The sequence below is a fragment of the Strongylocentrotus purpuratus genome, unplaced genomic scaffold (genome assembly GCF_000002235.5).
Source record: "Strongylocentrotus purpuratus isolate Spur 01 unplaced genomic scaffold, Spur_5.0 spur5_scaffold_6, whole genome shotgun sequence".
NCBI lineage: Eukaryota > Metazoa > Echinodermata > Echinoidea > Camarodonta > Strongylocentrotidae > Strongylocentrotus > Strongylocentrotus purpuratus.
In genome coordinates, this window is record NW_022145612.1 from 15,790,684 (window position 1) to 16,079,041 (window position 288,358).

The 288,358-nt window shown below is 36.9% G+C and overlaps 13 protein-coding genes and 2 long non-coding RNA genes across 20 annotated transcripts; 10 read left to right on the forward strand and 5 right to left on the reverse strand.

Moving 5' to 3' along the window:
• The first annotated feature begins 237 nt into the window (after positions 1-237).
• On the forward strand, positions 238-18,333 carry LOC582523 (methanethiol oxidase). Its single transcript, XM_782470.5, has 10 exons — positions 238-380; positions 3,669-3,838; positions 5,772-5,957; positions 8,734-8,860; positions 9,195-9,377; positions 11,858-12,039; positions 15,761-15,839; positions 16,959-17,080; positions 17,571-17,782; positions 18,126-18,333. Exons 1-10 carry the CDS (start codon positions 368-370, stop codon positions 18,322-18,324), a joined length of 1,473 nt encoding a protein of 490 aa, XP_787563.2. The 5' UTR covers positions 238-367; the 3' UTR covers positions 18,325-18,333.
• A 7,674-nt stretch (positions 18,334-26,007) lies between these two features.
• LOC582488 (paired amphipathic helix protein Sin3a) lies at positions 26,008-51,866 on the reverse strand. Of its 3 annotated transcripts, none has more exons than XM_030972599.1 (25): positions 51,740-51,866; positions 48,601-48,845; positions 46,254-46,386; positions 44,621-44,850; positions 43,823-43,988; positions 42,086-42,274; positions 41,427-41,648; positions 40,681-40,926; positions 39,713-39,832; positions 39,307-39,393; positions 38,763-38,881; positions 36,282-36,400; positions 35,751-35,965; positions 34,975-35,132; positions 34,443-34,523; positions 33,889-34,021; positions 33,316-33,499; positions 32,784-32,894; positions 32,334-32,440; positions 31,703-31,889; positions 31,141-31,307; positions 30,102-30,284; positions 29,353-29,525; positions 28,606-29,083; positions 26,008-27,991 (listed from the first exon to the last, which is right to left on the reverse strand). In XM_030972599.1, the coding sequence occupies exons 2-25, from the start codon at positions 48,789-48,791 to the stop codon at positions 27,749-27,751; spliced, it is 4,242 nt and encodes a 1,413-aa protein (XP_030828459.1). In that variant the 5' UTR covers positions 48,792-48,845; positions 51,740-51,866; the 3' UTR covers positions 26,008-27,748. The 3 variants fall into 3 exon arrangements, with proteins under 3 accessions (XP_030828459.1, XP_030828457.1, XP_030828458.1); XM_030972597.1 differs by having other exon boundaries at positions 40,648-40,926; XM_030972598.1 differs by lacking the exon at positions 51,740-51,866 and adding an exon at positions 51,278-51,687 and having other exon boundaries at positions 40,648-40,926.
• Positions 51,867-53,794: 1,928 nt separating this feature from the next.
• On the reverse strand, positions 53,795-59,899 carry LOC582460 (LDLR chaperone boca). Its single transcript, XM_011668918.2, has 3 exons — positions 59,495-59,899; positions 57,985-58,217; positions 53,795-56,153 (listed from the first exon to the last, which is right to left on the reverse strand). Exons 1-3 carry the CDS (start codon positions 59,663-59,665, stop codon positions 55,904-55,906), a joined length of 654 nt encoding a protein of 217 aa, XP_011667220.2. The 5' UTR covers positions 59,666-59,899; the 3' UTR covers positions 53,795-55,903.
• A 4,393-nt stretch (positions 59,900-64,292) lies between these two features.
• Positions 64,293-82,254, reverse strand: LOC582717 (INO80 complex subunit D). 2 transcript variants are annotated; one of them, XM_782659.5, is made up of 10 exons: positions 82,104-82,254; positions 79,174-79,411; positions 77,533-78,368; positions 76,691-76,781; positions 76,002-76,235; positions 75,314-75,417; positions 73,673-73,806; positions 73,196-73,322; positions 71,901-72,155; positions 64,293-71,380 (listed from the first exon to the last, which is right to left on the reverse strand). In XM_782659.5, exons 2-10 carry the CDS (start codon positions 79,389-79,391, stop codon positions 70,302-70,304), a joined length of 3,078 nt encoding a protein of 1,025 aa, XP_787752.3. In that variant the 5' UTR covers positions 79,392-79,411; positions 82,104-82,254; the 3' UTR covers positions 64,293-70,301. The 2 variants fall into 2 exon arrangements, with proteins under 2 accessions (XP_787752.3, XP_011667216.1); XM_011668914.2 differs by lacking the exon at positions 82,104-82,254 and adding an exon at positions 81,878-81,996.
• Positions 82,255-86,861: 4,607 nt separating this feature from the next.
• Positions 86,862-91,970, forward strand: LOC105439677 (snRNA-activating protein complex subunit 5-like). The gene is made up of 3 exons (XM_011668913.2): positions 86,862-87,034; positions 88,573-88,653; positions 90,050-91,970. The coding sequence occupies exons 1-3, from the start codon at positions 86,945-86,947 to the stop codon at positions 90,335-90,337; spliced, it is 459 nt and encodes a 152-aa protein (XP_011667215.1). The 5' UTR covers positions 86,862-86,944; the 3' UTR covers positions 90,338-91,970.
• A 1,800-nt stretch (positions 91,971-93,770) lies between these two features.
• LOC115918283 (transcription initiation factor IIA subunit 2-like) lies at positions 93,771-102,482 on the reverse strand. Its single transcript, XM_030972382.1, has 3 exons — positions 102,298-102,482; positions 99,770-99,874; positions 93,771-94,988 (listed from the first exon to the last, which is right to left on the reverse strand). The coding sequence occupies exons 1-3, from the start codon at positions 102,367-102,369 to the stop codon at positions 94,839-94,841; spliced, it is 327 nt and encodes a 108-aa protein (XP_030828242.1). The 5' UTR covers positions 102,370-102,482; the 3' UTR covers positions 93,771-94,838.
• A 7,558-nt stretch (positions 102,483-110,040) lies between these two features.
• LOC115919321 lies at positions 110,041-126,910 on the forward strand. The gene is made up of 4 exons (XM_030972811.1): positions 110,041-110,338; positions 121,079-121,189; positions 124,623-124,731; positions 125,490-126,910. The coding sequence occupies exons 1-4, from the start codon at positions 110,308-110,310 to the stop codon at positions 125,713-125,715; spliced, it is 477 nt and encodes a 158-aa protein (XP_030828671.1). The 5' UTR covers positions 110,041-110,307; the 3' UTR covers positions 125,716-126,910.
• A 14,338-nt stretch (positions 126,911-141,248) lies between these two features.
• LOC105436988 lies at positions 141,249-149,918 on the forward strand. Of its 2 annotated transcripts, XR_004061814.1 has the most exons (7): positions 141,249-141,387; positions 142,422-142,697; positions 145,471-145,532; positions 146,558-146,698; positions 147,151-147,293; positions 147,544-147,592; positions 149,175-149,918. It is a non-coding gene; the product is annotated as an uncharacterized LOC105436988 (long non-coding RNA). The 2 variants fall into 2 exon arrangements; XR_004061813.1 differs by lacking the exon at positions 149,175-149,918 and having other exon boundaries at positions 147,544-147,949.
• Positions 149,919-175,185: 25,267 nt separating this feature from the next.
• On the forward strand, positions 175,186-177,630 carry LOC115919438. Its single transcript, XM_030973255.1, has 2 exons — positions 175,186-175,287; positions 175,657-177,630. Exons 1-2 carry the CDS (start codon positions 175,186-175,188, stop codon positions 176,017-176,019), a joined length of 465 nt encoding a protein of 154 aa, XP_030829115.1. The 3' UTR covers positions 176,020-177,630.
• An 11,072-nt stretch (positions 177,631-188,702) lies between these two features.
• LOC105439527 (mucin-17-like) lies at positions 188,703-204,859 on the forward strand. Its single transcript, XM_030972825.1, has 14 exons — positions 188,703-188,715; positions 189,576-189,764; positions 191,670-191,783; positions 193,697-193,786; positions 194,394-194,483; positions 194,849-194,938; positions 195,816-195,911; positions 196,991-197,086; positions 199,228-199,398; positions 200,037-200,143; positions 200,605-200,815; positions 201,365-201,449; positions 202,520-202,832; positions 203,201-204,859. The coding sequence occupies exons 2-14, from the start codon at positions 189,671-189,673 to the stop codon at positions 203,558-203,560; spliced, it is 1,917 nt and encodes a 638-aa protein (XP_030828685.1). The 5' UTR covers positions 188,703-188,715; positions 189,576-189,670; the 3' UTR covers positions 203,561-204,859.
• Positions 204,860-208,886: 4,027 nt separating this feature from the next.
• Positions 208,887-224,749, forward strand: LOC115919495 (sushi, nidogen and EGF-like domain-containing protein 1). The gene is made up of 4 exons (XM_030973503.1): positions 208,887-209,282; positions 214,867-215,008; positions 222,443-222,631; positions 224,490-224,749. Exons 1-4 carry the CDS (start codon positions 209,253-209,255, stop codon positions 224,618-224,620), a joined length of 492 nt encoding a protein of 163 aa, XP_030829363.1. The 5' UTR covers positions 208,887-209,252; the 3' UTR covers positions 224,621-224,749.
• A 1,082-nt stretch (positions 224,750-225,831) lies between these two features.
• On the forward strand, positions 225,832-233,674 carry LOC105447485 (A-agglutinin anchorage subunit-like). Its single transcript, XM_030973262.1, has 7 exons — positions 225,832-225,982; positions 228,103-228,192; positions 228,774-228,863; positions 230,208-230,303; positions 231,378-231,473; positions 233,147-233,302; positions 233,670-233,674. Exons 3-7 carry the CDS (start codon positions 228,824-228,826, stop codon positions 233,672-233,674), a joined length of 393 nt encoding a protein of 130 aa, XP_030829122.1. The 5' UTR covers positions 225,832-225,982; positions 228,103-228,192; positions 228,774-228,823.
• A 229-nt stretch (positions 233,675-233,903) lies between these two features.
• On the forward strand, positions 233,904-240,766 carry LOC115918192. The gene is made up of 5 exons (XM_030973398.1): positions 233,904-233,995; positions 234,969-235,179; positions 235,738-235,822; positions 239,323-239,635; positions 240,007-240,766. Exons 1-5 carry the CDS (start codon positions 233,924-233,926, stop codon positions 240,361-240,363), a joined length of 1,038 nt encoding a protein of 345 aa, XP_030829258.1. The 5' UTR covers positions 233,904-233,923; the 3' UTR covers positions 240,364-240,766.
• A 24,429-nt stretch (positions 240,767-265,195) lies between these two features.
• LOC100890116 lies at positions 265,196-266,829 on the forward strand. Its single transcript, XR_004066748.1, has 3 exons — positions 265,196-265,260; positions 265,886-265,942; positions 266,582-266,829. It is a non-coding gene; the product is annotated as an uncharacterized LOC100890116 (long non-coding RNA).
• Positions 266,830-271,683: 4,854 nt separating this feature from the next.
• LOC584907 lies at positions 271,684-283,425 on the reverse strand. 2 transcript variants are annotated; one of them, XM_030972622.1, is made up of 9 exons: positions 282,963-283,425; positions 280,579-280,704; positions 277,750-277,853; positions 277,000-277,073; positions 276,521-276,660; positions 275,144-275,319; positions 274,393-274,591; positions 274,035-274,084; positions 271,684-273,777 (listed from the first exon to the last, which is right to left on the reverse strand). In XM_030972622.1, exons 1-9 carry the CDS (start codon positions 283,106-283,108, stop codon positions 272,381-272,383), a joined length of 2,412 nt encoding a protein of 803 aa, XP_030828482.1. In that variant the 5' UTR covers positions 283,109-283,425; the 3' UTR covers positions 271,684-272,380. The 2 variants fall into 2 exon arrangements, with proteins under 2 accessions (XP_030828482.1, XP_030828483.1); XM_030972623.1 differs by lacking the exon at positions 280,579-280,704 and having other exon boundaries at positions 282,963-283,424.
• Between the last annotated feature and the right edge of the window lie 4,933 nt (positions 283,426-288,358).

Consider the following 288,358-nt stretch of genomic DNA (forward strand, 5'->3'; position numbering starts at 1 on the left):
TGCTTAAAAAAAAAGCGTATCCACCGTCATGTTGGGTCAAGCCACATTTATTTTACCTGGTCAGTGTTATATGCACCAATAATAAATATACAGTAAAAAATTAAAATATGCAGCATGGCTAAAATAATGAATCTTTTGCAAAGTGTAGAAATTAGCCCGTGTTTTCAGACTACGAGGTGGGTTGAGTGATCGTTAGCTGCGGTAGGCAACTCTTCCAAGGACATAACACCAGTAATCAGTGCATGCAGTGAAGACCCTGGATTCATTGTGTGTTTGGCTCTAACCGGAGCAGCAACAAGTGTGTTTGGTCGCTTAGAAGCTAGGAAGGATACAGTTTTGCAGATATACTACCAAAATTACTACAAAGATGCAGACTTCAGGTATTTCTCATTTAATCTGATTAACTTTTTGAGTGTGATTGTTTTAATGTAGACGAAATACAACTAGTCTAAAGAAGTGATGAGTCGATGGCTATCCACGTTTGTGTCTATTGACTTTTATTCGGCTTTTGTTGGGATGTATTGTTTGTAGGCATCATGAGTGTACGGCACGCCAAATAGGAAATAATTAACTATATATGTGGTAAGATATTCTCAGGCGAAATAACCTTTATGCATAATATTTCTTATCAAATATGTTTAGTTATAGGTCCAGCAGTCCATATTTGTCCATATATATGTTCAGTTTATTAGTTATATATCTTGCAGCCCATGGCCTGGGATCGCTGATCTCCGAAATAGTGGAGGGAGCATAAGATGATGATGAATTGATGATGAATTGTTGATGATGCATACACTTTTAATTTGTTAATTTTGATGCATACAAGTTATTTTTTATATTTTTTATGCATAAATTCTATTCATCATTTTTTTTAGGTTTGTAGGTTTGTATATCATGCATACATTTTTGATACTGAAACTTTTTACGCATAGTTGCAAAGTTTTCATGCATAACTCATAATGTATTAATGTTCGTTATATTTATGCTTAAACTTCATATGTATAAACTTTTTATGCATTTTTTTTTCATACAAAAAACCTTTCCTTGAACATTGGGTGTGCCAAAGTGGGAGAGACTGCAAATTTTATGCGAAACGTTTATGCCTCTCTCCCTCTCATGGGTATTTCAGTAGCAACTGGAATTTGAAAAAGTTGAATTCAAAGGTACTTCAACAAACAATATGAAATTGAATATCTATATATTTTCTACCAGGAGACAATAGGATGACTTTGACATAAAATCTATTTTGATGGTCATTTATCAGCCGAATTGGAATGTCCCCACCTTATGACACAGGTGAAAAAATATGCCTGGAGTTGTCATGATTGGTTGTATAATGTCATCTGTTCTGTATGAAGTCTGACGAAAACTCTCTTCCATGTCTTAACACTGGTGGATCAAGTCTATAGAAGGCATATTTTAGGGTTCTTACTTGTTTCTCTATTTTAGGCCAATTACTCTAATTCAAATTTCATATTCACATATGCCATGTAGGTGCACACTACCACCAGTGTAAAAATATAGTTAGGGCCTACTGACTGTCCATGCACACCACATGAGCTCTTTTAGAGATTTGGTTTCGTAAAATGTTGCAATTTCTTGCAGCAATATTACGGTTTTTGTGTTTGTTTGTTTTGTAAACAGAGCTCTTTTTTAGTTTACCAGAGTTCTTTAATTTGCAACTTGCCAGAACTAAATCAATTCCCCTCCACCATGTTTTCAGAATTGCCTCTGGTAAACATTTTATAAAGCATGTCCACCATGTTGACCATAAGAGTTTGTTTGCCTAAGTCCCTGCCCCTTGTTTGCAGTGTTATTAGAATTAATGAAGTGAACCTCAGGGGGCTACATCTCTGCTCGACCATGACCATGCTTACATGAAGTAGGCAATTTCAGTAACAGTCCTATGCAGCTTTGAAGGGGACTGGCATTTTGTGATTAATGACCACGACCAAGTAACAAAACCAAAAAAAAAAAAGGGGGGGGGGGCACAGCTTGCCTTATACTTACTAGTCAGGTGAGATACAAGGTGAGATATCTCTCTTCATTTCTCATTCCCTTGTTCTCTATCTCTACCCCACTCTCTCTCTCTCTCTCTCTCTCTCTCTCTCTCTCTCCTGTTTTCTCCCCCTTTATCTAGATCTCTGTGTAACTTGTGTATAATCTATTGATTGAATTGCATGCAGTAATATTTTGATAACTTTATGAATGGTCATAATAATTTAATCAAGGTTGTCAATAGGTTTACATGAGCTTCAAAAGGAAATTTCCACAGGTTTAAATTAGAAAAACAGACAATTTAGCCCCTAAAACACTGCTTTGAAGAAAAATTTAATATAAAAATTTACCGGTGCTCCTGGTAAATTTGGATAAATTTCAAATAGCGCCTACGGCCGTACAATGGTAGCTGCGACCATGAAAATCTCAGAATATGTAGTTGTGATATATAATTTCAAAACAGGAATAGCTAATTGGTCGATTTTAGTCAAGAAACATTGTTTTATAGCTTAATTAATATCTTGACCTTGAGAGGAAGCTATACAACATAAAGAGTTTATTATTTACAATTTCATAACTTTAGACTTCATTTCAACCACGACAACGTTCACTGAATATTGTAGGCTCATATGCTTCCAATATATTTTAATTTGAACCAAATTCATGACCCCATACCAAAACTTTGTATTACCTTGTGGCAGCGGTGGGATTGTGAACCCAGTCTAACTTATGATCCAACATTTGCTTCTAGGATGAATTTTTTCAGAGGTATAGTGTAAGTGGTAAGGTTAGAGTTGAAATTGAGTTTAAGAGTGGGTTTAGGTAGATGGTTTAGGTTAGGGTTATTTTTAGTGTAGGGTCTAGATGCTTAAAGTTAGGAATTTTGTTAAGTGGTTTGGACTGACTGACTGTAGGGTAACTGTAGATGGAGCATGTGTCAAAGAACCAATGGCCAGTTTGCGTTTGACTTTTATCAGATACAGTTTTCACAGATCTGTTTCTCTTACTTTTTTTTCTTCCATTTAAAGGCAGGTCTAATGTATAGAATTTTGCTGTCCTATTCATTACCAAGAATAGCAGAAGAAAGAAATTAAAAAATAAACAAAGTTCACACCTTAAAAACATTTTCTTGTGATTTGCTCTACTGCAAGCTCTAGTAGGGCTATTTACTTGACAGAATCAGTGATTACACTAAAAATGGTGATCAGATATGTTGTGAAAGTATGGTATAAAAGACAATCACCTAGCTTGGACGTTCCCCTAGGTGTATTTACAGTTCATCTGCCTGAAAGTAGTTCAGAGTATCGGTAGACATTTTCACATAGCATCAAATACATGTAACAAGATATTATCTTGACAGAATCAGTGATTACACTAAAAATGGTGATCAGATATATGTTGTGAAAGTATGGTATAAAAGACAATCACCTAGCTTGGACGTTCCTTTAGCTGTATTTACAGTTCATCTGCCTGAAAGTAGTTCAGAGTAGACACTTTCACATAGCATCAAATAACAAGATCTTGCACTATATCTCTCATTATATGCCCTGGCTACAATGTATGCACGTTCCTAGCTGTTTCTTTGAGATGGTATAAATGGCTGACTGAGTTTGAGTGTATGTATGTTATCACAAGGTGCTAATGGGCTAGTGGTTCTTAATTCTCTGCAGGAGCTTGTTGCAAGAATGAGGGACCTGGCTACCCCACCCCCCTGGCTGCCATGAAGTCACCACGTGAGAAGCTCTTGTACGTTACGGCTGTGCGTAGGAACACCCCTATCAAGAAGCCAGATTTCTTGGCTACCGTTGATGTTGATCCAGAGTCACCCACGTTCTGTCAGGTAAATGATGCTACATTATGAACTTGCATAGCAGTATGGCGATATGGTAGTTGAGTCATGCAGGCCTTGCATGAGGCCACATTCTAGTGGCCTTGGCCTTGGCCTCAGACGGAGTTTAGGTACAGAATTTAGGGAAATACCGGTATGGTATTTACACATTGACTTCCAGATCTTGAAGAATATAGTGTCTGTTTATTTGCTTTATGTGGGCCTACATGGTAAATTTTCGAAAGTAAATTGTTAGGATAAGATTTATTACCTGTGTTAATGTAGATTCAAGTAAATAATGCTGTCAATTATCATGACAAATTTAATACTGAGACAAGGTTTCCCAGATAGTAAACCAGTCCAACACTAACAAAAAAGGCTTGGGAAACAGATTTCATGGCATTTTGGGGGTAATGCATTGCTATATAACTCTTGCAAAAATACCAATGAATAAGATGGAGTCAATTGAATGCCATGCGCATTTTATACTTGAAAAAAAAGGGGAAAAAAAAGAGTAAGCTAAACATTGGAAAGAAGGTAAAAAAAAATCATGATTTTTCTCATGTATTGACTAAATATGTTTTATCTGATAAAGGCCTTTCAATTGATTTTATTGTTTTTAAACCTGTATTTATATATATTTGAATGTTAGATATTACACACATTTGGTGTCATGAAATGTAAAAGTGTGATTTACACAGAATATGGGTTTTAAAGATTGCCTCTATTTCACAAACAGTAAAGCTGTCTATTTAAACACCTTTCTTGATTAAATATATAGTATATGTTGCCATGCCACGCACAGAAAAGAAATTATTAGATAATGTGGTGAATAAGTCATATTATGTTATCCCAAATGAATTGATGTCCTTTTACAGGGTTGAATTTTAAGCAGAAAATACAAAACATGTACATCTACAGTGTATGTACGGTATATGGCAATTCTCACAGGTCTTAGCAGTGTAGTCCATTGGCCCAAAACTGAAATGGCCACCATCCCTTTGACACAATCTTAAAATAATTTTTTTCTGTTACTTGTTAGTGAGGACCCTTATAGCTATCTGAATGTGCTTGTTTGCCCTAAAGTTGGAGGTTGGTGTGACCACTAAGGCTATATATTGACATGGTAACAAATCAAGAACATTAGCTCTTTAGAAAAAAAGTATTTGTAGTTCAGAAAGGTATTACTATTAACTCATATTGTAAGCATATCAATATAATGTACTTATGATCTTCATCAAAGAGAAAAGAAACATAAATCTTTGTCTGCTATTCTGAAAAGTAGTTTATTTCAAACTTTGCTCCCCTCAAACAAAAATTAAAAGTATAGTGTATATATCATACAACATTTTGCACAGTGCATTTATGAACTCGCAAATTTACCAAGGACACATAATTTTATTTGAGCCCCAGTTGTGTTTATACAATACTACCTAATACAATAACACCATTATACTGGTAGGCCAAAGTACAACTTTGGAGAAAAAAATCTATGGAAGATAGCCAGACAGAGTATTGTATCCACATTCCTCCCTTTCTTTTAAAGTCTGCTCCAGCCAACAGCACACATTTCCAATCTCCATTTCTCTATATGGATACATGACACGTACATCATCACTGAATATGCCCCCGCCCTCTGGAACAAACTCCAACCCCAAATTCAAAATGCCCTATCCAATGAATCATTCAAAACCCTTCTCAAAACCCACTTTTTTAATCAGTTATAGTATACTGGAGTCGCACTCAAGTAGTTAATTCCATTCAACTGAATTGTATTGTATTAGTAATATTTTATTTTATTTTGTTGCTTTTAAACTATTGAACATGTTAAATAATTATACTAAGTTAGATAGCACCACCTGTGCGCTTAGAAACACCTGTTTAAAGCGCCCTATAAATGTAATTATTATTATTATCATTGTTGACCTCTTGTATGATGTTGTAGATCATCCATCGTCTGAACATGCCCAATCTGAACGATGAGCTCCATCACACTGGCTGGAACACCTGTAGTAGCTGCTTCGGAGATACCACCAAGTCCAGGAATCGCCTGATCCTTCCTTCCCTCTACTCATCCAGGGTCTATGTCATTGACACCGGCACTGATCCAAGAAGACCTGGAATCTTCCATGTAAGACAAATGATATTTTTTTACTATAATTTTACTGTTTATGTGACTCTATCTCATTTTATGGTAGGCTGGCGGATGTAGAGACAAACCCACTAGGGTTTTTATACAGCAACCAAATTCCTACTTTTTACTGTCAATATTTTACTACAGTCAAACCTGTCTATAGCGACCGCCCAAGGGAAACACAAAAAGTGGCCTTTGTAGACAGGTGGTCTTTGTAGACAGGTGGTCACTAAAGCAGGTTTGACTGTATTTTGATAACTGCAACCAAGATATAATAATTATTTATAATATTTATTATTATATTTACTGCATGTTGATGTTAGTGTTTTCATTATGGAATTATGGAATTGAATTAAATTGAATAGATTGTTCAGTTTGCTAGTGGAATTATTACATCTCTCGATCGATCCAATATATTTTCTACAGTACATTTATGACGCCTCATTTCTCTCAATGTGTCATGTGGAACAGATAGCTCTTCTCACTATCAGCTGTCATTTCAGAGTTCAAGTATTTTAATGTTTGTGATTTGAAAACTGTCAGTGTTACAAGGTGTACTGTGTTTTTGTGCCTCCTGAAAAATACTTTATTACTCTAGAAACAGTTATTCTTTGAAAAATGGTAAAGTAGAGAAAAATGGCAGATGCTACTCCATACAAGTAAATGTCATGATTATGTCATGATTGTCATGATTGTCATCATTGATTATACCTTGTAGTTACTTTATCTCTATATCCCCCACCTGTACTGAGAGCCAGAAGGGTGTTAACCCATACACATTACAGTGTAAGACAGAGTTATAGTACCGGTAATGCCTTTGTGGCTCTTAAGTCTCAGCAGATGATATCTTTGCAAAGGTGGAAATATAATTATAAGCCCTGATGATCTGTGCGTACTTTCAAGCTAATTTTTAGCGAGGCCTTCTGACGACGTATTACATACGTAACAAGCTTGAAAGTGCTGGTGTTATTTTTGTATTTTTGGATCTAACCAGGGAATAGGAATTGACTTTTAAAGATGAATGTGGGATTATGCATGCATGCTTGAAAACTGTTGAATTTTTGTTTTAATTATTCCATTTTAAATCAAGGATTTCCCTTCAAAATGCCTGGTTACCCTCATTTTTATGCCTCCGCCACCGAAGGTGGTGCCGGAGGCATCATGTTTTCGGGTTGTCCGTCCGTACGTCCGTCCGTACGTCCGTCCGTCCGTACGTCCGTCCGTCCGTCCCGTTTGACCGTTATCACAATATCTCAAGAACCATTTAAGATTTAAACTTAAGACTCGGGAATAGTATTTATCACCATAGGAAGACGATCTGATTAGATTTTGGAGTACGTAGGTCAAAGGTCACAGGTCACAGAGGTCAACTTATGAAATTCCTTGTATTGAGTTTGTTAGCGCGATATCTCAAGAACCATTTGAGATTTAAACTTCAAACTTAAGGATAGTATGTATCACCATAGGAAGACGATCTGATTAGATTTTGGAGCACGTATGTCAAAGGTCAAGGGTCACAGAGGTCAACTTATGAAATTCCATACATTGAGATTGTTATCATGATATCTCAAGAACCACAGGAGATTTAAACTTCAAACTTAGTGATAGTGTGTATCACTATAGGAAAACAATCTGATTAGATTTTGGAGCACGTATGTCAAAGGTCAAGGGTCACAGAGGTCAACTTATGAAATTCCATACATTGAGATTGTTATCATGATATCTCAAGAACCACTGGAGATTTAAACTTCAAACTTAGTGATAGTGTGTATCACTATAGGAAAACAATCTGATTAGATTTTGGAGCACGTAGGTCAAAGGTCAAGGGTCACAGAGGTCAACTTATGAAATTCCATACATTGAGATTGTTATCATGATATCTCAAGAACCATTTGAGATTTAAACTTCAAACTTAAGGATAGTATCGTCGCTGTTTTCACGAAGTGACGGTAGCGAAAAAAAATTGCACTCACTTTGCGTTACGATTTTCCTCACTACCGTCACTTCGTGAAAACAAGGACGGTATGTATCACCATAGGAAGACGATCTGATTAGATTTTGGAGCACGTAGGTCAAAGGTCAAGGGTCACAGAGGTCAACTTATGAAATTCTATACATTGAGATCGTTATTGCGATATCTCAAGAACCACTGGAGAATTTTCACTTCAAACTTAATGATAGTATGTATCACCATATCATAATATCTCAAGAACCACTGGAGATTTAAACTTCAAACTTAATGATAGTGTGTATCACCATAGGAAGACAATCTGATTAGATTTTGGAGCACGTAGGTCAAAGGTCAAGGGTCACAGAGGTCAACTTACGAAATGCCATACATTGAGATTGTTATCATGATATCTCACGAACCACTGGAGATTTAAACTCCAAACTTGTTTAAATTGCTCTATGGCGGAGGCATCATTTTCGACTGCGCGCAGTCAAAATTCCATCTAGTTTATTTCATATCTTGATAGATCATGAAGTAAATGATTTCATACCAAAATGTTGGAATGGATTCTGGCTAAACATTGTAGGAATCATTTTTATGCGAAGAATTAGACCTACAGTAATTTTGTTTGAGGATTTGGGAGCAGCACCCCTGAATGTTCCAATAAATCCTAATAACTGGTGCAAAAGGGATGGAAGCTATAGGTTCCTTATTGCAAGGACCCTACTTTCATCAGCTCAGGTTAGTGTATGGTCTGCGGACATCTTGTTTTTTATTGCCCTTTGACCTGTAAGTGTTGTGTGTAACTGTGTTTCTGCTCAGACTATTGAACCAGAAGACATTGGCAATCAGACTGGTCTTACTCAACCACATACAACTCACTGCCTTGCTAATGGAGAGATTATGATCAGTTGTCTGGGAGACTATAACAACAAGGGAGAAGGAAAAGGTATACAGACTAATTATTTGTTTGTTTGTTTTCTTATTTTTTTCTCTTTCTCTTATTTTTAATAAGTATTGATTGACTGATTGATTCATCCATTTCATAATAGTTTGGTCAATTTTAACTAATAGGCCATGCAGACATTAATGTGGAGGTTTTGGCAGCATATTGTTTCAACGACTGTTTGTAGTTTAAAACTTTGAACACTTGTCGTCCCGGCCTTTTATAAACCTGCTTCTTCTTTAATAGTGAGTAGTCCTTTAAAACTTTCAGGTTTTGCAAACTTGAAACTTATGACAATCCTGTAAGACCCAATATCTTGTATTTGTTTTGCCTGCAGGTGGATTCATTCTCCTTGATGGCAAAACATTCCAGGTCAAAGGTAACTGGGAGCATCATGGAGAACATGCCCCCTTTAACTATGACTACTGGTATCAACCATTTCACAATGTGATGATCAGCACTGAATGGGGTGCTCCCAAGGCATTCCTCAAAGGATTTGATCCAGCTGATTATGCAAACAGTATGTCCTTTTTATCTTCTTCTTCAGTCCAATAGAGTACTAAAGTGTGACGACAGACTAACCAAGTTGTTACGGTTGCTGGTTCAAAACAATTTTGTGCGAAACATTATTGCGATCGATGATCAAACCAACCCCCAAAACCGAACTTGCCCTGCTTCAGCCGTATCTTGAATGATTTTGCAGTGACCTCATGAGCAGTCTCTGTTGTTTAAAACCAGTAACCTGAACCACAAGCGAATATGACGTTAGCACTTTGGTACTCTATGTATCACCAGTTCAGAGCCAGAAGGGCGTTCACTTTGTGTGAAAGCGTAATAGTTAATTCCCGTCTGGCTCCAAATATTTTCAACATGTTTTTGTATTTTTTTTTCATATCATCATTGCTCAGTTCTTTTCTCCTTGTTTGCAGTGTTTTTCATTTTCTTTCCATGTTTGATCCTTCTATGCAGTCTGACAAGATTATCTTTTTTTTCAATGTTCATATTTGTATACAATTTGGTTGCTTTTTATTTCCTCTCTGCATGGTTGCTGGTTTCACACATGTGGGGTTGGGCACCTATTGACAGAAGGATTGCTTTGTGTAATTACACCATGACTTTGCAAAATTCTCCATTTCTTGACATGATGGCTCCGTAACAACCCTTTAGACTAATTTGCCTTAACGGCACAGGGAGATTGTAATGTGGCATCAAACTTCTAAGATCATTGGAATTTGTAAATGCAGTACATTGGTTTTATAAATGCAGTACATTGGTTTTATAAATGATAACACCATCTGAGGATATACTAGGTACGTTTTTAGGAAGTCAAAGGAAGTCAAAAGCAGGATTATATTGTCCACCCAAAATATAGATTTAGCTTTATTGACCGCACTTCCATATGAAATAAACACTTAATCTCTTTCCTTCTGACTTACATTTTGAATCTGAGTTCTATCATTCATTGAAAAGAAGAGAATATAACATAGGGACTGGGTATTCCTACTTTGAGTGTGAGGAATATATGTGTTCAGTGCTATATTTGCCTCTGCTTTCTTATATTTGCTGGTTTGTTGTGTTCATATCAAGGTGGTTTTGTGCATTTAACTGATTGGTTTTTGGATATGATATAGCAATTTATCAGCTGTAGCAATCTATCAAGTTTCTGTCCAAATCCATACTGTTATTTCATACTTCAACTTCAATCAGACTGTAGTAAGACAGCTGGGAAACATTTCAGTACAATTGGCTTCAGAGGGATATCAATTGCCTGAATCATAATTGTATTGCTCACGTTCAAAGACGGCGGCAGTATGGTTCTGACAATATTTTTATTATTTCCAAAAAAGTTGAGTCAGCTAGTCAACATCATTACATATGTTATCTACATCAAGCATATGCCTGTTGCTCAGACATTACAAATATTAAAGTTTGTTTGCATTTTGTGGGACCCTTTGGTTTGAGGTTATGCCTACTTGGTTTTAACTTTGTGTATACATTACGTAAATCTTTATCTACATCATATAGAAGGGTTTGCTTATGTGTACGTTTGAGCTTATGCTGTTCTTTGTGTACAAATGTAAGCAGATTGGACAAAAGAGCTCTTCTAGTTTTTAAAGGAGAAATAATGTGATCAATTGTGCACCTACAGTTGCATCTGGGGCTCAAGGGGTTCCACTTTATCTGTTATACATAACCTTCCCATACTTATCCCTCTTTGAATTACTGCAGTTCACCATTTCAAACCGGAAAGTCAAAGTATGAAGTTCTAAAATTCATATGTGCTGAAAAACAAACCAACACATTTTGATTACACCCTTCCTTTTCAATTAAATAACAATACCAGTAGTTGTATTTATTATGTTATTCAAGCTTATTTTTCAAGATTTGTAGAATATTGTCCATAAGGCTAGTTGCCAAACTGGTAAATATTTTGTTATATATACATACCTGCAAACATGTTTTGAAAAATGTGCAACTTTATTTGTGTCAGTCAGAAAAGTATTGCAGCATTATTCTGAAACCACGTTAAAACTGTTTAGAAACTTATTAATGTGTGGGATGGGCCAGTTAACTACGTTATTCTACTATATAATAAAGTTTTGTTGTAGATGGTATATAGCAAGTTTTTCCATGTGTGGGATTAAAAAATGATTTTACACCAGTCTTCAGTGGTTTGCCAGGTGTGATATGGTCTGCTAGGGATGTTGTAGTCTAGTGGATAGGTCCCCAGACTGTGGACCTAATGGTTTGTGGTTCTGTACATTGCACTAATCTCTTTTGGCAAGACATTAATGTACATTTGCCACCCTCAACCCACGTGTAGAAATTTGGTACCTGGTAGGAAGTTATTCTTTGAATACTTTCATTTATTTAGGGCAGCTTATAGCTGGAGCCAGGGTAATAGTATTAATTTGCAGGTGCCTTAATTGCCTGAGCATGTGTGGGCGATCAAAACAGGACTATAAACACCAGTCTTCCGACATTGATTTTGTTCTATAGATCTGTATGGTAAGAGTATCCATGTGTGGGATTGGACGACTCACAGATATCTTCAAGAGATTCCACTAGGCGATGAGGGTGCCATACCGCTTGAGATTCGATTCCTTCATAACCCAAGAGCCGCCGAAGGATTTGTAGGATGTGCCCTAGCTTCCACTGTCTTCAGATACTTCAAGAATCCAGTAAGTTTGTCTTATTCTTCAGTCAATGTTTTATGAATATTTTAAATGAGGAACAATTCTAGCATTTTATCAGGCATTACTATACTCGACTTCTACCCTGTCTTGTGCTATACTTTCAAAACAATTTGCAATTTGCACAATTATTTTATTGCTTTTTTAAAAACAAAGACTTACGTATCGTGTCTGTGTCAGTTCATCATGGCTATATGCTTATCATGAGAACTGCATGACCCTCCATAGCATGAGCTCCTACGTTCTTTGATCTTCCATTCACATTCGGGGGATTCCTCCGATATTATTAAGCTGTAAAAATAAACCGTTCTATATTTATAGTCTGTAGAAACACCTACCGTAAATTAAAGTACCTTCACAGCAAGCCCTGGGAATAAATAATGGATGTACATTGATAGTAGGGTTGCAATGCATTTATAGTAGTTCATCATAATTCTTAGTGTAACCAGGTCACACCTCCCTGGTGTAACTTCCTATATGTTATACGAGTCTGATACCAATTATAACCCAAATTAGGGCAAAATCAAATCAAAATTGTCACATTTATGTACTGGTACATGATATTTTTTTCTGTTTCATATTGAATTTTGTATACAGTCATGCACTACTGTACTAGTAATATATGAAAGGTACTCAATTTCTCACTCATTAAAATGTAGGCCTATGCTATATCTTCCAACATAGGATTCTACAAATGATGGTAGATATTTGACAGGAATCCATAGTAACGTTAGCTTGTATGTCGATCATGAGATGCAACTTGAAACCAAAAAGGAAACACACATAGAAAATAAAATCATAACAAAACAAAAGCAAATGGGTTAAAGAGAAATGACAGGATTCTATTTCAGTCTGTATATTCTACAAAAAAATAAAGGAGGATATTTGAGACATTCTGAAAGTGAAATATTTTGTAATTCAAAACAGATGCCAAGAAGGATCATTAGAGAAATAAAAGGATGGAAAAAGATTGTTTAGTAAGATAGGAAGGGATACAATGATATCACATAATGTTATAGCAGTGAAATCTCAATGTGCTCTACAAAAACATCAGTGCGCTAAAATGATTTATGTTTTTATACAGACAATCATGTTTTGTAATATAAGAAGGATTCATGGAGATCTCTGGATGCAGGAGCTAATATATGCCGTAAAGGGCCAGTTTTCTTTGCATGCATAAGGCTAGGATGGACTGACAGATTGTATTGTGTTGATAGGGTCGCTGCATATTTCTTTTCTATAGATATTGTTAACATATCTGTCTAGTTTCTCACCATACCACTCAGTTTATTGATACATTCCTCCTATGAATTATATAATGGTTGAGCGATTTTATCAACAAGTTGCCACTGATATTTTTTTTGATCAGGTCAAACACTGTTGAAAACTGTATAGCGCAGATAACAATTTCTCATACTCACCGTTGAGGGCGTGTAAAATCAAATATGTTTAAAGGGGAAGTCCACCCTGATATTAGGTTGGTTTTGATTGAGGCAATATAATCATGATAGAAACAGGTCAGTAAAAGGTTGAGAAAGACAATTTAAAACAAAAAAAGTCATGAAATTTTGAATAATAGAGGCAATAACATGAGAGAAACAGGTATGGTAAGTGAAAGGTTGAGAAAAACAATTAAAACAAAAAAAAGTCATGAAATTTTGAAGGTGCAATCAATTAAACACAAATTGGCAACTCTGTGACATATCTTGCGAGCTCCCCTCCCATTTGACCTGAACTAAAAACTTCTAAAATCTATATTATTCCTTAAAGGGATTGGGTAATTTTGTCTCAGATTCTGAAACAAAATCCTGGATATAGCTCATGCTGCAATGATAATTATAAACCTTCAGGTCAGTCAGTCTATTGGGAGAATGAGTATGGTAAAACCGCTCACCTAAAGATTTTTAAAACTTTTTTGAGGCACTTCATGATCATTTTGAAGCGCAATTTGTTTAGGGCTTCAGTATTACACCATATCACAGACACTGATAACACGTTGGGCCATGCATCTCAGATTTAACATTGTTACACGATGCCTCTAAGAAAATTTTCAATCATATATTTAACCTAAATGTTATTATTGCAAATGTGCTTTTATACAACACTGGTATGAAACAAATCTATTCTATCATCAATTACTAAAGAAATTAGAGTTTATGAAAACATTTTCTGAACAGAGTAAATTGGAGAGGAGCTTTCTTGAGAGTAAAAGAAGAGTAATATATTAAACAGGCAGGTTTTACGTACAGGAGGAAATTTGTTTATGGTTTGAAAATGACACTCAGCAATCCGTAAGACTTCCTAAACACGTTTGACGGCTCAAAGTTCAAGGCTGTCTGGGATTGTGATCATTATGCTGCGTATTCAATATTTATAGTTTGATACGGTATGATGTAAGGGCTCTTACCTAATTGACCAAACATTTGCTTACTCTATGACCAAGTGTATAGGTTTTTTCTTAATTGTACTGGCAAAGTGCTTGCACGTTTCACACACCAAAGGTTTAATGCCGTCCAACTTGAATGTCATTAAAAAAAGACACGTCAGTATTTACAGTTTGAAATACTATATCGTCTCTGTCTGGAAACAGGTCAAAAAGGGATCATGTGTTGAGCATGCTCAGTTTGTTTAACTATTCAAACAATTAGACCTGGGAATCCTGATTATTTGTTCTTGCTTCTATTCTATCCTTTACTCTACCAGGATTATGCTGTGTTGGCAAAAAAAGGTCCAGTTTGTATTTCACATTTTAAGATCTTATAACGTTTTCCCCCTTCTTCTTATTTGATTAAATTATGTTGCATAAATGAAAGAGTCATTTAAAGGTATTGTTTATAACTTCCAAGAATGCATGTTGAAAAAATGGCTAAATGGTGGTAAGAAGCATGATAATCAAGGTTCTGATTGTGGTATGAAATTTCTTAGAAATAACTTGAGTTCCTATGATGTATATGATTATAGGGTTACATGTGTCATAGTTTTTTTCTTAAAAACAAACTAACAATTTTACACTATATATAGATATCTGTCTAACTTTCAAAGATTTTATTCTTACATTCCTATCCAATTGAATATACATCTGAAATATTTTATTGACTTTGTGAAAATGTTAAATAGCGCATTTAGAACAAAGAATGAGGAATAATTCTCAAAAACTATAGTGTATTGTGTTGATTGATGGATAATATATAGAAATATCCCAAAAGAAAGTCTGTAATGAATTAACAACATCTCTTAGTCTGTCAATTAGGATCTCTTAAGATATAGTCATGGTTTGGGTAATTTCTTTTACCGTCTAATTTCTTTGGAGGTTGAGATTTTACATAACAGCGCAGGCTGGTTATACTATTGGTGTAAAGAGTGATATATGTGACAGAAATATGAAAATCAGACGTCTTTATATTGCTGATTTGAAAGTGGTCCGTAAAGTGTACAAAATGTAGGAATATATGCTTAGTGAAGGTGTAGGAAGTCAATGTTTCCTCTTCATACGTATGATATCTTATGAATGATTTTAGGAAATGTATATCGGACCTTTATATCCAAGGTACTTTTGTAATGCCATGTCAGAGATACTGTATGAGTCTGAGTCTACACTGGTTGAGTAAAGATAATATGTACATGAAAGTAAATTGATTTAATGTTATTTTCAGATATAGTCTCACATGACAAGATATTTAAAGGAATCCATGTTTTATTTTGGACTCAGAATGGAAGTTGGGCTGCAGAGAAAGTGATCACCATCCCTCCCAAGACTGTGGATAATTGGGCCTTGCCTGAAATGCCAGGTTAGTGCACAATCAACGACTATAATATTCAGGTCTGGATGATGACAGACACTATAGCCTGGCTAACTGAGAACTTGAAGCATATGAAACAAGAAAGGCTAATTGGCAGATTGGTGTTAGGGGGACATATAACCCATCCCATTACATCAAACAATGTGGGTTACCATAAGTACACATTAAGTACCTTCTAAATATGCCATATGACAATTTTGGTTTTGACATTTTTTACATCTGATATTTTTACATCTAACATTTGGCATTTTTAGCTCTTACAATTATCACCTCAAACACAATCCAATTTTTAGGGCAATTTTGACTTTCCTTTTACATGGAAGCTTGTTGCATGCACCCTCAAATTTTGATTTTAGTATATACATATAACTTTTCCAAATGTCGATCATTGAAATTTTACATTGCATTTCAGAGATATAATATATTATATATTATATTATATTATATTATATTATATTATATTTCATGCTATTGCAAACTCTGCCTAAATGGCATTGAGGTCAGCTCGTACAGTATGTGATACGTGCACTTGGCTTAACACGTTTGACGTCTCAAAGTTCAAGATTTATTGAATTTTCAATGGCTTTGTTCAATATTTATATATTTGAATATATTATGATAACCCCTTTTGTTCATTATATTGCTATTATGCATCTAAACAAATATTTGGATGTGTTTGTGACAATTTTTAAGAGTAGAATTCATGTATGGCATAATAATAGTAAAATTAATATGACGGCTCATTTAAAACACAAAGATATAAATATTTTGCCTATAACCTCAATATTCAAGGAAATATCAATATGACCCCTTAATTTCAAACCTGTGAACAATTTATTATTCGCAAATATTAGCAAAAATTACCCCCATGTTATGTGAAATTTCTAATTGCGTACTCAAAGTCACTGTGAAGAGACACACATTGATATCTCTTGCTCTTTAAAAACATATATATACCCCTTTTTTCAGATCTGCAAACATTACCCATTTTTACGTGAAATTTCTAGCTATCATGCATACACAAAGTCCATATGAAGACACATGCATTGGTCACCGAAGGAAATAATTGATATTATGATTTACAATGGCTTTTTCCCTCCTTTTCAGGTCTTATCACAGACATCCTGATATCAATGGACGACAGGTTTCTGTACCTCAGCAATTGGCTTCATGGTGATCTGCGTCAGTATGACATCACTGACACCAAGAACCCTAAGCTTGTTGGACAGGTAGGTGGGAGCTAGTCCAAACCCTGATTCACATGACAACTGAACATTGATGAAGAGATATCTTCCACTAAGAGATAGAAGGCTGTCTTTTAGCTCTAAGCATTTAGTATTATGAACCCACTGACCACATGAACCATATAGCCTCTATGTTAAGGCTATGAGAATGAGATACTTGAGTCATCAATGGTTTAAAATTTAATGTCCCAACACTTTCTATCATTCCCCACGCATTTCCAGATTTTTTTTTTTAGGGGCTACTTTGCAAGCTTGCTTGCATAAAAAATAACACTCTTTAATTTGCTTTGCATTGAAATAGATTTTTTTGTGTGTGGCCCTTTTATGATTTTTGGGGGCCCTTTTTAGCATTTCTGGGGCGAATTTTTCCCCTGTATGGTTTCATGTGCAAAGTGTGCCAAAGTGTCAATGGGAATTGGTGAAGACAGGGAATACCATTGAGATTTGTTCACACTTTGTATCTTGTGTGTCCCAGATCTTCATTGGAGGTTCTATCGTCTCGGACGGAGCAGTCAAGGTCACTAAAGACACGGAGATGACCAGTCAGCCGGATCCTCTCTATGTCAAAGGTCGTAAGGTCACAGGAAGTACTCAGATGATCCAGCTTAGCTTGGATGGCAAGCGTCTCTACGTCACCATGTCTCTATACAGTATGTGGGACAAACAGTTCTATCCAGATCTCATGAAGTGAGTATCCAAACGTTTAGGGCTGGTCACAAATCATTGGTATATGACGACCCCCCCCCCCCCCCCAACAAAAAATCTGTGGAGAAAATGCATGTTGCCCCACTGATTTAGACCAAAATAAGCCTTCAGCACTGGTTGGTTTCCAGATTTAATACATTTTCTACATAGACTGATTGATTATTTTTGTTCTAACATTTACTAGTTTTATGAATATGGCCTACAATGTCTTTGGCTGAAGGATTGAAGTGCCATGCTCGGGGCTTGAACCCACAACTTTTTGATTCCCCAGTCTAGTGTTTGAACCACTATTGATTCAATGTTTACCTATCTTGAATTCTGACAGCACCGGGTCTGTGCTCCTTCAGCTCGACGTTGACACCGAGAAGGGAGGTCTGACGGTCAACAATGACTTCCTGGTCGACTTTGGAGATGATCCTGAAGGCCCTGCCCTGGCTCATGAGGTGCGCTACCCTGGAGGGGACTGCACCTCAGACATCTTTATCATAGATACAGAAACCGAAGAGATCCAGTCCCAGTTGTAGGCGTTGATAGCTCATATGTGTGCATACAATTGTAATCCGGCCTATAACATTGTACATTTAATTGATGCCATTAAAGCTCGGTTATCATAACGTGGGTTGAGTTTAAAGAGATATGTATGCCTTGTGATTGTTTTCATCAATAAATATGGGGTCCCTTTCTGGGTATTCGGCAGTGTTTACCCCCATAACATTTAATCAGGGCCAATGGTGGAAAAGTATTTCTATATGAATATATAACCAAATAAGGGATATTGATTAATAATATTATTACCGATACTCGGTTCTTGTATAGCGCATATCACATTATATAACGTCTCCATGCGCTTCCAAAGAGTTTTGGAAATTATTACCCGTTGCTGATTGAATTTTATCCCTTTACATAATAAGTATTCACATAATATCAGATATATAGATTATTTGCATCCATTTAATCTATGCTATATTTTTACAACTATGTATATATACAGAAAATAGAGTTGTGGTGTTAAGAGGTATGTTTATTGTAGTAGCCAAATATATAGTTAAGAGAGGAACAAATACAAATGATAGTTTTACTATTACTTTTCCATGAACCATTTTCCCTTAGCAGGGGTTGGTTGGCCGAATCCTCAATCTCCACTCTCTTCTGTTCCCTGTTTGAGCCGCTGTCAGATTTAGTTCCTTCTTTAAGTAACCTTCCTTCCAACAAGTTTCCGGCCTTCCTCTTCCTCTGCTTCCTTCCACTGCTCGCGTCATACGGTCTTTTGCTCGTTTTCCTTCATCAGCCCACTCCGATTGTCCAAACCATCTCAATCTCATATCCCTAGCCAACTCCAGGATGTTACCTACCTTTAGCTCCTTTCTTATTTCCTTGTTTCTTCTTCTGTCTCTTAATGTTACCCCTAGTATATCCTTTGTAACATCCTCATTTCTGTCATTTTCAATATTTGTTTTTCCTTCTTCATCAGAGTCCATGACACCGTTCTCACTCACTTTGAAAGTGGTCTTAGTTAGACCGCTCCAGACCGCTCCAGAGGAACGGGTCTTGAGGAACGGTTTGCGAGCGTTCACACTCCGAGCAGTTTTTATGGCTCAAACCGCTCCACGAGTCAAAGTGGTCTTGTTGCTATGGCAGCTCAGGTCAGCAGATAAATTTTTTCGCGCGCGGAATCCAAACCGTATGTACCGTACTACATGTTTCGCACCGAAGGTCACTAGCTCCCTTCCGTTCAAAGTACGCTTTCCTGGACCACTTTGAGCATTCTCACTCACCTAAGAACCGCTCCTGAGGAGCGGGTCTTAGTTAGAGCGCTCCAGAGCGCTCCAACGAAGTGAGTGAGAACGGGGTCTAAGTTTCAAGGCCAAATAGTAGTACTTTAGTTTCACATGCAGGCATTCATCCCTGAAGACTCCCGCTATCTCCCTCCACTTGTTCCATGCAGATTTAGCTCTTGCTCTTACTGCTGACTGCGAGCGTCCACCCTTGCTTACTATGGCACCACTGTTCTTGAACCCCTCCACCTGCTTTAGAACTTCTTCATTATAGTCTGTGATGAATTTGCCCTTGTCTTTTTAATGCCACTAACTAGCACTTCTATTTACAATAAATTTCAGGCATTTCTTTTCTAATCCCTGCTGCCAGTGTCAGACATCAAGTTTTTTGATGACTTACATGTTGAATGAATCTATGCAGTGTTATGAAAACTACTGCATACAATCTAAAAGGACCTCTGCCAGGTTCAAGTACTATAACCTTTGCTGCTACAATTAATTGATTTAATTTGAGATTTTATTGCTTTTTGCATTTAAGACTGTACAAGAGATAGAGAGAGAGAGATGTAATTCTTAATGCAACAAATTCATTAAACTAGGATTGTTGAATCATTGAAGATTTTGTTTCATTGATTGAATGACTTTATTAATGATGAAATAATATATATCTAAGTCACATGTAGAGGTTTACCAATTGGTTAATGCAACTTTTATTTTTTCACATATATACCTCTATGTCATGAAATTTGTGCCTTGACAATTTTAACTTGAATTTATATTCTGAAATGAGATATATTTGATCTTGATTTAATATGATCTATTGTTGAGAATGATTCCCTTAAGTTTCTTTCACCTATTTAATCATTAAACTTTATAGATTGTGATTGCAGCTCTCTCTGAAATATGTGTATGTCTAATATTGTTATAATATGTCTAACATATAATATATCTATTAATCATTCCTTTGCATGATGTTGTCTCATAATGCAGAAAACAGGACATTAAAATGATTGATTATACATGAACATCTTGGCTATTTTTTTCTTCCTTCTTGACACCCTTGAAATTAGCTATATGAGAGTCGCTGACATGTAGCTACACGAGATGGGATTACCGTTTTGGCTAGTCCGAACATCGTATAAAGAAACGTTGTATAGTGAAAGGCATGTTTTAACAACAAAAACTAGATGGAGAATTAGGCCGGGTTCCTTCCGTCTGAACATTTAATTGTACAAAGATTGTCCAGTCCATTGACCTCATCAAAACTAGTTTCTTTATATAATGTTGATTATTAGTCTGTACACTCATGAACAGTACATGATTCTTCATACAATGTTGTAAAATATAGGTCCCATATAAATTTCATTCACTCCGAACAGGTTATATGAGAGAGAGAGGGAGAGAGAGGTAGAGGCAGACACAGAGAGTGAGACAGACGTACAGGCAGACAGAGAGAGAGAGAAGAAGGGGGGGGGGGGGGGAGTAATTAACATGAATCTCAGGGTGGCAAAAGATAATATTGATTATCTTTCTCTCCCCTAACCCTGCCCCCATTTGCTTAGTGTGTAGTTTAAAGAAATCTGTAATCTTAATCTTTTAGAGTTTGTTCTCGGGATTTAAAAGTTAGTGATTGTGATCGCGAGGCCATGCTAGCTAGGGGTGTCTATTCATGCTCACAAGTTTGTTAGCCTCTTCACAATAGCTATGTTCACATAAGACCTGCATAGCCTTTGTAGACGTAAACTTTGTTTGCAAAACCTCAAAGTTATAGACAACAATTCAATACCATCGGCAGGGTTCACATGGGACCAAAACAAAAATTATTCAAAAATTAAAAAAAAAAGTTGGGGAAACATTCATTATAACCCCAGGCTGGCGTAATCGCATCTGCACAGCACCTTCCAGTGAGGACCTCTCACTGTTCGAGGTTACCGAGCTAACTGTAAGATTGTTTGTGGTTTATAACGTCAAGTGAATTCAAAGTTTTGTAACCAAAAGTGCGTCTGAACGGTCATTAACTACAAGATAACTTAGCCATGACCTTAACTTAAAGATAATGGACCGTCTAGTAATCTTATCAAATTGAATGCACAAATCCTAAAGTGCCTCTTACAATTTATTTAATTCAACCGTTACAAATAATTGTATTTTAATGATCAAGCCATCATGTTCGTCCTACCTAGCAGCAATTAAAGTATGCAATTCGCATTCTGACCACTGAAACACATGTTATCACAGGGGGAATTAAATGATTTGTAACGAGGCACTCCAACAAAGATTTGTGCATCAAATTTGGATTAAATTACGAAACTGGTCTATTGGTTAGAATAGTTTGTTAGACAGTGGTGGGTGTAGCATGGGAGCACCCATATAGGGGGCACTATTCAGACAAAAAGAAATTTATTCAAAACTTGTATAAAGAAACAAATAAAAGATCTTAGTGTAGCTGTGTAGTGAAGAGAGTATTACAGACTACATGTACATAACAAAATCGTATACAGAAACAAATTTTGGAGAGGTCAATTGACCAGACAGCTAGCCAATCATCAGTGCACGCTCATGATAAGCCCGTCCAGTTTTTATAACTTTTGTATGATACAAAGTTTTTCAAGTATGATTTATCCAGTTTTCGTTCGAAACGATGTTCAAACATGCGTTTCATTATACGTCTCTTTATACAGTGTTCAGACTACAAAAAAAAGTAGCTATAGTATATCACTCTCATGCATTACTCCACAACTGAAACCTACAAGTCTACAGGAAAGTCATGACAAATAACGACAGTAACATTTGGTTTTCCCCAAATCATTTTATTACAAGTAGTCTGGCTTAATCAATGGCCATATAACACATCTGTACAACTGTAATAATCCTCACACAAATCAAAATGCTATTGATTTTACAAATACACAAATAGAATTAAAAACTTACAGACATAGTCTAGCATTGCAGCTACAGGATGAAACAAGGTTGGTGTGGGAAAAAACAAGACGATTTCAATTTCAGATAAAGTTTGAAAGGAAAGTTTCCCCTGCTGATTACGGATAGATATTGCTTTGGTAGGACACCATTCACAGGCCTCCATATGATTAATAATCAAAACAAATATTACCTTTACTCCAATTGATACAACTCATTGCTCTATACATTACAGCCTAGGAGGAACTTATAACAGTCGCAAGCATACCATTCCTAATCCATCCCTTGTGAAGTGGTGGAGCCAAACTCTGCTTGTAAATTCTAGTACATGTACATGAATTTCAGTATTATATGTTACGGTATTAATATTCTAATATTCAGAATGGAAATTGACACAGTGCTGCAAGGATTGGATGCATTTCTCCTACCATTCTGCTTTTCTTCAAATAAATAATAATGCTCCTGTATATTAGTCTGTGATATCTTCTTTTGCATGAAGGTTTTATAAGTACACGTCTTGCATGAGCCGGCTTCTGTGTCCAATATCATAGAATACAGTTTTGTCATGGCAGTAAAGATTAAAGTTTCGGAGCCTATTCTTTTCCAAATTGCTGCTAAGATTAGGAGAAAATGCAACAGGCATTCCCCCGTTTGTTGTCTGTTGGAAAGATTTAAATCATGCTAACTTTAAGTGATTATGTCAGCAGCTTATCTGATAATGTAAACAGGTATCACAGTATTTGCTTTGGAATTAGCATTATCACAGACTTGAAAGAACATGCACTAAAAAGAAATGAACAAAAAAGAAAAGAAAGATAAAAATTTAAAGAAGCTATTTGAATTAAATATCTGCCCCTCCTTCTGTCTATCAGTACCTAAAATAATGATGTTAATGACAAGATGGTGTTCCTTTTTTCTTCATCTTTTAAATGTACTACAGGGTATACCGGGTAAATGTTTTTAAGGAACTGTTCTTTCAGTGGATAGTGGACCAGTTTAATACCAAATCTTTTATAAATGGCTAAGAGCAATTACATCTGTAGTAAAATACACCAATTTCTTGACGTACAGTTATCTTATGACCTGCACACAGATACATTGCTCCACTTTGGCATCAACTGATATTCATATTTAGAATAGATTATAGTCTGATTTGAAAACTGAAAAAGAGCATTATTTCATGTAGTCTTTCGTAAGTATTTAACATGGAAGTAGATCCTCAAATTGCATTATTTGAAAAAAAGTGAAAAGAAACATGGAACAAGAAATGAAGTTCATTTATCAGAAATGGATGATTCCATGTAATCATGTTATGCAGAAATTGATACTTTTTCGAAGCTCCAGTTCCAATATCCCATGTCTGCCTGTCTGTCCATGTGAAATTCATTTTAAAACTCTATGCATATAAATGTAGCTGCTAAATCAAATCCATGATGGCAAATTTACAATTAAATACATACAAAGCGCACATCACTGGATCAAACTCTAAATTTGGGGTTGGTTAACAAATAGTACAGGGTTCTTGCACTTTGCTCTGGTTGAGCATCCGTCCATCCCCCCGTTATACATTTCTCTATAGACCAATACCACACTCCATCTTCCACTTATCTTTGTAATATGTACCTGTACAAACAAGTTTGTACAGAAAGACAAGGGCTAGTTTTTGTAAGTGGTCTTATTCTACAAGCAGATGTCATTCAAAAAAGAACAAAACCATATACTTACATCAACCTGATATTGATATAGGAATAATCATTTCTTTTCAGATATTGTACAAAAAATATATTTACATATATATACACACATGTCTCTACACGACACCCAAGTTTCAAAGTGCAAAGATAGACATGATTTCCAATTTACATTTGTACATGGTTTTACCCATAGATTTACAAATAATTTTTTGTTTTTATTTTTTTGTAGACTATGACTAATATTATATTAAAATGAGATTGGAAAAAGAAAGAAAGAAATAATAATTTTACCAAGACATTAAAAGAAAGAGATGCGATGAAATTGGCAACAATAGTCAAATTTGACTAATAGCCATTATAATACCAAACGAACAACAACAAAAACCTCTCAATACATACAAGCTTGGTTCTTAATAAGACCAGTCACAACAGGTGGGACCAAATACCATCTCTTCTATCTTTCACCCTCATTTCACCTCTGTGAAAAGGGGGTTTACAACAGAAAACATGAGCAATAGGGAAAGTAAGTCATCTGTTGGTTCTAAAAACAATTATGGACTAAATGCAACCATAATCTAGAATTTTACCAAATTAGGAAAAAAAATGTATAACATAATTTTCAATCAAATTTGCCAAGATTTGTTAAATAATTCTAACATGGTTGTAGGGAAACTTTTCATGAAGTCCTTTTCCCCCATTACATGCCGACCATTTGAAGCAAATTGTAAATTCATGTCATTTTCAATTCACTTTCAAACAATGAACGGTCTCTGCTTATTTCAAGTTAAACCTGAAATGATTAAAAGCTTGCAATGGAAATGAGAGTGCCTTAAAGTCCTTCCAGATTGTCATATTTAAACAAAGATCTGCAATTATTCAAAGTCTAACTGAGATGGTCATTTTTATATCAAAAGAATGCATTTCTTAGAAGAAATTTCCCAAGCTCCAAAGAGCAACAGCACCACTCATCTAGTTATACAGATGTATTCCACATTCCTTAACAACTGGTATGTAGAAATGAGATTGATAGCTACAGAACCCAGTACTATGTCTAAATCCCTTTAACATTTACATCAAGTGAAGCATACTTTTTAACAGTAAAAAACACACAAAAAAATTTGATTTTATTAAATATGAATGGTCATATTGGAAATCCAGTTCCTTATTGAGAAAGTTTGAACTTTGTTGGTCAGCTCTGTCAGTTCTACCTACCACAGAGACCACAAATACTATCTTTGCTCAATTTTGAATACATTGTTAAAATTGACACAAAAGACCATCCAGAAGCAACATCCAGAATACTTGTTTCAAGAACGCATTTTTCATTTCAGAGAAAAAAGCATGTGGTAAAATCATCCCAAATTAAATAAACGGTTGCTCAGTTGAATACCCTATTAATTACTTGGGAAGTAATTCTATTTCCCGGCTTAGACCATATCTTATTCAGGGAGAGATATAGTAAGGTACCGGGTATGTTTTGAATGGAGCTCACTTTGATCCCACTTGTCCCTCCTCATGGTCACAGAGTGTTAAGGGGAGAGTAGCCTGACGAGACTACATGTCTTTCCCGTGGCCTGACTTGGGACCAATTGGGTACAATACGACTCCAGACGACACGACCGCAGCAATCACGCGCGGTCTGTTTCGCGAACGCCGACCATGTAGAGATTAAGTCGCTGACTACCGCTATTCGTTTACGTGCAGTTGTCCAAAAGAAGACGTAAAGGGCGTTAACCAGTTTTTACCAAGCTACACTCTGTTAAACATGATTTAAAATATCATCTTCTTCATGGTTTGAAGTATGTGACACTCATGGCTGTCCAATTCCTCAAATATACACATTTCCGACCTACTACAAGGAAACCTAGTTACAATAATGCAGCATTCTTCTGCATTATATTTATTCCAATTATTATTAGAAAACGAAAATATGGGTAAAGCTATGGGAATCATGACTGTGGTGGCTCTATGTCACCAGGACAAAGCCAGTTCATGCCCCTATTCAATCAAATTGACATTTTGTTGAAATTTCTGGAGGTTAGGATAATATTACAACGAACCCACTGATCATCGAATTGATATTTTCATCTAAATGGATTCAGTTTGATCTATTTGAGCAATACCATACAGAGTCATATCTGAACAAGCTCAACTTGTGGAGAGAAATTGAGTAGTTCATTCACATGAAACCAAAGGAGGGGGAGAGGGAGGGGGACATTGTGATTGAACAGTAGCTTTCAGGTAAATGAACTCAAGTGCTAAAACATTGAGGAAAGAGAATGTGAGAGACAGGGAAAAACAATTGCAATACACCAGTTTACGGTTGTGTGCGCCATTTTACACAAAGCCAATGACCTAAAGGTCATGTATTTATGCGTAAATTAAGATTGCGCCCATGCAAATTATGATGATATCACTGCCTACGCGCTGCGTTGTGCGCGCAAATCATCATTTGCATGGGCGCAATCTTCATTTACGCATCAATACCACTGGTCAAAGGTCATTGGCCCTGAATTCAGGGCCAATGACCCGAGGTCAACTGTCTGCGCATGCGCACTGATACAACTGTAAACTGGTGTATTGGGATGATAAAGAAAAGTAACGAGTTGGGAGGTAAAAACGAAGAGCACACTACATGTGGGTAGGTTCCTATACTGACCTGGAATGTATGATGTCCTTTTCAAATTTTCTGAAAAATGCAGCCATAGTATTCAAATATATCTTGCTATAAATGTATAAATAAAAATATTGGATTACATTTTACTTGCAATAGCATTTTTTTGATACAAAAAAAGTTCATACATTTTAACACTAGCAAGTCTCATTTATTTGTTCTGATCATGTCTGTAATGTCATAACCAGGGATTTTATGTCTTTTTGTTGAAAACTTTTAAAAATGACATATACCCACCCGTTGTGTATCCAGACAGTTGGTTTAAAACAGAAATTTGAAGAAGTTTACAAGCAATATTTCACAAATCTTGTAAGATCTATGTTGGACAATATTATTAAGGAAAAATATCGATGATGGTTGGTGCTATTTGATAAATATTTTTCAGTAAATCAGAAGGCAAAATAGAAGGTTTTATGTTTGATAAGTGTCCGGACACCTAACCACCTGTACAGAGAAACTATAAGCATAACTTTCACATGTCACTTACGTTACTGTCTCCATCCCACATTGACAACAATCTAGACCTGAAACTCCACTCAGACATAATATGCAAGTCAACTTAAACTGTATTGTTAATGAGAAGGAAAAAATGCTTCACTCTACATAAGGCAAGAGCTACTACATGCCTATGAAGCTAATTGGGCTACTATAAATAAAACAAGAAATGATCTTTGTATGACTTTCAACAAAGAGCATTGTACTGTTCCAAAATATTAATATACAAGATGTTCTCAAGAGGGAATACACTTGAAGTCTCATGGAGTAATACTACTGCGTCACATCGTCACATGATTCAGCGGTTGACGCTAGAGAAATGTTCCAACTCACACCAGCCTGCTTGTATCATGTTCAAAGTTCAAAGTTCTAAGCAGGAATCCAGTGGCAGTCACGACTCTTCGATGGGTTCCTCTTCAGGTTTTTTTGGGTAGGCTACCTTGAATTTTCTGTGGACTCCGTTGGAGCTGGTGATCTGGTAACTCATAGTCTGACATGGCACTAAGTCATCTATCTCCCCCATAAACCACTTCTCAACAGCCTCAGCCTCGGAATCAGTCACATTAGACTCTCTCCACTTGTCCACCCATTTACGGAAGCGACCTGATAACCTGGCGGTGACTTTGGGATGGGCCTGCAAAACAAATGGAATTAGCTTGCATTAATGTTTACAGGAAGAGTCTAACATCACACTCCCTATCTGTACTCCTAATCCCAACTTATCCACCTGTCAATATCATGAGGTAAAATGAATAATATAAACAAAAGGCATTTCTTATGGGGCATCCAAGCACATTACCATTCTATACAGAGAAAAAGTGCTATTCCATTCTATTTTACAATAATTCTACAGGTGAATGGCTGGGATTTTTGTTACCTACTGGTAGGAGATATATTAGTTTCCTTTCCCCCACCAAATATCAAACATCTACAGTAAAACCAGACAATTTCTTAATGAATTGTTAACGATGGCCGCTTTCATGGCAAGAATCCTTTGAAATTTTACAGATTTCATGTTGTGATTCAATTCAATTCATGCTTTTGTGGCAAGAAACTTTTGTGGATCTCGCCCACTCGCTTGTGACTCAATATAATTCATATATTTCATAGCAAAATATCACTTGGGAAATTTGTATGCACATGAAGTTTCTGGTTATACCGCAGTAATCTTAACACACATCACGACATGTAGTATCCTTGCATATCATTAATCATATTTGTTTTGAGTACATTTCCTGTGAGACTCACCTGCTTTGCCTTGGTGATTGAGGTTCTCCTGTACATATAATCCTCTGAGTTCACAACATATACCATCTTGTAGGAGTTGAGGTTGAACTTGCATTCCATGTTATTGACCATGTCCACTCCCTCCAGGGGATTCATCACACCACCCACCACAACTCTCCCTTCGGTCTTCTTATCCCCCTTGGTCACCACCTTGGACAGTATCTTCCTCCCGTCCTTCATGGTGGCACCCTCTCTTCCCAGCACACTGTCCAGGGTTTTCCCATTGGGATCGCCGCCGCCGGTGGATTTTGTCTCTGTGCTAGAGTCTGTGTCTTGTGAATTGTCATTCTGTTTTAGCATGTCCTGATTGGTGTCTGTTTCTTCTTGGGGAGGAGGGGGTGTGGCTTCTTGAGCCGATGCCAGGATGTGTGCGATGAAGTCCGCCTGAAAGGTGTCTTTTTCCTCTTCGAGTGACTGCTGGCGAGTCTTTCGTAAGCTCCTGTCGTAGGAACAAATCGTCAATATAGATTTTAATACTGGAACTAATAAATTAGCACACAGAAAAACTATTTACTCGCGTCAATCATAATGCTTACACGTTACATACAAGCTAAAACAACTATATCTCAAGTTTGAAAAATAAGATTTTGGATTTCCAGACAAATTATATACGGCTTAAGAGGATAAACAGTGACAATGCATTCTGAATCAAAATCTCCATACAAGCAAGCAAAACAATACACTACAGTCAGACAATGAATGACCAACCTTGGAAGAAAGACAGGTTTCTTGGTGAGTTGATCTCTGAGTTCTGGTGAGATGCTTTCAGAGAGGACAAACTTCTCCACATAGTCCACCCATTTATCCACCTCTACTGGATCATCGCTGGGATCTTCTTCTGTGTCTAGCAGCTCTATGCACAGCTTGCGATCAAGCTTGGCCTGTTGGGAAGGAAAAAAGGGATATGATCATATTGTAAGTATGGCACTGGCAGAGTTCCTCAAGTAAAATGACAGTGATGTCATTATAATGCACAAATATAATTGATGGCCTATTGGATAAAACTTCATTTCAAGAGGAAAGAAAAGGGACGTGCACAAGTCAGGATCTTTCTGGCAGAATAATACAAGTAAAATCAATTCAAAGTAGCCGATTGCACTATTCTATTGGACATTTCTACCAAAATGAAAACTTAAGGTGATTTGTTTTCATATAAAGCAATATAATATCTACTGAAACTGTTTAAAGTATAGCATACCAAAACAGCTATTTTATATAATCTGATCTCCTCAAATGATTCTTGGTCTAAGCCATCAGTACTGGTGAACTATTACATACACAATAAGTCAATAGCATTGAAGATCAAATACTGATAAATAAAGAACAGAATAACAAATTAGGAACAGTTATTTTTTTAAAAACTGAGTTCAGGAAGGTACTTCATGACAAAATTAACACTTTTTACAGTAAATGAAAATTTTGCAACAAAAATTTGAAGAGAAGAGAGCAATACACACATATGTGATCTTGAAGCAGTTCTCTTCAGATAGCAGCTGCTCTGCTTTGCGTTGGTATAGGGCTTCAGCGTTTGCTCTGACTGGCATGGTGGCAAGACTTCCCCCAGTACCCCCAGACTTGATCTCATTCACAAACAAATCCGTCACCTGCATGCATGTATCTTCTGTCACTATGTGTTGGAGCTGCAGGGTATCAACATGAAAATAGAAAGTTAACATTTAAAGGTAAAGTTGAGTTCTGGTGATGTGATTGCATCGTGGAAGAAACGGTGTCGAATCGCTCAAACAAAAAAAGTTGATCATGTAGCATTTACATAATGGTGTGTACTGCAAGGTTCTGGAGTCATCAAAATGATAAGAAATTTGGCCTAGTCTTGGTAAAGTAATAAGCACTGATATGGGACTACACACACATGTGGCATAAAAATCAGGACTAATTTTTATAGCTGCTACTTGTCATAAGTAGAATATGAAGGCATTTGAAGAGCCATGCTTTTCAGGGAACATTTTTTTTCTCTGATGTTCTTCCACACTTGCATAATAATAATGATAACGCTCACAAATTACTTTTCACCTCTCCCCAGAACTCAACCTTCTCTTTAATAGGTATGTCATCTTCAAATTCTCTCCCTGAGCATGCAAACAATCAAAGGATAGCAATATATCCAACGGACCAATCATATTTTTGTAATACATATTTCAAAATGAAATAACCTCAGGGACTAGACCAACAGACAAAAGACCCCCAAAATACACCTGTGAATATTGCGATATGCTTGTGGATGATAAAACATTTCAAAAGAAATTTAATTTCCTCACCTTATAGGAATCACCTACACTAGCAAATTGTATTAATGTGCAAGTTCTATTTTATAGACTTATCAACATTTCCATAGCTTGCCTGAGGCTTGTTAACAAAAGCAACAACCAATTAATAGAAAAAACATTGTTTTATGACAACAAATTATTCAATAACAGGCTAAAGGAAGAATTTATCATTAGAGAGAAACAATGAAAATACTTTGTTAGATTGTCTCACCTGTCTGACTGTATTGCTGACAACCTTATCCAGAGTGAAGGCCATGTAGGCATGGATACCAAACATCTCTCTCAGCTGGTCTTCATATGTACCACTCTCAATGTTGCCATCTAAGAGACTACGTATCAGATCCAACAGCGTGTTGTAGTACTCACTCGGATCCATCTCTGTATGAATGCATTGTTAAAATATGTGAAAAAGGTAGAAAGATATATATAATGATAGTGGAAAAGCCTCATGATTACATAAACATAATCCTGCACTTCTTCCAATTCTGGCCTAGACATTTTATGTCCAATAAGGACAACATTTTGATGTAACCCTTCGGAAAAAGGCACAACAAAATGTGTACTGAAGCAATTTGAAAGAACTGTAGGTTCAGGTATAATAATACACATAACTGCTCCTTTGAAAGAAAATACAACGAGAACACTAAAATAAATGTCCTGCAAGTGATTTTCCATGATGAATATAAAAATTAATTATGAAATGATATGTCCTTTAGCAAATGATTCATCTACAAAAATATGTCTTCTTCTCGAGTGTAAAAACAAGAGCTTACGTGGTTGTTTCAAGCCCAATGCTAATGCAGTTGATTCCTTGGCAGCTCTCCTGTTCAACCCTCCTTCTGTTTCCATGATGACTTCACATCTCTTCTTCATTTTCTCAAGCCTTTCACACAGGATGTGGTACAGCCTCATGAAGAGATACCAGTTGTTGTTCACAAAGAACATACGATATGAGTCCGGCTAGATGGTAGCAATAATGCAAGAATAGGTTACATTTAATTGGTCTAGATCTAAAGCAAATCAATTCACATGCTTTAACCAGGGACAGTTTAGGGAAATCATTTCTTAATATGTGACAAATCATACTCACAAAAAGTTGAAGAACAAGCATAATAATGATAAGGCCACCCATTTTGTACATTTCTTTCTTTCTATCACAACCAGCATAGCACTCAAGCTGAATTTGAGATGTTATTAGTATTAAGGCATTGCAAAGCCAACTTCTATTCCGGTCAATGAACATCGTAAAATTACTTCTTTGCCTTTTTAACCTTCATTGATAGAAATGGAAGATGTCAACTGTAATACGCTCATGCTATAAAAAGGAAAGTCTAATACAATTTCCAATCCATAATAATATGGATTATTGATATCAACAGCATTGTCAATGAGATTTATACTTACAGCTTCCCAAATGACCTTTTCCAGAGGGCCATTGGGGATTTTTGATTTCTTAGTTTCCGTGACATCCTTTGTTGAACACTGGTCTCCTCCTTCGTCTGTATCCATATCTGTGAAAAGTCAAATACAATGTAGGTCTAGTAGGGCATCTATTACTCAAAGCCATATTGTATATACAATATGGTATGAGGTTATCTTCAGCAGGATTGGTTTTTCTGGCATGTTTTCTTCCATATCATCTTATGACACTACCATCTAAACAATACAGTAAGACTTCTATATAAAGCCTGCTCAATAGGGACAAGAAATGCAGTCTTTAAATAAAGGTTCCTTCACTTCCTTTAATACAGGGTTCCTTGAAAAACACTGGTCAGGGGAAAACAAAATTTGGCCTTTATAAACAGGTCATCTTTCTATTAGGGTGGTCACTAAAGCTAGTTCGACTGTATGTACCTTCATCTTCATCCTCATCATCTGATAGCTCTCCTCGCTCCTCAAAGGTAAGGTCTGGCAAGAAGTGGAATAACAGCTGTTTGATCTTCTGTTTCTCACTCTTGTGAATGCCTGAAAGAGAAGAAATATTGACATGTCAGAAACTCTATCCAACTAAAATAACTCATTCTGCATGTAGCTTCAGTTCATACAGGGTTCTAAAACAAATGTTTATTTCTCAAATATAGGGTACAAATTTTATTAAGTACTTGTGTGCCCCCCCCCCCCCCCCTCGAATAAATTTTAAAATTTCAGGTGCCAATTGTTACTTTTCGGGCCCTGTCTAACCCTTCTAAGTGTAAAGCATAACATTGCATTACGATTAAAGGTGCTTCTACAATAATTAAAAAAAAAAATTGCCAGAAATATCCCCCATGTTACTCATTCAGTATCATAATAGTACCAAGGCACTGACAAGTTCACTTGCTCTTGGTGGTTTAGGGCTAGTTCACTAAATTTTTTAGGAGTACTTTAAATATGAAATCCATAATACCTGTTTGTCTTTTGGTATGGTGAATGATGAGTGATGAAGCATCTTCCATGAACTGTCTGTCCATGAAGGGTAGAGATAGATGAGGTCCACATAACCCTGCTCCATTCTCTCCAGTACCGAGTCCTTCTTGTCTCTCATAGAATATTGCCTCAATCTCATTCAATAAACTCTTCGACCTAAGAGCCTGTGTGCAAAGAACAGAACAAATGAAAGGTTTACGATAGTTCCGACTTGGAATGTAGTGAGAAGATGGAACATCATACATGTCTTGAAGGTGTAAAATATGCTACAATCTGTAAGAAGACTTCAAAATTACCCAGTCTTCAGAGGTACAAAAGTGATTGAGTACGACTGCAACTCGTGAATGGCTATCTAATGTTCTCTTTCAGTTCAGACCTAAGAATATCTGAAATATTATTTTGCCTTCATACTTCCAGAACACTGATGCTTAGTTCATTTACAAAGAAAAACAACAAAGAAAGATACAAGGCATGTTGATCCATCTTATGCAAGTTTCTTCTCAATGTATTACTGGCTTCTATGTATACACATAATAAAGAGGTAGTTAGTTACCTTGACATCATTCTGTTTGAAGTTGAGTCCCTGGTGATCCAGAGACTTGAGGTAGTACTTCTCATTCTGTTCTCTCCATATCTTGTTGAAATTCCGTTGTGCCTCCCTCCACTCATCTTCCTTCAATTTTAATCTGAATATGAAAATAATGTTATTCCATTTATTTTGAGTGTAAAGCAAGGTCCTCAATACTTTCACAATACAAGTAATACATTGACATATATTATACTCCATTTGTCAAATTGTCCGACGATCACTGTGTATCGTTTGAATTGATATTGGGACACATATGTTTGATAGCATACTTGATGGTTCATAATATTTGGACTATGTTAATAATTGATAAATTGAGCATGAAAAGAAAATCTTATCAATAACTAAGGAATTTATTTTGAATTTCTTGGGACAAAACAACCATATTTTCATTGCCATAACACAATGCAAATTTGATCTTGGATCAAAGATGCCAGTGAATATTGGGTCAAGGCCTTGCACTCAACCATATCATGTCGGTTAATGGATTACCGGTATATATCTCATACACTATACTGTACCTCTTAAGAACCAGTGGAACTGCCACAGCAGGGTTTTTCTTCAAGCCTTCAATTATGTCTGCTGCCTTGTCTCCATATATCCTGTAATCACATTATAAGGTAGAATTCAAAGGTTATTTCATCTGATAAGCACTCATAACAGAATTACTATGAACACAGTCAAGAGATAATTGTTATGTACAGAGATTCACATAGTGACTAAAACAGAATCTTAGGTAATCTTTTGTAGCCCTTCAAGATTTAAGAAGTTTACACTGTACAACAGGCACACTTCTAACAACAAAAAAAAGCAAATATGGACCAGATGTTTGAATTGCTTCTGTTGTTGACTTTTCACAGTATATGACATAGATGAGGTCAAGTAATTTAGACTCATGAAATTGATGCATTAGAACATGAATTAAAATTAACATGGTCAGCTCTGAGCAAGGACATAAACTCATTTCATTTTGTGTAGAGTTAATGCGTTTGAGGGTCTCAACAGACCATCTGAAAAGTGTCAATAGCAATCTGCTATTACTTGTTGGCATACCTTTGAATGGCTTTCCTGTGAATAACCTCTGATGTGCCACCCAACGAGTTGTCCAGCCTGAACTTTGAGGATTCTTCTGGAGACATTCTAGAGAGTTTCTTGGATACATGCTCTAGCACTCTGATGGTGTGTGAGTTGATCTCAATCACAATATCCAACTGGCAAAAAGCAAATATATTAATACTCTAGTTAAAACAAGTCTTGACAAAAATTCAATACTGACTGGATACATGAAAATATGATCTTTGCTTGGTTTTCCACTGCTTTGATCCACGGTTCAGTTTTAAAACAAAAATCCCTACAAAAAAGTCTCATATTACAATAATAATAATAATAATAATTACAATATTTGATATTTATATAGTGCACATATCCACCATGCAAGGTGCTCAAGTCGCTCCAATACTTCAAATGCAGTAGATAAAGATTTTCTTTTTATCAACCCATGTTTCTATTATTCTACAAATGTCTGCATTATGAAATGGAAATGTTTCTAATATTCACACTTTTATCTGCTGCAACTACTTATATTTAGTCCTTCAAAATTCGACAAACCTAGTGCAACTTTTCCAAACTTTTAAAATTGTATTTTAATACTAATGTCTTTCTGCATTTAGTTACAAAATTGTTCTCATAATGGATTTGTTTTGAAAATCAAAATCATCTCCTCTATAAAATGTCATGAATTATCATTATCGGACTAAACCTCACATACATAGAAAGAGTTTTTTTTAAAAGCCCTCTTTTTGACACTAGAACAATAAATGCTGTCTCACCTCATATCTCTCATCTTCACATCTGTAGATATGTTCTTCATACTGTGTTTTCCTTGAAGCAACGAATGTAGAATCCTCTGACCATGAAGGGAAGGAGACCCATGTATCGTTGATGACCTGGTTACACAGCCCTGTCCTACCGGTACACCTTGGCTGCTGGTAGCTCTTGGGAAGAGCCCTGTAGCTAGCTCCACAACGCTTGCAGTTGGAGAAATCTGCAAAACAACAATTTAGCCATTTGATTATTCAAACTGAAAAGTTGTCCACGAAACTCATTTAGCTTTCACATTACTGTTACTAAATTTGCCATCATTCATATGCTTTCAGATCTGGGTCAATACAATTTAAACACTTATGTACTAATTGTTCTAATTTTATTATAAAAATTACGTTAAAATCTCTGTCATGACCATCGATATATCCCAAAGTAAAAAGAAGCCTTTCACACAATGGGACGAAAGTGTGATGCAACATTACGGAAGTCTATAAAAGGTAACAGACTGATACTGGAAGATGAAATATGAAACTTACCAATTTCAGTATATAATTCTCCTTGAGATCTTTCTTTGGGTTGGTGAGGAGGCTCTATTTTGTCTGATTCCTTGTAGCCTAGAAACTCCTTGAACCAGCGATACAACTCTGGAAATTTGCTACAGAGAGTCAGGGAATAGAAACGAGTGTAATTAGCAGGGATGCCAACCTTTCAGAGCACAAATCAGTAATCATAAGGCTAAAAATCAGTAATTTGGAGACAAAATCAGTAATTTTCTGCGCGACGCAAATTTTTCTGCACGCTGGCAAGCGCAGCTCCCGCAGGCAAGCGCGATAGCACAACAAGTTAAATAAAAGTAACATACCTGTTCATTAGTTGGTGTTACATGTGCATGCAACTCCATATTGAAAGTATTCTACTGAAAGACTGGATGAACTCATGACAAAATGTCTTGATATGTTACTATAGTAGGCACATTCATGGGGCACTAGAGGGTGCTTCGCGAGCGTACGAAAATCTGAATAGCCTTGCTGCGGTGGGTCGGCAATAATCAGCCCAAAACTTGGATATGGGAGGGTGGAAGGATATATCTTTTTTATAATGTTATCCGGTCTTACCCCTAACCATCCTATGTTTAATCTATGTAGAAATAACATGCGAGTACGATAAGAGAAACATCGGGCCCATTACTGATGCAACTTTTTAAATATTAGCCTAGAAATGACCACCAAACGAAAAAAAAATGACATTTTTTTCCGACAAATCTTCATAAAATCTGAGTTATAAACAACTCACAACTAGGCTCGGTAATGCAAATACTTTTTTCTGAAAATTCAGGTGTGATTTTTTAAGTTTCTTTCAAGTATATTTCTGCGCATCGCAGCGCAAATTTTCTTCACTGCTTTCAAAATCACCCTTGAAAATTTTTTTTGCAACGAATTTGATACGGGGTCCGCGAGTGTTCCCCGTTCCTTGCGTGTTGAAAGTTTGGTAATACAAAGTTTGCATTGACTCGCGCACGAAAAAATGGCTCGAAAACAAATGTCAAAACGAGAAATAAACAAGCTTTTGTATAGTTATAAGAGATCTACCGAGGTTTCTTTGTCGATATAATTTATTATATAGTCTCAAGTAGAATTCAGAATTATCTCACTGAAACCGACGATGTTCTCGATCGTAGTTATTTTCACTTCGCCAGCAGACGTTCAAGCGTGGTCTTGGCAAAAAGCTAGCCCGCCACCTTCCCACCTCGAACCTTTCGAGTTCCGCTAAAATTGTGCGCTGCGGAGCTCCGAGGGTGCGTTGGTATCGCTGGCAAACTCTCGGGCGGCTAGCTCCCCACGACGGACCATTCGCGGTATGGCGAGAGTGTGTGTGTGAGATACGATTTTGGATTCGAGAACGCACGTAATTGTCTGATGTGTTTTCAAGTCAATTACTTGAATATATTTTTTTGCATGAATTTGCCTAACTATAGTCTTTTGCCCCGCCATGTCCAATGTTGAAATCTGATGCACATATCGTGCACCTAGCATGATTCAGGCTTTTCTTTGAAGGAACGATGCATTTCCATTTCTAACTGTATTCTTCTTTAAAAGTCTGTAACTTCTTGCCACGCTTCTTAGTTGTGGAAGACATGATGATTGATATCTAAATCCAACCAACATGAGTTCAGATTGTCGCCCAAAATCGACGAACGCTGTGACAGCCTGTGAGAAATCCGACAGTGTACACGGCGCTAGCGTAGCGAGGCCTGGCGCTGGCCCCGCGGTAGCGGCGCGGCCAAGAGAGGTATTTCACCCGGCCCCCGCTCGCGAAGCTGTCTTTCTCTGCTGGGCACACACGCACACAGTCAGAATATACAAAGACACACATGTATGCACCTGCACTGTGAAAGGGGTGTGCTAGATAACAAATTGTCCAATCGGAAGCCCTATGGGATTTCTATGCATGGATTCAAGGATGGCTGCGCTGCAATAGTCAAAAGTACGTGCTAAACCTTAAAGTGCTAATTTTGAAAATCGGCAAAATCGGCAAAATCCGGGATTTATGGTATGAAAATCGTACCGCCCGTAATCGGCCGATTTCCCGTCGAAATTACGGGAAATCCGTACTAGTTGGCATCTCTGAATTGCATTATGCAAGATACAACAGAGGATTTCGATTCTTGTTCTGCATATCAAAAAGTTCCCTAAATATTGTCAATATTTAGGGCATGAGTGCCACAAACTGTCACCTTTATGGATTAATTGCAAGTTTATCAACAACAAATTTTTATAATATCACATCCATGAATTAATATTTGATATCACCCTACAGCTACAAAATTTGCTGAATTCTATAATTGGTGAGATAAGTGGTATACTTGATTAATTCTGTGTAAATACTATAATATCAAATGTACAGACGGAGGTTCAAATTTATGAGGCAGTGGGAAAGCTATTCCTTTTCTGTTTCTCTACACCCCCCCCCCCCCCCTCCCAAGAAAAAAAGACAGAAAGAAAAAGTTGTTGACTTACCCAAGGAATGGATTGACAAGCTGTACCAATTCTGCTCTTGAAATGATTTCTTGGTTGAAGAGGAGCAAACAGCGGAGAAAGTTGTCATATACCTGCTGACTGTTGAGAGCTTTCCTCACCTGTAATCAAGATATGACAGTTGTGGATTTCTCTAGTAAGTTGACTGTCATTTCCCCTTACACGATTTTTTGAACCTAAACAAATTGAAATCTTTTATATTCACAATGTTATTTAGAGCCTATCTGCACTAGTTTGGCCAGGAGAGATTATACTTCCCTACATGTTCACTGCCAGGTGGTTATCTCATCAAATCCGCTCTCAATTAACATAAGAAAAAGGGGACCATGGGGGATCAATGGGTACCGCTTAGGCATTGTTGGCTGTATAGAGGGCGCAAGTAGCTACAAGTAGTGCAGTCTCGCATTAAAATAGAATATTGAGTCTTAAAAACAAGGTTATTTGTACAGTAAACCCATTAAAACATTGTGTATACAACAGAAATAGAGACGGTTGCAAAAAAGTAATAGAATAGCACACAACTTACCTTGTCAAAGAAAGCAAACTCACTGAGGCTACCATGTTTGCCTGCTTCATCCAGAGATATGTCTTTAGTTGGGCCAATCTTGATTTTCTGTTATAACGAAAACCATGGAAGAATTTTGTTTTGAGAAAGAAAAACAAATTATACAATGAACTAGCAGTATTTACTCTCATCATTTTGATAAATAATGCATGTTCTTAAAGATACATGAAGAGTGGCTTGTCCCTATATCAAGCAGTTTCCTAAAATGTTATTAAACATATTTTTTTTAAATTTGATCTAGAAGACACAGACATTACAAACACTACGGTACTCGCTGACCAGGTTTATTTAATGACCTTACCATTGTACGATCATGATTTACCTATTTACTTTATCATTGTAAAACCAAAAGTGCTATCAAACATACCTTGCTAGGATGATGAGCTCCTTGCCCTTGCCTCTTCACCTGACTGCTGTGTTTTGGAGTTTGGCGTGGCTTCTTTGTTTCTGAGTGTTCACTTCGCACAAGAATGCTAGAAAGATTGTCCTATGATAGTGGAAAGAGAAAACACATCAATGCCACAGATGAGTCAGAAAATTGCAAAGTTTCAAGGCAAAAGTGTTTAGTAATAAATGACACTGGAAATCAAATCAAGGTTCTTGGTGATGCTATTGATGATGATCTTAATTTCTTCACCAATAATATCATTTTACACACCAAATGATCATAATCAGGTTACTTTACCCATTTATTGGGCCAACCAAAATATCATTTTCTGGTAAAACTAAATCTTTTGCCAGAGATATATCTGTAGCAATCATCTATCATATAGTATTGCATAAATGTTAGTTATGTTACAAGTCTCCATAACACCTTATGTTGCTACCTGTCTACCTATGTTTCAGGTAAATATTAATAATAATAATCTGGATTTAAAAAGTGCTACGAAATACAGTCTCTAATAATAATAATAATAGCTCACATTTATAATGCGCATAATACTTCGTTTCTCTAAGTGCTTTACAGATATCATTACCCTGGTTATTAGGTTAATTCGCGCACAACGTGCACTATTTCCACTCCTTGGAGTGTATTCCTACCACATGGTCACCACGGGGCTTAGGGCAATTACTAACAGAAAGGCTTTTGTCATCCTACCAGGTCCCCATTTCTCTCCTGGGTATGGAGTGGCAAATGTAAATCAATACCTTGCCAAAAGACCTTAGTGCCATATTGGGGATCGTACCCACGACCTTTGCATTTCAAGTCAAGAACTAAAACCATTTAACTACAACACCTCTACACATTGAGACAATATACTGTAATCATAACATACAGAAAAGTTTGTGATATCAAATTACCAGTGAAACAGTGTTTGTATCCTGAACACCTACCCTTCCTAATCCAAAGGAGGAGGCTAGTCCGACTGCACCATTGGCATCTGGCAAGAAGTGTCCAAATTCCTTCAGGAGATCTTCTTGATTTTCAAACAGTTTAGAGACCTGACTGAAGACTTGTGTTTCTGAGAGGGAAGGTTGATAGGTGCCACCAGATTCTTTGACTATGCGCTGCTCTTTCTGGTAGGTGTGCAAGATGCCAAGGAAGGCTTTGTAGATTTCAGGCTGGTTTTGAAATCGGTTCTGTTAACAAAAGGATGAAGATTTGATTAAGAATACTCTTCCTCTCTCTCACACAACATAACAGAAGGATTTCTTTCCTATATCTCTTCTCCATTCACTGAATTAAATAAGAAAAATATGCTAATTAGTGATAAAGATTTGCATATTCCAAATCTTAAATATCAACTTTAAAAATGCTCTTTCATCAACTCACAATCATTTTGATTTAAAAAAAAAATGTATTTAAAGGCAGGTATAAAACGCCGTACATGATTTGCTTCTTTTTCCCCCCAAGCCATTGCATACACATTAAGCATTACAAACATACAGCAAAAACAGATAAAACAACTTTCCAAGAGATTGTGTTTCTTTATACAAATGAATTATCCCTATTTTTAAAATAGCTTTAAGAAATGATCGAAATTAAATAGATGGACCCCATCCTAAAAAAAAAAAATACATTTGAACAGCATGAAATACCTAAGAATGATATGAAGGGATAAATTTACAATTACACTTGCCTTAATTTTGTTCACATAAGTTATAGCATGGTTAAACTCTACTGGCTGACCCGCTCCACCACCACCACCACCTCCTCCTCCTCCCCCACCTCCAACTGGTCCAATCTGTGACTGTTGAGGGCTAGTCTGGGCAGCAGCGGGAGGGGGCTGAGAATAGGTATGACCTCCAGCTGCTGCTTGGTTCTGAATGGGAAGAGCACTTGCCATCTGATGGAGGCTTGCCTGTGATGAGAGAGGGAGAGAGAGAGAGAGAGAGAGAGAGAGAGAGAGAGAGAGAGCGAGAGAGGAGTTGAGATATGAAGGGTGTTATATTGCACTGAACCTATTTGAAATTTTAATGCAGTTAACAGTGAATGTATATTATGTTTTTGTTCTTTGAGGGCTTGTAGTATGGATGTAAATAAATGTAGAAGAAAATGCAGTCAAACAAAGTGTTGGCGAACTCTTCTTGATTCATCTGATTTCATTATCAAATTTAAAGCATGATTAAAAAAAAAAAAATTCCCATTTTGTTTACATAAATATTTTAGATATGAATTATCACCAACCATTCCAACTTGCCTCAAAATAAAGGAAGTGAAAACTGACAATATGATATCAGTGGCCTTTAATAATGTTTGCTACTGTATCCAGTCCGACCATTGCCATTTGTTTCTTACCTTTGAAATACTGGCCTGTCCATAGGAGCCTGTGCCTGCTGCTTGCTTAGCTGTTTGTGTTACCACCTGAGGTTGGGAGCTCTGTGCGGGTGGTCCTGGAGTCTGGGTCTGAACCACTGACCCATGACTACTGCTGCCTGGCCCAGAGGATGGTGTACTGATGGGTTGCAAGCCTGTCACTGTCAGGAGCTATAACATGACATGAATAAAGAAATAGTTTGGAGTGGTAAGATGTCTTTTTGAATTCAAACTAATTGAGTGAAATGTCAATTCTAGAATCTCAGAATTAATAAAGCTTTTAAAAAGATGTTATATTTGTATGTATTAATCAACATCTTTTTTGGATAAATATTTAACAGATTAAAATAAAAAGCTTGCAGGCATGGTACAGCTAATTGCATGAAAATTAATAATCAGCTGCAAGGTGAAAAAATGCAAACAAATCTTGATTTTTAACACATAAATAGACCGGTTTCCTAACATTCAAATTTATGGATGTTTCTTTCCTGCCAAACCTAGTGAAGAGTTATTTCATTAACCTGTTATTATTGAATTAACTACAATACTTGGAATCCAGTCTGCATACATTTCTTGTTCATATGTCTGGCAAGCCTTCAGGCTGCCAAGAACAACCTTTGTTCATCGAGTATGCATAATATTTTCATATGTTAGTAAACCAGTCTATTGGACTAGTTTCACCAATACAAACCATGGAATCTTAACATCTTGGGTAAAAATTAATCATAACAATTGGAAAATCACGATCATGCTAATACCAATCTGTCAATAGAAAATAGGGCTGTGCACAACAGTGTAATGAGGTACCCGAGTACACTCCCAGGCTCACAGGCGAATACCCGAATATTCAGATGCCATGTTTTTTTATAATTTAAAAAAAAAAAAATATTTTTTCTTTTTTTTTCTTTTTTTCTTTTTTTTCTTTTTTTTTTTTTTTTTTTCTTTTTTTGCCACTACCATACCACTCGGCAGTTTCTCAGGTCCCTCGCTGAAAACGCATGCAACTTTACTTTGAGTTGCAGTTGAAGGCGCCGATTTAATAAGAATAATAACAGTAAACAATGCTGTTTTAAAAACCAAAGATGGCAGAATAATCCATTTTCCTCCAAGTCCAAACAGAAATCTGGACATTTGGTCCCAGTTTCTGAAAGGTGAGTTTGACAGTACTTGAGTTGGGAAACATTTTTACCGACGGTACCATGCCAGCGGACGCCGCTCTCCCTGGCACGGGTAAGCGTGGGCCTGGACATTTTTTTTTTTTTTTTTTTACCCGAGTAGTTGTCAACCGTGCGGGTACTCGAGCATTCGACTACCCGTCGCAGCCTTAATAGAAAATAAGACTATAGCAATCTTTTATTTTTCCAATATCAGGAATTGAAGTTTTCTTGTACTTTACTTTTGTATTTATCTGGCATGGAAATGGGTTTGCTCTTCACATTTAGCAGGCTTTTACAATGTACATACAGCACTCAAATCTTCTGTACATTTCTACTTCAGGAAAGATACATGGATCAACTATGGATGACATGGTTCACAATTCCAAGATCAACAGGACTCAACCATCATCAATTGACATCACATACACACTAACAACATATCATGTAATTCCAAGATCAACAGGACTCAACCATCATCAATTGACATCACATATACACTAACAACATATCATGTAACATTATAAGTCAGAGACTGTAATATGTAGATTTAACAAATTCTTACCTTTGGAATTGGGTTTCCAGGAGTGCTGACATTAATCTGTGAAGGGTCATTAGCCTGGACCTCTATCTTATATCCAGGAGGCAAGAAAGTGTTGAAACCAACAATAAGATCTGGATGTCCTTTGAAGAGGTTTGAAACTCGATTGATAACACCAGGGGTATCAATACTGAAATGGAAAGGAAATATGATATTCAATAACCATGTGAGAGATTTTATCATTCAGGAATATTAGTATCCATGGATGTTTTACAGTCATAATCATATTTTTGATGTTATAAACATTTTTTGTAAAGCTCTGAAGTGCATTCGGCCGCGGAAGGTCCTATAGATTTTGCAGGGATATTGACATGCATATTGAGAGTACTGCTACATGTTTTTTTATTCAGAAAAAAATTGCTTATAAATGTATTAGTATCGGTGTCGTGGTAGAATGGATAAGTCATCAGACTGTGGATTACAAGGTCCGCTCAAAAGTTGGGAGACACTTGAAAGGAAAAAGTAACAAAAAGGCAAGTCGGATCTGCAGCGGCAGTTTTACAGCAGTCATGGATATTGTACATGGGAGGGGTCAAAATACCCCCCCCCCCCACCCAAGAATAGGCCAGAATAGGGGTGAACTAATTAATTAATCTATTTAATTTTTCTTTACTTAGTTATTAACAATTTCTATGAAATGCAAATCAAACTAACACAATACATCAGAGGCGACAAGTACACTGAAACATAAATATAGATGGGAAAGCAGTAACATTTGATGTAAGTTTGTAACAATGGAGTAATTGATATTTCAAATCCCACCTTTGTGACTTGAATTCTTTCATGATGTCTAGAAAGTCATTGTAGACTTGAGGTTGGCTTCCAAACTGAAGCTTGACCTGATCAAGATATGACAAAGCATCCTCAACTTTCAGTCTTTGATACTGTTGTTGTTGCTGCTGCTGCTGCTGCTGCTGCTGTTGTTGTTGCTGCTGTTGCTGCTGTTGTTGTTGCTGCTGTTGTTGCTGGCCTTGTACTTGAGCAATATGTGCCTTGAATAATATGAATAAAAGAAAAAAGAAATATGCAATATGGTAGGACATGACTTACCATGTATCGAAATATACTCTATAAAATGAATACAAAAATGTAATATTCTATCAGGGAATTTATTTATTAAGAATAAATAAGTTGAATCACAAGAAACCTCACGTTTAATATTCCATTACATTCAGCAAAACAACCATTTCCTTTTTTCTACAGCAATTCAATATAGCTGTAAAAACCATGACAGACCACCATTCTTACAGAAAACAAGGGAAACGCTCTCGGCGGTCTCGCCTGCATTACGCAATTCGATATGATGAAAAATTGAGGTTAGAACATTATCTATAGGCAGGGTGGCCCATTAGCAGGCCCCAAAAAATGAAATCCTCAGAATATAATCAGCATTTTGAAGTGAATTTTAATGAAGAATCATGATTCATTTATTCTCATATTAAGTTGTGAAAACATAATCTAAGTCTACTGACCCAAAATGACCTTTGACCTGGAATTTGTGTCATATGATTTGTGATACTTGATAACCCTTGGGTACAAGTTTCATGGAATTTGAACAAACACTCTTGAAAATATGCTAAAAATTCAAAATCTTGATGTTGAAACCACAAAAAAGTCTTAAGTTTGTTGACCTAAGATGACCTTTGACCTTAACATAGTGACCTGAATTCTACTCATATGATTGGGGATACTTGATTACCTTATAGTCCAAGTTTCATTGACTAAGAACTTATACTTTCAAAATTATATCAAAAATTAAAAAACTTAACCTTAGGTTAGGTTAAGTTTTCGATAATGATGCCACAACATACATGTAGTCTGTTGACCTGAAAGGACCTTTGACCTAGACTTTGTGACCTGAAATTCAACTCACATGATTGGGGATACTTGATAACCCTATCGTCCAAGTTTCATTGACTAAGGACCTATACATTCAAAATTATATCAATAATTCAAAAACTTAACCTTAGGTTAAGTTTTTGATGTTGACGCCATCGCCGCCGCCCTGTATAAAACATTTCTATTCCATCATAGCTAAGATATGAAAGTTTATAACATTTCTGTACAGAGCAAATTAGAGAGTATAGATTTGCAAGATATGTCAGTGTTGTCAATTTGTGTTTCACTGATGACAACTTCAACAATCCATTACTTTCCTATATTTATTCGGATATTGCTCAAACTATCACTAATTTGTTTTCCTAATTTCTCTGCCTTTATGAAATCAAGTTTTATATCAGGGTGGACTTCCTCTTTAACAGCAATGTAATTGTTTAAGAAATATCACCCAGTATGTTTAAGAGCAGTTTCCTTTGAAATGAATATCAAATCAACATTTTTCACATGTTTGGCTTCAAAACTTTTTGACATATTGCCAAATAGCGAACATTTGTACCTGTGACTGTGCTTGAGCCTGATGAATCGTTTGTTGGTGAGTTCCAGCCGGTTGGGAGGCAGCATGTGGATGAGGGTGGTTTGGATGGTGAACTCCACCATGGTGGCTTACAGGCTGACCGACTGCTGGAACACTACACACACACACACACACAACAAAAAAATTATTTAGGGAGGTACAGAAATACTCTGCGCAACACAAAGTCGGACATCTCAAATGTTGTGGTCCTAACATACATGTATTAAACTTATGCTGAGTTTTAGGTACTGGATAGCAATCATACGCAAGAAGTTATCAAACATCAAAGTCTACATTTCCTCTCTATTCTGCTAAGAAAAATGGGAGAATTGGTTATGGCTAGTTATGGCATATGAATTTTCAAATCTAATTTGAGGAATTTGAGGGAGAGTCTTACTCTTAGGGTTTCTTATTATTTGTCAAATTGCATAGCTAATACTCCTTGAATCCTTCACTTAACCATTCTAATCTTAATTTAAAAAAAAAAACTATGGTAAAATTGAGAAAAGTTGTCTATTTAACAACAAAAATGAAAAAAGAGAAAGAAGTAAACAAAAAAGGTACGGTAGTAAAATATCAGGTATATATGTACATGGTAGGCCTGAGTCATGTCGGGATTTTCATAAACCGGGTCCCGACGGCCTTGCACCGATCGGGACCCGGTGTCCCGAAATCAGCTCGCAGGATTTGTCACTTGCCTCTATAAAAAGCGCATATCATCAGTATGTCCCTTAAAAGTAACCTTTTTTATCAGTCAAATAAATCAACACATGCATACCTCGGCACAGATCGGTATATTCTTCCATTTGACATTATTTTTTATCCATGATTGGCGATGTTTAGTGCCATTATCGTGCCTCTAAAAGTAAAAAAACTGGAGCAAAAATAGAAAGACAACGATCGAGTCGCCATTTTGATTCATGCAGGTTGAATAAATCGGGTCAAAAAACGTTAATGTTTGAATAATAAAACGGCTTTCTAAAAAGTACTCCTTTACAACATACCGATCGAATAATTTTTAAAAACAAAATAGACATTTTTTCTTTGATTTTAAACACAGCATGCTTCTTTTAAAAGCTGAAAATTACTTTGTAATCACAAGAAGTTTCGATACGGATAGCTGTTGCAAGGCAAGTTCAGACTAGTCTCGGAAAAATGCGCAGTGCTCCTTGTTAGCTGTAATGCGTGCCAGAACGAACCCAAACAAAGACGTGATCGTAACGAGAAAAAAATCATTAAAAACTACGAGAGCACAATTGGAAAGACAACTACTGCTCAAAATTACGATAATCAGATAAATAACTTGGACAAAGAATTCAATAATCGCCCAAGAAATGCCAAAGAAATTGTGATAATCGAGGAGTAACTGGGTACATTTTTATCGCAAGGGGCTTGCTGCAAATACTCGAATCCTTTGTTATACTGCCTTTTACCGTAGAGGGCGTTATTTGGTTTCTAGCCTCGTGTTTGAACACGAGGCTAGAAACCAAATAACGTGTAATTCGGACATATCAGCAGGTCCATTCCGATAATGATTGTACCTATAGTAACTCCTTAAATATCACTATTTCTGTGGCTTTTCTTGGACAACTATTGTATTATTCCTCCAAGTTATGTATCTGCTTACGATAATTTTGAGTAGTTGTCTTTCTAATTGTGCTCTTGTAGTTTTTAATGATTTTTTCTCGTTACGATCACGTCTTTGTTTGGGTTTGTTCTGGCACGGATTACAGCTAACTACGAGGAGCACTGCGCATTTTTCCGAGACTAGTCTGAACTTGCCTTGCAACAGCTATCCGTATCGAAACTTCTTGTGATTACAAAGTAATTTTCAGCTTTTAAAAGAAGCATGCGGTGTTCAAAATCAAAGAAATAATATCCATTTTGTATTTTAAAAATTATTCGATCGGTATGTTGTAAAGAAGTACTTTTTAGAAAGCCGTTTTATTATTCAAACATTAATGTTTCTTTCAACCTGATTTATTAATCCTGCCGAGAGACCCGGCCAGTACAGCTAGCTAGCTGGCAACAACAACCCCATGGGGCGAACTGCTTTGCAACCCATATTTATATCAGCAGTTCGGATTGATTCAGGATGAGCTAGAATATGATTGGTAACAATTAAATACTTAAGTTTCAAGGTGGAATGATTTTAGTGGTGTGCAAAACTGCAATTTCTTACATAGGTATTTCATTATTTTTTTCGGAGCGTCGGTTCTCAAAAAACGAAACCGGGACCCGACGGCAACGGTCGGGTCCCGGTGTGATCAACCGTACCGACTCAAGCCTAGTACATGGACATTTTTTCTTTAATTGGAAGCTAACTTACGAATATCCAGGCATAGGTTGGTAATGTAAGCCACTGGCCATGTTCTCGGGTTGTATTGCCTGCTCAAAGACAGGAACAGATGAAGGCAACGGAATACGCTGGCTGCCGATCACTCTCTCGACAGGCACTGTTGTGTTGACTCGCTGCTGCGGGAATGCACTCTCCTGAGGATCCGCACCAGTGCGTTTCATAATGTTGTAGCACCAACCAGAAGAAGAATATTAGGAGTCCTCTATCTCAAGAATCTGCATGGAAAGCAATCAAGACAAATTTCGATTTTCAAAGAAAAAAAAACTACCTTTGTATCAATTCATGGAAATATTCATGCAGATGGTAAATTATAACATCTTATTGTAGGTTACATGAAGGTGATAGAATTTGAATACAGAAGATCTACTTCTCAAATTAGATACTTTCTCACTTCGGAAGTATGAGGCACTCCTTTCATTACTACAATCCTTAGATGGGGTGTTACAGAATACATGTAGCCCATAAAATTCAGAAAGAAACCCTATTACTGGACATAATATCATAAATTAATAAAATAACAAATTCAATTCAGCATAGAAGTAGTTCTTTAAAATCAAACTTAATTTTCACCATCGTGTATCTTGGAATTAAAAAACTCATTGGAACAATCAGCATAATTCTTTAAGTATTCAAAAATACAAAGAACAACATTTCATTTGTTCAGTACAACATTTTTATCTGCTTTCCTTTTTTCCCTTCATCTCCTCAATTTCTGCTCTTACCGGTATTTATTTCACAATAGGTTGAAAAAATAAAAGCAAGGTCAAGAGCAATACCTTTCAAAAAGTTATTGTAGAGCACTTAGAGACTTCTGATAAAGTAAGTGTTAGGCGCTATATAAGCAAATATAATTATTAATCAAAATAATTTCTTCGTTAAAACTAATAATTCATTATTATTATTATCAAGTTATCATATATATTTTTTATCTGTTTTACATAGATACTAAGGACCTAGTAGAGCCATGCTGAAGATAAAAAGAAGCCCAGAAAACTCAAGAACAATCCAAGAAAGAAAGAGATGACCCAGAAATGCAAAAATATCAACACCGCATATGATATGGTCTCTCTACACAAAAAAGGAAAATGAAAAGAACCGATTCACGTGACAGTTCAGCATTAAGAATCTACATATGTGTGAGGGTTAAAGGGTGAAATTAGGATTATCAATAATACAAATCAACTAAAATTATTATTTAAAAAAAGCAGCAGCAAAATCTTGTCTGTACTACATTTTTGTTTCATTACTCAAGTCTTTGCATGGATACAGGGTAGGGTTGATATCTTACATGAACATGCATGTATATTAATGTCATTAAAGATGATTACATTTTATATGTTTTTCACATTGTTTAAAAAATAAAAATCTAAATTTTTAATTTGCATTTGTAGACCCTTTATATTCATTGGTATAAAGGAACAAATGACCAGTACTTCCTTCCGTAAACATGCATGCTAAATTACAAGTGAAGAAATCCATTTTGGGCTTTGCAAATAACGAATTCATATTGTCCAAAAAATAGTAGATCTGCTGGTATTAAACTTCCAGGATTTCCTTATTTTGTGACTTGTCTTTATCAATATTACAATAAAATTTCTAATCTAAATGTTGGCTTAGACTACGGTCTAGGCCTATATTATTTAACAATAATGCTGACAAAGCTTTCATTGTCCATTTCACATGAGCACCCACTATAAATTACTAGCTGTAAAATGTGGTGTGCTTATTAAGCAATGTACCACTTCCAAATACTGATCCTACTAGTAATACTAGGTCAATGTGTTTATGCATGCATTGTACAATTCTCGTACAGTACTCGTTCACATGGAAATCTGCATTGTATGCACAGGGTGAAGCAAGTTGTTGCTGTGTCAAAAGATGGCTGACTGAAATCCTCCTAGGTTGATCAGCATGAACCATTCTATACAGGGAGACCAGCCTTCAAAATATGGCTTACAGGTCAGCCTTTATTCACTTGTTCAATATCTAGGAGACAACAACTACTGAATTTTGTACTTAAGACATTTTAAATACAAATAATTGTTTAAAACTTATATAAAACTTATTTTACCAAGAAAAGAGCAAATTATTAACAATTATAAATGACACACGCCACAAGAATATTTTAACTACCCCTACAGGTAAAGTGGTATCAGCCCATAAACAAAATCTATGGGATAACCAGGAAGCCGACTGTTGTCGGTCCATTGAAAAAAATGATAGAAGGGTTCACATAAACAAGAATTTAAGGAATTGCACAGTAGGTAGGATTTTGCTTACTTGTAAAATATTTTAAACAATAACAATGAAATACTATACAATACAATTTTACACTGACACTAAAATCTGTCGTTCGATTTTCTTCATGCAATTAACCATGTCCATGTCGATGGCAGACGCCAGGAACGCCACGGTCTGCCCGCAAATCTTTGCACACAAATACTATGTGAAGCTAATTCGTCTTCGGGCGGACATTATAAAATTACAGCCTCCAAAATCGTTTAATCGAGCATAGAGTCTACACGCTGAAGAGATATAAATCAAAAAATGAAAAACAATGAAAAATAAACAATTAGCCTTGCTTTAAGCATCAGCAGCGCTCAGATATAATTCAAAAAGCAAAAATCTAACCATTTTCAACACATACCGTTATTTCGTAAATCAAACGTCAACGAAATCGCAGCCTACTGGATCAGCAGAACTAGTCAAGAAACATGTTCTCCTCTTTGTCACCAAAACATGATGAAGACGATTGATTATCCGACTAACGCAAAACAAATACCATGCGATACAATTGTCATATTCTACGATAGTTTATATCCTACGTATGACCTCCTTTAGAACACCTCAAAAGGCAAAGGGCAATGAAACAATGATCACAATTATACTGCCGTACTGCAGCGTCGTCCAACTCCAACTAGCTAGACCGTGCGACCACCGTAAACCGATCAAAACACTGCGAGAGCTCGGGTCGAAATTTCCTATGGTCTCCGCTCCGAAAAAACTTGCTAAAATGTAAAAAGATAGTAACTGAAACTTTGATCTACACGTAATATCGAATAATTCCAAAGAAAAGAACAATTGAACAGACACATTTAAAAAGAATTACCAGTTAGAATAATCCGATGGTCCAGATTTACTTGGATTTTGTGTTCAAAACTCTGCGTATACAACATCCTTACGGGAAAGATACACAATTATGCTCATTTGCATATATAACGTACGTACTATGGGCCCTAGTCTACGTCACACTGTTTAATCATAAGCGACCAATGATCAATCGTATACTCGCGAACGCTGACAGAAGAAACGCGCGCCCTACGCCCACAATCCTTAACCAGCCAATGAAAATAAAATCCAGTGGAATGGAAAAAGTGTTTGAAGTTTGCGGCGCGAGGTTCCAATCTGTTTTGTTTATAGTTGTATTATATATTTGTGGGGAATAACTTTTATTGTCAGGAATTACCAGGATCTGTAGTTTTTCTATCATTTTCAATTGCACTGAATATGTGGAATATACATGTATGTTATCTATATTATTTTAAAGACCCAATTGAAAATTGCTCAATTGCTAACATTTATAGGTTATTTATCCACAATCAAATTAGATCCGTCCATTTAGACCTCGGTTTACATTTCCCTTGCTTCAAGTGTTTATGAAGCAATACATTAAAAACAAAATCAATAATTTCACCCATGTCGCATGCGTTATTTTATGTCCTTCTCGCTCTTTCTTACTCAATTTGCACTTTGCCCAATTACATTTTCTCATATACATTATAGGCCTATTTTTCTCTTATCCCCTCCATAAAGTTCATATAAGATGCCATGAAGGTAATAGTATCTCGTTAAATATGCCAGTGGCTGGATCGTGCTTATTCAAACTGCACTAAAAACAAAATTGGGAAAGTATCAGGCTAGCTTGAATGTAGAATCACTTGCCCATTCCTGACCCAGTTTTGCAAGGGCTCTTCAGAGAAATATGCCAATTTCAAATAACTACTAGAGGGGAATGTTTGAGCGGAGAAAAAAAAGTGTGTGTGGGGGGGGGGGGGGCTAAGACTTTCCCCGATATTATATTTTTGTCAAGAACTTCGACCGCAGCTACTTGAACCCAACCGACTCAGGCTCTCTAGCTCTCCGTGTTCTTGGTTAAGAGCTTGTGCATGGGAGGGGGTGGCGCCCTTAGTTGCTGTACACTTGTGGAAAATGGGCACTTTGGATTATTTTTTAAAACTTTGTTTTTTTAACTTGAAACACACACACACACACACACGCACAAATTTTGTATGTATGTGTGCCAAATTATGTTATATTATTTTTGTACCCCGAGCAACCATCCTTTTATCATGGTCAGGGGCTGACATATATACAGTATATACATGTATCTGCTACAGGTATTTATGAATAATTTATTATATTTATGATATACTCAGGTAAGCTCTTAACACACACACATCCACACAAATTACACACTTGCATACTGCATATTATGCCACAATCATGCATAATACATGTTCTTACTTCTTATACAATCTGAAAACAGGGGTCACAACTTCATTCAAGGGCAAGAACTGTTATACCTTTATTCACACAAGATATATGCGTGTGTCCCTCCAACAGCTAATCTTGAAATTTCCTTTTTGTCAGACGAAAATAAGCCTTTGAAAATATATCAATGGTTTTGTTTCCATTACTTAAAAAAAAAAAAAATTACCGGTACCCTGCATTTGAATTGGGGAAGAAAAAAAAATTGACATTGTGCACCCTGGATCCACCATTTCTGCCCATATGAACCTTCAGTGTACCCTTTAGTTAACAGGACGGTGTAATAAGGGGGCATCCAAGTGGACTAAGAGCCCAAGAGATCAGCAGTCCATCCCATTAGAGTGACGGCCCAAGACTGAAAGTCCATGAGACAGAAACCTTACTTACATGTAACTAACTTTACAGATGGCCAAGCAAGACCAACATTGTTACCTCCCATGGGATGTAGTTGTAAGAACTTCTAAGTTAATCATCAAAACTATTTGTCCCGTGAAAATCTATGTTAACTGTGAGTCTCAAAAGGATAAACTATTGTGTCAGTTAAAGTCAATGAGGTAACAAATATATCTTTGCATATTGGAAAACCTTACTGAGGGTACAGCAACAAAAAAACACCTTTTCAAAGAAATTAATTACACATTGAATGCGTATTTTATTTTCTAATGGACTCCACAAGTACGAGAATTCAAAATTTGCTCAATAATAAATACAACCAGCATAGAAGTGTTAATGAGTTTAGTATAATTACAGTAGCCTCACATAATAAATCTCAAAACGTGAAATAAAATGGATGCATGACGGTAAAAGGAAAGGTTGGGTTGGCTCATAGCCTTCATCAGACCATTGATGACATGATACCACAGGCTCAGCTATTATAGAAATATTCATTGAAAGAGATGCTCAAAGAAATACATACTCTCATAAAAATTCATCAACATGGCCAACAAAGTGACATGAAATGCATATATATGGATGCTATTGCACAAAATCAAAGGGTAACAAAATGCATGTGCCAAGTAAACAAAAAAAAAAGCAGAACAGTGTATAAAACTGTTCAAGTACAGAAAGAAATGCTAAGAAAACCATATGATAAAACGGCATGAAGATCGGATACATTATAAAAACATGATTTTAAATCAATTTTTTAAAATACACTATGCAAGATTTGTGAGATAACATATACCTGTATATGTTTGAATCAATACTTATTAATTCTAATAGAGACTGGAAAAATACACATCTTAAAAGCTGACAAATTTTGTTTTCAATTTCAACAGTACACTGTACCTTTAACAAGATATGGATAAATGAGTACTCCTCATTGATATCCAATGTGAGTCCAATTTGTTTCTGCCGAATAGTTACTAAAGTACCTCTGGATTAATAATGTACAATATAAATTAATAGCAGTACATACCAATAATAGTTACTGTATTTTTAACATTCATTCCATGAGCATTAGCAATCTTGATTATGCTAGCAATAGTAAATCTTGCTCAATAATTACAGGAAATCAAGAGTGTATTTCTGTTTAACTCTTTTCGTAATTACAACGTTTTACATGTTGGTTTCTAACAATATAGCAATACACTATACTTTGAAGAGATTTTTATATTTCCATTGTGTATATTTTCTGTAAACAATAATTTTTTAAAATAATTTTTCAGTAGTGCAACATATTTTCCATCCTTACACATGTATATATGTGAAAAAACAATATCCAAAGATTCCTTAATCATCAAGATTACACAAAACATCATATTATCCATGAGACAGACTGAGTAAAATGAACATAACAAATTATAAGTACCTAATGACCAAATATTGTACGACATGTGCAACAAACTGAACAATATAGGCAGTTCATGAGATTAAGATACATTAATGAAGTACACACAAGTCTACCTTCAACATTGATAGAACTTGAATTGATCTAGAATCTACAAGGCACTTTTCTTTGTACATAAAGACATACATACACGATTTTATAGCGAAATAAACAGCGACAAATAGATTTAAACAGTTTGATATTCATCTCTTTGAACAATAAAGCCATGTTCAGTTATATTCTGAGCTACAGGGCCTAACAATTTTGACAAATTATGGTACATGTATGAAATCAAAATGCACTGATTACATGTTTTTATGCCACCCTCCAGCAAACACAACATTCTAATGAAAAGCTACCTTAAATGCCATCAATGATTCAAATATAATTTCTAAGCTAAGCTACTTTGAAGCATGAGAAGAATTGAAATCTAATCCAATCTGAAAATGTCCTATCATTAGTGTCTACGATTTTGGTTGAATTTTGTAGTGTATACCGGTATGCAATTCCAAAAGCATGATCAGAAAGCAACCTGGTACTAATAAGACAGTTATGACAAAAACATGACGAGAAAGCAGTTGTGCATCACTAACCATTGATTATATATAGGGTGCATATGGAAATGGAAGGAATACATTTCATAAATACAAACAAAAAATCATTATTCAATTCATTTGATACACCTTATGAAAATATATAGTTTATGAAATGTTTACAGCATATTCAAAAAAGTTATTGCTCTAAGCTCTCACGATCAAATCATGATTGTATCACTGTCAAAAGAGAATGTGTTCACAATAGAGACAATACACACAATACACTTGTGTTACAGAACTTACACAAGACATTAAGAAACACAAAAGTACATGAAAGTGTCTTTATTCTTTTGCTATCTACTTACAATTCTGTCTTATTATTTTCCTTCTTCTTCTTCTTCCCCTTTTCTTTCTTTGTCTTACTCTTTGAATCTTTCTTTCCCCCTGCAGGTTTGTTTTCATCCATCCTTCCAGAGCCCTTGCCATAATAGCTCTTGTTGTCGATAGTCACCTCCTGGCATCGATCCTGTTCTAAGAGAAAGTTTTTCATCTCCCAAGCAGTGGCACCATCTTTGGTGAGGAAGATGGCCCTGTTGCTGTCCACCATGTATCTGCATGTAATAAAACAAGTAACAAGTAATGAGAATTGCAGAAAAGATATACTTTGTCAAAGTATGAATTTCAATTCCATACTGTTGTACAATCTGAATACAGGTGCAGGGGTGATAGTGAGCACTAAAAAAAAATTAGGTTTTTTGTTTTCCCCTCAACCACGCCCCCCTTGAGTAAAATAAAAAAAAGGCGATTCGCGGGGAAAAAACGGCATCTAACAACATTCCCCCCTTTCGAGTAAGAAAATCGGGAGAAAAAAATAGGGCAAAATAGGGAAGAATAGAGAAAATAAGGGGGGAATCAGGAAAATCAGGATAAAAAAGGGAAGAAAAAAAAAATCTGGTAAAAAAAAAAAAAAAAAAAAAAAAAAAAAAAAAAATCTTTTTTTTTTTTTTTTTTTTTTTTTAAATCGGGAAGAAAAAAAAAATCGGGAAAAAATCGGGAAAAATAAAAAAAATCGGGAAACCGATTTAAATCGGGTTTTTATCAGGCCTGCAGGTGATAAAAGCAAAAACAGAAAATGTTTTTAAAAAACATGACAGAATGATTGCACTAAAGTTTAAGTGAAGTTAATATATTACCCATTTCAATGGCATATACTTGCTCATTGTAAACACTTGTTTGTTGAACAACAATTGTGTTTAATTTTAAAAAAGAAAGAAAAAAAGAACAGATATCTCGTGTCGTTTTAAAGGTATAAGTGGAGAGTCAGTGCATTTCAATCCTATGACAAAAGTTTAGTACATTGTCGTACTATGTTAATATTATGACATACAACAATGTTGATGTTTAATTACGTTCAAGAATTAATGAATGTGAAAGATTTCTATCAATTGATTAAAAAAGGAACTTCAAAATACGCTAATTTAGGGCTGCTTCCATTTCATCAAATTAGTAATAGGGGAATACATTTTCAAAATAACTTTGATCCCCTGGCATATCGCCTCGTTTTCCCTTTACAGGTATTTCTTACCTGTATATCCTGGATATATTGTATATCCCGGATATATTGTATATCCCGGATATAAATACGAGATCTTCAAATTTTAAATCTTCACACTGGAGTTCAAGAACACAACTTTTAAAAGTTTTCAAATGTCAATATGAACAGGACTAGACTTCATCATGGTACCATTTCCTCAGCAGTGTGATACAGTCAAACCTGCTTTGGCAACCACTTGTCTATAAAGATCACATTTTTCTTTTTCTTTGAAAATGGTTTCCCACTGAAACCTGTACAAAAGGAACCTGTACATAAAGGCCACTTGCCTATAAAGACAATTTTTCATGTTTTCCTTAAGTGGTCTTTATGTAGGTTTCACTGTAATTACAAAATGGTAGTGTGCTTGGCCTCAGAGTCCATGTGTACAGTGTTTCTGTCTTGGAAACCATTAATGTATTATACAAAACCATCAATCTACAAAGATTTTTTTTTTGCATAAGCATTTTGTTGTTGTTGTAGTTGAAACATATCTCAGAGAGGCTGTATTAGGATGATTCTTTGCAATGTCTTTCATACGGCATAAGTTACTATCTTTTTATTTCATCCCACAAATAAAATCTCCTGAAATGACCATTGCCTAATGATTATCTGGTTTCAATACTATTTACAGTTTTACACTGTATAGTCAATGTGCATAAATGCGCATCAAAATACAGAACACATTTCATGGAATTGTCCATTAGTGTTTTAGGACTAACATTACATACTATCTTGACTATGTACAGCTACAGATACCAATCTGAGTATTCCCACCAAACAAGGTAAATAGTATGGTTTGTATTGACTGTATTAAAATATCTGTTTGAAATGTTACCAATTTCAAATACCTCTGGATTTGATAGTTTGCATTGAATAGCTGATCTTGCCATCGCTGGGTGATGGTTTCTGCTTCCTCCTTAGTTGGATCCTCTGAGACAGTCACAAACATCATCAGGGTCTTGCCCTTCTTGCTCATCTGAAGGATACTCTCAGGATTGCTGGGATCCATCTTGGAGAAGTCGATCTTTGGTGCTGGTCTTTCATGTTCCATCAAGTCATCGGGATCTTTCTCTTCGTCTTCCTGAGCAATGATAACAAACGAGATAAAATGATAATTTATGTTTGAGATATTTTCTGATCCTCATTAGGGCACAGCCCATTGAAAATTTTTTGTTTGTTATTGTGGTAAACATTTTGTATGCAACTGACGAAAAAGTCATAAAATCAAGACCTTACTTTGCATATTGAATGAAGTTTACAGCTTATTTAACCCCCAAAACACAATCTACATTATCAAACTAAGATAGTTGCATAATTTGCAAGGCAAAATATCCCCCAATCAGTTTTTAGAACTTAAAAGACAGCAAAATGTGTTTGATCGTTTGTCAATATTTGCATTAAATCATACCCATTCCGTAGAATTTTTTTCTCTAGTCTAGATCTAGACCGAATTTTCCGTCTCTTTCGTTCGTTAGCCTCTTATTGGGGGTAGGGTCGGCTCTCTCTTTAGAGACGGAAACCGTCTATACACATTCCCTTGATAACGCCACGGCCATTTCAGGTCGTAGCGTTTTGCCCCCAAAATCCCCCAAAATGTCATTTTACCTCGTGCATATCCACATGTAAATTAGGCCTAGGTTATAATACATCGGTTCCACTTAACAACTTGACTGAAATAATCAGTTTAATAGTCCCTTTTTAGGAAATTATGGGTCAAAATCGAAATCCATTTTGAAAATCTTTTTCAACATGGATTTCGATTTTGACCCATAAATTCCTAAAAAGGGACTATTAAACTGATTATTTCAGTCAAGTTGGTAAGTGGAACTGATTTATTATAGCCTAGGCCTAATTTACAATATAACATGCACGAGGTAAAATGACATTTTGGGGGATTTTGGGGGCAAAACGCTACGACCTGAAATGGCCGTGGCGTTATCAAGGGAATGTGTATAGACGGTTTCCGTCTCTGAAGAGAGAGCCGGCCGACCCTACCCCAATAAGAGGCTAACGAACGAAAGAGACGGAAAATTCGGTCTAGTCTAGATCTAGACTAGAGAAAAAAATTCTTAATCTTAGATTTTAGGTTCCTCTTTCAAATAGGTCTAGATCTAGACTCTAGATCTATTGGTGTTATCAGATTTTCAAAAATCTTACTAATTTTTTTAAATACAAAATTTAAGCCTGATTGCTGAGAAGTGATAACACAGCATTCTTCCAGGATCTCGGGTAAAAGTAAAGATAAAGAGAGCATAGCCCTAAAGCATTTGCTCTTCCAGCTGGATCTAGTCTCATCTCACTCTTCGATAGGCACGGAGCGCGCTGGCGACGCGGCAAGCAGCAGGGCCGTGTCCTTACCTCCCACTGATCGAACAATCTTTCCAGATCTGCATCATTGTAATCTCGAACATCTTTCTTCTTCCACTTCTGTGACGGACCATCCTCCTCCTCTTCTGAAGCATCGCCACAATATGTTGTTGCTAGAAAAGTGACGAGAAAGACCACAATTAAAAAAGTAGACTTTGACATTGTTCTTGAGAATGTATTGACGTTCAGAGCAGATCAGCGAGCAACACTACTCCAGCAAATCCGGTCGCAAAATACAATGCACAAGCGCTTTCGACCTCGGCCTCTACTATCATCTGGCCGGATCATCGACGTCCAGGGCCGCCGGGCCCGCCGGGCCAGGCAGCGTAGAGCTAGCTAGCTAGCTGGCTGGGGCTCAGGTAGGCGCGGCTGCGACACACACTAAAATTCTTAGACAACTCGTCCACCAAAATCTCGTTCGTATATATTGGAAAGGCGAGCGATGCGCGCGAGCTTGCGAAACGTAATAACTCGCGCCGTACCAGTGGCGGAAGAACTGGCCTAGTAAGTGCTGCACAATATTTCTTGGATACATATTCACTGTCGTCATAGGCGCCGAAAGTAGGGTGGCGGGGGGCGGGGGGGGGGGGGGGGGGGCAGTTGCCCTCCAATCAAAAAAAGTGTGAGGGCAAAACGCATTATTGCCCCCCAAAAACGCCCCCTCCAAAAAAAATTGTAAAAGATGGTTGTGATTTTAAGCCAAAAGTACATAACAATAATAAAAACCAGAATTAAATCACATATAAAATTCCATTCAAAGAAAAGGAAAGTTAACAGGAATTAAATTTCCTAAAAATGCCACCTATATTTATCAATGGAGGTTTTTATAATAGCGATACGCGCATATCGTGGACATATTGTGAGAGAATTGGAAAGCGTGTCTGTTTTTTGTTATAGGGGTGAGAAGACACAGGCGCGGATTCAGGGGGGGGGCCGAGCGGGCCTTGGCCCCCCCCCCCCCCCCCGCAAAAAAAAAAAAAAAAAAAAAAAAAAAAAAAGAGAGAAAAAAGGAAAAGAAGGGAAAGGGAAAGGGGAGAGAAAGGGAAAGAAAGAAGAGGAAGAAGAAAAGAAAAGGGGGAAGAAGGAGATCGGGGGGCCGAAAGGGCCTTGCCTCCAAAGCTGTTGACCCCCTCCCCCCCCCCCCCCCCCCCAATCAAAAAATAAGAGAGAAGGAAGGAAAGGGAAAGAAAAAAGGAAAAGAGGAGATACTGGCGTACTGATACTGATTGCTCATTTGACCGTGATTAAATGCCTAAAATCCCAAAGCTTTCGGGGGCTCTGCCCCCTGGATTCAACCTAGGGCCCTACGGCGGGCCCTTAGATGCTCATCTGACGGTAACTTAATGCCTAAAATCCCTCTTTTGGAGGGCTCCGCCCCCTGGACCCTACGCCAAATAGTGACCTTCCAGTGTCACAAAATAATAGGTATTTTAAAAAAAATGCTCATCTGACCTTAATTAAACGCCTAAAACCCCTGAGTTTCCGGGGCCGGCTCCGCCGCCTCGACCCCACCAGGGGCCCTAAGGCGGGCCCCTGAATGCTTATCTGACCGCGGTCCCCCCAAATCGGAAGAGGACGTAGGAAGAAAAAGTAGCAGAAAAAGAACATCTTTGAAATTCAGACAAGGATTAAGAGTATAGAGAACGGTACAGCGAATCGTCTTCTTTCTCTCATAATCTTATGAAACGTCAAAGCTTCCGCGCTTTGCGCGGAAGGGGGAACCTGAATTCAGACGAGGATTCAGAGGCGAGAACGGTAATACGAATCTTTAATGATTTAATGAAACGTAAAAGCTTCCGCACTTCGCGCGGGATGGGGGGGAAACTAAATTCCGACGAGGATTATTTTCGAGAACGGTACAACGAATCGTCTTCTTTCTCTAATGATTTAATGAAAATTAAAAGCTTCCGCACTTCGCGCGGGAGGGGGGAACCTGAATTCAGACGGGGATTTAGAGTCGAGAACTGTACAGCCAATCGTCTTCTTTCTCTCATAATCTTATGAAACTTAAAAGCTTCCGCGCTTCGCGTGGGAGGGGGGGGGGACCTGAATTCAGACGAGGATTAAGAGTCGAGAACTGTACAGCCAATCGTCTTCTTTCTCTCACAATCTTATGAAACTTAAAAGTTTCCGCGCTTCGCACGGGAGGAGAGGGGGGGGGGGGGGACCTGAATTCAGACAAGGATTAAGAGTCGAGAACTCTACAACGAATCGTCTTCTTTCTTTAATAGCTTAATGAAACGTCAAAGCTTCCGCGCTTCGGCGCAAGAGGGAGAGGGAGTGACTGAATTTAGACGAGGATTAAGAGTCGAGAACTTTACAACGAATCGTCTTCTTTCTCTAATAATTTAATGAATCGTAAAATTGTCCACGCTTCGTGCGGGAGGGGAAAAACTAAATTCATACGAGGATTAAGAGTCGAGAACGGTACAACGAATCGTCTTCTTTCTTCAATAGTTTAATGAAACGTCAAAGCTTCCGTGCTTCGCGCAGGAGGGGGAGGGGGGCTGAATGTAGACAGGGATTAAGAGTCGAGAACTCTACAACGAATCGTCTTCTTTCTCTAATAATTTAATAAATCGTAACATTTTCCGCGCTTCGCTCAGGAGGGGAATAACTAAATTCAGACGAGGATTAAGAGTCGAGAACGGTACAACGAATCGTCTTCTTTCTTTAATAGTTTAATGAAACGTCAAAGCTTCCGCGCTTTGCGCAGGAGGGGGAGGGGGGCTGAATTTAGACAAGGATTAAGAGTCAAGAACTCTACAACGAATCGTCTTCTTTCTCTAATCATTTAATAAATCGTAAAAATTTTCGCGCTTCGCGCAGGAGGGGAAAAACTAAATTCAGACGAAGATTAAGAGTCGAGAACGGTACAACGAGTCGTCTTCTTTCTCGATTTAATTTAATAAAACGTCAAAGCTTCCGCGTTTCGCGTTTGCACCGACCCCCCCCCCGCATTACGTCACTGTTGGTCACCATTACGTACCAATATTTGGCTCGCATAATTTGAAATTTGGGCCCCCCCCCCTAAGAAATCCTGGATCCGCGCCTGAGAAGACATGAGCCCCTGAACGCTTGCGTACTGATGGGGGGGGGGGGGGGGGGGGGTATTTCTTATTCGATACCAGTGATTTACAAATGTTGCTGAAATGACATGAATTTCCAGTATTTTTTCTCATTTTTTTTTGTAAGTCATACCTTTTTATACGTTTGTTCAACAATCAGAAATTCCCAAATGTACAGTCGGGCGTAAAATATGCTTATTTAGCAGCCTTTATGTCATGGTCTGCAAAACCGCTGGGCTGGGGGGCTCGACCCCTCTCACTTTTCGAAAAAGTATGTTACAGAGAGAAAGAAAGAAACAGAGAGAGAAAAATTAAGTGACCTGCCAATATCACAAATGAGGTATCAAAATATGCTCATCTGACCGTGATTAAAACTTGAAACCCCAGAGCTTACGGGGCTCCGCCCCCGGACTCCACCAAGGGCCCTAAGGCCCTGGATGCTTATCTGACCATAATACCTAAAAAAAACCGAGCTTCTGGGGCACTTAATACCTAAAATCCCTGAGCTTCTGGGGGCTCTGCCCCTGGACCCCACTAAGGGCCCTAAGGCGGGTCCCTGGATGCTCATCTGACCGAAATTAAATACCTAAAATCCCTGAACTTACGGGGGCTCTGCCCCCTGGACCCCACCAAGGGCCCTATAAGGCGGGCCCCTGGATGCTCATCTGATCGTAGTTAAATATAAAAACCTCTGAGGTTCCGAGGGCTCTGCCCCCTGGACCCCACCAAGGGCCCTAAGGCGGATCCCTGGATGCTCATCTGACCGTAATTAAATACCTAAAATCCCTGAACTTACGGGGGCTCTGCCCCTTGGACCGCACCAAGGGCCCTAAGGCGGGGCACTGGATGCTCATCTGATCGTAGTTAAATATAAAAACCTCTGAGCTTCCGGGGGCTGTGCTCCTTGGACTCTCCGCCAATTAGTGACCTGCCAGCGTCACAAATAAGGTATCTAAATATGCTTATCTGACCGTAATTTGAAGCCTAAAAACCGTGAGCCCCTGCCGAGGCTCAGGCCCTGGACCCCAAGCCAATTTACGATCTACCTGATCGTTAATACTCCACTTTGAAAAACGTTCCGATTGTATATGTTTGTAAATTTGAGACTCTCAATTTGAGACTTTGAGTGCTATTTCATTTTTTTAACAAGCAGCTTTGTTGGTGAGATCGAGAGTGAGAGCCTACGAGATCGAGAGCTTACTATTTAAACAGTAGAATTTTATGCGGACGAGTTGTCTACAAACCTACACTACGTGCGGCGTTTATCGTAGTGAGCGTGTCGTTGTATTATTGGACGAAATCCTAGACATGTTCGCTACTCCTGTTGATATATATATTTCCTTATAAGTTATAGATGTTGTTGAACGATATAATGAATGAAAACGATAGTTTACTTGTTTTGCTCCACGTTTCCATAGCATTGCCTTGAGATAAAAATCAATTAAATGGTCGAGGTGCATGGCTCTAGCTATATTGCATGCCCCTAGCTATACCCAAATAATAAATAGAAAACATTTAGGCCTGCATGAATTTAGTGAGGTAATTCTACCAAGGAAAAAGAGAAAGAAAAAAAAAAACATGACCTAGCATAATTGACTCAGAAGCCAAAAAGAATTTTGAACATGACATACCTATAATTGCTTTCATTACAGCAGCTTATAAACACATATCAGAATATCCACTGAACTAAAATATAGAACAAAGACACAAAAATGCGGTTATTTGATTTCTTACACCTGCCATAAACAGATTTAATGTTGACAATATTTTCCATCCTCTTTGTGGCAAAATAGTGTTTCTCTCTCTCTTGTAGAAAATATACCACAATACACAGGATGCAGACAGTGCTGCAATTCCTAATTCTCAATTACATATATTACAAAAAGTAAACAAGACATCAATTACACACATATATATCCATTTCAATAAACAAGTACATTCCTTACACAGCGAATAAAGATTCATGAACACATGCAGACTGCAATAGACTTGGCGTTCATGAGTTTCCTTTGACCAAAAGGCTACCTGAAACATTTCTACCCTTTTGAAAATCTCTCATTTTACAATAGAAAATGGTTCTTTATACTGCATATAGGCCTACACGCATGTATTCTATAGTATTCATGTGATACACCACTGTTACAATCTATAGCTCTTGATTGTCCAGAAGTGGAACAGGAATCAAAATTGATGATCCCTGTTATTTTGTTTATCTGGCCATTAACATGATTTCTGTCAATTCATTGAATACATTGTGGTGAAAAGAATTGAACTAAAATGAGTGCATTAATGAATATTTCTTTTTATTAAGAGTCAGAAAGGCATTATTAACTCTAAGTAAAAGCTTAAATATCCTTCTGGCTCTCAGTTGGTTTCATTGGCCGACGGTTTTTACTTGGCCAGTACATGTCATACAAAGACGTCTAAAGTTCACTCCATGCATGCAGAGCATGATGCCTCGAGTTCAAATCTACCCAACAATCTTTTCTTATTAGGTGCTATCACACAAAAAATGTTTAACTTTTTCCTACAATCAGCCACTTCTAGACAGAAGACAGTCAGCTTATTACCCAAATAAAAACTAAAAAGACCTGTGGTTGTGGTTAAAAGAGATTTTCTCAAAAATAGCAACATGAACAACACATCTGAGATTGATGACTGAATTGAAATATTTACCATATTTTGAAAGCAAAAATATATAGATGAAACTGTGGAAAATGTATACATTTACACATTAACATGGTTGCATAGTACTATGTTTTACTCCTTTACATAAGGAATAATAACTAATCATTTTGATTGTCTCCACAGCATCTTTATACATTTACTCCACAACTGTTCAATCTTAGTTCTATATTCTCTCTACCCAGATTGCATGATACATTTACAATGCACAATATAGTGCAACAAACTTTGAAGAAGGAAAAAAGTCTAGAAATTTGGTTGAGAGGTACATGTACTACTAATAATAGCACTGGTGTATGTCGTGCTAAATTCAGACTAGTAAATTATACAACTCTTGATGATATACCTATTAAGTGAGTAGTGGAATAAAGTATGTCTGTTTTCATGGACATTCCAAAAATTCCAAAGCCTCAAAAATAATAATAATTTCATGTTCAAAATGTTGAAACCTATTAATAAGTTATTGGAAAAAAGTTTGGAAATACAGCTGGCTTTTCCGTTAGGCATATTTTATAGAATGTTTGTTCGCAGATCTCAATGAAGGATATTCCACGAGTTATTTATTTAATTTTGCAGAAGGTTTAGGGTTATACAGTGGAAATTATTGTAAACAAAATTTCTGGCCAATACCACGATGTGAACATTTTTCTAATCTTCATTCCATGCTATCAGTTATAATGAGTGTGTATTGTAGGAGACAAACACTGAATGAAACCTAACAAGGTGCAAAGCATACTCTTCTTTAACAGATAGATTTCAAAAGTCATCTTCGTAACTACAGTGGAACTGTAAAGCTCAATAAAACACACTACACCAATGTGGCAGACTTTGCAGTGCAGTACCATTCAAACATACATGTAGTAATATGATACACCAGTCACCAGCACATAATTTTGTTTAGAACAAAACTTGTGAAGAAAAAATATGTGACTGCGAGCTAGAATTTGTCGACGTTTTTTTAATATCAAAATATATGATTTAAAAGCATACATGCATTGATATGCCCAAGTTTCTTGCACTTTCAAATATATTTTGAACTGTCAAAATATGAGAAAATATTAATATTGGCAAATTAAAAATGTGACGTAACAAAAAATAGTTATATGAATGAAGTTGTGATAAAAAATTCAATAAGCAATTGTTAAAGGCGACATTTTTTCAAGAAATCTCTGTGTGTATATGATATGGCATAAGGTATTTAACAGTAGAAACAATAATTGCAACAGTTGATATTTTATGCAAATGTTCTTAAGAATGTTCAATCACATCCCCCCTCCAAACAAAGAAATCTGAATTGTGTGTTGGCCACTTGCTGTACCTAATTCTAAGTGAGAGAAACAACACTTTCAGCATATTCTTCTACAGCCTTTTTCACTAATATAAAATGGGCAAGTACAATGGTTGATCTACATTTCACACAATGTCATAAATTTCTTTTGACAGGTCTTAATGTATCAGATAAGATTGTAAAGTAATCAACAACAGCAAAAAGAGTGTGGGGGCGTAACTCTATTTGTTAAGTCTTTTTGTGGAAAAATACAATTTGCTTTATTACTCTATAGAAACAAGAGAAAAATACATTTGTTTTTAATTTTTATTGGCTTAATATCAAAGGTATGCAGGCTGGTAAGAGAGCAATGGTATGACATTCTTTTGAAGACATCAAAACAAAAATTAGAACAGAAGGAATAGTAAACAATGCACATCAAAAACATTTCTCCTCGCTATCCTTTCTTTAAAAATCGTTTGTCTCACTAAGTCTCACTAAAGGTTAGACTTTGAGAATATAATCAAAGTATTCAGTAATATATATTTTTTTTCTTCAGACCAAAGTATGCCCCTAAATATGCCAGCACTTTGAGATATAATTGCTTCATTCAATAATGGAAATTGATTCTGACAAAGTTATCAATATAAAACATTAACTTCAAAGATATAAGTATGCTGTAAACCCACGTCTGAAGTTTACACCCCCTTCCCATATAGCTTTGTAAACATGTAACAATACCTTTTTCATACAAACATAAAGCATATGATTAGAATGAGACTGCAATAGTAGTTGATCACATGTGCCAAATTGTGATAAGATCTTAGAAATTTAATCAAATTCATCAAAAGTATGGCGGAAAGCCATTTTACCTGAGAAAATGTTTACACAATGTGAACTTGATGAATGATTGAGATGGCTTTGGAAGGTGAGTACAAGCAGAACAAATTAAATATGCAGCCTAGAATCTACTAGATTACACACACACACTAAAGTGCTAAAATCAACAGAAAAAGAGATTTATAAAGATCATCCCCCCCCCCCCAAAAAAGACAAAAATATACCACATTAGGACCATCTGTACTGCATTATTTTCTGTATTGTAAAGATGCTTCTACAGTAACAAAATTTGAATACCTTGAAAATCTAGGAAATAAATCATATTCATGAACTAAATAATTTGAACAGCCAGCTTGCCTAGATTTAGGAGATGAATAGGTGTAATTGCATTCCGTATATTACAAAAACACTTCAGAAAATCATGAATGATGATTAAGAACAGAATTACAGTATTTCTTCTATCAAATGGTAATTTTGTCTTGTTAATATTAATGTCTTTTTTGTCCTTTCTTTGTAGGAAACTGAGCGACAAATTCCATTTCTTGTCTACATCCATCCTTTGGCAGCCAAATAGTGCATACAATTTACTAATAATAAACAAATTAACAGATATGTAAGAAAATTGGTGTCATTACATTTTAACCAAGACAGGTGCCAAATTACAATATATAAACTTTGAGATGAAACCAAGCTAGCCCTATTTCATATCTATACTCTAAAGCCAACCCTTTGCTCAGATGCACACAGTAAACACAAGTTGAATGCAACATGCAGCAACCACACTATATTGCTGCTACATAAAAATAGATTTGTATAAAAATAATTTACATAAATTTGGTCCAGCATATTGTTGAAATATGACAGCAGTATCAATCGTGAAATACACTGTACGCTCACATGCAATTATCTAAATAGAGTTCTGTTACACATGAAACAAAAATTGACTATTTCTGTGAAGGTGTGTGGCTTTCATATTATGCAAATGGTATGGTACCAGAATATGTTCATCTGTCATAAATACAACTTCAGTGGATCCTGGAAAGGTAAAACCTCGATTACACATTTATCAAGAAAACTATGCTACTCTAAGACAAAATTATACAAAGATTACAATAAACTCCACATACATTATTTCTAACAACATATGCATTACTTTTACACTGCTTCCAGATTATGTAGAAACAGAAGAACACCTTCCAGTTGTTGTACCCTTGACAGAGAGTGTAATGACATCATCAGCCAATGGAAGGGATCATCTTCCAACAACCTACAACAAACAGTTGCCATCGCTTCAAATCAATCGCAACCCTATACTAAAGAGATACGACTTTGTAAGTTTGCGATTGATTGGAGGCTTTGCGATCAATGTGGATCATTCGTAGCTGTTTAGACTGGCTGGAAGCCACAAGGTATCTACAAGTACAAGCGCAAGCCGGATACGTTAAGTACTCCAATGCAGCAAGCAATGGTGGGGAAAAAAGTGTCCTGGTTCATATACCTTATTTATTGGGACTAAAAATTCTGTGTGACAGTGTGTGAAAAATAAATGAGTACAATTCTAAACATGCCTTAGGTTCTTCTATTTAAAAAATCATCAGTTCAGATCCAGAAGTGCATTATCTCTGTGTTAAAAGCATGTGAGTTAACACTCTTGTGGCTCAAAATTGAAAAACTGCAAGGTAGAAGAAACAGTGAAGGTTGAATTTGGAGAAACTGAAATATTGAGGAATAAAGCTAATACAGACCACTTTTGATGGGGGCAAATCAGTTAATTCTTGATAGCCATTTCATAAGAGAAAACCTAGTCTGAAATACCTTTCCAGGGTGTAATTCCATTGGGGCAGAAGAGAAAGAAGAAAGAAAGACAGAAAAGATTAACTCATCCCTACACTGTACATCAAGTGCAAAAAATAAAAGTAATAAATTCAACAGGTATGAAACTTGTAGATAAATTTGACACAAATTGCAGTTCAAGCAATTCCCTTAGAAATAATGTTTGAAATAATTCAAAAAACTGGCATGTCTTCTCATTTGGTCCCACAGACAGACAAAACACATTTCCTTGTTGAAATAACTTTCAACACCATGAAAAATGCATCCTTTTCAAACATGTAAAGAAAGTACCAGGTACACAGAGAAGCAGATCAAGCTATGTGCAAATGTTTGTAAAAGAATACATGCACAGAAATACACGACATAAAAACAGGTAAACAAGGTGACACAGAGACTTACAGAGTGCAGAGTAAGGGTTGTATCATGTTCCTAAAACTACATGTAGTTCATCCTTAATTCCTTGTTGAAGGCCAACTGATTGTTGCTAACTTTGAGAGCTGTTATACAGCAACCATGAATAAGTTAATATGAAGATAAATCATATGTACCATAGTGATCTCACAGATTGAAAAAATATACAATGGTGCTAATTAAAATATGGCTCTCTATGGAGCACCGATAGAATCACTGCCTGATATATTTATATAAGTGCTCAACAAACTATACTTTGATGAGAATGAATGCTCAGCTGGCTCTCAATGCTTGAATCATCAAAATGGCACCTTTGTATTTCAATCTGCATAAAGTATAACTGTCTCCAAATTATTCACCTTTTTAAAAATCATGGTTTCAGTTATTGTTTGATTCTCTGGGCTCCTTTCTGTATAACAGCTCTAAAAGTAACTCCCCACTATCAAAAGTAATTTACTTAATGAGGCACAGTAACGCCACATCTGAACCTGTCATTCTTGACAAAAATAAGAAATATTAAAGCATGGCTAATCTATTCAAAATGGCTTCTGAGAAAGAATTTAGGGTGTAAATATTCCAAATGTACATATGAATCTCAACATAAACAAATATACAAAACATTGTCAAACTAAAAAAATTGAATACTCTCGACATAAATTGGTAATATTTTATGAGCCACGAGCGGCTTGATATGTCACGTTCCTTGTTGTTTGATGATAGGAGGTATGTTTTTGATATTGGGTGCAGTGTAGGGAGGGGTAGGAATCCCACTAGTAGGTTGAGGTGAAGGCAGACCAGGTGCGAATCCACTTTGCTGCTGTGGAATATGGTTCTGGGTAATTCCTGCTACCACAGAGTTAAAACTTGGCAACTTCTGGGAACCCATTGACTGACTCGTATGCACGTTGTAAGGGAGTCCGCCATTAGAGTTGATGCCGTTCACAGCTGGTACACTGTTTGAATTGGTACGGCGCAAGGCATTCTGAATGTTGGAAACACTACTCCATGTTTGCCGGAAACTGGGTAGGGCTGCCTGATGAGCAGCCTGAGAAGGGGTTGGCGCTGATGCACTTGGGCTCATTCCAGATGAAGCATTAGGGCTAGCTTGTGGCAAGGTGGTTGTGATGATTTGTGGACTCTGAGGTGACATCATAGGGTGAGGCACCTGCTGTCCTCCATGCGGAGACAACATAGGTTGAGAGATAGGGAACGAGGGCACCATTGCACGATTGCCACTTATGACTCCATTGAGGACAGTGTGACGCAAGGAATCATGATGGTTTTCTGTCGTTGCAGCTGTGGTGCTGAGGGTGTTCTGTGTCAGCAGAGATTGTGTCTGAGGGATTACAGGACCATTGAATTGAGCAACACTGTTCGTAAACACCCCATGGCCTGCCAGAGTGCTAGGTAGGGTGAAGGCCTGGCCAGATTGTGCTGTGGCAGACATATTACTCAAAGGCACTGCATTGGTGAGATTAGAGGACGGTGGCTTGATTGCATTATGATTAGAACCATCATTCGAGTTCTGTCTCATGGTATCAGCTATAAGTCTATTTGCTGCAGATTGAAGATCGCTGGGGAGTCCATCTGAACTATCCTGGCTGATGGCAGCCTCAGTCACATCTCCTGGCAGCGAGTTGCTATTTTCTTCTCCGTCGTTAAAGAGCTGCTCCAGAGAAAGCTTAGCATCATTGACATCCTCTGATGCTTGAAAGAATGCACGCTCCAAGGCTTCTGCCTCCTCCCTTGTAGGCAGGAAATCACCATTCCTTCCTGAAATGGTTCACAAACGGAAAAGGATTAAATATATGTTTACTTTCACTAGCAAGACAAATTTGACTTTTTTTATGAACCTAAATCTTGTTTGTTTTGTTCTTTTTTTGACATACAAGAATCAAGGAAGTTATGAGAGGGGGTAGGTTCATGTACCCTCCCAGTTTTCAGCCACAAAGATACAGCATTTTATCAATAAGCCCATGAAATTTCCTTTCTCTATCTCAAAGGTAAATTTGGTGTCAAAAGATTAGCAAATTTCCTGGCTACAGAGTCACATTAGCTCACAAGGATTTTCTTTCTTCCAAATACTGTTTGCAATGAATCTTTGGTGGAGAAAAGAATCTTTTCCTCTGGTATCTAGTTAAAAATATGACTTGGTTACATATCCTGCACCAAAGCCCAGGAAAACCTCAATAGTTTTTGATATCCGAGGATGTATAAGTCTATGCTGCTTCACAATCTAGTTGTTGTCTTTTTTCTCCCGTTTTTTCCTATTATATTCTAGTATCATGATTACCTTCAAAGATGTCATTCAGGTTTTGTAGAACGCTTGAAAGAGCTTCCTCCTCTGCGTCTGAGTTGAGGTCTTCAGGAGGTGACTCCACTGCCTCTGCATTCATGACTTCTTCCAGAGCAGACATGTCCATCAGATGGACAGGGAGATCATGGGCACCAATGCTCCTGAATGCAGGGGTGTGAGGTGGGGGATGAGGAGTAGCCACAGGGATCACAGGGGTGCTGCTGATGGGTAGCTGGTAGTTTTGCAGAGGTTCTGAAGAGAAAGCAGGGAAGATGCAAATTATTTTACATACACTATGGGGTTATCAGCTACACTTGTAATGGCATGGCCTCCCACTACCATACCCTTTAGTAACAAGGAAACATTTACTAGTGGTGGTGGTTATTTTACCGGACTGCTAAGAAAGAATTAATGCTTGTTAGTAAGCAACCAGATGGCCGACGGCTTTAGGTCCTCTCCGAGGGACCTGGTAATGAGGATTAATGCCTTACCAAAGGGCACTAGTGCATCGACTTGTTTCGTACTCGGGTCACCGGATTACGAGGCCACTGCTCTACCAACTGAGCTATCCCGCCTCCATATTTTAATTGCTTTCAGGGTTGTAATCAAATATCTACAGATCATGGGTCTCGTGAGACATGACGTGCAAAACTTGACAGTCAAAATTGTACTCTTCTCGCTCAAGAATGGTATGAACTTGAACACCAATGTCACAGCAGACCAATATTTGTATTTTAAAAATATATATAATGACAGCTGGATTTTGAAGACGAAAAAAAATCAGTCTGAAGTCAAGTTGGCTTCAGCATCATGGATTGTAGCAGTCTTCTCAGTAGAATTGTTATATCCTAGGCAAATTGATTGACTTAACCACTTTCTATTGAAAGGCATTGTGTTGCAGAACCTCATGCATTTTTAAGAAGTTAATGATGCACTGACATATCAACAACTGTTGTCAAGTTGGCATTGCTTCTTTTATAATTAAATTTATTTTGGTTTGATTATAAGATGGCTCATATATTTGAAAGGATCCTGTTTAGTAGTTGGTCCATGAATACAAGAATATTCTTGCATACAATTTTGGAAATAAAGCATTGGAGATTGAGGTTATAATGGGATATATTACAATTTTTACCCTTTGAATATCCACTTCAAAATAAGCCCTAAGGAAAAAAAAGAGCTTTTTCTAGAACTAGTGGCTGGAACAACAGGTAAATTCTCCAATTTAAAAAGAATTTAGTTCAAATTCTGACATGATAGGTCTAAGAAAGCATACAAAAGGAATCTCTTACCAAGTGGAGGTATTGGTTTCTGTGGTCGGTACTTCCTGCGCTGGTTCTTCTTTTTCTTCTTGAAAGGCCTGGTTAGAGCTGAAGGCTTGGTCTTCTTTCTTGGTCTCTTTGACTTTGGTTCCATTCGCTTCAAAGTTGAAATGGTTTTAAGAAATTGATTAGAAACTCAAGAACAATCAAACACAGCAAGAAGGATGTTTCAATGTAGTATTAGTATTTACCTACCGATTTTTCATGTGATAAAGTAATGCTTTTTGAAAATTGATAATTATAAGTTTTCATTATTGCCATATTTGTAAGTTGGCTTTTCCCTGGCATCTGGCAAAGTCTGAGGTTATTGAATTGTCAAATGGAAACCTACATATAAGTCATTCTCAGCGAGTTTCCATAGGCATAGTGTTATTCTACAACACTTATAAAGATACGGTATTTAGAGACAAAATCTATCATTTTATAAAATACATATAATATTCTTACCACTCTCTTGGCATGTTCCTGGCATAGAGGCTGCTCATTAAGCATGTCAAAACTTGGCTCAATACAGCGGAATCCTCCTGGGAATTCAGCACCACACTGGTAGAACAATACTTGATCTTCATCTTCAAGTACGTCTGTATATTAGTTTACTATTAAGGATTATATCTCACTTGATTTTTTAAACTTGTACTTCCTGCTTAAAGATGAAGTTGAGTTCTGGTCATGCGATTGCATTGTGAAAGAAACGGTGTGGAATCGACCAGAAAAGGTTGATCATCTAGCATATAATAATTTGTGTGTATTGCAAGGTTCTGAAATCATCAAAATGATAAGAGATTTGGCCAAGTCTTGGTAAAGTTACAAACACTGTACACAGAAAGATGTATATGGGACTACACGAACACGTGGCGTAAAAAACCTACCCCCCCCCCCCCCCGAGTTTTACGATGAACATGACATATTTAGAATATGAAGGCATTTGAAGAGCCATGCTTTTCAGGGAACATGTCTTATCCGATGTTCTTCCACACTTGCATAATAAGAATGATAAAGTTCATAAATTATTTTTCACCTCTTCCCAGAACTCAACCTTCTCTTTAAGCTCTATGCTTTAGAAGGTAATGCACACTGTTGATAAAAGTAAACTGGGTAAAAAGAAGAAGAGTTTTTTATGTTCTGATTTCAGATTCACCTATGGGGGGTAGAACGAGAGCTCCCAAAACTTTGCTCTGGAAATGCCTTCATTTTCGACAACTAACACATCTAGCAATGATCTCTAAGATGCATTCATCACAGCTATGGTATATATTTCATGTTGTGGCACATTTAACAAATTGTGAATATCGTAATTAACGTTGTATAAACCGCCCTCGTGTATTAACCGCACCCCTCTTTTTCGCCCTCAAAAAGAAAGAAAAAAAAAGAAAACAAATTTGGGCGACTCTGTCGGCAGCAAGCCAGATCCGTGTTAAAACCCACGCATGAAGGCCTTTTATTTAACTGCGAAGTGCTGTTGAATGTGTAAGATCATTAATGTAAATTAAAAAACAGTAGAGGACCTAGGATAGAACCTTGTGGTACGTGTTTTGTGTAATAGAAGAAAAATTGGAGGAATTATTATTATAAACTACATATTGAGATCTATCAGAAAGATTACTTTCAAACCAAGATGACAGACAAATTTGAGTGTTGTTCTAGTTTTCGAGTGGTGAGTCAACACCGATTACTGAGCTGGGAGACTTTGCCAGGCATAGCGCCAGGTGGAGGGGCATAAATCAAAACTTTATATTTTTTTTTTTTTTTTGTACCTGTGTATAAGACGCACCCCGACTTGGAATTTTTTTCGGTGGCAAAAAAGTGCGGTTAATACAACGTTAATTACGGTACCAAAAAGATGAAATTGTCATGAGCAATTCAGAGATAGGCTTCTATGTATGTTGATAAATCTCAAGATAATGAAGGATTGGGAACCCCCCCCCCCCCCAAAAAAAAAAAAACAAAAAAAAAAAAAACACAAACAACAACAACGACAAAACCCCAGTGTATTAAAAAGAGGGATCAGCTCTTAAACATTTTGGCTCACATGGAGTTATATGTCAAAACATAACTCTTTGAATAAAGAATAGCAGAATAAAAGGATACGTCTGAAGCAGTGCTTGCTGTATGGCATAGCCTCCTCTTGGCAAGGATCATCATTTTCCTCTTTACTGCAGCAGATCCTCTCTGGAGGGGCCTGAGGCTTGGGCCTACAACAATATTAGAAACTCAGTCAATTCTTGATCAATATCATCTTATGAAATAATAATGATGTAACAAGACAAGTAAGTCTGAGGTGAATCTCAATCATTTTCTACATTTACAAATCTAGTAGAATAATCAACACCAAGAACAACAATATTTGTTGATATCTAAGCATGTCTAGAAATATTCGACCTATGACATCGTGAAACTAGTATCTAGGAGGACCATATTCAGATTGAAATCATATAGAATCATATTTTATCAAAGTAAATGCAGGTCATTTAAACAGCTACCATATTAACTACAAACACAATTTATTTGATAGAGACAATACTGCTAAAAACAATCAAATTTGGAGGATGAAATCATATGAAGTCTCTTTGGAATTTCAACTATCACACAATTTGCCTATTGATGTAAGACTTTTTGTAAACACTAGAACAAGTATACATCCAAAATAGCCCAGATAACTCACATTAATTTTGCTCATAGCTAAAAATAATCATGGATACTAAATAAAAAATTAGAGAGAAACAGAAGATTATTGCACAATACCTCCACATTTCTTACAACACTATGTTGAGCGTACCTTTGTAATGTCTCTTCTTGAACCCTGAGTATAGATACAGCTGTTCCAAAGGGATGGTCTCTGGCAGCATCAGCTAGGAGTTTACTAGAACATCTCATGTCTCTCTGCTCATGCTCATCACATTGTATACCAAGTTCTAGCTTCCTTCTATCTCGCTGGAGGTGATTTTTCAGCTGCTTCAATCTGCTGTGCCGGCTCAATGAGCTATTGGTTTCATCAGTACTGGATATGTGACTGAAATACATACAATCAATTATTGTAATTGCTTTTTTATGTTTTATTCTCTTTAGAAACACTTTCTCTCCGAGATGTATGAGTTTGTATCAGTATTTAATGAAAGAATGTCAACAAATACCATAAACTAGATATTTAAAATCTGTGTCACATGCCTGTATGATTCATGTGATGACTGAACAATTTTTTGGAAATAGCATCCCGAGCGTGCAAAGGACCATATTTTCTTTTAGTGCCCCAATATTTTAAGTGTTTCTATTTCTTTGGAAATATAATGCACCTTTTTTGTTACCTCAAATTTCTTACAAACTACAAATATTTTCAAACTTATACCACAATTTTCGAAAGACTTCCAAGGCAAAGATTTACAATACATATAAGTAAATTGAATAATAGACACCTGTACCATAGGTTGGCATGTCTTGAGAACAGAAGACAAGGAAGAAATTACTTACCTTACACTATATTGTTCTTTACATGTATTTCTACACCTTCTGTCTGTAACCTCCTCACTCTCTTCATCATCTGTGTCTGAAAAGTCTAAACCTGCAATAACAGAATGTCAGGGAAAGAAAGAAAGATCTATATCAATCTAGACAATATTGTGAGCTTATACATGTACATGTTGTACATAGGAAACTGTAATTTAAGTTTTCACAGCAGAAGATTGGATCTGTCGAGTTAAAGTTATCCTTTTACATGAGGTTTGAGAATTTCATGTTAAATGAGCAAACAGTATAAGATGCAAATGATACATTTACAGCAGTAACAGATTGAATAAGTCTACTTTATATTTTTCATGATATTTCTTAGAACTGCCCAGAAATATTAAAGAGAAATTAAAACCTTGACAGCAAATTGCTATGATAGAAAGCAGAGAAGCTAATTGGTGAATATTAGAATCATACTGAATAAAATAGATATATCACTAGATATATTGGAATTACAGATTTGTGTTTTGGTATAAATGTCAAAGAGATGTAATGTGAGACCGATCTCCATTATGTCCTACACACAAATTTTTCCACATCTTATTGACATGGAGGCTCTTTCTTTATTGCAGAAAGTGAAAAGTCACATTGGAGATAAATGAACATTTTGGTAATTTGAGATTAGCATTAGTATAGAGGTCTGGGTTAACAAACATTCCACACCTTTCTCTTATTTATTCAGCTTCTTTCAAACTTTAACAAACTTGTGTCTCTTGATTTTTGTTTCATTAAACTGCTTTTTTAATTATTCATTTGTTCACAAGCTAGTATTCTCTTAAAGTTCAAAGGAATTAAATGCCACAAACCTAAGGGAAATATATCAGTCCTCTCATCTTCATCAAGCTGAAGACGTTCTCTTAGCAGGTCAACTGCTTTTGAGTCTAACTTGCGAGCAAAGAGATCTCTTGGGTGCTTCCGTTGAAGCTTCACAAATGCCTCCCTTGGCGAGGAAATATGCTGGGGCATCTGGGGCCATGGAAGGTTTGGGACTCGTCCTTTACCCTCAACCAATGGAGGTATGAGGGGAAGGAATTTCTGGGAATCGAGGTATGAAGAATTTTTGTACTGTGCTACTCCACTATCAAGTAGATTGTTAGTGTGTTCCAGGGAAGCAGCATTGGTGAATTGTGTGTGCTGCATAGATTTGGCAAGAATTTCTTTTTCTCGCTGTTGACGCAATCTTTGCTTGTTCCTCTCCAACTTCTCCTGAAGTCTTTCATGTAGCGTGCTGCCATCCCTCCTTCTCTTTGATTTCGTCTTGATTGCTCTTTCTATTGAGTTTGAGTGAATTGTAAGATTGTCAGCACCAATCACAGCACTGGCAAAATCTGGTGGCCTACTTCTGCACATTAAACTAAGGTCATTCAATTCAAAATTGCCTTTAGAGTTAAACATCACATCATCTAAAATTGATCTATTCCCCCTTTTCTTATGCTTTTCTTTCTTCTTCTTTTTCTTTTTCTTCTTCTTTTTGTCCTTTGATTTCTTTTTGTGCTTTTCTCTCTCTTGACTGCCTCCCTTGCTGCCTGCATTTGATGAGTCATTTCTGCAATCATTTCGACTGTCTGGAGATTGGTCCCCTTTTCTCTTTTTTCCTCTCTTTGGTACCAGTCCCAAGACCTGCATGTGGCTGTTACAAAATCTGAAAATAGCAAAACAGAGAGAGTAAATTAAGCACTACTAGAGTTCCTAGCATTTCTCAATAAAAAATATCTCCAGGAAGAAAGAAAGCAAATGTGTTGATAAAGCATTGCAAAACAAGTTATAGAGTGCTTATAGCAGTTGAGGAGTAGAGCAAGAACATTAATCATTTTAAATGTATGTGTACATTCTACAAACAAGATACAAAAATAGACCTTTACCATATTGAGGTAATTCATTTTACATTTGCACAAGTGGAAAAACAGGTTTAGTACACAACATAACATAAACATTAAGGTTCATTCATAATCGTTCACACTTTGTGGATAACTGATCTTACCAAGATAAAATTTGCATTTCAAGTATAACATGAAGAAACAACCCAGCACAGGCTGCACAGCACATGTACAATTATGACACCTGTACGAATATGACACATGTATCATTCATTAATGATGACCACAAGCACCAGACATAAAGCAAAAAGTGTAATAAATCAATAATATAGAAAATACTACCCCCTCCCCCCTTTCTCCATTACCAGCCAAACCCGGTGTGATCACGACCTGTGTACCGGTATGCTGTTCACTGTCTTGGAAAATATATCTACTGATTTGGATTTATTAGAATAGTCTGCAAGGGTTCTAAAAGGACTAAGCAACATAGTGCAACATTGTGTGCTGGATAAAAACAAGATGTTACTGTATGAAAAATATAAAAATATTTCAGAATGGAATGCCTGAAATTAATCTTGTATTGAAGTCAGATCATCGTCCAAATGCACAGCTATATTTACATGTACTTACTTTCTATTTTCTTCTCCAGGGATGGGATTGGTGCAGCGCAGTTTATTGTACTTTGCTTCAAACTCGCACTGCTTGAAGGGAGCAGATGTATCTTCCAACACATGGCGAATGCAAAAAGCATAGCCGTTGAGGCGCCGCTGCTTGCACAACTTGGCACTGTACGAACATAGTGGCTTGTTGTCAACTTCTGAGAAGTGAATATGCTTGCCTTCGTACATCACGTGAGTGCCAACATTGGCTGGAAAATGAAAGTATAAAGTATGTTAAGTCATTTCCCATCTAAAAATCAGGGAAATACGAGAATACATAATTCACATAAACTTAGATCAGTAGATACATGTAGACAGGTCACTGAAGTCGATACAATTACAATTGTACAGAGTACTGTAAGTCGGTACTTGACATTCATGATGAAATATATCAAATGAATAAAATTTATTTTCTGACAAGAAAAGAAAGAAAAGAAAAAGAAGGAAAAAAATGGCTAAAGACTTGTATTTTATCACTTTGGTTGGAGCTACTGTAGTCGGCAGTGGCCATTTGCATTAAATTGAGAGGCTGACACATGTTCTTGAGTCAAACAGACCTGTTGAGAAGACACAGAGCCCAAACTGGACATGGGTTCTGACATTCTGTATGCAGTCTTTATTATCATGTATTTTCTTCATACGATAACCGTTAACCTATCAAGGCCAGGTAAAGTTTTTTCAAAGGTTAATTTGATACATTCTAGCTACATGTATACCGGTACACAAATCTATTTTTTAGGTGATCCGTAACTTTAAAAATTGAGTAGCTTGGTGTTACTTTCAAAACAAGTGGTAAATTACCAAAAGTAGAGAGTCCTACATGTTTTAGTCATGCACTACTGAGACTTACATTTTTGATGAATTTAATAGTGACATTTACATCTTAATATGTAGATCACTATTAACATTGGAGATTTTTTTAATCTAGTAGCATTGGGGATGTTTGTCTGGATGCTTGTAAAAAATAATGCCTTATTGAAAAGTATTCATCAATTGGCACTTACCAATTAACATCATAAATATTTGTCTTTATAATATTGTCCATCAGAAGTCTTAAAATATGTATGAAATTTGGAGTCAAACTTCCTAAAATTACTGTTTTAATTCAACTGTCTAGATAGACAATCAGTCCGGAAACATAAGGTCTGGGTATATACTGTGCTGTACGTTATCATTGAAATTTAAGGTTAGATTTTGGTTGAGGTCTCCAATAATAAACAAGATTGCAATGTGCATATCATACATATTCTATTTCATACTTGTATATGTGCATGTATGTGTAGTTCTGAACAAGGAATTACTAATACTAGGCAATTAAGCTTGCCAATTAGGCGACTTCTACTCTAGTTTGAACTTCCTATTATGGCCACTGGCCCATAAGCTGTATATCGATCTGCACCTTACAGTTACAAATGCATGTGATGCAACACAAACTTAACTTCTGAGGTGACTGAGTGAGCAGATGACTGAGAATATCATTAAGTTTTGCCCCAAATTATATAAATTTTCGTTAATAAAGATTGTTCTATAATCATTGGTTTAAATTTGAGGTAAAATGTACATTATACATGTATAATTTTGTAATCAGTCACAAAATCAAGATTTGTATTCATTTATTACATAACAGACCTTTTAAATGTGACGAACAAATTTCACACAAGCATTTAGAGTGACTTGAAATTGTAGTGGTCTAGACCCTGTGTACATGCAAGTGTTATTGATGTTTGTCGGTTGTGATATTTTTCCCCAACTCAACCTAGAGATTAGGCAGAACCAATTTAGATAAACAAAAACACATATTCTGAATTAGAGGATGAAGCGTTTGAAAACAAGGTGGGAAGCTTAAACAGTTATAATAATATAGACAGTCCCCCACAATCATGCTCATCATCACAATGTAGTCTACAACCTGTATCACAACATGTGTCCAATTCTAAATAAAGTTTTCAGAGACTGTACTAGACCTATATGGCTCTCGCTAGACCAAAAATTTCTGTCTCTTTCGTCCGTTAGTTTCTGATTTGGGTAGAGGAGCCGACCTTTCCCAAATCAGAGGGTAACGAGATAAAAGACACAGACATTTTCGGTCGAGGCTCTCGCACTCACAGGTCCGTTTCCGTAATCTGCAGTGCAGCTCGTCATAATAACATTATTCTTAATCTTGCATTTAATTGCAGCCCAACTTTATCCTGATAAAACGTTAAGCGTTATAAACATTATTAACACTGCATTATTTATCTAAATAATTTTTGTTAGTTAGTTTTACTTCAGATTTTAGTTTTAATCATTATTGTTAAAATTACAAATTCATGATTGTCAGAACTTGTGCCAAATCACATGCCTACTTATTATGAGCATTTAAAAAATATCAGTCTGTGTAAAAATCTGAAGTTTTACTATCAAAAATAAAACATACTAGGGTCTATAGATAGAAAAATAAAAAATAAAATGTTCCCAGTGATATTTTTTTTTCAGGATTGTGCCAGACGTGCATGCATAGCCTGATCATGGAGAAACCGATTACGCGAACTCACACGCACCGCGCCCTACCTAGCCCTGATGAAAATACCTGCAATATTCGCACACAACCACACACACACTTCAATGAGCTGTTAAGCCAGACCAACACACAAACAGACCACGCCCAAGATAAGAATTCCATAAGAAATACTTACAAAATTAAGGATTGAAATTCATGATAAGATCACTAAAATTCCTGTCTTGTTTTCGTCATTAAAATTACATCGAATAATGGGGGAAATCCCATAAATTCCGCCTTCACACGACGAAGGGGAAATATTGCAATAATTTCACGAAAAAATAACAACATGATAAAGAACTATTTTCACTGAAATTTTGTCAATAATTATAATCTAGGGCCATAAAAATACAATGACTTACCGAAGCAAAAGTGGTAAAATACCGCAAACTTATGGCTAGAAATTGAACGATTTTAGGCGAAGACGTAATTTTCAAAATGGCGGCGGTGTTTGCGTGCTCGTCAGTGCATAATATAGGGCGCAGCAGCTGCTAACAATACAACGACAGTCCCGATCTCTGTGTATCATAATCTACATGAGGCATCTCGCTCAACTTGCATGCCTTGGCGTAGTAAGATCATTTAGGAAGACCTTATACATTTCCATTCTAAAATCGATGGAAATAAGTTTGAATTTACTTTTGAAACATCACAATACATTCATTAGATATTAAGTCAAAGGACTGTTGTATTCAGAAGAAATAAATGTGCATTTTCTCATACTTAGAACACATTTTCATGAGTAAGTCAGCACAAGAAAACAGGTGAATTCAAGCAAATTTACGGGACAACCTGACACAAAATGAGAGACAGTATTCATTACTGATACCGAGTTTTACATATTTATATTATTTTTATAATTTGATTTCAAATCAAAATGTTGCATATTATGCATGGAACTTTGAAATATAAAATAAACACTACAGATTTTTTAATTTTATGAAACGACATTTTGCAATATATTTAGACACCCCTGCTTTGAATAATGAATTCGTCCACTCACAGAAATCTTTTCTTAAAGTTCAATTACCCATTATTGTCCGATATAAGTACAATATTGCATTTCATCCGGGTTATCTTGGTTCCATCATTATGATTCGTTGTATGGAAATATTGTTTTTAAACATTTTCATCGTGAAAAAACTAACAGAAAAATAAAATAAGAAGCGCTAAAATAAAAATGTACATGTCAGTTCACTGGGCCGACCATTGCCAGACCTGGGGGGGGGGGGGGGGGGGGGGGACCAAATTCGTGAAAAAATATTTAGCGGCGACTTAGCCAGCCGGTGAATAAGGGGGGGGGGGGGGGGAGGGGGTAAAAGCACCTTTTTGTGAGTCGGGTCTAATTTGTGAGGAAATATCCAGCCGGTGACTAATTAAGCGGGGGGGGGGGGGGGGGGGGGGGGGGGGAGACACAATTTTGAAATCTTTCGTCTATGGCTGGCTGTCAAATTTGTTTGTTGCTACGACAAGCAGCCAGTGAAAACGAATTCTCTTCATACAATAATGGAAATGCAAGCACTAGTACTTTAAACAAACAGAACTTTGTTGCTCATTTTACCTGATTGAGGTGTCATATGCCAGGTCAGAAATGAACTTTCTAGAAATGTGATTTTCTCTTTGAAATTCAGATACCGTCCGCCAAATGACTTTTTGGTAATAATAATAATAATAACAACAACATTTATAATGCGCACATATCCACCCCAAGAGATGCTTATGGCGCCTAACAATTAGGTTACATTTCACATAAGAAAGTACATGAGAATTTACAGAGAACGAACATAATTTAACATAATTCAATATAATTGAACAACGTTAATTACATCAGATTGTGAAATATATTACGTCTTAACTAAGGAATTCAGACATTAGATAGGTTTTCAAGTTTTTCAAGGCAAGAGGACACTTTTTTTTTTTTGGTATCGAAATTTGAAAATTTGACATTTTGCTCCGTTGGGGGGGGGGGGGTAAGGTCATCTTTTTGAGGTCAGCCATGGGATTATTATTATTATTATTATTTTTTTTTTTTTTATTAAAAAAAAAAAAAAAAAAAAAAATCCAAAAGGGGGGGGGGGGTTTTAGGGAAATTTAGGGGGGGGGGGGTTTTACACACAAAAAAATACCAAAGGGGGGGGTTTAACCCCCCCCCCCCCCTCCCCCCCCCCCCCCTGTGTACGCGCCTGTTGTATAATATTTGTTGAATTGGAGGAACGAAGACCTGCACAAGAACTTGAAGAGAGGAAATATATTCAGGGACAAAGCCATTTAGTGAACGGTAGGTGAGTAGTAGAATGTTATATTTGATACGCTGTTCTAGCCGATTTCCCTTGCCACATTGCCCCGAAAAATTTGGGTTTTTGGGGTCCGCGGCTGAATCACGAAGGATTCGTGGTCATAAATCACGGCGCGAGGGGGCGCGTGACACTTGTTCTGACACCGCGGACCAAAATAAACACATTTTTCGGGGCAATGTTGCAAGGAAAACGGCTCTAACATGATAACGGGCAGAATCGGGCAGCCAAATCTGGTATCAACTTAAAGCTTAGACATCAGAGAAGATGTTGGTAATAAAATTTAAGCGAAAATCCCTGGAAATCCAAACATTTCCTCTGGATTTATAAAAAATAAATCCCCAAACATGAGTTTTGGCGCACTTTGGTTCCTCCCTGGCCCACTGTGCGCCGTCCTCACCTCTGATAATTGCCCAATTCAACGGTGCCCCTTTTGCTTTGACATGCGACCCTTTTTGTAAAAAGTGCCCCTTCCTTTTAATAACTACCCCTTTTTAACTTGGATAACTTTTTTTTTTTAGTTTTACCTTTATTATTAGTGCCCCTTTTTCATTCTCATAAGTGCCTCTTTTCATATATGGTCAGTGTCCCTTTTCAGATGCGATAAGTGCCCCTTTTCACCTCTGATAATTACCCCTTTAACAGTGATACGCGCCCCCTTTGCTTTCTAATAAGGAACCTATCCCTTTTGCATAAAGGCCCCTTTTCACTCTTATACAATGAAATTCCCCTATCAAAAATCTAATGGGTGCCTTTTTTCCATCAAAAAATGCCCATTTACCATTCTCAAATGTGCCTTTTTCATCCCTGGTGAGTGCCTCTTCTTTTTTTAGGTGTAATCAGAAGTGCCCCATTTTCACCTCTGATAATTAGCCTTTGTACTTTGAAACGTGCTCCATTCTTTTCTAATAAGTGTCTTATCCCTTTCGATAAGTGTCCCCCTTTCCTCTCATTATTAAATCGTCGCTGTTTTCACGAAGTGACGGTAGTGAAAAAAAATTGCATTCACTTTGCGTGACGATTTTCCTCACTACCGTCACTTCGTGAAAATAGGGACGAAATGTGCCCTTAATTTCAAGCGACTAAGAGCAATTTCTCCCAAAGCTCGATCGCTACGCTCGCTCGCGTTAATTATTTTATCAAAGATGTTATTTAGTCTTCCGTTATGAGAATGTGATATGCTTATAACCCCATCAGGATTGGGTTTTTTCCTCTCTGTAATCTTTCGCACTGCGACCTCACAAATTTTCGAATTTTTCCTCGCTCGCAAATGAATTTCCAGACCATCACACCCAACGTACTGCAAAGTATGCTAGCAATATATCTTACGATGTATAAAGAGAAACAAATATGGAAATCATCCCTGATAATGTAATCACAATATAGGGGTATATACCAGCAGGCGCGTACCCAGGGGGGGGGGGGGGGGGTTGAACCCCCTCCTCAAATGTTTTTATGTGTGTGTTTTTGGGACCGTACCCCCCCCCCCCCATCCCAACTGAACGAAATATCGGTCGACCAAATTTTCGGGACCAAAAAAATAAATAAAATGTGCTCTTACCCCCCCCCCCCCCCCCCCCGCTTATTCAGCGGCTGGCTGAGTCATTGCAAACATTTTCATCAATGCGTACGTCCTGTTAGTTAGTTTAGTATGTCAGCATTTAAATGTATGCATTATTCTTATCTGACGAGTTTGTTCTTTTAGGACATACTCATAAAGCTACTCATGAGGGACCTTAAATCCACAAGTCTTGCTTTCAACCAAGGTCACCTCATCTTTCTTTTGTAACTCCATACTCTGTTAACTTGTTACTATTCATGTCTAATTTGTAAATTGTATTATGAAAGACAGATAAATAAAACTTGAACTTGAACTATATACTAGTGCCTAAAAAATTGTATATTTTTGCTTAAAGATTCCCCTTTGCAGAACAGGTGCCCTTATTTTCTCCAGAAAGAGCCCCTTTTTTGTTGTGCAAGCCCCCCCCCCCCAATTAGTCGCCTATGACGGCACGCGTTATTTTTTTCTGCGGCACAGATTGGGGTTAGGTGCGTGTTGAGCCTATGGGAAAGTTTAGGGTTAGGGTTAGGGTTAAATCAAGACCTCTTTAAAAAAAAAAAAAAGCCCCAATCTGTGCCGCAGAAAAAAATGACGCTGACGGCACGGGGTCCATGGGGGTAGAGCTCCCGAAGCATAGATCTTGCTTTTTTTTGTCCGTTTTAGCATTTTTAAACACACGAAAATGGCTCTCCTCGCATGCATAATACCCACACATTTGAGTTGCTCTATAAGCTTCAGATGATACGTTTTTGATGTATAGGCCTACAACTCACTGAGCTAACATTGGGTATAAACCCAATTAGCTGTATGACGTTCAGGACATACCGGCGTGTGCCGCTCCAATGGACGACTTTTTCACAAAAAACTCTAAACATGTTTTTTTTTTAACAAGAAATACAATTAAAAATGGGTCCGCAAGAGCGGGTGTTACGGGTGTTAGGGGTGTTTGCCAGGCAAATTAACACCAGAAAAACACCAGAATTTTTTGGAAAACGGGTCTTTTTTTCGAGAAAAATGCCCGTATATGATCCCTAATAAGAGGTAGCTATAGGGGTTTCGAGGCTTGAGCGGCCCACCCCAAATCCGAGTACCCCCGCCCCCCCCATAAAATCCACACAATTTTCTCGCCTTTTGCTACTAGGAACGACGACGGAAAGCATATTTTCATTTAATACTTCTTTTAAATAGTAATTTTAGGCCCTGTGTGAATATGAAAACTTCTATACCCGAGTCCAAATATGTTATTTATTAGTTATCAAGAGTTTGACCATTTCGATGTTTAAATCATTACATAATCCAACAGGCAACAACGACCGCGACCCGTGGTCGTGGTGGATGATAACCCAAGATGTTGGCTAAACTTAAAGTTCTTCGACAAGAAGATAAAGCTTTACAGGAGATTGAGACGAAGCTTCGGGCACAACTCAATCGCTTGAAGGTATCGTATTCCAACATTATACAATCATTATGTCACAGTTGAGGATCCAGTGTGGCTTTATTTTTTTTCTTCAGTCCGACGTGTTCATAACCGTGTCGGGATGATCGAGGTTGGGTTGCACGTAAGAGAGCTCCGCTCCGTGCGCCCGCAGGAGGCGCGGGGGAAAGTCCCGTTGAGTTACGTTCGTTGCGCATGCCCCCGTAGGCGTTTTTTTTCTTCTGCGGCACAGATTGGGGCTTTTTTAAAAAAGGGGTCTTGATTTACAGACTAATAATAGTGGTCGTGTACGTACTAGTAGTAGAGGTCTGTTTTTAATAGTGTTACATGTAATCCACTACCGTATTGAAAATCATAACATCAACAATGAAATTGGAAATCTGAAGAGGAGCCAGCACGCGCACGTTAATAAGGAGAACATCACAATAAAAAACTTAACTAACTTGATATGACCCAGCAATTAAGCAAGATATAGATATAAAACAACTATGGTGCAAGACCCGGAAGCTGGGACATCCCCCCCCCCCCTTGAAGTAAGACCTGGAAGCTTGGCAGCTGGAGACGGCTTTCTTCCAGAAGCTTTTGGTATTCAAGGTATTCAAGGTATAACAAAGAGGAATGTTATCTAAACACATAGTTCGCGGTGGATATTCAAACTTCTTCGCAGCGCTATGTGCTAGCGAATATGACTAGTCTCACATACGTGCAGACACTATTCAGAAGGGAAAGAACGTACTTCTAATCTCATAGGCTCAACACGCACCATGCCCCAATCTGTGCCACAGAAAAAAATAACGCGCCCCATAGGGCGCACAGTGCACAGTGCATTGCGCTAGTATACTAGTGACTCGACTACCAATAATAATCACTCATTGATCGTCATTGACGAGGGTTTGAGTTATTGAAAACAAATCATGATTATTCATTCACGAGAGTCACAAGACAATATCATGCTAAATAATAAATATGACCTAAAAGTAAATGTCTAATGTCAGAAAATTAAACAAGATTTTAGACTAGCTCTTATACTTGTAGACTAGACTAGTCATAGACAAAGTCCTGACTCCAGGGGACTGGGGAGCTCCGACAACGATTAATATTTGCAAACAATGTGGTTGACCGAGTACTTTTGATTGTCTTTTTCTTGGATAGAATAATTTTTTTTCTTGTATATTTGTAAAGGTAATGTTACTTATAATATATGACCCAACTCCTCGTTATTTTACAGTGTATATAGCATTTTTTGGGGGGACCTGAAACCACTCTTACTTCTTAAGCAGAAAATGATTAAGCAAGAGATGAAGAAGGAGGAGATGTAAAATAAAGAGGAAGCGAAGAAGAAAACGAGAAGTAGTAGGAGAAGAGGAGACAGAGGTGAAGGAGAAGAAGAAGAAAGAGAAGATTATGATGATGGTGATGTGGAGTAGGTGGAGGGGAGGAGGAATAGGAAAACGGTGAGGAATTAGAGGAACATACATTCATGTATTTTATTAATCCTATGTCAATTATTGTCACTTTCAATTTGAATTTTATGAACACAGCAAGAGGAGCGTGTCTTAAGACGTCAAATGAGGAAAACTCATGAAAGAAGTTTGAGTGAGGATGATCAGGAAGTTACGAAGGTAAACAGTCATTTTATTTCCCAACTTACTAATCAGCCATAGCAACATATTGTACAGTTTCCATTTTATTTTAACCTTCCTTGTTAGACATGCTGTGGTGCTTTGTGATGACCACTGGTGTACTGATCGTGGGGGTTTGGGGGGGGGGGGTCGGGATGGTAGGGAAGGGAGAAAGATTGATGTTTGGAAAGGGAGAAAGATTGATGTTTGGAAAGGGAGATGTGCATTTCATTTTTTGAGATTGTATATTTCTAATTCGATACCAGTGATTTACAGACATGATTTACTGGTTTTTTTTCTCTCACTTTTTTTGTAAATGATACACATTTTATTTCTTTCTGCCCCCCCCCCCAATTTTTGCTCATTACGCCACTTGTGATAAATCTACAATGTAGAATTCAAAACAATTTTGGGTAATTTTGTTTTCCTATCAAATACATTCCATTTCATTTTTTGCTGTATGTCAGGCTGATCTAATCAAGACTTCCCTCATGTTTGTAATTGAAATTTCAATAAAGTCCATCATTATTCAGATGAGAGAAAGTGGTGCTTAGGTAGTGACTTCAATGCTCGATGTACAATTAAAGATAGTCTGAAAATTTGAGTGAAAACGGACCATTATTAATGATACAAATTGGGAAAAACTGATCTGACTGATTCCTTAATTCTCCCAACTATATTATTACAATTTAATTACATTTTAGGTGAATGTAAATCGTCACAAGGCAATAAATTGGCTCTACATACTATTCCAGTCATTTAAGTGTCAAAAGATTTTTAATAGCCTGTTTTATTTATTTTTTCATCAAAAAATGGTTGGGAAAATTCAAAAATGGTTGGGAGAATTTACTGTTAATCACAGTTAGAGGGTGTTGCACAGTAATGCTTTCAAAGAAAACCATAGAAACCTTCGTGGTTGAAGAATTTTTTCAAGATTTTTGCATGTCAGTAGAAGGAATATAATAAGTAACATTTAATTCTAAAAAAAGCAATTTTTCATCAACCTTCAACTATGTTACTGAGTCACTCTAAAAGTTATTATGGCATTTAGATTTTATGCCATTCTTAAGATATTTGTAAAATCTAACCATCAGTTTAGATGAAATGTCAACATCAAAATTGGTAACAGCTAACAATGATACTTCATGATCAACTTATCTTACTGAACTGCTGAATGAAATGATTGTTCAGTTAGGTTTGTTTCGTTTGGAAGTGCCATATTCACTTAAATTCAATTTGGCAGTTCAACTACATAGATGCACTAGCATAGTACATGAAGCGAGGTGCCCTTAAAGCCTTATCTTTTATATGAAGCAATCTTTGGCCCTAAATTGAACAATTCAATTTTAATGATTTACTATTTTTTCTGTAATTGATTTAAAAACATTAATTTCAGGACTCTGAGCCACACATGGACGACGAGATAATCAATCAAGAACCACTGCAGGATCTCAATGAGAGAGCAACTTCAATTCTGCAAATGTGTCAAGCACAATATATTGAAGAAAAGATGGATACAGAGGAAGAGGAAGACGAAGGGGAGGAAGAGGAAAATGACATTGATGAAGAGAATGAATATGATAATGAAGGAGGAGTTGAAGATGAAATTGGAGCCGAGTATAAAAAACTTTTTAAAGAGATGAGGGCTGAAGTAGACTATGAAGATGATTTTGAAGATTGCTGAATCATGGTGACAAAAGGAATACTATCATGCAGGCCAAAGAAAAGAAGATGCAGGTTGAATGCAGAGGTTGAGGACCAATTTGTTCTTGGAGCAAGAAGCACGTATGGAGGCAAAACTTTCATCAGATGTCATCGGAATAATCAGAATTGACAAGATCACAAGACAGATGAATGTGGAGTAAATATCCTAAACAATTGGAGGGGGAAGTCTTTACATCCTATATATCTGTAAAACCGTGAATGAAGAAAGGAAGATGCATTTAAGATTGAGGGCCAAGTCTTATTGGAGAATGAAGTATGGATTATGGAGTCAGAACCTTGATCATTTGTCATGGGACTAATCAAGGGATGTAAGCCAGATAAAGACACTTTATGACAGACTAAATATCCTACAAGTCGGGACTGGAGGAGGGTTTTTATGTCTTGTAAGAAAGGAATATGCATGCTGTACATTGTATGCAGAGATCAAGAGCAGAGTTTTGAGCATAAAGTGTGTAGGCAAACCCTTGAATATTTGTTATGGGAATAATTAACTGTTACAAACGTACAATATCAATGAAGATAGTAAATAACCTATAACCTTTGCATGATCTAGGTGCGAGATATATCTCCATCTTTGAGAAGTTTGCTCCATTCTAGCCTGAAGATTCATGCAGAACTGTTCAAGAAACTGTGGGTCACAAGGGTAGGGTACTTTGGGAGTGCCTGTGATATGTCCTATTCAAGAACAGAATATTATGATAAGTTATTATTATAAGGCTCCAATTACCAATACAGACTTATATATCTGCCCTGTACTATGTCTGTTGAACACAAGTAAAATTGTTTTCAAAAATCGAATTCTTCGAGATGATTGTGGAGAGATACATTGTAGGCATAGAAAGAATAAAGTTTGGTGCCTTACAATTGCAATAAGAGGATAGGTTGTATTACTTGTGTATGTTTTTTTTCTTCAGGGAACTAATTTTCTTGCCAAAGGGTGTTACCTGTTCAAGTTTCAAGCAGCATTGTCTGTCATAAAAACTGCTAGGAGTATGAAGAGAATGGGTAGATGTATTCCGGTTCAAAAGATAAAAGTATTTAAATGTCAATAGAGACAACACTAAACTTCTTAAGGTTAAAAGAGAACCTATCCTTGAAAGAAAATCACTTTGAAAGAAAGGAGACAAGTCAGAAAAACAGAATGGTTCAGTTTGAATGAAATCAAATAGACAAAAGTAATGACATTCTTTGATGTGTCTAAGCTAAGCCGAACCAGGTTGAATTCCCTTTTATGCAGTGTGACAATTGATTAGGCTTACAGTGTATATTAATTTCATACTGAAATATTTTGAGAGGGAGTCGGGAGTATAAAGACCAGTTCTCTTGTTTGCCAAAGTGAATGTCTGCCAGATATGTCATTGAGATGACATATATTTGGCGCACATGATAATTTGAACCCTTTTGGTACGACTCTCATCTCATTGGGTATTCGTCCAAAAATAAATCTCACTTGGGTGGATAGCCAAGATGCTTTGTACCCCCCCCCCCCCCCAAGAGAGGGAGGAGGGGGAGTGCTGCATGATCATGCCATTCATTACTTTATTGCTATTTATTTTATTATTATTATCAAATAGAAAATATGGTGTCTCGAATTTATCTGGAGTTTTGTTAAATGACTGATATGCTAAATGAGAGTGTGTGTGTGTGTGTGTGTGGGGGGGGGGGAGGGTTCAGAAAACTTTACAGAACAATAAGGATCAAAAGTAAAGCTGCTGGTATATAATTGTGGCATTTAATAACTTTCTCTACTCTTTGATTTACATGCATGTTTACAGTTGAGAAGGAATAAACTTGTAAAAACCAAAAGAAGTATGCTGATTGCTGACAATGTTAAATAAATCTCTTTGTAAACAAGTATCCTTTTTTATAACTCCTCATGTTAAGATGAAATTTGACCATCAAAACTGGTGATAATGATAATTCATGATTGCACTATCACTATCAAATGATCCAGACTATTTACAAGAGACTTTATACAAAGTTCTTTTTGGTGGTTTAAACACATGTTCATACTTGTATCTGTCACAAATCACTTACTCTACAAGATATAGAAATTTAATTTAAACAATTAAGAAACTGGAGAGTAATGAAAAGGTAATAATCTGTGGATTTCTTTTATTCTTAAAATTTGACAAAAATTTGACTGAAAGGGATAGTTGAGTTCTGTTTTCAGACCGCAAATGACTTCAAAGTGCATAGTTATTGCTCTTATTCTTATCTATGTAATTTTAGACCCCAAAATGTGTGAAATTTAGCCCATACGATCATACCAATTCAGATCCACTTTAAAAATTTGGTGACCGTTAATTAATTAATTAGTTAAAAATAACAATACATGGGCCAGCTGGTTGTGCATAATATACATGTAACCAACACGAAAAAGCCAACAAAAAAGTCAACATCGGCATTGGCTGAAATACGACGTAAAAGAAATATTTTGTTTTTCAACGGCTTTTTCAAATTATTGAATATTTGTGGTCGTACACAAGCATTAAAAATCTATTGATATTTCAGCCGTCTCTGAACCGATTTTGTCTTTTAAATTGTATGTTCTTTCATATTTGACATTCATCTCTTTCATTATCTCAAAACAAAATATTTTGTGTAGCACCCTCTGCAACAGAACTCAACTATCCCTTTAAAATTTGACATATCAAAATGTTCAATTTAGTCTTGATTTGTTGTAAATCACAATGAACATTTCTTCTTCTTTTTTTAAACCATAGGCTGAAATACAGAAGTCTTTTAATAATGCTCCACTCAAGAGTTCTAACACTGTCTCACACATTTTACATTTTTGTTCATATATAGACTCATCAAGATGACATATAATCTCAAAACAAAACATGTTCACCACAAAGAATAGAGTTACACTTGAGTAATGATTCTTAAGGGTTGGCTGCTGGTGAGAGATTCTACAGTTTTCTCAAAGTTTTCTCTTACTAACTTTTGTAAACATTGTATTCATTGTATTTGTTATTGTTCGAAATTTTGTACTTTGACTTTGAATTTGTATATTTTGAACGCAGAAATAAAATCAATCAAACAAACAAAACAAACAAACAAAATGGCCGGTTATTTTGCCTTGAGACCAGTTCATTCAAGGTAAAACAAGCTGGTTACAACAAAATTCCATGGCCAAAATTGTGATACCAGTCTATCTATCCCTAGCCATCTTGATCAACACAAGTCACCTCTTTATTGGTATACAGATTACAGACCTTTCATAACTTTGATCACAGTTACCGGTAAAACATGTCTATTTGTCTACAATAAGAAGAAAAAAATGCAGCTAATATTTTGGAACATGAAAATAAATACATAATACAAAAAATGTGCATATTGCACCAACATTACATAATGCATCCTTTTGAGAGAAAATTATGGATCCACCTAATTAAAACATTGACGATAATGGATTTACTTGACAAATTTCCCTATGAGAAAAAAATTATAAATTGTGAAGTGCAGTAATTTCTACTTTACAACCAAATCAATTGATTACTTCACTACTTGTTTACAAATTAAATGCTTGCACATTAATTTAAATGATAAATTCAGTAAGTTATTTGAATCTACATGTAGTCCGCCTTGTTCTGGACCAATACACCAGCAATATCACACAATACATGATATGTTTCTCAGAAAAATGACAGTGGTAGGTAGTTGCAGCACAATTTTCCCCTCATTGTTTTGCAAAATGAATAAAGAAAAACCTGGAAAATTTGAATTGGATTTATTTCTAATTTTTACACCAGCAAATATTTCATTTGCAGAATTCCAGTAAGTTTTCTTTAACACAGTAAAAATGGATTTAAGCAAAATTCATGAGAGGGAAAATTGGCAACAAGTACAATTGTACCTTTATAGCTACACCTGACATTCAAGAAGAATATCTAGTTGTGGTAGCAAAAAAGGAAAAGAATTTTAATTTGTTGATTAAGTCCTCATATTGTTACATCTGTATCAAAAACAAATGTTTGAATTCCTATTGGGTCTTATTAAAATTGTAAATGGGCTGTGGCACACTGTACCCTGTAAAGTTTCCTCCCCCCATCCATTCTCTATATGGGTTGGGGTAAGTTCATCACCATGGAATACAGGAGACATATTCAATATAGCTTCTCTATATTAGCTATAGAATTGTAAATATTCACATGACGAAAAGTTGGAAGGAGTAGAAACCAATAAATACAAATTAATAAGACATTGTAGACCTGTCAGATTCTTGTGACAATATAATCTTTTAAGATTCACTTTCGCAACTTTAATAGGATAGATGGCCAGATGCAAGCTCCTTTCGTTACATGTATTTGCCAGCCATCAGCAAGAAACGTACATTTTGGAATCACAAACATCCCCTGACTTCCTACATTCTAGCAAGCCATCAATTTGCACAGAAGATTCTTGCTTCACTAGTAGTCTTTTGAATAGTGTTCTCCTTTTTTCGGTACTGGGTGTCAGTCCTGGCCCGATGCTGCTGATATCTTGCCATCAACAGCCACAATCTTGACCTTGTCAACTGTCACAAAGTCACCGTTACGGAAGTCCACATCGTTCAGAACAAATGTCCAAACATTGTCACAGAATCTGTATGTATTCAGATGACCCTGAAAGAAATTGAACAAAGAAAAGGTTATAGTAATTCAAGATTTTACCAATGCATGAATCAAGTTGAGTGTAAGGAATGTGATCATTGACATTCACAACAGTCTAATCATTTATTTTCTCCTATATCTTTTCTGTTAATGTAGAGACTACAGAAATATTAAAATGACCAATTGATATAAGCAACAATGGGGAAAACCTAGTTTGCCGGGCTTCCTACTATGTCATAAGTTTCAGGAAAAAGCCACTTTGTTCAGTCATTTGGGGAGAGGGGGGTGGGGCACAAAATCCTAATAACAAATTATAAATTACATGAAGGCCTATTTCATATTAAAGGAGCATAACACAAGTACCCTTAAATTAACTTTAACATTTTGAGAGAAGCATTGATGCAAGTGAGTTCTAAATAGGCCATCATTAGTAGGCAACATGAACATACTATATGTATGACCTCTTGTTAATCCTAGGTGTGATATGCATGTTTTCGATACATTGTTTCCCTCACTATTTTCCTGGCCTCCCATTCCGTGAATGGAATTATACCATGCGTGTTCCCAAACTTTCCGGCTCGTAACAAAAGAAAAAAGGTGCCAGGTAAAAATGTCAGAGGAAAAAATGTCAGAGGTAAAAATGTCAGAGGTAAAAATGTCAGAGGTAAAAATGTCAGAGGTAAAAATGTCGGAGGTAAAAATGTCAGAGGTAAAAATGTCAAAGGTAAAAATGTCAGAGGTAAAAATGTCAGAGGTAAAAATGTCAGAGGTAAAAATGTCAGAGGTAAAAATGTCAGAGGTAAAAATGTCAGAGGTAAAAATGTCAGAGGAAAAAATGTCAGTCGTAAAAATGTCAGAGGTACAAGCAAACAAAATGAGTGCCGTCATAATATCTCAACACTTTTATCACACAGAATGTCGAGACGTACTGCTACTGCATGGGCTAGTCTATTATATTCCTTTCTTCCATAATGTAAATTTTATAAATGGCTGTGTGTTGTATTTCGTACATGTCCTGAGGATAATACAATGTGGAAAATAGATTTTGAAATTTATTTTGTTGTGATAATGCACTTGTCATTTGTAAGACGCACCTCTTGACCCCCGGGAATGGTGCGTCATTGTACCGATGTGAGTCGTACATTTTGATACCATGACGCACCTTCCGTCACAGAAAGTGACACACCATTACATTCCATCGACGCACATTTGAGTCAAACATATGACTCACCATTTCATGAAAATGACTAGCCAATGACGCACATTTGAGAAACACTTCTGCTTGGAGAAAGTGACGGTCCCACTGACACACCAAATGACGCAACGTGGTAAAGTGACTTACAATGACGCACATATGGGTCAGTATTGTGACGGACATTTTGTGGCCATGACGGTGCTGTGCGTCGCGATTTTGGGGAACATGACGCAACCATGACGCACCATCCCCGGGGGTCAAAAGGTGCGCCTTACAAATGACACCTGCATAAGGCTTGCATATCATGAATGTCTAACATTTTGTGATATTTTGAATCGGTTGATGTGTTAATGTTTGTGAAACGGACCGATTTGGCCGGTGGCAGCCTGCAACATAGCCCGTGTAACGTTCCAGAGACGAACAAAGTCCAAACGAAGAAATGAAAATTCTTGACAAAAGTTAAGTGAGTAGTGCATTTAGTACAAAATAGTTACATAATCACGGGGAATCACGAAAAGTTACATATAAGGGCTGGGCGCCCCGAACTCTGCTAAAGCTTTAGCACCTCATGGCGGCAAAGGAAGTGGAGAAAGAATAAGAAAATCAAGAAGTCACTCCGAAAAGTGAAAACTCGCTCCGAAAACTAAAAACCCGCTCCAAAAAGTAAAAGACCGTCTCGATTCAGAAGCTCATCCCCATTTTAAACTCCGACCGACAATTATAAATAACGATGTAATTTAAACCGAACCTCTGCAAAGCGCGCGCTTCTCTAAAATGTGATGGTGCGGTTGGCATTTAATGATAAAGTTGAGTTCTGGTCTTGCGATTGCATTGTGAAAGAAACGGTGTGGAAGCAATCAGAAAAGGTTGATCATCTAGCATAAACATGTAAGTATTGGTGTGTAGTGCAAGGTTTTGGAGTCATTAAAATGATAAAATCTTTGGCCCAGTCTTGGTAAAGTAACAAGCACTGTACACAGACAGATATGGGACTACACAAACATATTGCATACAAATTGGGCCTCATTTTAAAGCTGTTACTTGTCATATCTGGGATATGAAGTCATTTGAAATGGATTTTCAGGGAATAACTTTTTTCTTTGATGTTCTTCCACACTTGCATAATAAGAATGATAACAAACGCTCACACATTATTGTTCACCTTTCCCCAGAACTCAACCTTCTCTTTAATTGATGTAACATGGGCGGCTTTCTGCTTTGTATCGGAGTAACAAAGCTGCTTATTGATTTTTTCCCCAGACTATTTTATAGTAATCGACAATATTTTATTGCAACGTGCGCACTTCGGGAATGTGATGGTGCGGTTAGCGCTGATAACATGGCTTTCTGCTTTGTTTCAGCATGGACCCTACTTTCAGAGTATCAAAATACAAGCCAAATATCAAGCCAAACAAGAAAGTGGAATTGTCGGAAATATGCATTTATTGGAAATTACATATAATAGTAGTCATTGCCACGCAGTTGAAATGTCCAACAATCTTCAAAAGTGAAGGAGAAGTGGGGGGGGGGGGGGAAGGTTCATAGATATCTGATCCTATTTTGTGGGCTGTTCTGACTTTTCTTTTTATTTAAAGGTAATACAAAGTTTTGGTATGGGGTCATGAATTTAGTTCAAATGAACATATTGGAAGCATATGTGATCCTACAATATTCGGTGATCGTTGTCGCGGTTGAAATCGAGTCTTAAGTTATGAAATTGTAAATAATGAACTCTTCATGTTATATAGCTCCCTCTCAAGGTCGAAATATTGATTGAACCATAAAACAATGTTCTTGACTAAAATCGACCGATTGGCTATTCCCGTTTGGTAATAACATATCACAAGTACATATTCTGAGATTTTCATGGTCGCAGCTACCATTGTATGGCCGTAAGCGCTATTTGAAATTTATCAAAATTTACCGGGAGTACCGGTAAATTTTTTAATTCAATTTTTCTCGAAAGCAGAAGTGTTTTAGGGACTAAATTTTCTAGTGCTTATAGTACGTCCACAGGGTCAACCAAAAATATCAAAATTGTAAAGAATCACTTTTGAGCCAATTTCTCAAAAATTTCCCAAAACTTTGTATTACCTTTAATGATTACACCATGGAGCGACAACTCAGCCTATAAAACATGGCCAAACTTCTCGATTTTAGAAATCTTTTCCCCCAGAAGTTTGCTCAGTGTACCAGTACCATTTGCTTATACAAAAGCATAATATACCGGTATATAAATATTGAATTAGGCAGACTAATGGGACATGCATGGTTGCTACTCCGAGTTTCACGCCTTACAAGCGATCATCAGACAACTGATAGCATTCGTCAAAGTACATGATTCCTCTACAACCTTGGTACAAATACGCTCAAAATAAGAGCTATACAATACAATAAGACTACAATACCTGAATACAATACAATAAGAATACTCATGAGCAGGGGCGTACGCAGGATTTTTTCAAGGGGGAGGGGGGTTTTAAAATATTTTGCTCCCGAAAATTTGAAAATCGCGCCGGCCGAAAAGTCGCTCAGTGGGGGGGGGGGGGGGGGGGGGGTAATTTGACATTTTTCTTTCGTTGGGGGGGGGGGGGGTAAGGTCACCTTATTTAGGTTAGCCGTGGGTATGATTTTTTTTTTTAATAATAAAAAAATTAAAAAAATTAAAAAACCAAAGGGGGGGGGGGGGGTTAGGTTTTTTTAGGGGGGTTTACATACATAAAAATACCAAAGGGGGGTTTGGGGGCCCCCCCCCCCCCCCCCCCCCAAACCCCCCCCCCCCCCCCCCCCGTACGCCCCTGCTCATGAGTAATTCCAATTGTATTTTATTAGTTAGGTCTTATTTTAGGGGTATTTGTACCAAGGTTGTAGGATAATCATGTACTTTTAAGAATGCTATCAGTTGCCTGATGATAGCTTGCAAGGCGCGAAACTCGGAGTAGAAATCATGTCCCATTAGTCTGCCTTCTCTGCCTAGGCATTGACCACTGTTCGGAACGATATATAGCAAAGCATATAAGAGGAAGGTGGAGAGCAGCCGGGTCACCGTGCCCCAGAAGAAGAATACCCCCCCCCCCCCCCCCCCCCCGTCTTCCTTCGGCAATAATCGGGCAAAAAGTCACAATTTGGGGCCGAAAGGTAAATAAATTTAAACTGGGAAAGTGGAAAGTAAAGCAGCGGTGAAATAACGACTGCAGAATATCCCTCGCTGTTCTTTTTCGATAAGCCTAATGTATAACCCGGGTTTAACCATAACAAACTTGTCACATGCTTTTGTTTTTTATTTTATACCTCTAACATTTATACCTCTGACATTTTTACCTCTGACATTTTTACCTCTGACATTTTTACCTCTGACATTTTTACCTCTGACATTTTTACACCGAGCCAGAAAAAAGGCTACCTGTATTGACTTTACACACCAGACTTTTGCTGAAAAGGGGGGGGGGGGGTCACTGGGAACACGCATATGCGTACCCTAAATAACACTAAGTGGGGGGGGGGGAGGGGTGGGAATATTTTATTGAAAATGATCTCCAGTCTTGACTTAATTATTTTGTTTCAAATAAAAACATACAAATCAAAAAATTTATTATACCTTAAAACTGATCTTGTTTTTTAGTCTGTTTGCCAGAGCATCATTGATGGCACGATCAAACTTGAGCAGGACATTCAGAGCAAGTTGTGGTGTAATAAGCCTTGCCTGTATGGGAGAGAAAAAATGATTTTAATGAAGCACAGGATCAAGATACATGTTTTATTAACTCACATATAGATTTCTCTCACTTGAGTTTCCCTGCATTTTACTCTTCCGAATACAATGCCTGACAGCTAGAACAGACCATAGCTTGGTTTGCCAGACTCCTGATTAAAATAGTTCACTTTCCCATAACCCATTCTCTATATAAATATAGGTCATTCATTCAGGATTCACAATGAAAGTATACCAGTTGTCTGCCAAATGTGCCAATACACATATTTTCACCTTCTTCTTCCCAACAAATCTCAACATTAAGGGCTCCAGGCATTCAAATATATTCTTTTACATGTACCGGTATGTCAAATATATCATTAAAAATTCCTTACATGTATATATCAAATATCCATCCAATTGTTTGAAGGGTGGGTTGTTATCCAATAAAAAATATATGTATGGAATGAACTCCCTGCCCTGTTGTCTGAAGTTCTTAGCCAAAAAAAAAAAATACCGGTAAGAAGGAAATGGGTATTTTTCCCCATTACTGAGAAAACAACTTCAATTAGATCTACAAATGATATAAATAAATATTTATCATTGGTAGTCACCACAAGGAAAGCATCAGACATAAATAACTCATATTTTCCTTCAAATTTCTTTTCCCTTATAAATTCTCATCTCATCATTCTATTCACCCGTCTTCTTTCCCCCTTACTATTTTGGTTCTTTTTGCTTTGTTCATTCCTCAAATCTCCTCTCTTCACAGTGGATTTTGTGCGTGCACCTCCATAGACTCAACTAATCACTATTATTGTGAAATAAAAATCAAATTGGAAACGCGAAAACAAGTTTTTTCGTGTACACCTCATGTCTTTGCATTTAAGCCTGAACCAACATTGCGCACTCTTGTAAATTGTGCCTAAACTAATTATCATCATGCATCAGGAACACAAGGAAGATAAGCAAATGGTGTCACTCCAGTACCAAAATCATGTATTTTTTGTTAAATCCTTGACAAATTTTAAAGTGCTTTAACTGAAAAGAAAGAATGGTCCACTAATGCTCATCATCCATTTATTATGTGAATTACTTGCATGAATTCAATGAAGATCTGAGATTACAGTCGCTAACTTCATGCACAACTTTGAAATCATGACCATTATTAGGCCCCCCCCCCCCAAAAAAAAAATAAATCATCTGGCTGTCCTCGACCGCCCGCTCATTAATACGCTCTATTTTTTGTGTTTTTTGGAGCAATTTTAAATGTCAAACATACCATTTTATGCATATTGCATGTTTGGTGGTGAGATCAATCCACCGAACCCACACCGTAGCGTCTATGGTTCGCTTCTGTCTCTAAAGAGAGGAGCCGACCTACAGCCTTTTCACACACAGCTAAAATTCATCGTATCTAGAGATGATTAGTATAAACGTGTTTAACTCAACAGTTTTAAATATGTTTATAGAAAATTTTCCCAGTGTGAACATCGTTTATACGATGTTGGGATAGATACGAAGTCGCGATCCATACGCCCCTAAAAGCAGGCTGCAGATACGAAGTTCGTATCTACTATCTAGACTAGAGAGCTTGACATTTTGTGTGTGAAAGGTTGTTCGTGTTTAAAGATATAAAAGTTGAGTTCTGGTCATGTGATTGCATTGTGAAAGAAACGGTGTGGAATCTATCAGAAAAGGTTGATCATCTAGTATAAGTATTCGAGTGTATTGCAAGGTTCTTGAATCATCAAAATGATAAGAAATTTGGCCAAATCTTGGCAAAGTTACAAGCACTGTACACAGAATGATGTATATGGGACTACACGAGCACATGGCGAAAAAAACCTACCCCCGATTTTTACGATGTTTCATGTCATATTTAGAATATGATGGCATTTGAAGAGCCATGCTTTTCAGGGAACATGTTTAATCTGATGTTCTTCCACCCTTGCATAATAACAATGATAACGCTCACAAATTATGTTTTACCTCTTCCCAGAACTCAACCTTCTCTTTAAACGTGTTTCAGACATGTTTAAACTGGATGGAGCGTGTGCTTTGATTGATATGACATGACCTTCAATGCGCAATGGCACTACTGGCACTGCGCATTTTTACGAGCAGTAGATTCTAGGTCTAGTTAATCACGAAAACGATTATCGCACCGAAATTCCTGTGTGTGAAAGGCTCGTGATTAGTTTAAACATGTTTCAAACACATTTATACTAATCATGTTTATAGAATTTTAGCTGTGTGTGAAAAGGCTGCTAGTCTACCCAAATCAGAGGCTAACAAACGAAGCGACAGAAATTTCGGTCTAGGGGTAGGGCCTACACCGTACACGTAGTGCAGCGCGCGCCTAGAGATTTAGCATTGATTCTATGCTTCTATGGCTATTTGCATTTTGCTAAGCCTCTTCTGTAGTTACTCACCTGAATTAATTCGTCCAGACTCTCTTGCAAGCTGTTACCAAGGGCTGTGTTTCTATATAGTTGATGGCTCATCTTTGCCGTTAAAAGTGGTTGTAAAATGTCAAATTCTGGAGTAGACTTATATGATTACTACACTTTGCATATTATTAGGTCTATGTAGCTTTTGGTGTCGCTGAGTGGACAAATTAAAATAGAAATGTACGATCGATGGTACTTATCGAAAACCCTATCGAATGGCAAAAAAAAACAAGAACAAAAGAGAGAGAGAGAAAGAGAGAGAGAGAGAGAGGGAGAGAGAGGGAGGGAGGGAGAGAGAGAGAGAGAGAGAGAGAGAGAGAGAGAGAGAGGGTGGGGGAAAAAAAGGGGGGGGGGGGAGGGAGAGAGAGTAGCCAGTAGGTAGGGAGGATATATCCCAGATAGCAAAATGTTGTGGGGCCCATCTGGGTTTTATCTGGTTACAACTGGGCTGGCCCACTTGGCCCAGATGGGCCAGCCCATCTCTTGCCCACTTGGCCCATTTGGCCCAGATGGGTCCCAGATAGGCCCCATGTGGGGCCCAGCAATCTGCACCCGGGTTGTAGAAGGGCCCCAGATGGGCGGCCCAGATTGTACCCACTTGGCCCAGATGGGCCCACGTGAAACCCAGATGTACCCCACAATTGGCCCATCAATATACACAAGGGTTACCTATTGGGCACCAGATGGGCCATATGTGGGTTTTATGTGGGACCTACCACATTCTATATATGGGTCAAGTGGGTTCTATATGGGGCCATATGGGCTATAAGCGGGTTTTTATATGGGATCCATTATGGGCCAAGTGGGTTTGATCTGGTTCCATATGAGCCAATGTTGTTTTAAATGGGCTTCATATTGTTTAAATGGGTTCCTATTTTTCCCAGTTGAATTCATTTATCCCATTTCAATTTCCAGGGTTACCAGTTGGGTTTAACTGGACCAGTCGTACCATTTGGCACAACTTTCAACCACTGATTGAAAGTTCCAATTAGCAGACATAATTAGTAGGTTATGTAGCACTTGTACTAATTAATTTGGTCAATGGCAAAACACATCGTCTAACATTTCCAATGTAAAGGCATTGGTGTTAAGAAGACTTGGTTAATTTGCTGTGATTAGACATTTCCATATACTTGTATTTTATTGAATCTGTTTTAGATTATAGTTAGTGTTTTTTCTAATTCATGTTTAATTAAATGTAATTTAAACAAAGTAGTGAAATTTCCTAATAATTGGCAATTTACATTTTGTAGTATTTTCGAAATGAATTGCAAATAACTAAATCATCAGTAATTAAGAAATATCCTGTAAATTTAGATAAACTGTTAAAAAACATAGATGTGCACGCACCCCATACTCATGCAAATGATGGGATATATTTGTGGGTTTTGGGTGGGAAGGCCCATCTGGTATACATCTGGTTTTCAGCTGGGCGAAGACAATGTTCGACGTGCGATTTTCACCACTAAAAACCCACATGGAGCCCATATGGGCCCTATATGTGTTGGTACTTGTGGGTTCTGGATGGGAAGGCCCATCTGGTATACATCTGTTTTTTTATATGGGCCACGTGGGCTCCGTATACCGGTGGGTTCTTGGTGGGAAGGCCCATCTGATATACATCTGGTTTTCAGCTGGGTGAAGACAATCTTCGACGTGCAATTATCACCACCAAAAACCCACATGGGGCCCATATGGGGCCTATACTTGTGGGTTCTGGATGGGAAGGCCCATCTGGTATACATCTGGTTTTTATATGGGCCACGTGCGCTCCGTATACCTGTGGGTTCTTTGTGGGAAGGTCCATATGGGATACATCTGGTTTTCAGCTGGGTGAAGACAATCTTCGACGTGCGATTATGATCACCACCAAAAACCCACATGGGGCCCATATGGGGCCCATATGTGTTGGTACTTGTGGGTTCTTGGTGGAAAGGCCCATCTGGTATACATCTGGTTTTTAGCTGGGCCCATGCAGCCGATGTTCGACGTGCGATTTTCACAAACAAAAACCCACATGGGGCCCACATGGGGCCCATGTGTGTGGGTTCTGGGTGCATGGGAAGGCCCATCTGGTATACATCTGGTTTTTGTATTGGCCATGTGGGTTTTAGTCAGCCCATACAAATCCCAGATGGGCCCCAGATATTTTGCTATCTGGGTATACGTTCGTAATTATACCGTTCTGAAACCGATGGGAAAGGTGTATATGCACCCGTTTCTCGAAACTGTCATAAGTCTTACACTCAAGTATCTATGTTGTAACTTTGAAGTTGGTTATCCAATTTATGTGTACAAAAATTATAACTACGAGCGAGCATGGCAAGCGAGCTTTTGGCAAATTGCTCTCAGACGTACGAAATTAGGGGACACTTATCGAAAGGGTTAAGGAGCACGTGTCAAAGTACAAAGGCTAATTATCAGAGGTAAAAATGGGCCACTTCTTGGACCTAAAAAAGAGGCACGCACCAGGGATGAAAGGGATTTTATGAGAAATGGGCATTTTCGACGGAAAAGAGGCACCCATCAGATTTTGATAGGGGCATGAAGTAAAAATGGGCATTTATGAAAAAGGGATAGGTTCCTTATTAGAAAAGGAAAAAGGGGCACATATCATTGTTAAAAGGGTAACTGTCAGAGGTGGAAAGAGACACTTATCGCACATGAAAAGAGGCACTTATGAGAATGAAAAGGGGGCACTAAATGATAAAGGGAAATGTACATTTGTTGAAAGAAAAGGGGCACCGATCAGATTTTAATGGGGGCATTTATCGGAGGTGAAAGGGGGCTTATATGAGAAGGGGGAAGTGGCTCTTATTAAAAAGAAAAAGAGGCACATGTTAAAATAAACGGGGCACTTATCAAAGATGAAAAGGGGGGTAATTATGAAGGGGAAGGGGCACTTATAAGAAGGAAAAGGAGCGTTTATTAGGAAGGAAAAGGGGGACGTGTCAAAATAAAAGGGGCTCCACTAGTCAAAGTAAAACGAGTATCTCTCGGAATTGAATAGGGTTATCTTAATAGATGAAAAGGGCATTTATGAAAAGGGAAAGGGACTTTTTTTAACAAGGGCACTTTTCATAAGGAAAAGGGGAACCTCTCATATTTGAATAGGACAATTATCAGTGTGAAGAGGTGAAGGGGCGCTTATCAAAAGTGAAAAGGGGCACTTCTCGTACCTGAAAAGGGGAACTTACTAGAGATTAAAAAAGGCAATTATGAGAATGGAAAGTGGACACTGATGGCAAAGGAAAATGGATACTTGTGAAAGGAAAAGGGTATATGTGTCAAAATAATAGAGGCACTTATCAGAGGTGGAAAGGGGAAGGGGCAGTTAAAAAATTAATAGGGGCATTTGTCAAAGTAATAGGGGCACTTTTTCCTCCGGGAGCACCTCACGTAGTTAGACTTATGACGGTTTCGAGAAACGGGCCCCCTCATATATTTAGAGGTCTATTATTTTCATGGAGACCTCGATTTCTAAATGAGATGCAATGATTGAAACTAGCCTTACAAAATGTATAACAAACTCACGTCCAAATTTTGAGATCACCTTATCTCCAGAATTCTTTCTCGCGGGAACCTTGTAGTTGCATCCATTTGTATTATGACATTCTGCTTTCTTTTTGATATACATCTGATTGATTTACACAAAGCTTTTATAGAATCATTATAGTCCCCAACTGATAATTCTAAAATTCATAACCTAAACCATTTTAAAAACGTGTGCGAAGTAGGAAACCTCACCCCAAGAAATGACTTTACTTATTTTGAGAGATTTATTATATTCTTGTCCATAAATATCTACAAGTTTAACCGCCAAAGTGTATATGAGATATAAAGCGAGAATACTGTACAGTTTATCAGCACGTCATGGACATCATTTTCGTACATGACGTAATATGTGAAGTCTTCTATCAAGTAAATGTATTCAAATCTTGGATGCGTCCTTCCCAGATGTGTGTGGTGGTGAAGCATTATCATTCCCTTGCTAAGTATTATCCCTTACAGAACAAAATCGTGAGATTCATAAACTATTCTGGTCCAAGAACTCATGTTGGCTTCATCCAACTTTCTAAAGCTGGTTTTTCTTGAAGTCAACCTTTAACCCTAATAAGGCCGGGGGGGGGGGGACATTATGGCCCCCCTCCACGATTTTTCTGATTGCTCGAGAACGCATATGGATGGCGCCCCGCCACTTGCTGACTTTTTTCTTTCGAGTCTTGCGCAACTTTTAAAAGATTTTTTTTGAAAATCGGACCTATACGGTTACAATGTCACGTGACCTTTTGTCTTTGCATGTCAGCCCGAAAATCGCTCATTTTCGTGATTTGTGTACGAAACATATGGAAAGGTCATTTTTCCTAAAAACAGATCAAACATGGGTTATTGGGTCTTGTTTAAAGTTTAGGTGGTTGTTTTGGGTGTCAAAATAGTTGAATTGTAGTAAGAAATGAAATAAAACAACAAAAACAATGAAATACATAAGTTAAAAAAAAACAATGAAATACATAAGAAATTATCAAAACAAGGCATAACTTAAGGAATAAGCTGGCTCTTCCAAATTTGTTTGTTGTATTATTATTCAGAATGGTCTAATGAATATATGTAGTGAAAAAGAATGCCTAATTATGAATAATATATGATTTATGGGTAAAAATGTGAGTTTTATGACTTTATTTGCATAAACTACCATAAATATGCAAATGAGTGAATTTTTCAAAAAATTGAAATGATCATATTATTCTATACACTTCACTTGACATGCGTGCAAATTTTCGCGAAGATCGGGAGCTTCGCGGCCGAGATCTTAAGGGGGGGGGGGCCATAATGCCCCCCGGCCATACTAAGACCTCATATAGCCCGGCCTTATTAGGGTTAATATCAAAACAATTCGTATTGCATCACGTGCATAAAATATATCATACTAGGTCGAATCATATTCGATCCCACTTCGATCTTGTTACCGACTCTCATGATTATAATACAAGAAATAACCGATTCAACTTTAACTATTACCAGAAAAAGTATAGGGAGTATTGGCATTCGTTTTATTACATTGCCATAAAACATTGGAATTCCCTTCCTAATGATATAAAGGAAAAAAACAAACTTTTCTCATTTTAAGAGGAAATTAAAGGAATACCTTACACTTGAGAGACAGAATGACATGTTATATTATATGATTGAACTATAGCCTGAATACAGATTTTTTTTTCTTCCTGCTGATTCGTACTTTTTAATTTTGTATATTATAAGGTCCAGACATCTTCCTCCGGCAGGTGACCTATACAACCATAAAGCTGAAAATCTCCCCTTTTAGAATATTTAATCAGCTCAAAGATTTAGGTGCCCTGACAGTGGGCACTTCATTTTAATTATTGCTTGAACGGGATATGAATTGTTCGGAAAAACCGAACTTTTTCAGAATACAGCCCAGAGCCGGAATTCCAGACATCTTCCTCCGGCAAGTGACCTATACCACCAGAAAGCTGAAAATCTCCTCTTTTAATGAAAGGGATATAGCCATTGTGCGGAATGACCGATATTTTCAGAATACAGAGCTGATATTAAAGTTAAACAGTATTGAGTAAGGTCCAGACATCTTCCTCCGACAGGTGAGCTTTAACACTAGAAAGCCGGAAGTTATTACTCATTCGTTGATAATATTATTTTGAAATAGACGAGAAATATAATAATTTTCTAGCGAGAAGCATATAACCAGATTAACCTTATAAAAAAAGCAGAAACACGAAGTTGCAAACCATCCAGAGACTCCTAATAAATTGCATTACTGACTAATTAATTATGCCATTACAATCTATATTATCAGTTTTCTTATGTATGCATGGCGTATATACTATATATTCAATACTACTGAATGAACGCCATTAAACTATTAACAACAATAACAACAGCATCTAAGGCCAGGAGAGAGAGAGAGAGAGAGAGAGCGATATTGTGGTCGCCAGATTGAAGGCGCGAAATAGAACTTTTACAGCGCACGCAAGATTGAAGTTGGCCGGATTCCAGCCGGAAAACCAATTTGAGGAATGTGAAAAGTATAAGGGTCTAAGATTAAAATTGGATTAACGCAACTAAATGAATTATTTATTGACCTGATCAATAAATTTTGAATAAAAACGAAAAGTTTGCAAAAATATTTAAATGAAATATTATTTTATATTAAACTAGAAAAAATAAGGTTAAAAAAGACGGTAGTTTTCCTATTACTCTATGTGTAATACAGAACAATCAGAGGGGGTGGGGTAACTTTGGATCGGTCCGCTAGCGCTCAGAGAAAATACCTATTGATGAGATTAATGGAGGTTCAAGAACAAGGTCTCATTTGTCCAAAAAATGACATTTTATCAAAAGTTAAATGGTTCTTCGATAGCAGAGTAGTCTTTCTGCAGACGGTCATTTCCTAACTCTACGTGTACGTAGAGTTAGGAAAATGACCGTCTGCTACGTAGAGTTAGGAAAATGACCGTCTGCAGAAAGACTACTCTGCTATCGAAGAACCATTTAACTTTTGATAAAATGTCATTTTTTGGAAAAATGAGACCTATGGGACAATCGGAGGGGGAGGGTAACTTTGGATCGGTACGCTAGCGCTCAGAGAAAATACCTATTGAAGAGATTATTGGAGGTTCGAGGTAAAGGTCTCATATTTCCAAAAAATGACATTTTATCAAAATTTAGATGGTTCTTCGATAGCAGAGTAGTCTTTCTGCAGACGGTCATTTTCCTAACTCTACGTGTACTACCTATGGGACAATCGGAGGGGGAGGGGTAACTTTGGATCGGTACGCTAGCGCTCAGAGAAAATACCTATTGAAGAGATTAATGGAGGTTCAAGGTAAAGGTCTCATATTTAAAAAAAAAAGACATTTTATCAAAATTTAGATGGTTCTTCGATAGCAGAGTAGTCTTTCTGCAGACGGTCATTTTCCTAACTCTACGTGTACTACCTATGGGACAATCGGAGGGGGGGGGGGTAACTTTGGATCGGTACGCTAGCGCCCAGAGAAAATACCTATTGAAGAGATTAAAGGAGGTTTAAAAACAAGGTCTCATATTTCCCAAAAAATGACATTTTATCAAAAGTTAGATGGTTCTTCGAAAGCAGAGTACGTAGTCTTTCTGCAGACGGTCATTTTCCTAACTCTACGTGTACCACCTATGGGACTATCGGAAGTTGAAAATCACGTGGTTTTACATGATTTTCATATTGCTCCGTTTAGTCTCATTTCACAACGCCCCATATCGTCAGAGCATGATCAGAGTCAGCAGCCTAACATGTTAGCCTATGGACGTTTTTTTTAAAAATTCATTTTTTGTTTAAACGAAAAGCACATCCACCCCGACGTACGTTATCACTAGCTCTTTCATTGGAGCCCTCATGTCTCATTGACTTTTGAAAGTTCACCCAGGGCATTTGAGTTCCGAGTCCCTGGTTCACCCACCGTAATTTTTCAAAATAGGTTGCAAGCTCATCATTGCCTATAATACACATGTGAAACAAGTCTAACTTTGGACTCGGTTTTCCAAGCGATTTGAAGATTATAGATCTAGGTCGAGCACACGAAACATAAAAAGCATGAATTATTATAGATCACTTCTGCCTATTTCATTATGTCCATTTCATCCAACCCCCCACCGTAATTTTTCAATTTAGTAAAAGCAAACATTTAGCCGAGGTAAGCAAAAACATGAATATTCATGACACACCATGGACTGTTCGGTCCGCATTCAGCGACAATCTCCGTGCCTTTTACACTACAATGAATCGCTAGTTTCATAAAGTCATCACGAAATTGGCAACGTTAAATCGGCCTTTTTCGGATACCAATAATCTACGTGATTCCGGCCAGGATCAACGCACGGCACGCAAGGTACATACAAATACGTGTGTGGGACTAGCTACACGAGCTGGACTTTTTTGCGTTACTGAAATAGTGCTCAGAATTCAAGTAATTCATCTACTAAATGACCATAACAGACAAGAAACAAGTCAAAGGTAAGGACAAGAATCATTGCTTATCATTATAAAGAAATTTTGCATGAAATATCATCAGGAAAGCCATCTAAATTTGTCTCAAATTAATTAGATCTAGCACTGTAGCAGATTAGTAAATTAGAGCCTAACTTAGGCCTAGATGATAGATGTAGACCTCTAGATCTAGATCTAGATCTAGGCCTAGAGACGAACACACCACATTCAGCATGTTCAGCGCTGCAATCTTCTTCTTCCTAAGTATGAGTACAGACCTCTTTACAGAGTATTATCGTAGACCTAGGCCTACTAATATATTGGCATTATTGGGGGTGTGTGCAGGTCTACACCGGGGTTTCCCCTAGAGTCTAGACCTAGACTAGACCTAGAATCTACTCTTAATTATACGAATAGTGCAGCCAGTGGGTTCTTAACGTGCAAGGTAGTGGTAGTGACTCTTCTCTACACGGGGCCTCCATTTAACATCCTATCCGAGGGACGGAATGTTGTCCCCGTGACATAACCTGCGTCTACAAGGGAAGGGGCACGTTAACACACAATGCAGGCTTCAGTCATCCGCCTGGGTGGGAGTCGAACCCGGGATCTTTGGTTTGACAGACGGAAGCTTTACCGACTGAGCCAACTCGCAATGGCACAAAACAATGTAAAATTCAACTTTTCATCCTCCAAATGAATAATATGAACACTTGCTTTATACAATCTTCTTCAATACCTGTATCACCGTTATCGCAAACAATAACATCACAATCTATATAGGGTAGAGTACCCAGTATTCGGTCACTTAAGGGGAAATCACTAATATTTTGAATTCTTACCTCTTTCATTGGGCAATCTACCCATCAAAAGAAAAGAAATTTATTCCTCTAACAGGATTTTATAGTCACTGAAAATATAGAATAACGATAAGCAAAAGACTTCCGAAAGAAGACGGAGCATTTTTCTGCCCAGAATTCGGTCGCGCCGACTAGAATTCGGTCACGCGATTTGTGCGTGGTATCTCCGTTGCAAAGGAGCGTAGCGTATTTGCGCACTATTTTCACACAATTGCGCGATAAAGCACTGAATGTCAATGCGTTGACCGAATACTGGCTGAGCGATACCGCATGGCAAGGGTATCGTATAAATACCTCTTGCACATCGGCAAGTGCGTCATTTGCAAATTCGCTGCGATGGAGCGATTACGGAAGTGATTCTCTTCACACACATACTAAATTCATTGTGACAGCACACGTAGTTGTTTCGCAATAGACTTCTACATATGACTATGCATGTTAGCGCATGTGCTAAGAGAACGCGAAAGTGCGGAAAGTTGTGCGACATTGACCAATTTTGAGCTAAGTTGGAGATCTTTCCGGGGCCCTAAATCTGATTTAATTTTGAGAGTTAAGAAAAGTTGTTCAGCTGCCTGATTTGTGCAAGTTTCGTGGCTCTTAAATTATTTTTTAAATTGTTACAGCTGTTGAAACGGCTGTCTGACCGAATACTGGGAATTGACCGAATACTGGGCGCGCTACCCTATGTAGAATCTACATCTAGTAATGAAGAAACAATGTAGCTAGATGTTACTTTGTTAGTGTTACTGTTACTGTTAGTGTTACTGTTTGTTAATAATTAATATAATAGCGTTACAAAAAAAATTAATTCTCAGTCAGAGTCAGAATTCAAGCTCTGTCTTGCTTTCTACCATCAAACAGAGCTTGATAAGATCTTTTATTTGATGCCTCATTTATCCTAATGGCCCAAGTAATAAGAAAGTTATGCCAATTCTAAACGCCCGGCAATCATGTATTTAATTGCTTTGTTTTCCTTTGTTTTTAAAACAAAAGCTGTGATCCAAAATGTGACTGAAAGATTTCATTACAAAAAATGTATGTAAATTAATACGCGAAAACCGCTAATCAGGCTGTCATTTTTTCATGACATTTCACATTCCTCATCCCAAAAAACATATTTCCCATCCGTATATTTTGCTGAAATTTCACCAAAAGCAAATTCACATGTTAAATGATCAATTTAAATACTTTTTTCTCAATTTCATTTCAGGATCAGGGTACAGAATAGCATTAAACACGGCTCTTGTGAACAGTGCAGCTAAACAAACTGCCGAAAACATAAATCATAGAAATTTTAGTATGAAATGAAAGATAACAATGTCATTAGTTTAAACATATTTGTGGCTTTCACCCAGTAAATAAGATCGATTGATCGATCTGTAATTGAAAAGCAAATCAGAAAAAATCTTGGAACCAGCGGGATTTGAACCTGCCATCTACTGCTTGCTGGGCAGCGACTCTACCACCAGGCCATCACTGGTCCATAGCACAGTCACAGTCAGATCGCATGTGCACGATGTATATGCGATACACAAGACTTGATACCCAGTGCGGGGAATAAACACCAGACTATGGTACATGGAATTCAACTACTTTGTTAGTTCGTTTGTGACACTGGCGACGAGGATTAATGTTTCTTGGATGATGAATCTGTGGCTACGAGCTGGAAAAATTTCAACATGGCATTCGCTGGAGCGGAATTGTTAGCGCTTCGAGGAGTTCCACACTTCGATCCGACGGGTGGTGCAACTATTGTCAGCGGCAAGTGGAAAGCTTGGCTTGAAGAGTTCAAAGCCTATGTCGACAGTCGCGGCCTGTTTCTGGACGGATGTACGCCGGCCCAGGAGGCGCAACGGAGAGCATTGCTGCTGTACACTGCGGGGCCCGTGGTAAGGGAAACTTTCAAAACGCTTCCGAATAAAGGGGAGAGGACTGTCTGACTGAATATCAAAAAGCTACAGATGCCTTGAATGCCCATTATGTTGTTGCACCCAATGCTATGTTTCAAAGACATTTGTTCAGGAAAACAAAGCAAGATGATGGTGAAACGGTTGCCCAATTTGTTACCAAATTACGACAGGTTGCTATTGGCTGCAATTTCGTAGCTGGGGATGTAGAAAACCAAATTCTTGACTAAGTAGTCCAGTACTGCAGAGCTAATAAACTTCGCAGGAGAATGCTGGAGAAAGGAGGTGAGCTCAAGTTAAATGATGCATTGTCCATGGTTGCTGCTCTAGAAGCTGTTGAAGGTCAATTTAACTCCATGTCATTGAGAGAGAAAGACCTAGAGCTGGTGGGCAAGTTCAAGTGAATCGGGTATCATATGAGAGTGACAGAAAGCAGAATTTGGAATGCTACAGATGTGGTAATAAAGGACATTTTGGGAAGGATGCATCATGTCCAGCCAAAGGAAAGATCTGTAGGAAATGTGGAGGCCAAAACCACTTTGCGACGATGTGCAAGAGTAAGGCCAAGACGAGCACAAGTGAGGGTAGAGGAAAATTAAGAGATGGAAAATTCAGAGATGGAAAGAAGTATAAGAATCGAGTTCGCCAATTAGAAGGTGAACCTAGAAATGATAGTGATGATGACAACAGCCGTGGGCGTGATCAGAGGTACTATCAAATTCATGATCATGAGAAGGTCCCAATAATCATTGGAGGTGTCACAGTCCCAGTCATAGTGGACTCAGGAAGTGATTGCAATGTAATAGATCAGATATTGTGGGAGAAACTGAAGAAGGACAAAATAATCTGCAAGTCTACTAAGAGTAGCAGGAGGCTTTATCCATACACATCACAGATACCATTGACGACCGTTGGATGTTTTACAGCCACAGTAGAAGCGGGAAAGATGAAGTCTACTGCAGAGTTTGTTGTTATCAAGGAAAAGGGAGAACCTTTACTTAGCAAACGTACATCTAGAGAGCTGGGAGTGCTCCATGTGGGAGTTGTACATGTAAATGCAGTACAGAGCTATGCAGACTTAAAACATGAGTTTGAAGCAGTCTTCAAAGGAGTAGGGAAATTGGAGGGCCGACAAGTTAAGCTAGCTGTGGATGAAATGGTGAAGCCAGTGGCCCAGCCTGTACGAAGGACCCCATTTGGACTGAGAAAGAAGGTCAAGATGAAAATCGCGGAATTGATCGATCTCGACATCATCGAACCAGTTGAACGCTCCACGCCATTGGTAAGCCCAGTAGTCATTGTTCCAAAGCGAAATGATGAAATAAGACTGTGTATTGATATGCGGAGAGAGAACGAAGTAATCGTAAGAGAACGTCACCCCATTCCCACTATTGAGGAAGTCCTGCAAGGTCCTCAAGGCGCTCCAACATTACCCGGCTATGCTAGGCTGCCGATTTCGACGCTCACAGCTCACAGCTCCTACAGGAGTTGTCGATTAGGAAGGTCTTTTCGAAAATAGACCTGAAGTGGGGGTACCACCAACTGGAGTTACATCCAGAGTCTAGAGAGGTGACAACTTTTGTCACTCATTGTGGGTTGTTCCGCTATAAGAGACTTTTGTTCGGAATCAATGCTGCTCCAGAGATTTATCAATACGAGATACACAGGGTGATAGCTGGTATAGAAGGAGCTGCAAACATATCAGATGACATCATTGTGCATGCATCGACCCAGAAAGAGCATGACAAGAGGTTGGCAGACTGCGGGAAGCAGGACTTACTGCAAATACAGAAAAGTGTAAGTTTGGTGTCTCTGAGTTGGACTTCATGGGGCACAGACTGACTAGCGAGGGACTCAACCCAGGATTGGCCAAGGTGAAAGCAATTGCAGAGGCCCGTGAACCCCAGAATGCAACTGAGATGAGAAGTTTCTTGTGGCTAGTCAATTACTGCGCAAAGTTTTTTCCAAACTTTGCTACATTGGCAGATCCACTGAGAAAGCTGACTAGAAAGGACACGCCATTTCAATTTGGTCATGAACAACGACAGGCGTTTAAGGCGCTGAAGGAAAGCTTAATGAGTGCAGAGACCCTGGGCTACTAAATGCACCGACAAAGGTCATAGTGGACGCCAGTCCAGTTGGCTTAGGAGCAGTGCTGGTGCAGGTGCATGCTGATGGCCCAAGGATAGTAGCGTATGCCAGCCGCTCATTAAGTAGCGTTGAAAGGAGATACTCCCAGACGGAGAAAGAAGTCCTTGGACTTGTGTGGGCTTGTGAGAGATTCCATGCGTACCTGACTTGTATGGAATAGAGTTTGATCTAGTGACTGATCACAAACCGCTTGAAGTCATTTATTCACCGAGATCTAAGCCATGTGCGAGAATCGAGTGGTGGGTTCTGAGGCTTCAACAGTACAAGTACAGGGTAGTCCACATCGCAGGAAAGCAGTGAAAAAAATACACGGGGGCTCAGGGCGAATTTGCCCCCGAAATGCCCAAAAGAGCCCCCGAAAATCAGAAAAGAGCCCCCGAAAATCAGAAAAGAGCCCCCGTAAATTTGCATAGAGTTCAAAGCAAAACAAATTTTAGAGGGTTATTTTTACGCAGGCAAGCTTGAAAAGTAGCCCCCGAAAAATAAATATTAATTTTTTCCCTGCAGGAAAGTCCAACATTGCAGATCCATTGTCAAGATTGCTAAAGGATGATCAACCGAGAGAAACTTCTGTGTTGGAAACAGAAGCAGAGAGCTTTGCGCATTTTGTGGCAGTCCAGTCAACGCCAGGTGCGGTGACAACGAAGGAAGTCGAAAGAGAATCTGAACATGATCCTGAACTCGAAGCTATCAGAGAGTGTATTCACAGTGGACAATGGGATGATTGTCCATACAAAGCATACATTCCCATCAAGGATGAACTCTGCATAATTGGTCAGTGTGTGCTGAGAGGTAGCAGATTGGTGATTCCACAGGCACAGAGGCCAAAGATGGTGTGGCCAGGATGTGAGAAAGATGCTGAGAAATTCGTCAAGACTTGTCATGGTTGCTAAATCACAAGCAGGGGTAATCCACCAGAACCAATTCAAAGTACTATGTTGCCAACAGAACCTTGGGTGGATGTAGCTGTTGATTTCCTAGGACCACTTCTGACAGGAGAATCTATACTTGTGGTACAGTAGTTGATTATTATAGCAGATACTACGAGTATGCAATCATGAAATTAAATAACCACTGCAGAGAAGACAGTCAAAGGCCTGGCTGAAACTCAGACAATGGACCCCAGTTCATTTCAGAAGTTTTCGCAGAGTACATGAACATTACAGGACTCCTAAATGGCCGCAAGCCAACGGCGAGGTCGAAAGGCAGAACCAGAGTATAGTGAAAAGGCTTCAAATTGCACAGGCAGAAGGCAAGGATTGGAAAGAGGCCTTGCTGACTTACGTCGCAGTCTACCGGGCTAGTACTCATTCGACAACAGGGAAAAGCCCGGCAGAAGTGTTGTTCGGGAGAAAGATCCGAACTAAACTACCACAAATCCAGGACATTAGTGAGGACCAGGAACTGAGAGACAGGGACCTCCAAATGAAAAGTGGTGCAAAACACTATGCAGATCTGAAGAGGGGAGCCGTACATTCTGACATAGTGCCAGGAGATAAGGTGATAGTAAGATGTGATGAAAGGAGGAAACTAGACACGCCATACTTAAGCCAGCCATACACAGTGACAGCAAGAACAGGGAGTATGGTAACTGTGAAGTCTCCTGAAGGAGTCCTGTATAATAGGAATGTATCAAGTGTAAAAAGATACATGTCCCGAGACACTCATAACGAAGCTGCCAATCCAGAGAGGACAGACGGCAATCCTGAGGCGGTGACCGGTATTCCTGAAGGGTCGGACGGTAATCTTGAGGCGGAGACCAGTACTCCTGAGGCGGTGACCAGAGGTCCAGACTCCGAGGCAGCGAGCAACACATCAGGATGGTGATACCCAAGCAGAGACAACAAACACCAACGTTCCTATGGCAGCTAGTAGACCACAATGCCAGAGAAGATTCCCTAAGCGATATGATGATTTTGTGTGATTCCAGATCAATATGGTGGGAATGAGCTCTTTGTAAAATAGCAACAGTGATATCTGAAACTACATATGCCAAGGAGACAAATTTGGATATCAAGGAGAAATGTTTGAAAATCATTGGTTGAAGCCAAGTTGTGATTTAAAGGGTGTACGCCTTGCGCTGCCCATATTTGTGAAATTGACATGATGGAGAAATCACCATGGAAACCAAGCGTACAAAGAAGTTGTTTTGTGCTAAAATAATAAGTTCTGATATATATGTTTCAATATTACACATACATTAATCAATGTAAAAGGGTGTACGCCGAACGCTGCCCTTATTGTATGTCATATGTGTTGCGAAAAACACAAGTTTGAGTTGGAGCATCGATCAGTTTTCAAAAATGGATTCAATTATCGAAGAAAGTATTTACAGAAACTTCAGCTTCAGCTAGTCGTATGAACGCTTGGAGATAACAGATGATTCACACAAACTCAAGTATCCAGTGAACAGTTGAACTTTTATTTGGACCACAGACTGAATGCATGGAAGATATTGCATGAAAGATATTTAATTGCATGTTATGTTTTATGTTCAACAAAGTTGTTTGTAAGATAAAAAATTTGGGAAAAGTTTATCGACCAGATAAATTTGTTGTTTGTTAGAAGTTGTTCTTTAAAAACAAATTATAAAAAAAAACAAAAGCAAATGCACCAAAGCATGTTTATTTCAGTAATTGACATATGGTTGAAACACAAGAACAAAAGAAATATTACAAGAATTTTCAGTGAAACTATAATATAAAAATAGACCAGGTTAAGGTTTCATTCTGGCAAAGGAGGGATGTCATGATAATATGAATATGTATCAGATTATGCAAATGTGACACCTGTGACCTCAGGAGGTCAGATCGCATGTGCGCGATGTATATGTGATACGCGAGACTTGATACCCAGTGCAGGGAATAAACACCAGACTAGGGTATATGGAATTCAACTACTTTGTTAGTTTGTTTGCACTTAAAGCCCCAGTCCCATATAAAGCCGGACCAGCACGGACGAGCACGGACCACTCCGGACCATCCCGGACCATGGTCTGGGGTGATCCGGGATGGTCCGGGATGTTTTGTTCAAAAAAGTGTGATGCTTTAAAAGCTACAGTCCCATATACGTCCCGGACCGTCCCGGACCATCCCGGACCCCATCCGGGGTGATCCGGGATTCGGTCCGTGTTGACACCGTGTTGGCACCGGGGTGGTCCTGGATGGTCCTGGATGGTCCTGGATGGTCCTGGGCGGTCAATAACTCACTCCCGGACTGCCACGGATCAACACGGACCGCCCCGGCGCCACTACGGATGACCCCGGACCCAGCACGGTGGCTACACGGATCACCCCGGATCAAACTATTGTCCCGGACCGTCCCGGACCACCCCGGCAGTTTTTGACCGTCAAAAACATCCGGGGTCGACTCCCGGACCGCCCAGGACCATCCAGGACCATCCAGGACCATCCAGGACCATCCAGGACCATCCAGGACCATCCAGGACCACCCCGGTGCCAACACGGTGTCAACACGGACCGAATCCCGGATCACCCCGGATGGGGTCCGGGATGGTCCGGGACGGTCCGGGACGTATATGGGACTGTAGCTTAATGTGTGACAGTTCCAACCACTTCAAATTATAATTTGAAGAAGCCTTTGAGGTGAAAAAAGGTTGATTCTTCGTCCTAACCCTGTGTTTCATCTGGCCAACTAAAAAAAAAAAAAAATAATAATCATGTTTAGCATAAAAGCATATCCAAGCTCTCTTCCTTTTTGGGGGCCACCTCCTTTTTAAAAATATTTTTTAAAAATTTGTTTAAATTAATAAAAACATGAAAAACAGGCGCTAGTACTGTTGACCCGTAACTCTGGCGTGGAAATACCCTACTAAAAGTAAAACATACTAAAAATTCAACTTAATCTTCGATTGTTCAAATAATGGTCATGAATGATATGAGTTGTTATATTTCTTACCCCTTTCATGTCAAGTTTCTCATCTTTTTTGGAGTATAATATGGCAGTCAACGTATCCAATTTAAAATTCTTCTCCTTGTCTTTAAAATCCGTAACGGCTGCGGCGGCGGAGCTCCCTAGAGTTATAGTGGACTTTTCTTTCTTCTCATACAAAGCACTCTGAGCTGAGCTGAGCATACATTGGTCAAAGATTTAACCAAAAATGTGAATTTTTTATACCTCAGTGATAAGGATTTGCTTACCATCCACATGTTCCTGATGATAATGAGCGGTAACATGCAAACTCTGCGTGAGAGGTCAGAGTTTTTTTAAAATATTAATCGCATATGCACATGTAAGCTCATTATCATCAGGTTCAACCGTTCAAGGTTTGTTGGGTGCCAGAATGGGTGATTACATATGCATTTTAGGTTTTATGTACATCACTTTTCAAGCAGGGGTATGGGTGCCAATTAAGGATAGGTGATATCAATTTCATATTTCATATTATGACCTAACCCTTGACTTGCTAGCCAGGCAATCACGTACATAGAGGTTAGCGTAGATTTAGCTGTAGATGATGATGATGATGATGATGCTGGGTCTAGATCTATTATTATTCTCAATATTATTATTACTAGTAGTAGTAGTAGTAGTGTTAGTGGTGGTGGTGGTAGTAGTAGTAGTAATAGTAATAGTAGTAGTAGTAGTAGTAGTAGTAAGGAGTAAAGAGTTTTAAGAGCTGGAAAGTACTGGAAACCCAACTGGCAACAATTATTCCAAGCAGCTGCCCTTTTCTAAGGTTGCACAATAGAATCTAATAATGATAATAATAATATTGGCATTTATATAGCGCTCTTACAGACATACATGTGTATCACAGCGCTTTACAACATATTATTATTATCCCGGTCATCGGATTCAGGCTTACCCGCACACAAGGTATGCACATTCTCCACTCCCTGGGGAGCATTCCAGCCAGTCGCCATTTTACAAGCGCCACTTGCTAATCAAACCACATTAGCTTTCGCATCCTACCGGGTACCCATTTTAACACCTGGGTGGAGAGTGGCAAATGTAGATCAATGTCTTGCCAAAGGACATTAGTGCCATGGCGGGACTTGAACCGCGGACCTTGTGATCTACAGGTGTGCTGTACGCTTTGATTTCCGAGGTTCAAAGACGCCAATAAAGCCCAATATCATTGGAAAGCTTGAGAAGTGATTTTTTTTTCACAAATAAAAATCCTTAATATTTCACTTCTTATTTGAACTAACAAAGGGAAAATCTAACAGATGATAAAATATGAATACAAAAGCCTAATTGTGTCAAGAAATTTGCTTACAATGTATGATAGCAGCTTTAATGTGTGAAGAATAGTAACATTTGACAATCATAAACCTGCAATTGACACTTTTCTGATTACTTCCGGTTCACGATAATAAAAAGTGAATTTGTTCATGTACAGTTCTTTATTATGTTATGTCAGGTTAGTGCCCACTCATGCCCAGTCAAGTAATTTTGATTAATATTTCAGGAAATTTTGCTCCATTTCCTATCGCTTGCCTCCTATAAAGGTTAGCACTGTGTACTGCTAGTATTATCAGACGAGTGGTAGCAAAAATTAATCATCAATACAAAAGAATATTTCCCTTTGAAAGTGGCCCATTAGTTTGCAGCTAGGCAAGAATCTTTAGTCTACGTAATTATCTGCAAGGAAGATCCACAGAAGCACATGCCTGAAATATTTTCTCCTGGCGGCATCGAAGATGGTACAAAGGGAAAGAGCTAGATATGACTCCATCTCTTAAAACTCATTGGTGGGCGTAGTAGTGGTGGTGGTGGTGGTGGTGGAGGATTAATATTTCAGAACCCACTGCCATATTATAAGAATATTTTATATTATTAACAATGATGATCATCTTTCAACTGTTGATCTAAAATTCTTTATTTAGACTACAGTGCCTACACTTCAGGAAGGATGGAAGATGTATGCTTGAACCCAAATGAGGACGTTTCAAGTTGCGGAAGCTGTCTTCGTGACTTTGCTACCCTCCCAGACAAACGTGAGTGTATTTATAGCTTACTATAGGCCTACTAAGTACATTCTGTAATTTGTAACGATCCATTAATGAAATAATTCAAGATGAATACACTACAGTATTCTCTATCATAAAGATGGACATTCTGATAAACTAAGAAAATGTACTCTTAGATGAGCTCTTACATATACTTTGCTAGTTTGCTAGTTTGTGTGCGTATATTTGGGTATTATGATGCTTATTGTGAATAACAAACGCAGCTGAAGACTTTTTGACTTTTTAGGCTCTACATAATCTGGGACATGTGATTTTAATTTAATTTTCTTACATTGTATGAACTACTGTAGATGTTGTAGATCTCCATAGTGTTGTTTTTGTATGGTGCATGAGAAACAACATACCGTACTAGAGGGATCATCTGAATTTTTTTGAGTATTAATAGTTCTGTGAAAAAGAGAAACCTCCAAATGTTATCCATTTTAAATGGCATAGAAATCCAGATCCCATCATTAACTTCTGTTCATTTGCATACAGATAGGCAAAACCTGGGAAGGAATTTTTGTTACAAACTTAAAAAAATAAAGATGTTTAATTGTTGGTTTATTTGCCAACATTTTGTAGACCCCACTTTTTCCCCCAAATTCATAAGAAAGTACATTTATATCCATATGATTCTAAGATAGACCTGTATGTATACACAATTTTTCATGATGCTTTTTTTTTTTGGGGGGGGGGGGGCAATCATTTATATTATTTTGAAACACTATTTTCGAAATTACATATTTTCTAATACTTAGTGGTCTCTCCTGTTTTGTCTGTTCATTCTGTCACTCTTAAAATTTTTGTTCTTCATTTAATATGCCCAAATGTATACATGTACATTTCTTCTGTCAAAAAACAAAAGATTGTAGGATATTGTAGGATTCATCTAGTACACACAGCATAAAACATGCATATTCTGTGTACTTGACATTTCATGAATCGTCATTCCCAAATGCAAGGAGAACATTGACTATTTTATTACCATTTCTAGGTTTCCATTATCTGTTGGTCTTATTGCTATAAAGGTGAAGATATAGGCCTGAAGGCCTGCAATTTATTGTGAGCGAAACTGCCTTGAAGACTCTGACTTGTAGATCATGTACTATAATACATTTGACCAATTATTGTTTATTATTAGATTTTGGAATCATCTTCAGTTGCTAAAAATCACAGACCATTAAAACACAAGAAATAGATATTGATACATGGGACTAAACTACAGTAACATGTATCTGAAAATCTGAAATTGGTCCGAGTCTTAGACCCCGTTTACAGTGAGAAAAGGGCCAGGGCCGCGGCCGGGCCAGGCCTACTCGGCCCCGCAATTTTGTGCGTTTACAGCTAGTGGCAGGCTCGGCCTCGGCCTAAATTGTAACCTTTCAATATTTTGTCAGAGTGGCGTTCTGCATGTAAACAAACGATTATTATTTTTTTTGGGGGTGGTTGGCGCGCCGGGGTTCACAGTGCAGATCCGGTCGCGCGCGATTTGCAGTGAATCTTTCCCCCATTTTCCTATACACGGCGAACTTTCACTTCCGGTTGGCTGCGCATTTGGACCTGCGTGCGTTTACACTTTTACAGTGAAAAAAGGCCGGGGCGAGCTGCAGGGGGGCGTATTTTTTATTTATACGGCAGCGAGGAGAAAAGCTCGATTAATTCCAATGAAACCGCTCGCGGAGAGTCTAGTCTGTAGTGCCTGTACTGAATATGAATTGTGTTGTCGATGTACTCTGTGTTGTTGGTACGTGGCCGAGGGCATGTATCCTATGTTCACGCTCTCGATTTCTCTGTGCCATGGTGTCGCACATAATATCATACTGCCGTCACTGTTTATTGAATGCATAAAACATCTAGATTATTTTGTTTTCTTGTTTTCCTTTAGATGTGTTTCATCGTTTCCTTCTCTAGATCTATATTCCCTAACACTGCACTGGTGTACTCGTACTCCGATTTGGTCTAGTCTAGACTCGTCGCGAGCGGTTTCATTGGAATTAATTGGGAAATTCCCCTCGCTGCCGTGTAAATAAAAAATACGCAGCCCGGCCGCGAATTTTTTTTCCGTACTCGAGAGGGCAAATACCCCATGTGCGCATGCGCGTGGACTTGTGATTTCTCTGCTACTTCCCATACGAAATGTACATGTATTCGCATGTACTGTGCACGATTCGCGTTCTACGAGTAAACGATGGCAAACACAGACTCTGATTTGCCAGTTTGACAAAACAATTACGCATATATCGTGCGTAGCAATAGTACTAGTATTCAAGTCTGAGTAGTTGTATGATTCAGACATTTTAGTGCTTACAGAAATGCATCCCAAATTGAATAGCATGGTATAGTAGTCTGCAAGCACAGACGCTAATCGGACAGTTTGACAACATAGTGTCTTGAGTAGTGCTTTATATTCAAATATGTGTAGTTTTATGATTCAGACCCTACTGGTGCGTGTAAGAGTTAACATCCTTCTGGCTCTCAGCAGACCATGATTATAAATAAAAGTAATACAGAGAGTGCGAGCATACTGGAGGGAGGGCTAGAGAGAGAGAGAGAGAGAGAAAGAGAGAGAGATATGGAGAGAGAGAGAGAGAGAGAGAGAAAGAGTGTGAGAGAGCAGTGGCACAATACATAGGCCTACCATGGGGTCTGGAATCATTAAACTACACAAACTTGCATAAAATCACTACTCATCAATACACAATATATTATTATGTCCTTGCAGACTACTATTAGCGTCTGTGCTTGCAGACTACTATACCATTCTATACAAGTTGCAATGTATTTCCATATGCACTACTGGGTCTGAATCATACAACTACACAGACTTGAATAAGCACATCGCGACACATACGCATATTGATTTGTCAAACTGGCAAATCAGAGTCTGTGTTTGAAGACTACTATGCCATCGTTTACTCGTAGAACGCGAATCGTGCACAGTACATGCGAATACATGTACATTTCGTATGGGAAGTAGCAGAGAAATCATAAGTCCACGCGCATGCGCACATGGGATTTTTGCTCTCTCGAGTACGGAAAAAAAATTCGCAGCCCGGCCGCGGCCGAGACTACCTCCAGAGCACTGCCAAATGCACTGCCAGTTTGGCCTCGCATTTGGCCTTTTGCGCGTTTACAGTGCTAGGCCGGGCCACGGCTCGGCTCGGCCCGGCCTTTTTGCTCACTGTAAACGGGGTCTAAAACTCCTGCTAGTCATTTTGAATTACGAGAGCAGTTAAAGAGCAATGCTTTTTAGGAACATGGCATACTAGGATAATATTCCACATTTGAAAAAGCTCATAAATCATTTTTCACCTTAGGCTTAAACTAAATCCAGCTTTCTCTTTAACAAGATTATAAAAAATAATGTGTTCTCTGACAAATCAACTTAACTTTTGTAATTTCTCAAATCTCTTCTCAGCCTCTTGGTGTGTAGATAGGCCCCCCCAAAAAAATCTACTGGCATTATGGATTATTTTATTATTACTTGCCTTTGCTGTCTGCTGCATCTTATGTTATTGTTTTTGGAGGTAAGTTTTGGAAACATTCATTCATAAGTTATACAAAAAGTACATTGTAGAACCTCTGTTGACATTAGTCTACCTGTTTAAAGATAAAGACCAGTTATGGTCATGCGATTGCATTGTGAAAGAAACGTGGAATCGATCAGAAAAGGTTGATCATCTAGTATATAAGTATTGGTGTGTACTGCAAGGTTCTGGAATCATCAAAATGAAAAGAAATTTGGCCCAGTCTTCGTAAAATTACAAGCACTGTACACAGAAAGATGTATATGGGACTACACACACGTGTGTGACACGTGCATTTATCTTTCACACACCAATAGATAAACTTATTTACCAAATATATCAAAGAGTAGGCAGTTTTCCGGCAAATTTGTTATCATCATGTATTAGTCAAAACATACTCTTTCACATGATTGGTAATAAGAGCTTCCATTTCATTTTTTGAAAGTGGGGCGTTTCCAAGACTGGTCTTTACCTTTAAGCAAAAGATGGTTGATAAGCATAGATTTAAAAAAATTATGAATGGAAGAACTAATTAAGAAGGAAAAAGAAAATGGAAAATGATTTATAAAGCAAATGAAAAGGGAGCTACAGAGTATGTCAAACAGAAATGATACAGGACATTTCAAAATATATCAATATTAAGATCATATTTGCAAAATGTGTGATTACTATTTCATTGTTCCTGTAAGATATTCCATGTTGCTACGTGTAAGAATTCTATGATTGTTTTTATTGTTTTTGTTTTTTTTTACTTGTAGGAAGATCTGGGAGTGGATTCTAATTACCCGTAAAAGGATCATTGACTGGATTGATAATATTAGAAATAGTACGGACACTCCTGATTCTCCTCCGTCACCTCAAAGCATTCCATTAGATGGAGGAAAGGAAAATGATAACATTGCACCTGAAAAAGGAGATAAAAAAGAGACATCTCCTATGCTACCTAAAAAAGACACTTCTGAAAATTCTCCAACTCCTGTGTAACAGTGAAGCTTTAGGCCAACTTAATAAACAACAGTCCCGGCCTCCCAGGATTGAATTCAGTATTCGGATTGAGTCAATACTTTACTTAACACTTAGTTTGGCCAAGTGAAAGGGCTTAAGCCTTTTTTTTTTTATTCAGATGATTACATCATCCCCGAAGTTTTTTTACTCTTGAAAGCCAACCATTAGCCAAACTGCTCTCTTATAGTTATGGTGACACAGAACCAATCCAAAATTAAGCTCATGAAACATGTCGCATTAATTATGCAAGCTTAATTTGCTTTTGCGCAGATTATCATGACCGGTGTAGTTGAAGGGGGAACCAGTCAAGGCTTTCAAAACATTAGCTCAAATCTGCTGGCCAGCTTTCTTAGATTTCAAGTAAAATACCTAGCCAACAATTCATCAGAATATCAAAAGTTGAAAACTAGTTGAGGAAAATGGTATTTCTGATTTAGATATTGAATCAAATACCATCCCAGACCATAATGATTTATAGAAATGTATTTGTAGCACAAATTGAGGTTAATCAATCAAGCCCTGCATTTGTCAGTACATGGTGAATTTGTCTTGAATGTCTATTCTTCTATTTATGTTTTTTTTAACATGAGGGATATATAGATGGTGTATTAAATATTTAAAGGTCTAAATTTTCAACAATTTTAATAACTGAATCAAAAATTGATGTTTAAAAAAAAAAAAATCAGAAATTGCTGAAGCATAGCAATGATACTCTTGCCATATGAATTTATCTAAATGTAATGTTTATTTCAGAGCTATGTTGTATATCATGCTTGATAGAAAAATCAGATGGTATTTTAATGTATACTCTTTTTTTTTATTACCAAGTTTTAAAAACATTATTTGACCACTCATTCAATTCTCATCGGTGGTGAATTAAAAAAAAAAATCAGTCATTAATACACACATGAATTGCCCCAAAATTGCCTTTTTAAGAGTTACTCTAACTTCAAAACTAACTGTATGTTGTATTCACCCTGTGTATACCATTGAATATTCTTGACATTTAAAGCCAGGGTAATAATCAGCCGCGCCAGGAGTGTCAAGTCAGACAGACATGAGCCCACTATTATTGTTATAAATGTAAGCTGCAAATGTGCTGCCATGCCTTATCAAAACCGACCAAGGATTTCATCATGAGAACAGTGTAGCCAAAAATTATTTGTGACACCCAGAAAAAATTAATCAAACTGAGATTTAAAAAAAAAAGATATCGACATATCATTTATTAACTGGCTGGAACATAATTGTTAAAGGTGTCCCCAGCAAATGAAACAGACTTAGTTTCATACTAGTTGGTCTAATATTTAGAGTTTTTCCAGTTTTGTGGTCACAAAAACATATAATTTTGACACATGGTGGTTTCTGGCGATTCAGCAAGTTCACAAGTCCTTGTTTAGTATGTGGTTGGTCCTCCCTTGGCTATTTTCACTGCATGTAGCCTCTGCGGCATGCTATCAACCATGTTGTAGCAGATCGCTGGGTCAAGACTCTCCCAGGTACGCTGACGCATGTCCTTCAGGCTCTGTTTCCTGCTGGGTGGTTCTGGGGGACGTGTCCGCTCTAACTCATCCCAACGATGCTCGATGGGGTTTATCTGGGGGCCACTTGAGGACATTCACCATTTTCTTCTGGAGAAAGGCCTGAACTTGCTTTGCAGACTGCTTCAGATCATTGTCTTTTTGGAAGATGAAATGGCGCCCAAGCTTTCCTTTTTTGTTTGTTTTTTGGTTTATATACTGAATTCTTACTATTGGACCTACTTATTATAACTGTTGTCTGCACTTCTACTGAGACAACCATGTTTTTAATTGCATATTTATCTAAAATACTTGCATAGAGCCATTATTCTTAAAGGTAATACAAAGTTTTGGGAAATTTAGAAAATTGGGTGGATAGTGATTCTTTACAATTTTGATATATTTGGATGCCCCTGAGGATGTATTATAAGCACCTCAAACACTTCTGCTTTCGAGAAAAATTGAATATAAAAAAAAAACCGGTGCTCCTGGTAAATTTTGATAAATTTCAAATAGTGCCTAAGGCCGTAAAATGGTAGCTACAACCATGAAAATCTCAGAATATGTAGTTGTGATTTATAATTTCGAATCAAGAATAGCTAATCGGTCAAGAAACATCGTTTTATAGCCTAATTAATATCTTGACCTTGAGAGGGAGCTATACAACATAAAGAGTTAATTATTTACAATTTCATAACTTTAGACTCGATTTCAACGCGACAACGATCACTGAATATTAGGATCGCATATGCTTCCAATATGTTCATTTGAACAAAACTCGTGACCCTGTACCAAAACTTTTGTATTACCTTTAACAATATGTATAAAATATAATACAACAACTTGTCAAATACACTATGTAAATAGAAATAATTTTCATGTTTTATTGACAAGGCTATCGTGTTAATTGATTTGATTTGATTTATTGGTTTCTGCATCTTTTTTCTTTTTTTCATCATACATTTTCATGAACATAATATGGCTTGATACAATATTTCAAGTGTATATAATTTTATACAGATAATAAACGATATTAAACAAATATATTGAATTTAAACGTATACATTGAATGCATAATTAACATACATTAGATGCAGGGGGGCTACAGAAATAAGCAAAGTAGCTTGACATGCCGGCAGCCCTCAACTTAGATACAACAATACAAAATAAAAATAAAAAAGAGTGACTTGCAGAAAAGTTATCTTCATATCTACACTGGTCAGAAACAGTTTCATTACTGAATTTTTAATTTTTTGCTGATTTTATTACTGGTTTTATAAACGTATCAACACTCTTTTATTACCATCAACCATACCCTCTTCAACCCTCTTCTTTTTCCCCCTTTTTTAAAACTTTTTTTTTTCTCCTTTTTCTTCTCTTTCTTCTCCTTTCTATTCATTTATTGTATCAATCCTATTACTAAATATCTTAATTTCATATTCGCCTATTTTACAAAGGACTATTTGGATTTATTTTATATGTTGCAGTTTTATTTGTATATTTAAGATTTATCAGCTTTTAGCTGTGACTATGATATTTTGTCAATAAATCTTGTAGATTCAATTCAATTCAATTCATTTCTTGTGGCAGATGGGATCATCTGAGTGCACAGGATCTCCTGGTACATCTTGGCAATCATCGTCCCTTCAATAAAATGTAGGGTGCCCTCACCGGCAGCTGTGGTGCACCCCTATCCCATTATACTGCCACCCCCTTGGCCTTGCTTCACAGTTGGGTCCAGACATTGAGGGTTGCTTTCTTCTGCAGAGTGTCGCCAAATTCTTTGGGGACCATCGGAGCCAAACATGTTGTTTTGGGACTCGTCGAACCATGAGGCGAATTCACAGAAATGCATAGACTTGCCAACATGTTTTTTTGCAAAGTTCAAACGTTTTTGTCTGTTTTTGTGTGTGCTGATATATGATTTCTAGCGCATAACTCTATCATGCATCCCACGTTCTTTCAACCTGTTCAAGTCTTGGTTGTGTGCATGCAGACCCGAAAACCAGTAGCCTCCTCCGCCTGCTTTAAAAGATCCTCTAGAGACAACTTCCTAGACTTCATTACCAATCCCTTGATGTAATTGTCTATCGTTGAACTGGGCGTCCCTTTTCTTCCATAATTGCCCACCAGATTCTTGATTCCCCCCTTTTTTTCTTGAATTACTAGATGGTATACTGCACGGTAGAGAATTTCATTTCCAATCTGGTTGCAATCTCACAGACAGAAAGTCGCTCCTCGTGAAACTCAAATACACTCTCACGCAATGTATGGGACATTTCTGTAGTTTAGCCTGTTTGCATGCTGAATAGACATACAAATGTGTTATACACCATAATGTTACAGTACATGGCTTTTAGTAAGGTACCCAATCCCATGCAAATGCTTATGAATATCAGAGAGAATAGCTTTTGTCTGGCATTAATACCTTTCATTCTCATCTTTTGCCCTAAAGCAGCAGGACTTTTGTGTATTGATGCATGCCAAGGAATGTCCGGGATAATTCTGCGATAGTGTTCAATACAGAAGAATATAGATTAGAATATGTCTGGAATATGTTCCCAAAGACCAGGTGTTCAAAAAATATTCTGCGACCCTAAAAGTCCTCTTTCAATGATAATTTCATAATGTTGGTACATAATATATAATCCCATTTTTCACTTTGCCGCATGAAATTCACTCTAATAATATTCAACCACTGCTACACAATCCCTGCTCAGAAGACATCACTCCGGAATTTTCGGCTACACTGTATAATATGAAGTGTTCAAATAACACTTAATTAAGAGAAATCAATCCAGTACAAGTCTTTGGTATCACTTTTGAAATGTGCAAACATTACTCTGACGAACAACACGATCCAAATATATTATTTCTGTGGGATAGCCAATTAAAGCTATCAAAACTGCCTTTAAATTGCATTCATGAAAATCTTTGCCTTCATGATTAGCAATTTCTGAATGTATTTTAACAGGTATTCTATCTGATTTATATGCATGTGAACAGTCTTTTTAAGTGTACTTCTTAGGGCAGTGTGGTTTTGCTCTATTTCTTCCTCCTATCAAAGGGTAAATCGACTGTTGTAAGAAATTGTGAATTGTACCATCTGATATTTTTATAAATGACATCATTCATGTGTGCCCCAGATTTGTATCTTTAATTGACTCACAGTAACTTGCTTTAATGGTTGACTTGCCACTGGTCTATTATAATTATTGACATAGATCTATAAGTACAGATAGTTGTGAGAAATGTCTTTTTGGTGTTAAATTATTATATATTCATTTATAATTTATATAGGTGTACAAATTTAGAATGACAAGGCTGTCATAAACAAATATATGTATATGCATTCATATAATGGAATTATTGACATAGATCTAGATAAAACAACATTTTAAATGCAAATGTGTGACATACGGTGGTGAACCTTTCTGAATATGTGCCTAGCATGACAGAGAGAGAGGGCTAAATTCCGTGACCAGACACCTTTTCCTGCGGCAATCGCTCCGGGTTTTATGTTGTCGAAGGTTCAGGTTTACAGTTGGAATTAGGTTGGGGTTAGGGTTTAGAATAGTGTTGTGTCGTGGTCGATGATATGAATAAGGTTAGAGTAGGTAATTGATTCAAGCATTTGTTGAATGAGCAAATAAACACATATTCACATAGGAAGGACTGCAGTGTGCTGGTAAATGTAGGATATGTGTATTTGGATTATTTTGATTATTGTAGTTTTTATACATCACTTCATTTAGATTTCTCATTGATATACGAGTTATGTTTATTTTTATTTTTATTTTGGTATTGTATGCTTACATTTTGGTTTTGGTTCACTGTAAAATTACTCTATAGCGGGGACATCGTTTTTTACTGCGCGCAGTCGAAGTTCCATTTAGTTGTGGATGGTTTGTGTGCGCCTATACGCCACATTTCTCGAGGTATTTCGTTCAAATTTAGATGTCCATTGGTATTATCAACAAGCCTATAGATTTTGCTGATGCTGCGCCCAGTGCTCCGTCTTTTATAGGGTCAAATGTCATATTTTGATAGATATCTTGTGTGCACTCTAGTGTGCGGTCTAACTGCATCATGACATATTTCTTTCAAATTGAGTATGGAAGTGTATGTTGGTAAAATCTATGCACCTTTAGTTTTTGGTGATGCTGCCACCAGTGTTCTGTGTTTATAGGATCAAAAGGTTATATTTTGGTGGGTGTCTAGTGTGCGCTCTTTTGACGTATATCTTTCAAATTTTGCATAGAGAGTATTTTGGTACAATCTACACATCTCTCCATTTTGGTGATGCTGCCCTCATTTTTTCAATTTTTATAAGGTCTACAGTCATTTGTCCCTTTTGTGCGCTGTAACTGCCACATTTTTTGAATGAATTCTTTCAAATTTTGTAAGGAGTTGTATCTTGATCGAATCTACATATCTTTCGTGTTTGGTGATGCTGCCACCAGTGTTCGTCTATTATAGGGTCAAAGGTCATATTTTGGTGGGTCTTTAGTGTGCGCTCTGCAGAACACATTTCATACCGGAATTCTTTCAAATTTTAAATTGGGATGTAATTTGGTACAATCTACATATCTACACGATGCTGCCCTCATTGTTGCGTCTTTTATATGGTCAAAGGTCATAAGTCTTTTATGCGCTCTAACAGCCACATTTCTTGACAGATTACTTTCAAATGTTGTTTCGAGGTGTGTCTTAGTACAATCTAAACATATTTAGTGTTTGGTTATGCTGCCACCTGTTTTCCGTCTGTTATAGTGCCAAGGGTCATATTTTGGTGGCTGTCTTTTGTGCGCTCTAACTGCCACATCTCTTGACCGGATTTCTTTCAAATTTTCTACAGAGGTGTATTATACTATAATCTACAAACTTATAGTTTTGGTAATGCTGCTCTTAGTCTTGACAATAGTGGCGATCTCTACATCATCCTTTGTTTCAGGGAGGGGAGAGGGGATGTTTGTCCCTCCTTCGAACATAAACATGACACAAAATCGCTGCCGCTGCCGGGGGATACATTCGCATTGCGCGGCAATACAGATTGCGATATTTCTAGTTATTCTTATTCTTATTCTTAATATTCTCAATATCATTATTATCAGTTTTATATTTTCTACATTCGTTAGCCTGTTCTTGTATGTATAAATTAACTAGGTAGAGTCATCGTGATTATCTACAAATTTCATTTATCAACCATTAATATCCACCCTTTGAATATTTCGTCACGTCTAACAAAATACCCGTTGCACACGAGGCGGCATGCTGGATGCGCTCTGACGTAGGCTAATCAAACCAACAGACCAATAGGTTCATGCGCTAGTGACCCAACTCATTGTTAGCTCTGTTCATTTTGATAGTTTTTTCTACGACGGCGCTCCACATGGTGAGTCAAAGACCATGCTAGTCGATAACGCAGTCCTACGTCACATAAATGACGCTTCGTGTGCAACGGAAAGAATGATTCCCCAAATTCTTTATGGACTTAGCATGGTGTCCATCGAGTTTACAACCGATCAAACCATACATTATCTGTTCGTAGCTGTGAGATAGAAAGCAGTATGAACACCCTAATGTTGTTATGTCTACATGTACTTCTGTTTTTTAAATTTATTATTTCAAAAATTTAATATAGGATTGATTTGTACAAATTTGATCAGGCATTTCGTCTTTAGGCCGTTATCGGAGACTGGGATTCAATGTGATTCTATGTCTTTTATTAATGTTATAAGAAATTTTTGTGCAATGCACAATGTATCTTAAAAAAGTCTTTCTAGTATTAACCGTTTTGCTGTGAATATGAAAGTGAAGGATTTTTCTAAAAAACCCTCTATATGTATGTTAACTTGCTTGTAAAAAGCGGCGGAAAGCTCTATATGCTCATTGCGTTGACTGTTACGAAAACATTAGGAAATGTTCTTGTTTTAGCTTATACCCAAAAAATATTATCCCTCATTTTCTCCATTGTAATCTTTTCGTAAAACGCAAAACTTACTCCCATGCTTTTTTTTTTTGTCGTCTCTTTCTCTTTATATACCTGTTGTTAGTGCCCCAAATGTCATTACTGTCGACCTTTATTGCCTGCCACCCTTTTTGTAAACGACTGAAATCTTTTTGTTTTGTAAAACCTACATATGTTTTTAATAAAAACTTGTTTTGTTGCTATTTTTCATAACTTTGTATGTGGTTGCTTGTTTGTTGGATCAAGACACGTCCGTATCTTGCCAAGTCGTGAGAGAGACCAAAAGAGAAAGGGAGAGAGAGAGAGAGAGAGAGAGAGAGGGGGGGGGGGGGGGGGGGTTCAGAGAGACTGACCGAGAGAGAAAAAGAGAGAGAGAAAGGGAAGCCTTTGGAAAGCATACGTCAAATTTAAATTTTACAATATCTGGATAACTAATTGATGAGCAGCGAGGGACCGAGTGTCTATTCAAAATGTATGACAGTACATGGTCCGTATTCTACTTATAAACCGGTTTATTAACATAGGCCTATTCAAATTTGTGGATGTCTCTTTTCTGGGGACTTGGTTACGAGGTATTCCATTAACATATTATTAAACTATTTATAATCCAGGCTGCATACATTACTTATTGCTATTTCGAGCAAGCGTTCTACTTGTCAAGAACAATTAACCTTTCTTAAAACAATATACATTAATCACGGTAGAGGTTTACGGTACACCATGTGTAAAGTCCTAGAGGGACTAGGAAAGTGGATAGAAAATAGAAGTGAAAATAGAAAGGCGAGAAAGTGGAGGTTGGAAGGAAGAGTATCTTTCAGAAGTGAGTATAGTCCTGAAAAAAAGTCGACACCCGACTCAAAGAACACAAGACCCACCACCGACGCAGCGACTGGGACAAGTCAGCCATCGTCAAGCACGCACAACAAGAGCTCCACCGCATTCACTGGGATAAAAGTCACCTCATCACCACCATCCGACATTGCACACACGAATTAGGGTCCGAGAAGCCATCGAGATCCACCAACACAACACCGTACCCCAAGACCCAGGCCTTCACATCAACAGCATCTGGCACCCAATCCTTCCTCACCATTCTACTTCCGACCAATCTTCAACCAACTCCACAACCAGCACGCCAACCACCAACACGTCACCTATCCATCCATCCGTCAGCCCAAACACCACCTGCAACCACCCAACCACTCCTACTCAAACAAGCACTACACGTTCTCAACTAGCCACTTCACCCACACAAGCACCGACCACGCCCACACCTCGCTACAACCTACGCCGACGAAACCGCCGACCAACACACACAGAGCGACACCACTAATAGCTGTCCTCACCGCCGATCGATACACCCACTCATCAGCCGACACACCGCCCGCTACTCCGCCGACACCAACCACACGACGTCCGCATAACCGCCGCCCACTCGTTTCCCGCCAATTCACGCAACCGAGCGCCACCACCGACAGCTACCTGCCAACCCGCCGAGCCCGCCGGCCCAGTGCTTTCCCCCAAGTCCGCACTCACGCCATTATAAGGACCGCCGCACGCATATATAGCGAACACTCACTCCTGAAGAGAAAAAAAAAAAAAGAGAAAGAAAGAAATTAATATTAAAAAGAAAGGCGTTGGTGATAATAGTCAGGTCTTGACTGATTGCCATTACAACAAAAAACAACAACAACGAAGACGGACAGTCAACCTGTCCGAAACGTCGAGTCTACTCTCCTGCTCCTGCTCTGCAACTCTACTCAGCTCTCCAACTCAATCCAGTCTTCTACTCAAACCTCTCATCCTATCTACAACTTTCTGGTTTACAGTCCTTTTCAGGACTATATACTCACTTCTGAAAGATACTCTTCCTTCCAACCTCCACTTTCTCGCCTTTCTATTTTCACTTCTATTTTCTATCCACTTTCCTTAGTCCCTCTAGGACTTTACACATGGTGTACCGTAAACCTCTACCGTGATTATTCATACCACCATGCAAACCTTCAAACATCATCGAATATACATTAAATTGAGTATGTTTGTAAACCGGGCTATTCATTTAAATCTGATCCAGGGTCGAAATCTTAGATCTTATAGATCTCGGACTAAGAACCCCTTTGTTAAATCTGATTTAAACAAAAATCAAAACCCGCCGTAGGGTTTATATAGATAGTAGAATACGAGTCCATGGGTATCGATTTAATGTAATTTCTCTATCTATCCAGGAAAGTGATAAAGAAGGAGTAGAGTCAAGCCGCTCTCCCCATGCTCCAAGCCGCCGAAAGGTTATGCACTAATCTACAACTGTTGACCAGGTGGTGAGATAAACGAGCGCAAGAAATATCAGGATTTAGAATTCCTACATCAGAAAATGGTATCGCAACTTGTTCGCTGTCCCTTTCACTGATTTCTCATCAATTGTTGAATGTGTAATGAGTAGAACAAGCGAACACAAACTTGTGTAATTTCATCCTTTTTCCAACTGCAAAAATACACACACAAAAAAAACGCGAAAACACGCATTAGCAAACTTCCCGGCAAACTTAAAGTTATCGAAGATTGTAAATCATGGATTAAATGACGGGACATTGAAACATCCGAAAATAAGCGCATTATCCTAAAATATTGACTTTTTGTCAGGATCAAATTTTTCTTTTACCAACTCCGGCTAGCACACAAATTATAGGAAGGGCGGAGTTCGCTTGTTCTACTCATTTATTAATGAGAAATTATTGAAAGGGACAGCGAACATTTGCTGGGAAACCATTTTCTGATGTAAGAATTCAAAATCCTGATATTTCGTGCGCTCTTTTATCTCACCACCTGGTCAACAGTCGCAGATTAGCGCATAACTTTTCGGCGGCCTGGAGCATGCGGGGTCAAAGGAGAGCGGCTTGATTCCACTCCTTCCTATCACCTCCCTGATTGCAACATCTCTCCATTTCTTTTGTAGTTTTAGTCCACTCCCATCAGTTCTTGACATTCTCTTCCCGGTTGATTCTAGGTCCCCTCACGGTTTAGTTCCTCCGCTCTTCCCTCCAACACATCCTTTAAAGAGGCTTTAATTGGTGCCTTTTAACATGACCAAAGCATTTGACTTTTCTCTCCTTAACTGATCCTACCAGTGCAATTTTGTTTACGCCCTGCCATGTGCAATATCTCTTTGTTGGTTTTCATTCGTTTCCAGGATTTTTTTCATCATTCTTCCGTAAACCCAAAACATTTCAAAAGATGTTATTCTATTTTCTATGGCCTTGCTTATTGTCCATGTTCCTGCTCCATTCAATAGGACATACCATATACCAATAGGACATACCGTATACATACCAGGTTACTAGTCTGTTTTAATTAAAGTGAAACGCATTTAAGGCGAAAATAATAATTTGTATATAGGTGCCACTATGAACATGACTGACAAAGAAAGCGGACATAATATACAGTTCCTCATGCAGACAAAGGAACATCCCTTCACTGCTATTAAGTAAAAATGTGTAGAACAGGTGTCACTTGCATAATCTTCTTACATAATAGCAGTGAAGGGATGTTCCTTTGTCTACTTGAGGAACTGTATATTTTGTCCGCTTTCTTAATTGTTAGTCACGTTCATAGTGTGCATGCTTGGTTAGCTCCTCAACTATTATTGATCCCTAAATAAATACTTGCCATCCATCGATATGAGGCCTACATCAGAAAAGTAAAAATGAAATTTAACGTTCTATATTTCGCCGGGCAGAGCGTGGGTGCAGTCAACATTCAGACTTTTTCATCAGGATATCAAAATAATTCATGCATGCTTTCGCTTTTTAACTCGAAAACGCCACTGTACTGTTACGGCCCTCCATCTTAGAACGGGTCCTGGATGCTGGAGGGCTGGCCTGTCCCTTGCCCCTATCACCGTCATCTGACGAAGAGTTTGCCAGTCTGACTAATGCGAGCGGTTTCTATTTGGCTTGTAGTTTAGAGGCCCGGACGTGGCTCCGTTTTCCCAAAGTATATGAGTGTGGAGATGAGAGGTGTTTTGGATAGCGCTGGACGTGTATTCTCTATGAGAGGGTTATATCAAGCGCGTAGCCAGGATTTCATTTTAGGGGGGGGGGGCGGTAGGGAGCACGCGAAGCGTGCGAATCACTAAAAGAGCGCGCATAGCGCGCTCCCTAGGGGGGTGGGTGCAGGGAGGGGTGAGTTTTGAAAGAAGACGATTCTTGTGCCTTTCTCGACTCATAATCCTTGTCTGAATTCAGTCCGCCCCTCATGCGCATAGCGCGGAAGCTTTGACGTATTATTAGACAAAGAAGATGATTCGTTGTACCTTTGACGTATTATTAGACAAAGAAGATGATTCGTTGTACCTTTGACGTATTATTAGACAAAGAAGATGATTCGTTGTACCTTTCTACCCTTAATCCTTATCTGAACTTTGAAGTTTCATTAAATTATTAGAGAAAGAAGACGACTCGAAGCTCCGTTCTCGACTCTTAATCCTTGTCTGAATTCAGTTCCCCCCTCCCCCCTCCTCCTGCGCGAAGCTATGACGTATTATTAGACAAAGAAGACGATTCGTCAGTGTACCTTTTCCGACCCTTAATCCTTATCTGTATTCAGTCCCCCTCTTTCAAAGCGCGGAAGCTTTGAAGTTTCATTAAATTATTAGAGAAAGAAGACGATTCGTTGTTCCGTTCTCGACTCTTAATCCATAATTTGAACTCAATTTCCCCCTTTTCGCGCGAAGCTCGGAAGCTTTGACGTTTTATCAAATTATTAGAGAAAGAAGACGATTCGTTGTACCGTTCTCGACTCCTTTTCCCTTTTTCTTCCTACGTCCTCTTCCTTTTTTTCTTCTCTTTCTCTCTCTTTTTTTTTTTCTGGCCGGCGTTTTTTTTTTTTTTTGGGGGGGGGGGGGGGGGCGACCGCCCCCACCGCCCCCCTGGCTACGCGCCTGTGTTATATTACATCAGTCTATGGAGACTCAACTAATTACACGTTATGAAACGGTGGATTGTTTAACTGTATACTTCATTAATACAAACATAAGTCAACTCTCCAACACGTTATCATAGTTAACACCGACACCAATTACCTGGATTAATCTCAACAAGTTGTAAAGGCAGGGATTGCCTTTTGTAGGAACTCTATTTCTCGCTTCCAATCCTTTTCCTTATTTTAGCTCAATTGGAGTAAAGTGGAAAGTTCGCCATCTGACCAAGACGAGAGCCAGTGTCGAGGTGACGAATTCACCGTGAAATACTGCTATCTATAGTCTCCGAGACCTGCTTTACGCATGGTGCGTCCGTAATCGCGCTCTGAGCTCTTTCGCCCCAAACAAAGAGATTCGATCATACACAGTATGTCCTCCGTAGGCCCCAAAAGCTTACTACGCCCTCTACGTTTTCTGCAAGATAACTAATTGTAACAGACTGGTTCGTTACAGTACTTTGCAGACAGGCGCGTCATTTAATGTCAACGAATCAATGCATCAGGAACGGTTATTTTTTCTTTTATACATGGTAACAGATTCGTTTAGGAGCTAGTAGCTTCATGGTGGTACAACATATTTTGCTGGATATAAACTTTCACGTTGCATGCATATAATTCTGATTTGTCCACTTGTTATCATGAGTAGGAATCATCGTATAGTGTCTCCTGTTTGACTTGTAATTCGGTGTTTGTCGACATTTTCCAGCGTATTTGAACGTTCTTCCTCACATGCATTGACCTTGGAAGAAATAATTGGTGACAAAAAGCTTCTGCGAGGATTGAGGAAAGAAGGGTAATATCTACACGGGACATTAAAAGCACAAATCATGGGCCATTCCTAGTTTTCTCACGCACTGGATCAAAGTATAGACTACATTTATTATCATCCTCACACTTTTGCTCTACCAATCTGAATCATGGATATCAGCTGTTCTTCTAAAAGCATAGTTAGTATAATATTCATTCACCTTTTCCTCGGTCGCATTTCTTTTCCCAATATGTCGAATTCCCACCAAGCTCATTGCAGGGCTGTCAACGCTTCGAGGGAGATCGTATGCAAACATTTGTTTTCCTCAACGGTGGGGGGGGGGGGGGGGGTTGTAGTAGAGTCAAATAATATGAAGAAAAAAAGTGCCCACTACTCCCCCCCCCCCTTGAGCAAAGAAAAAAGGTAAAATTGTAGTTATCATATGTTTGTCGGGAGGTTTTTTCATAAACCGGGAGATTCTACATCGAAGCGAGAGAGCGGGAGGAAGGGCGTGGTGGCGGGAGTCTCCCGGTGCGAGCTGGTGGGAGTGGGACGGCGGGAGAATGAGCGTGGTGGCGTGAGACTAACGCGGGAGGGTTGACAGCCCTGCTTATTGTATACCAGGAAGTAGGCCTGTCCCATGCTGTATTCTACACAAATTCATCCATGTATGCATAGGCACCGGAAGTGGGGGGGGGGGGGGGGGGGGGGGGGGCAAAGGCAGTTTCGCCTCCAAGAACCCCCCATCCTTTAAAAAAAAACAGTTAAGGAGTAAAGATGGTTTGTATTTTTTTAACCAATAAGAACATTAAAACATTAAAACCCGAATTGAATCACATACAAAATATATTCCATTCAAAGAAAAGGAAATTTAACAGGAATTAAAATCTCCTATACATTCCACATGCCCCTATAGGCCTATATAATTATGAAGGCTTTTTGTAATAGCGATACGCGGCTATCGTTGAAATATTGTGAGAGGATGGGAAAGCGTGTGTTTTTAATATTATAGTGGTGAGAAGACATGAGCCCCTGAACACTGGCATACTGATGGGAGTGTATTTCTAATTCGATACCAGTGATTTACAAATGTTGCTTGAAATGACATGATTTTCCGGTATTTTTTCTCATTTTTGGGTGTAAATTGTACCTTTTTATGCGTTGGTTGGACAATCCCAAATTCCCAAGTTTACAATCGGGCGAAAAATTTTCTTATTTAGAAGCCTATATGTCAGGGCCTGCAGAACGTCGGGACTTGGGGGCTCCAGCGCCCCCACATTTTTTTAAAATGGATGTTAAAGAGCAAAAGAAAAAAAGAGAGAGAACAAAAATGAATGACCTGCCAATGTTAAAATGAGGTATTAAAATATGCTTATTTGGCCGTAATTAAATGCCTAAAACCCCTGAGCTTATGGGGGCTCCGCCTCCTAAACGCCACCAAGGGCCCTAAAGAGGGCCCCTGAATGCTTATCTAACCATAATTAAATACCTAAAACCCCTGAGCTTCCGGGGCTCTGCCCCTTGGATCCCACCAAGGGCCCTACGGCGAGCCCCTGGATGCTCATCTGGCCGTAATACCTAAAACCTCCGAGCTTCCGGGGGCTCTGCAAATAGATCACATTATAGGGCTTCATTGTATGATAATTTTGAAATATCTTCTTAAACATCCTACTGAGAGTTCCAAACTTCCAACAAAAGCTGGTGAAAGCGGGCTCATTTACATAATATGCTGCAGTACACTGTGCAACAAAATAGAAAGAAGCTTTGATTGCATTATCCTCCCTCATCTTCAATCATCCATAATCTAACATGTTGGAAAATGTAGTGGGTGAAGGATTTGCTTGATAACAAATTTGAGAGTTGTTGGAAATTAACTGAAATGTAACAGGGGGCGCGATAGCTCAGTCGGTATATAGAGCAGTAATCTCGTAATCCAGTGACCCGGGTTCGAAACCAAGGCGATGCGCTAATGCCCTTTGGTAAGGCATAAAACCTCATTACCAGGTCCCTCGGAGAGGACCTTAAAGCCGTCGACCGTCTGGTTGCTTATTACTTACTTATGCTTTCTTAGCAGTCAGGTAAAATAACCACTACCACCATGTCTATTTTTAGAGAATTTTATCAAGCCGTTGAACTATTCGTCGCACGGCTGGCAGAAGGGCGTTAGCTCGAATTTCAGGTCAAAAATCGATTTTTGATATTTCATGTCATTTAATAGAGTTTTCAAAGCTCTTTCAAATGATGTGATCGAGATGGCATAAAACGAAGTAAATGATTACGTAATCGACAGTAGTAAAAGGGCGTTAGCACAAACTGTCAGATATCGCGCTAAGCAGAAGGGCGTAAGCCCTCTACGCCCTTTGCATATTAGGCGCGAGCGTAAATTTTGATCAAAGCAGAAGGGCGTTATCGCGAAGCTGACGTCTGCTAGGCCTGTGGTAAGCAAAATAACTGCTTCTTCTTTTAAATAACGTGTTGTAAATGTCAAATTATCTGGAAGATTTGATATATTTGGTCACACTGATTACATTCTGATAAGGTCTTTAGAATATTTTGATTTTATCGGGTAAAAATGCGATGTATAATGATGATAATTAATACGTTGCCCCATGTATTGATTTATATGGTATCACGGGCAAGTAGAGTCATTACGCATTATCATTGACTCTCTGTGCTGGGGTGGATGTTGAGTGGCATTGACTCTATGCTTTGCTGGAGTGGGTTGCAATGGAAGCGCTCCCTTGAAGTTGAAGGCCTCCAAATATGAAGTAGATCTAGGTCTAGCAACTAGCATCAAGCCCCAAGTCAAGGGTGATTTTCGAAAGTGCGTTCCACGCAGTTACTAGCTGTCCCGAGGGAAAACGTCAGTTCCGGTAGAGTTGGGTGCGGGATGTGATGTTGTTTGTGTGAGGTTGTTCAGTTAGATCAAGATACATGTACAGTATGTAGGAGTAGTCGTCAATCTATAGATCTATGTGCCGTGATAATCATTTCACTGTTTTTTCGCTCATGGAAAGACGAGACAAGACAACAATTTGTAAAGACAGTGGTACGGATTGAAATTTGAAAGCATGCTTAGCGTAGATCTACAAAATTAGTTAAATAAATGCCAGATTGTTATTAGTATACCGTATTCAGGTATTATTATACCAATTGCAACAGTGCAAGCAGATTCTAGACTCTAGAGGTCTAATACTTTTTATTGTTCAAATTAAATTTGCAAAAATGATAGTAGACTCTAGTCTACAGATATGAAAGGAGAATGGTTTGAATTTTGATACCTTTGTCTTTTAGTGGCTTTGTTCAAACTTAATCAAGGGCAATCTCAAATGATAGTTGCATGTCTAGAACTCAAGTTTCTACTTTCCGCTACAAGTATTGGGGACGGTCAATTGTAAAGTAGCTTGTAAGTTGGATTAGATCTACTTTCAGTCAAATTAATGTAACCCTTTTGTTTCCCTCACTTTGTCAGGATTTGCACAGGTAGGCTGCAGCATGGAGCCAACAAGAGAATTGCTTGTTCAGTGGAAAAAAGATGGCTCCAAAAAACGTGGTAGTGTATGGAGATAGATTCAATGTCCCTGTATTCCAATAAAAGGGACAAAAGTCTTCATGCCTTGGAAAGGCAGGAGATGGGAGGGAGTTGTCCTGTCAGTGGATGATGAGTCTGAGGAAAGTGATGATGACAGCATACCAGATCAACCAAGGCTTGACGTTGGAGATGTCGGTGTCGGTGTCAGAATGACAGGTAATGTATGATACTATTGATGAAACAGTGTTGGCCTACATACTATTCTTTTTGGTTTGATAACAATATGACAGCAATCATTGAACTGAAATGCTATACAGTATCCAGGGGCGTCTCCAAAGGGGGGGGGGGGGGACGCGACACCCCCCCCCCCCCACCTGTCAGGATATTGTCGGTAAAATTGCGCTGCCCTCGTGAAAAAAGAGAAAAGTGGGAGGGGAAAAAAGTGAGGGAAAGAAAAGAAAAACAAGAAAAGGAAAAGAGAGGAAAGAAATGGAAAAAAAGAGAAGAAAGAAAGAGAAAAAAGAAAAAGAGGGAGGAGAGGAAAAAAGAGAAAAGAAGGAGAAGACAGAAACAAACAAAAAAGGGGGAAACAAAAGAAACACGGGTGAAAGAGAGGAGAGAGAGGGGAGATAAGAGCCTGAGAGAGGAGGAGTGGGAGTAAAAGAAAGAGGGGGTTGTTGGGTGGAGTCGTCTCGTCGAGGGAGCAAGAAAGACATGAGTAAATATGTTACTGTGTCGGGTCAGCTGTGTCGGTATTCTTGCTCGATCCTCGTGTACTATATCAATGCAGAAGTTTGAAGTCGGTGAGGTTTATATTGTCGGTCAGCTACAAGTTTTTTTCTCTACGAAATGTGACTTTTTATCCGCTGCGATGACTTCGAGAGTGACTACGACTACAAAACTTGTATTTTCTAGAAGTTCACTTTCCTATAATATCAGCTAAAGAAATCAGAGGTTTAAAATTTTCGGGGAAACTAAATTCAAACAAGGATAAAGAGTCAGCAATAGTACAACGAATCGTCTTCCTTTCTCTATATTTTGATGAAACGCCAAAAATTCTGCGCTTTGCGCGAGAGGGAAAACTTAATTTAGACAAGTCGAGAACGGTAGAACGAATCGTCCTCTTTATCTAATAATTTAAGGAAACGTCTAAGCTTCCGCGATTTGCGCGGGAGGGGGGACAACCAAATTTAGAAAAGGATTAAGAGTCGAGAATAGTACAACGAATCGTCTGCTTTTCTCATAATTTAAGGAAACGTCAAAACTTCCGCGCGAAAGTGCAGGAGGAGGGAAACTGATTTCAGACAAATTAGGGTTAAGAGTCGTGAACGGTACAACAAATTGTCTGCTTTATCTAATAATGTAAAGCCCCACTGTCCTACCTGTAGCTACTTGCTCCCTCTTTATAGAAAACTTCCCCAATCGGTGCCTGTTGGTCCCCCATGATCCTCTTTTTCTTATGTTAGTTGAGAGTTAATGAAATAGCCACCTCTAAGTGACCTCGCTGTGTGGTCTAATCCCTTCTGGCCCAGTAGTATTGACGGTCTTTAAGGAAATGTCAAAGCTTCCGCGCTTCGCGCGAGGGTGGGAAACTGAATTCAGACAAATAGGGCTTATAAAGAGTAGAAAACGGTACAACAAATCATCTGCTTTCTCTAAAAATTAAAGGAAACTTCAAAGCTTCCGCGCTTTGCGCGTGAGGGGGAAACTGAATTCAGACAAATAGGGCTTATAAAGAGTAGAAAACGGTACAACAAATCATCTGCTTTCTCTAAAAATTAAAGGAAACTTCAAAGCTTCCGCGCTTTGCGCGTGAGGGGGAAACTGAATTCAGACGAATAGGGCTTATTAAGAGTCGAAAACGGTACAACTAATCGTCTGTTTTCTCGAATAATTTAAGGGAACGTCTAAGCTTTCGCGCTTCGCGTTAAAGGAGGAAACTGAATTCAGACAATTAGGGCTTATTAAGAGTAAAAAATGAAACTGAATTCAGATTAAGAGTCGCAAACGCCGGGTACAACAAATCGTCTGCTTTCTCTATTAATTTAAGGAAATGTCAAAGCTTTCGCGCTTCGCGTTAAAGGAGGAAACTGAATTCAGACAATTAGGGCTTATTAAGAGTAAAAAACGCCCAACTATTCGTCTTCTTTCTCTAATAATTTAATGAAACTTCAAAACTACCAAGCTTCACGCGAGCGGGGGAAACTTCATTCAAACAAGGATTAAGAGTCGAGCATATCAACGAATCGTCTACTTTCTCTAATAATTAAATGAAACATCAAAATTTCGGCGCTTCGCGCGGGAGGGGGAGAACTGAATTCAGATAAGGATTAAGAGTCGAGAACAGTACACCGAATCGTCTGCTTTTCTCATAATTTAATGAAACGTCAAAGCTTCCGCGGAAGGTGGAGAAACTGAATTCAGACACAGATTAACAGTCGAGGATGGTACAATAAATAGTCATATTTTCTTAATAATTTAAGGAAACGTCTAAGCTTTCTAAGGCGTATCACCCACCCCCAATTAAAAATGATACGCTTGCCCACTACCGCCCCTCCCTAAAAGGTGCTACGGTGTGTCTGCGTGCTCCCAAATCCGTACGGAGGCGGTACTCACCACGTACCGATACCCAAATTTTGCACACGTTTTTGCACGTAGACAGCACGCACTTGCAAGTACGGCGGGATGTGACAACCGAATTAGTTGACGAAATAATTCGTATATTTATGTCGTTGATGAAAATGACCATTTGCGCATACACAAGTACTATAGATAGTTCATATGAAAAACAATTTAGATTTTGACCCCAGGTTTATAGGGTTAAATTTGTAGATATTGGGACATTTAATTTTGTCGGTAATTGGTGGCTAGTTTTGTCGGTAATCATTGGCCTCTACAACCCCCCCCCCCCCCACTGAAGAAGGTTTAGCGACGCCCCTGACAGTATCATGATTTCTAAATGAATATTTCTGAATTATTTTCATTGTAGACCATGGACCTCTACCAGATCAACCAAGGCTTGACGTTGGAGATGTCGGGTCACAATGACAGGTAATGTATGATACTATTGATGAAACATTGTTGGCCTACATACTATTCTGTTTGGTTTGATAACAATATGACAGCAATCATTGAACTGAAATGCTATACAGTATCATGATTTCTAAATGAATATTTCTGAACAATTTTCATTGTACATCATGGACCTATACGAGATCAACCGAGTGTCGGTAGGCTTTATGATGGAGATGTAAAGCAATGAAAAGTAATGTCACGAAGAAACATTGTTGGCTTACATACTTTCCAAAATTATTTGATGATCATTGTTAGCTTTTATTCATATGCAGTAAGTGTCATTTTTGAAAAAAGTTTTCATCAAATTTTCAATTTAGTAAAGTTAAATATATCGTCAGTGGGGTGACAAAACCTTGTATCTCAATTTGTGTACCTAATGGCCTACGACACCACCTGATAAATCCATGGAACGCCTTCTCTGTTTTTTTACAAATTCCACACAAACACCCTTAAACTAAACCTCGTAACTTTAACCCCCTTTGAAGCTGCACTGACAAAACCTCGTAACATAAGATACGTAATCCCTTTTTCTCGTAACTCACACACGGCCTAACAGTACCCAAGTTAGTGTATTCAAATCCTCGTAACTTATTCAACCAAATACTCGTAACTCATTCAGAGTTGAAAGTAAGAACTCGTATCTCAATTTGAATAAAAACTAAAAACTTGTATCTCAATGTAGATAAACGCAAAAACCTTGTAACTCACTTTTAAATATAAAACCTATTATTTTACTGTATTTCAACAATGACATTACAAATTGTATAAATATTCCAGTTTTAAAAAGAAAAGACGGTGTCACAGCAATAAATTTGTTGAGACAGGAAAGTTTTTTCGTTCTCCTGAAAATTCATGATTTTTGAGATACAAGGTTTTGTCACCCCACCGATGATATTAGTTATTTAGTCCTATTAATAAACCAGACTGAGATAGTTGATGAAGTGATATTCAAGTTTTTCTTTGTTTTCTATATTTTTGTAACGTTCTCTTTTTATTCATAGACATGCCTCATTGAAGTTCAAATGTGTCAACATTTCATATGTTTACATGAAGTGTTTAGTACATGCTCCCAGTGTCTTGTTTCCCTGTGTGAACACCACTTCAAAGAGGACGAACCATGTGCAAACCACAATAACTATGCTGTAAGTTAAACTAGCGTTATGTTGATTTCACTAAAAATGCCTTATAAATTATCGTAAAGCCCTTATACAGTATTGATATGGTCAAAAAGAAGTTATAAATCCATGATAATTGTTACATTATTCCTTAAGCTGTTTCTGCTAGTTTGCTTGCATTTTTTGAAGATGTTGCAATAGTTAAAAGTATCTGCCCCCCCCTGATAATTTTTTAAAATCACAAAAACAATAAAACCGTTAACTTTAAAGTCATTGCTGCCATGACAATTTCAGGATATGTTCAAAAAGTTCTCAAAAAAGAATGTAAGTGGCACTCCCCTGGTTATGGGTACCGGTATATTTAAGTTTTGACTGCGGCAAAGCTGAAAGATGAAGGTATCATGCTAACTATATTACAAAATATTACAGTGCTCTCTTTATAATATTATTCCTGGCTTTACATATTTTTACTACCATAGCATCTACTTCAAATTCCGGAGAGGTTTTCAGAAGATCATCCAGCGATCGACACAGTTCTGGAATTGATGACGGTTGTTCCCTTAGCAATCGAAGTGCAGGAGACAGTTGACATAGTTTCAAGTTATCCAAGCAGACAGTGAAGGTAGTACTGAAAAATATTAATGTCTCAAATGTCACCAATTTGAGTTTGTAGTTTACAGTGGGCATTGTCTTTAGGAATTATAAGTCAGTTTGTTGGAATTATGCTGTTGCAGACACCTCTACAATATTCATTAATCAAAACAACAACCTCTTAAGCTAACTTTTGAACCATTTATTTCTCCTACAATATTTACTTCAAAAATGGGTTTTACATTTCTATGTCAGAAAGTTTATTCTTGTGTACTTTACAGAGAGTGGCTTCTACACAGAGATATTGGAGAACGTCCTGAACAATGTGAGGTAAAAGTCTGAAGCTTTAAAATGGTTGCCTGTTACAAATTCTGCCCAGGGAGTGGAGAATTTTCTTTGAAAAAGATAAATGTATTTTTGTTGTACCAGAAAATGGCTGGTGTACATCTCTTTAGACAGAGTAAATGGAATAATTGCTCTGCTTCCCTCTGATGGAGGGGTTCTGGGATAAATGACCATGCAGACGTACTGCAATTCTCTTCTTTCTCCTCCCATCTCTCTTTCTCTCTCTCTCTCTTTCACTCCCTTATTTCTTGATGATGGCTGGGTTTAAAGGTGGGGTAGGGGAGAGAGTGAATGTATTGGTTCATTAAATCAAGGCAAGAGAGGAGAAGCAAAAGGAGAGAAGCATGCCAGTCAGATTGCAAGGTTACAGTCATTTACATTGACTTGCTGCAGTGTTGACTCCTTCATCCTTCACCAGTACTTTTACTTTTATAGAATTTTGCACTCTGTACAGTTCAAAGCATGAATATGTTAAACTAATATTTTGTCCACCACTTTTATATTTTTATGCCTCCGCCACCGAAGGTGGTGCCGGAGGCATCATGTTTTCGGGTTGTCCGTCCGTACGTCCGTCCGTCCGTCCGTCCGTCCGTCCGTCCGTCCGTACGTCCGTCCGTCCGTCCGTACGTCCGTCCGTACGTCCGTCCCGTTTGACCGTTATCACAATATCTCAAGAACCATTTAAGATTTAAACTTAAGACTCGGGAATAGTATTTATCACCATAGGAAGACGATCTGATTAGATTTTGGAGTACGTAGGTCAAAGGTCACAGGTCACAGAGGTCAACTTATGAAATTCCTTGTATTGAGTGTGTTAGCGCGATATCTCAAGAACCATTTGAGATTTAAACTTCAAACTTAAGGATAGTATGTATCACCATAGGAAGACGATCTGATTAGATTTTGGAGCACGTATGTCAAAGGTTAAGGGTCACAGAGGTCAACTTATGAAATTCCATACATTGAGATTGTTATCATGATATCTCAAGAACCACTGGAGATTTAAAATTCAAACTTAGTGATAGTGTGTATCACTATAGGAAAACAATCTGATTACATTTTGGAGCACGTAGGTCAAAGGTCAAGGGTCATAGAGGTCAACTTATGAAATTCCATACATTGAGATTGTTATCATGATATCTCAAGAACCACTGGAGATGTAAAAACTTCAAACTTAAGGATAGTATGTATCACCATAGAAAGACGATCTGATTAGATTTTGGAGCACGTAGGTCAAAGGTCAAGGGTCACAGAGGTCAACTTATGAAATTCCATACATTGAGATTGTTATCATAATATCTCAAGAACCACTGGAGATTTAAACTTCAAACTTAATGATAGTGTGTATCACCATAGGAAGACAATCTGATTAGATTTTGGAGCACGTAGGTCAAAGGTCAAGGGTCACAGAGGTCAACTTATGAAATTCCATACATTGAGATTGTTATCATGATATCTCAAGAACCAATGGAGATTTAAACTCCAAACTTGTTTAAATTGCTCTATGGCGGAGGCATCATTTTCGACTGCGCGCAGTCAAAATTCCATCTAGTTTATTCTAATACAGAATAAGAGAGCCAGGAAACGTATTGCAGATCCCAACAGCTGCTACAGTTTCACTTATTGTCATACTTTTTTGTATCGCCTTTGATAATGCTGAAATATTTTTGAAGTATTTTCTCTTTTGTTAACTTACTGCACAGTACGGTAACTGCAGAATACACAAAGTTCTTTTAAGAGCTACCATGTTGTACTTTCTGCCATAAACGTGTGCTACAGTTTCACTTATTGTCATACTTTTTTTTTATATCGCCTTTGATAATGCTGAAATATTGTTCAAGTATTTTCTCTTATGTTAACTTACTGCACAGTACGTTAACTGCAGAATACACAAAGTTCTTTTAAGAGCTACCATGTTGTAATTTCTGCCATGAACATGTGCTACAGTTTCACTTATTGTCATACAATTTTGTTTATTTGCCTTTGATAATGCTGATATATTGTTCAAGTATTTTCTCTTTTGTAAACTTACTGCACAGTTTTTAAAACTATGCTACAAAAGCTGACTAGAGCTAGAACAGATTCAACGCAGAATACAAAACTTTCTTTTGAGAGCTACCATGTTGTTCTTTCTGCCATGAGCATGTGCTACAGATAAGTTCCAATTTTTATATTTAATCATGATTCATTATGATTGATCAATTTTGAATGATTGTACATGGAATTGTAAAATGAACTGTACAAAAAGGATTCCAGTTATATTGCAAAGGAATAAATTCAGTCATAACCATGACAGAATTGTTCATCTTAACATTTGATTGCTTTGTGCTATTTAGCGTTTATTCTTATATAGTTACATTTGTTCATGGGAAAAATGTGTCCGAGAGAGTAATGTACTAGAATGGAAATGACTAATGTGACAAGAAGATAGACACGCAACTGCAAAAGAGGGCTAACAAACGATTATGAGATGTGTTTAATGGAGAAAGAAAAAGAGAGATAGACAGAGAGATCGATAGAAATAGAGAGAGAGAGAGAGTGAGGGGATGTTCTTGTTTGCATGAGAGAGAGAGAGACAGAAAGAGAAAGAATTGAGAAGAAATTGTACATAGTGCTTGGTGTGCCCCCCCCCCAAAAAAAAGTATACAAATATACTTTTGATCATTGACAACAATATCCAATCAAACTTAAAGGGAAAGTCCACCCGGACCCCCAAAATAAGTTTGTTTCGATAGAGGCAGAATAATGAGAAAATCAGGTGAGTGAAAATTTGAGCAAATTCTGAATGAAAATAAGAAAGTTATGAATTATTGAAGTTGTGATCAATCAAATACAAATTGGCAACTCTGTGACTTATTATACGAGCTCTCCTTCATTTGCTTTGTGCATAATATTCCATAAAATCATGTTTTCTTCGTTATTGATGACGGAATATATATTTGTTCCTTGCAGGGGGAGTATAGAAACATATTTGCAATTATTATATTTAGGGTGCATGTATGGTTGAAATTTTTCTTGAGGGAAAATGAAAATTTTAGATTTTTTTAGTACTGAGCAAATGGAAGTTGAGCTCGCATGATACGTCATAGAGTTGCCAATTTGTGTTTGATTGATCACAACTTAAAAAATCCTAACTTCCTTATTTTTAATCGGAATTTGCTCAAACTTTCACTGACTTGTTTCTCTCATTTTTCTACTCCTATTAAAACTAACTTAATTTCAGGGTGGACTTTCCCTTTAAATCACATATGAAGCACAACGTACATATACAGTTGTAGACATAAAGGGCATTCTGTAACAAATTAATGCATTTCCTGCATTCTGTGAAGGATTAAAGATAAATATCAGGATGGGGCAGAGTGATGTGATCAGTGTAATTTTATTTTTTACTCTATTACTCTTTGAATATATTGACCTCTTTGTATAGAGATACGAATAAGAGGAAATATAATAGAGTTCGAAATTATGGGAATAAATTCCGGAAATCAGCATAAAGTAATTATTACTATTTGAAATTCCAAATAGGTTTAAGGAAACATGAAAAATACCTTGGATATTATAAGCGATGTACTTGGTTAATGCATTAAGAATTACCCTTACATAATAATCAATAAATTGTCGTGATACATTATGATTTAAAATAAATTGCTGATAAATTTAATGAGTTTTTTGTAAATATTGGAAGAGAAATCCGTAAAGCATAACCTAATACTATTAATTAATGCTAAAACAAAAGCAAACGAAAAATCAAATTTGATATTTTATCATCACAAACAATTGCATGCGTCTGCTTTTTATTTCAGAAAGTCTGAATGACAACACGCTCCATCCGGGCTACACCATGCGCGTTACGCCCTTTTACAAGCTTTACGCGCCGAAGCGTATCTATTTTACTCAAAGCAGAAGGGCGTTACGCGGCTTGCGCCCTTTAGCATGAAAGAAGATGCGCAATAATGCGTTAAGCAGAAGGGCGTTAGCACTAAATCGCCTCAAACTTTTATAAAACTGACTTATTTCCGGGAAAAAATGGCTTGTCGTGTTCTGCTTTAACATTTCTATTAGTCTTTTAAGTTTTAAACCAAATTTCGGGACGGAAAGCAGTTTAAATATGAAACAAATCTTTAAATGCGAATAACTCGAAAAGTAGTTTTCGAGTCGATCGCGCGCTAACGCCCTTCTGCCAGCCGTGCGACGTATTACGGAAAACACACTCCTGAAAATAAAAAAAATTGTACAACCAGCTGATTCTATTAGAACATGGTACATTCTCAGAGAGGAAGCTGCATTTGACCTACTGGACAGACGATTTGTCAACACCAGTAAATAATTGTTCAAAATCCGTACAAGTTTTGTATCGGAAGATTGGCACAATAACAAAAATTGTACTGTTTAATGATCTATTAAACTCACCCAATCCAGAATACAGATTATTTGAAGAAGTGATTCTTGAATTTGCTGTTCCACTAAAAGATATAAGAGGAAGTACACTTTTCTGATGACAAATATTCTTAGTTAAGGTGTAATGACCTAAATGAAGATGATATTGACGTGCTAGATAGGATAATATCAGAACTTATATACGAGAATGAAGAAAATTCCTAGACATTCACAATGATGTTTGAAAGGAATGTCTCAGAAAAACGTTATGACTATTGTAAGGATAGGTTATTATTCCAGTAGATTTAGACTGGGAGGAGGTACGTAATTTCAAGTGTAGTAATGACACTCGATTTCATGCTCTTTATTTCGAAGTGAGTCATAATACAATTGCACTGAACTACCCTTTACCTAAGATAAGGAGAAAGGGTTTCCCAAAATGAACCTTTTTTGATAAACAGTGTTACTTTTATTTGGTGGGTGTAAAATAGTAAGGCCAATCTGAAATTGGCTTATTTGTCACTTTATACAAGCTTTTAATCCTTCATTATTTGAAAACTTATTTGATGTCCAAAAGTACAAGTTTTTGTCATTTATGTTTTTTGTCTAAAATACTATATTTATGTGTTTATATTGTTGAATGATTTCCATTCTACAGTATCAGTATTGTTATTATCTATATTTTTTGAAGGAGGGGGGGGGGGGGGTCCTTTTTCTGCTTTGTTTTTATTGTTTGTTTGTTCTTGTTTCATGATTCTCTTGTTCATGGTCATTATATTTTATCATGGTGTTACATTTTTTAAATTTTTTATATCTTTTGCTTTATAAAACAAATAAAACACGTTACATTTGTTTTGTTGTATCTTTTGCTTTATAAAACAAATAAAACATTTATATTAATAAAACGTTCCTTATAATAACGTCAAAGCCTGTTAGAATACCAAATACTAATCTATGCTTTGTGAAATATCACTAACAGAACAACACAGTGCTTTGGTTAATGATCTATAACAGGCACCAGTCCTTTGTATAGTGGGTCTGACTTCATTGTATGTGAAATTGGGGTTGATGTGAATTTCAAATAAGCTTGGTTTTTTGTTGTTTCGGTAAAGTGACGATACCATTCCGATGTGCTCGACGTCATTTCTTTTTTTAATAGCGATAGAAATACAGGATAAAGGTACTATAGAAGCAAGAATAGTCCAGTTATACCACCTTTGACCAAAGAGGTTTTCCCGAAATTTTGCTACGGACTCACACATAATTTGCGTAAGCTATTATGTATAGACAAACATTTAGCTCTTAATCCATTATCCAAGATAAGTTTGATGCCCTTGTCACCAATATCCTAATACATGTATACAGGTTTCAGAATTTGGACAATGAAAACAGTCCTTCTTTGCCTTTATGAAAAAAAGTTTTACATAATAACCCAAATATTCTGTTCAGTTGTGATCACAGAGTTTTTCGTGACAAATATAAATGCATTCAAACCAGGGTTGGCATATTTCCCGCTTCGGAGGTTTATTTCCCGGACGCCGGGAAATAAGCGGTATTTACCGGTATTTACCACTTTTTACTGGGAAATACCGGGAAATATATTTTTCCACTCACTTGTTAATAGGGATTGTCCAATTTTGAACATAATAACAATGGTGGTGAGTATGGTTGCTCTTGTGTGTACTACATGTATTTGTGTGTGTGTGTGTGTGTTTGTTCGTGTGTTTGTCTATGTCTGTAAATATGTAATGCTGGAAAAAAATACAGGAAAAAGATACCAAATATACACCTAATCTAGATATGATGTTCTTCATTAAAGGGAACCAAAACCTTCATACTAATTTACTTTTATTGTAAAGTTTAAGATATTTGAATAAAATCAGTGAAAAATTGAACAAAATCGGGCAAGGAATAAGGAAGTTAAAGCTTTTTAAAATGACTAATCACTAGAGGGCGATATTCAATTTGATGACATTATTTTGTGGACAACTCTCCATGCCTTTTCACAAGTCTTTTGTTTTTTCCTATTTATTTGTGTTCTTGATCGGATTTCATAACATGTGAAGTAGAATATCATTTTGCATTCTATTATCTCAATCACAAGAAAGAAGAAAAAACATGAAAAATTTGATGTACAAAAGGCATGGAGAGTTGTCCACAAATGATGTCATCAAATTGAATATCGCCCGCTAGTGACTAGTCATTTCAAAAAGCTTTAACTTCCTTATTCCTTGCCCGATTTTGTTCAAATTTTCACTGATTTTATTCAAATATCTTAAACTTTACAATAAAAGTAACTTGTATGAAGGTTTTGGTTCCCAGTTGCTAATTACCATATTCATGAATACCTATTAATTAGCATATGCACAAAATGCCATTTGTTTGGGTGTGTACAATTTTGTATGCAGTGAGGATTTTATAAATCTGTTTGTGTGTTCCTAATATGAGTATTGTGCTGCTAATTATTTCAGAACAATATTTTCAGTTATGAGGCTAAAAACAAGTAAAATTATTAATAAATAGAGAATTAAAATCATATTTCCCGCTTTTTACATATTTACCGGGCGCGCATCTTATTTACCGGACAGTATTTACCGGTATTTACCGCCGGTAATTACCGCCACCGGTATTTACCGCCCAACCCTGATTCAAACTGTTTAAAATGTTCTATGAACCTTGGCATTTGTAGAGTAAAGCTGTTTACATAAAATCTTGTACAAACATTCTCATACGAGTAATTGCGATGTAAATATTTACTTTATTTACTCTGTGATGCTTGGACCATCAATTCAATTAATTAAATTCAGAACTTTATTTCAGACTCCAGGGGCGGGTCTAGCTTTTTGCTAAGGGGGCGGGTTGACCCAATGATGATGCAGAGCATCACCCACGAGCCGCGTAGCGGCGAGGCGATTTTTGTGTGGCTATTTTAAACCCCCGCGTAAGTGATGTTTTCCTTGCATCTACTAACACAATGGAGACCATAAAAAGCAGTGCACGATAACGTCAAGTAACAGTGTAATTTACAGTTATATCCAGAGTTATCATGTGTTTGATGTTTTTTTATGCACATCACATTTTCACCTGGCAGCCCAAAGTGGACTCAGCTGCACAAGGCAGAGGTCCATAAAACTATATCATGTTACATAATATAGGGACAAGAGCTGAGTATAGACATGATGAGTATGATGACAACAAATCTTACAAAGAGTATAACAAACTAAACTATACTACGTAGCCTATATTATAATCTAAACTGTAAGTGTAACATGTAACCTGTATCTGTAAGATTGATAACAGTATAGCAATCTAACTCTAAGATGTACCTGTAACCGTAAGATTGAAATAAGTACACGTATAATTACAATCTACTGAAAAGGGGCCTATGTATCGAGTGGTCTGCATACAGTACTGGATCATGCTCATTGCTCAATACTGTTTCCATTGACTGATTATTAATGTTTATGATTAACACAAAGATAGATATGAATTGTACAAAGGGTATAAAATAAAGGATAAGGCAGGGTAATCATGTCTTTATGGGTTCTCCGTCCTTATGAATCTATAATTGACTTGCTCTTATATAGGCATCGGTATAAGGTATAAGTAATCACATACAGACATGTCTCCAAACAAAAGCACATCGGTAGCAATCGCAGACTTTTGGACAGAAAAGAAGAAAGGGAACTTCAGTCGCCTCCGCCATACTGTTAAGGACTACTACTGTGATTCAGTCAGAACATGGAGTTTGTGGGCCGCTGTCAACTTCTAAAAGGGATAAGGAAAGAGAGATAAAATAAACTACATTCAGTTACTGTAATTTGCCTGTTTCACCTCTTATAATTATTAATTATATTAAACGAATGACAATAATTGTATTCATAATAGCGCTCAATACAATGCCTTTGTGGCTTTATAGTATAGGCCTGGCCTGATCATTCTGATCTATGAACACGCACAACGCACATCTTCAATCTATATCTGCCATAACCATACTGACCACCTTATGATAACTTCTGCCATTCTGCTAGTCAAATTTGCCTTGGCAATATCAATAGTTTGACAAAGGAGCACCTTGAAAGGGCTCGTTACTTTGCATATTTGCGTGATCTGAATTTTTTTCTCAAAATGGTTTATGTGGGATAAAGAACACACTCGTCTACTTAAATGCTCATTACGATTTTGTCTCATTGTATTTTGTTCACTGTCATAATAATCACATATCTCCATGTCTCAATTCGATAATAATTTCCTTTACAACCAAATAAGTAAGACCCGTAAACAAAAAAGAACAATCATATACATGTAAGGAAGATAAGATTTTTTTCTCAAAAAGGTAATAACAGTGTCATTGGGCATTGGAAGAGGGGAAGTGTAGTAGCATCTTATAGGCAGTAAAACCATAATGTTATTGTCACCGAATCACAATAATCAATTGTATGTAATCTTTGTCCTATTTATTCCCAGCTTTGGCAGTCAGCCATATGCGTTGCAGTGCTGACCATGATGTATGGAGTTGCGCTATCCGATGAGGATGTGTGTATAAGAAAGGATGTGTCAGACAGCAACTGTACATGTTCTTCTCCATTGAAGCCACTACCCCGCAGTAAGTACAATGCATGTTGCACACGAGGTTTCAATAGGGACTTTTAGATTGAGTGGACGAGAACACGACGAACGCCGACTGATCATGCGTGTCAACGTACTCAACTGCCCATGTTGACTACAATTAGAAATCTTAGATTGCACCCGACGATAAACATGCAGAACATCCCTTCACTGCTTTTATGTAAAAATGTGTAGAACAGGTGAATATGCATGTGACACCTGTTCTACACATTTGTACATAATAGCAGGGAAGGGATCGATGTTCCTTTGTCTACCTGAGGAACTGTATATTTTATGCGCACGCGGCATACTAGTACAGTACTAGATTTAGGAAAATTAAGGTTGACGCATTCTCGATCGCCGACTGAGACGACGTGACGCATGCGCAGTGCCTTAAAATGACGTCACACGTTGCAGTCAAAGCTGTCGACGTGCAAATCTAAAAGTCCCTAATAGGAACTTTTAGATACGCACGAAGACAATAGGTCTATGCTGCGATCGATGTCCTAATAATGCACTGCCTTGAATGGACGTCACACGTTTCAGTCCACTCCAATCTAAAAGTCCCTATTTATGGCCCGGTCACACATAGACGACGCACGGCCGGTGCATTGAAAATCGAAAAAAAGTCGTGAGCCCGACTTTTGTCAGGATTTGGGAGAAGCTAGCGAGCTGACACTGACTGAATGCATAGCGTGTTGCTAGCGCGCTGTGCGTATACAGGGCGTGGACTCCGCCTATGTCCGGCGTTGGTCTAGCGCGTTCCGCGCATGTCTGGCGTCCTTTTGGCATTTACATTCATGCGTCGAGCTCCGCGCACACTTTTGAACATGCTCAAAAAATCCCGACGCACACAGCGAATGACGACGAATGCATAGCGTTGGTCCAGCCTTGGTCCAGTGCGCTCGACGAACGAGTAACGAATGATGACACACATCTAGCGAACGACAACGCACTGGCCAACATTGCAAATTTCCAATGCGCTGGCCGTGCGTTTTCCATGCGTCCCCTCTGTGTGAACGGGCCTTTATCTGACGTAGGACTGTGTCACGGAGTGCTGCAGCCTTTGATGCGCCATGCGAAGTGGTATCCTACAAAGGGTGGTTGCATAATAAAAGGAGTAAACATTTCTTAAAATTCCTGCGTATATGGGCTTCTACCCTTATTAGCTCAATTCGACGCGGAATGTTTGACGCAATCAATATGACGCCTCATGTACCACGAGCATATCATTCAAAGCATTAGTTTTAGCTCCATTCGATGATCAATGTAGAATAAATGCATAAAGGTGTACACTTTGGAAGATTTCCATCAAAGGTGATATTAAAATCGGGTCTTCAGTCGAAAGTAATTATCAACGTTTTTATTGCAATAGGAAATAATGAAATACAGATATTTGGGAGTATCCAATATACCTCTGATTCCCCTCCACCGTTTGGACTTCAGCTTGTTCCGACTGATTGCGCACATTTTGGCAAATATTTAACGAAATGTGTGTTAACATGATTGATATGTAATAATTATATTACAACCGTCTTTAATAAAATATTCATGAATGAATGACACCCATATTCGTATTGTTATATACACATAGACTGGGGGCGATACTACCCTTTCTCGAGCTCGACGCTCTTCCTTACATTTTTAGGTGTTACCTAAAGCTATTGTTGGAATACACACTTTTCTCCCTTATGTAATCAGCTGAAATTAATGCAAATTTCAAATTATAATGATGTTTTGTCTTTTAAAAGTATTCTCTGTGATCGAGAACAAAAATAGTTGAAAGCCAATAGTTGTAATACAGTGTCTATATTTACCGGTCTGATTATTTCCTTCTCGTTTCCATGAAGCTGAATGCTATGTCGGGGAACTACCTGGGAACCTCACATCGCTGATTAATGGCACCTGCGAGACCAATGCTAATGTATCATGTAATACAGAGTGCATATTTGAGTGTGACGCAGGATACACCATCACTCACAATAAATCCATCATCTGTAAGATAGGAATGTTTATACCTCGCATTCCATCGTGTAATGGTAAGATTTTTCATGAATATCCCCTAACTTTTCTCAGAAAGTTCAAATTCTTTTTCCTATTCATGTATATCTATAGTGGCGTAGCTACAGAGCAACGAGAAGCACGTACCCTCTCCCCATCAACTGGTGATGACAAAATTAATGAAAGAAAGAAAGAAGAGAGAGGGGGAAGGAGAGAGAGAGAGAGAGAGAGAGACAGACTCTGAGATAGATGGACAGAGAGAGGGGAGAGGAGGAAGAGGGGGAGAGGGGTAGAGGGGAAGAGCTGAGGGAGGGGGAGAGGAGATTAATGGATGATGCGATATGAGAAGAAGTTTATTCGACCCCTCTCACACCCTACTTTTACTGCTTCTCTCAGGCGCGGATCCAGGATTTCTTAGGGGGGGGGGGGGGGCCCAAATTTGAAATTATGCGAGCCAAATATTGGTACGTAATGGTGACCAGCAGTGACGTAATGCAGGGGAATGTAGGGAGGGGCGAGTTTCCCCCTCCCTCCTCTGCAAAGCGCGGAAGCTATATATGACGTTTCATTTAAGTATTAGAGAAAGAAGACAATTTGTTGTACCGTTCTCGACTCTTAATCCTTGTCTAAATTCAGCCCCCTCCCCCTCCGCGCAGCGTGGAAGCTTTGACGTTTCATTAAACTATAGCACACCAAAAATAAGTACAACAAACACATGTTATTTGATGATTGCAAATGATCAAGCTTTATGAAAGCTTCAAAAAACAAAAAACAGAATTGAAATCGGTCAATGCGTTGTGATTTTATATCATTTTTTTTATATCGCAACATTACCGAAAAACCTGCCAGAAATGGTCAAATTGGCAAAAATGGCAAAATTTGACAAAGTTGACAACTTAATTCATCACTTTCTTGGACACAAATAATAAATTAAATTATCAGACACTAAAATATCATCTTTGTGGTAAAAAATACAAAAAAGAAAATTCATATATCTATTACCGTTTTGAAAACAGAAGCAAACAAAATAAGTCCGATTTTGCCATTTTTGCGAATCTGCAGATATAAAAAAGTTGTGAAAATAACTAAGTCCGTCTAATTAATATGCGCATATGTGTATATCAGACAGGTATGGAATTTTTTTTTTTGAAGAAAAATAAAATTATGAATATTCATCAAATATGCAAATGAGGTCATTTCAGCTAGTTATATAAATATATATAGAAAAGTCAAACTGTTCATTTTGTTGGCATTTTTTTAAATCATATATTTATAGATCATATTTACACCATATATTAACATTAATTTCCAAATATTTTTGCAATGCCAATAAAATATGGCGATGGAAATAACTTGGATCACTATTACAGCTATTTCCTCATATGTTTCACAAATTATTCAGAAAACCGAACAAATGATAAGAATCTGCAGACTTTCAGATACATCACAGTATAGTTTCTTTTAAAAAAAATGTCAGATTTGAGGATTTATGACGATTTTCCGAGAAATTATTTAATTTAACAGGCCATAACATTTCACAGGGACTGAATTTAAAACAAAAAGAAAATTTGGTGACCCCAGTACAGTTGTGGCTACCTTGAGTGTAAATAACAAATTGATTCAATGAGTGAAACATATGAAGATATTGCATTTTTGTAGGGGAGTTTTATACATTGACGTGCATTTTCACCACGCAGAATAACAGTCAATGGGCGATCAGCGGGCCATGTCACACATGGCTGAAAAGACAATATTCTAATTAATAATTTAACATATTTCCCATATGCCTATAACAATGAAACTACACAGAATTGTAGTTAAAGGTATGCTTGAAAGACATGTGAAATTAAAATTTAAAAATATTGTTCAGTTTTTTTTAAAGAAATTTACGAAAATTGTTATTTCTACCAACTGACTGCTGTTGTGTATGTGTGTATGTGCATGGGGCAGACTGTGTGCACAGGCAGTGTGATCACCCTTATATAAATATAAATTTAAAGGAGGTCAATAATCATTATAAAAACAATGTGATAATATTTTTTCTTGGGGGGGACGGGAGGAGGGCAATTCAAAAATGGACTGATATGTGAACATTAATATTGATAGGTCGCTTCTCAAAAGGGGCATACATAGTCCTTTTTTGTGCATAGTTTTTTGAGCAAAACACAAAATAGGTGGAGCCAACGTCCACACAGGTCACATCGCACCCATGGAGGTTTTGGCCCGAATTTACAAAGGAGGTTTGTCGACAAATCTAGGTTTATGTGCTTTATATGACGCGTTTCGATGCGTTTTTTTTAAATAAATTTACGAGAATTGCTATTTCTACCAATTGACTGCTTTTGTGTGTGTGTGTGTATGTGCATGGGGCAGACTGTGTGCACAGGCAGTGTGATCACCCTACTATTAGTGAAAGAAGACGATTCGTTATTGCGTTCTCGAAAGTTATCCTCGTTTGAATGCAATTTTCCCCTCCCGCGCGAAGCGCGGAAACTTTTACGTTTCATTAAATCATTGACGAAAGAAACGATTCGTTGTACCGTTCTCGATTCTTAATCCTTGTCTTAATTCAGCCCTCCTCCCTCCTCTCGCGCGAAGTGCGGAAGCTTTTACGTTTCATTAAATCATTGGAGAAAGAAAACGATTCGTTGTATCGTTCTCGACTCTTAATCCTTGTCTTAATTAAGCACCCCCTCCACGAAGCGCGGAAGCTTTGACGTTTCATTAAATTATTAGAGATAGAAGACGATTCGTTGTACCGTTCTCTATACTCTTAATCCTTGTCTTAATTCAGTCCTCCCCCCTCCGCGAAGCGCGGAAGCTTTGACGTTTCATTAAATTTTTAGAGATAGAAGACGATTCGTTGTACCGTTCTCTATACTCTTAATTCTTGTCTGAATTTCAAAGATGTTTTTTGTCTGCTCCTTTTTCTCCCTACGTCCTCTTCATTTCCTCTCCTCTCTATTTTTTTTCTATCCCCCCCCCCCCCTGGCTACGCGCCTGCGGTCGGATAAACAAATTTTGATACCTTGTCCGACCCGGGAAGCTCAGGGGTTTTAGGCATTTGATTACGGTCAGATGAACATATTTTTATACCTTATTTGTGACACTGGCAGGACACTAATTGGCGTGAGGTCCAGCGGGCGAAGCCCCCAGAAAACAGGGGTTTTAGGCATTACATTTCCGTCAGATTAGCATCCAGGGGAGTCTAGGGCCCTAGGCGGGGTGCAAGGGACGAAACCCCGGAAGCTCAGGGGTTTTTAGGCGTTTAATTTCGGTCAGACGAGCAGCTAGTTAACTATTCTTTCTTTCTTGCTCTCTTTATTTCTATTTCTCTTTACTATACCTTTTCAAAAAAAGTGGAGGGGGGAGGGGGGGGGGGGGGGAGCTCGAGGCTTGCGAATCCAGCCGATCCCCGGGCCCTAACTTTTCTCAAGAATCATATTTCTTGACTGGCTGTAAATTTAGGAAATTTGTCATTTTCCAACAAACGCATACAAAAGTATAATTTACTAAAAACTGAGGAAAAATCTCGGAAAGAATTCAGCATTATTTGTAAGCCACCGTTATGGAATTAGAAATAAACCACGTTTGAATTTGAATTCCCCCAAGCCCCCCCCCCCTGTCAGTACGCCAGTGCCCCCCTTTTCTTCTTTCCCTTTCTCTCCTCATTAAGGTTTGCCGAGGGGGGGGGGGGGGGGTTGGGGGGGGGGGGCAAGGGCCTTTCGGCCCCCACCCCGATCCACACGTTGTTGGCGGGATTAACCGGAACTGATTTCCCGTTCTTTTCACCCTTTTCTTTTCTTCTTCCTCTTTTTTGTTCCCTTTTAGCTCTCCTCTTTCCCTTTTCCTTCTTTCTCTCTTTGTTATAGCGGGGGCGGGGGGAGGTAAGAGCCTTTTGCCCCTCCTCGATCAACCGGCGGGAAAATTGCAAATGATATCCCCTTTCTTTTCCTTTTTTCTTCCTCTTTTTCCTTCCCTTTATCTCCTCTTACCCTTTCCCTTTCCTTCCTTCTCTCTTATTTTTTGATTGGAGGGGGGGGGGGGGGGGGGGTGCAACAGCCTGGGAGTCAAGGCCCTTTTGCCCCCGATCTCCTTCTTCGCCCGTTTCTTTTCTTCTTCCTCTTCTTTCTTCTGGCGCTACACCTCTTACAAAAACAAAATGCAAAAATATCCAAAAAGAGAGGACTGCAATGGGGAACTTTGATTTAAGCTACGCGACCATTATTCTCTCATTTCCTTTCACATTGTATCTCATAACCATGAGAATTGCCAAGCTATTGTATACGTTATTTCGTTACACGCACACACTCAAACACACGCACACACACGCACACACACACACACACACACACACACACACACAAGATCATAACCTGCACGAGTCTACAAGGTGTGAGATAACTCTGATTCAGGAAAGAATGCAAGGGTGAAAGTAAAAGCGAAAAAAGTGGACACTCTCACATGGCTTCCATGGATGCCGTCTTTGTTCTCTTTTTGCCTTCTTCTTACTCCTTGACCGTTCGCGCTTATTATTTATTTTTTACAAAACTGTTTAGCCATATATAGTACATGTGCATGTATATGTATACCCAGGGAAGGGAAGGTAATAGAAAAGGAAAAACAAAAAAATACATAAGGAGAATGCAGAGGATATGGAGAAAGAAAGACAAAGAAATACATAAGAAATACATAACGGAAGGGCTTTCAGGCACCAAATTACGCATCTAGGGACCCGCCTTAGGCCCATTGGTTGAGTCCAGAGGGCAGAGCCCCCGAAAGCTCAATGACTTTAGGCATTTAATTACGTCCAGATGAGCAAACAGGGGCCCGCCTTAGGGCCCTTGGTGGGTTCCAGGGGGTAGAGCCCCCGGGAGCTCATGGAAAAATACTGCCATTTTAGCAATACTTGTAAATCACTGGTATCAAATTAAAAATAACCCATATTTAAATTGTATGGGGGGGGGGGGGGGTTACTGCCCCCCATCAGTACGCCAGTGAAAGAGGCGGAGGTGACGGAAAAGACTACCCCCCATAAAGCTGTATGATAAGTCTTATATGTAAACCCCTCACAGGTTTTTGAAGTTTTGTTGTGTTACAAAATTACATTCTTTAGCAAAACTACAGCATAAAAACAAGCAATATACTTTTTTCACGCTTCACTTTTACTTTGCCGATATCTAGTGTGCAGTCCGAAGGGTTGTAAATATTGACTAGGTAAATTTTTGTAAGTACTGAGCAGGAAGGGACTTTTTAAAAGAGCAAGCTGAATATTCATTTTTGGAACACTGATCTATTTCTATAACTTTTAATCTTGTTAACACACAGTGTAAACTGTACATACGTGATACCAACAGAATACATATTTTCTACAATATTTACTTGTATATTTTTAGGATATTATGCAAAGGAGCGTAGCGACCGAGCGAGAAGATTTTAGCATTTCTATTAGTCTAAACGCTGTACTCTTGGGCCCACCAGAGCCTTAAAGCGTGTTGCAGTCTTTTGTCAGTATTTGCTATACATTTTGTTGGTGTGCACTTTTTCAAATTATCCATGGGGGACGATCCCCCTCAGAAAATTAAGGGAAGACGTGTACCCCGTCCTTCCCCCGGGATCGCCGCCCCTGACTCGCACATTTCGCTTTCAATTGCAGAACGCTCTAGCTGTGTCCAAGAGAATAAATTCTCGGAAAAATGTGTCGTGTGAAAAGCCAGGGAAGGACACAGACACAAAGGCCCGAATTCACAAAGGAGGTTTGTAGACAAAACTATGTTTATGTGGGTCATAATTATATGACGCGTTTCAGACAAGGTTTGTCTAAACCTTGGTCTGAAACGCATCGAAACGCGTCATATAAAGCACATAAACCTAGATTTGTCGACAAACCTCCTTTGTAAATTCGGGCCAAAACCTCCATGGGTGCGATGTGACCTGTGTGGACGTTGGCTCCACCTATTTTGTGTTTTGCTCAAAAAACTATGCACAAAAAAGGACTATGTATGCCCCTTTTGTGAAGCGACCTATCAATATTAATGTTCACATATCAGTCCATTTTTGAATTGCCCTCCTCCCGTCCCCCCCAAGAAAAAATATTATCACATTGTTTTTATAATGATTATTGACCTCCTTTAAATTTATATTTATATAAGGGTGATCACACTGCCTGTGCACACAGTCTGCCCCATGCACATACACACATACACAACAGCAGTCAGTTGGTAGAAATAGCAATTTTCGTAAATTTCTTTAAAAAAAACTGAACAATATTTTTAAATTTTAATTTCACATGTCTTTCAAGCATACCTTTAACTACAATTCTGTGTAGTTTCATTGTTATAAGCATATGGGAAGTATGTTAAATTATTAATTAGAATATTGTCTTTTCAGCCATGTGTGACATGGCCCGCTGATCGCCCATTGACTGTTATTCTGCGTGGTGAAAATGCACGTCAATGTATAAAACTCCCCTACAAAAATGCAATATCCTCATATGTTTCACTCATTAAATCAATTTGTTATTTACACTTAAAATAGCCACAACTGTACTGGGGTCACCAAACTTTTTTTTCTTTCTGAAATTTAGTCCCTGTGGAATGTTATGGCCTGTTGAATTAAATGATTTCTCGGAAAATCGTCATAAATCCTCAAATCTGACATTTTTTTAAAAAGAAACTATACTGTGATGTATCTGAAAGTCTGCAGATTCTTATCATTTGTTCGGTTTTCTGAATAATTTGTGAAACATATGAGGAAATAGCTGTAACAGTGATCCAAGTAATTTCCATCGCCATATTTTATTGGCATTGCAAAAATATTTGGAATTTAATGTTAATATATGGTGTAAATATGATCTATAAATATATGATTTTAAAAAATGCCAACAAAATGAACGGTTTGACTTTTCTATATATATAATTAGCTTAAATGACCTAATTTGCATATTTGATGAATATTCATAATTTTATTTTTCTTCAAAAAAAAAATTAAAAAAAATCCATACCTGTCTTATATACATAGGTTTCATTGATGTATCATGTTCGGTTTTGATTTGATTACATATGCGCATATTAATTAGACGGACTTAGTTATTTTCACAACTTTTTCATATCTGCAGATTCGCAAAAATGACTTATTTTGTTTGCTTCTGTTTTCAAAACGGTAATAGATATATGAATTTTCTTTTTTGTATTTTTTACCACAAAGATGATATTTTAGTGTCTGATAATTTAATTAATTATTTGTGTCCAAGAAAGTGATGAATTAAGTTGTCAACTTTGTCGAATTTTGCCATTTTTGCCAATTTGACCATTTCTGGCAGGTTTTTCAGTAATTTGCGATGTAAAAAAAATGGTATAAAATCACAACGCATTGACCGATTTCAAATCTGTATTTTGTTTTTTGAAGCTTGATCATTTGCAATCATCAAATAACATGTGTTTGTTGTACTTATTTTTGGTGTGCGATACCTATTTATATGGAAGACTTAAGAAGACAACTGTTCACAGTCCAACTAAGGGTATAGAGCATGCCGTGTAGACTAAAATGTGCAATGTTGTTCAATTTCTGAATTCTTTGTTTAAAAAACTTGCTTGCCTTCATTTCAAATGTCTAGTCCGGTTAAAAATAGCACGTAATGATTTTATTATTTGACACGTACTTCACATTGATTTATCTTATCGATAAGCGAAACGATTTGCTTTAGTATCATATAACAAATATAACAGTAATGACAAGTATGGTTTTCCTGAAAATTGCATTATACAATGTATATTCATCGTTATGGAAAATGTTGTATATTATACAACAATGGGCATTAACATTTTCCAGACCAATGATTTAATTACGTTTAATATTGAAGCTGTTGCCCTTTGTATGAACTTGAAATAATAAGTAGCCTTGAAAGTGTCGCAATAAATCATGTGTGAGTGAGCTTGAAGTTTAATGGTGTAGGTTTGTTTGATACTGTATAGCCTTTACTCTGTTTTTAATGAGATATATCTCCAATCAAATCAAATCAAACTGAGTGATGTTATCGTACAACTAAACAATATCAATCTTCTGTTCTCCTAAATAAGCCTGGGAAACTTGAAAATTGCATTACAATGTGAATTCATTGTCAGTGAAAATGTAATACAATGATGGGCAAATACTTGTTTCCAGACCAATGATTTAAGTAAGAAGAACTTACATTTTATATTGAAACTGTTGCCGTTGTATATACATCAGGCGCGGATCCGGGATTTCTTAGGGGGGGGGGGGGGGGGCAAAATTTGAAATTATGCGAGCCAAATATTGGTTCGTAATGGTGACCAGCAGTGACGTAATTGGAGGTGGGTGGGTGCAGGGAGGGGCGAGTTTCCCCCTCCCTCCTCCGCAAAACGCGGAAGCTTTGATATTTCAATAAATTATTAGAGAAAGAAGACGATTTGTTGTACCGTTCCCAAAAAATAATCCTCGTCTGAATTTAGTTTTCCCCCTCCCGCGCTAAGCGGAAGCTTACTTTTCATTAAATCATTAGAGAAAGAAGACGATTTGTTGTGTCGTTATCCCCTTTTTTTCTTTTCTTCTTCCTCTTTTTTCCTTCCCTGTATCTCCTCTTTTCCTTTTTTCTTTCCCTTTCCTTCCTTCTCTTTTATTTTTTGATTGGGGGGGGGGGGGGGGGGCAACAGCCTGGGAGGCAAGTCCTTTTGCCCCCCCGATCTACTTCTTCCCTCTTTTCTTTCCTTCTTCCTCTTCTTTTTTTCCCTTTCTCTCCTCTTTCCCTTTCCCTTCTTTCCTTCTCTCTCTCTCTCCTTTTTTTTTTTTTTTTTTGCGGGGGGGGGGGGGGGGCAAGGCCCGCTTGCCCCCTCTGGATCTGCGCCTGGTTTCTCTGTTTGGTTTTTTTTTCTCCCTCGAAGGTCTCCAATGCACCAGTGAGACAATTATACCTGAATCCATACTAACACCACTGTTTACACCTATCTATTTATATGCCCTCCCCCAAAACATAATATATACATACGTCTTGGCTAGTCTACTATCATATTTTTCCGACAAATTAGACCAAATGCACTTTCTGATCTCTACTTTTGTGACCTCCTACTTTTATCAGAGACGGATGAATGTGCTTCTAACCCTTATGAAAACAGTGGTTTATGTGTAGATCTCTTTAATGACTATAATTGTACCTGTGTACCAGGTTATGAAGGCAAGAACTGTCAGAACGGTAAGTCGTTTCCACAATGTTTACGTTGTGTATGATTATTAAGGGGCCAGTCTAGTTTAAATAAGAAAACAAAAATCTCAATTTTGATTTTTAGTATTTTAGTAGTAGTTTGATTATGCTCTTCATTTTTCAATTGCTGTTTTCATGATATTCTGTAGTATTTGATTGTATTTTAGGGCAGAGAAAGTTTCAGGGAAGCCAATAATCAGACCGGAAGTGAATAATTTTGGTCCAAAATTATTTAGAAAAACAGTCAAAATTGTACACTTTTTAGTGTTGCAATTGACCTTTGGATGTAACTGACAGGGTACTAATGTGTTTGTTGCCAACTATTGGCCTTGTAGGTTCAGTGCATTTGAGTACGTGCTAAGAAAGCTGCGTCCATGGAGGCACCCTAGAGCAACTGAACTCGCGACTGCAGGTCAATTTATCCCATTTTGGATAAAATGTATTGTAGGAAACTGTGTTTGAAGTACCTTTATAATATGCTAATTATCTCTGAATTATAAATTTTTGACAAAAAATGCTGTAACTTGAAAAATATTCATCAGAATTATTTCAGAATTGGCAGAAACATAAGTTTTCATTAAAAAAAACAATCCTATCATGTTTTGTGCACATACATACCTCACAAGCAAAATCATTTCCAAAAATCATTCGAATTTTTTTTTTCTTTGAAATATCATAATTTTATGTAAATGATGAAAACTATACAAAAGTTGTCATAAGATTGTTGTGCATACAATGTACTATCAAAATCACAAAAAGTGCCTTGATATCGTTATTACGACAAAAGTAGTAGTACAAAGAACAAGCACTAAATATATTTTGAATATTCATGTCCTTGGCCTTGAGTAATTTGTATATAATTTGCATATTTAATGAGATAAATAATTTTCACAATACTCTTTCTTTCGTAGTACCGTACCAAAAATGTTCGCGATACAATTAACAAGTAGCAAATCATTCAAATATACGTAAATAAAACACACTGAATTGTTTAAAGAACGAGATGAAGAAAATGGAAATGCAAGCGCTGTTCATATACAGTCGAGATAATGCAACTTGCACTTTGTGTTTAAAATAAATTTCTATTTCTTCTTACTTTTATCAGAGACGGATGAATGTGCTTCTAACCCGTGTGATAACAGTGGTTCATGTACAGATCTCTTTAATGACTATAATTGTACCTGTGTACCTGGATATGAAGGCAAGAACTGCCAGAACGGTAAGTCGTTTCCATAATATATACGTCGTGTATGACTATTAAACATATACGTACTAAGCAAAGCGATTAACATCTCTTTCTTTCGTAGTACCGTACCAGAATGTTCATGATTGATCTTGTATTCATTTATTGGCTCCATCAGTAGTTAAATACTGTTTTCCGTGATGGCCCTACAACAAAAATACAACATTTGCAAACATATCGATGTAAACAATACAAATCGAGACAAAATAAATTTAGGTACAACATTTTCGAACAAAGGAAAAGAAACAAAAAACAACACAATGGATCAGTTCATTTATTAAGATAATCATAACGCCAAAACAAAAGAGTAAATTAAGAATTTGATGGCGCATTTCTTTACAAATTAGGTAAACTATTCCAAAGAGCCGCACCATGTTTTCCCATCTATGTTTTTATTTTGGGTAAGATTAATCTGCGCGTTCTAATGTTATGTACATATTGGGATTTTTGAATCATTTGTAGAATATAGACCGGAGTTTGATTTTCCAAAACAGAATAAATCATTTTGCATTTGAAATATTTTCACCTATTTTTAATGCTAACCCACTTGAGTCTATAAAAATTTTCTCCAGTCGGGGTTCTTACATTAACCCGCAAGATTACTCTGACCATTTTCTTGTGTTGTTTAATGACTTTTGTGAACTATATTGCTGTACAAGTTGACAAGTTGAAGAATTTAGTAAGGTGTTTGTAAATAACCGGCGTAGCTATTTTTATCAGTAGACCATTTATCCCATGAAGACCAGATGATTTATTGGTTTGCAATCTTTGCAACTCATTGAGGACAAAACCATCACCTATTTCATCAAAAAAAAAATCCGGTAGGGAGTGATTAAAAGTATCTACCAGCATCACCTTGACCACTCTGGGTTTCATTTTTTACTTACACCAAAAGGGACACCAAAAGAGACAAAATGATTGTTTAACTCGTTTACAATAACAGATTTATCAGCTTCAACGACTCCTTTGATCTTCCAACCATGTATATCATTTACAGATTAATGCATTAAAAGATTTTAGGAGTTTCCAAAGTTTCCGGGGGTTTGTCTTATTTTCTCGAACACCAGTTTCATAATACTTCTTTTTCAAGATAGTTCGCAAATTGTTAAGGTGATTTCGAACCCCTCTGTATGATACAATAAGGTTAGGGGCGCAGCCCCGAAACAAATACTATTGGAGTCACCAAGTACCTCGGAAAGAAGGCAGGGGGTATTTGTTTTATATCCTGCATCAAAAATTTCAAACACAAAAAAGAAATTCTTTTTTTTCTTTTTATTTTCTTTAAATCTAAACAATTAATAAAAAGAACAATTAATTGCAAATATAATGTTTTAAACATTTCAACAATTTTTGTTGAATTTAACGAACTTAATCAATTTTTGTTTCCAACTCCTTACTTTTTCAGAGCAACCTTAAAATGGTTGAAATATTTCTGGTCATGTGAAGAGCTCTCAACAAATCAAAAACCAATATATTTTTGATTCAGGATATAATATTGATTATTATAGATTTTCTTTCCGTTTTTCATTCAGTTTCAAACCGTTTTCATTCAATCTCGTCCCGAAACTTCCTTTATATAAAACAGTCAATTTCGTCTTTGGTCATTCATTTTGGAACTTTGTCCAATTTTTGAAAATCATATTACGTCCAATTTTGTCACGGCAGCTCTCTTGCAAATTTTCGTCACTTTTTAATCGATTTCATCAAAGCGTCGTTCAAGTTCGTCACTTGTTTGTTTGTTATAGTTATTACGCTTTGTCTTTTCATTTCTTCCTGAAACTTGCTGTATGTTTATACGTTTGCATTATTTTTTGAACAGCGTAGGTCCAATAATATACGTTTTCAATACCATTAGCGTCGACAATTCCTTTTTTTTAAATACATGTAACTGAGTTTCACATTCTTAATTTTGGCTATGCATTGATTGTTCAAGTTTTAATCAGGTTGAATATACGATGAGCAACAATGTAAAATATTAGTGTGGATACAATGCAACCAATTAAGGGAATTCATTTCATTCACACAAAGTATGCTGTGGAAAACAGCTTATGGGAAAACTCCATACTTTTATTTCTCTTGTCGAGAACAATCAACTAAAATATGCCTTCGTGTTATTCAATTCCATGAATTCCATGATTCCATGAAAATTCATGAAAGAAAACCTGTCTGTACACCTGCCAATTAAAATGTGTATATTTGTACTTATCTAATTGAGAAACTTGATTTAACTTTGACGAAATTGGATGCAAAATAATTACATTGATCGGACAAAGTTCTGAAATCGAAATTGAGGTGTGCAAGATCACAAGGTTTTGTGACGAAATTGAATGAAAAAAGTGTTTAAATGGCTGAAAAACTTATAATAGAGATTTCAAATATTGCAAGTACTATTATATACTACTACTACTACTTCTACTACTACTACTACTCCTACTACTACTACTACTACTAATAATAATAATGATAACAATATTTAGATAGCGATCAATTTAACATGATAATGATAATGATGATCATGACCTTTACCTAATTACTATGAAAGCGTGTATGCTGCATATAAGTAAGCTACCAACAGACCGACGGCTTTAAGTCATCTCCGAGGGAACTAGTAAAGAGGATCACTGCCTTACCTTGGTTTCGAACCTGGGACCCTCCGTTTACGGGACCACTTCTCTACTACTGAGTCTTTGCACCCTTTCCTTTTTACACCATATTTTTGTGTCATTTTGTAAATGATTTTCAAAATCGTTTCATATTTGTATCTGTTGTGTGTGTCCAATTTAATAAAAATGAAAAACCAGAATCTATGAATGGTGAAATATCATAATAATCCTGATATTATCTATGTTATTCTCACACAGTGACCGTACCATCTACCGGTACTTCAGCTTCTAACCCTCCAACGGAATCGACGTCCTTACCATCATCAACCCCCTCATCGACAGAACCTGGTAAAAGATTATTGATATCCACGGAGCCATCGTTCCTTAAGCTTTTGAACCCTATTTTTGTATAAATGTGTAAATAAAGTAAGGTATTGAAAATAATTTAATATTTTAATTCAAGTTCAAGTTCCAGTTCAAGTTCGAGCTTTATTTCCATTTTACAAACTAAATTACAATTTTTTTTTACAAAGTATACAAAAGTAATTATACAAGTGTACATGTTTGTTTTTTCTTTGCTAAACAAAACAAAATATTTATATTATTCTTAATCAAGTTACAAGGAATTATAGGATAATTTTTAGTGTATCTCCGTTTCATGAAAAGAAATATGAAATTATGACTGTTGAAATATCATATTAATCCTGAGATTATCTTTGTTCTTCTCACACAGTGACCGTACTATCTACCGCTACTTCAGCTTCCAACCCTCCAACGGAATCGACGTCTTCACCATCATCAACCCCCTCACCGACAGAACCTGGTAAAAGAAGATTGATTATTCCTGATATACAATTAATTCAATTTGGTATAAAATTGATGATGATGATGATAATAATGATAATAATGATAATGTTGGTGATATTAATAATAATATTAATACCAATGATAATGATAGTAATAATAATAATGATGATCATGTTACTACTATTATACTTTTAATAAGCTTTTGAACCCTATTTTTGTATAATTGTGTAAATAAAGTAAGATATTAAAAATAATTCAATATTTTAGTTCAAGTTCAAGCTCAAGTTCAAGTTTAAGTTCAAGTTCGAGCTTTATTTCCATTTTACTAAGTGAATTACAAAAATCATTTTACAAAGTATACACAAGTAATTATACAAGTGTACATGTTTTATTTTCTTTGCTAAACAACAAAAAAATATTTATATCATTCTTAATCAAGTTACAAGGAATTATAGGATAATTTTCAGTGGATCTCCATTTTCATGAAAAGAAATACGACATTATGAATGGTGAAATATCATATTAATCCAGAGATTATCTTTGTTCTTTTCACACAGTGACCGTACCATCTACTGGTACTCCAGCTTCTAACCCTCCAACGGCATCGATGTTTTCACCATCATCAACCCCCTCACCGACAGAATCAAATAATTCACTTGGTATAATGATGATGATGATAATGATAACAACAGTAATAACAATGATATTCAATATACACAAACCTTTGTGAAGTGCTTTTCACATTGTGATCTTTAGCTAGAGGTTCATCTGTAAGTTTACTATTTTGACGATCACTAACAATTACGATACGCGATCATTCTTTATAATCATGTTTTCCTAATTATTTTCAGTCGTATTTTTTTCAGTAATTCAGACATACATGAAATTATGTTGAAAAATAACAGCAAATGAACAAAGTGTAACGTTTCAAAGTTTAAGTTCAAGGTTATTTTTCTCTTAAATGCAATTCATTTATTTTCCATCTGTGGCATCGAACAGCCTGGTCAGCACGAATGTCGTTAACATAATTCACTGCTAAACATTCATAATCTTTCAGCGTTCAAAGTTATCTCTTTTATTCAATTAATGTATTTTCCACTTGTGGAATGGGACACTCTGGATATCAGTGTCGTTCATATGGGGTCCCCAATTTTAGGGGAATTCAAATACATGTATATATAACATATTTAAGAAAATAACCTATACAACAGCTTTGGCAACTCTCGTGGAAATAAATATAATGCGAAAGGAAACGTCCTAACCAATGGACTATGTACTTGACGATTAATGCCTTATTGTTTATATTTTTGAAATGCAGAATGAAAATGATAGGGGCATAATAATTGCTTAAATACCCGATGTAAATCGGTTATTTGTTATTTACGGTAGTTTTGAAAAATTAACGAACAGGAATTAAACTTGATTTGGCCCAAGTTATATGGCTGGGATATGAATCAGCAATATGAATTTACCCTACATAATTGTAAAGCAGGGGTATGTCTATTGTGAAATTAAATATGTGAATTACATTGATCCCAAATTTTGAACAGATGCAGGCTTAAATGTCACGGTCATGAATGTATCAACCCCCTCACCGACAGAACCTGGTATGCGGTATATAGGTCTACATGCATATAACACATATAAACATGTCAATTCCTCACAGATCTGGACGTACTTTGTTCCCCTACGCCCTGCAAGAACAACGGCGAGTGCCAGATTGACCATAACACCTTTGACTTCACTTGCGTGTAAGTCTCTTAATTTATGTGTTTCTCTATAACGACATCTTTCCCATATTGATTTTCCTCAATTTTAACCCACACTGCGATAGAAATTACTAACATGTCGTCGTCACATATTTCAATATCCGATTCTGCCATGATCGTATTAAGGAATAATTACATTTTGTCAAAAATAATGAAAACATTTAATAATATTTTTGGACATCCAATTAATATTGAGAGTAAAAGACAAATCAAATAAAGGCATGTTTGAGCTCAGAGATGTTTCGGGGGATTGTAATATTCATTAATGTCATAAATACTTTATCAAATGGAATATGTATAAACAAAACTAGATTAATCTGAAATCAAGTAAGAATGGTTAATAAATATACTTTAAAAAAAAATGGAGTTCTCAAAGGGAATCGACAATGGAATATACATACTTTATACTTAATTTAAATGGCCATTTTGTAAAAACGCATTGATATAGTTGTTTAAATCTGTTATGTCGATTGTGAGTACGATAAAATTTGCTTGTATTTTGTTAATCATTTAACCATACAAATTACAAGCTGATTGTTTAACAGTATCTAACCATTCTTCCTTTCCTTCTATATTACATTAGAGTGCTTTTAAATTGCGTTTATGTTACTGTGACACTGTGTAAATATAATTTGAATGCTTTGCTAAACGTGACGAAATGACTAGAAGAAAATAGATAATACTTTAAAATTTGAAATCATGCGGTATAAAACTTAATCTTGCGAATGGTCTTCCTTTTCAGCTGCGCCAGTGGATACTCCGGGCCTCAATGCTCTAACTCTTCTAACGTCGTACTCCTTGTTATCCTAGTCCCTATCACGATTCTCATCCTCCTCTTCATCATCTTCTTCGTCGTCCTCGTCGTATACTATCGTGTTCGTCTCCACAAACTGGAAGGGTATAAAAAGAGACCATTTCATTACGACAGGAATGCTCGTCGATATGAAGATGTCATGCAGCAGTTGTACTTCACAGAAGATAGGAGACACCAACATCAGGACCTAGAGACCTTCAAGAACAGCGCTATGGGCCTTCGATTCAGTAAAGAAATCAATGTAAGTAGTCATTCCTAAACTAGCAAATCAACGGTTCAGTTATCATATATCATACTAACCTCTGTAGTGCTAGTTTTGTATTTTCTGCACATTATCAATATTCGTGTTAATTAGCTTTGGGAGATGCAAGTGTCTTGTTCTATTTTGAGAAGATGGATGATGCAATATCACATGTGGGCAAAACACGTTGTCAAAGGATTTAGGAACCGAGCAAGGATCGAACCCAGGACGACTCAAATGACAATCCAGAGGCTTCGTCAATATACCTCAGTGAATTCACTTCTATCGATTTTCCAAAACTAGAACAGCATTTGAAGTTATCTTGCAATTTTAGACTTCTACTACTGATTTGTACACTTCAATTTACAGGCTCGTATGCAAGTGAGATCTCAACAGATGGAATTACATGGGCATCACCCATCAGCATCTCACCATGATCCTTCAGATAGGCATCGAAGTCGAACGGACCCGATACAGAGTGGACGAAGCCTTCACGACCGACCAGTGACAGGCGACCAAGGATTCCAGGGACATCGCTCAAACGGTATGCGCAGTCGGGGCAATCCTTCCCTGAGTCACGAGACGGTCAGCAGCAGCAGCAGCGTAGTCTACAACAAGGCGGCCAGAAGGAGCGTGAATGATAGGAACATGGTCTCTTTAGGCAGATCGAGAAACGGGAGTATGCCGTCTGATGTGTACGTAGCTAACGGTTTTAACGACACACGTCTTTAAAACTGGGTTCTGTACAAGCCCATCAAATCAATATCCCTACCAAAATTGTATCACAGGAGAGACCTTTCGGACTGATTGCAAAATTCCTGAATCCGGCTGTAACTTTCTGGGATAGTTGTATGATTTTGATTCATGTACTTTAGGGATGCGCTGAACAATACTGGAAACCTTTCATTTTTAATTGATGTTTTGTACAAGAAACGATATTTATACCCGCCTTTTAATTAAGCCTAGATATTCGCAATTGTTTCTTTTTTTAAAGATTATGTTCATCATACATACATATCTATTTTTTTTAAACTAGTTTTTATTTCGTAATGCAGATATTATAATAAATATTTTACTGCGTGTATACTAAGTTGTTCAAATGTATTCTATTTGTGCACAGAATATTTTTTTAACATGAATTTGTATTTTCTTTTGTTTACATTAAGCTATCTTTGTATAATGGATGTTTATGCTCTTCCTACTCTGCTACTGTACTGTTACTTGATACCAATGTGGATATCTCTTGATTTAGTCTGTTTTACTTCAGTTTTGTGTAAATCCATATTTATGGTGAATGTGTATTTATTTTAGCATAAAAATGAATAACAAAACGAACACTACAATAGTGTGCTCTGGTACACGTCAAGACTTACATCAAAATCAGATTAAAGCGTTGATAACATTACAATAAAAAGAACTGACATATAAATCATATCGTCAAGTAGTGGAGAGACAGATGGGGGCAATGGCTAACCGGTTTATTCATGTTTCCTTCAAAATCAAGACAAGTGAATAAAAACCGACTATTCCAACGTAATCCATCATCTAAATTTGACTTGAAGGATTTTGCGAGGAGGCAGAAGAAATGCTTTCAGGTTCGAGCAAGTGCCGCATCAAGGTAATTCCATTATATGCATCACATCAGACAGGTGAACAAAATTCCTTTTTAGGCTAATAAGGAGTGCCATTTGTCTGCCGCCCCGGAATTCGGTAACTTTTCAATCTGAAATGTTATTTAATCTATACAAAGAAAGACTTACAATCGATACTTGATATAAGTTTTGTATCAGGTTCTGGCTAACAACGTAATTCATTGTTCCTTCATATTAGTGGTAGGATAAGTAAATTGTATGTTTTAGGATTAGAAGAACAAAAATGCATAGTAGACATTTGAGTTGTAATTTTAACCTATATTCAGGTATTTTGTATTTCTTCTACATATACATGTTTTTACACAGGCACTTTTTCATCCATGCATAAATTAAATAGAAATATAATAAACTGTATAAGCAACGAAGCTTTAAAAATACCATACAGTGGTAAGTGGTACATTTGGTTGATATGTCAATAGACAAATACATTATAGTGAGGCAATGGTGCATAGTTGCATAAGCTAATGTAAGCTAACAGAAAGTCTGGTAGTCAAATGGTATCCTATCAGAATTACGTATTGTTTTTATCACGGCCTTTTTCTTGTCTAGGCAAAATAAGAAGAACATGTGATATCGGACTACGAAGTTTTCGATGTACCAAGCTGGATTAATTATATAAACATAATAAATATTTTCGTATGCATCAATAAAGAATCGAGAAAATTGATTATAGTTTTATGTCTACCTTTCAGTTTCAAGTGAAATCCATCGTGCTCTTTTATTTTTATGAACACAACATGGTGCACTACGGCCTACCAAGAGTAGACAATATGAATGTTGAAATTATATTCCATACGTTCTAACAACATTAATTACTCAAATACAATTTGTATTCGTAACTTGGGACTATATAATGATCATTGTTCATGAAATATCCGCTAATATCTTTGAATATGTTCGAAATGGTCAGCAAATGTCCTTTCTTAATCTCCAAACGGTAAAATGTCGTCATACAGTTTCTCACTCTCTTCGTCTACCTTTGTAGTTGGTAGAGGGAGTACGTTCTTTGCTCTTCGAAGCATAGCAGGAGTTCTTGATCTAGTTCTTTCCTTTGGTTTTTGTTTGGGAGATATAATACACCCGTTGACATATCTCGGATTGGACGAAACAGCATGAAGTAGCTGAGTTTTCATGCTATGATCGGCTGTTGGATCGGGTGACAGCGGCGGGATGTCTGATTCGCTTAACCTAGGAGGTATCATAGGACTTGGTGTTTGTCGTAGTTCAATAGAAGGTTTAGATTTTCGTTTCGTCGCTGGACGTCGCGGCTGTCGCATTGAAGAAAATGCTCGAATTGCAGTCGTATAGCCATTATAATCCACCTGACTTATAATTCTTTTAGAACGAGATGACACGAATTTGTTCTCTCCCTTTCTGGGAATGAGGATTCCGTCCAAGATGATTGTGTTCCTGCAATCAAAGCTGTTTAAGTACCATCAGAAGGTAGATTCGCACGATGGGATGGAAGAGGGAATGGATCAGTGTGGGTTCTTCCATGATTACCTGCTTCTGCTAAGATATCACTCTCACGACTGCGATGGTTCTCGCGTTCATATTCCCCATCGTGCTGTCTATTCATCGGTTTTTCGTTTTCTAGAACCACAGCATAAATCGAGTTGTCGTGTTCATGCGCACCAGGTCGCGATCTCTTCGTTTGAAAACGATCCATACCCATTTGTATCTTGGCATTATCAGCATACGGATAATCATATTACTCGTCATCATAAGGTTCTTCATCATCCAGGTCACGGTGGTACATGGCACTACTGGTGACACTATCTATCTCTATCTCGCAACCCTGGACGACTCTTGACATCGAACTCAACGTATCATTTTCGATGTAGCCACTGGCCACATCCTGGTTCCTGCGACTCTTTGAGGCAAGCGAGGGTCGTACTTCATAGATGGTCTCTTCGGGCATTCGATGCATTGTTACAGGAGCAACATCTACTGATGTAACATTGGTGCTTGATTTTGTGACTCCGGGTAGAGGGTCAAAGAGTAAGCTGCCTAGTAGGTTCCCAGTTTGCCGTAGACCAGTGTAGTTGCAGAGACTGGGAAGTCGGTATAAAGGTAAGGCGTGAGGTAATTGCGGATTGTGAAAGTGGGTCCATTTAGTTGGTGCCACATGATTTGAATGGCCCCCTCTTCCTGCAAGTCAAATACAAATATAAAGCTTGTATTAATTTGCAAAATGAAATAATTTTGTATCATTCATGAAGTATTTGTCGTATCTTTTTCCTGGAGAAAATATGATATACTCATTAATATTATAAAAACTTATAATGCAATGCACAATGTATCTTGATAAAGTTTTTCTAATATTTACCATTTTCCTGTTAATATAAACGTGATGGATTTTGTCCAATTTTCTGTATGTATGTTAAAATGTTTGGAAAACGTGTTTGGAAAGTTCTAAAACAATGCTCATTGCGTTGACTGTTTTGAAAACATTAGTAAATGTTGTTCTTGTTTTTATACATAATTCATGGACAACAAATTATCCCTTATTTTTTCCAATGTAATGTTTTTATCTAAACGCAAAACTTTACCCCCATGTTGCCTGTTCCTTTGTTAAGCCTTTCTCTTGTTAACCTGGGATTTGAGCCCAGAATCTAATTATTGTCGACGTACTGTGTTTTGCCTGTCACCTTTTTGTAACTAGGTGAAATCTTTTGTTTTGTAAAACCTGCGTTTGTTTTTAATAAACTTTTGTTTTGTTGCTATTTTTCATAAAATCGTGTGTGCTTGCTTGTTTGGTATATCAAGACACGTCTGTATCTTGCCAAGTCGTGAGAGAGACCAACATAAAGGGAGATAGAGAGAGAGAAAGAGAGAGAGAGAGAGAGACCGAGAGAGAGAGAGAGAGGGGGAGGAAGAGAGAGAGAGAGAGAGGGAGAGGGAGGAAGAGAGAGGGAGAGAGAGAGATAGACAGGCAGAGTGAGATAGGACGATAGAGACACATAAACAACTAGAAAGGTAAATAAAGAGAATGAGACATATATTGCGTATGAACAGAAGAGAGAGAGAGAGAGAGAGAGAGAAAGGGAAGCCTTTGGAAATCGTACGTCAAATTGAAATATTACAATATCTGGATAATTAGTTGATGAGCAAGGAGGGACTTCTAAAAATGATGACAATATGGTCCGTATTTCACTAATAGACTGTTTTATTGAAATATTCAAAGTTATGGATGTTTCTTTCCTGGGGACTTTGGTGACGAGTATTCCTTTAGCCTGTTACTAGTGAGATTTTAGATTTGGGTGGACTGCTACGTGTGGCGTCTCTTTAAGGCAATGGCTGTGCGTTGTGCAGGTGGACCTCTACCCGGGGTTTCCCACTTCTCTTATACGAATAGTGCAGTGGGTTGTTAACGCGCAAAGGTGATGACTTTCCTCTACACGGGGTCCCCATTTAACGTCATGTCCCATTGACGAAATGTTTTCCACTTAACATAGCCTGCGTCTATGAAACAAGGGGAGGGGCACGTTAACACACAACGCAGGCTTTAGTCATCCGCATGGGTTGTATTCAAACCCGAGATCTTTGGTTCGACAGGTAGACGCTTTACCGACTGAGCCAACTCGACTCCTCCTAATAATTAAAGTGAAGCGCATTTAAGGCGACAAAATTGTTGGTGCATGGTTAGCTCCTTAATACAATTGATCCCTAAATATATTTGCCATTAAAATTAGGTCAGGAAAGTACAATGAATTTCAGAATAGTACATATTTTCACCAAGCAGAGCGTGGGTCCAGTCTTAGGGGGGGGGGGGGGCATCCGTAAGGCTAGGGAGGGGGGCACCAGTCTCATTCCATGTATTCGCCGACTGAAATGCAAATAAGGAAGGTCAGCGGTCATGGGTGTGTGTGTGTGTCCTTTCATATCTTTCCAATCTTTATCCTTCTATTTTGTTTAAAACCCCTTTTCTCCTTTTCCTTTCTAGTTCGTTTTTAAAGCAATTCGATACCGATAAGGTGCACATCCCATGCTCCCATTAAGTTACGTCACTGGCTCTGAGTATAGTCTTCTAGAACTGTTGATATGGGCGATGTCTGTGTTTTTTTCCATAAATGATACAGCCATGCTGATAACTCAAACATTATAGTACACATAGAATTGTGATTTACTGGTCCAAAGACTCTGAACGCATGGTCACATATTTGAGGCGTTTTTCCTAATATTTCATCAGAAAATGAACAATAATTCATGCATGATTGCGCTTTTGACAATGAAAACGCCACTGAACTTTGCACATAGGCGTTTCATTTAGTGTCAACGAACCAATGCATCAGGACTGTCGATTTTGTGTACATGATAAAAGACCCGTTCATGGGCTCCATATTGTCACATCCGCGAACTTTATGCTGCCGTGATCATGGGGTTATAATATATTTTGCTGGACATATATTTTCACGATGCATGTACATACTTCTGGGAATTATTTGTCCACGTGTTAGCATGAACATGATCAAATCGTGTAGTGTCTCCTGTTTGACTCCTGTAGTTCTGTGTTTGTCGACATTTTCCAGAGTCTTTGAACACTTTCCCTCACATGCATTGACTATGTATATTGGAAGCAATAATTGGTGACACCAATCTTCTGCGAGGATTGAGGAAAGAAGGGTGTATATCTACACTGGACATTAAAAGCACAAATCATGGGCCACTCCTAGTTTTCTCACGCACTGGTTAAAGAAGACTACATTTATTATCATTCTCACACTGTTGCTCTACCAATCCGGATCATGGATATCAGCTGTTCTTCTAAAAGCATCGTTAGTATACTATTCGTATCATTTTCCTTCTGGTCTGTAGCATTTCTTGTCCCAGTATGTCAAATTCCCACTAAACTCATTGTCTACCTGTAAGTAGGTCCGTCCCATGCTGTATTCCACACAAGTTCATTCCATGTCTGATGTATGTGTCCACCAGACACTCAAGATCAAGTCTCATCATTGAGTACACCAATTCAGTTAGGAGATTATGGTATATTAAAGGCTTTTAACCCTCATATGATCAGGGTTTGATCCTTGGTGCTGACATCCTTGGAACAAGATGTTGTCACCTACGATTGTCCCTCTCCTACCAGGTGTATAGGATATGGGTATATAGCCTAGTTATGCTGGGGTAATAAAAGGTTCATGCCCTCGGGAAGAAGAGTGTTAATTTCTATTAATGAATAATCTTATCATTATAGTTTATCATAATAGTTTATTGTCATTGTTGCTTCAACAGTTCCAGATTTGAGAATGCAAGCACATAACTCTTTATCTGTGCCTATATTAAATCCAATTTCATCGGCATTATAATACTGCTAAGACTGTGTACGAAAACCTACATATTATCTTTTATAATACATATTATGTCAAGTCGAATCGATAGATACGGTGAATAAAATCACAGGTTTTCGATCATATCCTTTTCAATGAATGAAATTTTGTCATGGCGACCCAACTGTTCGATATTCCCAAGGTCTATAAACAGCTTACGGTTACATATGTTGGGAAAATAATACCATGCATCGAAATCAGCTGTACCGGAGGTTGGCAACCTGATTTGCAATATGATTTGCTTTTTTTATGAACTTTTTTTATGAGGTTTTTTTTTTCTCGAAATTATTCAACAGAGTTTCGAATATAGACATAATGTTCAACACGTTTATTCCATTTGATAGGTTTTTACACATACTCCTAAATCAATTGAGAAACTAAAAATATAATACAAACGGAAACAAGAAACAAATGCCTGTAAAAACTACTTCTTCATACCAACTAATATTACTAAAAGTTTCTAATGAAAGCATGAGAAATCTTTCTTTGAATGTAAAATATGCGTTATTAAATCTCTCCTCCTACCACAATTAATGTATCTTTTTTTCTCGGGGTTATGTGTTAAAATTCTTGCATCCTTTTTAAGGATCTGAATAAACTCTTATAGATTCATTGGAAATGGAGGCAAAGACAGAGTTCAGAGAAAATTGCTGTGTAACGATTATAATCTTGTGGTCTATGCATGACTGGTATCAGTATACACTTGCACTAGCTTAGAAAACGAAGTGGGTGAAAGATTTGTTCGATACAAAATTTGAGTGTTGTTGGAAAGTAAATTAAATGTCTATTTTTCAAGACATTTATCAAGCCGTTAGGATACTTTTGAATGAAAAAAACTGTTCAATTAGCTAATTATATTAAAGCATGGTAAATTTTCAAAGTGAACGCTGCATTCGACCTCGTGGGTAGACAAATTTATGATATAGGTGTTTGTCAACACCAGTGAGTATACTATCAAAATCCGTACAATTTTTGTATCAGAGAATTGACACAATATAAATAAATTGTACTGTTGGTGATCTACTAAACCCACCCAATCCAGAAAATAGATTTTTTAAAGAATTGATTCTTGATTTTGATGTTTCACTATAAGATAGGAGTAAATACACTTTTCTGATAAAAAAATATTCCTAGTGAAGGTTTGATGACCTAAATGAAGATGATATTGATGTGCTACATGTAGATAGGATAATATTGGACATTCATATGAAGTGATGTTTGAAAGGAATGTCCCAGAAAAACGATATGACTATTGGAAGGATATGTTACTATTACAGGAGATTAACACTTGGAGGAGTTTTTTTAATATTTATTTTAAATTGTTTGAAACTTATTGTTTGAAAACTTATTTGATGTCCAGAAGAACAAGTTTTTGTCATCTATGTTTTTATGTCTAAAATACTACAATTATGTGTGCAACTTCCAAAGTAGACATCCATCTGTCGTTGGTTTTAAACAATTTATCAATACTAAAAACAAAAGTTATATTACGTTGCCAAAGAAGAAAGGAAAATTAACATTTCATTTCAGGAAGTAGAAGTTTGAAATCTAGTTTGACATCTTCAACTTTTATTTTCTCTCATATTGAAGAATATTTTAAAAATTATTTCCATACTACATTATTATATTTTTTTTGGAAGGGGGAGTGTCCTTTTTTGTTGTTGTTTGTTCTTTCTAAATGATTTCCTGTACATGAACATTATATTTCATTATTGTGCTCTATCTTTTTTGTTATATCTTTTGCTTTTTAAAACCAATAAAACATATTAATGAATAAAATGTTTATAAAACTAACAGTAAAACGTGTTAGAATACTCTAGACTAATCTATGCTTTGTGAATAATCATTTACAGAATAACACAGTGCTTTGGTTAATGATCTATAACCAATATTTTGTATAGTAGGTCTGAATTCATTGAAGGTGAAATTGGGGATATTGTGCATTTCAAAATAACCTACATGCCTCACCTCCGAACCGGGTCCATTGTTGCTTTGATAAAATGACAACATTCCAAATTGCTTGACGTCATCTCTCTGTTGACGTCATCTCTCTGTGCAACAATAGAAATACAGGATAAAGGTACTATAGAAGCAAGAATAGTCCAGTTACCACGTTTGACAAAAGGGGTTTTCCCGAAATTTTGCTACGGACTCACACATTATTCCGTAACCTAGTTATTTTATAGACAAATATTTAGCTCTTAGTCCATTGTCCAAGAGAAGTTTGATGCCCCCCCCCCCCCCTGTCACATATATTCTTATGTGTATAGGTTTCTGAATTTGGGCAATGTAATTTTTGAAAACAGTCCTTCTTTGCCTTTTTGAAAAAGTGTTTCACATATAACCCAAAACATTCGGTTCAGTTATGATCACAAAGTATTCATGACAAATATAAATGTATTTAAACTGTTTAAAATGTGCTATGAACCTTGGTATTTGCAGAGTAAACTTTTTATATAAAATCTTGTACAAACATTCTCATACGAGTAAATACACTTGTAGCTCGTTTACACCAATGTCCAAAAATCGTGATTTGACTGAAGTATGGAAATCTTTCACTGGAAGGAACTTGTACAACAAGAGTATCCTATGTATGCATATATTTTGCCTTACAAGTTACGACCCCGTGGTCTAAGTTCCATCGTAATATCGGGATGTTGGAGAAATGGCGATGCTTGGACCATCGTGTAAAAGGGCCAATACATCGAGTGGTCTGCATACAATACTGGATCATGCTCAGTACTGTTTCCATTGACTGATTATTGATGTGAATGATTAACACAAAGAAAAAATATGAATTGTACAAAGGGTACAAAATAAAGGATACGGCAGGGTAAATCATTACTTTCTGGGTTCTACGTCCTTATGAATCTATGATTGATTTGCTCTTGAATAGGCATAAGGTATAAGTATTCACATACAGACTGTTCATGTTTGGCGGGTGTTTGGTTAGCAAAGGTAACAGCAGTTTTTCACCGAAAGAACATCTTTGATTCTCTATTGGGTGGGCACGCCTCATTGGTCCGAGGGGGGGGGGGGGGCTGTTAGAGGAGAGCACCCCATAAAATGACGTGTCTCCGAACTTCAAAGCACATCGGTAGCAAAAGCAGACTTTTGGACAGAAAAGAAGAAATGAAACATCAGTCGCCTCTGCATAGTGTTAAGGACTACTACTGTCATTCAGTCGGAACATGGGATGTGTGGGCCGCTGTCAACTTCTAAAAGGGATAAGGAAAGAGAGACGAAAACTACATTCAGTTACTGTAACTTTCCTGTTTCACCTCTTATAATTATTAATGATATTAAAAGAATGACAATAATTTTGATTCATATAGCGCTCAATACAATGCCTTTGTTGGCTTTACAGTATAGGCCTGGCCTGATCATTCTGATCCATGAACACGCACAACGCACATCTTCAATCGATTTGAGTGTTTATATCTGCCATAACCATACTGACCACTCTGTAGGAATATACAAAAGTCACCTATGATAACTTCTGCCATTCTGCTAGTCAAATTTACCATGGCAATATCAATGGTTTGACAAAGGCGCGCCTTGAAAGGGCTCGTTACTTTGCATATTTGCGTGATCTGAAATTCTTTTCAAAATGGTTATGTGGGATAAAGTACACACTCATCTACTTAAATGCTCAATATGATTTTGTCTTATTGTATTTTGTTCACTGTCATGATCACATATTTCTGTGTCTCAATTCAATAATAGTTTCCTTTACAACCAAATAAGTAAGGCCCGTAAACAAAAAAGAACAATCATATACATGTAAGGAAGATAAGATTTTTTTTTCTCAAAAAGGTTATAAAAGTGGCATTGGGCGTTGGAAGAGGGGATGTGTAGTAGCGTCTTATTCGCAGTAAAACCATACTGTTATTGTCACCGATTCACCGAATCAGAATAACAAAATTGAATGTAATCTTTATCCTATTTATTCCCAGCTTTGGCAGTCAGCCATATGCGTTGCAGTGCTAACCATGCTGTATGTAGTGGCGCTATCCGATGAGGATGTGTGTACTGTGCCAGACAGCAACTGTACATGTTCTTCTCCATTGACGTCACGACCCCCCAGCACTGGCGTACCTATGGGGGGGGCAGGGGGGGCAGAGTGCCCCCCCTGACGGGCTCCAGGGGAAAAAAGAAAAAGGGGAAAGAAAAGAAAAGAAAGGAAGGGAAAGAAAAAGAAAAAAGGAAAAAGGGAAGAAAAAAAGGAAAGAAAGAGAAAAAAGGAAAAAAGGGAAAAGGAAAGGAAAGGAAAAAAATGGGGAAATTAAAAAAAAGACCATGGCCGTATACGAACCAGGGGGGGGGGGGGCAGTTGACCCCAGATATTTTGAAAACGTACAGTTTTTTTCCCGAAAATGTAGTGTAGGCATATACCAAATCCTTCAATTCTACTTTTGAAAATGCAAAAGTACCCTCATGACCAGTTCGGTCGCTCGAACTACCTTCAATCCTTTTGCTTTTGAGATTCTTCGAAAACTTTTAACGCATCTTTCCCCCTCCCTCACCAGAAAAATATTCCGCATACGGCCCTGAAAAATTAAGACAAATGAAAATAGGAAAATATAAGTGGTATAACAAATTCGAAACTCCTCGCTGGCGCGAACTGCTTGCTAGCCTATTTTGTATTAAATATTTTCACTTGCTCGTCCCCCTGAAAAAAGAAAAGGATTAGCATTGCCTAGAATACAATTGTGCCTGCCCCGACGGGCCCCGACCTGCAACCATGGCAACAATAACACACAATGTATGTACCAAATGTTACTAAAAGAGACTAATTCAATTTTCTCGCTCGCTACACTCGCTCGCGAATAAAATGAATAGACATTGCTTTGGAAACAATATTGTGCCCACCCTTGACCTGCAACAATATCATTAAAAATGGAAGAGTTGTTTCGCCCTCTCGCCAAAAAGGAATTAAATCGCGTTAAACGCGATTGCGTCCATCCTGACCTGCACCAATAAAAACAAGTTTATTTATTAATTTCTATTAAAAGAGAATTTTTTTTTTTTGCTTGCTCGCTATGCTCGCTCGCCAAAATGGAATTGACACCGCTAACGTGCCCGCCCCAACCTGCAACAACCAGTTAATAATTATGTACCAAACGTTATTCAAAGAAGTTTTGGTGTGCTCGTGCTCGCCAAAACGGATTTAACATCACCTTAGACATGATTGTGTAAGCCCTGACCTGCAACAAAAAAATCTGAAATTTATGAACCAATTATCATTACAAACATTTTGCTCGCTCGCTACGCTCGCTCGCCAAAATAGAAATAACACCGCTTTTAATAATCACGTCCCTGACATTGGAACAATGAACCCAAGTTTTATGTACCATATTTTCCCTATAAAAGAGAAGTGATTTTTTTTGCTCGCTCGCTACGCTCGCTCGCCAAAATAGAAATAACACCGCTTTTAATAATCACGTCCCTGACATGGAACAATGAACCCAAGTTTTATGTACCATATTTTCCCTATAACAGAAAAGTGATTTTTTTGCTCGCTCGCCAAAATAGAAATAACACCGCTTTTAATAATCACGTCCCTGACATGGAATAATGAACCCAAGTTTTATGTACCATATTTTCCCTATAAAAGAGAAGTGATTTTTTTTTTGCTCGCTCGCTACGCTCGCTCGCCAAAATAGAAATAACACCGCTTTTAATAATCACGTCCCTGACATGGAACAATGAACCCAAGTTTTATGTACCATATTTTCCCTATAAAGGAGAAGTGATTTTTTTTTGCTCGCTCGCTACGCTCGCTCGCCAAAATAGAAATAACACCGCTTTTAATAATCACGTCCCTGACATGGAACAATGAACTCAAGTTTTATGTACCATATTTTCCCTATAAAAGAGAAGTGATTTTTTTCGCTCGCTAGCTCGTGGAATTATGTGCCCACCACTAACCTGTTACAATATCATTAAAAAGAGAAATGTAGGGGGTTGCCTGCATGCCCGCCAAAATGGGATTGACATTGCCTTAAACACGATTGTGCCCGCCCCCGACCCGCAACAATGAAGCAAATTTTATATAGCAATTCGGAGAGAAAGATGTATTTTCACTCGCTAGCTAAGATGAGTATAAAATCACCCTAAACACAATAATATTGTTCCCGCGCCCTGTATGGGACAATTGAACCAAGTTTAAGTGGCAATTATTAAAAAAGAAGTGATTTTTTTTCTTGCTCGCTACGCTCGTTTGCAAAAAAATGAAATTAACGTCGCTAACAAGTGAATGTTTCCACCCCCAACTTGCAACAATACCAGTTTATATACCAAACGTTACTTAAAGATTTTTTTTTGCTCGCTCGCTCGCCATCAGAAGTGAAAATTAGCATCGCCTTTTTTGTTTGTTTCGGTCGCTTGCCCCCCCTGACGGAGTACCCCAGGTACGCCACTGCCCCCCAGACCTTCATTTGGTAAGTACAATACATGTTGCACACGAGGTGTCATTTAGCTGACGTAGGGCTGCGTCATGGATAATGGAGTGCTGCAGCCTTTGATGCGCCATGCGAAAGTGGTATCCTACAAAGAGTGGTTGCATAATAACAGGAGTAAACATTTTGTTTAAGTTCCTGCGTATGGGCTACTACTCTTATCAGCTCAATTCGACGCGGAATGTTTGACGCAATCAAAATAACGCCTCATGTACTACGAGCATATCATTCAAAGCATCAGTTTTAGCTCCATTCGATCACCGATGTATAATAGATGCCTAAAGGTATAAACTTGGGAAGATTTCCACCTTTCCAAGGTGATATTAAAATCGGGTCTTCACAAGTTTACAGTCGATAGTAAGTATCAACGTTTTTATTGCAATAATAAATAACGTGATAGAGATATATGGCAATATCCAGTATACCTCTGATTTCCCCCTCGTTTTTGAATTCAGCTTGTTCCGACTGATTGCGCAACTTTGTGTAAATATTCAACGAAATGTTTGTTAACACGATTGATATGTTAGAATTGAATTAAAACCGTCTTTAATAAAATGTTCATGAATCATAGTCGTATTGTTATATACACATAGACTAGGGGGTGATACCACCCTCTCTCGACGCTCTTCCTTACATCTTTGGGTGTTACCTAAAGCTATTGTTGGAATACACACGTTTTTCCCTTATGTAATCAGCTGAAATGCTAAATTCAAATTAAAATGATATTTTGTCTTTTAAAAGTATTCTCTGTGATCGAGAACAAAAATAGTTGAAAGCCAATAGTTGTAATACAGTGTCTATATTTACCGCTCTGATTATTTCCTTCTCGTTTCCATATGAAGCTGATTGCTCTGTCGGGGAACTACCAGGGAACCTCACATCGCTGATTAATGGCACCTGCGAGACCAATGCTAATGTACCATGTAATACAGTGTGCATGTTTAAGTGTGACGCAGGATACACCATCACTCACAATGAATCCATCATCTGTAAAATAGGAATGTTTACACCTGACATTCCATCGTGCAATGGTAAGATTTTTCATGAATATCCCCTAACTTTTCTCAGAAAGTTCAAATTCTTTTTCCTATGCTTCAAGGGAGGGCTTCAAGGGAGCGCTTCCACCAAGCATCTAGACCAAGAACTAGATAGTTTATTCCTCAGCACTACATCCTGACTTATGGATCCTGCTGAGTATCGTCGTAGAAGTAGAAGTATATCTATAGTGGCGTAGCTATAGACCAATGAGAAGCACGTACCCTCTTCCCATCAACTGGTGATGACAAATGAAAGAAAGAAAGAAGAGAGAGGGAGAGAGAGATACAAACTCTGAGACAGAGAGAGAGAAAGAAAATGGACAGAGAAAGGGAAGAGGAGGAAAAGGGGGAGAGGGGTAGAGGGGAAGGGATGGGGGAGGGGAGATTAAGGGACCATGCGTTATGAGAAGAAGGTTTTACGACCCCCTCTCACACCCTGCTTTTACTGTTTCTCCCCCGAAGGTCTCCAATGCACCAGTGAGACAATTATACTTGAACCCATCCTAACACCACTGTTTACACCTAAAATAATATATGCCCTCCCCCCAAAAAATAATGTATACATACGTCTTGGCTAGTCTACTATCATATTTTGTCCACAAATTAGGCCAATTGCACTTTCTGATCTCTACTTTTGTGACCTCCTACTTTTATCAGAACCGGATGAATGTGCTTCTTACCCGTGTGATAACAATGGTACATGTGTAGATCTCTTAAATTCTTGTTTTTAGTATTTTAGTAGTAGTTTGATTATGCTCTTCATTTACCAATTGCTGTTTTCATGATATTCTGTAATATTTGTAGGGCAAAGAAAATTTCAGGAAAGCCAATAATCAGACCGGAAGTGAAAAATTTTGGTCTAAAATTATTCAAAAAAACAGTCAAAATTGTACACTTTTTAGTGTTGCAATGGACCTTTAGATGTAACTGACAGGGTACTAATGTGTTTGCTGCCATCTATTGGCCTTGTACGTTCAGTGCATTTGAGTACATGGTAAGAAAGCTGCCTCCATGGAGGCACTCTAGTGCAACTGAACTCGCGACTGCAGGCCAAGTTATCCCATTTTGGATAAAAAATTATGGTAGGAAACTGTGTTTGAAGTACCTTTAAAATATGCTAATTATCTCTGAATTATAAATTTTTGACAAAAAATGCTGTAACTTGAAAAATATTCATCAGAATTATTTCAAAATTGGCAGAAACATGCAACAAACAATCCTATCAATCCTATCATGGTTTTTGCACATACAAACGTCACAAGCAAAATAATTGTCAAAAATCATTCGAGTTTCTGTTTTTTCTTTGAAACATTATAATTTTATGTAAATGATGAAAATTATACAAACGGTGTCATAGGATTGTTGTGCATACAAATGTACTATCAAAATCACAAAAAAGTGCCTTGAAATCGTTATTACAATTACAGTACTAGTACAAAGAACCAGCACTACAATATTTTTTTGAATATTCATGTCCTTGAGTAATTTGCATATAATTTGTATATCAAATGAGATAAATAACTTTCTCAGAATGTTTTAGATTGTCCATTGCCTCAGCTCTCCAGAAATATATGGTTCATAGTAGTTTACTATTAATATCACGTAATGATCGATTACGAATTCTGTATCAATTTGCATTTCACTGTATTTTACCAGACTGGTCCCCTCAAACATAAAGGTACTAAAGCAAAGCAATACTATTTCGTAGTACCGTACCAGAAATGTTCGCGATACAATTAACAAATAGCAAATCATTAAAATATATGTGAATACAACATACTGAATTGTTAAAGAATGAGATCAAGACAATAAAAATACATGCACTGTTCATACAGTCGAGATAATGCAACTTGCACTTTGTGTTTAAAATACATTTCTATTTCTTCTTACTTTTATCAGAGACGGATGAATGTGCTTCTAACCCGTGTGTTAACAACGGTACATGTGTAGATCTCTTAAATGACTATAATTGTACCTGTGTACCTGGATATGAAGACAAGAACTGCCAGAACGGTAGGTCGTTTCCATAATTATATACGTTGTGTATGGTTATTACATATAAAGGTACTAAGCAAAGCAATAGACGTGTCTTTCTTTCGTAGTACCATTTTAGAAATGTCCATGATACAATAAACAAGTCGCAAATCGTTCAACTAAGCGTAAAACCAACGCACTGAATTGTTAAAGAACAAAATCATTAAAAATGAAGATGTAAGCATCGTTCATAATAAAATAGTCGAGATAATGCAATTTGCACTTTGTGTTTAAAATATATTTCTATTTCTTCTTACTTTTATCAGAGACGGATGAATGTGATCCTAACCCTTGTGATAACAGTGGTTCATGTGTAGATCTCTTTAATGACTATAATTGTACCTGTGTACCTGGATATGAAGGCAAGACCTGCCAGATCGGTAAGTCGTTTCCATAATATATACGTCGTGTATTATTATTAAACATATACATATTAAGCAACGAGATAAACATCTCTTTCTTTCGTAAGTACCGTACCAGAATGTTCATGATTGATCTTTTATTTATTTATTGGCTCCATTAGTAGTTAAATACTGTTTTCCGTGAAGACCCTACGACAAAAATACAACATTTGCAAACATATCGATGTAAACAATACAAATCGAGACAAAATAAATTTCGGTACAACATTTTCGAACAAAGGAAAGGAAACAAAAAACAACATAATGGACCAGTTCATTTATTAAGATAATCATAACGCCAAAACAAAAGAGTAAATTAAGAATTTGATGGCTCATTTCTTTACAAATTAGGTAAACTATTCCAAATAGCCGCACCATGTTTTCCCATCTATGTTTTTATTTTGGGTAAGATTAATCTGCGCACCAGTTTCATAATACTTTTTTTTCAAGGTAGTTCGCAAATTGTTAAGGTGATTTCGAACCCCTCTGTATGAAACAATAAGGTTAGGGGCGCAGCCCCGAAACAAATAGTACTATTGGAGTCACCAAGTGCCTCGGAAAGAAGGCAGGGGGTATTTGTTTTATATCCTGCATCAAAAATTACAAACACAAACAAGAAATTCTTTTTTCTTCTTTTTATTTTCTTTAAATCTAAAAAATTAATAAAAACAACAATTAATTGCAAGTATAACATTTTAACAATTTTTGCTGAATTTAACGAACTTTATCAATTTTTGTTTTCAACTCCCTACTTTTTCAGGGCAACCTTAAAATGGTTGAAATATTTCTGGTCATGTGAAGAGCTCTCAACAAATCAAAAACCAATATATTTTTGATTTAGGATATAATATTGATTATTATAGGTTTTCTTTCCGTTTTTCACTCAGTTTCAAACCGTTTTTATTCAATCTCATCCCGAAACTTCCCTTTTATAAAACAGTCAATTTCGTCTTTGGTCATTCATTTTGGAACTTTGTCCAATTTTTAAAAATCATTTTACGTCCAATTTTGTCAAAGTAAAATCAAGTCATTCACAGCAGCTCTCTTGCAAATTTTCGTCCCTTTTTAATCGATTTCATCAAAGCGTCATTCAAGTTCGTCACTTGTTTGTTTGTTATAGTTATTACGCTTTGTCGTTTCATTTCTTCCTGAAACTTGCTGTATGTATATACGTTTGCATTATTTTGAACAGCGTAGGTCTAATAATATACGTTTTCAATACCATTAGCGTCGACAATTCCCTTTTTTTTTAAAATACATGTAACTGAGTTTCACATTCTTAATTGCTAATTAATGGCTATGCATTGATTGTTTAAGTTTTAATCAGGTTGAATATACGATGAGCAACAATGATTTGTGTAATGAAAAAAAAACAAAATCATTTAATATTTTGACTTGTTGTGTGTCTCCATTTTCATAAAAATAAATACAAAATTATGACTACCAAAATATCATAATAATCCTGATATTATCTATGTTCTTCTCACACAGTTACCGTATCATCTACCGGTACTCCAGCTTCTAACACTCCAACGGCATCGGTGTCTTCACCATCATCAACCCCCTCATCGACAGAACCTGGTAAAGATTATTGATTATTCCTGATATACAATTAACTCAATTGGCATAATGGTGAAGATGATGATAATGATAATAATAAAAATTATGATGATGTTAATGATAATAATAATAATAATAATAATAATAATAATAATAATAATAATGATATTCATGAAACGACTACTATATACTACTACTACTACTACTACTACTACTACTACTACTAATGATAACAATATTTAGATAGCAATCAATTTAACATGATAATAATAATGATGATCATGACCTTTACCTAATTGCTATGAAAGCATGTATGCTGCATATAAGTAAGCAACCAACAGTCCAACGGCTTTAAGTCATCTCTGAGGGAACTAGTAAAGAGGATAACTGCATTACCTTGGTTTCGAACCCGGGACCCTCCGTTTACGGGATCACTTCTCTACTACTGAGCCATTGCACCTTTTCCTTTTTACACCATATTTTTGTGTCATTTTGTAAATGATTTTCAAAATCATTTCATATTTTTATCTGTTGTGTGTGTCCAATTTAATAACAAACGAAAAACCAGAATCTATGAATGGTGAAATATCATAATAATCCTGATATTATCTATGTTCTTCTCACACAGTGACCGTACCATCTACCGGTACTCCAGCTTCTAACACTCCAACGGGATTGATGTCTTCACCATCATCAACCCCCTCATCGACAGAACCTGGTAAAAGATTATTGATCAGTCCTGATATCCACGGAGCCATCGTTCCTTAAGCTTTTGAACCCTATTTTTGTATTAATGTGTAAGATATTGAAAATAATTCAATATTTTAGTTCAAGTTCAAGTTCAAGTTCAAGTTCAAGTTCGAGCTTTATTTCCATTTTACAAAGTATACAAAAGTAATTATACAAGTGTACATGTTTGTTTTTTCTTTGCTAAACAAAAAAGAATTATATTATTCTTAATCAAGTTACAAGGAATTGTAGGATAATCTTTAGTGTATCTCCGTTTTCATGAAAAGAAATATGAAATGATGACTGGTGAAATATCATATTAATCCTGAGATTATCTTTGTTCTTCTCACACAGTGACCGTACTATCTACGGGTACTTCAGCTTCCAACCCTCCAACGGCATCGATGTCTTCACCATCATCAACCCCCTCACCGACAGAACCTGGTAAAAGAAGATTGATTATTCCTGATATACAATTAAATCAATTTGGTACAATGATGATGATGATGATGGTGATGATAATGATTGTGATAATAATGATAATAATAATGATAATATTATTAATATTATTAATACTAATTATGATGGTAATAATAATAATGATGATCATGGTACTACTACTAAAATAATGATAAATAAGGCATGATAATAATAATAATCATAACGATAATGATACCAAAATGATAATACTAGTGATGATATACATTAATCATTATAATAATCATGATGAAATTCATTAAACAAGTGATAATACTAAAGAAGATGTTTATTGTTCTGCCTGACTGCTATGAATGCATGTATGTTGCATGTAAGTAAGCAACCAAGTGACTGACGGCTATAAGTCCTCTCCGATGGACGCAGTAACGGGAATTAATACCTTACCAAAGGACATGAGCGTATTGAATTAGATTCGAACCTTGGACCTCGGGTATACGAGACACCCGCTCTACCACGGAGTCATTGTTCCTTAAGCTTTTGAACCCAATTTTTGTATAATTGTGTATTAAAGTAAGATATTGACAATAATTTAATATTTTTGTTCAAATTCAAGATCAAGTACAAGTTCAAGTTCGAGCTTTATTTCCATTTTACAAAGTAAATTACAATTTTCTTTTACAAAGTATAAACAAGTTATTATGCAAGTGTACATGTTTTTTTATCTTTGCTAAACAAAAACAAAAAATTATATAATTCTTAATCAAGTTACAAGGAATTAAAGGATAATATTTAGTGTATGTTCGTTTTCATAAAAAGAAATACGAAATTATGAATTCTGAAACATCATATTAATCCTGAGATTGTCTTTGTTCTTCTCACGCAGTGACCGTACCATCTACCGGTACTTCAGCTTCTAACCCTCAAACAGAATCGATGTCTACATCATCATTATCCTCAACCCCCTCACCGACAGGATCTGGTAAAAGATTATTGATCAATCCTACAATTAATTCAATTTGGTATGAAATTGATGATGATGATGATAATAATGAAAATGTTGATGATATTAATAATAATATTAATACTAATGATGATGGTAATAATACTAATGATGATCATGTTACTACTACTATAATACTTTTAATACTACTACTTTTACTAATGCTACTACTAATACTAATGATGATATTAAAATAATGATAAACAAGACATGATAATGATAATAATAATTAAAATAATAATAACAACAACAACAATAATAATAATAACAATAATCATGATAATCATAACGATAATGATACCAAAATGATAATACTAGTGATGATATACATTAATCATAATAATAATCATGATGAAATTCATAAAAAAGTGATAATACTCATCATGATGTTGATCGTTCTACCTGATTGCTATGAATGCATGTATGCTGCATGTAAGTAAGCAACCATGTGACTGAAGGCTGTAAGTCCTCTCCGATGGACGCGGTAATGGGACTCGATACCTTACCAAAGGACATGAGTGTATTGACTTAGATTCGAACCCGGGACTTCTGGTATACGAGACAACCGCTCTACTACGGAGCCATCGTTAATTAATTAATAATAATAATAATAATAATAATAATAATAATATTAATAATATTTAATTTTTATATAGCACTTAATACAAATGTCTCTAAGCGCTTTACAAATATACTATTACCCCGGTCATTGGGTTCAGTGCTTTTGAACCCTATTTTTGTATAATTGTGTAAACAAAGTAAGATAAAATAATTTAATAATTTAGTTCAAGGTTTAGGTTAAAGTTCGAGCTTTATTTCCATTTTACTAAGTAAATTACAAAAAAACATTTTACAAAGTATACAAAAGTAATTATACAAGTGTACATGTTTTCTTTTCTTTGCTAAACAAAAACAAATATTTATATCATTCTTAATCAAGTTACAAGGAATTATAGGATAATCTTTAGTGTATGTCCGTTTTCATAAAAAGAAATACGAAATTATTAATTCTGAAACATCATATTAATCCTGAGATTGTCTTTGCTCTTCTCACGCAGTGACCGTACCATCTACCGGTACTTCAGCTTCTGACCCTCAAACAGAATCGATGTCTACATCATCATTATCCTCAAACCCCTCACCGACAGGATCTGGTAAAAGATTATTGATCAATCCTGATATATACAATTAATTCAATCGGTATGCTAATGATGCTGATGATGATAATGATGATAGTGATAACAACAGTATACAAATGATGCACAGGTTTGAGTGCGTCGGTAGGGATTGTGTGAACAAGGTACCTTTGAATGGTTTTAGACCAAATTCAAAGGTACCGCGTACACACAACTCCACCGACCCACGAATTAAACCTGTGCATCATCTGTTTTATAAGTTGGGGCCCCAAAAATTGTCAGAAATACAAAATTTTGTTCTTTGACAGATTTACCGCATGCATGGCAAAATCATGCGTCTGGTAATTACCGGACGCATGATCATGAAATTTAAAAAAAAAAAAAAAAAATTGTCAGTGCATATTAAAGGTAAAGACGAGTATTGGAAACGCCCCAATTTAAAAAAATGAAATGGAAGCTCTCATTACCAATCATGTGAAAGAATATGTTTTGACTAATACATGATGATAAAAAATTTGCCGGGAAACCGCCTACTAATTCATATATTTGATAAACTTGTTTCTCTCATGGTCTGTGAGAGATATAGGGTAGTCCCATATACATCTTTCTGTGTATAGTGCTTGTAACTTTACGAAGAATGGGCCAAATTTCTTATCATTTTGATGATTAACCTTGCATATGCTAGATGCTAGATGATTAACCTTTTCTGATCGATTCCACAACGTTTCTTTTACAATGCAATCGCATGACCATAACTGGTCTTTACCTTTAAACTGTAAACAGATTATAATTATCAAAAAACACGAAAAACAAATAATTATCATCAACAAAATCATTTAAAAAAAAAAATTATTAGAACAAAATTGTTAAAAAAAAGAGAAAACAAAAAGAAAATTATTAAACAAAAAGAGGATATCGATGGTATCGATCGCCGATATCGCGTGCATCCAGTAAAAATATATATATATTTTTTTTCTCTTTACCTCTTCAGAGGGACTTTATTGTTCCATTTCAAAATACATTTATAATATTTACAAAACAAGTAAAATGAAACATGAATTATATACAAGATCAACATAATATCTTAAAATTATCATTTTAACATTTCTAATACTTTCTTAACTTCCTCAATATCGAAGTATTTTATATTTTCTTTGTATTTCAAATAACATTTTAATGATGAAATAAAATTATTTATTAACCTCTTTGGATTGGTTGGTACTTCTCCAAAGTTCCGCTTTACGTAGTCTTTGTATATAACCAGTTGAGCATAATTTATCCAAAAATTAAGTAAAGTAAATTTTCTGTTATGTATTTTATATCCAATCAATAACATTTTCATATCAATTTCAATTTCTATTTTAAAAATGAAATATATAATTCTTGAGATAATTTTCCAGAAAACTCTTAATTTCTTGCAACGAAATATAAAATGTTCAATAGTTTCTTTTTCACGACAAATTTCACATTCGTTAGACTGTACGATTTTCCATATAAAGAGATTGTCTTTAGATGGCAATATTCTATGAATTAATTAAAAATTATATTGTTTGATCTTATTGTCTCTTATGTTATTAAATTTGAACTGAAATACATCTTTCCAAACAGATGTTTCTAGTAGGCCTAAAATATTTGGCCAAAAATGGAAACCAATTTTTTCTTTTTTCTTTTCTAGCATTGAAATATAATAACTTTTCGCCGTAGTAAATTCAACGTTTATAACATCTAAAGTTGTCTCAATGTAAAAATAATTACATGGTAATTGACCAATCAAATTGCAGGGATTCTTCTACCCATCTTATAATACGAATAATGATATCCAATATACACAAACCTTTGTGAAGTGCTTTTCACATTGTGATTTTTAGCTAGAGATTTATCTGTTAGTCAACTATTTTGACTATTTTGACGATACGCGATCATTCTTTTTAATCATCTTTTCCTAATTATTTTTAGTCATCTTTTTTCACTAATTCAGACATACATGAAATTATGTTGAAAAATAACAGCAAATGAACAAAGTGTAACGTCTCAAAGTTTAAGTTCAAAGTTATTTTACTCTTAAATGCAATTCATTTAATTTCCACCTGTGGCATCTGAGCCTGGTCAGCACGAATGTCGTTAAAATAATTTGCTGCTTAACATTCATAATCTTTTAGCGATTGTATGTACAGTGCCGCTGGATGTAACTAATTATACGAGCTGTAAGGGGAGCGTCTTACCTCTGACAATTTGTGACTTCAATTGCAATGAAACTGGTAACGCCAGTGTTCTTAATGTCACGTGTAACGCCACGGGATCATGGATTGAAGTACTTCTTACATGTGGAAGTAAGCATTTCAAGTTCAAATTTATCTCTTTTATTCAATTCATTTATTTTCCCCTTGTGGGATGGAACACTCTGGATATCAATGTCGTTCATATCGGGTCCCCATTTTTTTTGCAATTCAAATACATGTATATATAACATCTTAAGGAAATAACCTATACAACAGCTTTGGCAATTCTCGTGGAAATGAATATAATGGGAAAGGAAACGTCCTAACCAAGGGACTATGTACTTGACGATTAATGCCTTATGGTTTATAATTGATGGTTTCGAGTCTGGGACCTCTTTGTTATTGGACTCCTTCTCTGTAAGATTACCACGTACTCATCGATATAATTATCTCACTCTTTTAAATAACATAATCTGTCAAATTAAATAATGAGGAGATTTTTTTTTTTAAATGCAGATTAAAAATGATATGGTCATAATAATTGTTTAAATACCCGATGTAAATCGGCTATTTGTTATTTACGGTAGTTTTGAAAAATAAACGAACAGAAATTAAATTTTATTTGGGCACAAGTTATATGGCTGGGATATGACTCATCAATATGAATTTACCCTTGATAATTGTGAAGCAGGGGTATGTCTATTGTGAAATTGAATATTGGAATTACATTTATCCCAAATTTTGAACAGGTTTCGGCGTAAATGCCACGATCATAATTGATACTCAAGGCACAGGAAGAAAAAGACGCGAAACTTTTCCCTTGGACAATCAGGATGTTCTAACAGTCCAAGAAACGGTAAGATACTCATGGCATACCAAAGCCTTCTCAGTTGCAATTATCTAAGAAAGTCCATTGTCCGGGACATCCCAGTAGACCGAAAGTCCACGAGGCCGACAGCCTACGAGACCTACAGCCCACGAGACATACATCACACGAGACCGACAGCCCACGAGACCTACAGCGCACGAGATCGACAATGTCAGTTAAGTGAATTCTCCACGAAGTTGTCAGACATGTCTGTCTCGTGGGCTGTAGGGTCTAGAGGGCCTTCTGACTATTCTGTAGAAGGAGCACTAGACCGACATTTTGCTTATGGAAATCGCTTTGGTAAACTTCCTAAATGACAACGCATGTGAAATATGATAATTCAGTCTGTCATAACTAAACATAATTTCATAACATAATTTAATACGGTGTAATTACATAGTACACGTCTTCTCTCTTTCTTTTCCCATCCAACGCGTGAACTTTACCAGTTTGAATCGGCAATACTCAGGATTCCTACAACATATCTTGTTAACGTGACAACCATCAACGCTCAGAGTTTGTCAAACAGCCAGATGCAAATGAACTTACTCATAGGCGTCATGTACACGTCAGATGTAACTGTTGAAAGTTTGATAGAACAGATCGAAGAAGCTCTTCTAGCAGTGGATGAATTCAGCGTTGTTTCAATTGATGTAACAGGTAGGGAGCATAAGCCTACATTATTTTGTATTTCTAAGTCTGTGTATAATGCTCTTGATGTACTTTCTAGCAACACTTTGCTTTTCATTTTTCCTGTGAGAATGCTGCATGCTCTTTCCTGTTTGGATGAATTATTACCATCAATTTTTCTGGTTATCCTACCATATAAGAGTAAGATCTACATTAAAAATTCAGACCCAGGTACAACAAAAGATATTCAGTTAATTAACCTATATTTATATTCTTATAATTCCCTTTTTCCCTTTCATTTAATACAAAAAACGATAATGCCGTGGATGGCAAGATATTTTCAAAGGGGGACAGCTTTGAGACAAGCCCCACATCCTTTTTTCAGAATATCCGTACACAAATTGCAAAAGTGTACGTACGTCGTTACCGCAACATTTGATTTTGATTTCTTTTCCACACGATTCATTCAAACTGAAAATCATATTAATCAATCAAAACGCACTGATATGTCAGTTGTTTCACAGTTATTGTGTGCGGTATATAGGCCTAAATTTATGTCGGCATGTTAATTCTTCACAGATCTGGACGCACTCTGTTCCCCCACGCCCTGCAAGAACAACGGCGAGTGCATGGTTGACTATAACACCTTTGACTTCACTTGCGAGTAGGTCTTTTTATTCATGTGTTTATCTAATTATGTAAAAGTTCAGATCCAGGAAACACATACCGTTATCAGGAAGTATTTTTAAAAAGGAACATTTAGTACACTTCGATTGCCATGAGTGCCTAATAACAAAGCATTTGTAGTGCAGTGCATAATTACGCATAACCCACTTCTGGTCTTGATCGGTTACATGACAGCCTCTTTATCACCTATAAGGATTAATTTTATACTCCAAGTCCTGAGATAAAGTTAAAGATTTCGGTAAACGTACCTATTTAGACAAAGAATGTGGCGCATAAAGAATTAACGTCCAATGAAAGTTCCGTGTTCCTGGGGGGGGGGGGGGGGTATAACGACATCTTTCCCATATTGATTTTTCCTCAATTTTAACCCACACTGCGATAAAAATTACTAACATGTCGTCACTAGTATTTCAATGTCTGATTCTGCCATGATTATATTAAGGAATAATTACATTTTGTCCAAAATAATGACAACATTTATTCATAGTTTCGGACATCCAATTAATATTGAGAGTAAAAGACAAATCAAATAAAGGCATGGTTGAGCTCAGAAATGTTTCGGGGGGATTGTAATATTCATTAATGTCATAAATACTTTATCAAATGGAATATGTATAAACAAAACTAGATTAATCTGAAATCAAGTAAGAATGGTTAATAAATATATATATTTTTTAAATTGAGTTCTCAAAGGTAATCGACAATATAATAACCATACTTTATACTTAATTTACATAGCCATATTGTAAAAACGCATTGATATAGTTGTTTTAAATCTATTATGTCGATTGTGATTGCGATAAAATTTGCTTGTATTTTGTTAATCATTTAACCATACAAATTACAAGCTGATTGTTTAACAGTATCTAAGCATTCTTCCTTCTATATTACATTAGAGTGCTTTTAAATTGCGTTTATGCTACTGTGTAAATATAATTTGAATGCCTTCCCAAACGTGACAAAATGACTAGAAGAAATTAGATAATACTTTAAAATGTGAAATCATGCGGTGTAAAACTTAATCTTGCGAATGATCTTCCTTTTCAGCTGCGCCAGTGGATACTCCGGGCCCCAATGCATTAACTCTTCTAACGTCGTACTCCTTGCTATTCTAGTCCCTATCACAATTGTCATCCTCCTCTTCATCATCTTCTTCGTCGTCCTCATCGTTTACTATCGTGTTCGTCTCCACAAACTAGAAGGGTATAAAAAGAGACCGTTTCATTACGACACGAACGCTCGTCGATATGAAGATGGCATGCAGCAGTTGTACTTCACAGAAGATAGGAGACACCAACATCAGGACCCAGAGACCTTCAAGAACAGCGCTATGGGCCTTCGATTCAGTAAAGAAATCAATGTAAGTAGTCATTCCTTAACTAGCAAATCAGAAACGGTTCGGTTATCATATATCATACTAACCTCTGTAGTGCTAGTTTTGTATTTTCTGTAAATTATTAATATTTCTTTTAGTTAGTTTTGGGAGTTGCAAGTGTCTTATTCTCTTTTGAGATGGATGATGCAATATCACATGTGGACAAAACACGTTGTCAAAGGATTTAGGAACCGAGCAAGGATCGAACCCAGGATATCTCAAATGACAATCCAGAGGCTTCGTCAATATACCTCAGTGAATTCACTTCTATCGATTTCCAAAACTAGAACAGCAATTGAAGTTATCTTGCAATGTTAGACTTCTACTACTGATTTGTACACTTCAATTTACAGGCTCGTATGCAAGAGAGATCTCAACAGATGGAATTACAAGGGCATCACCCATCAGCATCTCAACATGATCCAACAGGTAGGCATCGAAGTCGAACGGACCCGATACAGAGTGGACGAAGCCTTCACGACCGACCAGTGACAGGCGACCAAGGATTCCAGGGACATCGCTCAAACGGTATGCGCAGTCGGGGCAATCCTTCCCTGAGTCACGAGACGGTCAGCAGCAGCAGCGTAGTCTACAACAAGGCGGCCAGAAGGAGCGTGAATGATAGGAACATGGTCTCTTTAGGCAGATCGAGAAACGGGAGTATGCCGTCTGATGTGTACGTAGCTAACGGTTTTCACGACACACGTCTTTAAAACTGGGCTCTGTACAAGCCCATCAAATCAATATCCCTACCAAAATTGGATCACAGGAGAGACCTTTCGGATTGATTGCAAAATTCCTGAATCCGGCTGTAACTTTCTGGGATAGTTGTATAATTTTGATTCATGTACCTTAGGGATGCGCTGAACAATACTGGAAACTTTTCATTTTTAATTGAGGTTTTGTATTAAAAAACGATATTTATACCCGCCTTTGAATTAAACCTAGATATTCGCAATCGTTTCTTTTTTAAAAGATTATGTTTATCATATACATATCAATTTTCAAAACTAGTTTTGATTTCGTTATGCAGATATTATAATCAATATATTACTGGGTGTTTAATAAGTTGTTCAAATGTATTCTATTTGTACACAGAATATTTTTTTAACATGTATTTGTATTTTCTTTTGTTTACATTAAGCTATCTTTATATAATGGATGTTTATGCTCTTCATACTCTGCTCCTGTACTGTTATTTAATACCAATGTGGCTATCTCTTGATTTAGTCTCTTTTACTTTAGTTTTGTGTAAATCCATATTTATGGTGAATGTGTATTTATTTTAGCTTCAAAATGAATAACAAAACGAACACTACAATAGTGTGCTCTGGTACACGTCAAGACTTACATCACAATCAAATTAAAGAGTTCATAACATTACAATAACAATAACTGACATATAAATCATATCGTCAAGTAGTGGAGAGACAGATGGGGGCAAGGGCTAACCGGTTTTTTTCACGTTTCCTTCAAAATCAAGACAAGTGAATAAAAACCGACCTTTTCCACGTAATCCATCATCTAAATTTGACTTGAAGGATTTTGCGAGGAGGCAGAATAATTTCTTTCAGGTTCGAGCAAGTGCCTCATCAAGGTAATTCCATTATATGCGTCACATCAGACAGGTGAAGAAAAATCCCTTTTAGGCTAAGGAGTGCCATTTGTCTGCCGCCCCAGAATTCGGTAACTTTTCAATCTGAAATATTATTTAATCTATACAAAGAAAGACTTACAATCGATACTTGATATAAGTTTTGTATCAGGTTCTGGCTTACAACGTAATGCATTGTTCCTTCATATTAGTGGTAGGATAAGTAAATTATATGTTTTAGGATTAGAAGAACAAAAATGCATAGTAGACATTTGAGTTGTAATTCTAACCTATATTCAGGTATTTTGTATTTCTTCTACATATACATGCTTTTACACAGGCACTTTTTCATCCATGAATAAATTAAATAGAAGTAGCTGAGTTTTCATGCTATGATCGGCTGTTGGATCGGGTGACAGCGGTGGGATGTCCGATTTGCTTAACCTAGGAGGTATCGTAGGACTTGGTGTTTGTCGTAGTTCAACAGAAGGTTTAGATTTTCGTTTCGTCGCTGGACGTCGCGGCTGTCGCATTGAAGAAAATGCTCGAATTGCAGTCGTATAGCCATTATAATCCACCTGACTTATAATTTTTTTAGGACGAGATGACACGAATTTGTTCTCTGTGGCATATGAGTTACGAGGTATGTCACTCATACCTCGGGGACGTATTGAGGTAGCATTACCAATAGGTTTCACAACCGGTGACGCCCTTGGTCTTACCGAAGGAGCAACTCCCATTGACGGTTTTCTTGCTAAGGCAATAGTAGCCGGTGCGGTAGAACACCCACTACCAGGAGTCCTTTCTGGGAATGAGGATTCCGTCCAAGGTGATTGTGTTCCTGCAATCAAAGCTGTGTAAGTACCATCAGAAGGTGGATTTGCACGATCGGATGGAAGAGGGAATGGATCAGTGTGGGTTCTTCCATGATTACCTGCTTCTGCTAAGATATCACTCTCACGACTGCGATGGTTCTCGCGTTCATATTCCCCATCGTGCTGACTATTCATCGGTTTTTCGTTTTCTAGGACCACAGCATAAATCGAGTTGTCGTGTTCATGTGCACCAGGTCGCGATCTCTTCGTCTGAAAACGATCCAAACCCATTTGTATCTTGGCATTATCAGCATACGTATAATCATATTACTCGTCATCATAAGGTTCTTCATCATCCAGGTCATGGTGGTACATGGCACTACTGGTGGCACTATCCATCTCTATCTCACAACCCTGGATGGCTCTTGACATCGAACTCAACGTATCATTTTCGATGTAGCCACTGGCCATATCCTGGTTCCTGCGACTCTTTTGCGGCAAGCGAGGGTCGTACTTCATAGATGGTCTCTATGGGCATTCGATGCATTGTTACAGGAGCAACATCTACTGATGTAACATTCGTGCTTGATTTTGTGACTCCGGGTAGAGGGTCAAAGAGCAAGCTGCCTGGTAGGTTCCCAGTTTGCCGTAGACCAGTGTAGTTGCAGAGACTGGGAAGTCGGTATAAAGGCAAGGCGTGAGGTAATTACGGATTGTGAAAGTGGGTCTAATAAGTTGGTGCCACATGATTTGAATGGCCCCCCTCTTCCTGCAAGTCAAATACAAATATAAAGCTTGTATTAATTTGCAAAATTAAATAATTTTGTATCATTCATGAAGAATTTGTCGTATCTTTTTCCTGGAGAAAATATAATATAATCATTAATATTATAAGAACTTATAATGCAATGCACAATGTATCTTGATAAAGTTTTTCTAATATTTACCATTTTCCTGTCAATTTAAACGTGATGGATTTTGTACAATTTTCTGGATGTATGTTAAAATGTTTGGAAAACGTGTTTGGAAAGTTCTAAAACAATGTTCATTGCGTTGACTGTTTTGAAAAAAATTAGTAAATATTGTTCTTGTTTTAGCTTATACACATAATTCATGGACAACAAATTATCCCTTATTTTTTCCAATGTAATGTTTTTATCAAAACGCAAAACTTTACCCCCATGTTGCGTGTTCCTTCGTTAAGCCCCCTTTTTTTTACCTGGGATTTGAGCCCCGAATCTAATTTTTGTCGACGTACTGTGTTTTGCCTGTCACCTTTTTGTAACTAGGTGAAATCTTTTGTTTTGTAAAACCTGCATTTGTTTTTTATAAACTTTTGTTTTGTTACTATTTTTATTGTTTGGTATATCAAGACATGTCTGTATCTTGCCAAGTCGTGAGAGAGACCAGTTTAGCGGGAGAGAGAGAGAAAGAAAGAGAGAAAGAGACCGACAGAGAGAGGGAGGAAAGAGAGAGAGAGAGAGAGAGAAAGAGAGAGGGAGAGAGAGAGAGAGAGAAAGAGAAAGATACAGAGACAGAGACAGAGACAGGCAGAGGCAGAGGCAGATAGGACGATAGAGACACATAAACAACTAAAAAGATAAATAAAAGAAGGAGACATATTATATTGCGTATGAACAGAAGAGAGAGAAAGAGAGAGAGAGAGAGAGAGAGAGAGAGAGGGAAGCCTTTGGAAATCGTACGTACGTCAAATTGAAATATTTAAATATCTGGATAATTAGTTGATGAGCAAGGAAGGACTTCTAAAAATGATGACAGTATGGTCCGTATTTCACTAATAGACTGTTTTATTGAAATATTCAAAGTTATGGATGTTTCTTTCCTGGGGACTTTGGTGACGAGTATTCCTTTAGCCTGTTACTAGTGAGATTTTAGATTTGGGTGGACTGCTACGTGTGGCGTCTCTTTAAGGCACTGGCAGTCACGTATGACGTCCCTTTAAGGCAATGGCAGTGCGTTTTGCAGGTGGACCTCTACCCGCTATACGAATAGTGCAGTGGGTTGTTAACGCGCAAAGGTGATGACTCTCCTCTACACGGGGTCCCCATTTAACGTCATATCCCAGGGACGGAGTGTTTTCCACTTAACAAAGCCTGTGTCTATGAAACAAGGAGAGGGGCACGTTAACACACAACGCAGGCTTCAGTCATCCACCTGGGTTGTATTCAACCCGAGATCTTTGGTTCGACAAGTAGACGCTTTACCGACTGAGCCAACTCGCCTCCTCCTTAATTAAAGTGAAGCGCATTTAAGGCGACAACATTGTTGGTGCATGGTTAGCTCGTTAGTACAATTATTGATCCCTAAATATTTGCCATTAAAATTAGGTCAGGAAAGGACAATGAAATTCAGAATAGTACATTTTTTCATCAAGCAGAGCATGGGTCCAGTCTTAGGGGGCACTGGCATCCGTAAGGCTAGGGAGGGGGGGGGGGGGGCACCAGTCTCATTCCATGTATTCGCTGACTGAAATGCAAATAAGGAAGGTCAGCGGTCATGGGCGTGTGTGTGTGTCTATCATATCTTTCCAATCTTAATCCTTCTATTTTTTTATACCCCTTTTCTCCTTTTCCTTTCTAGTTTGTTTTAAAGCAATTCGATACCGATAAGGTGCACATCCCATGCTCCCATTTAGTTACGTCACTGGCTCTGAGTATAGTCTTCTAGAACTGTTGATATGCGATGTCTCTGTTTTTTTCATAAATGATACAGATATGCTGATAACTGCTGATAACATTATAGTACACCCTCAATTGGCAATCTGTTGAACATAGAATTAAATATCAAACTTCTATCAGTCTTTTAGTCTATAAGATTTGGAATGATTTTGCACCAAAATACCTGAAACCATTGTCTGTTTTGCGACCCATTGTTTATAATACTCGCCATACCACCCAAAACCGTCTACAAATACCATACCCTAAACAGAATACAAAAAAACGTTACTTTTCATTCACCGGAAATTCTTTATTTAATAAGTTGCCAATGTTCGTCCAAAATTGCAAGTCACTAAACAATTTTAAGAAACAATGTAAACAGTTCTCTATCATGCTTTAATAACAAACAAAAACACACGAGAATCTGGCCTACTGGGGGGGGGGGGGGGAGGGGTCTCGCCGTGCATCCCACGTGCGCCTCATGTATATAATAGTTTATTTAATTGTACAAATGTATTTATATATGGAGTTATATTGATGTTTCAATTTATGTTTTGTTTTTATGTTTTATGTTATTGTTTGTAACTTTGTATCATGTGGAGGGCTCCGTTGGAAAGCACTACCCTCCACTGTTTTACCAATTGTAATAAATAAAACATGAATAAATAAATAAAATAAATAATACACATAGAATTGTGATTTATTGGTCCAAAGACTCTGAACGCGTAATCAAACATTTGAGGCGTTGTTCTTATTATTTCATCAGGAAATAAACAATAATTCATGCATGATTGCGCTTTTGACAATGAAAACGCCACTGATCTTTGCACATAGGCGTTTCATTTAGTGTCAACGAACCAATGCATCAGGACTGTTGATTTTGTGTACATGATAAAAGACCCGTTCACGGGCTCTATATAGTCACATTCGCGAACTTTATGCTGCCGTGATCATGGGGCATAAAATATTTTGTTGGACATATTATTTTCACGATGTATGTACATACTTCTGAGAAGTATGTGTCTACGTGTTATCATGAACATGATCAAATCGTGTAGTGTCTCCTGTTTGACTCCTGTAGTTCTGTGTTTGTCAACATTTTCCAGCGCCTTTGAACATTTTTCCTCACATGCACTGACATGTTGGAAGAAATAATTGGTGACAAAAAAACTTCTGCGAGGATTGAGGAAAGAAGGGTGTATATCTACACTGGACATTAACAGCACAAACAATGAGCCAATCCTAGTTTTCTCACGCACTGGATAAAGAAGACTACATTTATTATCATTCTCACACTGTTGCTCTACCAATCCGGATCATGGATATTAGCTGTTCTTCTAAAAGCATCGTTAGTATAATATTCGTATCATTTTCCTTCTCGTCTGAAGCATTTCTTTTTCCAAAAAGGTCAAATTCCCTCCAAGCTCATTGTCTACCTGTATAAAGTAGGCCTATCCCATGCTGTATTCCACACAAATTCATTCCATGTCTGATGGATATGTCCATCATGCAGGTCCTCAAGATAAAGGCTCATCATTGAATACATCAATCCGGTTAGGAGATTATGGTATATTAAAGGCTATTAACTCTCATAAGAGATATTCCAGTCTAGATCCTTGGTGATGACATCCTTGGGACAAGATGTTGTCACCTACGATTGTCCCTCTTCCACCAGGTGTATAGGATATGGGTATTAGCCTAGTTATGCTGGTGTAATAAAAGGTTCAGGCCCTCGGGAAGAACAGTGTTAATTTTGATTATTGAATAATCTAGTAGTTTATTTATTGTCATTGTTGCTTCAACAGTTCCAGATTGCAGAATGCAGGCACGCAACTCTTTATCTGTGCCTATATCAATTCCAATTTCATCGGCATTATTTTACTGCTAAGACTGTGTACGAAAAACCTACATATTATCTTTGAAATACATATTATGTCAAGTCGAATCGATAGAAATGGTGATTAAAATCACAGGTTTTCGATCATATCCTTTTCAATGAATGAAATTTTGTCGTGGCGACCCAACTGTTCGATATTCACAAGGTCTATAAACAGTATATGGTTACACATGTTGGGAAAATAATACCATGCATAGAAATCAGCTGTACCGGACGTTGGCAACCAGATTTTCAATATGATTTGTTTTTTTATGTAGTTTTTTTATGAAGTTTTTTTCTCGAAATTATTAAACAAAGTTTCGAATATTAACAACATGTTAATTCCATTTCATAGGTTTTTACACAGTTCTACTCCTAAATTAATTGAGAAACTAAAAATAAAATACAAATGGAAACAAGAAACAAATATATAGCTGTAAAAACTATTAGAAGTTTGAAATCTAATCTGACATCTTCACCTTATATTGTCTGTCATATTGAAGAATATTTAAAAACAAGTATTTCCAAGCTACATTATTATATCTTTTTGTTGGAAGGGGGAGTGTCCTCTTTTGTTGTTGTTTGTTCTTTTTAAAAATTCCTTGTACATGAACATTATATTTCATTATTGTGCTACATCTGTTTTGTTTGCTTTTTAAAACAAATAAAACATATTAATGAATAAAATGTTTCTAATAATAACATTAACACGTGTTAGAATACCCTAGACTAATCTATGCTTTATGAATGATCATTTACAGAAAAACACAGTGCTTTGGATAATGATCTATAACCAATACTTTGTATAGTAGGTCTGAATTCATTGTATGTGAAATTGGGGATATTGTGCATTTCAAAATAACCTACATGCCTTACCTTCCAACCGGGTCTTTTGTTGCTTTGATAAAATGACAATACATATGTTTCAAAGTGCTTGACCTCATCTCTCTGTTTAACAAATACAGGATAAAGGTACAATAGAAGCAAGAATAGTCCAGTTACCACGTTAGACCAAAGGAGTTTTCCCGAAATTTTGCTACGGACTCACACATTATTTCCGTAACCTAGTTATTTTATAGTCAAATACTTAGCTCTTTGTCCAATGTCCAAGAGAAGTTTGATGCCCCCCTGTTATCAATATCCTAATGTGTATTGGTTTCTGAATTTGGGCAATGTAATATTTGAAAACAGTACTTCTTTGCCTTTTTGAAAAGTGTTTCGCATATAACCAAAAATATTCTGTTCAGTTATGATCACAAAGTATTCATCACAAAAAAATAAATGTATTCAAACTGTTTGAAATTTGCTATGAACCTTGGTATTTGCAGAGTAAAACTTTTACAAACATTCTCATACGAGCAAATACACTTGTAGCTCGTTAACACCAATGTCCAAAAATCGTGAGTTGATTGAAGTATGGAAATCTTACACTGGAAGGAACTCGTACAACAAGAGTATCCTATGTATGCATTTATTTTGCCTTACAAGTTACGACCCCGTGGTCTAACTTCCATCCTAATATCGGATGTTGGAGAAATGGCGATGCTTTGACCATCGTGTAAAAGGGCCAATACATCGAGTGGTCTGCATACAGTACTGGATCATGCTCAGTACTGTTTCCATTGACTGATTATTGATGTGAAAGATTAACACAAAGATAAATATTAATTTTACAAAGGGTACAAAGGTATGAGGCAGGATAATCATTAGGCTTGTCTTTCTTTCTGGGTTATACGTCATGAATCTATGATTGACTTGCTCTTAAATAGGCATACGGTATAAGGTATAAGTAATCACATAAAGACTGTTCATGTTTGGCGGGTGTTTGGTTAGCAAAGGTAACAGCAGTTTTTCATCGAAAGAACATCTTTGATTCTCTATTGGGTGGGCACGCCCCATGGGTTTAGGGGGCTGTTAGAGGAGAGCAGCCCGTAAAAAGACATGTCTCCGAACTTCAAAGCACATCGGTAGCAATCGCAGACTTTTGGACAGAAAAGAAGAAATGAAACATCAGTCGCCTCTGCCATACTGTTAAGGACTACTACTGTGATTCAGTCAGAACATGGGATGTGTGGGCCGCTGTCAACTTCTAGAAGGGATAAGGAAAGAGAGACGAAAAGTACATTCAGTTACTGTAATTTGCCTGTTTCACCTCTTATGATAATTAATGATAAAGGAAACCTAACCCCAAAGAATAAATGTAGGTATTCTGAAAAATGAAATAAATTCCTGCCCTTTGATGTATAATATTTCTTACGAAAATGTACAAGAGATATATAAATGAAGATATTCCTGGCATGATGTGATGCCTTTCAGGATGACATGGGCGCAGCCATTTTCTTAAAAATGTGACGTACCAGTTGAAGTTGTATCATGCACCAAGCTTTAGTTGGAAAGAATTGTTAAATCAATAACGAAACCTTAACTTTTCAGTGAGGAAAAATCATAAGTGAGAAGATAGAAATTATATTTGCTGAAAAATAAATAACAGGGGAACAATTGTAACTAAATTCATTTATAAATAATACACTATGGCAGTTGACAAATCTATTTCATTTATGAGAAACCTTTACCCTAGAAGAGCACCAACTTATTTAAGCAATTTGCGTTCTGGCAAGTGTAGTACAAAGGATAATAGCAGGTGAATGAAATGCTTCATCATCACACACGTCCGGGAAGGAAGCATCCATAAATTTGAATACATTTACCTGCTAAACGACTTCGCATAGTACGTCACGTAATCAAGAAAATGGCGATGCCCATGTCGTGCTGAGAAACTGCACATTATTCTTACTTTATACCTCTCTCATACACGTTGGTGGGGAATCTTGTAGATTAATGGGAAATAATATAATAAATCTCTCAGAATAAGTAAAGTTATTTCTTGGGGTTTGGTTTCCTTTAAAAGAATGACAATAATTTTGATTCATATATATATATATATATATATATTTAGCGCTCAATACAATGCCTTTGTTGGCTTTGCAGTATTAGGCCTGGCCTGATCATTCTGATCCATGAACACGCACAACGCACATCTTCAATCAATTTGAGTGTTTATATCTGCCATAACCATACTGACCACTCTGTAGGAATATACAAAAGTCACTTATGATAGCTTCTGCCATTCTGCTAGTCAAATTTACCTTGGCAATATCAATGGTTTGACAAAGGGGCGCCTTGAAAAGGCTCATTACTTTGCATATTTGCGTGATCTGAAATTCTTTTCAAAATGGTTATGTGGGATAAAGTACACACTCATCTACTTAACCCTAATAAGGCCGGGGGGGGGGGGGCATTATGGCCCCCCTCCTCCACGATTTTCCCGATTCTTTGGGAACGAATATGGATGGCGCCCCACCGGTCGCTGAATTTTTTCTTTCGAGTCTTGCGCATCTTTAAACAATTTTTTTTTGAAAATCGGACCTACAGTGTCAAGGTCACGTGACCTTTTGTCTTTCCATGTCAGCCCGAAAATCGCTCATTTTTGTGATTTGTGTACAAAACATATGGAAATGTCATTTTTTTTCTAAAAATAGATCAAACATTGGTTATTGGGTCTTGTTTAATGATTATGTGGTTGTTCAGGGGTCAAAATAGTTGAATTGTAGTAAGAAATGAAATAAAACAACAAAAACAAAAAAAATACGTAAGTTAAAAAAACAATGAAATACAAAAGAAATTATCAAAACAAGAGATAACATAAGGAATAAGCTGACTCTTCCAAAAAAAAATTGTCGTATTATTATTTTAAATGATCTAATGAATATATGTGGTGAAAAAGAATGCTTAACTATGAATAATATATGATTTATGGGTAAAAATGTGATTTTTTTTTTACCATAACCATTACCATAAATATCCAAATAAGTGAATTTTCAAAAAATTCAAATTATCATATTATTCTATACACTTCACTTGACATGCGTGCAAATTTTCGCGGATCTTAAGGGGGCCATAATGCCCCCCGGCCGTATTAAGACCTCAAATAGCCCGGCCTTTTTAGGGTTCAATGCTCAATATGATTTCGTCTTATTGTATTTTGTTCACTATCATGGTCACATATTTCTGTGTCTGAATTCAATAATAGTTATTTAGTAATTCGCCGGCTCAAACGGAAATAAATACTTTCCTATTTAACCTGCCGTGTGTTAGAACTATGTTAGTAGACATCTTCTCCTTATTATTATTTTTTGCACCGAACTTCAGTGACGAGCACTAGACGCGCGAACGAAACATGTTTGCATGACGTGTTGCATACCGGAGGACTTACCAGAGTCCAGGTAGGCATCAGGGGGAGTAATCCCTGTCAACACCTGTGTTCTAATCAAGAAAACTATGTTATTAATATGACATGCAATCGAATATATATGTACACACACTATATCCATCATAATATGATTCTACATCAATGGGTTTCATGTCACCTCATGCACCGCATCACCGGCGCGTCACGCTCCAAGTGAACAAACACATAATAAAATAATCATGAATAAAAAGAATTCATGTACAAAAGTAAATACGTGTCGAACATTGACACCGTAAAGTAAAGCAAGACAACATCAATACATTAACAACGTATTGAAAAATGTATAATTCACGTCCATCAACCTCAACTACATTGACAGAACTGAACTATAACCTCCTTTAAAAAGTATATATTTGGTTATTTTTTTAACGGCGTCTAGCTCGCTCATCGTCGAATAAGGTCAATGGCGTCTCACGTCACGTACTCAACGTGTAAAACTCCTGTGAACGCTCAGGCATGAGCGCCTCCTCATTTACATAAATTCCAACCAACTTTAGGTACCAATAGGAAATTGTATTTCCTTTACAACCAAATAAGTAAGGCCCGTAAACAAAAAATAACAATCATATACAATCATATACAATCATATGAGGAAGATAAGATTAAAAAAAAGAAGGTAATAACAGTGTCATTAGGCGTTGAAAGAGGGGAAGTGTAGTAGCATCTTATTCGCAGTAAAACCATAATGTTATTGTCACTGAATCACAATAACAAATTGAATGTAATCTTTGTCCTATTTATTCCCAGCTTTGGCAGTCAGCCATATGCGTTGCAGTGCTAACCATGCTGTATGTAGTTGCGCTATCCGATGAGGATGTGTGTACTGTGCCAGAGAGCAACTGTACATGTTCTTCTCCATTGACGTCACGACCCCCCAGACCTTCATTTGGTGAGTACAATACATGTTGCACACGAGGTGTCATTAAGCTGACGTAGGGCTGCGTAATGGATAATGGAGTGCTGCAGCCTTTGATGCGCCACGCGAAAGTGGTATCCTACAAAGAGTGGTTGCATAATAACAGGAGTAAACATTTTGTTTAAGTTCCTGCGTATGGGCTACTACCCTTATCAGCTTAATTCGATGCGGAATGTTTGACGCAATCAAAATAACGCCTCATGTACTATACGAGCACATCATTCAAAGCATCAGTTTTACCAAGATAACAATACGACGTTACGCCAACGTGGGGCCAATGTAAGTTGTAACGTTGGTCCAACGGCGCCAACATGATGTTGGGCCGACGGCTTTCTTGTCGGCGCGCCAACGTTGGCCCGACAGTGACAAAATGACATTAAGCCAACATCGGGCCAACGTTATGCCAACCCCTATCCGACCACATGTGCCGATGTCCTCCCGACATTGAACCAACGTTATGCCAACCTCTTTTCCACCGTATGCCGACGTCTTTCCGACATTGGAACAACGTCATCCCAACCCTTTTTTAACCATGTGCCGACGTACGACCAACGTTATGCCAACCTCTATTCCACCATGTTCCGACGTCGTTCCGACATTGGATAAACGTTATGCCAACCCTTATCCCACCATGTGCCGACGTCTCCTCGACATTGGCCCAGCGTTATACCAACCCCTTTTTAACCATGTGCCGACGTCTCCACGACGTAGGGCCAACGTTATTCCAACCCCTATCCCACCATGTGCCGACGTCGTGGGCTGTTACGTTGGTCCATTGTCGCCAATATGATGTTGGGCCAACGCCTTTCTTGCCGGTGGGCCAACGTTGGCTCGACAGCGACGAAATGACATTAAGCCAACATCGGGCCAACGTCCCCCGACGTATGACCAACGTCATGTCAACCCCTATCCCACCATGTGCCGACGTCTCTCTGACGTAGGACCAACGTAATGCCAACCCCTTTTACACTATATGCCGACGTCTCCCCGACGTTGTCCTAACATAATGCCAACCCTTTTCCCACTAAGTGCCGACCCCTCCTCCACCATGTGCCAATGCTAGACCAACGTTATGCCAACCTCTTCTCCACCATTTGCCGACGTAGAAGCAACGTTATGCCAACCCCTAGCCCATCATGTGCCGACGTTGTACCTCCCCTTTCCAGTTCATGCACACATCCTTCTGACATTACCAACACCAACTCAACAACATATTCACACCAACATCAGTCGTCCGTTCATAAGAACATCGTCAAGATCATACTACATCGGACATGTACAATCATTCAAACACATGCATCACAACGTGACAAGGAAAATCCAGGTAGTTTAAGATTGGATTAAATAAATAAACAGAGCAAAATCCACAAAATGAAATACTAACAAATCCATCAAAATTAGACTGAATTTGAGAAAAGTTCATTATAGAACTCGACTTACATCCCTCTGGAACATATGTATAATAACAATATTGCAGCAAGAGGGACATGTTATTTTAATTTCGTCATGTGTATGATCTGGTACATTTTAATCACTATCAAAACTTGATAACAACTTATTTGTCCAATTTTAAAGAAAAGTTCACCATCTTGCTTCTTAGAATTTGCTCTGAATACATCCCCCTCCCTCCAAAACAAAAGAACAAGGAAAATAAACTGATTTTGTGATAAAACATACTTTATTTTATGTGTAATAAACAAACTGTTGTAAATGTGAATACAATTATTGTACGTCTTTCTTTGGTATTTTCGTTTGAATTAAAAAAAGATGTAAACATAGTTTCAAGTTCAAGGTATCTCAATGTGTCACAATAAAGGCCTACTATCAATGAATGCTAGGACGATATGAGCTGTTATAAAATGAAGTGTCGCTTACATGTAACACAACATAACATACTGAAATTCATTGTACGAATATAATAAACAATCCTCACAACTTCCCGAGTAAAACAAAACAAACTTTCTGGCAGACGAACACGATTGCTTATGACAAGATTCCTCTACATATGTACAGCACAAAAATATAAAGAAATTAATAAAGTATCCATCATTTGCATACCAAGAACTAGGCAATTAATGTAAACAATTTTCCATAAAAAATAAAAAATAAAATTCAGAGAAATTGCCAACATTTTTGTTGCTTAGGCATTTCAGAGATGCTGATACATTTCGTCGCCATATCTATTATTAACACATCTACAAACTGTTTTTTTTTCCAGGAGGGATAGGTTACATTGCTTGAATGTGTGAAGTAAAGCAATCGCTAAATGTTTATATAACAAGAGAGGAAATTTGAAAGAGAAAATAAGAAAGAGCAGAGCTTGTAAAGGGAAAAACACAAGTTTCTTCTATTTAATAACAAAAGTTATTGTTTATGTTGTGTACAAAACATATGCCTGCAGAGCTGGCTAGCGAGCACCATAGCTTGCCTAATCGGAGATCGTTCTTGATATAACATCACTAATCCATTGGTCAATCATTCAGAGGAACTCTGAGAATTGTAAGGGGAGGGGTCCACCATTAGACGAGCAACTTGGAGAGGTTTTCAAAAATTTGTAAAAAATATAAGGAGACATTTTTTATGAAACAATTGTTATTATGTTGCTTTAAAAGGGTCTTGATACAAGACGTAAAAGTTTTAATTTCCTAAGGCAGTGGACCTTTAAAGAATGGGTTAGTCGGAATAAAAATCTTGTCTAGCTTGTGGTAGTACAACTTCGGCATCTGCGGCAAAAAAAAGAAGAAGAAAGAAACCAAACAAGATTTAAAAGCAGATCATGGAAACATCACCTTGAAATAGTACGGATATTAATCAAATAGTACGGCATTCAAGGGAAGTAGTCCTGAGTGGCACATCCTCCCTAGTTTTGATTAAATTTCATGGATAGAAGTACTCTGTCATGAAAATAACTTCGTTCAAACTTTAGAGCGAATGACCCAGTAGTATGGAAATTAGAAAGGAATGGATTTCTTTTATAGCATCAAACACTCTTCTTAACAAAGGAAATATACATTTTAAGTAAAATGACAGTGATATTCTTCGAATAGAAAGAACCAATTTATAGTATCTGCTTGCTCAGTGTTGAGATGCTTGATTGATAACAGTTTAAAGCCCCTCTTAAGTGTTGGATCCCAAAATTAGCCAAAGAATAGATGGCACAATCTCACTTAAATTGTATGATGTAAAAGAGGATGTCATTAACACCCGGACACTTCTGCAAATAGAATATTGCCCTAACAAATGTGTTTGAAGTAAAATATGGATGAAAGAATACAAAATTTGCGGTTTCTGCATACAACACAAAACCCTAAGTTAGTAAGTTTGTATTCTTTCTTATTTTAGGACAAATGTTTGAAGAAGAGTGGCATTCTCTTTCACATCATTATAAAATTGAAGTGAAATGTGAAGCTCCCAATACTTGAGAGAGCTCGAGAGGCTTCAAAGTAGACACAAAAGCACAAAGCTATATCATTAGTTGCTTATACAAGAAACAAATCAATTGACTGTGTTTTTTTTTTGTGGCACCCTGCATTCAGAATTGTTTCCCCCAAAATACTGCTATAAGCAGTATTTCATGATTTGTTGTTGTTGAATAGTTTTGTAAGTGATCACAATGCAGTTTCTCAATATAATCAGGAAAAAGATACTTGCATCCGTTAGCAGCTATGTCATACACAAACGTACATTAATCCAGTACATTTGTACTTTGTGTGCAGGGCACAACTACAACGAATACTACGAAGTGCATTAGCTATTCTGTCTACATGTATAACTAAATACAAAATGAATAAAATGCCAAATGACATACCCATATTTCTGAACGTTGAGGTCAATGGGGTCGATGTCGAAGGGGTCCTTGGTGCTGTTGATGCTGTTCCGGATGATCGAGGTAGGGGTAGCTGGATCTGGACGGGTAGAGGAATCTGGAATTTGTTGTGAAGTTGACGATATGAAATGCAGGATTTAATATTTAAATTTCAGAATTGTAGGGATTATAGGAGAAAAAAGTATTGGGATTTGGAAGAGCTTTATAGATTTGAATGTATTAATAAATAAAGAACGTCAGAATTTAAAAATAAATAATATTTACCTTAAGTTCAAATTATAGCAATTTAATATACATGTGCATAAATAATAAAAAATGATTTGAAAATGAGAATAAAAATGCAGCAATAATCAAATTTGTGAATGAAAATTTTGAATGAAAATTATGGGATCGATAAGTGTTACTCCCACCCCCAATAGCTTTTCCTATTTACTATTCGATCAAATTGAGGTTCTTGGCCAATTGCGACTTTAAATGATTGCAAATGCCAAAATGAGGGTAATTCCCACCAGCTACCTCTTTCACATCACACTCACAATCCACTAAATGTGTTGATACAAAGTTCTTGCATATTTTGGCAGACTTGGCACACTCTCTAGTAAGATTTCAGGAGGCTAGAAACATGTACTAGCGGGATATCTGAATTCACAGCCCAATCTCGTAATTGATTCCTTTTCGAACTGAATCATCATCAGCATTATCTATATTGAGCTACTACAGAGTATAGTAGACCTACTTCTAAATCTGAAAGTATCAGAGACTATAATATCATTGAGATATGCATAAAAAAATGATGCGTCTTCCCATTCAGCTCTATATATCAAGATCAGTATTTGATTCAATTGGTCTTTCAAACAATGCATCAGCACCTTCAACACTTGAAACACCAACAGATTCACAATCATTTGATTCATGGTCGATATTGCATATTGGGATGAACATCATCACTGTCACGGACGCTGTAACATGGTGCATCAATACATCACCTAGGTCTAACCAGGGCATGTGAGTTAAAAGTCTCACCTCCCTGGTCTAACTCTAAGTCAGGAACATATTAACATTTATCACGGCAAACATTCAATGCATCTGATGCCGACACTTCGGCCCCCATCATAGCCATCATAGCCATCACTCACACTTCAATTGCACGCAGCGGGTGTGCATGCTAAGCGTACGCCGAGCGGTACACTCGTACTCACTTTCACTTTCATTCGGACAGGGAATTATCAATGATTACTTTAACAATTACTCATGCTATTTCCCTCGCTTTGTGACGGGGAGTTCTCACACTATACAATTTATCAGTTTCACGCGACATGCTCACAAATATAACGTTGAAAGAGAAAGAAAATTATTCATTTACCATGCAGTGTTGGTACTCCCCGGCAACTGATCCAGATAAATGGACAGGATATGGCTGACGGACGTTGCAATTGCATGAGCACATGGGCATATGCGCACGCATGCAATTTTTTTTGGGCCCAACGTCATATAGCCTACCAATATATTCATGCACTATTTATCAGTAAAGATGGAGACAATGGACCAACGTTAAGCCAAGGTTGGCCCAACGTCGCGTATAGCCAACATATCCACCATTTCTCAGTAAAATTTGAAACAATGGACCAACATTGAGCCAACGTTAATAGCCCAACGTCGAATAGCCAACCAACAGCCAAAATTTATCAGTAATAATTGAGACGATGGACCAACGTTCAGCCAACATTGGCCCAACGTCGAATAGCAAACCAATAGCCACCATTTATCAGTGAAAATGGCGACAATGGACCAACATTGAACCAACATTGGCCCAACGTCGAATAGCCATCCAAAAGCCAACATTTAAAATTTAGTATTGAGACGATGGACCAACGTTCAGCCAACGTTAGCCCAACGTCGAATAGCCAACCCAAAGCCACTATTTAAAAGATAAAATGAGACGATGGACCAACATGAAGCCAACATTGGCCTAACGTCGAATAGCCAACCAAACGCCAACAGTTATCAGTAATAATTGAGACAATGGACCAACGTTCAGCCAACATTGGCCCAACGTCGAATAGCCAAACGATAGCCACCATTTATCAGTGAAAACGGAAATGGACCAACGTTGAGCCAACTTTAGCCCAACGTCGAATAGCCAGCCAATAGCCACCATTTATCAGTGAAAATGGTGACAATGGACCAACGTTCAGCCATCATTGGCCTAACGTCGAATAGCCAACTAATAACCACCATTTATCAGTAAAAATGGCGACAATGGACCAACGTTCAGCCAAAATTGGCCCAACGTCAAATAGCCAACCAAAAGCCAACATTTATCAATGAAAATGGCGACAATGAGCCAACGTTAGCCCAACGTCGAATAGCCAACCAAAAGCCAACATTCATCAGTAATAAATGAGACAATAGACCAATGTTCAACCAACATTGGCCCAACGTCGAATAGCCAACCAATAGCCAACATTTATCAGTGAAAACGGAAATGGACCAACGTTGAGCCAACTTTAGCCCAACGTCGAATAGCCAACCAGTAGCCACCATTTATCAGTGAAAATAGTGACAATGGACCAACGTTCAGCCAACATTGGCCCAACGTCGAATAGCCAAATAATAGCCACCATTTATCAGTAAAAATGGCGACAATGGACCAACGTTCAGCCAACATTGGCCCAACGTCAAATAGCCAACCAAAAGCCAACATTTATCAGTGAAAATGGGGACAATGGACCAACGTTCAGCCAACATTGGCCCAACGTCGAATAGCCAACCAATAGCCACCATTTATCAGTGAAAATGGCGACAATGAACCAACGTTCAGCTAACATTGGCCCAACGTCGAATAGCCAACCAATAGCCACCATTTATCAGTAAAAAATGGCGACGATGGCCCAACAATTAGCCAACGTTGGCTTGCCGACTTCGACTCTGCCGACCGTGACCGACGTTGGCCCAACGCCGTATTGTTATCTGGGTAGCTCCATTCGATCACCAATGTATAATAGATGCCTAAAGGTATAAACTTGGGAAGATTTCCACCTTTCCAAGGTGATATTAAAATCGGGTCTTCACAAGTTTACAGTCGATAGTAAGTATCAACGTTTTTATTGCAATAATAAATAACGTGATAGAGATATATGGGATATCCAGTATACCTCTGATTTCCCCCTCGTTTTTGAATTCAGCTTGTTCCGACTGATTGCGCAACTTTGTGTAAATATTCAACGAAATGATTGTTAACACGATTGATATGTTAGAATTAAATTAAAGCCGTCTTTAATAAAATGTTAATGAATGGACGACTCCCATAGTCGTATTGTTATATACACATAGACTAGGGGTGATACCACCCTCTCTCGACGCTCTTCCTTACATCTTTGGGTGTTACCTAAAGCTATTGTTGGAATACACACGCTTTTCCCTTATGTAATCAGCTGAAATGCTAAATTAAAATTAAAATGATATTTTGTCTTTTAAAAGTATTCTATGTGATCGAGAACAAAAATAGTTGAAAGCCAATAGTTGTAATACAGTGTCTATATTTACCGCTCTGATTATTTCCATCTCGTTTCCATATGAAGCTGATTGCTCTGTCGGGGAACTACCTGGGAACCTCACATCGCTGATTAATGACACCTGCGAGACCAATGCTAATGTACCATGTAATACAGTGTGCATGTTTAAGTGTGACGCAGGATACACCATCACTCACAATAAATCCATCATCTGTAAAATAGGAATGTTTACACCTGACATTCCATCGTGCAATGGTAAGATTTTTCATGAATATCCCCTAACTTTTCTCAGAAAGTTCAAATTCTTTTTCCTATGCTTCAAGGGAGGGCCTCAAGGGAGCGCTGCCACCAAGCATCTAGACCAAGAACTAGATAGTTTATTCCTCAGCACTACATCCTGACTTATGGATCCTACTGAGTATCGTCGTAGAAGTAGAAGTATATCTATAGTGGCGTAGCTATAGACCAATGAGAAGCACGTACCCTCTTCCCATCAACTGGTGATGACAAATGAAAGAAAGAAAGAAGAGAAGAGGGGAGAGACACACAAACTCTGAGACAGAGAGAGAGAAAGAAAATGGACAGAGAGAGGGAAGAGGAGGAAAAGGGGGAGAAGGGTAGAGGGAAAGGGATGGGGGAGGGGGGAGGGGAGATTAAGGGACCATGCGTTATGAGAAGAAGGTTTTACGACCCCCTCTCACACCCTGCTTTTACTGTTTCTCCCCCGAAGGTCTCCAATGCACCAGTGAGACAATTATACCTGAACCCATCCTAACACCACTGTTTACACCTAAATATATGCCCTCCCCCCCAAAATAATGTATACATACGTCTTGGCTAGTCTACTATCATATTTTGTCCACAAATTAGGCCAATTGCACTTTCTGATCTCTACTTTTGTGACCTCCTACTTTTATCAAAACCGGATGAATGTGCTTCTAACCCGTGTGATAACAATGGTACATGTGTAGATCTCTTAAATTTTTGTTTTTAGTGTTTTAGTAGTAGTTTGATTATGCTCTTCATTTATCAATTGCTGTTTTCATCATGTTCTGTAGTATTTGTAGGGCAAAGAAAATTTTGGTCCAAAATTATTTAAAAACAGTCAAAATTGTACACCTTTTAGTGTTGCAATGGACCTTTAGATGTAACTGACAGGGTACTAATGTGTTTGCTGCCATCTATTGGCCTTGTACGTTCAGTGCATTTGAGTACATGCTAAGAAAGCTGCCTCCATGGAGGCACTCTAGTGCAACTGAACTCGCGACTGCAGGCCAAGTTATCCCATTTTGGATAAAATTTATTGTAGGAAACTGTGTTTGTAGTACCTTCATAATATGCTAATTATATCTGAATCATAATTTTTTGACAAAAAATGCTGTAACTTGAAAAATATTAATCAGAATTATTTCAAAATTGGCAAAAACATAAGTTTTTATGCAACAAACAATCCTATCATGGTTTTTGCAACATACTAACGTCACAAGCAAAATAATTTTCAAAAATCATTCGAGTTTCTGTTTTTTCTTTGAAATATTATAATTTTATGTAAATGATGAAAATTATACAAATGGTGTCATAGGATTGTTGTGCATATAAATGTACTATCAAAATCACAAAAAAGTGCCTTGATATCGTTATTACAATTACAGTACTAGTACAAAGAACCAGCACTACAATATTTTTTTGAATATTCATGTCCTTGAGTAATTTGCATATCAAATGAGATAAATAACTTTCTCAGAATGTTTTAGATTCTCCATTGCCTCAACTCTCCAGAAATATATGGTTCATAGTAGTTTACTATTAATATCACGTAATGATCTATTACGAATACTGTATCAATTTGCATTTCACTGTATTTTACCAGACTGGTCCCCTCAAACATAAAGGTACTAAAGCAAAGCAATACTATTTCGTAGTACCGTACCAGAAATGTTCGCGATACAATTAACAAATAGCAAATCATTAAAATATATGTGAATACAACATACTGAATTGTTAAAGAATGAGATCAAGACAATAAAAATACATGCACTGTTCATACAGTCGAATTAATGCAACTTGCACTTTGTGTTTAAAATACATTTCTATTTCTTCTTACTTTTATCAGAGACGGATGAATGTGCTTCTAACCCGTGTGTTAACAACGGTACATGTGAAGATCTCTTAAATGACTATAATTGTATCTGTCTACCTGGATATGAAGGCAAGAACTGCCAGAAAGGTAAGTCGTTTTCGTAATTCTTTACGTTGTGTATGGTTATTAAGGGGGCCAGTCTAGTTTAAAAAAGAAAAAAAAATCTCAATTTTTGTTTTTAGTGTTTAAGTACTAGTTTGATTATGCTCTTCATTTTTCAATTGCTGTTTTCATGATATTCTGTAGTATTCGATTGTATTTTAGGGCAAAGAAAATTTCAGGAAAGTCAATAATCAGACCGGAAGTGAATAATTTTGGTCCAAAATTATTCAAAAAAAAACAGTCAAAATTGTACACTTTTTAGTGTTGCAATGGACCTCTGGATGTAACTGACAGGGTACTAATGTGTTTGCTGCCATCTATTGGCCTTGTACGTTCAGTGCATTTGAGTACATGCTAAGAAAGCTGCCTCCATGGAGGCATTCTAGTGCAACTGAACTCGCGACTGCAGGCCAAGTTATCCCATTTTGGATACAATTTATTGTAGGAAACTGTGTTTGAAGTACCTTTATAATATGCTAATTATCTCTGAATTATAAATTTTTGACAAAAAATGCTGTAACTTGAAAAAAATTCATCAGAATTATTTCAAAATTGGCAGAATCATAAGTTTTCATACAACAAACAATCCTATCATGGTTTTTGCACATACATACGTCACAAGCAAAATTATTTCCAAAAATCATTCGAGTTTCTGTTTTTTCTTTGAAATATTATAATTTTATGTAAATGATGAAAATTATACAAACGGTGTCATAGGATCGTTGTGCATACAAATGTACTATCAAAATCACAAAAAGTGCCTTGATATCGTTATTACAATTACAGTAGTAGTACAAAGGACAAGCACTACATATTTTTTTAATAGTCATGTCCTTGAGCAATTTGTATATAATTTGCATATTTAATGAGAAAAATAACTTTCTCAAAACAAATTATTGTCTCAGCTTTCCAGAAATATATGGTTCATAGTAGTTTGCTATATCAAGTAATGATTTATTAAGAATTCTTTATCAACTTGCATTTCACTGTATTTTACCAGCCTGGTCCCCTCAAACATAAAGGTACTAAAGCAAAGCAATACTCTTTCTTTTGTAGGACCGTACCAGAAATGTTCGCGATACAATTAACAAGTAGCAAATCATTCAAATATACGTAAAATAAAACACACTGAATTGTTAAAGAACGAGATCAAGAAAATGGAAATGCAAGCACTGTTCATATACAGTCAAGATAATGCAACTTGCACTTTGTGTTTAAAATACATTTCTATTTCTTCTTACTTTTATCAGAGACGGATGAATGTGCTTCTAACCCGTGTGTTAACAACGGTACATGTGTAGATCTCTTAAATGACTATAATTGTACCTGTGTACCTGGATATGAAGACAGGAACTGCCAGAACGGTAAGTCGTTTCCATAATATATACGTCGTGTATTACTATTGAACATATTAAGCAACGCGATAAACATCTCTTCCTTTCGTAGTACAGTACCAGAATGTTCATGATTGATCTTTTATTTATTTATTGGCTCCATCAGTAGTTAAATACTGTTTTCCGTGGAGGCCCTACAACAAAAATACAACATTTGCAAACATATCGATGTAAACAATACAAATCGAGACAAAATAAATTTAGGTACAACATTTTCGAACAAAGGAAAGGAAACAAAAAACAACATAATGGACCAGTTCATTTATTAAAGATAAAGACCAGTTATGGTCATGCGGTTGCATTGTGAAAGAAACGTTGTGGAATCGATCAGAAAAGGTTGATTATCTAGCATATAAGTATTGGTGTGTACTGCAAGGTTCTGGAATCATCAAAATGATAAGAAATTTGGCCCAGTCTTTGTAAAGTTACAAGCACTGTACACAGAAAGATGTATATGGGAGTACGCACACGTGCGTTTATCTCTCACACACCAATAGATTAATCTGCGCGTTCTAATGTTATGTACATATTGGGATTTTTTAATCTTTTGTAAAATATAGACCGGAGTTTGATTTTCCAAAACAGAATAAATCATTTTGCATTTGAAATAATTTCACCTATTTTTAATGCTAACCCACTTGAGTAATTTCTTCAGTCGGTACTTGTGTGAACTATATTGCTGTACAAGTTGACAAGTTGAAGAATTTAGTAAGGTGCTTGTAAATAACCGGCGTAGCTATTTTTCTCAGTAGACCACTAATCCTATGAAGGCCAGATGATTTATTGGTTTGCAATCTTTGCAACTCATTGAGGACAAAACCATCACCTATTTCATCAAAAATAAATCCGGTAGGGAGTGATTAAAAGTATCTACCAGCATCACCTTGATCACTCTGGGAATCATTTTTACTTACACCAAAAGGGACACCAAAAGAGACAAAATGATTGTTTAACTCGTTTACAATAACAGATTTATCAGCTTCAACGACTCCTTTGATCTTCCGACCATGTATATCATTTACATATTAATGCATTAAAAGATTTTAGGAGTTTCCAAAGTTTCCGGGGGTTTGTCTCATTTTCTCGAACACCAGTTTCATAATACTTCTTTTTCAAGGTAGTTCGCAAATTGTTAAGGTGATTTCGAATCCCTCTGTATGAAACAATAAGGTTAGGGGCGCAGCCCCGAAACAAATAGTACCTTTGGAGTCACCGAGTGCCTCGGAAAGAAGGCAGGGGGTATTTGTTTTATATCCTGCATCAACAATTAATTGCAAATATAATGTTTTAAACATTTTAACAATTTTTTCCTGAATTTAACGAACTTTATCAATTTTTGTTTTCAATTCCCTACTTTTTCAGGGCAACCTTAAAATGATTGAAATATTTCTGGTCATGTGAAGAGCTCTCAACAAATCAAAAACCAATATATTTTTGATTTAGGATATAATATTGATTATTATAGGTTTTCTTTCCGTTTTTCACTCAGTTTCAAACCGTTTTTATTCAATCTCATCCCGAAACTTCCCTTTTATAAAACAGTCAATTTCGTCTTTGGTCATTCATTTTGGAACTTTGTCCAATTTTTAAAAATCTTTTACGTCCAATTTTGTCAAAGTAAAATCAAGTTGGTCATTCACAGCAGCTCTCTTGCAAAATTTCGTCCCTTTTTAATCGATTTCATCAAAGCGTCATTCAAGTTCGTCACTTGTTTGTTTGTTATAGTTATTACGCTTTGTCGTTTCATTTCTTCCTGAAACTTGCTGTATGTATATACGTTTGCATTATTTTTGAACAGCGTAGGTCTAATAATATACATTTTCAATACCATTAGCGTCGACAATTCCCCCTTTTTTTTTAAATACATGTAACTGAGTTTCACATTCTTAATTTTGGCTATGCATTGATTGTTTAAGTTTTTATCAGGTTGAATATACGATGAGCAACAATGTATTGTGTAATGAAAAAAACACAAAATCATTTAATATTTTGACTTGTTGTGTGTCTCCATTTTCATAAAAATAAATACAAAATTATGACTACCAAAATATCATAATAATCCTGATATTATCTATGTTCTTCTCACACAGTGACCGTATCATCTACCGGTACTCCAGCTTCTAACACTCCAACGGCATCGGTTTCTTCACCATCATCAACCCCCTCATCGACAGAACCTGGTAAAAGATTATTGATTATTCCTGATATACAATTAACTCAATTGGCATAATGGTGAAGATGATGATAATGATAATAATAATAATGATGATGATGTTAATGATGATAATAATAATAATAATAATGATATTCATGAAACGACTACTATATACTACTACTACTACTACTAATACTACTAATAATGATAACAATATTTAGATAGCGATCAATTTAACATGATAATGATAATGATGATCATGACCTTTACCTAATTGCTATGAAAGCATGTATGCTGCATATAAGTAAGCTACCAACAGACCGACGGCTTTAAGTCATCTCTGAGGGAACTAGTAAAGAGGATCACTGCATTACCTTGGTTTCGAACCCGGGACCCTCTGTTTACGAGATCACTTCTCTACTACTGAGCCATTGCACCTTTTCCTTTTTACACCATATTTTTGTGTCATTTTGTAAATGATTTTCAAAATCATTTCATATTTTTATCTGTTGTGTGTGTCCAATTTAATAAAAAACGAAAAACCAGAATCTATGAATGGTGAAATATCATAATAATCCTGATATTATCTATGTTCTTCTCACACAGTGACCGTACCATCTACCGGTACTCCAGCTTCTAACACTCCAACGGGATTGATGTCTTCACCATCATCAACCCCCTCATCGACAGAACCTGGTAAAAGATTATTGATCAATCCTGATATCCACGGAGCCATCGTTCCTTAAGCTTTTGAACCCTATTTTTGTATTAATGTGTAAATAAAGTAAGATATTGAAAATAATTTAATATTTTAGTTCAACTTCAAGTTCAAGTTCAAGTTCAAGTTCGAGCTTTATTTCCATTTTACGAAGTATACAAAAGTAATTATACAAGTGTACATGTTTGTTTTTTCTTTGCTAAACAAAAAAAAAATTATATTATTGTTAATCAAGTTACAAGGAATTATAGGATAATTTTTAGTGTGTCTCCGTTTTCATGAAAAGAAATATGAAATTATGACTGTTGAAATATCATATTAATCCTGAGATTATCTTTGTTCTTCTCACATAGTGACCTTATTATCTACCGCTACTTCAGCTTCCAACCCTCCAACGGCATCGATGTCTTCACCATCATCAACCCCCTCACCGACAGGACCTGGTAAAAGAAGATTGATTATTCCTGATATACAATTAAATCAATTTGGTATAATGATGATGATGATGATGGTGATGATAATGATTGTGATAATAATGATAATAATAATGATAATATTATTAATATTATTAATACTAATTATGATGATAATAATAATAATGATGATCGTGTTACTACTACTAAAATAATGATAAATAAGACATGATAATAATAATAATCATAACGATAATGATACCAAAATGATAATACTAGTGATGATATACATTAATCATTATAATAATCATGATGAAATTCATTAAACAAGTGATAATACTAAAGAAGATCTTTATTGTTCTGCCTGACTGCTATGAATGCATGTATGTTGCATGTAAGTAAGCAACCAAGTGACTGACGGCTATAAGTCCTCTCCGATGGACGCAGTAACGGGAATTAATACCTTACCAAAGGACATGAGCGTATTGAATTAGATTCGAACCTTGGACCTCGGGTATACGAGACACCCGCTCTACCACGGAGTCATTGTTCCTTAAGCTTTTGAACCCAATTTTTGTATAATTGTGTAAATAAAGTAAGATATTGACAATAATTTAATATTTTTTGTTCAAATTCAAGATCAAGTACAAGTTCAAGTTCGAGCTTTATTTCCATTTTACAAAGTAAATTACAATTTTCTTTTACAAAGTATACACAAGTAATTATGCAAGTGTACATGTTTTTTTATCTTTGCTAAACAAAAAAATATATTTATATAATTCTTAATCAAGTTACAAGGAATTAAAGGATAATCTTTAGTGTATGTTCGTTTTCATAAAAAGAAATACGAAATTATGAATTCTGAAACATCATATTAATCCTGAGATTGTCTTTGTTCTTCTCACGCAGTGACCGTACCATCTACCGGTACTTCAGCTTCTAACCCTCAAACAGAATCGATGTCTACATCATCATTATCCTCAACCCCCTCACCGACAGGATCTGGTAAAAGATTATTGATCAATCCTACAATTAATTCAATTTGGTATGAAATTGATGATGATGATGATGATAATAATGATAATAATGAAAATGTTGATGATATTAATAATAATATTAATACTAATGATGATGGTAATAATACTAATGATGATCATGTAACTACTACTATAATACTTTTAATACTACTACTTTTACTAATGTTACTACTAATTCTAATGATGATATTAAAATAATGATAAACAAGACATGATAATGATAATAATAATTAAAATAATAATAACAACAACAACAATAATAATAACAATAATCATGATAATCATAACGATAATGATACCAAAATGATAATGCTAGTGATGATATACATTAATCATAATAATAATCATGATGAAATTCATAAAAAAGTGATAATACTCATCATGGTGTTGATTGTTCTACCTGATTGCTATGAATGCATGTATGCTGCATGTAAGTAAGCTGTGACTGACGGCTATAAGTCCTCTCCGTTGGACGCGGTAATGGGAATCGATACCTTACCAAAGGACATGAGTGTATTGACTTAGATTCGAACCCGGGACCTCTGGTATACGAGACAACCGCTCTACTACGGAGCCATCGTTAATTTATTAATAATAATAATAATAATAATAATAATAATAATATTTAATTTTTATATAGCACTTAATACAAATGTCTCTAAGCGCTTTACAAATATACTATTACCCCGGTTATTGGATTCAGTGCTTTTGAACCCTATTTTTGTATAATTGTGTAAACAAAGTAAGATAAAATAATTTAATAATTTAGTTCAAGGTTTAAGTTAAAGTTCGAGCTTTATTTCCATTTTACTAAGTAAATTACAAAAAAACATTTTACAAAGTATACAAAAGTAATTATACAAGTGTACATGTTTTCTTTTCTTTGCTAAACAAAAACAAATATTTATATCATTCTTAATCAAGTTACAAGGAATTATAGGATAATCTTTAGTGTATGTCCGTTTTCAAAAAAAGAAAGACGAAATTATGAATTCTGAAACATCATATTAATCCTGAGATTGTCTTTGCTCTTCTCACGCAGTGACCGTACCATCTACCGGTACTTCAGCTTCTAACCCTCAAACAGAATCGATGTCTACATCATCATTATCCTCAACCCCCTCACCGACAGGATCTGGTAAAAGATTATTGATCAATCCTGATATATACAATTAATTCAATCGGTATGCTAATGATGATGATGATGATAATGATGATAGTGATAACAACAGTATACAAATGATGCACAGGTTTGAGTGCGTCGGTAGGGATTGTGTGAACAAGGTACCTTTGAATGGTTTTAGACCAAATTCAAAGGTACCGCGTACACACAACTCCACCGACCCACAAATTAAACCTGTGCATCATCTGTTTTATAAGATGGGGCCCCAAAAATTGTCAGAAATACAAAATTTTGTTAATTTACAGATTTACCGCATGCATGGCAAAATCATGCGTCTGGTAATTACCGGACGCATGATCATGAAATTAAAAAAAAAAAAAAAAAAAATTGTCAGTGCACATTAAACTGTGAACAGATTATAATTATCAAAAAACACGAAAAACAAATAATTATCATCAACAAAATCATTTAAAAAAAAAAAATTATTAGAACAAAATTGTTAAAAAAAAGAGAAAACAAAAAGAGAATTATTAAACAAACAGAGGATATCGATGGTATCGATCGCCGATATCGCGTGCATCCAGTAAAAATATTTTTTTTTTTTCTCTTTACCTCTTCAGAGGGACTTTATTGTTCCATTTCAAAATACATATATATTATTTACAAAACATGTAAAATGAAACATGAATTATATACAAGATCAACATAATATCTTAAAATTATCATTTTAACATTTCTAATACTTTCTTAACTTCCTCAATATCGAAGTATTTTATATTTTCTTTGTATTTCAAATAACATTTTAATGATGAAATAAAATTATTTATTAACCTCTTTGGATTGGTTGGTACTTCTCCAAAGTTCCGCTTTACGTAGTCTTTGTATATAACCAGTTGAGCATAATTTATCCAAAAAATAAGTAAAGTAAATTTTCTGTTATGTATTTTATATCCAATCAATAACATTTTCATATCAATTTCAATTTCTATTTTAAAAATGAAATATATAATTCTTGAGATAATTTTCCAGAAAACTCTTAATTTCTTGCAACGAAATATAAAATGTTCGATAGTTTCTTTTTCACGACAAATTTCACATTCGTTAGACTGTACGATTTTCCATATAAAGAGATTGTCTTTAGATGGCAATATTCTATGAATTAATTAAAAATTATATTGTTTGATCTTATTGTCTCTTATGTTATTAAATTTGAACTGAAATACATCTTTCCAAACAGATGTTTCTAGTAGGCCTAAAATATTTGGCCAAAAATGGAAACCAATTTTTTCTTTTTTCTTTTCTAGCATTGAAATATAATAACTTTTCGCCGTAGTAAATTCAACGTTTATAACATCTAAAGTTGTCTCAATGTAAAAATAATTACATGGTAATTGACCAATCAAATTGCAGGGATTCTTCTACCCATCTTATAATACGAATAATGATATCCAATATACACAAACCTTTGTGAAGTGCTTTACACATTGTGATTTTTAGCTAGAGATTCATCTGTAGGTCTACTATTTTGAAGATCCTTAACAATCACGATACGCGATCATTCTTTATAATCATCTTTTTCTAATTATTTATTTTTTTTCCTAATTTATTTTCCACCTGTGGCATCGAACTGCCTGGTCTGCACGAATGACTTTAACATAATTTACTGCTTAACATTCATAATCCTTTAGCGATAGAATGTACAGTGCCAATGGATGTAGCTGACTCGACCTGTGATAAACCAGGGACAAACTGTAGCTTCAAATGCAGTGAAACCGGTGACAGTGTTCGTACGGTCACGTGTAACGCTACAGGATCATGGAAAAAGGGACTCCCTAACTGTGGAAGTAAGAATTTCAAGTTCAAAGTTATCTCTTTTATTCAATTCATTTATTTTCTACTTGTGGGATGGAACACTCTGGATATCAACGCCGTTTATATGGGGTCCCCATTTTTTTGCAATTCAAATATATTTAAGGAAACAACCTATACAACAGCTTTGGCAACTCTCGTGGAAATAAAAATACGTCCTAACCAAGGGACTATGTACTTGACGGTTAATGCCTTGTGGTTTAAGCCTGGGAGCTTTTTGTTAGGGGACTCCTTCTCTGTAAGATTACCACGTACTCATCGATATAATTATCTCACTCTTTTAAATAACATAATCTGTCAAATAAATTTAAGAAGGAAAATTTTTGAATTTTTTAAATGCAGAATGAAAATGATATGGGCATAATAATTGCTTAAATACCCGATGTAAATCAGTTATTTGTTATTTACGGTAGTTTTCAAAAATAAACGAACAGGAATTAATTTCTATTTGGGCTCAAGTTATATGGCTATGACTCATCAATACGAATTGACCCTACATAATTGTGAAGCAGGGGTATGTCTATTGTGAAATTGAATATTAAAATTACGTTTATCCCAAATTTTGAACAGGTGTAGTCTCAAATGCCACGGTAATCATGGACGATCGAAGAAAAAGACGCGAGACTTTGCCCTTGGACAATCAAGATGTTATAACAGTCCAGGAAACGGTAAGATACTCATGGTACACCAAAGCCTCCTCAGTTGCAATTATCTAAGAAAGTTCATGTCCGAGACATACCGACAGCCCACGAGACCGATTGCACACGAGACCGACATCACACGAGACTTAAAGCCCACGAGACGTACAACCCACGAGACCGACATCACACGAGACTTACATCACACGAGACTTACAGCCCACGAGACCTACAGCCCACGATCGAGACCTACATCACACGAGACTTACAGCCCACGAGACTTACAGCCCACGAGACCTACAGCCCACGAGACTTACAGTCCACGAGACTTACAGCCCACGAGACTTACAGCCCACGAGACTTACAGCCCACGAGACCTACATCACACGAGACTTACAGTCCACGAGACTTACAGCCCACGAGACTTACAGCCCACGAGACTTACAGCCCACGAGACCTACATCACCCGAGACCGACATCACACGAGACTTACAGCCCAAGAGACTTACAGCCCACGAGACTTACAGCCCACGAGACTTACAGCCCACGAGACCTACATCACACGAGACTTACAGTCCACGAGACCTACAGCCCACGAGACTTACAGCCCACGAGACTTACAGCCCACGAGACCTACATCACCCGAGACCGACATCACACGAGACTTACAGCCCAAGAGACTTACAGCCCACGAGACTTACAGCCCACGAGACCGACATCACACGAAATCGACATCACACGAAATCGACAATGTCAGTTATAAAGTGAATTCTCCAAGAAGTTGTCTGTTTCGTGGGCTGTAGGGTTTAGACGGCCTTCTGACTATTTTGTAGAAGGAGCACTAGACCGAAATTTTGCTTACGGAAATCGCTTTGGTAAACTTCCTAGAAGACAATGCATGTTCATAACTCAACATAATTTTTATAACATAATTTAATACGGTGTAATACATTGTACACGTCTTCTCTCTTTCTTTTCCCTTCAAACGCGTGAACTGTACCAGTTTGAATCGGCAATACTCGGGATTAATACAACATATTTTGTTGACGTGACAACCATCAACGCTCAGAGTTTATCAAACGGCGAGATGCAAATGAACTTACTCATAGGCGTTATGTACAAGTCAGATGTAACTGTCGAAAGTTTGATAAAACAGATCTTAAAAGCTCTTCGAGAAGTGGATGAATTTAGCGTTGTTTCAGTTGATGTAACAGGTAGGTAGCATAAACTTACATTATTTTGTATTTCTAAGTCTGTGTATAATGCTCTTTCTAGCAACACTTTGCTTTTCATTTTTCCTGTGAGAATGCTGCATGCTCTTTCCTGTTTGGATGAATAATAATTACCATCAATAATTCTGGTTATCCTACCATTAAAGAGTAAGATCTACAATAAAAATTCAGACCCTGGTACAACAAAAGATATTCAGTTAATCAACCTAGTATATCTATATTCTTATAATTCCCTTTTTCCCTTTCATTTAATACAAAAAACGATAATGCCGTGAATGGCAAGATATTTTCAAAGGGGGACAGCTTGAAGACAATCCCCACATCCCTTTTTTCAGAATATCCGTACACAAATTGCTAAAGTGTACGTACGTCGAAAACCGCAACATTTCATTTTGATTTCGTTTCCACACGATTCATTCAAACTGAATATCAGATTAATCAATAAAAACGCACTGATATGTCAGTTGTTTCACAATTATTATATGCGGTGTATAGGCCTACCATACATATAACACATATAAACATGTCAATCCCTCACAGATCTGGAGGCACTCTGTTCCCCTATGCCCTGCAAGAACAACGGCGAGTGCAGGGTTGACTATAACACCTTTGATTTCACTTGCGTGTAAGTCTTTTTATTTATGTGTTTCTCAAATATGATTAAATTTAGACCCAGGAAACACATACCGTTATCGGGAAGTATTTAAAAAAAGGAACATTTAGTAAACTTCCATTGCCACGAGTGCCTAATAACAAAAAAGTTGTAGCAGTGCATAATTACGCATAACCCACTTCTGGTCTTGATCGGTTACATGACAGCCTTTTTATCACCTATAAGGAGTAATTTGATACTCCAAGTCCTGAAATAAAGTTAAAGATTTTGTTAAACGTACCTATTTAGACAAAGAAGGTGGCGCATAAAGAATTAACGTCCAAGGAACGTTCTATGTTCCTGGAGGTATAACGACATCTGTCCCATATTGATTTTCCTCAATTTTAACCCACATTGCGATAGAAATAACTATAGAAATATATTGACTTCTGCTCTGCGCCAAGCAAAGAAAGACTATTATCAATTTCAATTCCAGTCTACGTGTAATAATGTTAAAGGTACATGGAAAGTTATTCGAAATGTCTTGAAAACCAATCCTAAACTACAGAGTATTACAAAACTCACCTGGAAGGATGGTCTTATTGAAGACAAGAAACTTATGTGTGAAGCATTTAATGAATATTTTTCTAACATTGGTGCTACTCTGTCTAGCTCCATACCTGATATACAGGAAACCTATGGAAATTATTTAACCAGTCCAAATGAAAAGTCTTTATTTTTTGTTCCTGTAGTGAATTCTGAGGTTATAGATGTTGTAAGTGGCTTGAAAAGGAAGAAGAGCCCTGGATATGATGGTATAACTAATGATTTGATAAAAGAAGTAATTTAATTTGTAGTCGTACCTCTCACTCACATTTATAACTTGTCTTTAATGCATGGAATTGTTCCTAAAAAAATGAAAATAGCTAAAGTTGTGCCTATATATAAAAAAGGGAACCCTGTAGAAACTGGTAATTATAGACCAATTTCTCTACTTACTGTCTTCTCCAAGATTTTGGAAAAGCTTGTATATATTAGATTGATAAAGTTTTTGAAGTCGTGTCAAGTTTTCTCAAATTCTCAGTTTGGTTTTCGCGAGAAACACACAACTTCTCATGCTGTTTTATGTCTTTTAGACAAAATATCTTCGGCACTTGATAAACACCTCCATACGGTTGGTATATTTTTGGATTATTCCAAAGCTTTTGATACGGTGAACCATAATATTTTGTTGCACAAGCTCTCTTATTATGGGGTAAGAGGACCTGCACTCGAATGGTTTAGAAGTTATCTTAGTAACAGACAGCAATTTGTGCAGCTCGGCGAAATTTGTTCAGATATGTTACCCGTCACGTGTGGAGTACCTCAAGGTTCCCTTTTGGGTCCCCTGCTTTTTATTTTATATGTAAATGATTTTCCAAAATCCTCAGAGACGTTTTCTTTTTTGCTATTTGCAGACGATACAAGTGTATTCTGTTCTCATAGAAACTTAAATACTCTTTTAGAAACTGTAAATAGAGAGCTTTGTGTTTTGACTAAATGGATTCATGCAAATAAACTGTCACTAAACTTATTAAAAACTAAACATATGTTATTCAGTAATAGTGAAACAGTAATGCCTGGTAACGTAGTCGTTGATCAGGTAAATATTGAAAAGGTCTCATTTATTAAATTTTTAGGTCTCCACATTGATGATAAATTGACTTGGAAGATGCATACTACTCATTTAAGTAAAGTGCTCTCTAGAAATGTTGGTATGATCAACAAATTGAAGTTTGTATTCCCAAGAAAAGTACTTAGCATGTTGTACTGTTCCTTAATTTTGCCATACTTAAATTATGGTGTGCTAGCCTGGGGTGCCTCAGCCAAATCCTACTTAAATAAAATTCTGCTCATTCAAAAGAGAGCAGTGAGAATTATTTCGGCAGCTGATTGGCGTGCTCACACTGACAAGCTATTTTACGAAAATAAAATGCTGAAGGTAAAAGATATATATTTTCTATATCTGGGTTATCTTATGTATCAGTTGGAGAAGGGTGAAGCTCCCATGTCAATAGTATCTATTTTTGTAAAGAATAACCAAATACACAAATACTCTACTAGGCAGGCTGCCTTATACCATGTATCATCAGCTAGAACTCAGCTTAGGATTAATACACTTGCACATACTGGACCAAAGTATTGGAACTCTTTAGACTGTTCTATTAGGCAGTCTGTAAGCTCTTCTGTCTTCAAACGTAAGCTGAAATTTCATCTACTGTACACCTACAGTGAATAGATCTGATTTTTTATTAGTATTCAATATAGGTAACTGGAATAGCATTGTCCCCCCCCCGTGTTGTACATTATCCTCCTTCCCCTATTTCTTTACTTTTCCATTATCTTTATTCTGTTTTCTTTTTTAGTCTACCATATTTTGTAAATTAGTGGTAGATCTGATATTTATTTATAGTCTGTATAGGTAACTAGATTAGTATTAGTCCCCCTCCCCCTGTAATATAACCTACTTCTTTAAAAAAAATGTTGTTTCTGTAAAGGTGATCTGTGTTTTAACAAGCTGTGCTTTTTTAACAGACCACCTCTTTTTCCACATTTGTTAAAGTCTTTATAACTGTTTCATTGTTAATGTTTTTATGCTAGTTTACGATGAACTTGTAACTACTGTTACTGAATGAAATGTTTTTTTATGCAAGTGGAAAGAAATAAACAAATCTTGAATCTTGAATCTTGAACATGTCGCCGTCACTAGTATTTCAATTTTTAATTCTGCCATGATTGTATTAAGGAATAATTGTATTTTGTCCAAAATAATGACAACAATTATTCATATTTTCGGACATCCAATTAATATCGATATTCAAAGACAAATTAAATAAAGGCATGTTTGAGCTCAGAAATGTTTCGAGGGATTGTAATATTCATTAAAGTCATAAATACTTTATCAAATGGAATATGTATAAACAAAACTAGATTAATTTGAAATCAAGTAAGAATGGTTAATAAATATACTCTTTTTGTTAAATGGAGTTTTCGAATGGATCGACAATGTAATAAATATACTTTATACTTACTTTAAATGGATATATTGTAAAAACGCATTGATATAGTTGTTTTAAATCTGTTATGCCGATTGTGAGCAGGCAAGTAGCCAGAGTTTGATGTTTAGGGGGCACATACATGTAATCGATCGAGGTAAAAAAAGGCGTCTAAAAAAGTTCAACCGATCTTGGAAATTTTGTTCCCCCCCTCGTGGCTACGTGCCTGATTGTGAGTGCGATAAAATTTGCTTGTATTTTGTTAATCATTTAACCATACAAATTACAAGCTGGTTGTTTAACAGTATATAAGCATTCTTTCTTCTATATTACATCAGAGTGCTTTTAAATTGCGTTTATGCTACTGTGTAAATATGATTTGAATGCTTTGCCAAACGTGAACAAATGACTAGAAGAAAGTAGATAATAGTTTTTTTACTCTAAAATTTGAAATAATGCGGTGTAAAACTTAATCTTGCGAATGATCTTCATTTTCAGCTGCGCCAGTGGATACTCCGGGCCTCAATGCTCTAACTCTTCTAACGTCGTACTCCTTGCTATCCTAGTCCCTATCACGATTCTCATCCTCCTCTTCATCATCTTCTTCGTCGTCCTCGTCGTTTACTATCGTGTTCGTCTCCACAAACTGGAAGGGTATAAAAAGAGACCATTTCATTACGACATGAACGCTCGTCGATATGAAGATGGCATGCAGCAGCTGTACTTCATAGAAGATAGGAGACACCAACATCACGACACAGAGACCTTCAAGAACAGCGCTATGGGCCTTCGATTCAGTAAAGAAATCAATGTAAGTACTCATTCCTAAACTAGCAAATCAGAAACGGTTCAGTTATCATATATCATACTAACCTCTGTAGTGCTAGTTTTGTATTTTCTGTACATTATTAATATTCATGTTAGTTAGCTTTGGGAGTTGCAAGTGCCTTGTTCTATTTTGAGATGGATAATGCGATATCACATGTGGACAAAACACGTTGTCAAAGGATTAATAGGAACCGAGCAAGGATCGAACCCAGGATATCTCAAATGACAATCCAGAGGCTTTGTCAATATACCTCAGTGAATTCACTTCTATCGATTTTCCAAAACTAGAACAGAATTTGAAGTTATCTTGCAATTTTAGACTTCTACTACTGATTTGTACACTTCAATTTACAGGCTCGTATGCAAGAGAGATCTCAACAGATGGAATTACAAGGGCATCACCCATCAGCATCTCAACATGATCCAACAGGTAGGCATCGAAGTCGAACGGACCCGATACAGAGTGGACGAAGCCTTCACGACCGACCAGTGACAGGCGACCAAGGATTCCAGGGACATCGCCCAAACGGTATGCGCAGTCGGGGCAATCCTTCCCTGAGTCACGAGACGGGCAACGGCAGCGTAGTCTACAACGAGGCGGCCAGAAGGAGTGTGAATGATAGGAACATGGTTTTTGTAGGCAGATCCAGAAACGGGAGTATGCCGTCTGATGTGCACGTAGCTAACGGTTTTAACGACACACGTCTTTAAAACAGGGTTCTGTACAAGCCCATCAAATCAATATCCCTACCCAAATTATATCACAGGAGAGACCTTTCGGATTGATTGCAAAATTCCTAAATCCGGCTGTAACTTTCTTGGATAGTTGTATGATTTTTATTCATGTACTTAGGAATGCGCTGAACAATACTGGAAACCTTTCATTTTTAATTGAGGTTTTGTACTAAGAAATGATATTTATACCCGCCTTTTAATTAAACCTAGATATTCGCAATTGTTTCCTTTTTTAAAGATTATGTTCATCATATATACATATATATTTTCAAAACTAGTTTTTATTTCGTTATGCAGATATTATAATCAATATAGTACTGGGTGTTTACTAAGTTGTTCAAATGTATTTTATTTGTACACAGAATATGTTTGTAACATGTATTTGTATTTTCTTTTGTTTACATTAAAGGTACTATGTCCCTTTTGCAGCCAACCTCAAATTCTGTAGAACTTTGCAGGAATTATGAATATGTCATGTATGTCCTATTTGTGAAATTTAAACGTTAGCAGTGCCCTAATATTTAAATTATGCAAGGAAACCCGTTTACTTGGTAGACTTCACTGTCAGACACCATTGAGTGACTGACTGGCTTTTTTTCTTCTTTGGTAATAACATACACTGATAAAGTGAGCTGTTAAGGGTACATGAGCATTTGTCTACCTCAATAACCCACTTCTTGTGATGGCCAAAATTAAACTAATTGAATCTTTGCGCAGCATGAAACGTATGACCATTCGGTACATTGGTCTGAAAAGCAAGACTATTACTTATTGGCTCTATAGCTCCTAAGTCGATTTGACAACTAATAGTCGTTATTTTCCCACTTGAAGACATTTTCGAGCCCTACCTTTTTTAGGGAAGTTCTAAATTAGTATTATCTTTCAAATGCCATTGGAATTTAACCTTTTCATTTTGTTTGGCCTGCAAATGGGACATAGTACCTTGAAGCGATCTTAGTATAATGGATGTTTATGCTCTTCCTACTCTGTTACTGTACTGTTACTTGATACCAATGTGGCTATCTCTTGATTTAGTCTGTTTTACTTCAGTTTTGTGTAAATCCATATTTATGGTGAATGTGTATATTTATTTTAGCATAAAAATGAATAACAAAACGAACACTACAATAGTGTGCTCTGGAACACGTCAAGACTTACATCAAAATCAAATTAAAGCGTTGATAACATTACAATAAAAAGAACTGACATATAAATCATATCGTCAAGTAGTGGAAAGACAGATGGGGGCAAGGGCTAACCGGTTGATACACGTTTCCTTCAAAATCAAGACAAGTGAATAAAAACCGACCTTTTCCACGTAATCCATCATCAAAATTTGACTTGAAAGATTGTGCGAGGAGGCAGAAGAAATGCTTTCAGGTTCGAGCAAGTGCCTCATCAAGGTAATTTCATTATATGCGTCACATCAGACAGGTGAAGAAAAATTCCCTTTTAGGCTAAGGAGTGCCATTTGTCTGCCGCCCCGGAATTCGGTAACCTTTCAATCTGAAATGTTATTTAATCTATACAAAGAAAGACTTACAATCGATACTTGATATACGTTTTGTATCAGGTTCTGATTTACAACGTAATTCATTGTTCCTTCGTATTCGTGGTAGGATAAGTAAATTGTATGACTTAGGATTAGAAGAACAAAAATGCATAGTAAACATTTGAGTTGTAATATTAACATATATTCAGGTGTTTTGTATTTCTTCTACATATACATGTTTTTACACAGGCACTTTTTCATCCATGAATAAATTAAATAGAAATATGATAAACTGTATAAGCAACGAAGCTTTAAAATTACCATACAAGTGTTACATTTGGTTGATATGTCAATGGACAAATACATTATAGTGAGGCAATGGTGCATAGTTACATAAGCTAATGTAAGCTAACATAAAGTCTGGTAGTCAAATGGTATCCTATCAGAATTACGTATTGTTTTTATCACGGCCTCAGTTTTTCTTGTCTAGGCAAAATAAGAAGAACATGTGATATCGGACTACGAAGTTTTCGATGTACCAAGCTGGATTAATTATATAAACATAATACATATTTTCGTATGCACCAATAAAAAATCGAGAAAATTTATTAAAGTTTGATGTCTACCTTTCAGTTTCAAGTGAAATCCATCGTGCTCTTTTATTTTTATGAACACAACATGGTGCACTATGGCCTTCCAAGAGTCGACAATATGAATGTTGAAATTATATTCCATACGTTCTAACAACATAAATTACTCAAATTCAATTTGTCTTCGTAACTTGGGACTATATAATGATCATTGTTCATGAAATATCCGCTAATATCTTTGAATATGTTCGAAATGGTCAGCAAATGTCCTTTCTTAAAGGTAAAGACCAGTTATGGTCATGCGATTGCATTGTGAAAGAAACGTTGTGGAATCGATCAGAAAAGGTTGATCATCTAGCATCTAGCATCTGCAAGGTCCTGGAATCACCAAAATGATAAGATATTTGGCCCATTCTTCGTAAAGTTACAAGCACTATACACAGAAAGATGTATATGGGACTACCCTATATCTCTCACAAACCATGAGAGAAACAAATTTACCAAATATATGAATTAGTAGGCGGTTTCCCGGCAATTTTTTTATCATCATGTATTAGTCAAAACATATTCTTTCACATGATTGGTAATGAGAGCTTCCACTTCATTTTTGAAATTGGGGCGTTTCCAATACTGGTCTTTACCTTTAATCTCCAAACGGTAAAATATCGTCATACAGTTTCTCACTCTCTTCGTCTACCTTTGTAGTTGGTAGCGGGAGTACGTTCTTTGCTCTTCGAAGCATAGCAGGAGTTCTTGATCTAGTTCTTTCCTTTTGTTTTTGTTTTGGGGGATATAATACACCCGTTGACATATCTCGGATTGGACGAAACAGCTTGAAGTAGCTGAGTTTTCATGCTATGATCAGCTGTTGGATCGGGTGACAGCGGTGGGATGTCCGATTCGCTTAACCTAGGAGGTATCATAGGACTTGGTGTTTGTCGTAGTTCGTCGCTAGACGTCGCGGCTGTCGCATTGAAGAAAATGCTCGAATTGCAGTCGTATAGCCATTAGAATCCACCTGACTTATAATTTTTTTAGGACGAGATGACACGAATTTGTTCTCTGTGGCATATGAGTTACGAAGTATGTCACTCATACCCCGGGGAGGTATTGAGGTAGCGTTACTAATAGGTTTCACCACCGGTGACGCCCTTGGTCTTACCGAAGGAGCAACTCCCATTGACGGTTTTCTTGCTAAGGCGATAGTAGCCGGTGCGGTAGAACACCCACTACCAGGAGTCCTTTCTGGGAATGAGGATTCCGTCCAAGGTAATTGTGTTCCTGCAATCAAAGCTGTGTAAGTACCATCTTGGCATTATCAGCATACGGATAATCATATTCCTCGTCATCATAAGGTTCTTCATCATCCAGGTCACGGTGGTAATGGCACTACTGGTGGCACTATCTATCCCTATCTCGCAACCCTGGACGACTCTTGACATCGAACTCAACGTATCATTTTCGATGTAGCCACTGGCCATATCCTGGTTCCTGCGACTCTTTGCGGCAAGCGAGGGTCGTACTTCATAGATGTTCTCTTCGGGCATTCGATGCATTGTTACAGGAGCAACATCTACTGATGTAACATTGGTGCTTGATTCTGTGACTCCGGGTAGAGGGTCAAAGAGCACGCTGCCTGGTAGGTTTCCAGTTTGTCGTAGACCAGTGTAGTTGCAGAGACTGGGAAGTCGGTATAAAGGCAAGGCGTGAGGTAAGTGCGGATTGTTAAAGTGGGTCCAATAAGTTGGTGCTACATGATTTGAATGGCCCCCTCTTCCGGCAAGTCAAATACAAATATAAAGCTTGTATTAATTTGCAAAATCAAATAATTTTGTATCATTCATGAAGAATTTGATGTATTGTTTTAAATCAAAGATCCTAATGAAATCGTCAATGATCATCTAAAACATTCCTACAAAATTGTCAAAATTAATGACAAAAGCAAACATATCTCAAGTGGATTTAGAAATATATTTGCCTTCATCCCTCTCTCTTTGCTGTTTCAAAATCGCTGCTCGTATCTTTTTCCTGGAAAAAATATAATATAATCATTAATATTATAAGAACTTTTAATGCAATGCACAATGTATCTTGATAAAGTTTTCTAATATTTACCATTTTCCTGTTAATATAAACGTGATGGATTTTGTATAATTTTCTGTATGTATGTTAAAATGTTTGGAAAACGTGTTTGGAAAGTTCTAAAACAATGCTCATTGCGTTGACTGTTATGTAAACATTAGTACATATTTTTCTTGTTTTAGCTTATACACATAATTCATGGACAACAAATTATCCCTTAGAAACGCAAAACTTTACCCCATGTTGCGTGTTCCTTTGTTAAGCCTTTCTCTTTTTTTACCTGGGATTTGAGCCCCAAATCTAATTATTGTCGACGTACTGTGTTTTGCCTGTCACCTTTTTGTTGTTATTTTTCATAACATCGTGTGTGCTTTCTTGTTTGATATATCAACAGCCTTTTCACACACAGCTAAAATTCTATAAACATGACTAGTATAAACGTGTTTCGAACGTGTTTAAACTAATCACGAGCCTTTCACACACAGAAATTTCGGTGCGATCGTTAATTGTTTCGTGATTAACTACTGCTCGTAAAATGCGCAGTAGTGCCATTGCGCATTGAAGGTCATGTCATGTCAATCAAAGCGCACGCTCCATCCAGTTTAAACACGTTTAAACAAGAATTTCCTTTCACACACAAAATGTCAAGCTCTCTAGATACGAACTTCGTATCTGCAGCCTGCTTTTAGGCAGCCTTTTCACACACAGCTAAAATTCATCGTATCTAGAGATGATTAGAATCACTCAACAGTTTTAAACATGTTTATAGACAAAATTTCCCAGTGTGAACATCGGTTATACGATGTTGGGATAGATACGAAGTCGCGATCCATACGCCCCTAAAAGCAGGCTGCAGATACGAAGTTCGTATCTAGAGAGCTTGACATTTTGTGTGTGAAAGGAAATTCGTGTTTAAACGTGTTTAAACTGGATGGAGCGTGCGCTTTGATTGATATGACATGACCTTCAATGCGCAATGGTACTACTGCGCATTTTACGAGCAGTAGCTAATCACGAAACTATTAACGATCGCAACGAAATTTCTGTGTGTGAAAGGCTCGTGATTAGTTTAAACACGTTCGAAACACGTTTATACTAGTCATGTTTATAGAATTTTAGCTGTGTGTGAAAAGGGGCGTATGGATCGCGACTTCGTATCTATCCCAACATCGTATAAACGATGTTCACACTGGGAAATTTTGTCTATAAACATGTTTAAAATTTTACGATGATTCTAATCATCACTAGATACGATGAATTTTAGCTGTGTGTGAAAAGGCTGCAAGACACGTCTGTATCTTGCCAAGTCGTGAGAGAGACCAACATAGAGGGAGAGAGAGAGAGAGAGAGAAAGAGAGAGAGAGACACCGAGAGAGAGAGAGAGGGAGGAAAGAGAGAGAGAGAGAGAGAGAGAGAAAGAGAGATACAGAGAGAGAGAGAGATACAGAGACAGAGAGAGAGAGAGAGACAGACAGAGGGAGATAGAGACACATAAACAACTAGAAAGATAAATAAAGAGAAGGAGACAGATATTGCGTATGAACAGAAGAGAGAAAGAGAGAGAGAGAGAGAGAGAGGGAAGCCTTTGGAAATCGTACGTCAAATTGAAATATTACAATATCTGGATAATTAGTTGATGAGCAAGGAGGGACTTCTAAAAATTATGACAGTATGGTCCGTATTTCACTAATAGACTGTTTTTATTTTTTATGGATGTTTCTTTCCTGGGGACTTTGGTGACGAGTATTCCTTTAGCCTGTTACTTGTGACTTTTAGATTTGGGTGGACTGCTACGTGTGACGTCTTTTTAAGGCACTGGCAGTCACGTGTGACGTCCCTTTAATGCAATGGCAGTGCGTTGTTCAGGTGGACCTCTACCCGGGGTTTTCCCCTTCTCTTATACGAATAGTGCAGTGGGTTGTTAACGCGCAAAGGTGGCGACTCTCCTCTACACGGGGTCCCCATTTTACGTCCTATCCCAGGGACGGAGTGTTTTCCACTTAATATAGCCTGCGTCTATGAAACAAGGGGAGGGGCACGTTAACACACAACGCAGGCTTCAGTCATCCACCTGGGTTGTATTCAACCCGAGATCTTTGGTTCGACAAGTAGACGCTTTACCGACTGAGCCAACTCGCCTCCTCCTCAATTAAAGTGAAGCGCATTTAAGGCGACAACATTGTTGGTGCATGGTTAGCTCTTTAGTATTGATCTCTAAATATTTGCCATTAAAATTAGGTCAGGAAAGTACAATGAAATTCAGAATAGTACATATTTCACCAAGCAGATCGTGGGTCCAGTCTTAGAGGGGCACTGGCATCCGTAAGGCTAGGGAGGAGGGGGGCACCAGTCTCATTCCATGTATTCGCTGACTGAAATGCAAATAAGTAAGGCCAACGACGATTGGCGTGTGTGTGTGTGTGTCCTTTCATATCTTTCCAATCTTTATCCTTCTATTTTTTAAACCCTTTTTCTCCTTTTCCTTTCTAGTTTGTTTTTAAGCAATTCGATAGCGATAGGGTGCACATCCCATGCTCTCATGTAGTTACGTCACTGGCTCTGAGTATAGTCTTCTAGAACTGTTGATATGGGCGATGTCTCTGTTTTTTCATAAATGATACAGACATGCTGATAACTGCTGATAAAATTATAGTACACATAGAATTGTGATTTATTGGTCCAAAGACTCTGAACGCATAATCAAACATTTGAGGCGTTGTTCCTATTATTTCATCAGGAAATAAACAATAATTCATGCATGATTGCGCTTTTGACGATGAAAACGCCACTGAACTTTGCACATAGGCGTTTCATTTAGTGTCAACGAACCAATGCATCAGGACTGTTGATTTTGTGTACATGATAAAAGACTCGTTAATGGGCTCTATATAGTCGCATTCGCGAACTTTATGCTGCCGTGATCATGGGGGGATAATATATTTTGTTGGACATATATTTTCACGATGCATGTACATACTTCTGGGAAGTATGTGTCTACGTGTTATCATGAACATGATCATATCGTGTAGTGTCTCCTGTTTGACTTGTAATTCTGTGTCTGTCGACCTATTCCAGCGCCTTTGAACATATTTCCTCAGATGCACTGACCATGTATGTTGGAAGAAATAATTGGTGACAAAAAACTTCTGCGAGGATTGAGGAAAGAAGGGTGTTTATCTACACTGGAAATTAACAGCACAAACAATGAGCCAATCCTAGTTCCTGGATAGAGAAGACTACATTTATTATCATCTTACACTGTTGCTCTACCAATCCGGATCATGGATATTAGCTGTTCATCTAAAAGCATCGTTAGTATAATATTCGTATCATTTTCCTTCTCGTCTGAAGCATTTCTTTTCCCAAAAAGGTCAAATTCCCTTCAAGCTCATTGTCTACCTGTATAATGTAGGCCTATCCCATGCTGTATTACACACAAATTCATTCCATGTCTGATGGATATGCCATCATGCAGGCCCTCAAGATCAAGGCTCATCATTGAATACATCAATCCGGTTAACTCTCATAAGAGATATTTCAGTCTAGATCCTTGGTGATGTCATCCTTGGGACAAGATGTTGTCACCTACGATTGTCTCTCTCCTACCAGGTGTATAGGATATGGGTATATAGCCTAGTTATGCTGGTGTAATAAAAGGTTCAGGCCCTCGGGAAGAACAGTGTTAATTTTGATTATTGAATAATCTAGTAGTTTATTTATTGTCATTGTTGCTTCAACAGTTCCATATTGCAGAACTCAGGCATGTAACTCTTTATCTGTGCCTATGTCAATTCCAATTTCATCGGCATTATTATACTACTAACACTGTGTACGAAAAACCTACATATTATCTTTTAAATACATATTATGTCAAGTCGAATCGATAGAAATGGTGATTAAAATCACAGCTTTTCGATCATATCCTTTTCGATGAATGAAATTTTGTCGTGGCGACCCAACTGTTCGATATTCACAAGGTCTATAAACAGTATATGGTTACACATGTTGGGAAAAAAATACCATGCATAGAAATCAGCTGTACCGGACGTTGTCAACCTGATTTGAAATATGATTTGTTTTTTTTATGTAGTTTTTTATGAAGTTTTTTTCTCGAAATTATTAAACAGAGTTTCGAATATTAACATTATGTTCAACATGTTTATTCCATTTTATAGGTTTTTACACAGTTCTACTCCTAAATTAATTGAGAAACTAAAAATATAATACGAATGGAAACAAGAAACAAATGTATAGCTGTAAAAACTATTAGAAGTTTGAAATCTAATCTGACATCTTCACCTTTTATTTTCTGTCATATTGAAGAATATTTAAAAAAAAAAGTATTTCCACACTACATTATTATATCTTTTTGTTGGAAGGGGGAGTGTCCTCTTTTGTTGTTGTTTGTTCTTTTTAAAAATTCCTAGAACATGAACATTATATTTCATTATTGTGCTATATTTGTTTTGTTTGCTTTTTAAAACAAATAAAACATATTAAGTGAATAAAATGTTTCTAATAATAACATTAACACGTTTTAGAATACCCTAGACTAATCTATGCTTTATGAATGATCATTTACAGAATAACACAGTGCTTTGGTTAATGATCTATATCCAATACTTTGTATAGTAGGTCTGAATTCATTGTATGTGAAATTGGGGATATTGTCTATTTCAAAATAACCTACATGCCTCACCTTAGAACCGGGTCTTTTGTTGCTTTGATAAAATGACAATACATATATTCCAAAGTGCTTGACCTCATCTCTCTGTTTAACAACAATATAAATACAGGCTAAAGGTACTATACAAGCAAGAATAGTCCAGCTACCACGTTAGACCAAAGGGGTTTTCCCGAAATTTTGCTACGGACTCACACATTATGTCCGTAACCTAGTTATTTTATAGTCATATACTTAGCTCTTAGTCCAATGTCCAAGAGAAGTTTGATGCCCCCCTGTCACCAATATCCTAATGTGTATAGGTTTCTGAATTTGGGCAATGTAATATTTGAAAACAGTACTTCTTTGCCTTTTTGAAAAGTGTTTCGCATATAACCAAAAATATTCTGTTCAGTTATGATCACAGAGTATTCATGACAAATATAAATGTATTCCAACTGTTTAAAATGTGCTATGAACCTTGGTATTTGCAGAGTAAACATTACTGTTTATATAAAATCTTGTACAAACATTCTCATACGAGTAAATACACTTGTAGCTCGTTTACACCAATGTCTAAAATCGTGATTTGACTGAAGTATGGAAATCTTTACACTGGAAGGAACTCGTACAACAAGACTATCCTATGTATGCATTTATTTTGCCTTACAAGTTACGACCCCGTGGTCTAAGTTCCATCGTAATATCGGGATGTTGGAGAAATGGCGATGCTTTGATCATCGTGTAAAAGGGCCAATACATCGAGTGGTCTGCATACAGTACTGGATCATGCTCAGTACTGTTTCCATTGACTGATTATTAATGTTAATGATTAACACAAAGATAGATATGAATTGTACAAAGGGTACAAAATAAAGGATAATGCAGGGTAATTATTACTTTATGGGTTCTACGTCCTTATGAATCTATAATTGACTTGCACTTAAATAGGCATACGGTATAAGGTATAAGTAATCACATACAGACTGTTCATGTTTGGCGGGTGTTTGGTTACAGTAAAGGTAACCACAGTTTTTCATCGAAAGATTATCTTTGATTCTCTATTGGGTGGGCACGCCTCATTGGTTAAGAGGCTGTTAGAGTAGAGCAGCCCATAAAAGGACATGTCTCCGAACTTCAAAGCACATCGGGAGCAAAAGCATACTTTTGGACAGAATAGAAGAAATGGAACATCAGTCGCCTCTGTCATACTGTTAAGGACTACTAATGTGACTCAGTCGGAACATGGGATGTGTGGGCCGCTGTCAACTTCTAAAAGGGATAAGGAAAGAGAGACGAAAACTACATTCAGTTACTGTAATTTTCCCGTTTCACCTCTTATAATTATTAATGATATTAAAAGAATGACAATAATTTTGATTCATATAGCGCTCAACACAATGCCTTTGTTGGCTTTACAGTATAGGCCTGGCCTGATCATTCTGATCCATGAACACGCACAACGCACATCTTCAATCGATTTTAGTGTTTATATCTGCCATAACCATACTGACCACCTTGTGGGAATATACAAAAGTCACTCATGATAACTTCTGCCATTCTGCTAGTCAAATTTACCATGGCTATATCAATGGTTTGACAAAGGAACGCCTTGAAAGGGCTCGTTACTTTGCATATTTGCGTGATCTGAAATTCTTTTCAAAATGCTTATGTGGGATAAAGTACACACTCATCTACTTAAATGCTCAATATGATTTTGTCTTATTGTATTTTTTTCACTGTCATGATCACATATTTCTGTGTCTCAATTCAATAATAGTTTCCTTTACAACCAAATAAGTAAGGCCCGTAAACAAAAAAAGAACAATCATATACATGTGAGGAAGATAAGATTTTAAAAAAAGAAGGTAATAACAGTTGGCATTGGGCGTTGGAAGAGGGGATGTGTAGTAGCATCTTATTGGCAGTAAAACCATAATGTTATTGTCACCGAATCACAATAACAAAATTGGATTTAAACTTTGTCCTATTTATTCCCAGCTTTGGCAGTCAGCCATATGCGTTGCAGTGCTGACCATGCTGTGTGTAGTGGCGCTATCCGATGAGGATGTTTGTACTGTGTCAGACAGCAACTGTACATGTTCTTCTCCATTGACGTCACGACCCCCCAGACCTTCATTTGGTGAGTACAATATACATGTTGCACACGAGGTGTCATTTAGCTGACGTAGGCCTGCGTCATAGAGTGCTGCAGCCTTTGATGCGCCATGCGAAAGTGGTATCCTACAAAGGGTGGTTGCATAATAAAAGGAGTTAACATTTTGTTTAAATTCCTGCGTATGGGCTTCTACCCTTATCAGCTCAATTCGATGCGGAATGTTTGACGCAATCAAAATAACGCCTCATGTACTACGAGCATATCATTCAAAGCATCAGTTTTAGCTCCATTCGATCACCAATGTATAATAGATGCCTAAAAGTATAAACTTTGGAAGATTTCCACCTTTCCAAGGTGATATTAAAATCGGGACTTCACAAGTTTACAGTCGATAGTATTTATCAAGGTTTTTATTGCAGTAGGAAATAACGTGATAGAGATCTATGGGAATATTCAATATACCTCTGATTTCCCTCTCGTTTTGAGTTACGACTGTTCCGACTGATTGCGCAACTTTGTGTAAATATTCAACGAAATGTTTGTTAACACGATTGATATGTAGGAATTCTATTAAAACCGGTCTTTAATAAAATATTCATGAATGGATGACACCCATAGTCGTATTGTTATATACACATAGACTGGGGGCGATACCACCCTCTCTCGACACTCTTCCTTACATCTTTAGGTGTTACCTAAAGCTATTGTTGGAATACACACTTTTCTCCTCTATGTAATCAGCTGAAATGCAAATTTCAAATTATAATGATATTTTGTCTTTTAAAAGTATTCTCTGTGATCGAGAACAGAAATAGTTGAAAGTGAATAGTTGTAATACAGTGTCTATATTTACCGGTCTGATTATTTCCTTCTCGTTTCCATGAAGCTGATTGCTATGTCGGGGAACTACCAGATGGCCTCATATCGCTGATTAATGGCACCTGCGAGACCAATGCTAATGTATCATGTAATACAGTGTGCATGTTTGAGTGTGATGCAGGATACACCATCACTCACAATAAATCCATCATCTGTAAAATAGGAATGTTTACACCTCCCATTCCATCGTGCAATGGTAAGATTTTTCATGAATATCCCCTAACTGTTCTCAGAAAGTTTAAATCCTTTTTCTATTCATAAACATAAAGGTACTGATTAAAGCAAAGCAATACTCTTTCGTAGTACCGTACCAGAAATGTTCGCGATACAATTAACAAATAGCAAATCATTAAAATATATGTGAATACAACATACTGAATTGTTAAAGAAATGAGATCAAGACAATAAAAATACATGCACTGTTCATACAGTCAAGATAATGCAACTTGCACTTTGTGTTTAAAATACATTTCTATTTCGTCTTACTTTTATCAGAGACGGATGAATGTGCTTCTAACCCGTGTGTTAACAACGGTACATGTGTAGATCTCTTAAATGACTATAATTGTATCTGTGTACCTGGATATGAAGGCAAGAACTGCCAGAACGGTAAGTCGTTCCCGTAATTCTTTACGTTGTGTATGGTTAAGGGGGCCAGTCTAGTTTAAAAAAGAAAAACAAAAATCTCAATTTTTGTTTTTAGTGTTTTAGTAGTAGTTTGATTATGCTCTTCATTTATCAATTGCTGTTTTCATGATATTCTGTAGTATTTGATTGTATTTTAGGGCAAAGGAAATTTCAGGAAAGCCAATAATCAGACCAGAAGTGAAAATTTTTGGTCCAAAATTATTTAAAAACAGTCAAAATTGTACACTTGTTAATGTTGCAATACCTTTGGATGTAACTGACAGGGTACCAATGTGTTTGCTGCCAACTATTGGCCTTGTACGTTCAGTGCATTTGAGTACATGCTAAGAAAGCTGCCTCCATGGAGGCACTCTAGTGCAACTGAACTCGCGACTGCTGGCCAAGTTATACCATTTTGGATAAAATTTAATCTAGGAAACTGTGTTTGAAGTACCTTTATAATATGCTAATTATCTCTGAATTATAAATTTTTGACAAAAAATGCTGTAACTTGAAAAATATTCATCAGAATTATTTCAAAATTGGCAGAAACATAAGTTTTCATACAACAAACAATCCTATCATGGTTTTTGCACATACATACCTCACAAGCAAATTAATTTCCAAAAATCATTCGAATTTCTGTTTTTTCTTCGAAATATTATCATCTTATGTAAATGATGAAAATTATACAAACGGTTGTGCATATAATGTACTATCAAAATCACAAAGTAATGAATTAAGTTTTCAAACTTGTCGAATTTTGCCATTTTTGCCGTTTTGACCATTTCTGGCAGGTTTTTCGGTACTTTTGCGATTCAAAAAAATCACAACGCATTCACTGATTTCAATTCTGTTTTTTGAAGCTTTCATAAAGCTTGATCATTAGCAATCATCAAATAACATGTGTTTGTTGTACTTATTTTTGGTGTGCTATACCTAGTATTAGACCGTGTATTACAGCAATATTCAAATAATTAAAGGCAAAATTAATGCATTGGCAAGAAGCTTCAGTCCCTCCAAAGGTAGGTATCTTTTTGAACGATCAAGTAATGCTATCCTTGACCCTATCTTTTTACTTGTTTTTGTCACATGTTCTTTCCAGATAAATGTTGGATCTTGCCAGACTCCTAAGTATTTATAGGTATAAACCTGAGAGATTTGGTGTTGCTCGAGTTGAATGCGAAAAGATTTTTCAAGTTTAGCCAATTTTATTTGTGAACCAAATAACATAAATTGTGCTTTTTGTGATTTAATGCCAGGTTGTTTTCTTTGACCCATTCATACACTAGTTTTCAATCAAGTTCAAGGCCGATTCAGCGTCCTCACTTCTTGGACTACTAAAAACAGTACAGCAATACAGTACAAACGTGGACCTAAATTGGCGCCTTGTGGTACGCCTGACACAGTCGTGCCCCAATCTGATTCAAATTTTCGAAGTATAACTTTATGTTTCCAATCACTCAAATATTCCATGAACCAATCGATTTCTTGACCCAGTATACCGTACTTAAACAACTTTTCTAACAGTATTTTACGATCTACAGAGTCGAAAGCCTTGCGCAGGTCTATGAAGATCGCGTCTGTCGTGTGACCCTTGTCTATATGTCTGTAAATAAAGCCAGAAACATAGGTTAAAACAATCTATGACCTTTACGAAAGCCTGATTGATTCGGAGAGAGAACATTCTTTTCCGGGAGATTTAACTCGTTTACAATAACAGATTTATCAGCTTCAACGACTTCATTGATCTTCAAACCATGTATATCATTTACAGATTATTACATTAAAAGATTTTTTTCCGGGGGTTTGTCTTATTGTCTTGAACACCAGTCTCATAATACTTTTTTTTCAAGGTAGTTCGCAAATTGTTAAGGTGATTTCAAACCCCTCTGTATGATACAATAAACAAGTATCAAATCATTATAAATATACAACACACTGAATTGTTAAAGCTTAGGGGCGCAGCCCCGAAACAAATAGAACTATTGGAGTCACCGACTTCCTCGGAAAGAAGGCAGGGGATATTTGTGTTATATCCTGCATCAAAAATTACAAACACGATTTTTAAATTATTTTTTTTAGAGCCAAAAAATTAATAAAAAAGAACAATTAATTTGAAATATAATGATTTAAACATTGTAATAATTTTTGTTGAATTTAACGAAATTTATCAATTTTTGTTTTCAACTCTCAAATATAGTACTAACAAATAGTACTTTTTCAGGGCAATCTTAAAATGGTTGAACAAACAAAAATTGGTCTTGTAAAGAGCTCTTAACAAATCAAACCCAATATAATTTTGATTCAGGATATAATATTGATTATTCTAATAATAATAATAATATTTAATTTTTATATAGCGCTTAATACAAATGTCTCTAAGCGCTTTACAAATATACTATTACCCCGGTCATTGGATTCAGTGCTTGCCCGCACACACTGTGTACACAATCTCCACTCCCTGGGGAGCATTCCAGCCGGGCGTTACTTGACGCTCACAAGCTGTTTGACCAACAATGACGGTCGCATCCTACCGGGTACCCATTTAACACCTGGGTGGAGAGTAGCAAGTGCAGGGTTAATATCTTGCCAAAGGATATTAGTGCCGTGTCGGGATTCGAACCCTCGACCTTCGCATCTCCAGTCAAGCGCCTTAAACCACTCGACCACGACACTCCCATTCTAGGTTTTCTTCCCGTTTTTCCTTCAGTTTCAAACCGTTTTCATTCAATCTCGTCCCGAAACTTCCTTTACATAACACAGTCAATGTCGTTTGTGGTCATTCATTTTCGGACTTTGTCCAATTTTTAAAAATCATTTTACGTCCAATGTAGTCGAAGTAAAATCAAGTTCGTCATCCACGGCTGCCCTTTTGCAATTTTTATGAATAATTTTCGTCACTTTTTAATCGATTTCATCAAAGCGTCATTCAAGTTCGTCACTTGTTTGTTTGTTATAGTTATAACGCTTTGTCTTTTCATTTCTTCCTGAAACTTGCTGTATGTTTATACGTTTGCATTATTTTTTAACACTGAGCGTAGGTCTAATAATATTCATTTTCAGTACCATTAGCGTCGACAATTGCTTTTTTTTTAAAAATACATGTATCTGAGTTTCACATTCTTAATTTCGGCTATGCATTGATTGTTCAAGTTTTCATCAGGTTGAATATGCGATGATCAACAATGTAAATTATTAGTGTGGATACAATGCCACCAACTATTATTAAAGAGGGTTTCATTTTGTTCACACAAAGTATGCTGTGCATAACAGCTTATGGGAAAATCCATACTTTTGTTTCTCTTGTCGAGAACAATCGACTAAAATATGCCTTCGTGTCATTCAATTCCATGAATTCCATGATTCCATGGAAATTCATGAAAGAAAACCTGTCTATACACCTGTCAATTAAAATGTGTATGTTTTTCTTATCTGATTAAGAAACTTGATTTGACATTGACGAAATATGATGCACAATGATTACATTGATCGGACAAAATTCTACAATCGAAATTGAGGTGTGCAAGATCACAAAGTTTAGTGACGAATTTGAATGAAACAAGTGTTAAAATGGACAGAAAAACATATAATAGAAATTTCAAATATGGCAAGTAACTTGTACACATTGCTGCAGTAACTTACGCAACATAAGATGTGTTTGCTTGATTCTTTGTTTTGTTTTACGAAGCACGAACTGCGCATAAGTCCGTTGCTCAACAGTCACTATCTGCGTACGAACTACTGCGTCAGCGACTATTGCAATCTTTTGCGCGCCAAGTGAAATTAAGTTCAAAATGGACAGTGCAAACTTCGCTTTGAATCGCTGTTATTTCGCATCACAAACTTAATTGGCTCATGTAATACCGCAATCGAAAAGACTCCTCGTGTGAAATGGGCTTTCTAATCTCTAAACTGCAATATGTATTAAAAAAAGATGTATATAGGACAAGTATTATCCACCACAGGGTCATGTTTTTGTTCGCAGTTTTTTTCCCTTCAGAAATCATTTAACTAGAATTATTGTCATTTAAATTATTCATAGGAAGTACTCAAAATATTGATGTAGTTAATCTTTTTATTTAATCACATTGTAACATCCTACTTTTGTGATTGTGTAAATGAAGAAAGACAAAATCAATTAATATTTTGACTTGTTGTGTGTCTCCATTTTCGTGAAATTAAATACGAAATTTTGACTACTAAAATATCATAATAATCCTGGGATTGTCTTTGTTCTTCTCACACAGCGACCGTACCATCTACCGCTACTTCAGCTTCTAACCCTCCAACGGACTCGAAGTCTTCACCATCATCAACCCCCTCATCGACAGAACCTGGTAAAAGATTATTGATTATTCCCGATATACAATTAACTAAATTGGCATAGTGGTGATGATGATGATAATGATCTTAAGAAATATCTGTTTAATTTAGCTTATAATTGATTACCATTACCTTTCATGTCTGTACCTTTCCTATCGCACTTTGTATAAATGTATCATGTACATGTATGTATTTCATCTTTTGCACAAGCTGCGCCTTGAGCATTTGACTGTCAAGTGGATTTGGCGCCTTATAAATCTTATGTATTATTATTATTATTAATGATAATAATAATAATAATAATGATGATATGATGTTAATGATAATAATAATAAGAAATAATAATGAAGGTCATGAAACTACTACTATATACTACTTCGACTACTACTATTACTAGTAAGAAAAATAATAATGATAACAATATTTAGATAGCGATCAATTTAACATAATAATGATAATGATGATCATGACCTTTACCTAATTGCTATGAAATAAAGTATGCTGCATATAAGTAAGCATCTAAGGGACCGGCGACTTTAAGTCCTCTCCGAGGGAATTAGTAATACGGATCAATGCCTTACCTTGGTTTAGAACCAAGGACCTACTGTTTACGGAACCACTTCTCTACCACTGAGCCGTTGCACTTTTTTCTTTTGACACCATATTTTTGTGTCATTTTGTAAATGATTTTCAAAATCATTTCATATTTTTATCTGTTGTGTGTGTCCAATTTAATAAAAAACGAAAAACACAAACTATGATTGGTGAAATATCATAATAACCCTGAGATTATCTTTGTTCTTCTCACACAGCGACCTTACTATTTACCGATACTTCAGCTTCTAACACTCCAACGGAATCGACGTCTTCACCATCATCAACCCCCTCATCGACAGAACCTGGTAAAAGATTATTGATTATTCCTGATATACAATTGACTAAATTGGCATAATGGTGATGATGATGATAATGATAACAATAATAATAATAATGATGATATGATGTTAATGATAATAAAAGTAATAATTATGATGGCCATGAAACTACTACTATATACTACTTCGACTAATTCTATTACTAGTACTAGTTATAAAAATAATAATGATAACAATATTTAGATAGCGATCAATTTAACGCAACAATGATAATGATGATCATGATTTTTACCTAATTGCTATGAAATAATGTATGCTGCCTATGAGTAGGCTTCCAAGGGACCGGCGACTTTAAGTCCTCTCCAAGGGAATTAGTAATGAGGATCAATGCCTTAGTTTGGTTTTAAACTCGGGATCGTTTACAGGATCACTTGTCTACCACTGAGCTGTTGCACTTTTTCCTTTTGACACCATTTTTTGGTGTCATTTTGTAAATGATTTTCAAAATCATTTCATATTTGTATTTATTGTGTGTGTCCAATTAAAAAGAAAGAAAAACACAAACTATGAATGGTGAAATATCATAATAACCCTGAGATTATCTTTGTTCTTCTCACACAGCGACCTTACAATTTACCGATACTTCAGCTTCTAACACTCCAACGGAATCGACGTCTTCGCCATCATCAACCCCCTCATCGACAGAACCTGGTAAAAGATTATTGATTATTCCTGATATACAATTGACTAAATTGGCATAATGGTGATGATGATGATAATGATAACAATAATAATAATAATGATGATATGATTTTAATGATAATAAAAGTAATAATTATGATGGCCATGAAACTACTACTATATACTACTTCGACTACTTCTATTACTACTAGTAATAAAAATAATAATGATAACAATATTTAGATAGCGATCAATTTAACGCAACAATGATAATGATGATCATGCCTTTAACTCATTGCTATGAAATAATGTATGCTGCCTATGAGTAGGCTTCCAAGGGACCGGCGACTTTAAGTCCTCTCCAAGGGAATTAGTAATGAGGATCAATGCCTTAGTTTGGTATCAAACTCGGGATCGTTTACAGGATCACTTGTCTACCACTGAGCTGTTGCACTTTTTCCTTTTGACACCATTTTTTGGTGTCATTTTGTAAATGATTTTCAAAATCATTTCATATTTGTATTTATTGTGTGTGTCCAATTAAAAAGAAAGAAAAACACAAACTATGAATGGTGAAATATCATAATAACCCTGAGATTATCTTTGTTCTTCTCACACAGCGACCTTACTATTTACCGATACTTCAGCTTCTAACACTCCAACGGAATCGACGTCTTCACCATCATCAACCTCCTCATCGACAGAACCTGGTAAAAGATTATTGATTATTCCTGATATACAATTAAATCAATTTAACATAATAATGATAATGATGATCATGACCTTTACCTAATTGCTATGAAATTATGTATGCTGCATATAAGTAAGCATCCAAGGGACCGGCGACTTTAAGTCCTCTCCGAGGGAATTAGTAATGAGGATCAATGCCTTACCTTGGTTTAGAACCAGGGACCTTCTGTTTACGGGACCACTTGTCTACCACTGAGCCGTTGCACTTTTTTCTTTTGACACCATATTTTTGTGTCATTTTGTCAATGATTTTCAAAATCAGTTCATATTTGTATCTGTTGTGTGTGTCCAATTTAATAAAAAACGAAAAACACAAACTATGAACGGTGAAATATCATAATAACCCTGAGATTATCTTTGTTATTCTCACACAGCGACCTTACCATCTACTGCTACTTCAGCTTCTAACCCTCCAACGGACTCGACGTCTTCACCATCATCAACCCCCTCATCGACAGAATCTGGTAAAAGATTATTGATTATTCCTGATATACAATTGACTAAATTGGCATAATGGTGATGATGATGATAATGATAACAATAATAATAATAATGATGATATGATGTTAATGATAATAAAAGTAATAATTATGATGGCCATGAAACTACTACTATATACTACTTCGACTAATTCTATTACTACTAGTAATAAAAATAATAATAATAACAATATTTAGGTAGCGATCAATTTAACGCAACAATGATAATGATGATCATGACTTTTACCTAATTGCTATGAAATAATGTATGCTGCCTATGAGTAGGCTTCCAAGGGACCGGCGACTTTAAGTCCTCTCCAAGGGAATTAGTAATGAGGATCAATGCCTTAGTTTGGTTTTAAACTCGGGATCGTTTACAGGATCACTTGTCTACCACTGAGCTGTTGCACTTTTTCCTTTTGACACCATTTTTTGGTGTCATTTTGTAAATGATTTTCAAAATCATTTCATATTTGTATTTATTGTGTGTGTCCAATTAAAAAGAAAGAAAAACACAAACTATGAATGGTGAAATATCATAATAACCCTGAGATTATCTTTGTTCTTCTCACACAGCGACCTTACAATTTACCGATACTTCAGCTTCTAACACTCCAACGGAATCGACGTCTTCGTCATCATCAACCCCCTCATCGACAGAACCTGGTAAAAGATTATTGATTATTCCTGATATACAATTGACTAAATTGGCATAATGGTGATGATGATGATAATGATAACAATAATAATAATAATGATGATATGATGTTAATGATAATAAAAGTAATAATTATGATGGCCATGAAACTACTACTATATACTACTTCGACTACTTCTATTACTACTAGTAATAAAAATAATAATGATAACAATATTTAGATAGCGATCAATTTAACGCAACAATGATAATGATGATCATGACTTTTACCTAATTGCTATGAAATAATGTATGCTGCCTATGAGTAGGCTTCCAAGGGACCGGCGACTTTAAGTCCTCTCCAAGGGAATTAGTAATGAGGATCAATGCCTTAGTTTGGTTTCAAACTCGGGATCGTTTACAGGATCACTTGTCTACCACTGAGCTGTTGCACTTTTTCCTTTTGACACCATTTTTTGGTGTCATTTTGTAAATGTTTTTCAAAATCATTTCATATTTGTATTTATTGTGTGTGTCCAATTAAAAAGAAAGAAAAACACAAACTATGAATGGTGAAATATCATAATAACCCTGAGATTATCTTTGTTCTTCTCACACAGCGACCTTACTATTTACCGATACTTCAGCTTCTAACACTCCAACGGAATCGACGTCTTCACCATCATCAACCTCCTCATCGACAGAACCTGGTAAAAGATTATTGATTATTCCTGATATACAATTAAATCAATTTAACATAATAATGATAATGATGATCATGACCTTTACCTAATTGCTATGAAATTATGTATGCTGCATATAAGTAAGCATCCAAGGGACCGGCGACTTTAAGTCCTCTCCGAAGGAATTAGTAATGAGGATCAATGCCTTACCTTGGTTTAGAACCAGGGACCTTCTGTTTACGGGACCACTTGTCTACCACTGAGCCGTTGCACTTTTTATTTTTGACACCATATTTTTGTGTCATTTTGTCAATGATTTTCAAAATCAGTTCATATTTGTATTTGTTGTGTGTGTCCAATTAAAAAGAAAGAAAACACAAACTATGAATGGTGAAATATCATAATAACCCTGAGATTATCTTTGTTCTTCTCACACAGCGACCTTTCTATTTACCGATACTTCAGCTTCTAACACTCCAACGGACTCGACGTCTTCACCATCATCAACCCCCTCATCGACAGAACCTGGTAAAAGATTATTGATTATTCCTGATATACAATTGACTAAATTGGCATAATGGTGATGATGATGATAATGATAACAATAATAATAATAATGATGATATGATGTTAATGATAATAAAAGTAATAATTATGATGGCCATGAAACTACTACTATATACTACTTCGACTACTACTATTACTACTAGTAATAAAAATAATAATGATAACAATATTTAGATAGCGATCAATTTAACGCAACAATGATAATGATGATCATGACTTTTACCTAATTGCTATGAAATAATGTATGCTGCCTACGAGTAGGCTTCCAAGGGACCGGCGACTTTAAGTCCTCTCCAAGGGAATTAGTAATGAGGATCAATGCCTTAGTTTGGTTTCAAACTCGGGATCGTTTACAGGATCACTTGTCTACCACTGAGCCGTTGCACATTTTCCTTTTGACACCATTTTTTTGTGTCATTTTGTAAATGATTTTCAAAATCAGTTCATATTTGTATTTGTTGTGTGTGTCCAATTAAAAAGAAAGAAAACACAAACTATGAATGGTGAAATATCATAATAACCCTGAGATTATCTTTGTTCTTCTCACACAGCGACCTTACTATTTACCGATACTTCAGCTTCTAACACTCCAACGGAATCGACGTCTTCACCATCATCAACCCCCTCATCGACAGAACCTGGTAAAAGATTATTGATTATTCCTGATATACAATCAAATCAATTTAACATAATAATGATAATGATGATCATGACCTTTACCTAATTGCTATAAAATAATGTATGCTGCATATAAGTAAGCATCCGATGGACCGGCGACTTTAAGTCCTCTCCGAGGGAATTATTAATACGGATCAATGCCTTACCTTGGTTTAGAACCAGGAACCTTCTGTTTACGGAACCACTTCTCTACCACTGAGCCGTTGCACTCTTTGATTATTCCTGATATACAATTAATTCAATTTGGTATAATGATGATGATGATGATGGTGATAATTATTGTGATAATAATAATAATAATAATAATAATAATAATGATGATCATGATTTCGATAATAATACTAATACTAATAATGATGATGTTAATAATAATAATGATGATCATGTTACCACTACTATACTACTATTAATACTACTTCTACTACCATACTAATGCTTATACTAAATAAGACATGATAATATTAATAATTACAACAATAATAACAACAACAATAATAATAATAACAATAATCATAATAATAATCATAACGATAATGATAACGAATTGATAATACTAGTGATGATGATATACATTAATCATAATAATAATCATGATGAAATTCATTAAAAAAAAAGAAAATAATACTCATTATGATGTTGATTGTTATACCTGACTGCTACCATGAATGCATGTATGCTGCATGTAAGTAAGCAACCATGTGAGTGACGGCTGTAAGTCCTCTCCGATGGACGCGGTAATGGGAATAGATACCTTACCAAAGGACATGAGCGTATTGACTTAGATTCGAACCTTGGACCTCTGGTATACGAGACACATATTTTTTTGTTTTAAATGATATTTTATTTCCTTCCTCATAATTTCACATAACAAGATTTATCAAAATAAGCAATATAAAACACATATAGCTCAGTTTAGTCTCATCTGAGAACGCCCCTATCGGCAGAGTCAAGCAGCAGTCAAGCAGCCTAACATGTGCGTTAGCCTATGGACTTTTACAAACAAAAATCGTTATTTTTTTTTGTTTAAACGAAAAGCACATACACCCCGACGTACTTTATCACTAGCTCTTTCATTGGAACCCTCATGTCCCATTGACTTTTGAAAGTTCACCCACCGTAATTTGATCAAAATAGGTAGCAAGCTCGCCATTGCCTATATTACACATGTACAACAAGTCGAACTTTGGACTCAATTTACCACGCGATTGTATGGTTATAAGTCAAGCACACGGAGGATAAGAAGCATGAATTATCAGTTCTGATTTGTTCATTATGTCCATTTCATCCAACACCCCACCTTATTTTTTCCATTTAGTATAGGCAAGCATTTTGCCGAGGTAAGCAAAAACATGAATATTCATGACACCATGGACTATTCGATTATTAACAGAGGGATGCAATTGTGCACCACATCAAACTTTCAGTCAAGTATTTCATTGTATTATGTAGTTTGGTAGGTTTAGTTTACTAACTGTTTAATTATCAGATTCCAAAGATAGTTTAAAGATATGGAAAAGATTGTTGTATTTATATTTAGCAAAGCAATCTCGTATACAAACTCACTATCAAGTGTCGTCTGATCCGCCGATTGCCGTCTGCTATATACGCGAACTAGCCTAAGTTTGTGCTGGCGAAAACCGGAGCAGTATGACTGCTCGACCCCGGAGCCATCGTTCCTTAAGCATTTGAACCCTTTTTTTTGGTATAATTGTGTAAATAAAGTAAGATATTAAAAATAATTTAATATTTTAGTTCAACTTCAAGTTCAAGTTCAAGTTCGAGCTTTATTTTTATTTTACAAAGTAAATTACAAAAATCATTTTACAAAGTATACAAAAGTTATTATACAAGTGTACATTTTTGTTTTTTCTTTGCTAAACAAAAACAAATATTTATGTTATTCTTATTAAATCAATTATAGGATAATCTTTAGTGTATATCCGTTTCATGAAAAGAAATGCAAAATTATAAATGGTGAAATATCATAATAATCCTGAGATTATCTTTGTTCTTCTCACACAGTGACCGTACCATCTTCCGGTACTTCAGCTTCTAACCCTCAAACAGAACCGATGTCTACATCATCATTATCCTCAACCCCCTCACCGACAGAATCTGGTAAAAGATTATTGATCAATCCTGATATATACAATTAATTAAATTGGTATGCTAATGATGATGATAATGATGATGATGATAGTGATAACAACAGTACGAATAATGATATCCAATATACACAAACTTTCGTGAAGTGCTTTTCACATTGTGATTTTTAGCTAGAGATTTATCTGTTAGTCAACTATTTTGACGACCCTTAACAATCACGATACGCGATCATTCTTTTTAATCATCTTTTCCTAATTATTTTTAGTCATCTTTTTTCACTAATTCAGACATACATGACATTATGTTGAAAAATAACAGCAAATGAACAAAGTGTAACGTTTCAAAGTTTAAGTTCAAAGTTATTTTACTCTTAAATGCAATTCATTTAATTTCCACCTGTGGCATCTGAGCCTGGTCAGCACGAATGTCGTTAAAATAATTTGCTGCTTAACATTCATAATCTTTTAGCGATAGTATGTACAGTGCCGTTGGATGTAACTAATTATACGACCTGTAAGGGGAGCGTCTCACCTCTGACAATTTGTGACTTCAATTGCAATGAAACTGGTAACGCCCGTGTTCTTAATGTCACGTGTAACGCTACGGGATCATGGAGTGAAGTACTTCCTACATGTATAAGTAAGAATTTCAAGTTCAAAGTTATCTCTTTTATTCCATTCTTTTATTTTCCACTTGTGGGATGGAACGCTCTGGATATCAATGTCGTTCATATGGGGTCCCCGTTGTTTTTGCAATTCAAATACATGTATATATATATATATATAACATATTTAAGGAAATAACCTATACAACAGCTTTGGCAACTCTCGTGGAAATAAATACAATGCGAAAGGAAATGTCCTAACCAATGTACTAATGGTTTAATTGATGGTTTCGAGCCTGGGACCTCTTTGTTACGGGACTCCTTCTCTGTAAGATTACCACGTACTCATCGATATAATTATCTCACTCTTTTAAAAACATAATCTGTCAAATGAAATTAAGAAGGAGATTTTTTTTTTTAAATGAAGAATGAAAATAATATTGGCATAATAATTGCCTAAATACCCGATGTAATTCGGTTATTTGTTATTTACGGTAGTTTTGAAAAAATAACGAACAGGAATTAAATTTGATTTGGGCGCAAGTTAAATGGCTGGGATATGACACATCAATATGAATTTACCGTACACAATTGTGAAGCAGGGGTATGTCTATTGTGAAACTGAATATTGTAATTTCATTTATCCAAATTTTTGAACAGATACAGGCGCAATTGTCACGGTTGGAAACGTATCAACCCCCTCACCGACAGAACCTGGTAAAAGAAGATTGATTATTCCTGATATACATTTAAATCAATTTGGTATAATGATGATGATGATGATGATGATGATGGGATGGAACACTCTGGATATCAATGTCGTTCATATGAATTTTGGCAATTCAAATACATGTATATATAACATATTTAAGGAAATAACCTATACAAAAGCTTTGGCAACTCTCGTGGAAATAAATACAATGCGAAAGGAAACGTCCTAACCAAGGGACTATGTACTTGACGATTAATGCCTTATGGTTTAAGCCTGGGAGCTCTTTGAAACGGGACTCCTTCACTGTCAGATTACCACGTACTCAGTAATATGATTATCTCACTCTTTTAAATAACATAATCTGTCAAATGAAATCAAGAAGGAGAATTGTTTATATTTTTGAAATGCAGAATGAAAATGATATGGGCATAATAATTTGCTTAAATACCCGATGTAAATCGGTTATTTGTTATTTACGGTAGTTTTGAAAAATTAACGAACAGGAATTAAACTTGATTTGGGCGCAAGTTATATGGCTGGGATATGACTCATCAATACGAATTCACCCTACATAGTTGTGAAGCAGGAGTATGTCTATTGTGAAATTGAATATTGGAATTACATTTATCCCAACTTTTGAACAGATGCAGGCTCAAGTACCACAGTCATGACCGTACAAAGAAAAAAACGCGAAACTTTGCCCTTGGACAATCAATATGTTCTAACAGTCATAGAAACGGTAAGATACTTAGTTGCAATTATCTAAGAAGTTCATGTCCGGGACATCCCAGTAGACCGACAGCCCATGAGACCGACAGCACACGAGACCGACATAACACGAGACTTACAGCCCACGAGACTTACAGCCCACGAGACCTACACCACCCGAGACCAACATCACACGATACTTACAGCCCAAGAGACTTACAGCCCACGAGACTTTCAGCACACGAGACCTACAGCCCACGAGACCTACAGCCAGGCGCGGATCCAGGATTTCTTAGGGGAGGGGGCCCAACTTTTTTTTTTTTTTTTTGCTCCCGAAAATTTGAAAATCGCGCCGGCCGAAAAGTCGCTCAGTGGGGGGGGGGGGGGGGGGGGGGGGGGGGGGTAGTGAGCACATTTTTTTTTTTTTGGTCCTCGAAAATTTTAACATTTGCACCCCCCCCCCCCCTTGAGTGCCAGGGGGGGGGGGCATAACCCCCCCAAAAGGTAAAAATCGCGTGATTTTACATGATTTTTTTCTCAAGGGGGGGGGGGGGGCCCCGGCCCCCCCCGGATCCGCCACTGCCTACAGCACACGAGACCGACATCACACGAAATCGAGAATGTCAGTTATAAAGTGAATTCTCCACGAAGTTGTCTGTTTCGTGGGCTGTAGGGTTTAGACGGCCTTCTGACTATTTTGTAGAAGGAGCACTAGACCGAAATTTTGCTTACGGAAATCGCTTTGGTAAACTTCCTAAAAGACAATGCATGTTCTTAATTTAACATAATTTCATAACATAATTTAATACGGTGTAATGACATTGTACACGTCTTCTCTCTTTCTTTTCCCTTCCAACGCGTGAACTGTACCTGTTTGAATCGGCAATACTCGGGATTCCTACAACATATCTTGTTAACGTGACAACCATCAACGCTCAGAGTTTGTCAAACGGCGAGATGCAAATGAACTTACTCATAGGCGTTATGTACAAGTCAGATGTAACTGTTGAAAGTTTGATAGAACAGATCGAAGAAGCTCTTCTAGCAGTGGATGAATTCAGCGTTGTTTCAGTTGATGTAACAGGTAGGGAGCATAAGCCTACATTATTTTGTATTTCTAAGTCTATGTATAATACTCTTGGTGTACTTTCTAGCAACACTTTGCTTTTCATTTTTCCTGTGAGAATGTTGAATGCTCTTTCATGTTTGGATGAATTATTACCATCAATAATTCTGGTTATTCTACCATTAAAGAGTAGGAACTAAATTGAAAATTCAGACCCAGGTACACAAAATATCTTAAGTTTATTTACCTACATTTATATTCATATAATTCCCCTTTTCCCTTTCATTCAATACAAAAAAACGGTAATGCCATGAACGGCAAGATATTTTTAAAAGAGAGCAGCTTGAAGATAAGCCCCAAATCTTTTTTTCGGAATATCCGTACACAAATTGCAAAAGTGTACGTACGTCGTAAACCACATCATTTGATTTTGATTTCGTTTCCACACAATTCGTTCAAACTGAATATCAGATTAATCAATCAAAACGCACTGTCAGTTGTTTCACAGTTATTGTATGCGGTATATAGGCCTAAATATATGTCGGCATGTTAATTCCTCACAGATCTGGACGCACTTTGTTCCCCCACACCCTGCAAGAACAACGGCGAGTGCAGGGTTGACTATAACACTTTTGATTTCACTTGCGTGTAAGTCTTTTTATTCATGTGTTTCTCTAGTTATGATTAAATTCAAACCCAGGAAACAGAAAGCGTTATCGGGAAGTATTTAAAAAAAGGAACATTTAGTAAACTTCTGGTCTTGATCGGTTACATGACAGCCTTTTTATCACCTATAAGGAGTAATCTTATACTCCAAGTCCTGAAATAAAGTTAAAGATTTTGTTAAACGTACCTATTTAGACAAAGAAGGTGGCGCATAAAGAATTAACGTCCAAGGAACGTTCTATGTTCCTGGAGGTATAACGACATCTGTCCCATATTGATTTTCCTCAATTTTAACCCACATTGCGATAGAAATAACTAACATGTCGCCGTCACTAGTATTTCAATTTTTAATTCTGCCATGATTGTATTAAGGAATAATTGTATTTTGTCCAAAATAATGACAACAATTATTCATATTTTCGGACATTCAATTAATATTGATATTCAAAGACAAATTAAATAAAGGCATGTTTGAGCTCAGAAATGTTTCGAGGGATTGTAATATTCATTAAAGTCATAAATACTTTATCAAATGTAATATGTATAAACAAAACTAGATTAATTTGAAATCAAGTAAGAATGGTTAATAAATATACTCTTTTTGTTAAATGGAGTTTTCGAATGGATCGACAATGTAATATACATACTTTATACTTACTTTAAATGGATATATTGTAAAAACGCATTGATATAGTTGTTTTAAATCTGTTATGCCGATTGTGAGCAGGCAAGTAGCCAGAGTTTGATGTTTAGGGGGCACATACATGTAATCGATCGAGGTAAAAAAAGGCGTCTAAAAAAGTTCAACCGATCTTGGAAATTTTGTTCCCCCCCCCCCCTCGTGGCTACGTGCCTGATTGTGAGTGCGATAAAATTTGCTTGTATTTTGTTAATCATTTAACCATATAACCATTTAACAGTATATAAGCATTCTTCCTTCTATATTACATTAGAGTGCTTTTAAATTGCGTTTATGCTACTGTGTAAATATGATTTGAATGCTTTGCCAAACGTGAACAAATAACTAGAAGAAAGTAGATAATAGTTTTTTTACTCTAAAATTTGAAATAATGCGGTGTAAAACTTAATCTTGCGAATGATCTTCATTTTCAGCTGCGCCAGTGGATACTCCGGGCCTCAATGCTCTAACTCTTCTAACGTCGTACTCCTTGCTATCCTAGTGCCCATCGCGATTCTCATCCTCCTCTTCATCGTCTTCTTCGTCGTCCTCGTCGTTTACTATCGTGTTCGTCTCCACAAACTGGAAGGGTATCAAAAGAGACCGTTTCATTACGAAATGAAAGCTCGTCGATATGAAAATGGCATGCAGCAGTTGTACTTCACAGAAGATAGGAGACACCAACATCAGGACCCAGATACCTTCCAGAACAGCGCTATGGGCCTTCGATTCAGTAAAGAAATCAATGCAAGTAGTCATTCCTTAACTAGCAAATCAGTAACGGTTAAGTTATCACATATCATACTAACCTCTGTAGTGCAAGTTTTGTATTTTCTGTACATTATTAATATTTCTGTTAGTTAGCTTTGGGAGTTGCAAGTGCCTTGTTCTATTTTGAGATGGATGATGCAATATCACATGTGGGCAAAACACGTTGTCAAAGGATTTAGGAACCGAGCAAGGATCGAACTCAGGACATCTCAAATGACAATCCAGAGGCTTCGTCAACATACCTCAGTGAATTCACTTCTATCGATTTCCAAAACTAGAACAGCAATTGAATTTATCTTGCAATGTTAGACTTCTACTACTGATTTGTACACTTCAATTTACAGGCTCGTATGCAAGAGAGATCTCAACAGATGGAATTACAAGGGCATCACTCATCAGCATCTCAACATGATCCAACAGGTAGGCATCGAAGTCGAACGGATCCGATACAGAGTGGACGAAGCCTTCACGACCGACCAGTGACAGGCGAGCAAGGATTCCAGGGACATCACCCAAACGGTATGCGCAGTCGGGGAAATCCTTCCCTGAGTCACGAGACGGGCAACAGCAGCGTAGTCTACAACAAGGCGACCAGAAGGAGTGTGGATGATAGGAACATGGTTTCTTTAGGCAGATCGAGAAACGGGACTATGCCGGCTGATATGCACATAGCTAACGGTTTTAGCGACACACGTCTTTAAAACTAGGTTCTCTACAAGCCCATCAAATCAATATCCCTACCAAAATTATATCACAGGAGAGACCTTTCGGATTGATTGCAAAATTCCTGAATCCGGCTGTAACATTCTGGGATAGTTGTATGATTTTTATTCATGTACTTTAGGAATGCGCTGAACAATACTGGAAACCTTTCATTTTTAATTAAGGTTTTGTACTAAGAAACGATATTTATACCCGCCTTTTTGATTAAACCTAGATATTCGCAATTGTTTCTTTTTTAAAGATTATGTTCATCATATATACATATCTATTTTCAAAACTAGTTTTTATTTCGTTATGCAGATATTATGATCAATATAGTACTGGGTGTTTACTAAGTTGTTCAAATGTATTCTATTTGTACACAGAATATTTTTTTAACATGTATTTGTATTTTTTCTTTTGTTTACATTAAGCGATCTTAGTATAATGGATGTTTATGCTCTTCCTACTCTGCTACTGTACTGTTACTTGATACCAATGTGGATATCTCTTGATTTAGTCTGTTTTATTTCAGTTTTGTGTAAATCCATATTTATGTTGAATGTGTATTTATTTTAGCATCAAATTGAATAACAAAACGAACACTACAATAGTGTGCTCTGGAACACGTCAAAACTTACATCAAAATCAAATTAAGGCGTTGATAACATTACAATAAAAAGAACTGACATATAAATCATATCGTCAAGTAGTGGAGAGACAGATGGGGGCAAGGGCTAATCTGTTTATACAAGTTTCCTTCAAAATCAAGACAAGTGGATAAAAACCACCCTTTTTCACGTAATCCATCATCAAAATTTGACTTGAAGGATTTTGCGAGGAGGCAGAATAATTTCTTTCAGGTTCGAGCAAGTGCCTCATCAAGGTAATTCCATTATATGCGTCACATCAGACAGGTGAAGAAAATTCCCTTTTAGGATAAGGAGTGCCATTTGTCTGCCGCCCCGGAATTCGGTAACCTTTTAATCTGAAATGTTATTTAATCTATACATAGAAAGACTTACAATCGATACTTGATATAAGTTTTGTATCAGGTTCTGGTTTACAACGTAATTCATTGTTCCTTCATCTTAGTGGTAGGATAATTAAATTGTATGTCTTAGGATTAGAAGAATAAAAATGCATAATAGACATTTTGAGTTGTAATATTAACCTATATTCAGGTATTTTGTATTTCTTCTACATATACATGTTTTTACACAGGCACTTTTTCATCCATGAATAAATTAAATAGAAAGATAATAAACCGTATAAGCAATGAAGCTTTAAAAATAACATACAAGTGTTACATTTGGTTGATATGTCAATAGACAAATACATTATAGTGAGGCAATGGTGCATAGTTACATAAGCTGATGTAAGCTAACAGAAAGTCTGGTAGTCAAATGGTATTCTATCAGAATTACGTATCGTTTTTATCACGACCTTTTTCTTGTCTAGGCAAAACAAGAAGACCATGTGATGTCGGACTACGAAGTTTTTTGATGTACCAAGCTGGATTAGTTATATAAACATAATAAATATTTTCGCATGCATCAATAAAGAATCGAGAAAATTGATTATAGTTGTATGTCTCCCTTTAAGTTTTAAGTGGAATCCACCGTGCTCTTTTATTTTCATGAACACAACATGGTACACTGTGGTCTACCAAGAGTAGACAATACGAATTTTCGAAAATTATATTCCATACGTTCTAACAACATTTTATTACTCAAATACAATTTGTTTTCGTAACTTGGAACTATATAATGATCATTGCTCATGGAATACCCGCTAAGATCTTTGAATATGTTGCAACATGGTCAGCAAATGGGCCGAGACATTCCTTTCTTAATCTCCAAACGGTAAAATATCGTCATACAGTTTCTCACTCTCTTCGTCAACCTTTGTTGTTGGTAGAGGGAGTACGTTCTTTGCTCTTCGAATCATAGCAGGAGTTCTTGATCTAGTTCTTTCCTTTGGTTTTTGTTTGGGAGATATAATACACCCGTTGACATATCTCGGATTGGACGAAACAGCTTGAAGTAGCTGAGTTTTCATGCTATGATCAGCTGTTGGATCGGGTGACAGCGGTGGGATGTCCGATTCGCTTAACCTAGGAGGTATCATAGGACTTGGTGTTTGTCGTAATTCAATAGAAGGTCTAGATTTTCGTTTCGTCGCTGGGCGCCGCGGCTGTCGCATTGAAGAAAATGCTCTAATTGCAGTCGTATAGCCATTAGAATCCACCTGACTAATAATTTTTTTAGGACGAGATGACACGAATTTGTTCTCTGTGGCATATGAGTTACGAGGTATTTCACTCATACCCCGGGGACGTATTGAGGTAGCGTTACCAATAGGTTTCACAACCGGTGACGCCCTTGGTCTTACCGAAGGAGCAACTCCCATTGACGGTTTTCTTGCTAAGGCAATAGTAGCCGGTGCGGTAGAACACCCACTACCAGGAGTTCTTTCTGGGAATGAGGATTCCGTCCAAGGTGATCGTGTTCCTGCAATCAAAGCTGTGTAAGTACCATCAGAAGGTGGATTCGCAAGATGGGATGGAAGAGGAAATGGATCAGTGTGGGTTCTTCCATGATTACCTGCGTCTGCTAAGATATCACTCTCACGACTGCGATGGTTCTCGCGTTCATATTCCCCATCATGCTGACTATTCATCGGTTTTTCGTTTTCTAGAACCACAGCATAAATCGAGTTGTCGTGTTCATGCGCACCAGGTCGCGATCTCTTCGTCTGAAAACGATCCAAACCCATTTGTATCTTGGCATTATCAGCATACGGATAATCATATTCCTCGTCATAAGGTTCTTCATCATCCAGATCACGGTGGTACATGGCACTACTGGTGGCACTATCTATCTCTATCTCGCAACCCTGGACGACTCTTGACATCGAACTCAACGTATCATTTTCGATGTAGCCACTGGTCATATCCTGGTTCCTGCGACTCTTCGCGACAAGCGAGGGTCGTACTTCATAGATGGTCTCTTCGGGCATTTGATGCATTGTTACAGGTACAACATCTACTGATGTAACATTGGTGCTTGATTCTGTGACTCCGGGTAGAGGGTCAAAGAGCACGCTGCCTGGTAGGTTCCCAGTTTGCCGTAGACCAGTGTAGTTGCAGAGACTGGGAAGTCGGTAAGGCAAGGCGTGAGGTAAATGCGGATTGGGAAAGTGGGCCCGAGGAGTTGGTGCTACATGATTTGAATGGTCTCCTCTTCCTGAAAAGTCAAACAAAATATAAAGCGTATGTTAAATAGCAAAGTTAAATTATATGTTATAATTCATGAAGAATTTGATGTATTATTTTAATTAAACATCCTACTCACCCTAATGAAATACCTACGAAATCGTAATTAATCATCTACAACAGTCAAACAATATTGTTATCTTATAGAATTGTCAAAATGAATGACATTATTTTGTTCAGGACATACAAAAGCTAACAAATCTTAATTGGATTAAGAAATATATTTACCTTCATCCCTCTCTCTTTGCTGTTTCAACATCGCTGTTCGTATCTTTTTCCTGGAGAAAATATACAAATCGAACAATGATATATTTATTCATGGTAAACTACGATTCTCGTAAAGAAGTATCAATTGATTTACATCACATTAAATGACATACTTTAGAAGTTAACTTGATGAGATAAATGCATAGCCTTATGATTTGAGCACTTGAGAAATTCGAGAAAATCACATTAGTACATAAAAATAAAAAATTATACAAAAAACATGTAAGAATGAATGTTTGGAACTTCTAAAATTGTCTAAAATTGCCATTGTTTTAATTATTCCATATTGTGTAACCAAATAAAAGGGAAATTAAATTACCTCTGCAGACAAATACATGGTCGGTTCCTGAATTTCCGGTAAACGTAGAGGGCGAGTATCAAGGATATGATCATCAGGAGGACGCTTACAGCACCGGAAATACCAAGACGCATTGCCCTGACCCGTAACGAGTTCTTCCGCTTAGGGTTTATTATGGATGGACTCTCTGTGTCATACTGGAAGAACTCATGAAAGGTATCTGCCCAAGAAAATAATTGTGAATAACATCAAAGAACACTTCTTGATAAGGTAGACAGTATATCAGTACACAATACATCACAAAAAGGGAACACATCAAAAGTTTGAATAATAAGATAGCCCCATGAGAAGAATACCGATTAAACAGAAAATATAGACCATGAAGTAATACAACTTTTCACGGCCTTCACAACACAGCAATACCAGCATCATCATAATGCGAACTTGCCGTACTAGATACTGGATAGCAGCTGCACTGGTTGCAGTTTTGTTATCCCCGATGTTACACCCTGTGGCATCTTCGGGATCTAATCTTGAACCCAACAGCAGGGTGCATTATGTAGGCCTGAAAATATGCATCTTATAACGTATCCTTTCCTGTGTATGGTAGAATCCAGTGAAACAACTTTCCTTCAAGTTAGAAAAGAATGGACAGGACTGAGGATGTGGCTAAATTATCGTGATTGAAATGGCCTGTAGGCTAGGAGCAACGCGGCCATTTTGATGTTTTCGTAATGAGAAGTCTTTGGAAATATCCTTTACACGTACTTACCCGTACTTTCCAGCATCGTCGAATCGTAGACTTTCCGAGTCGTTGGTGGCAGGGTCGGTTCAGTACAGTTTCCTGTCATAGAGTCACACAGGATTTCACCGATCACGGAGAATGGACACTGGCAAAAGTCAACACAGTCAGGTCCAAAGCGACCGGGAGGGCAGGGCATGACACAGCTGACAAGGAGAAATGTAAACAATCACGTCTCTATTTTGGAAAACCGTCCAAATCTTATATAAAATTAAATCGAGTCAATTATTCGTTAAGTCTTAGACTGACTTCGAATTTGTTGATTATGACATCGCAGATAGATCAAGTTACAAACTAAACACGTTGGATAATTATCAATCATTGGAGTGAACACAAAGATCAAAAACTGAAATAACATTCCTCATTTAGAACCATTGTAATTTACTTGTTTAATTTAGAACACATTAACATGAGCCTGAACAAAATTTAATTATAGAAAATGTGTACCTTAAAGAAGGCCTAGAGAATCTTGCTTTGACAAGGAAAATTGTGGGAAGGAAGAGAAGGGGGAGAAGGAGGATACTTTGGATGAACAGTCTGCAGAAATTGTTGGAAGAGAGAGGAGTGAAAGAACTGGGAGTGGTACGAATACAGAAGGCTAGAAGCCGAGGGTTGTGGAACAGCATGATCGCCAAAGTCAATCGAAATGGCACTTAGAGAGCGAAAGTACCTTAATACCAATCAGACACTGGGTATCATTATATCTTTAAACCTACAGGAGAATCTATAAATCTTGCTGCATGGCAAAGTACAAAGCAATGACGGCCATCAAATTATTTAGACCTCCATGTCGTTATGCAATTAAAGGGAGACATGCTAAATGAAAGGGAAACATGTCTCGGTCACGACAGAACATTTGATGTAATACTTTCTTTAAATTTAGAATCGGGATAATCTTGGGGAAGCTGCTAGGTCAAAAGGATGACGATCAAATGTACATTGATTGTTTCCCAGTGTGATCCACTGTCCCGTCTCTCTTTTACCCCTTCAAATAGACAATCACCCCATATGCTTTTAATGACGTCATGAATGATTTGAGAGCTAAGGTGAGAAGTGGCTTCATGATGCGCACTTCCCATTTACACACCTCTCCGTAATTGAACCGACCATATCTACACGCCCTCCTCTGATTACCATGTACATGTCTCATCACGGAAAAAAATTATGCTCTCGCATGACTGGCTCATTCAGGATTTCGTCATCGTGACTTTAACGGGTTTTAGACATTGTTTTAAAGGGAGGAAAGGGAAATGAAAACGTTATACTCGAATGAATAGAACAACCCACGAGTATTTCGATTTCATACCCCTCTCTTTCTTTATGTATTTTCTAGTCCTCTGTACTTACTTGGGACCCATGTGTCCCGATGGGCAAGCAGGGGTACATCTACCCATTACGGGGTCACATTCTCTCTGCCCACAGTTGCATTGTTGCTCACAGAATGGTCCATATCGTCCACGAGGGCACGAGAGCTCGCAACGTATACCCTAGACGAAACAAACGAGCCACGATGATTCATTTATAGACTAAAATCATGTGATTGAAATCTATGCGAACACCTTTGGCATAAAATTATGTTCTTAAACGTAAATTTCGTTTCATTTTGATATATTAATTGCCATGTTTTGGTATCTCACTGTGATCGATTATTCGTCATCCAAAATGAAGGATGTTTCAAATACGAGGAAGGCAACGAAACGTTAAAAAGAGAGCCCCTACAATCGGAATGTTGTAAAAATGAATAGATGCACTTGGTAACAGATATAAACATAAATTGCAATCTAATGAGGATGGTGATTATGTGATATTGGACTCCAGAAACTTACCATAAACCCTGGTTCACAGGAACACATACCCGGCGCCGTACAGTTTCCACGCTGACATCCTTGACTACACACAGCTACATCGTTATAACAGATAAAAGAAGAAAATAATAATCATGATGAATATCTTTTACGCACATTGAATGATAACGAAAATTATAACCATAAACAATTGTGTTTAAGGAATGTCATACTTTATTGCTTTGTTGTCAATCGTGCTGTACCACAAAACGCGATATTAAGACAAGTTACCCATTCATTGATTGAACTAAGTTCCCGACTACAAAATAAACCTGAAGTAAAACTGCCTTTGTGAGAAAAATTTAATAGAGTAATATCAGGTCGTCCAGTAAGATGTGAACGTACAGCTCCATCAACATCAGATCAATAAGTATACTCTGGCGACAATTGCTCCGAAGTTTATTTAATCAAAGATATAGAGTTAAGGTTATAGGGTTGCGATTTGATTAAGTTTAGTTAAGGATTCGTCTAGTGTAAGATGTTGAGAGCGGTGCAATTGTCGCCAGTGCATGTATTCATAACTGTATACAAAGTATTAAGGCTTTAATCTCTTAGTACATGCAAGGAGCAACATTTTAGACGTACATATGACACTCTGCACTTTCATGCCTTTTGTGACACACATACCCCCTCCCCCCATTCATCTGCAAGAATCTTCAGGAGTGAAGGAGGCAAAGTTAAAAGAAAAAGAAGAGGAAGACGCAAGGAAGGATGGTGGGCTGTTCTACTCACCTATGGGACAATCTCTACCATTTGATCGCCAACCCTCACAGCAGTGATAAACAGTCTGATTGATTAGTCGTGCATATTGTTTTCCAATCACCAAGTGGGAGTTCCTGAAAATGAAAAATTAAATATGCAAAATCAAAAAAGAAGAAGCTTGATTTAGGAAAGCTCGAAATAAGTGTATGAGAGAAATATCTGAACTACAGAGTAGATAGCTATATTTGTTCAAATATGGATCAAGAGCACCAAAGTGACACAAATGAGATATTAACAACGACAACGTTTACATTAAATTCCATTAAATGCATACAATATCACATCTTGTTGGCAATAATGTATATTTGATGTCCATATCAGTACTTGTACCTCTTCTTTGCTACAACTTATACCACCTCACTAACAGTTATTTATTAGTAATTCCTGTAATCTCATGAATGGATTTCAAAAAATTTGACCTCAAACTGAAAATGACTCATGAGGACAACTGACCGAGAAGTTTAAAGAACTTATTAGACTGACCGCAATCAAAGATCAATATTAACCTTAGCATTTTTGATATTGTATGTCAACAATAGTATTTGTTGTTCCTTCTGCAAATGACGTGGAAAGTGTTATGTTGCCATAAACAATGTACATGTTTTCAGCAAGTAGTAGAAGTTGTCTGTATGTTGTGACGATCGCATGACATATTTGCCAGCAAGAGAGGCTAGTCTGACCGGAAGTAATTATAGCCCGAATGGACATTTCTCTCTAGTCATTTCCGGGTCGGTTGAGAGAGTGTTTATCACAGTATGTCTTCATGATGACATCATGATCATATACTTTAAGGATGTTCACGATGACAACTACTATGATGTTTGTACCTCACCATGGTCTGAATTACGCGAAACCTGATGAAGATGTGCAAGGATTACCTTTCAAAGAAACATTAAAGAGCACTTTTTAGTTTCGTGTCAACATCTTATTTGTCCGCGTTGATGCTTTATCATTTTTGTGTTCATTAATTGACACAAGCGGTAGAATTAAGAATAGTATAGTAGTAATAGTAGTATTCGTTAATGGTAGTAGCAGCAGCATCGGTAGTAGTTTAAGTAGCACCAGCAGTAGTAATAGTATCAGTAGTAGTAGTAGTAGTAAAAGTAATAGTGGTAGTAGTGTTAATTCAGTTAAGTTCAGTTCATTTTATTCAAAACCACACAAAGCATGATATAATCTGTTACATAAAAAAGAGACTGGTAATAGTACATCAATCAACATATTCTAACTTGATTACATCACGTAGTAGTAGTGGTAGTAGTAGTAGTAGTAGTAGTAGTAGTAGTAGTACATAGTAGTAGTAGTACATAGTAGTAATATATTTAGCAGCAGTAATATATGTGATAGAAGTTGTTAAACCAGTTGGTGAATATGTTGTTGTTTGAATTCAGGCTATAACCGTGAAACAAAATGATGTCAGTAAACCTCAAAATTAGTATGAGACTTAGATGAGGTTTTCTCCGATAAGCAATTGAAATAGGCTGCGAATCATTTTGTTATAAAGACGTGAAACTCCCGCAATCCCTATCACGCATTTCAATCGCGTAGTTGACCATCATCACTTTTGTAAGCCATTAGGTCTCTGATGGCAACGACCTTCGCTAATTTAAAGTTGTAAAGATAAATTTGGTTGTCTTGACCGGAACAACTCGAGAGGGCAAAGACCTGTATACAGGGTGTATCATAATAAAGGATATTGAAGTTTAATGACGATTTATATGAAAACTACTGATTTCATAATCAAGCACTTATGTCTGTTGTAAAGGACAGAATGTCCTCTTTTTAATGACACCCCAATCATACTTCTACTGTCACAGTTGACTGAATAACAAAGCATTGCTGTCCACCATGTGAAAGGTGCACTGTGCCAAGTTTGATAACATTTCCTTCTTAGACACATAATCCACTCATTGTTCAGCATTTCAATATGTCTGGGCTGACACAAGCACTAATCTTTGAATGCTAACTTGTCACAGTGCACCTTTCACATGGTGGACAGCAATGCTTTGTTATTCAGTTAACTGTGACAGTAGAAGTATGATTGGGGTGTCATTAAAAAGAGGACATTCTGTCCTTTACAACAGACATAAGTGCTTGATTATGAAATCAGTAGTTTCCATATAAATCGTCATTAAACTTCAATATCCTTTATTATGATACACCCTGTATAGTGCGCTGAACTCCGAAGTTTTGTGAAAATACTTGGTTCAACAAAAGTTGGGGGAGGCTCCCACAGATGGTATCTACTGTTGTTGTCATTATTAGTTTAATAAAACAATAACAAATCAAATAATAGAAATGTGTGTAAAGATGAGATGAGAAAATGACAATGATTGTGCAGTGTTTTGCTGTTTACTTCGACAATTGTAGGGTTGATTTACGTAGTTGAATATTTGTATCATCCTCTTTTAAGTTCGCATCTGATATACACACCATGAGTATGACTACCAGATCCTTTTCTTTTCTTTTCATGAATCCCCATCATCATTACCATGAGGCATAGACATCCTATCAGCCTGTTGGGGAGGATGTGCGAGGGAGATATGGCAAACATGTTATAAGGGGTAGTTGGCCCAATTTAATAACACTGTATTCCGAAATTATCGGAGGGAACAGACCTTTGCCCTCCAATATCGGCGCCCCTTCCTTGTTATGTTGGCCTAACAGAAATAAATCCCTTGGTTACATTGACAAGAATTATTCCTTTAATTTCGAATGTGTGACAGCATTTCCCCCGAAAATATGAAAATGCTATTGCTTTATATAAATAATCCCATTAGGGCAGTGGTATTTTCTCACCTGGTGGGGGCCCCCCTTATACCTCCTTCTCTAAGTTTATCTTCCTCAGCGGAGTCGTAGTCACCCACCGGTTCATTCTGGTATGACGAGTGTGACAGCTCCGGTAAGAACTGGAACTCTTGTATTCTGAGTTGGTTGAAATCAAATTAAAACGATTAGTAAGAATAATGTGGAATCACACCAAAGAAGGTTTATTTTTCTTGCAAAAGATGATTTAGTATTAATATGAATCGCTTGTAAACTAGGGGTGTAATCATATTTATATAGTGTCCCATTAGATATACCAATTTTCTTCTGGTACAAATGTTATGTTTAATTAGAAAGTAAGAGAGGAAGAGAGAGACAGACAGACAGACAGAAAGAGGGGGTACAGAGACAGAAAGACAGATAGAGATAGACATACTGCGAGAATGAGGGATAGGTATGTTAAATGTGAATCCATTTTGTTGTGCGGTGTACTTTATATTATGTCTAGGTGGAAATATATGGTTGAGAGTACTTCTTTTACACCTAGCATGCCTAAATGTAGCGTGGTAAATGTATAACTTGTATAAGGGCAAGATAATTGTCCGTGTTATATTGTTCAGATGTGTGTCTTTTAACTATTGAATATCTACATGGGTATACATCAATTATAAATAAGAGAAAAAAAGAATTATCCTCTAAAAGTTGTTGGTAGCAGATAACATAATTCCCGTAATTTTCTTCGCAACTTCATGATGGATCTTGTGAGCTCGTTCAACTTTTAAAATGACAATGTAGATTCAATATGTTTTTTTTACAGAAGAAACTGCCTCCTATCATAGGTTGTTTTCATTGCCTCTTTCTTTCTACATTAATCAATCAGATCATCCTTGACAATGGCCGCATGTAGTCTGAGAGGGATGAAACATGATCTACCATAGCTTTGTCAACTTCCTACCATGCGTCTTCAAAAAGTACACTCGTACTCCAAGGATTTTAAGGCTATCTGATTTCATCTTCGGTAAGCTAATGTTTTGATACGGCTTCATTCCCTTTTGGATATAACGGAATAAAGAGAATTATAATTCCCTAAGAAGTAAAGATCCTAATGGGAACGATTGTTTGACTATTATTATCATATTTTTGTTTAAATATTATTCATGGTGTGTGGTATTAGAGAGTAAGCTATATTTTAAAAGAAAATCAAAGTACTTTGGGTGAACTAAAGTAAGTTTTTTGGCAAGTCATAGAGCGTCCTCGACCAAGCCAATGGGCGTTTTAGATGTCATATTTATTCAATAAATTTGTCTAAGCAGGATATAACCCTGACTCACAATCTTCATCTTAGGGCAGATTCTTCTCTTTCTGCCGTAGACAGTATTTTGAAAACAGTGGGATACCACATGATTCAGCCTCTTCAAGATGAGGGAATGACATGGTAAGGACAGACCTCGGAATACATCGTGACATCAGGCTTCTTCAGTGTAACCATCTTGTCGTATTTCTTGGTAATTTTATTGACAAGAAGAAAGGAATTAAATTACAATTTCTTTTGCTGTAAAGTTGATTTACCAAGACAATTCTATCCATCATGAATATGATAAGGAAAGAATGGAATATAGAACCTTTTTAATATGAGGGGTATATGATGAGCAAAATGATGATTTCTGTCACCTGGATGGGGAGGTGAACACGCCCAAGATACAGAGTGGACGAGAATATTTGATAGTAACAGATGTACTCCATTTACACTCTGTTGTACCTTAGTCACCTTATTAAGCCATCTATACGAACATGTAATCAAACTCTCATGACACACCAGAGTGCTTGATTACTTTACATAATCATTATCATATTGCTTTTCAGTCTGATGAATTAAAACATTTGTTTAGTGTAGTGAACCACAAGCATAAAAAGTATATGAAAGTAAAGAATACTTTATATAAAAATATATTGAAGAGTCTTTACTATACACAGCATGGAGGATGACCAAGGTACGACAAATCATAGCATAACCACAAATGTCTATTTAAATCTTGCAAGAGTCACTTCATCTTGTGTTATTTCGTTAACCCTAGTGATAAGTATGCGCATGGAAAATGAAAATACTTCTAAATGATGTCAGTATTAGATCTATGCACAATGTTTTAACAGATTTTGTACCGATAGCGTGTACATTTACTATACATAGCAAACAAACAAGCAGTCATCCCATTATAATCTTTGACTCATGATAATGAGACGGTCGTTTTTTATTACTTGACCCTGTGTCTTTCTAAACGGCCTATATGGAGTAAAAACAAAAGTTTGAGAAAGAAAAAGTGACATAACGTAACGTAACAAAAGGATGCAATGTGGAAAGTTTGACATCACAATCACATATGAAATAAATTTAAAACAAAGTAAAAACGTTGTCTCACCGTCGGGTTGTGGAACAAACATTTCGTCCATCGGGGTTCAGACGATAACTGCTGGCGGACACACACAGCGAGTGGAGGTGAATATGCAACACGAGAGCCAAGGAGAACAGACGCCATCTTGTCTCGTATCCCACTCCTGACATCATTTTCTCTTTGCTGATAATATCTTAGTCTCTCTGACCATCACAAATACAGCAACCAGACGTTTTAATTTCTCGAGAGGAAAACCCTTGATGGATGAATTGGTAGGAATAAGAAACTTCTCCCAGATAGACCCAGAGAAGCACGTACGACTCTGCATGCAGACTCTTCCGCATTGGGGTCCAAACGAATAGTCCTTAACCTTGTCACGTGGAGTTGATTCACCAGATATTTGTCACTAATGAGCCCTAAGATTCACCATCCTTCGTTATTGTTGACTAATAATTACTTCGAAAATGAGTATTTTCCTCGATGTATCGTGCATGAGAGAGTGACACCCTCCTTTAGCCATTTCCTATGTATACGGCCCGGGCAGGATGGCGTGTTTTTAGCGTATTTTCTTCTCCAGTGTTTCTCTCTATTGTTATGAGAGGGTGTATACTCGTCATCCCTTTGGCCTAATTAGCACGGTAGTAGTCAATCAACAAGGGCCGGTTTCTCAAGACATGGTCACAACTTGTGTCTCATGTAGGTTACTTGCATGTTATCAAAACACTCTCTCAAATCATAGCATGTGCTTGTGCTCTAATTTTGTTTTACTTTGAAGTTACATGTGAATTTTTTGTGTACGATAAAAACAGACTTGACAACTGAGAAAAGCTTACACACAAAAAAATATTAAAATAGTAGGTTAAACTTCATTCGACAATTTGCGCTCTTGCATTTAAAAGCATTTCAATTACATTATGGTTTTTACAATCAGTATAACAGGCGTTGTATTAAACGAAATGTGTTTTAATATTCACCTCTATCTCTTTCTACCGACATGACGTTGCCTTTATCATCATTTTCCTATCTACTAATGCTAGGCATTACTTATAAATTCTACCTCCAATTCTTAATCAGTTTCAGGCAGAATTCACATTTTTAATTTATAATATATTTTGTCATAATCACAAAAATTAATGTGTTCATGCTCATACCATTATCATGATCATGTATCAATAAGTCAAGTATTCTGGTGTATATAGACGATTACAAAAGGAATATATGTATTAAACTTCGCATTTGGCATTTGATAAAGGACGCATCACTTGTCGAGAAACCGACCCCGAATAGCCGGGTATCGGAGGACGGAGGAGTATCATTAGACGTAAACAGGTAGCGTGTATTAGACCCGGACTTCCGAGTAGCTGGGCGTGATTGCCGGTTACAATCAAACAATCACTATCCATAATTGCAAAAAATATGAAAAACATTTGAGAAAGAACGTTGAGCCAGACATATGCATGGTTCTGGTGGATGTACCGCAGGTCTTCAACCTTCGTCGAAATACGTCGTGGTAAAAAATGGTTGAAGCGACTGAACTGTGCAGAATTAAAAAAAAGTTCTCTAAAAACATCAAGGCCTTGAACAGAATAATGGTTGACCACTTTCTTAATTTGTTACGAAGCCCTCTTCTTGTCCAGACAGGGACTCTGCATGTCTTGAGATTTCGGCCAAACTGTAATTGGACACCTACTATCTTCTTATTATCTCGGAAGCTTCCTTCTTCGCATTTTTAGCACCGGAGGGACGAAATTTAAGTAGCTGATCAAGTTTTTCTGTGTGAAAAAAAAAAGTTGCGTTTTGACAATACGGTATTCAAAACGAACCCAGAACATACATATTTCGGTTTTAATTGAAAATGATCTACGTTTTGAAATAATTTAACAATAATTACAGAAAAGATACTCTGAATGAATAAGCGTTCATTTACAATAAATATGTGATTGTAGCGTAAGAATATTTGACAGCGTATAGATTATCAAACTGGACATAAAGCGAAACAAAAATTATCGATTTAGAGAAAAGTAAACAAAAAAATAGTTTTACTGCGAATGGCCATGGTGTTTTTGTGATTAGTGTTTTTGTGCAAAATTCAACATTATACAGTCCTCATATATTCTGATTTGAGGTACAGTTTTTCTTCATATTGTGATTTGGTATTGAGAATTTGTTGAGATGTTGCCATTTCTTTTATGTCTGTTGACATAATTTATGGAATTTCTCTCAAAATAATATCAGTAGATACTTGCATAATCATTATTTTTGATATATTTTGGTAAATTGGTTGAAGTAAAAATTTGACAACTTGTATTCCTCAGACTTATTCCTCTTAATTTCTTATTTCTCAGTGATGAGACTCTTATTTTCAACATCATCACGACGCTAGCAAACAAATATTGTGCTTGTTAGATACACGTTAGTAATAGATATTCAAAGTGAAAATGAATTGAGAATTACACGTGTCAATGGGTGCTAATGTGGTGGAAAGGGAAAGTTTCCCCCTCGGATGCACCACCCCTTCTTCAAATTGAATTACACGAGTTCCTACATAACTAAATTAATAACTCTCCGGTACAGATAAGTTTTATAGTTGTCAGTTTTAATTAGGCTAATTTTGAAATATCATTGGTCGGACACAAAATTTATAAAAAACACAGGATAGTTTCGGTAGATGGAAACTGGTCGAATTAAGAAATGAAATGTTTTGTATTTTACGAGACTTTTTAAAGGCGTAAGTCATTGTTTTCTAAGTTCTGAGACCTATGTAATTCCATTTTAGTACAAAAAGGAAAGTCACATCACATGCAGAAATTGAATTTTGATTTCGAAAATCGATAACAGTTGTAAATTACATGTACAAGTCTGTTTCCAGAGAAGTTAAAATCATTCATAGCAAGAGTTTTATCGGAGGGCTCTGGTCATATTCATAGCCATCTATACACATACTGAAGATGGCTCTGTTCATATTAAAACAATAGCGCCCTCATTCGTCAATAAGTCCTTGAACCCTCCGTCACCTAACCTCGTAATGATCGGACGTATCTGAATTTAGCTCCGTCTCCGTCTCCGTCTCCGTCTCCGGCTCTTCATGGCTCATGGACAGTGACCCACCCAATTGCAACATGCTATACGAATAAAGGACTCTTATAATACAGGCCTACGCCAAAACCTATGTCTGTGCTACACCTATGCTGCTTGGTTCATTTTCATTTGCATGGAGGGATCCACATTGCATAAAGGCAAAAGGCAGAGAGTATCAAGCACGTCCCCTAAAGAGCAGGAAGGGAAGAAAACCCAAAGGAACATGCCGACCGGTGCATCAAACACGGCCAACATGGCCAACACTGCCGTCACAGACAGAATCATGAACAGGTTAGATGAGAGGTTGGATAAGTTGGAAGAAAAGATTGGAGGAAAGTTGTGCGAGATAGAGGAGAGAATCAAGGACATATCGTCGAAATTAAATGAAGTCGGAGAGGCGCAGGTGTTCGCAAACACTGAAATAGAATCTCTAAAAGAGGAAGCCAACAAAATGAAGAAAGAGAGTAAAGATCAGGTGAAAGAACTGAAGGATGAAATAGACAGACTGGGAACGTACATTGCAAGAGAAAATCTTGTGTTTCTCGGTATCCCTGAAGAGGATGGAGACAGGGAAAATGTGAAAGAAACACTCCAGAAATTCTATGTCGAAAAGTTAAAACTACGGGAAGGAGACGTAGAATCCATCGAATACCAAAGGGTGCACAGATGCCCAGCACCAAGTAGACCTCGCCCGATCAAGGTGAGATTCTTGAGATTCGAGGATAAAGTAAAAATTCAGCAGAATGCTAAACAACTAAAAGGTTCTAAAATTGTAATCTCTGATGATTTGCCTCTACGTATAAGAAAGGAAAGAAATGCCCAGATGCCGGCGTTAAAGGTAGCGAGACACGCGGGAAAGAAAGCATTTTTTAGCCGCGCAGACCCAACGAAGCTTTTCGTCGACGGCATATTGTTGCCCAGGGAACGCCAAGCCGTCTTCATGGAGACAGTCGGAGAGGAATTAGCAGCCCAACAAAGAAGGCAGGGGAGTAAGCAGGGGCCTAACAGGGAACCTAGACAACCGGGGGAAAATCGGGTCCAGCTGGAGAAGGCAAAGAGTGGAGGAATGCAAACAAGGAGCAAATAACCAGTGAGCCTGATGGAAATCCATTAAGAATGGCAAGGGTGAGTAATGGAAAATGTACAGAAATTCTTAAAACTCATAAAAAGTCGGATGATCTGAACACTCACTGATGAGGCTGATAAAAAGCTAAAACGACGCAGAAGTAATTAACACAGACTTGGAAAGAGCAGATAAAAACAATATGAAAACAGGATCTTGAACTTTGGAACTCATCGACTATTGCTTCGATATATAATTATGATGATAACGAACAAAATTATAGGGAAATTTAAAATGCCTATTTGTATAATGAATGCTTATTTGAAAAGTGCATCAGTTTTTTTTTTTTTTTTTTTTTTTTTTTGTTTTTGTTTTTTTTTTCCTTCTTCTTCTCGCCAGTATTTTGATAAACATATCAAGAAAGAAAAGAAAAGCAGTTTTAAAGATGCAGTGTCAGTGAAGGCAATTTTTTTTTCTTTCTTTTCTTTCTCTTCTTCTCATGACTATATGGAATATTTACGACTTTAGGAAGAACCAGAGAATTGATTCTAATTTTTTTTTTTTTTTTTTTTTTTTTTCTGTGAAAGAAAAAAAATAAAATAAAAAAATAATAATAATAATTTAATACTGATATCAAAATATTGATTGTGTAAATAACATTGTTATTTGTAATAGAAACAAGATCTTAAACTTGTGGACTCATTGGTTCCATATTGAAGGGTAGAAGGAAAGGTTTTGTTTTTAAAGAATTGCAATATATTGGGTATTAAACTTTGGTTAATTGAGGAGTGTTCAATGAAGAATTTAAAGGTATTTGTTTTTTTGTAAATAGACGAGTTAGAGAGAGCCTTGGGAGAGGATAGGGAGGGCTCTCAGGTGATGACTCTGAAGTCTATTAAAGTTTGGGAAATTGATATAGTACTTTCGGTTAACGAGTTGTTGAACAGATAGGGCGGGAAACCTCCAGTACATGAATATAAAATATTTAAAAAAAAAAAAGTTTTAGTTCCTATAGTATTGCAATTTATACTGTTTCATTATTGGATGATTGAGGAGTTTTACTGAAGAATTCAAAGGTTCTTACGAAAGACAAGTTAGAGAGTCTTGGGAGAGGATAGATAAGGGCTCTCGGGTGAATGGAAAATGTACACAATTTCTTAAAACTCATATAAGTATCAACAGTCGGGTGAACTGAACACTGATAACGCTGATAAAAAGCTAAAACGACACAGAAGAAACACAAAATTGGAGAGAGCAGGGAGAAAAAGTATGAAAACAGGAT

Excerpts from the sequence above, each read along its gene's own strand:
- LOC582523 (XM_782470.5), top strand. Across the intron at positions 3,839-5,771 it reads AGTCACCCACGTTCTGTCAG|ATCATCCATCGTCTGAACAT; the intron begins GTAAATGATGCT and ends ATGATGTTGTAG. Across the intron at positions 9,378-11,857 it reads TCCAGCTGATTATGCAAACA|ATCTGTATGGTAAGAGTATC; the intron begins GTATGTCCTTTT and ends TTTGTTCTATAG.
- LOC582488 (XM_030972597.1), bottom strand. The coding sequence starts at position 48,791 with ATGAAACGCACTGGTGCGGATCCTCAGGAGAGTGCATTCCCGCAGCAG. Across the intron at positions 30,285-31,140 it reads TCAGCAATACAGTCAGACAG|CTCCAACACATAGTGACAGA; the intron begins GTGAGACAATCT and ends GATACCCTGCAG. Across the intron at positions 29,084-29,352 it reads AAACCTGTCTTTCTTCCAAG|GAGCTTACGAAAGACTCGCC; the intron begins GTTGGTCATTCA and ends TTCCTACGACAG.
- LOC582460 (XM_011668918.2), bottom strand. The coding sequence starts at position 59,665 with ATGTCAAAGTCTACTTTTTTAATTGTGGTCTTTCTCGTCACTTTTCTA. Across the intron at positions 58,218-59,494 it reads GATTGTTCGATCAGTGGGAG|GAAGACGAAGAGAAAGATCC; the intron begins GTAAGGACACGG and ends ATCATTGCTCAG. Across the intron at positions 56,154-57,984 it reads GCAAACTATCAAATCCAGAG|ATACATGGTGGACAGCAACA; the intron begins GTATTTGAAATT and ends TATTACATGCAG.
- LOC582717 (XM_782659.5), bottom strand. The coding sequence starts at position 79,391 with ATGTACGAAGGCAAGCATATTCACTTCTCAGAAGTTGACAACAAGCCA. Across the intron at positions 73,323-73,672 it reads AGGAACATGCCAAGAGAGTG|CGAATGGAACCAAAGTCAAA; the intron begins GTAAGAATATTA and ends TCAACTTTGAAG. Across the intron at positions 71,381-71,900 it reads CCTGAATGACATCTTTGAAG|GAAGGAATGGTGATTTCCTG; the intron begins GTAATCATGATA and ends GAACCATTTCAG.
- LOC105439677 (XM_011668913.2), top strand. The coding sequence starts at position 86,945 with ATGTTGGCTAAACTTAAAGTTCTTCGACAAGAAGATAAAGCTTTACAG. Across the intron at positions 87,035-88,572 it reads CACAACTCAATCGCTTGAAG|CAAGAGGAGCGTGTCTTAAG; the intron begins GTATCGTATTCC and ends TTATGAACACAG. Across the intron at positions 88,654-90,049 it reads ATGATCAGGAAGTTACGAAG|GACTCTGAGCCACACATGGA; the intron begins GTAAACAGTCAT and ends CATTAATTTCAG.
- LOC115918283 (XM_030972382.1), bottom strand. The coding sequence starts at position 102,369 with ATGAGCCATCAACTATATAGAAACACAGCCCTTGGTAACAGCTTGCAA. Across the intron at positions 99,875-102,297 it reads GTCTGGACGAATTAATTCAG|GCAAGGCTTATTACACCACA; the intron begins GTGAGTAACTAC and ends TCTCCCATACAG. Across the intron at positions 94,989-99,769 it reads AAAACAAGATCAGTTTTAAG|GGTCATCTGAATACATACAG; the intron begins GTATAATAAATT and ends AATTTCTTTCAG.
- LOC115919321 (XM_030972811.1), top strand. The coding sequence starts at position 110,308 with ATGACCATAACAGACAAGAAACAAGTCAAAG. Across the intron at positions 110,339-121,078 it reads AGACAAGAAACAAGTCAAAG|ACTACAGTGCCTACACTTCA; the intron begins GTAAGGACAAGA and ends TTCTTTATTTAG. Across the intron at positions 121,190-124,622 it reads TGCTACCCTCCCAGACAAAC|CCTCTTGGTGTGTAGATAGG; the intron begins GTGAGTGTATTT and ends ATCTCTTCTCAG.
- LOC115919438 (XM_030973255.1), top strand. The coding sequence starts at position 175,186 with ATGCAGCAGTTGTACTTCACAGAAGATAGGAGACACCAACATCAGGAC. Across the intron at positions 175,288-175,656 it reads GATTCAGTAAAGAAATCAAT|GCTCGTATGCAAGTGAGATC; the intron begins GTAAGTAGTCAT and ends TTCAATTTACAG.
- LOC105439527 (XM_030972825.1), top strand. The coding sequence starts at position 189,671 with ATGTTTAAGTGTGACGCAGGATACACCATCACTCACAATGAATCCATC. Across the intron at positions 193,787-194,393 it reads CCCCTCATCGACAGAACCTG|TGACCGTACCATCTACCGGT; the intron begins GTAAAGATTATT and ends CTTCTCACACAG. Across the intron at positions 195,912-196,990 it reads CCCCTCACCGACAGGATCTG|TGACCGTACCATCTACCGGT; the intron begins GTAAAAGATTAT and ends CTTCTCACGCAG.
- LOC115919495 (XM_030973503.1), top strand. The coding sequence starts at position 209,253 with ATGGATATTAGCTGTTCTTCTAAAAGCATC. Across the intron at positions 215,009-222,442 it reads ACCCCCCAGACCTTCATTTG|CTGATTGCTCTGTCGGGGAA; the intron begins GTGAGTACAATA and ends TTCCATATGAAG. Across the intron at positions 222,632-224,489 it reads TGACATTCCATCGTGCAATG|AGACGGATGAATGTGCTTCT; the intron begins GTAAGATTTTTC and ends TACTTTTATCAG.
- LOC105447485 (XM_030973262.1), top strand. The coding sequence starts at position 228,824 with ATGTCTTCACCATCATCAACCCCCTCATCGACAGAACCTG. Across the intron at positions 228,864-230,207 it reads CCCCTCATCGACAGAACCTG|TGACCGTACCATCTACCGGT; the intron begins GTAAAAGATTAT and ends CTTCTCACGCAG. Across the intron at positions 231,474-233,146 it reads CCCCTCACCGACAGGATCTG|CGATAGAATGTACAGTGCCA; the intron begins GTAAAAGATTAT and ends ATAATCCTTTAG.
- LOC115918192 (XM_030973398.1), top strand. The coding sequence starts at position 233,924 with ATGGACGATCGAAGAAAAAGACGCGAGACTTTGCCCTTGGACAATCAA. Across the intron at positions 235,180-235,737 it reads TGTTTCAGTTGATGTAACAG|ATCTGGAGGCACTCTGTTCC; the intron begins GTAGGTAGCATA and ends AATCCCTCACAG. Across the intron at positions 235,823-239,322 it reads ACCTTTGATTTCACTTGCGT|CTGCGCCAGTGGATACTCCG; the intron begins GTAAGTCTTTTT and ends CTTCATTTTCAG.
- LOC584907 (XM_030972622.1), bottom strand. The coding sequence starts at position 283,108 with ATGATGTCAGGAGTGGGATACGAGACAAGATGGCGTCTGTTCTCCTTG. Across the intron at positions 276,661-276,999 it reads CCTGTGAACCAGGGTTTATG|GGTATACGTTGCGAGCTCTC; the intron begins GTAAGTTTCTGG and ends TGTTTCGTCTAG. Across the intron at positions 275,320-276,520 it reads TCGGGACACATGGGTCCCAA|CTGTGTCATGCCCTGCCCTC; the intron begins GTAAGTACAGAG and ends TCTCCTTGTCAG.